The 238,393-nt window shown below is 42.2% G+C and overlaps 5 protein-coding genes across 6 annotated transcripts; 2 read left to right on the forward strand and 3 right to left on the reverse strand.

Moving 5' to 3' along the window:
- Positions 1 to 18,193: 18,193 nt before the first annotated feature.
- Positions 18,194 to 164,918, reverse strand: wdr7 (WD repeat domain 7). Of its 2 annotated transcripts, XM_083983742.1 has the most exons (31): positions 164,782 to 164,918; positions 162,605 to 162,776; positions 162,371 to 162,477; positions 161,082 to 161,160; positions 159,893 to 160,067; positions 158,113 to 158,189; positions 156,420 to 156,539; positions 156,167 to 156,312; positions 155,756 to 155,858; positions 153,692 to 153,811; positions 143,301 to 143,448; positions 143,032 to 143,147; positions 142,140 to 142,272; positions 140,448 to 140,668; positions 139,130 to 139,325; positions 131,575 to 131,789; positions 121,916 to 122,149; positions 121,251 to 121,544; positions 120,948 to 121,144; positions 110,025 to 110,122; positions 98,199 to 98,317; positions 96,240 to 96,363; positions 83,743 to 83,856; positions 59,592 to 59,819; positions 50,241 to 50,427; positions 35,714 to 35,831; positions 33,860 to 34,009; positions 33,102 to 33,184; positions 31,137 to 31,236; positions 23,125 to 23,229; positions 18,194 to 18,892 (listed from the first exon to the last, which is right to left on the reverse strand). In XM_083983742.1, exons 2-31 carry the CDS (start codon positions 162,761 to 162,763, stop codon positions 18,689 to 18,691), a joined length of 4,470 nt encoding a protein of 1,489 aa, XP_083839868.1. In that variant the 5' UTR covers positions 162,764 to 162,776; positions 164,782 to 164,918; the 3' UTR covers positions 18,194 to 18,688. The 2 variants fall into 2 exon arrangements, with proteins under 2 accessions (XP_083839868.1, XP_083839869.1); XM_083983743.1 differs by lacking the exon at positions 153,692 to 153,811.
- An 840-nt stretch (positions 164,919 to 165,758) lies between these two features.
- Positions 165,759 to 180,978, forward strand: taf1c (TATA-box binding protein associated factor, RNA polymerase I subunit C). The gene is made up of 15 exons (XM_083983168.1): positions 165,759 to 166,216; positions 166,784 to 166,895; positions 167,147 to 167,196; positions 167,471 to 167,566; positions 167,887 to 167,954; positions 168,048 to 168,286; positions 169,007 to 169,135; positions 169,238 to 169,355; positions 169,462 to 169,533; positions 170,191 to 170,326; positions 171,967 to 172,095; positions 173,005 to 173,203; positions 173,300 to 173,437; positions 176,567 to 177,909; positions 179,742 to 180,978. The coding sequence occupies exons 1-15, from the start codon at positions 166,097 to 166,099 to the stop codon at positions 179,949 to 179,951; spliced, it is 3,159 nt and encodes a 1,052-aa protein (XP_083839294.1). The 5' UTR covers positions 165,759 to 166,096; the 3' UTR covers positions 179,952 to 180,978.
- Positions 180,979 to 182,355: 1,377 nt separating this feature from the next.
- Positions 182,356 to 189,755, reverse strand: ccng2 (cyclin G2). The gene is made up of 8 exons (XM_083983256.1): positions 189,639 to 189,755; positions 188,239 to 188,396; positions 187,966 to 188,103; positions 187,441 to 187,691; positions 186,786 to 186,864; positions 186,557 to 186,655; positions 185,291 to 185,490; positions 182,356 to 183,616 (listed from the first exon to the last, which is right to left on the reverse strand). The coding sequence occupies exons 2-8, from the start codon at positions 188,341 to 188,343 to the stop codon at positions 183,481 to 183,483; spliced, it is 1,008 nt and encodes a 335-aa protein (XP_083839382.1). The 5' UTR covers positions 188,344 to 188,396; positions 189,639 to 189,755; the 3' UTR covers positions 182,356 to 183,480.
- A 724-nt stretch (positions 189,756 to 190,479) lies between these two features.
- Positions 190,480 to 210,037, forward strand: ccni (cyclin I). Its single transcript, XM_083983506.1, has 10 exons — positions 190,480 to 190,716; positions 191,721 to 191,880; positions 199,544 to 199,678; positions 202,243 to 202,317; positions 202,549 to 202,689; positions 203,482 to 203,610; positions 203,799 to 203,900; positions 205,436 to 205,598; positions 205,889 to 206,103; positions 208,232 to 210,037. The coding sequence occupies exons 2-10, from the start codon at positions 191,767 to 191,769 to the stop codon at positions 208,460 to 208,462; spliced, it is 1,305 nt and encodes a 434-aa protein (XP_083839632.1). The 5' UTR covers positions 190,480 to 190,716; positions 191,721 to 191,766; the 3' UTR covers positions 208,463 to 210,037.
- A 5,095-nt stretch (positions 210,038 to 215,132) lies between these two features.
- On the reverse strand, positions 215,133 to 228,368 carry sowahb (sosondowah ankyrin repeat domain family member B; the record flags this gene model as incomplete). The annotated part of the gene is made up of 4 exons (XM_083983821.1): positions 215,133 to 215,870; positions 217,640 to 217,827; positions 220,296 to 220,711; positions 226,907 to 228,368. The coding sequence occupies 4 exons, from the start codon at positions 228,366 to 228,368 to the stop codon at positions 215,399 to 215,401; spliced, it is 2,538 nt and encodes an 845-aa protein (XP_083839947.1). The 3' UTR covers positions 215,133 to 215,398.
- Between the last annotated feature and the right edge of the window lie 10,025 nt (positions 228,369 to 238,393).

Genomic DNA, 238,393 nt, shown 5'->3' on the forward strand with positions numbered 1-238,393 from the left:
CTGTCAATCATCTGAGCAGTGATTATGAGCAGCAGCTCCAACATACAGAGCGGATGCTGCACCACAAAACCAATTCATCTCCCATCAGCTGCTCATAAACAGTCCATCAATATCCTCACTCAGATCATCTGTGTCCAGAATGAGTCCACAACAGCTTACGCATTATTAGGAGTCATTTATCCACACACACACACACACACACACAAACATATAAAATATTTATTTTCAAGCAGCTCTTGGTTTGGAAACTTGATCAATCATGATGCCCTCCGGTGTACAAATCATCACGGTTAAGAGCGGAATCGTACCGACGCCTGTTCAAGACATCAAACACAAGAACGTATTGATCTCATCTTTAAAAAGGAACATGGAACTCATGTAAACACATGGATGGGAGTTTCTCCTGCTGCCTGGAAATAATGTAAGAATTTAAGATATATTACACTTGTTTCCAGTGGGAAAGGTTTTTGTCTCTCTCCACCCACACACATCATGTTCACACTGACAGGAGCTCCATTCTGCCCTGAAATATAAACTCACACACCTTCACTCAGTTAGAGCTGTGTTATTTATTGTTTCCTGCACACACAGGTGCATCTCTATAAATGAGAATATGATGGAGGTATGATAGTGTAAAGTAGCTACTGAACCTTTGCAGGTGTTTGGAGTGTACTACAGTAGTGAACTTTTTCACTATTCTAATTTGAGATACTGAATTAAATGTAAGCCATAATCATTACAATTAAAAGAAATTGCAGTGTGATATTAAATATTTCTGTCTGTGTGTAATGAATCGTTATAATATATGAGTCAAAATCAATAATAACACAAGTTCTGACATATCATAGTACCCAGAAATATGGAAACGTCCTTTTCAGCATCTGAACTGAAAGCAGCCTGAGAAGCAGGGTCATGTGACCTGTGGAGGCCTCTGGTCAGTTTGTGTTGTTTTTGTGTAATTGTTCTATAATTTAAGACAAATTGTGATTTCAACAATTAGATTTAAGAATATATTTATGATATGGTTTTGCACCAAGCGTCAACACATCTGTCTGTTGTCTCTGCTGTTTGCTGTACTTTATGTTCTGAAGCATATCTGTGGTTTGAGGGCAGATCTGACTTTGCGTGGAGGCGACAGTGGATGTGTTGCTTTGAGGATTGGACCTCAGAGCTGAACGGACACTGTTCCTGGATCTGCTCCTCACAGCAGCACAGTGATGCTGTTAAAGTCAGCTCTCCAGCTGAGGAGCATCACAGCTTTTAACTAATCGAAAACCTAATCCCCCCCTCCCACCCCACCCCACCTCCATCATGACCAACTTTAACACAGAACTCCAGGCTTGTCGGAGCTAAACACACATATTGTCCTGTTTTTGATCTCCTCTTCACTCGCCACTTAACATCGACTTTCCTTCGCATTTTCTTTAAACGTCGACACAGAAGGACTTTGTGCAGATACTTTCTCAGGATTAAAGGGAACTTAGCAGGTTGAAGGCTCTGATGTTGAAATGCGCGGCTGCTGTCAGTAGGCTCCGAGAGAAGATGCGAGTGGATAAGTGAACTACTTAAAACTGTTTGTAGGGATAAAGCTCCGTGAGGCTGCAGTGAGACGTTTTAATCTGAAACCTGACTTCAAACCACACGAGAAAAGCACCAATTTAAAAGGAACATTAAAGGACCATAGCAGTCTTTTTTATCAGGGTTTTGTATATTACCTACAAATTAAAACAATTTACAGATTTATTCCATGTGGATAATTTTCCAAATGCTCCATCAGCTCTCAGATGAGTTTCCATATGCTGTCACTGAGGGTCCTCACAAAGTACAAATGGGTTTGTCCTAAAAGGAACAGATGGGCTGTTTCCAGGAACTCCTCCCCTTCCTCCCTCCTTACTCACACACACACACACACACACACACACACACACACACACAGATGGATATGATGATACTGAGATGAGCAGAGCAGGGGTCAGAGGTCATAACTCCAGAGGGCCAGAGGACACGTGTGGAGGCGGGATAGTTTAAAGAGGCAGCAGTGTGTGTGTGTGTGTGTGTGTGTGTGTGTGTGTGTGTGTGTGTGTGTGTGTGTGTGTGTGTGTGTGTGTGTGTGTGTGTGTGTGTGTGTGTGTGTGTGTGTGTGTGTGTGTGTGTGTGTGTGAGGCAGAACACAAAGTCACACAAACACGTATGTATGGTGTGTTTATGGATTTCAGATAAGTATCCTCCTAAAGCTCTGTCAGCCTTTCTGTGTCAACTTTGACATTTTATTTGACAGTTGTGTTTTCTGTTAGAATTATTTTTATTCTTTTTATTATTGCATATTTACATATTTGTTGCATTGTAGTGCAGTGCCGGAAAAAGGCATACAGTTCCCCCTGAGTGGAAATTGTTACTCACAGTACAGTACTAAGAATAAATATACTTTTCAATAGAGATCACTGTTTTATGTGTTTATCCATCAGCACAGGTGGATTTTGATATATTAAAATATATTTAATAACAGGGAAAACTCTCGAGGGTGTGTGTGTGTGTGTGTGTGTGTGTGTGTGTGTGTGTGTGTGTGTGTGTGTGTGTGTGTGTGTGTGTGTGTGTGTGTGTGTGTGTGTGTGTGTGTGTGTGTGTGTGTGTGTGTGTGTGTGTGAACTGATTTGTTCCTATTTATTGCCAATCAGGTCAAAGGAGCAGATCTGCATGTTTTCCCTTCGTAACATGAGAGGCACATCTGCCATTTTGACCATCCTTCATTTACTAAACATGTTTTCCAAAGGTAGAATTCCAAGGATGGCTGTAATGTTATTTGGTGGACAGTCCAGATAATCCATGTTCAAATCTAAGGGGTGGCATTCCCTTTGAAACCCTTCAATCAATGTGTGAAAACCCAGTGAGAACTTTTAGATACATAAAAATATCTCAAACACATCATTATCAGTGCGGAGATAAAGGTATATTCAGATAAGCATGAGAGAAGCAGAAGGTTGTTTTTTCTCCTGAACACGAGTGAAGAAAGTGAAGTTGAGCGGTGGATGAACTTTTCCTTTGGTTTTTCATAATAACTAATGAGGTCATTCCACAGTAAGCAGGGAGATAAAACGTCCTCATCAGGAGGTTGGTGCTGCGCTCGATGGAGGAAAGCCTTCACGCCGTCTGATGAAAGGAATTAAGAGAAGCAGAGGGAAGGAATGTGCTCTAAATTTGCTGCATAAGTAATTTTTGATCAATATGTAACATTAGAAAGTTTGTTCTCTGACGGCCCCGCTATGCTCATCAAAAGAAGAGAAGAGGTTATAATGTGTAGGTTCAGAACGCTGCAAAAAGTGACACCGTGCAGAGGGATGTGCTTTTAAGGAAACACGCTGCTTATTATTGATGATGAAAATGCATTCACTTCCATTCACTTCTATTCACTTCTAGTATTATGACTTTTAACTCAACCATCTGATGTCTGATTTGTTTTGTTATGTTCTTGTAACTGCAAAATCTACATTGATAGGCAGTTAAAAGAGAAACTGTGCAATCTTAAAAAGGTAGATTACAGTGCATATATATATATATTACATAAAAAGAAAAAAACATGAATGTGTGTAGGAGACACTGGTAAAACATCTGTGACAGATGTTGAAAGACCCCAGTCTTCTTAAGAAGAACACAGCTCTGTCTCTTTCTGTGCAGAACATGTTTGTGTTTGGTGACCAGGTAGTTGTTGGTATGGACCACCTCCATATTGTGTAAATAAAAAATCACAACCTCTAAATATTTCAGTTTCCTGTGTGTGCATGTGGTGGTGGATGAAAACCTGGTTTATTGTCCAACATATTGAGTTCAGAGTCTTACCAGTCTGCTGTTTGTGTCAGGAGTGAGATTTTAAAGTAAAAAAAATGTAGATGATGAGCCAGTGAATGTTGATCAGTGAAATCCAAAATCCATGAATGTCAGATCCACAACTCAGGAAGTAAGAAGGATAACATCCAAAAGAACAAGCAGAACCAGGAGACACAGTAAACTCAGCCAAAGCAAACAGGAAGAGAACAGAACAGGGAACGTACGATCAAGAGGGGAAGACTGTGTCTTCCAAATAGTTCAAAGTTCAGTTCTTTCTTTTTTTGTATTATTTGAACCGCTCATGGTTCCGAGGCAGCTGCAGAGTCCATAGGCTGCTCTTGTTTTTCAACAGAGCCTCCTTCTACCTCCTTCACCAGCTCCACATCACTGCCACTCCAAACTAAATCAACTCTTGTACCGCTGAAGAATCACAGACATTTAACACTCAAAAAAATGTGGAGAATTTCACTTGAACAGTGTCGTATTCTTCTGACAGGGAAAAACACTGGTGGAGTTAAAGTGTACTGTATGAAAAAACACTGAGAACATAATTTACATAAAACCTATTGTTTTATTGTCTCCTTCACTTGTTTGTTGTAGTATAATAGATGTGTTATTTCTGTCTTTACCGCAGCAACAAACTATGGATACTGGGCCTGTTGAGAATTTATTTTGAAGGAACATACAGTATTATTTGTAAGGGTTATTACTGAGTTAATATAAGTTAATGTGTTAAAGGGGAATTGACGTTTTTTTTTAAATCTGGACCTTACTTCTAGCATAAAATACGATCATTTACTCACCCAGATAACTTTGTGTCATTACTGATCATAATCATTCCACTTCGGCATTCAGGTCCATTTTTATCTCAACTAGCCGGAGCTTTAGTGAGTCCAGGTTGTGGAGAGGAAGCCTGTGGAAGCTGAACTTCATCCAGCTGCTTATTTTGTTCTGACAAGTCAGAAACACGCAGAAACGAACCGTAGCATTAGCGGTAGCAACAAGCTGCGCCGCGCGGCGGTCGGAGATGACATCATCCAGATCAGAGGTCAGTAGGTCAACCTACAGACCCCGGATGTTGATAACATGCCACCACGGGCTCGGAGGGGAATAGCACTAGTGTATCATAACAACATATTGGTGAAATGAACGAGTTTCTCTGCAGATAATGTGTTATTTAGAGGCTGCATTCTGCTGCCCTGTAGACTCACATTATACGGATATACGCGGCTCTCAGCTGGATCTAATTTTGTCAGAACGACTTGTAATGACACCAAAGTTATCTGGGTGAGTAAATGATGGTATTTTATGCTAGAAATAAGGTCCAGATTGTAAAAAATGGCAATTCTCCTTTAAATATTTAGTTAAATAGAAGACTGTACATTTCATTTGAATATTTGATTTAATGTAATACGAATAGAAGTTCATTTCCAAGCAAAATGCCTTACATTGTATTTAAAAGGGATTTCAATACCCATGATGCTCTTGAAGCAAAGGTGAATGTATGAGGTGACGATGTCAGTTAATTTTGTTTTGTTGACAGCCATTCTGTGTACTCCTTGTTTTTGCACAAGCTACATACCCTTTCTTTTTTTATTCACTAACGACGAGTCATTTTTAAAGTTGTCAGAGGAAACTGCAACAGGGCCGTTTCTATGGAGATGACTGGTGAGAGTGAAGAAGAGGGATGAGTTGGTGAGAGTTTGGTGCTCACAAAAAACATGAATGTATTCATGGACAGCACTGACTGTCCATAGATCCTCTAGCATTAAGGAAGTACCTCATTTTAAACCAAACAAGCATGTCTGAAAATTATCCAAGTTTTTTGTATAGCTACTAGTTAATACTTTAAACACTTTTTCAAAACTGTTAACGCACATCACGCCTAAAACACACAATTCCCAAACAGTTAATTTCATCTTCAAAATCACAGTGTAACTAAATACAGACACACATTTACGAAATACAATAATACACATACACAATTCACCAAAACACTGACACATGTTGTCTTCATATGTTGTCATAAAAAACTCTAACAATAACACAAACTGAATCACTTTACATGTGTCAGCTCTACTGTTTTACAATCAACATAATGTTGTATTGATCATAAATTGACTTCTGTGCTGTAGTTTCCTTTGAACCTCTCTACATTTTACTTTTGTTGGGTTTAGTAAATGCAGGTAATTGTGTTTATTTTTTGCAAATACAACAAAAAATGAACAACCTATCTCAGAGCAGCTTTGTAGAAAGAACACAGAGGAGAAAAATCAACAAACTTTCTACAGTAAAACAACTGAAAATAACTGCAGAAACTGTGCCTCGTCTTTCTATCTTTTCTTTTTTTTTGTACAAGATCATCCCAAATAGGTCATGTGACTGAAAGAACCTCAACACCTGAGTGTGATTCCTGGATGGAATCAGCTACTGTATGATTGATGTAAACTATTTGCATGAGCTCAACTGTTTTTCAAAAGCAATGAAACAAAATACAGGTCATGAATTTGTTTGGCCTTTAGGTTCAGCTGTGAACATGAGGTTTTCTGTTCTGACAAACGGTGGAAGCAACTGAAAATGTATCAGTTAACATCTGTTTTGGTCTTGGTTGAGCTTGTGTGTAAAAGAAGTTAAAACACATTTTAAATGTGTTTATTTTGTGTCAAATGAACAAAAAAATTGTTAATTGTACAGCTAACTGTGACAAGTTTTAAAAAAGTGTTAAAGTATTGAACAACGGGTCATAGCGGTAGTAAAAAACTGTAATGTGACCTTTGACCCAGGTCAGTTTATGATGGACCTTGGTTTTGGAGGATAGGAAGTCCAAGTCAAGTGTAAAACATATTCCCGCACCACTTCTTGGAGTGGATTGTGAGGATCTCAGCGTTGTGCGGCTCCTTATCTCTGATCTCCTCACCTCGTTAAAACACCAAACACACTCTCTCCTTCTCCAATCCCACAAACCCCTGCGTCTTAACAGCCGTTAGTAACCTTAAGCCTGCCCTAAGCTGCCGCGCCGCTCAACACTGAATTGATAATTGAAAAGTAAAGCGGCGGCGATTAATTTTTGACAGCGTTGTGGTTTTAAGACAACGCTGCCCCCCCACCCACCAGCCCCCCCCTCCTCCAGCAGCCAGCCCCGGCCTCCTGCTGTTGATGTGAGAAACCCCGGTGAATCAAAGCTTAGGTCGGGCTCTCGGGGGTTTCCACCCCTCCGTCTCCTTCCATCCTTCCATCCCTCCATCGCTTGGCTGGATTTTAATGCCTACCTGAGGGACCGGAGGGGGGGGGGCGAGGGGAAGCCGAGGTTCTCTGACTCCATGTCAATACTTTCTCTCTCCAGCTGAGCAGAATCACAGCCTCTCTGCTCTTAACTAATCGAAACCTAAGCCCCCCTCATCTCCCCCTCCCTCCCTCTCTCTCCCCCTCCCTCTCTCTCTCCCTCTCCATCATGACCAACTTTAACACAGAACTCCAGGCTTGTCGGAGCTAAACACACATATTGTCCTGTTTTTGATCTCCTCTTCACTCGCCACTTAACATCGACTTTCCTTCGCATTTTCTTTAAACGTCGACACAGAAGGACTTTGTGCAGATACTTTCTCAGGATTAAAGGGAACTTAGCAGGTTGAAGGCTCTGATGTTGAAATGTGCGGCTGCTGTCAGGAGGCTCAGAGAGAAGATGCAGGTGGATAAGTGGATGATTTAAAACTGTTTCTAGAATAAAGATTTGCAAGGCTGCAGTGAGACGTTTTAATCTGAAATCTGACTTCAAAACAGGCTGATATGAAAACAAACCCAGGTTAACCCGGTCTGGACGGCCTGCGGTCAGATCCTGCAGCATCATCTGATAAAATCTCCAAACAGACAAAGACTGAGCTGTTATTTCTGCTGTGGTAACTATAAAACCATCACTCAGGGCAGACTATGGTTCTTTTATTAAGTTGAAGTTGTTTCCCAGGACTTTGCCTTTATTTTAGCCAGAGTGAGAGAGATGAAAACTAAAGGAGAGACAGGATGAGGTTCAGCAGCAGAGGGCCTGAAGCTGGACTCAAACCCAGGACACACACCTCCAGAACATAACAGACTCTTGATGTCCAACTCCCTCTGTTTGTTTAGTTTAGTTTAATAGGTTTATTTGTATCAGGGACAATGTACAAAATAACATTAGTCTTAAATGAGAAGAGATGCCTTGTACCGGATTTAGCTAGCTACTTTCCATCCGTAGTCCCTGGACAGGTGAATAAGAACAATAGAAAGGTAAGAATTATCAATTTACATAGCATTCTAAACATCCATACACATGTGCATAATACACCCTCTCACACATCACAAACACTCGAGTTTGATATGTAGAGCATATGAAGCCTCTTTCCTTTCTCCCACTATTGTGGTCTTGTCAGAAACACTTTAAATTACAGTTTAGTAAGAATAAAATAGTTATAATAATAAACTGCACCTGTAAGATATCAGGTTTTTACTACATCGTCATCATTATTTTCCTCCTCGATTATGTAAACTGACTTTTTTTCCGAGCATGTATACCAAATGTAAAGTTGTTACCACAAGTGGTGGAAAGGAAGCGACAATGTAGGAAGAAGAGATGTAGCTGCTTACAGCACATGATGTGTGTGAGACTTTAAGTAGAGTACACTGGATCATATTTGTTCTCACAGTAAATACTGGAAGTTGATTTTCCAAAGTTAAACAGGGAATTGTACTAATTTAGTTCAAGGATAAGATGAAGTGAAAGTTAATAAACGAGATGGGAGGGGCTTAGAAATAAGCTGGAGATCAGGGTATTGACAAATGGAGCTCAAGTCTTTTTACTCGATAAATGAAAACAAAGCCCTTTGTTAAATTCCAGTTCAAACATTGGGTGTAATATTATAGGTTGTGTATACATGTCAGTCTTCAGCCTAATGAGGGAAAGACTGGGACAGTGCTGAAGCAGAGACAGTTCATCTTTCATTCAGAGACATATATTCTAGAAAAATAGGACAACACAGGTTTTATTTATTATTTAGTATTGTTTAGTATTTATTACATTTCATCAACAACATTTTACAGCATTATGTTTGCTGTAGTTATTTTGGGGGGCAAAGAAATCTTCTTTATCATTATTTTCTCTGCTATGTTGATCCTTGTGGTACTGTAGCTGTATCTGGGTCGTCTCACACTGTTCCGTCCCCACAAAACATTCACTGATGAAATATTTTCTGTTTTTCCCCTAAAACCTTCTCCCATCCAGCTGTGAGATCACATCGATTATAAACAACCACGGATCTTTTGATAATCTTTTTATCTTGAGGAGGAAAAAAACACACTCACAGCTGAAATGCAGGAACTTTGGGGAACATCAATAATGGATAGATACACAAACTTGAACAACATGACTTTCTGATCTTGACAAAACTTTCACCACCAGAGCAACTTAAACACACCACCTTTGATTCCAACGCGGTTTCACTGCTGCTTGACAAAAAAAACACCTCCGCAATAAAAAGTTACTTAAATAACAGTTTGAACCTGAAAACATACAGTAGGTTTGATTTAAAAAGGAAAGTGGGTTCATTTGTATGAGATGGAAGGAGGCAAGAGGGAGAGGTGTGGAAGAATGAATTAATACATGGAGAGAGAGAGAGAGAGAGAGAGAGAGAGAGAGAGAGAGAGAGAGAGAGAGAGCATGTAAACACTGTTCTTCAGGAGAAACAGCCTCTCCTGCCCTCTGTACCAAAGTGGGAGATAGGTGTTCATACTAAAGAGAACTGCAGCAGATCCATCATATCAGAGGAAAACAGGTGATGATCTGTTAAAAGTATTTCTGGGAGAAGATCCACAATTTACTAAATTAGCTGCATAATATGTAACATTCTGCCACAATACTAGAAAAGTACAGGAATGCTGATCAGAACCACTATTGATGTCATTTAATATTGTTGTTGTTTTTTATTATCATTTGTTACTGTCATCAATTAAGAACAATATTGTATGTTTTATAACAACTTGCAACAGTCTAATGATGCCCAATCTTACCACACACACACACGCACGCGCACACACACACACACACACACACACACACACACACACACACACACACACACACACACACACACACACACACACACACACACACACACACACACACACACACACTATTTTTTAAGTTTCATGTCATTTAGACTGTGTATAAGAGAGATTACTTGAACAGAGAGAACTTGATCAGCACACACCTGCATGCTCACACACACGCATAGAGTAAATCATTTTATGTATACTTTTTATTTATTTGTATATTGGTTTCATGATATTGTGTCATTGATTCCTAATGCTTTGGCAACATCGTTCTTTTAATTGTCATGCCAATAAAGCAAATTTGAATTTGAATTTGAGAGAGAGAGAGAGAGAGAGAGAGAGAGAGAGAGAGAGAGAGAGAGTTGGGTTTACTGCCTCGCTCTATGGACCAATAAGTAAGTGAACCTCCTGCTGCTTTGCAGAGTAGACTTCTCTTTATTCCATCAACAAGCAGGACAACAACAACAACACTAGGGACAGTTGAGACCAAACACTGAACAATAAAGAAGAGAAATCTTAGTAGAAACACACACACCAGTCAGGTCAGTATCAGATGGAGAGTGTTTGTGTGAACTAATAGAAATGACGTGTAAAGCCATAACCTAAAATAAAAGTAAACTTACATTCAACATTTAGTTTCAGTGTATCAGAGTTTGTGGTCTCTAGGGCCGTTTCCACTGAAGGAACCGTCCCTGAAGGGCCATCTCCCCGGACCTTTTACAGGGACTAAACAAGTCCCTGCCTCGGGGTAGGTACTGATGTATGATAAGTGGACAGACAACAATTTTCATTCAAAAGAGCATTTTTATATACTGCCCAAAAAACCACAAGAGCAGTGAAAAACAAATGCGCAGTGATTGAAACTGTTGCTCACACTGATCACACTGCCTCAAGATCCCGCTGGGTCCTTCCTGCTCTGTAGTGGAGACACGAGACACGAGACACGAGACACGGCGGCCGAGTGAGAGGACGCTTCCTGTAAAAGTCCTACCCCCCTCTCCTGCACCTGACACCACTTTGGCTCATTTTGTACCAATATTTGACAGGTCAGATTAAAAAAGACCACCTGGTCGTATACAGTATGTTTGCCCATGCCTGCACAAGAGGATGATACTTGTCACCCTGATGTTCAGAACTGAAGCGTTGCTGAACAGTTAAAGGGATAGTTCACCCAAAAATGAGTGTTGTATTGTCTTGTATTGAAGCCCCGAAATGCGAAATTGTCCCGAAAAAAATTAAATAAGACTATATTTAACTGGGAAGAGGAGCTTCCGCTACAAACAAGCTTGAAAAATAGACTTATTTAATTTTTTTCGGAACAATTTCTCATGTTGGGGCTTCAATACAAGAGGGACATTACAGACGAGCAGCATGGAGGTATTTGGATGTTTTTTGGTGTGTCTTTTTGTTACGAAGACAGTTGGTATCCATTTGCAACCATTATATGGACATGCACTGCTATGCCGAGACCCCCTGTAACTCAGAGAAGCCACGGAGGACTCTGAAACTTCTCCCAGCCCTTAGTCCACATGAGGGGGAGGAGATAATGAGTGCAATTTCAATTTTGGGTGAACTATTCCTTTAAGACACATGAAATCTACATATACATTTATCATCAATCATTCCCCCCTCAGATTAGATGAGATCAGGTGTTCCACCTTGCCCATGTCTGTATGACGTTTGCCTCAGATCAACAGTTTAAGGAAGCAACCCCATGTCAGCCTGTGGGGATGAAACCAGGCCTTTTGCTGTACGTCTCTCCTCTCTCTATTACCATGGCTGAAATAACAGAGAAATAACGAAGAATATTACAACAGTTTATCTCCTGTAACGTTCTCCCAGTGTTTATAATTCAACACAGCATGTATCTGTATATAAAATCAGGTTTTTACCCAGACAGGTGTCCACACTGTTAATGTGTGAAATGAATGAATCACTTTCAATGTCCAAAACGTGTCTAAATGTCTACACCATGCCCAGTGCTGTTGTATTCCCAGCTGGCTCTTATACAGTAAGTCTGGTCCAAATTAAGAATCCAGCAGTGATCCTCCATCACTGGATGAGGTGAAAGTACAAATTCTTCCTGGAGTTAGTTTTAAAACTTTTCAAAGGGTTCAGGTGGTTTCCTGCTTCTGTGTGAGGGAAGCTGGAGGTGGAGGTGTGAAGATGAGAGAAAACGTTGACCTGTGACTGCAGATTATTGCTCCTGATCAATACTGTTAAAAGCTGATGGAGTTCCTACTGACGAGCGGTGGACAGGGAGGAGGAGCAGGCAGCAGTTGGAGGAAGAGGAGAGAGGAAGAGATGTGAAGGAGAAACGGTCAGTGTTTCTGACTGGAGGTATTGAGAGGTCAAGGGTCACTGTTACTCAGAGATTACAAGATTCTGTGAACTCCATGTGATTATTTATTGTGACACAAAACAGCAGCACTGATCATTTATGTCATTGTACAAAGTCTGTCAGTAGCTCAGTCTCCACAGTTTGTACTCAATCGATTTTTTTTTTTTTTTTTTAAGAAAAACTGAACAAAAACCGTTGGTTCCTGCTGTGTGTTTCCACTGAGTGATGCTATGGGAACACATCAGGGTTTCTCCTGCTGTGATGGATGTAAAGACAGATTCATCAGGAGTCTCTCTCTCTCTCATTTTTCATTTTCATTTATTGTTTATTTGTCGAGGACAGTGCACATTAATGAACAATTTAACGCTGTGGCGTCATGTAAGTGTGCCGGATTTAGTTCAAAGCTAGTTTCCATCCGTAGTCCTCACATTAAAAAACAGACAGACATTCCACAGATCATAGATAATAGTAATAATAATAACAATGGAAAAAAAGATAACAATGCCATGCAGCTGAACACTGCATGGCATTGCTACCTGCACAAACATACGCAATAGGATACAGAATGTTAGCAGCCTATGGAACACTTTACCCACTCACCTGAGACTGGAGACTGATACAAACTCTTAACAGAGGACTAACAGCATGGTTAAAAACAGACAGACTTTCTCATTGTTACTAATGTTACTGCTGCGATCCTGATTTCTGTATGCTTCATCTCCTCTCACTGATCTTGTGCTCTGTATTTTTAGATTAGCATATTACTGTTGTGATGTTGTGTCATGCACTTTGTTTTATCTCATACTGTTGATAATATGCTCTGTGTTTTTAGAATAGCTGCTTATAGACTGGTGTGGAAATTTAGCACGTGCTAAAAACACCCAAGCAAAGCATCTGGTCTGTCCACTGGAACAGTCTCAATGTATTTGTGATGTCCATATCAAATAAAATAAACATAACATAACATCCTTCCTCTCGTGTTAGCTTTCTGTTACCATCTCTTTTAGGGTCGGATTTGCCCCGAGTCTTAAATCAGCTGTAAAATACACTAAAAACAATGATGCTTTGTTAAAAAATAGTGAACATGAGCTGTAAGATGACTTGTTACCAGCAGAGTAACCTGTCTTCATCCTGTCAGACCAGTCTCACCCTCTGCACCAGGAGGTCCAGTTCCTCTCCTCAGTTAAGACCAGCAGATACAAACACTCTTCTCTCCCACAGCCATCGGCCTCCTTCATTCAGGGAAAAGGAGGTAAACACACACACTTGAACACATGTATTACTTCTTTATTAATTCTCCTAGTTGTTGTATTTCACTGTGTGGTCCAACAGTGAACAATACGTCAGTGTATTTCAGATTTGATTCATTTGCCATTTTTTGTATCTGGCAGAAGTGTTGTCTTTGCCATGTGACGAGCACAAGCGTGTGTGTGTTTTGTGTGGATTTTGTTGTGTCATCATGTAGTCCTGTTGAGCTCCTTGTTCTGGTGTCTGTTGTGTCTTTTCATGTCAACTACAGCTACAGTATAAATGACTACTGTAACTATATACAAATAAGTATAACAACAACTAACTACTTTAAACTCAAAGTAATGTTTTAAAATGTTTAAGAGTCAAAGAAGAGGAAGTCTGAGAATCTCTCTGTTCTGTTGCTGCCTCACACTTAATATTTCATACAGCAGTTAAAAGTGAATTATTGAACACACAGTTAACTTAACATGTACAACTACCACTTTAATCACAGCTCACCTTTGAATTATGAACTGACTTCATGTTATATGTTTCTAAATTGGATTTTATGAAAATATGAAGCGCAGTTCAAATATGAGATGGGTGAGCTGTGAGATTAAAGGAAATTGATCAGTTTCTCTGTGATCAGAGAAACACTGAAGCAGGTCCTCAGAGACAGACAGGAACACAGTGAGAGTGCAGTATGTGCATCCTATATTTGATATACTCTCCTTTCAGTTTAAAGCTGAGCCCTCGTTCTAGACTAATTATGATCTCCATGTTTCCTTTAATATCACTTCAGTCGGTTCACGTTCAATAATCCTCCCTCGTTATGAGCTGGTTTGTATTTTGACCGTGGCCTCGCTGGACTCAGATTGGTTTCATGTGGATGATGGCTGCACAGGAAGCTGCATGTGTATAATAATGTTACATTGTGTTTATACAGCATTACTGTTTGTAATTTCATCTCATTGGTCTCAGCCTCACTGTTTAGTGCTGTATCAGAGCTCCATTAACTTACTGCTAATGCTAATTTCCTACTGCCGCTTGACCTCGAAAGCATTACACCGCCTGACCACAGGGATGCTTTTATTGTGAAGCAGCCACAGGAAATGCAGTGAATTGTCATCCAGACTGGTGCTGACTGTCAGTGGGGCTGAGTTTTGAAAAGTGCAGACTACACAGCACACCACCGACGTGTCAGACAAGTAGAAACTCTCCTGCTGCCGGTTTGTGTATTTTCATTTGGGGAAATGTGTGAAATCAAAGAGTAGACAGATATCTGACAGTCTCATTTTCACCTTTATTGGACACGAAAACAACAACTACACGCAACACATTTAAACACGTTTTATAATGCACAGTAAATTCAACTTGTGGGAGGCTTGTATACATGCACTACGTCACACACACACACACACACACACACACACACACACTCTTAAATATTCAGACCGAATTTACTGTCTCTATAAACAATTCATTTATAATCACATCAGAATCAATAAGAAAAAAAAAAGGTTCATTACATTTAGTGTGAAATGAAGTAAATGAATGTGTGTAAGCAGAGACTTTGTAAAGCACAGAGTCAGCAGTGTGATGGTTTACAGTTGGAGGCAGAATGCTGCACATCCAGGAGGTGAACCGAGGAGAAAACACAAGAAACTAAGAGTTTGTGGTCTCAGAGCTTGTTGATCTGAACGGTGCAGGTTTCAGAGACATCCTCAGCAGCGGCATCATGTTTTTCACGTTGTAGTCGATGAGCAAAAGAAAAAGAAAAACACACCACATAAGGTTCTCTAAGACCTTTCGGTTCACTACCTTCACCGAGGAACCTTCTTTTTCTGGGTGGATGCCCTGATATTCCTGGCTTGTTACTTACTCTCCAGCTCTTCCCCTCTGCCTTCTTTATTTTTCTCACCTTTCGTCCCCTGAGAGCCTGCCAAAAACTGATTTTCCCAAACTGTTAAGAGCGGTGGAGAAAATGTAAAATCAAGATCTCAAAGCTGTCTCGACCTGGCGTACCAATGCTGGATGGGACTTGGTGTGTGTGTGTGTGTGTGTGTGTGTGTGTGTGTGTGTGTTCAAAAACCCATCTGACGAGCTGCTGGATTTTTTTTTTTTTTTGAAGCGAGGAAGAACTTGTGAAAAGCTTTGACACGCTGGGGTTTACAGGTGTGTAACGGTGTTAGAAGCTTTTCTGACTGCACTAATGAAACTGACAGATGGAGGATGGACAGAGGAGAGGAGGGGAGGGGAGGAGAGGAGGAGGGGAGGAGGGGGTGCTCGTATCTAAACTCTTCAGACACAAGTGAGCTGCTGCAGGAGACACAAACACCGACATAAAAACATCTAAACAACTAGGAACTGGGCTCCACCAAGGCCACAGTCAAAACACACCAAGGAGTTCAAACTCAGAGTTTGTGAGCCAGTCAAAGGGCTCTGGTGTGGCCGATGACTGACCACTGAACGTATCCCTCCACCAAGTTTGGTGCAAATCAGTTCAGTACTTTTTTGTGTTATCCTTCTAACACACACACACACACACACACACACACACTCAAACATAAAGCTCCTTGGTGGAGATACTGGCAGAAAACTGTCACTTCATAAATATCATATCTGTATACATACATGTACATATTCTCTCTCTGCATAAAACTCTGAGCAATAAAACTTCTTATAGCAGTTAAGGTTTAATGTGCAAAAACAACAGGTCATAGTGTGTGTGTGTGTACTGACACACCGACGCCTTCATGAGAAGATGAACTAGCAGAGGTCCACAGAAAAACACCACTGTTACAGCTGTGTTGTAGCATTCCCCATAAGAGGCAATGGGTACGGTTAGCGCCCGGCTAACGGGTCAGAAGGAATGTTAAAAACATTTAAGAAAAGAGTTACAGATTTATTTTAGAAGTCAGCAAGAAAAATAAATATTTAACTGTACAATAGATTCCTGTGAGCAGCTGCTGCTGTTTTCACCTCATGTCTGAGTTGTGTGAAACGAAGCTCGCGCCTTGTGTTAGGTTGAAAATGCTAAATGGAATACTGTGATATTTGTTCAGGTGGTAAGTTAAGGTTGGAAGAAGACTACGCCAGTGGATGAGAAACCATCTCATGCAAAGAACTATAGTGCCAGGCAGACAGTCACATTAGCCACAATAAATACACTAAACTGCATAACACCAGGTCACAGCACACAGCACTTCTGACTGTATATGCACATTTATATCCAGAGAAACCTTCCAAAAAAGTAGATGGGTGCAAGAATGTCATGAGAAGAGAAGCCTTTACATCTACCAGTCTAATATGTAGCATCATTGTCTGTAAAGAAGCACAGAACCCCCTCTGAGGAAAGTTTGACATCCTGAGTGAGATGGGGACAAGTGGGTCCAGAGGGACGTGGGACGTTGGACATGTGGTGAACTACTGAAGCTGTTACTGAAAGACTGAAGACAGAAACAAAACAAAACAACTGTGAACAAAGCTGACTACATGATAGAATTCAAGTACAAAGAAGCCACTAAACAAAGAATGTTTAAAGGGATATTTCAACATTTTGGCAAATTCTCGTATTGCCATAATCCCTATAGTCATAGAGAAGGTTCATTCCCTTTAATTGTTGGTGCAAGCTGTTTTTAGATCGGCGGGGCAGAGACGTGAGCTCTGGCGTACAGTATTTCCGCCTTTCCCTCATCAAACCATGGATGTATTATATTAACGCATCAAACTCATCAAATACACAACCCAACTCCAAAACGCTCTGGTGGACAAGTTGTGACCTGCACATTCACCATGTTATGAAATAATAATGGAACGTTACCAGACCGAGTTTTAGAGGCAAATGCGTAGCCAGAACTACATTCTAGACATATTTCATAGCGTGGTGAATGTGCAGGTCACAACTTGTCCACCAGAGTTACTTGGAGTTGTTGGATTGTGTATTTAATTTGATGAGAAAAACATGGAAATACAGTGTAGCTCACGTCTCTGCCCCGCCGATCTAAAAATAGCTTGCACCGACAATTAAAGGTAATGAACCTACTGCTATGACTATAGGGATTATGCCAAAATGTTGAACTATCCCTTTAAGTCCCGTATTTATTTCTGATGAAGCTGATTCTATTGGCAGTCAGTACTCTACCATTCCTTGTAGTCTATATTGTCTATATATCCCACAACCCCCCAGTGTTGCTGCCATCCACCTTAAATGTGAGCAGAGTGACCATATGCTTTAGACTCACTGAGTCTCTACATATCTGTGGTGACTCACTGCTGCACCTCCAGCATCTCAAGGTTTACTGCACCGCAGCTTTTAGGACGAATGGTCTGAAGTGAGAATGTGTGTTTAACAGATAAAATACACTTGGGTGTAAACACATACACAGACGCACGAATCTGTGTGAAGCTTGCGGAGGATGGAAAAGCCTCCGAGGTGTCACAAAAGTAAAAAGCGGAGCACCAAAGTGCAAACACACACCAACGCACAAATGTGAAAAGTGTGTACTCGTCTGACAGAGTTCAGAGCGGACCGAAGCTTTCAAGAGAAGAACAGTCGACTAGAAATGATTCATTCCAGCTGTGAAAACTAAACAGGATCCACTCCCAAACAAACTTTAATATAAAAAGCAGAAAATGAATAAAATGCCAAAGATGAATTGGTTTTTCAGTCGTATGTACCAGTCCAGTGTTTCTGCAAAGTAAATCCACAAATGGCTCCAGTAACTTCCAAACATTTAATAGTTAATTATTAATTAATACGATTCTCATAATCAGTAAACTAAAAACTCTGTGGGATCCAACACAGTGAAGATCTGTGACATGCAACAAATAAATAGGAATGAGACGAAGGTGTGAATGAATAAAATACATCAATGCAGTCTAAAATGTAAACAAGGCTTCTACCACGGCCCTTAAACACATCACTCAATTATCGCCAAAGAATAATCCAGTCCAAACCGGGACCAGAAGTCTTTATACTTCACCTTTGAATTAAAACCACATGAGACTTGACTATCAGCCTCCCTCATTTCACACTCTCTCAACTGACTGACTCAGCAGCTCAGGAAAAATTCTGGGAGCTAAAATGAAAGTGACCAGTTTAGTAAACTCACGCTACAGCTTTTCAGATTCTGCCTCAGAGGAGAAAAAAAAAGTAAAAGGCGCAGAACTGTCCGATAAAAGAACAGAGATACGACTGAGAGGTGAGGGTCTGGTTTAGACCATGAAGCGGTGCTCTTTGCCGTCATGGGCCATCAGGATGACGTTGCGGTTGGAGGTCCAGATGAGGCGGGCCAGCTTCAGGTGGTTCTGGGAGCCCGGGGACGCCGGCTGCACCGGAGGAACCTGGTAGGTCTTAATGCAGCGGAGCTGAGGGGCCGAGTTCAGCATCCCGATGCTGCCCAGCAGACTGGTGTTCATCTGAGGAGGACAAACATACTGCATGTAAATCATCCATCTAACTAATATTTAGAAGTTCCAATCTGGAGAACCATCTTAAAGGTCACAAACACTGGTCAGGTCCAACTGTAACTAAGTCCCCCTGAACTATTGAGATTGTTTATTTGCACTACCGACTAGGGCTGCAAAGGGGTGGAAAATTTCCAGTAAATTTCCGGTAAAATTCCAGAAACTTTCCATGGGAAGTTAAAGCAGAAGTGAGTGATATATTTGTGTTAATATAAGTCTTAAATAGTTATATCTTCCGACAGCAATCACTTACATAGAGTGTTTGGACTGAAACACGGGTCTCTCAGTCCCTCTGCTCTGCTCTGAGCCGAAGAGAAAACATTTATCGTATCCTACAGTTTTTATCCAATGAGGAGAGAGAACGGCATGCAGGGCTGTGTGTGCAGCCAAGGAACGCCGTGAATGTGGTGACGTAGGGACGAGGACTGTTATGGTGCGTTCAAGGAAACTCGTATTTTTCCGACCGTGAAGTGGTACCAGTTCGATCTGGTACGAGTTCACCGGTCGGAAGTTACGAGTGGCCGTTATAGTGACTTTCACCGGTAAAACAGGTCGGAAAAACACGAGTGGGTTGCCTGAAACGCTACAAAGTCGTAAGTTGTGACTTGAAGCTGTAATTTACGATTTCAAAAGCCTGCCTGGAACGCAGCATTAGCGAAAACGACCGGACCACTCACTTCTGCTTTAAACTGGGGAATTTTGGCAGCCATTTAAGCAGACATCCATGCAAAATAATACAATTAAAAAAAAAAAAATTATCAAGTTTTAATTCTTGTATGAACAATCAATTATTTTACTGAACAACAAAAACATGAATGGTGAGTAAAATATGACTTACTATATTGGATTAAATCTGGTTGTTTTAGCCAAGGTTATGCTACAATATATTTTCCCCAACTATATTTAAGTTCTCTGTTAAGGGCCAACCTTCAATTTTGTAAATTTTGTATTTTTTCCCGTTTATTTCCATAGATTCCCGTTAATTCCCATGGAAAGTTTTCAACTATGAAAATTCCCGGAATTTTGCAACCCTACTACCGACTGACCACCTTAATCCACCTGCCACTTTACTTATCTATGTTTGTACTTGTACGTGTTCTCTGTTGTATTGTGTCATTGCTCAGTTGCTGTCTTTCTTATGTGTGTACAAGTGAGCGCATAAACCGGAGTCAAATTCCTTGTATGTCTGTACATACTTGGCAAATAAATCTGAATATGATTCTGATAATCGATCTCTGTACATCCTCGCCTTTTTTTCTCTCTCTTTCTTCTCCTCTTCCTTCCCCACTAAATTCATGTATTTATTGTATATGTACCACATCATTTCTTTGTATTTGTATGCGCAAGTTTTTTTTATTTACCTTTTTTTTTTTTCTTATCTCCTCTCATTTTTTCTCTATAAGAATCAAAAATTGTATTGGTAACTATGATTAACTTGATCTTGTCTTATCAGTCCTGTATCTTTGACTCTCTGGCTGCCAATAAAAGTTTAAATGACAAAAAATAAAAAAAATAAAAAGCTGAACAAAATGGATAACCACATATCTGCCTATATTAACCAGCAGGAAGCAGTTTTTTTTGTTTTTCAGTTCATACTATCATCACATGATGCATATTGAAAGATTTGCAATGATTCAACAAAAAAACAAGGAAAGTGAAAGCTGAAGCCTAATCCGACATTAATGAATAAACATGTTTCCAGCATCAAACTATTTCCATTCTGAAGTACATCAGGACCTAAGATAAGACTTCTCTTTTTTAGTTTACTTGCATTATTTGTAAGATCAAAATGGTTATGAATAATAAGAGAGATCAGAGGAATCACAGGTGAGTAGAAGTCTTTATCCAACTGGTACCTGGTATTGTGGAGCACCATAATAACAGGTACTAGTCAATACCGTCAATGTTTGCAGTTAATGAACATTTTGGTGGGAAAACCTTCATCACTACTTCCTGTTAGTGATGGAATGAATCAATCCTCTGAGGAAATGCTGAGTTTAACTAGTGAGGCCAACAGTGAAGAAGGCCGAGCTAGAGAGAGAGAGAGAGAGAGTGTGTGTGTGTGTAGGAAAAACACAGCAAAGAGAAACTCTATCATTTCCTGAGACAACACTGCCCCTCCCTCTCTCTCTCTCTCTCTGGAACACACACACACACACACACGCTGACCGACAGAGCGTCTGCCAGCTCATTACCACAGCAGCCGTCTTGCCGGCGCGCTAGCAGTGGTTTATGCTTACAGTAATGCCATTAGTGTGTGTGTGTGTGTGTGTGTGTGTGTGTGTGTGTGTGTGTGTGTGTGTGTGTGTGTGTGTGTGTGTGTGTGTGTGTGTGTGTGTGTGTGTGTGTGTGTGTGTCTGCAGACAGTCGTGTCAGAGGTCGTAAAGACCTTTCATTCAAAATAACAGTTCTGGGAAGAAGATAAGAAATTCATGGTTGTGTATGTGTGTGTGTGTCATGTTACTTTGCATTAATGTTAGCCTAAGTTAGATGTTTCTAGAATGCATATTCTGTTTGAATGTATCAAATTATTACAAACAAGGATCAAAATGTGTAATAATGAATAGGTAAATAATAAATGAATAAATAGATGTTATTTTTCATGTACAGCTGGATGCTCATGTGTACATAAAACCTTTAGTTTGTAAAAGAAATGTGATAAATACTTAAAATTAAAAACAAAAATGTGATTAAATAGTAAGAATGATCTAGGCCTATTCATTAGTAGTTTGTTAGTAATAATAGTAGACTTTGCTATTGCTATATGACTTAAATTAGCATGAACAGCTCAATGTAGAAGAAACGCTGCTGGTTCAGCATAAAAGCTCTGCATGCTAACAGGTAGCATGCTAACAGGTACGTTGCCTGGGTTCTATGTTCCCTTCTTACCCCTGCAAAAAAGGTGATGTTCTCTGCTTACACGAAAAAGGGTTCTATGTTCCCCGCTTACTATAAAAAGGTTTTATGTTCCCAGCCCTAAGCCTAACCCACCTAACCCGACCAGTTATCTTCTTTTGTCTCGCTTTTTTTTCTCACCTCTTTTCGTTTATTTATTTATTTACACTAAATAAATTATCATTAATACTACTACTTTTATTTTTACTATCAACATCTTCCCCTTTTTTTCTTTTTTTTCCTATCTTTTTTTAAAAAATTGTTATTTCTATACCTTGCACAAGGTATGTGATTATTATTTCTTTACTGTACTTCAATTATTTGTTAGATCAAGGTGAGATCATGTTATAAGCCTTTCGGGTTTCAGACCTCACCTGCACATTTCTTTTATCGTAACCTTTTACTAGTAAGAGATATAAGTAAATGTTTTGTTTTATTTTATATGCACAAATAAATAAAGTCTAAAAAAATAAAGTCTAAAACTATAATAGTCGATCACAAAACCAAAGAAACTAATAAATAATCATGGTGGATTTACTAAACAAAGTTTCTGAAAAATCGCTGCACTGGCTGGATTGAAAACCTTCTGGAAAGGATATTATGGTCCAGATTGCCCACCACAGATCATCCAAAGGGTAAGTTTCTGCATTATGTTCCATTGTGTGTGTTTAGAGATGTTAAAACTACAAATTAAAGCAGAAGTGAGAGGAATGTTTGTGTTAATATAAGTCTTAAATAGTTCTATCTTCCGACAGCAATCGCTTACTGTATATAGAGTGTTTGGTCTGTAAACCGAGGAGAAAACTGTCCTTGTATCCTACAACCTTTATCCAATGAGGAGAGAGAACGGCATAAAGGGGCGGTCCTCTCTGTGTGTGCAGCCAAGGGATGTGCGTGAATGTGGTGACGTAGGGACGAGGGCGGGGACTGCTAACTCCATCGGCTGACAGGAAGTTAGCCAAAACCACCGGATCGTTTACTTCTGCTTTAATGCTACTGCTATGTTTCCTGCCTTATTTTAATAAGCGGGGAACATAGAGATGAGCCAGAGTGGCTGTAGCCTCCAGAAGCATTAGCCTCTTAGCCTTGTAAACACAATAATGGCTGAAGCTGTCAACAACAGGGATAAGTAAACAGCTAATGCTAATTTTAGCTGTAGCTAAACTTACACAGCTGAAAATGTTACTGTGACATCTGTCTTGGGCGTGAACAGTTGACTGGTTGGTTGGTTGTCAAACGATGTCTTTCTTTAAATACAGTAAGTGTGTGTCTGTATTCATGTCATTTACCTGCCAGAAGGAGATGTGGCTGTCAGCGTTGGAGTACGTTGCCAGGTAACGGCCGTCCGGTGCAAAAGACACAGCTGTGATTGGACCCTTGTGACCGTGGATGTTCTGCAGAGAGAAAAAGAGGGAAGGTCGTTTTTAAAAGCAGCTGAAGAAAGTTTGGCTGTTGGACAGTTTCATCAGTGAACCCTTTGATTAGCAGTCTCTTTTTTCTTTGAGACTGTAACAAGAATCAGGTTCTGTGGGCAATGTGGTAAAATAAAATAAAATCACAAAGAAGGAAAAAAAAATGTAATTTCTCTGTTTGCAGAGAGCGGTGTTATTTCACCATCCATCATCCATCCATCGGCTACACTGCTTATCCATGCAGGGCGGCCAATCCCAGCTGACGTAGGGTGAAGGTGTTCACCTGGACAGGTCACCAGAGCCACATATAGAGACAAACAACACACACACACACTCACATTCACACCTACAGGCAGCGACAGACACAAACAGAGCAGCTTTCATAAAAGACGCTGTATCTCCTTTTCTAGAAAAAAAGCAGGGCTTTTGGTGAAACCCAGCCATGTTTAACTTGGGTTTTCTCAGGAACAGAGGCACGTAGAAACAAACGGTTTGTGGCCATTTGAAGCATAGAGTTTCACCTTTCAAATGAGCTACAGTATGTGTTGGCAATAATATAGAATACACTGTGGCTCTACAAAAATCGTCAAAAATGGTCTAAATTGCCGGTACACTTGACTAAAACTTTGGAAAGGAGCGTGGCACTCAATGAGTTAACTTGTAGTTTATTGAAATGACCAACATTAGTTTCAACTCAAAAGTAGTCTGCTGTGCATACTTAAAGTTAGAACCATATAAAACAAAAACAGCACCTTGTAAAAAATATTAATAAAACAAATGCATCTGATAAATCACCCATCTGCTTCTTGTTTTTTTCTGGTTCCACTTGTTTTCGCATCGGGGTGATGTTGGCATAAATGTGTTGTCATGTTTGTTGTATTTCCACCGATTGTGTGACACTTGCGACATACCGTTGTATTTTTGTCCACGAGGGTCATACTTAATACGAAAAACTACGTAGTTCCAAACGCCAGATCTGAAGTAGGATCCTCCATTTCAGGTAAGGCATTAGCCATGTTGCAACGAGCTAGCTTCTCATGTAGCTTCTGGGTGGCGCAGCTCAGTGGATCTGCGCTCGACAATGCAGCCTAAGGCGGGGTAGTCGAGCGCAGATCCACTGAGCTTGCAGCACAGAGCGCATCGTCAGGAGTCGATAAAATAAATATAAAATTGCGTATTGTTCAATTCATAGTGCATACCGAACCGAGACCACTGTATCAAACGGTTCAATACAGATACATGTATTGTTACACCCTAACGGTCGGGTCTGGGCCCGACCCTGCAGCACCTCACTCAGACTGAATTTCCTTTATTTCGCTGCTAAGTGTGTATCCGCCATTTCTCCGGCTTGACGGTGACCAGTCGCTATGTTTCACGTGAGCCCACGGCGCCGCACGGCCAACTTCACCTGCTCTCTGTCATTGGCTGGGGAGAACACATGAACTCCCCACCCAGAAACATACCGACTACACAAAAACAACAAAATACAGGCAGACACAGTCACCACCACACATGAGTAGAAGCCCATAGGTCAGGGGTCATCAACTATATTTGTTGAAGGGCCAGAATCTTTCTCAGCAGACACCTTGGGGGCCAGACATTCAAATAGGCCTAGATTGAAATTAAATTCACCTTTTTGCCTAATAATGTATTTGTTTATATTCTATTTTACCTGTAAGCTCATCATTTTCATTTATACACATCTTTGGTGTTTGGTATGATATAAAATGAAAAATCTTGACAGCTGGACTTTCAGATCCTCCCACATGCTGGAGCTTTACACTGCTGACTTGCCCTGTGATTTCCAGCTTAAATATGAAAGGAGGCTGACAATCGGTTCTGATGATACAAGTCAGTAGTCCTGAGTAGTCAGTAGTGTTTCTCTTCTATAATACACATTCTACATCTCGGAGGAGACGTTTTTCCACACACAGGCAGAGCTCAGTGGGAAACTGTAGGAGAGACACAGGCCGAGGGGGAACCGGGACACAACACCGGAGGGAGAAGCAGGTCCAGCTGTTTTTGGGTTGTGAGCGTGCATGACACGCATCTACACTGAATGGGTTTGAGTGCGCAAAAGACGCTACATCTGAACGGCCCGCCCGTGCACACCCGGTTTAACCAAGGCGGCAGACAAAATCGAGCAGGCAGCTCACCTCTGCAGACAGGCAGAGAGAACCCTGCAGTCCAGCAGCTCCCTAAACGTTCATGCACGGTGCTTTGGGTACCGCGGCGCTTCCTTATCCCAGCGCATTGACTTACAGGTGCACACAAACAGAGACCGAGAAATATAATAGCTACTTGTTAACTATCAGAACTCAGTCGCGGGCCGGATTGGAAGGTTCGGCGGGCCGGGTTCGGCCCGCGGGCCGCCAGTTTATGATCACTGCCATAGGTGATGATGAAGCAGGGTTTCCTTTGTATAAGTCTATTTTTAAAAAATAAATTTAAGACAATCCTACATCCTACTCTACCTTTAATAGGACAGCAGAAATAGGACAGCAGAAACTGCAAGAGGAGTCAGCAACCAGAGTCTGGTTGACAATAAGTCAAACCAGGGACTCTCTGTGTGGACCCACCACTTGTCTAACAGGCCGTCCTGTTCACAGGGATGTGGATGTGGATGGGCAGCAGTTGCTAGGTAGCCCTAGTCACTTTTATTGGTTGAGTGGTTTATTGTTTGTTACTAATGGGCACAACGGGATAAAAAGTGTGTGTGTGTGTCTGTGTGTGTAAAGCAGCGTCACTGACATTTTATAGATGAAAATCTGAAAAACACACAGAGTATCTCCAGCTCACGGATGATTCCTCATCACACACAGCAGCTGAAATGAGAACAAACAAATTCTTCTGAGTGATGGATTCGAGCAGCTCCAGGTCCGGACCCAGACTGCAATAAATTCTCTACTGTAATTAAGACGAGATGAAGAACATATTTTGGTCTTTGTTGAAATTTTATGGCGACGTCTCAGGAAAACTTGTTTTGCGGCGATGCTGCCCAGATTTTCCTTGACAGTAAGTGTTTGGTTGGGAGGAGATAATTCCATCAGATGAGGGGCAGCTTCTGGTCCAACAGATGCTGCCGTTCGCCTCCAGAACTCAGGGGACAAAATAAAGCGACGCTGCGCCACGTGTAACGCAATAAACTGTCCCACCAGATGCAGGATGTGTAACGCAATAAATGCCCTCCCAGAAATCCCCGCCCCGCCTCCGCCTGCGACTGGGATTACAGACTCTCACCTCCAGATCAGATTAAGACGCGTCGCCTCGGGCGCCCAGACCCTGAAATAATAACCCGTCTGTGGCGATTAAAGCAGAGAAAATAATGCAATGAAATAAAAAAAATCTCATCTTTTTAATTCGTTCTCTCCCTCCTCCTTTTTTGGGGGGGAATCCTATTAGATTCCAGCAGTGTTGGCCACCTCAAATATTTTTTTCCTGCCCTCCTTCCCGTCTCTCCCTCTTTTCATCATCCCTCCCTTTCACCTCCTGACGAATCCCTTCATTTCTGTCTTTTAGCTTCTCTCCATCAGGCTTTCTCATCTGTTATTTTCTCTTTGGCGAGATCCCAAATCTCATTTACCATTAGCACTGCTGAAGCTACAATGATCACAGGCTGACAGAGAGGACACAGTCTGTCTGCAAACATTCATCAGCTCCAACCAAAGAGCAGTCGCTTTTAAAAACCTCCGTCCCTCAGGTATTAACACAACTTATGACCCAAAGAGACTTTTTGGACACTAAGACAAGGGACTGAGCAACTCACTCATCCACCTGAGTGACAGCGAGATTCATCTACTGATCCTGCAGCTCCTCAACTTCTGACTTTGCTTTTGAAAACATTTTGAAATCATTTTCTCAGTGATATTTCAGAGTCCAGTGAATAGAGAATTCAAGTAATGATCCCTCAGGTTCCTATAGAAACTTGAGCATCAGTCTCAGTCACACACAAAAACACGTCTTGCTAACACAACTGGCCAATCAGGGCTCCTGGTTTAATATTTAATGTGCTATATGTTTTAATAAAGGTGATGACAATATGTAAATGTTAGGTACAGTAAGCAGTAAGCAGTAAGCACACAGATGAACTGAGATAAAAATGTATAATATTTTAAAACAAAATGATACTAAAATTAAACATATTCTATAAGAGCAATTTTACACTTAAAGGTATAGTATGTAGGAATTCCCCCCATCTAGCGGTGCGGTTGCATATCTGAACGTATTCTTGATGTTGCATTCAGGTGAAATGGGGCAGACGTCAGACAGACAACAGACGCTGCATGTAACAGGATAAACAAGCGTCTATGTAAACAAGTGGTCCACCAGCACGAGGCAAAACAATACAGGCCTGACGATATGTTGTCATGGTGATGTGGTATTGTTTTACCGTCTTTCTCTGGTGGAGTAAAATGACATCCGGTTGGTTTGCTGACGGCCGTCTGCCTGACTGCACCTGAATGCAACATCAGTGCCTCCGTCCTTCCTCACACTACACAGTGGTGACAGTTTTAACAGGCCGAGCCCACAGCTCCACTGAGTTTCCGTGGTTACCTACAGTCACGCTGCCACTCAACGTAAAAAATGGCGATGCAACATGGCCGCCTCGGTTCGGTGCGTCGCCCACTAATGTATTTGTAACGACTTGTAACAACTCATTCTAAGGTACGAGAAAGCTTTCATTTGTATGTGGGTGGGATTCCACTTCAGTGAAATACGTATTTATGAAAGACAGATTTTTGCTAATAAAAAGCCAAATAAGTTACATACTGGGGCTTTAACACCGGAACGATCCAATTAGAGCAGCTCAGTAGAAGTGAGTCACCACATTCATGTTCAGTTCAGAAACAGAAGAGAAGCACCCAAAGACAGGATGCAGAGATCAACTGCTTAATGTGCATCAAACATTGATGCTTTCATATATATTATAATCAGTCTCGCGTGTGTGTGCGTCTGTGTGTGTATGTGTCACGGTGGACTGCCAACCAAATCAATCAGCCTATCAGAGAGCAGTGAAGCACACTGAAACCATTTATAACACTCTGTACTTCAATACACCTGACGCCTGGGGAGACCACTGTGTGTGGGTGAGATCTATCTATCTATCTATCTATCTATCTATCTATCTATCTATCTATCTATCTATCTATCTATCTATCTATCTATCTATCTATCTATCTATCTATCTATCTATCTATCTATCGTTCTATCTATCTATCGTTCTATCTATCTATCTATCGTTCTATCTATCGTTCTATCTATCTATCTATCTATCTATCTATCTATCGTTCTATCTATCGTTCTATCTATCGTTCTATCTATCTATCTATCTATCTATCGTTCTATCTATCTATCTATCTATCTATCTATCTATCTATCTATCTATCTATCTATCTATCTATCTATCTATCTATCTATCTATCTACAGTATCTATCTATCTATCTATCTATCTATCTATCTATCTATCTATCTATCTATCTATCTATCTATCTATCTATCTATCTATCTATCTATCTATCTATCTATCTATCTATCTATTTCTCTCTGTACACACACATACACATATCCTAATGTGCTATCTATATGTGGATAGTTGGCACATTAGTAGACTTAGTAGAGTCTGTTAAAGAGGCAGAGCAAGCAGGTGGACACACACACACACACACTCACGCATAGAGTAATGCAGCTAACAAAGGAGTGTTCACACAGGCTGATCAAAGCTGTGGGCAGATGGTCATGCAGGGACTAGCTAGTTACGGCTGGCCGGACACACACACACACACACACACACACACACACACACACACACACACACACACACACACACACACACACACACACACACACACACACACACACACACACACACACACACACACACACACACACACACACACACACACACACACACACACACACCTCATCTCCTTGCTCTCCTGATACTTTTCTTTCTGCACCTTCCTCCCTGTTTCATTTCTCACCTCTTTATGCTAATTCTGTGGTGATAGAAATCTGCCTACTGACTAATAAACCTTCATCATTATTTATCACTGACTCATTTCAGAGTTGATGTTTTAAAGCTGATCTGATTTTCAGTCCAACTGTGTGCAGCTATGTATCCACATCTCTCTGAGGTGGAGTTAAAACCTTACACACAGTGAAAAGTGCTCTCTTTAACAGTCACAGACACACACTGACAGTGGGTCAATGTGATAACTTGGTGAAAAAGTAGCATGTTGCTATGCCTGATGATCAGAATGTAACGTTGCCGTGTTGTTGGCAGGATTCCTAGTCAGCAGGAAATTCTGCTAAATATGCTGCATACAGCTTCATGTGGTTTGTGTTGTCGTTGAGCTGTTTGGCCTCCAGTAACAGACAGAAGGAAGTTAGGAGGAAGCAGCAGGATCAATATAAAGAACAATAACTAATCAAACCTAAAGACACCATGGTTATTTATAAAGACCATCTTACATTTGAAATAAAACACTTGAAAAGGTTCCAGCACACACACTCGCACGCACACACTTCCTGCAAAGTAATCATCTATTAAATGTTAATGATTCCAAATAACACACAAAGGAAAGTGTCTTTATGCCATCCACACAAACACACGCACGCACACACACACACACAATCAAACTAGATGTTGGGTGAACAGGGGCCAGTGCCGTTATCAGATATAAATGACCCCCTCCACCAGACTAGACTGCTCAGGTTACTGCAAATCAATACACAACAAATTACCAACACACACACTCACACAGAAATACACACAAACACATAAAGGCAGGCAAGCACATACAAACACACACACACACACTCTACACAATCACACACACAATCAAAGGTAAATGTGTGCAAAGACAAAAACATGATTAAGAGAGTCATCGCTTCATCATTAATCAATTGCTGAGGGAAAAAAAATAAGTCTGGGCGACAAAATTCCTCCCCTCCCTCCCTCCCTCCATCCCTCCCTCCCTCCCTCCGTCTGTCTGTTCTCCTCCTCTCTCATTTCCCCTCATTTATACCCCTCGTTACTTCTCTCCTCTCCTTCCCTCTCATAGGAGGTAGTCAGTCATTTTCATGGATGGATAGAAAAACTGGACGATGTGTGAGAAACAAATGGTCAGAATAAAGAAGAGTTAGACGGATGAATCCAATGATTGATTATCAATCAAAGATCAAAAAAGACCCAAGAATGAACCAAAATATGGAGAAATGGAGAGACTGATAGAAGAGGCTTTAGAGGGACTGGGAACAAAGATGTAGCACTTATTGGATGGATGGATGGATGGATGGATGGATGGATGGATGGATGGATGGATGGATGGATGGATGGATGGGACTTTTTGTCGACAAATCGACAAAAAATCGACACATGTTCCCCTCGACAAATAAAATAGTGTCGACATGTCGAGGGGGCGGGGCTTGTGGGATTTCCATGTGTAAATTGCATTTTGTCTTTCAATATTTCCTATTCAAATAAACAGCAGAAAGTGCCACTTTTCCCCTAATGAAATAAAAGATTTTAAATAAAACAAATCCACTTTTTCTAAATGGGATAGCTACTTGACCCTCATTCTGCTTCACATGTGACGGGAGCGTGCGCGCATGCTGACAGGCGCATATCTGCTGCTGCTGTTAAAAAAAAAAAAGGGCCGACAATTCAACAAAAAGTCGACACATGGGCCTCGACAATCGATTTTCCAAATCCCGTGTCGTTCCCATCCCTAATGGATGGATGGATGGATGGATGGATGGATGGATGGATGGATGGATGGATGGATGGATGGATGGATGGATGGATGGATGGATGGATGGATGGATGGATGGATGGATGGATGGATGGATGGGTGGATGGATGAACAGTGGGAGCTTTTCAACGAACCTGGCATTTTCCAGTGCGAACGTCGTAGAGAGCCACCGAGCCCTGACGGGCTCCCACGGCGATGCGGTGACTGCGGTCGCAGTATCCGACCATGTAGAACCTGAGGGGATGGACCACAGACACATGTTAACATTTAACTGGCTGTTATCCACATATACAGGTGCATCTCCATAAATTAGAATATGATGGAGGTCATGATAGTGGAGCTACTGAACCAGACTAAAGCTGCATTCCAGACAAGTCGGAACTCGGATCTTTCTGACCTCATACTTGAAAAAGTGCAATCGAACACCACATCAACTCAGAGCTCCCACCAATAATGAAAGTTTACTCTTTTTCTAATTGGTTGATTTTCTGAATTTTGTGTTTCATTAAATGTAAGCCATAATCATTACAATTCAAATAAATAAAAACATGAAAGATTTCAGTCTGTGTGGAATGAATCTATATACTGTACGAGTTTCACTATTTGAACACAAAAGCCAAATCACCGTTTCCCCCAAAGAGGAACTATGTAAGTCTGGTCACTTTTCCTCTGTGTTGCTAACCCTCGGCCATGTGCATTTGTTTACAACGAAGCCGGTGAGAAATCAATAGAGCGGTAGACAACATTATCTATCATATACGATGTTACGGCGTGTATATTTGTGTAGTTCAATTTGTCATAAACAAGAGATTACTGCCCTGCCCAAAGAAGAACCAGCAGCAACTGTCTGGAGATCAGAGAGATGTGGGCATGGATACCTGGACCCTCCAAACAAATCAAACAACCTGGAGTCTAACATGGTGTCTGACTAGTGTCCAGTGCAGAGGCGCAGGTACAGGTCAGATACTCAGTACGTTTACATGCAGAGCTTAATCCAGCTATGCTCAAATTTCGATTTTGGCGTCTAATCAGACTTCTGTCCTTGTCTCAATTTACATGCAACTGAGAAAATGGAATAACTGACGGGGTCCATCGCCCCCTCATGCAGCGTCACCCATCGTTTCAGCAGGTTAATACGCCTCCTGTCCTGTTGACTTTTCTGTCACCTCCTAAAAAACTGAATATAAACAACTGAGTAGCTTAATAATAAATTCTCAAGTGCAGTTCCCGACCAGACGCACCAGTCTGGGCCGGATTCACACTGAGAATAGGATACGGGCTTCCTTTTTTCATCTCTCTCTCTCTCTCTTTTTTTTTTTTTTTTAAATAAAACACTCTTGCTGGTTGCGCTGTGTGAAATGCATTGAATCGGCGCTGACGTTGGTTTTTTTTCTTTTTTTCTACTTTGCGGGGTTCGGGCGGCTTCTCTGTGCCGTCTCTACTGTTGTGGAGCATGCGCACATGCATTGTCCAGTTATACTCCGACTAAGGTGTATACATGACCGCGAAAATCGAATTCCAATCGCATTATCTGGGTGTCTTAATCGGAGTTCTCCAACAATGGCAATAATTAGTTTTTTTCAAGTGTCATGTAAACGTACTGACTGTCTCACAGTATCTGAGACAAGACATTCTGTAACATCCAGATCAACACTGCACAACAAGTTGGGAGGAAATGAAGGTGTTTGTGACAGACTTTAAAGTCTCTGACAGTTAATTCATTTAGCAAAGAAAGGACAACATTTCAGGAGACTTAGAATGAAGAATGATGCAAAGCCCCAACAAACAGCAGTCTGTGTGTGTGTGTGTGTGTGTGTGTGTGTGTGTGTGTGTGTGTGTGTGTGTGTGTGTGTGTGTGTGTTAGTAGAAAATACGATTGGAGACAGATACATCAACACATTCAGAAAATATATTAATATATTCACACATTCACAGATGAAGCTGCCACATGGCCTGATCTGTCACCCGTGAATGTACCCCTGACCTCTGACATCAGTGGTCACTCCGGGGTCAAACTGCCTTAACTCCTCCCTCACTGACCTTATAAGGAAATGTAGGGGGTGGGGGGGGCTTGTTAACACACTTGTATACAAACGTACTTGCAGATGGCAGGGAAACACTCCTGTAGTCCCTTCTTCTTCACCAGAGAACCTTCAATACAGTACATGATGATATCCATCACCTGAGGGGGGGGTGAGGGGGGCAGAGAGCATGAGTCATTTAACCAAAAGTTTATACTACAGTCACTCTAATCTTTTTTTTTTTTTTTTTTTTTTTTTTACATGTTTTTATTTGAAGAAATGAATATTGATCACAGATATTCAACATACAACATTTTTCTTATTTTCTTTCCCCCCACCCATCCCCATCGTGCTGCCAATATGAACAAAGAACAGTCACTCAAATCTACGGAAGCTGAGAAGTATTGTTTATCCCATCATCTTGAGAAAACAGAACTTTGTCTCAAAATAATAAGATAATCATTCTCTTCATAATTATTTTGTCATTTCAATACAACAGTCTAATTATCCATCTATCTCAATTAAATTAAGTTGATATGTTGACATAATGCAATCCATTTATCCTGACATATGGAAATAATTATGTCATTATCTCAAAATAACAGATGATTAAGCTTAGCTCATTATCTGGAGACAACAAGATACTGAAGCCTGACTATAGATGATCATTTGGAGTTATTGGAACCTTTTTCCCGTCCTCTCATAGTTATGTTTGAAGTAAAAAAAAAAAAAAAAATTAAATGTGGGGAAAAAGTGCTTGTGGGTCTCCTGTATTGCCTGGAAAACACTGTCTGCTTCATTATTAGTAATGTAAAATATGAACTGTGGTTGTTTACCTCCACCAGTAGATCCACTACGTCTCCAGGCATCTTCTCTATCAGGATGTCGATCACTCTCAGGATCTCAGTCTTGGCTCTGGCCAGAGTGGTGGTGTGGACGTTCTGCTGCGACTGAGAGTTGGCCTGCGCTGCGTTGAATCGATGAACCTGGGAAACAACAACATCTAGATTTTTATATGTGCATTTCTCTTTCTACTGTGGAGAGATGTACTGTATGTCTATAAAAACATGACAAAGGGAGACAGATTCAATTGAAAGAGCTGCAGGCTGACTCCCAGTAACGCTTTCAGAGAGGTTCTTCAAACCTGGCAACACATTTTGATTCAGACTCAAAGATGAACTGATTCGATTCTGGTGGTCAAAGGTCAAAGGTGAAGTCATTATTCAAGATTATATAAAGCCACAATTTCACATAAAAAGTGCATATTTTACACAAGTCTAGAAACACAGAAAGTAAAAGCAGAAAACCACGAGGAGGTCGTTCTAGCTCTTGATGATGTTGTTGATAAAACTATTTTTGACTTGACATATATAGACTTTTTTTTTTTACATTTCCTAAAGCATTTCAAGTCATATTAAATAGTTTAGTTTATTTTTTTTAGGGCCGGGACTTTAACAGATTTTTTTTTTTTTTTCTCACATGTGTCTACTGCGGTGCGCCCGCACGCGAGAGAGGCGGCAGTTTGAGAGGCTGACTGGCAGAGATGAGAGCTGGTGAAACGCTAGCATGGTTATTTAAAACACCATCTCTGATCTCTGCCTGCACATAGATACACAGACACGGCGCACGCTAAATGCGCTATATAGCGCTAATTGCTCCGCTGCAGCACTATATTTATGACCTGTCACTGTCACAGGTGCAGCTCATCTCATTATGATAGGACTTCACCCTCAGAGCTGTCTGTCTTCAGACTGTCCTGACCTGTCCCTGAACATCACACAGGGACAACATGGAGCTGTGTGATTGGTTACTGAGTTGTATTAATGTTTACATCAGGCTGAGTTCAACAAATCAGTTGATGCTACTGTGATTTAAGTAGCCTAGTTAAATACTACAGTAATCATCATAGTGTATGAAGGAAAGACCATTTAATCTGTATGTATCAAATATCCATTAATGAATTAATCGATAATTTGCATCCCTAGTCTGTTGGTCTTGGTTAAGTACCACCTTGAATGCTTAAGCTTATGTATTCAGTCATTCAATGGTATACTAAAATCCATGTGAAAAAAAATGCTTCTCACTGTTCTCAGGTCAAATATTTATATGCGATTAAAATGCGATTAATTGTGATTAATTCATTACAAAGCCTCTAATTAATTCGATTAATTTTTTAATCGAGTCCCAGCCCTATTTTTTTTCATTCATCGAAAAAACAATACATAACAATTCAAAAAAACAAACAATAATGCAACTCCTGAATGAAAGGGGCCAGAAAGAAGCAGACATAGTTGTCTACACCTTTTTTCAAGAAATCCTTTCACAAATAAGATAATATATGTATCTTGACAAAGAAGAAAAGGAAGAAGGAGAACAACAACAACAACAACAACAATGACAAAAGTAGCACAAAATAAGTTTAAGTGATGGCTGCAGACCTGCCGTCTACACAATGTTGCATGGTGACAGTCTGAAACAAGTCGCCATGCAACATTTAATTTAGTTTTAGTTTTTTTATATCAACTGTGAACTTTTCTTTCAAGTATTCAATGTGTGAACACAAGTGACCAGAGAAGATCTTCGCCTTCATAAAACACTGTGAAAATATATGAAAATATATTCATAATGGACAGGATTCTCAGAGTGGCTGTTGGTTTGTTTGAGCAGACATTTGAAAAGTTTCATTTCACCTCTCTTGCAATAGTGGTGATGAAGGCGGGCGGCCGGGCAGTGGCGATCAGAGACAGGGCATGGCGGGAAGAGCGAGCTGAGTCGGCCGGCGGGTTGAGAGGTAAACCCATGGTGATGCTGTGGAGACAAGGAGACACATACATGTACTGTCAGTCACTGGAGCAGTTATAACCCAGAACACAGCAAGAGACAGGAGACAGGTCATCAAAGACAGAGAGAAAGAAAGTGAGTCGACGAGAAGACACAAGAAACAGCATCACAGATGTAGAAATACTATATTAATCAATAATTATCTATATACATTTTTTATAATTAATTTTATATTACAGTTTTTCTCGATTGCTAAAACACTAAACCCTGTTGTCTGAACCGAATGCTCAGTTGCCTGAACCCACTGATTGAATCAGTCTTTTTTGGCAAAACCATCAGCACGTTTCACCTGTTTAGACACAACTTACCAACACATTTTCATTGTGATGCACCTGTGTTGCATAATGCTGAGCACAGGTGGCAAAAGCCAAACACAACTAAAGCACAAGTTTCACCGGTTGAACACAACAACTCAAAATGGATCACACTTGTGTCCAATGATGTGAGGGAACATACTATATAAGCCATATAAACCTCATTTACATTTTTGTACTTTATTTTTACGTAGGTCTACTGTATACAAGTTCTAAATGCACAAGATTTCTGTTTGTTTTTGTACTGTACTGTACAAGTGCTACGTGTAAAATGCACAGGATTTCTGTTCTGCAAGAGGAGAAGATGAGAGCCGACAGGGTGAAGGAAGAGAGGATGAGGCAGGGAGGGATGAACTGGGAAGAAAAAAGAAGGAAGGAAAAGGGGATGAAATGGACGTGGGGAGGGAAGGAGGAGGGTGAAAGAAAGAGAAGGAGAGAAGTGCTAAATGCACATGTTTTTTGTTTTGCAACATGCATTTAGCTACAGTGAACAACAAACATTTATTTCTACAGCTTCATGTGCTGAGCGTTGTGTTTTGTATTTTTCTATGTAGTGTTTAGTGACTGCTCAGTAGTGTTTTTAATTTGATTGACTCGGGGCACGATTTGACAACATAGTTCAGTTTTGGGCACAGATTGAACTGTTTTGAGGTGAAAGTTTGGTTTTGCAAGAAGAGTCTGAGGTTTTGTGAATGGAGCTTGAAAATTGGGGTTTGTGTTCACAGTTTAGAGAAAAGGAGAGCAGCTTTACAGAAATGTGTCTTAGCAATTGAGAAAAACTGTATTATGATTAAGAGATATTCAAACTGTGTAAAAAGCAGAGGTATGACCTTCACACACACTCATGCCACCTCAGGTTAGTCCACATTAGATGCTGGTTTCTCTGTGACTGAGCCAAAACAAACGACAGTGTGTGTTGATGGTAATGAAGGAGTAGTCACAGTAACAGTAGGCCTGATGGAGGTTTCATACTGGTACAGAGGAATGACATACATCACGCTTGGATACACACATGATTAGTTATTAGGACACAGGCTGCGCGATTTTATGGGATTTGTTGAAAATATGAAACAAATAGAATAAAGCATATTCATTCTTTAAAACCGATGCTTAAAAAAACAACAGATGGAGGAAAAAAGAGGGATAAATGGATGAGGTTAGAGAGAGAGGATAAATTAGATAGAAGTGAGAAAAGTGTCAGAGCCACAGAGAGATGGAGCCTTACTAATATATGGAGTGAAGAGATTAGCAGGCAGCTTATAATGTCAAGGCCGAGTCAATGGGAGCCATTCACCAGACGACAGCATAATGGACTCCCACAATGCAACAGGAATTAGACACACACACCCTAACAGCTGGCCACACACCCCTCTGAGCAAGCGTGAGTGAGTGTGTGTGTGTATGTGTGTGAGTGAGAGAGTGAGTGAGAGAGAGAGAGAGAGAGAGAGAGAGAGAGAGAGAGAGAGAGAGAGAGAGAGAGAGAGAGAGAGAGAGAGAGAGAGAGAGAGAGAGAGAGAGAGAGAGAAAGAGAGCGAGCAAGGCCACCTTGTTAACAAATGACTCTGGGGATGGAGAGAGGGAGGGGGAGGAGGGGGGTGATGGGTGAACGGATGGCTGCGCTGCACCATTCATCTCCTCTGATTACAGATCACAGCTACAGATCCTGTAATTAATACTGGTAATATATTGGCAATATATCAGCAATATTGAGATGTTTAATTTCATTCAGAGAGGTGGCTGTAATTGGAAACAGTCACGATGTTGATATAAGGCTCCGGGAGCGCAGGGAGCTAATTGTAGTGAGAAGCTCCCAGGTTAATGGCCAACATTTACTACATGGAAGGAAATAATCTGGATTATTATTGCAGTCACCGGAGAACACACATTTGACCATATATATTTTTCACTTAAGAAATGTGGAATGTGTGTGTGTTTGTGTATTTATATACTACACACACACACACACACACACACACACACACACACACACACACACACACACACACACACACACACACACACACACACACACACACACGCATCTCAGCATCTCTATAAATTAAAATATCATGGAAAGACTCATTTATTTCAGTAATTCAAATAAATATAGTGATGATAGTAGATTCATTCCACACTGACTGAAATATTCCATGTCTTTTAATTGTAATGATGATGCGTTTAATGACATTTAATGAAAACCCAAATTACAGTGAATCAAAAACATTTGAATATTGTGAAAAAGTTTTTGTGATATTTCAGTTTTTCTTTTTTCATTAATTAGCAAAAATTTCTATAATTCTGTGCTTGTGCTTTCATTATGGGGTGCAGTGAGTAGATTGATGAGGGGAAAAGAGATTTTAACATAAAGCTGCAACAGTGTATACATTCTGTATACAGTGTGTATGTGTGTGTACTTTATACATACATACATGTATATACAGAGAGAGTGCACAATCATTTGAAGGAGAAAAACTGCAATTACAATGAATTACTGATCACTATTCAAAGTTCATTTGAAGAAGCAGTTCTTTCCAGACCAGGAACTGTTGGGTGCTCAGTGCCCAGTAGGAAACCTGCATTACTCCTTTAACCATGTTATTATTTATCAAACACACTTCTTACTGTTCATTACAATTAACAATAAGCTTTGTCATTCTGCCCGTGGTTGTACCTCTACATTACTCACCACTCGATTACAAAACACAGTCACTTTTATAGAAATGTCAGTTTTCCTGGCTGCTCCAAGGCCATCTAGTGGTTGTGTTCTTCAGTATTGTGTCTATTTGTTGAGTAATTCATAATTGTGTTGTTTTGTTGTGTTTTCATGTTTATTTGTATTGCATGTTGGGACATTCCAAGGCCTTAATCCTTAAGGCTAGACTTGTTATATAAAGAGTATATACGTATCACTGAATTGTCTATGTACAGACAACAATACTCTTTTTTATTTGTGTTGCTTGACAGCAAATAAAACTGAGCACAACTAAACAAAACACAACAAGACAATGTAAAGAAAAGCAGGGACGGCCGTGATGGATTATGAGTTCAGATGGAAATGGTTCAACTCTGATGCAGAGCTGACAACACACAAACACACAAACACACACACACTCACACACATGCAGGGTTCAGTGTGTGTGAACCTGGCAACCTGACTGCACTCACAGCCAATATCACGCTGACATTATCCAGTCAATACTGAGTCACACACATAAACACACAGTGAGGATTGGAAGTATTGATTTGGATGTGTGAGGGAGGAGTGAACAACCTCAGTCACATGATGAGAGTCACTGCAGGAAGAAAAACCAACAGTGTGTGTACATGAGCGGCTGTTTAAGGAGCCGGCGTAGCGGCTGCTTCTGCTCAGCTGCAGACCCACTTAACTAATGGACACACGGCTTACAGGCTGATCCAGAGACAGCACAGTGTATAGGTACAGTAGAAGTTGGTCAGCAGACAGCGGTGGCTGCTTTCTACTGCACTACAAGTTTACAAACAACACAAAGGTCAGATTGATGCCTCACAGGTTAAGGGCCTTATGATTTACACAATCACGGAATCATGGGCGTGTCGTGGGGGAAAGGGGACCTGACTACCCAGGGCCCGAGGAGGGAGAGGGCCCATGAAAATCCAGATTTTTTTTTTTTTTTTGTGATGTTTTTATTTCGAATGAATTGGGCCCTCCAATTAACATGTATTTTATTTATTGTATTGTTTTTATTCTTTGTGGTATACTGTTGTATTTTATTTATTTATTTATTAGGGACGACGGATGCAAATTAACCGCCTGGCTATAATCCGGCATATTTACAGCAGTATTTATTTTTAATTATACTAATGTTCATTATTATGCACTGTCCCTACTCAAATTAAAATGTTATTATTATTATTATTATTATTATTATTATTAATTGGTGTCATAATTTATTTCAAATATATTGATAACATCAACTGGGACTGAACTCTGTGTCACAGTCCTCCCAACATATTGGACATTCTGGGCTGAGCAATTAGCGCGATATAGCACATTTAGCGTGCGCCCCTGTCCGTGTATCAGAGATGGTGTTTTAAATAACCATGCTAGCATTTCACCACAGTCAGCCTCTCAAACTGCCGCCTCTCCCGCGTGCGGGACCGCACGTAGACACACATGAGAAAAGAAAAAAAAAAAAATAATTTGAAAATTTTTTTTTTTTTTTTTTTCTCCTCCTCATATGGAGCTGAGCAGTTCCTACATGACTTGTACTGTATGTGTCAGCTGCACTGACATTCTGCCAACATTCTGTTGACTAAAGCATGAAAACACATGCAATGGCCACCTATTGTCCAGAAGCCATGTGAAAAGCTAACTAATATAATTTATTTTACTGGAAACAGTTTAAAGCTCACAAGCATTACAATTTTGTTGGTACATGAAGTAGGCCTACCTACACTGCAGTGTTATGTTGCATCGTGTAGTATTTGTTGTTCAAGAATGGAGGAAAAGTGTTTGTTACATCAATAATAGTCATTAACATTAAAAACACTCTTTTGGGTAGTAAAATAAGAGTAACAGGTAAAAAAAAAAAGAATTCCCAAAAATTAAAACGGAAAAAAATGGAATTAAAACGAATTTGGGAAAACATAAAAGGAATTTTATAGGGCCCTACAAGTTGACAGTTTTACTAACTGGTTTGGTAAAAGCAAGTGTGATGGACGCCCACTCCTCCACTCGCTGTCTCAGTAACCTCTCATCTGTAGTTTTCTGATCAGTCTTTAAATGTCCTGTTGTGTTCATGAGTTGATGTCCATGGAGACAACAACACATACTTAACTCTGCAGGAGACACACAACCAAAACATTCACTTACCTTTATCACACACTGCATTTATCCCTACAGTGTGTCTATAAACACATCACACTGATCAGAGCAGAGCAGGGAGCAAGAGGCGTTTAAAGCCCACAGCTGCTCATTTAGTGAGGTGAGACATTTAAAGATCCACAGCTTTCACAGTTCAGCAGCTCCACTTCTATATGTGTGTTTATGTCCAAGTGTATGAGAGGCCATTGGAGACATACAGCAGGGGAAATAAGTATTGACAGTGACGTTATAATATGAGGAGACAGACCACTCTGCCCGTTTTGAATGGGGAAAGCTGCGACGCCAAAGATGGCGCATGTCCCGCCCCTTTTCACCAGCAGCCAATCACCTGCATTGCCAGAGCTGAACTAGGCCAATCATGTTGTTGCACCAGCGCATGCGCACAAGTAGATTTACGACAGACAAACCTATCTGGTGGCAACAACAACGAAAACGAAATGAACGAAAGAGCTACCTCGGGGCTACGTATACAGAATTCACCACATTCACATCAATAAGCGTTTTACAATGAACCGATCAGTCCACATTTTCTTTAATTTAATTTTTGAATGTATAGTTTTGTTCGTTTCATTTTTTAACCTAAACATACTGGGCCCCCTCCCCTGGGGCGTTAGCCTCCTGTCCATGATAGCAGCAGCAGCAGTCCACTCCAAAAAAAAAAACACAGTCCGGGTGAAGCACTGGAGCCGTGGACCGATAGACACCGTCACCATAAAGAGAGCCTCTATTGTTTTATTGTACCGAGTACGAGAGGCTTGTTGTGAGCTGAGAAGCGGCTGTTAGCGGCGGATGCTAACCGAAGCTAGCAGCGAATGCTAACGCTACCGCTAGTCGAAGTTAGCATCGAGCTAGCTCAGCACAACGCCCCTCATACTTGTTACCGGTCGAGGCTTTAGTTCTTAGTGATGGTCGGTAATCAGTCCGTGGCTCCAGCGGTTCACTCGGACTGTATTTATTTATTTTTAACTGACTGCTGCTGCTGCTGAGACGACATGCTAGCACTAATACATCCATGCTAGCATTCGATAGCATCCGAGACAGCTAACGTTAGTGGGAGGGGGGAGCAGACACAGTCACCACACACAGAACTAGGAGCCCATAGGTGATGATTAAGACAGATTTCATGTAAGTCTAGCGTTTATTTTTGGGCAAAAATCTCCAGACTCAAGCCGATATGTCTCCAGGTAGAGCGGGGCAGACCGGTCACGGTGTAGGTATGCTCGGGCTGCTGCTAGATCACGGATTTAGCCGTTACAGCCGTACAGTAACGGCGGTGTCGTAAATCCGCGCGCATGCGCAGTTGAGTACTCCCTGTGGAAAAATAGCGATTTAAACGTCATTCTGCGGTAAAGTTTATGTTTTTTTGGTTTTTATTTGTATCTTATTTCACTGGCTAGCACGTCTGTATGTTTTTTCCGCTCTGCTATCACGTTAAAGGGTGGATTTGACCACCCCTCCATTCATTTAGATAGGGGTCTGGTCTTCTTGGGCTTTTCGAAGCGTCGCCAATATGGCCGCCGAGTGGCCTGACTTGCCTAGAAGGACTTTGGTATTGAGCATGTCAATAGACTTGCATGGTGAGCATGCATAGAGGCCATGGGGGTTGAGTGCATTACTCATTGTTTTTTTTTTTTTTACAACTGTACCTGCTAATTCCAGGTCTCTACAGATCAGTCAGTGTCCTCGGCTCTTGGACGACTCTTCTTAGTTTGATTTGGACTCTGTCAGAAATCTTGTGAGGAGCATCAGAGGGCTGTACTGTGAAGCCAGTTTAGTGTGATAGCGAGGTATGTTGAGTCTAAAGCCAGGCTCTCCGGTACTACAAAGATGGCTCTTTTAACGTGGCTAGATCACCATGGCAACTTATGCTTAGCTCAAAACATGGTCCCGAACAGGTTATGTTCAGAGTTTAATCATAAAATCGGCTGTAAAAGCGCCGCTGTTTCACTATTTAAAGGATAATTTCCGTTTTTTACAACCTGGACCTTATTTCTAGCATAAAATATGATCATTTACTCACCCAGATAACTTTGGTGTCATTTGGAGTCGTTTTGACGAACTTAGCCCCAGTGGAGCGGCGCGTATATCCGTATAATGCGAGAACACGGGGCAGCGCAATGCAGCCTCTAAATAACACATTATCCGCCGCAAACTCGTTCATTTCACCAATATTTAGTTATGATACACTAGTGCTATTCCCCTCCGAGCCCGTGGTGGCATGTTATCAACATCCTGCGCCTGTAGGTTGACCTACTGACCTCTGATCTGGATGATGTCATCTCCGGCCGCCGCGCGGCACGGCGATAATAAATTATTTCAGTGTTTGGCCTTTGTACAGAGACAATATGAGATTACACAGCAGCTGTAGCCTACATACTGACCGACTCCAGCTGCTTTCTTGGCTTTCCAAACCGTTTTGCACCTTCTCCTTTTCTTCATGTGTTCAATACTTATTCCCTGTGTCATTTCACTTTATTACACATGACTTAATCTATGGACATAAATGTTTGCATTTCCTTGTATGTGTGCATTAGTTGGGTTGTCGACATCTGTTAAAAATGTCATATCAATAGGTCTATTATAAATATATTTACTGAGAAAAATGTTGACGTGTTCAATACTTATTTACCTGCTGTAGGTCAAACTTGCTTTCACATGTAATATCATACTCTCTCACACACACTACTGTATTCCCAATCGTACACTACTATACACACACACAGTTCTATACTCTCTCACATACACAACAAGTAAAGTAGTGTGTGTGTGTGAGCAGTGTGAGTATGATGTTCCTTGTGGAAGCAAGACTGAATTATCTGCCAAACAGCCTCCTTTATACAGAGAGGGGATTACCCCACACACACACACACACACACACACACACACACACACACACACACACACACAGCTCTGCAGGGAGTGTATTGACGACTGGTTGGTGAATCAGGAACAAAAAAGCCTCATTGCAAGTCAGCTGCAGTGAAACACACCCTCTGTGCATGTGCACATGTGTGTGTCCACTTCATCTCAGCCAGTCATGCATTCAGCTCCTCACTCTGCCTCCTCTACAGCACAAACTGTCCACTGATGGATAACTAAAACCCAGTGGAAGCTGTGTGTGTGTGTGTGTGTGTGTGTGTGTGTGTGTGTGTGTGTGTGTGTGTGTGTGTGTGTGTGTGTGTGTGTGTGTGTGTGTGTGTGTGTGTGTGTGTGTGTGTGTGTGTGTGTGTGTGTGTGTGTGTTACATGTGTGTATTAATGTATTCTATCTCTCTCTGTTTTGTACTGCATTGATCTGATTATTGTGCGTCTCATTGATCAGCCCTCGTACTGTTTACTTCAAAAAACACCAGGAGGCAACAACACACAGCTGCAGACATCATGTTATCAATTATACATCATCATAAACTATGCATTTGTGTTTACATTTGTGTGAGTGTTGTCAAGGTTTTTACTGTTTATTCCAGCTTAGAAATAAAATAGCAAAGGCACAGCTAATGTCAGCGCTTAATGTCAGCGCTCCTCAGCTCAGTGTTCTGTTATTTCACTGAGATGAGAGGATCGACACAACTAGAATGTCTGTACATTCAGCAAAGCTGAGCTAAACTAAAACCAGATGAGCTAAGATAAGATAAGATAAAACCAGCTGAACTAAACTAAGCTAAAATAAGATAAACTAAACTAAAACCAGATTAGTTCAAATAAACTAAGCTCAAACTAGATGCACTAAACTAAGTGAAGATAAGCTAAGATAAACTAAATTAAACCAAACCCAGATGAATTCAGATAAGATAAGCTAAAACCAGATTAACTAAACTAAGCTAAGATAAACTAAACCAAACCCAGATGAATTCAGATAAGATAAACTAAAACCAGATTAACTAAACTAAGCTAAAATAAACTAAACCAAACCCAGATGAATTCAGATAAAATAAACTAAAACCAGATTAACTAAGCTAAGATAAACTAAACTAAACTAAACTAAACTAAACTAAACTAAACTAAACTAAACTAAATCCAGATGAGCTAAACTAAACTAAGATAAACTACCTGCTGGCTGTTGCCTTGTATGAATGGGTAATCACAAAGCTCTTCACCACAGGATGACTTGTTGCATTTCCTAAGATATAAAACTAAAAAACTATTCTTTTGAGAAAAGCTTGAACATAAAAGATTCATTCATTCATATTTTTCTGGACTTAATGTTTCGTATGTTTCATGTATTTTCTGACGTGGCAGTGCATTGATCTCTCAGGGCCACCGTACACGTGTGCTCAGAAACACTCGCAACATGAAGCCAATTTCCCCTCAGTGTCTGAAACCACTTCTTACAGAATTACAAAAGAGACATGTTGTGATTAATGATTGATTCATGTAGAATTATTTTTATATTTATGTGGTTTAAATAACCTTGAACACATTATATGTATATAAATTGTTTTTCACATGTTATACCATTAAAAAAAAGTAAAATTACAGTTTCTATGGATATTCATATACGTTATGGTTAACTCCTCATCTATCAAAAGGGATGTACAGTATATATATGACAACATATCCCCTTTAGGGTGATATATGGCAGCATAACACTAATATAGGAATATATGACATATTTTATTCTTGTAGAGGCTGTCTGAACACTTTTATCAACTGACAATAATTATCATTCTTAAGTAGTTTAGCTAAAAATAAATCAATAAAAACAGTATTGTGTGTGACGTTTGTTTATATTTCTATCATCAGTTAAATTGGTCTAGGATAATGATTTGCTTCTTGTACAAAATATTATTTTTTTCTCTTATAATATAACGAAAACTACCAAATACGAGTAGAAAGAATGTACTAGGTCAATAACCAGCAGTAGTAGTAGTAGTAGTAGTAGTAGTACGGTTAAATCTAAGATAATAATAATCTAAAATAAATATTAATAATGTCCATCCCTGGGTAGAAATTATTTTAGGGTGAAAATCTTTATTTTTTTGTCTTTTCAAGTTCTTGTCACTTTGAGTTTTACTAGAAATGTATCTACTAAAATTGAATTGTGTAGTTTTCTCTTCTACACACACACACGCAGCAGACATATCTATACTCATTTAACCAGACTAGCCCGGCTTGAGTTTCAACCTTAATAGGATCAACTTATGTTGGCCAGTTAGATTTCAGTAGGACGGAAGACACACACACACACACACACACACACACACACACACACACACACACACACACACACACACACACACACACACACACACACACACACACACACACACACACACACACACACACACCCTTCTGTACCATCAATGAAGCGATGCCACTGAACCTTCTCTACTCCACCTGTGACCCTGACTTTTATAAAACGCTGCTTCAAGTTTAACCTCCACTTCACTGTGCCTGTATGAAAGCAGCCATGACCTCTGACCTCACGGTTGCCGGTAGTGATCCTGATGGTCCAGGAAGTGAGGCTGACTGCTGCTGCTGTCAACATCTGTGGTCTAACATGGACTTGTGAGTGGAAGATCTCAGAAAGTCTGGTTGAAGCAGGAGTCACGGTGACTAACAGAAATCAAGTGGATGGTTCCCTTCACACAGACTATCTATCTGAAGGTCTGAACAGGAAAACAAATATGTAATACGTCTTCCAGTCTGTACAATATTTGTTCTTCCTTGTCAAAATCTGTCACCCATATTACCCACAATGCAACCCGAGCATCGACAGCTGGGTGTGTTTAGTTAGTGGCTGCTGTAGCCTGGAGCTCTGCTCACTCCACACCTCCACACCTCCACACCTCCACACTTTTCTCATTTTCAAACTTCAGACTCGATCCACTCTGACTCCAGTGACCTGAGGACATTCATCACACCCACAGGCTTCACAAGCAGCTAACACTACTACATCTGCACACCTGTAAACAAGCCGCTGTGGAAAGTGGCGTTCCACTTAAAGGGATAGTTCACCCAAAATTCAAATTTCACTCATTATCTCCTCCCCCTCATGTGGACTAAGGGCTGGGAGAAGTTTCAGAGTCCTCCGTGGCTTCTCTGAGTTACAGGGGGTCTCGGCGTAGCAGTGCATGTCCATATAACGGTTGCAAATGGATACCAACTGTCTTCGTAACAAAAAAACGGAAAAACATCCAAATACCTCCATGCTGCTCGTATGTAATGTCCGTCTTGTATTGAAGGCCCGAAATGCGAAATTGTCCCAAAAAAAATTTAATAAATCTATATTTCAAGCTTGTTTTGTAGCGGAAGCTCCTCGAAGCTCCTCTTCCCGGTTCGTCCAAATTTGACGAACCGGGAAGAGGCGCTTCCGCTACAGTTTTGGGTGAACTATCCCTTTAAAGCACCGCTGTAAGTGGGGCAAAGAACCAGAAAAAAACCCATCATGGTACCACATGCACACAGACTAACACACACGCACACAGACAGAGGACTCACATGTCAGAGCAACGCAGACATCGTTACATCACCATAATGTCCTGCAATCACATTACAGCCTGGCCTCCATAACTCAGTGTGTCGGCTCTGTAATGTCTAAGTGTTTCTCTGTCTCTCTCCCGCTCTCTCCCTCTGTGTGTGTGTGTGTGTCCATACACTGACAAACACAAACAACAAATGAGTCAGTGAGGACAAAGTGAGGGATCTGATATTGTGTGTCTTTGTGTTCTGTAATCTACTGTATGTGAGGTTTGTGTTTATGTGCATGTATTGAGAACTGTACAGTCCATGTCACACTATCACATACCATAATACCAGACCATTAAAAAAAAAAAAAAAAACATTTCTACTCTTTAAAAATGTTTGTTTTACTGCTGTTGTTTCAGACTTTAAAAATCTACTTTTAAAGACACCATTAAAAGGAAAAATGTATTTTCCAAGCTTTAATCCGGTGTCCACATGTTAACTGTGCATTTATCGCTCCATAAAAACCATATAAGAAAGATATTATAATAATATTATAATTATAAATATTATACCCTCTGCCTGTAATATGAATACTAACGTTTGATGACTCATCCTGCATTTGTGGGCGGTCCTAATTCCTTATCCAATTAAAAATCAAAAAAGTCCAATGTTTACATACGTCCTCCAACTACAAATTTTTCCCATGGCAACCTCAGTGCTGGACCTGCTGGCTAGTCTGAGAGAACGGGCTGGTGCTGGATTTTCTGTGTGAACTTCTACAAACTTTACGGCAGCAGCGCTCCATTCATTGTTCACTGTGGACAAACTCCACGTGAAGCATCAGCTCCATCAGCAGGATGAGCTGGCAGCGCTGCTCCCTCCAGCTACTGGCTCAAACATACACAGTCTGACTGCAGGAACATCTTCATCCATATCATCATCCTCATCTGTCTCATCCCCACCTGACTCATCGATGAGGTCGGCAGGTGGAGGAGAGCAGCCTGTTTTCATTGGTATTAAGATCTTGGTTACGCAGGTCATACATTCCACGCTATTGGTTACTATAGATGTCAATCAATATCCGCAACAAGGCTCTCCAGAGAGGCTTATTTGGTTTAGCGTGGCTCGATACAGATGAGCAAAGCAATAGTTAGTTAACCACCACTACTGTGTTTTGTTTATTCATCGACATGTTTATCTTAGTTTTTGCTCTTTTTTTCCTGATGTTTCCGATCATCCCCAACATGTAGTGTTGTTGCCTTCTATGTGTGTTTGTTTGTATATTTATTTCGTTTTTTTTTTCCTTAGTCATAATTTATCTTACTTTGGTATATGTTTATGTCGGCATATGTGTGTATGTATGTGTACGTGCACATGCATAGATGTGTATATGTGTGTGGGTATATGTACTGTATATGTACATTGTTATACTGTTTTCTTCTTTTTTGTTTTACTTTTTATCTTGGTTTTTCTTTTCTTTTCTCCCCTTTTATAACCCTGTAGAGTGTGGAGGGAATGTCTGTCATTGTTTGTTTATTGGAAAATTTAAAAAAATAAATAAATATCCGCAACAAGTCCCCTCCTACCAGTGTGTTTTAACTGGAAACATGTGATGATGTGGAACTACATGGTTCTGAGAGCGGTTACAAGGTCTTTAATACGTTTTGGAAGTATTAGCACAAGACTTGAAAGGAAACCAATGCAGTCACAGTACAGAATTCATTTAGGGGCCGTGTCCACCAGACGCGCTTTCAGCTCTGACAGCGCTCTCAGCGCTGCTTTCCCAGCGCTTAGCGCTCTCTCTCTCCCTCGTCAGAATGCCGCTGTTGCTAGGTTACAAAACGAGTCCTCTGACACTTCCGTGTTCCGGCCTTGTTTAATGTAAACACTACAACGAGTGTCAGAAATACACAATAGCATTAGCGGCAGCTTTTGACATGGACCCTGAGGTCGGCCTACCTTCAATACAAGTGTGGGTCAGGATATAAACCGAGCCACGTCTCCGGTTGTGTTGCGGTCGGTAACGTATGTCCCGCCCCTTCTTGATTCTGATTGGTCAGTGCGGGGAAAAGTGACATTGACGAGCGCGGCGCTGTTCTAAAAGTTGAACAGATTTCAACTCGAAGCGCTCTGAGCGCCGCGACAAAAAGAAGCAAGCGCCCAGGGCGTTTTACCGCCGAGGGCGCTGAGAGCTGTGAGCGCCCAACTCACTAGGGTTTGAATGTAAAATAGACGCCCAGAGCGCTGAAAACGCGTCTGGTGGACACAGCCCCTTAAAGGGGACATATCAGGTTTTGAAGGCTCTTTAACAGATTTGGGTGTTTGTCTTCCGGCCCCGAAAATGTGAGAATTGACGAAAAAAAATCAGTAATTTGTAGGCTCTTTTAGGAGCTGTTCCCTCAGTTGTCTGGCAATGATGTAACTAGTTTTTGAATTTGCATAACCCCACCCCTACCTAGTACCAGTAGAAGGGGGCGGGGCAAGCAGTGGCTCATTTGCATTTAAAGGGACAGTCACTGAAAGCAGCCGTTGTGAACAGGGCTGTTTAGAGAGGATGAAAAGAGCTGTGATGTTTGATCCTTGGGGGATTTTGACCAAAGCATGTCACAGACATGTCTTTAAGACACCTGGGGACTGTTTTAATTTGAGGAAAAGAGGCAGAATATGTCTCCTTTAAATAACCAATTAGCATATTTGTCAAAATATAAAATACTAAGTATTTGTAATTTTGAAATAAAAGCCACATATGACTTGGCTGTGTGTGTGTGTGTGTGTGTGCGTGCAGACTCACTTGGCCAGCTGCTTCTCTGCGTCGGCACAGAGCTCCAGCAGTCCCATGAGCACCGCTGACACATCCATATACGGCTCCCAGACAGTGAAGCCTCGTCCAATCAGATCGATGGCGGTGCGGCGGATGGTGCTGTGAGGGGGGAGCTTGGGGCTGGGGGGCTGCAGAAGCAGGAAGGTCAGCGCCTTACCTGTTAATACAACAAACAGTGGGCTAAGAACAGAGTGGATGGATGGGGGGGGGGGATTTATCTGAGAACAACAGGAGCTTGTTACCACACATTCCATGTGATTTAATCATTTTACTTTTGTCATCTCTCTGCAGAGGTGAATATGATGGGATGTGTTCAGATCAATTCAGTCTTAAAATACTGCAGTTGATTTACTAACTTAAATCTGCATCAGTATAGTTACTTGTTTACTTGTAGACAGAAATCATACACGCTTAAGGAAAATAATCATTCTTAATGTTTAAAATGGGGTTTGGGTAAAAGTGATTTAGGTTTTGTGCCACACACACACTCCTCCACACACACTGACACACTCCTTGGATAAAGACAGCGAGCAGGATGGGGGTCACTTCATCGCTGACCTGACATTTGAGCCAGGCTCTGTAGGGACAGACTGACCATTAAGACTGCGGAAAATATCCCCCATCCCTCAATAACATCTCCCCTCCTCCAAACACACACACACACACACGTATCCCTCCCCTTTCCCCCACCAGGTGTCTGTCTGTCTCTCTCTCTGCAGGTCTCACCCACAGTAGCCTGAGGTCCAGAGCTTTTAGCAGATTCTTCACAATGTGCTACACAAAGATAAAGGCGGTGAGGAATCTTGACCCAGAGGTGGGTTAGATATATGGAACATGGTCTTCTAAAAGTTAGGAACAGAAAACAATATGATAGTCTCTGTGGCTCATTTGTTTTCATGTTTAAATGATCAGGTGGTTGATTTGCTGCTGATATAGTGAGGAATATCTCTGTACCAGTTGTATCAGAGCTTTTTCTCTCAGGCTTTACATTAACATGAAGGCTCTTATCTTCTACTGTCTGAATCCACTCCGATCAATACACTTGATTGTATTTTCACTTTAAATGTAAATGCTAAACAGTCATAATATGAAGAAACATATAATACAATATAACACAGATCATTTACTTTAAGTATTTATAATCCTGTGGTGGCTCTAAAGGTCCTCCAGTCTCCAGACACACAGCTAATCTCATCATCTGGATCTTCTGGCATTTTATCATCAGTCCGCCTTAAATGGCAAACCCCCTTCCTTATTGGTTTATATCTACACACACACACACACAGCCTATGGATGGGAGAGGAACGATAAAAGAAAGATGAAAGATACAGCTAAAGGCTAAGTGTGTTAGCATTGCTGGTTATGACCGTTGTAATATATAGCAGCAGTGACAGATAGAGCGCTAACCGTGTTAGCATTGTTGTGCTACGTCGTTATGGGTGACGGAGTATGAGATGGGAAGTGCTAATCGGGTTGGCTGTTCTGGCTGCTGCTCCGGCAGAGGGACAAAGAGCCAGATCGGCTGCGTCCTTAGCATGTGTTAGCATGTGTTAGCATTGGGACAGAATCTGTGATCGGGGGACGAACTTTGACCTCCAGATCATCAACATGAGCCGAGCAAACAGCAGTAAGACTTGAATCAATCCTGTTTCTGTTACACACATCGATATACATGCAAACAGTGGACTATAAATATCAGCAGTGATGTGGACTTGAATGAACTCTGACCCCTGTTAATGATTAGAACAAATCAAGACCACACAGAAATCAAACACGAGAGTTACAGACCTCAGTTTTATAGGGGGAATTAAGAACAGTTTTTGAATTTCTGCCTTGTGAAAGATTTTTTTTTTTTGCCATAATTAAAGAAAAATAGCCCAACATATGAGACATGTTCCCTATCCATTTGAGGAGGAAAGAAGCTTATATTCCAAGAATGAGTGGCATACCCCTTTGTGTAATCTGACCCAAGACCTTTCTATTTTGTAACATTTGGGTGATTGGGACAGCACATCTTTGCATTGATTTAAGTTAGTGTAAGCATATAAATTGCACAATTTAATTCACTTAAGTAGGATTTCACATGCTCACATGCATTTCATTCTGCTGTTCATCATTATGAATTAAGACTCCATGTTCATTTCTGTTAAACTTTTATTATTGAAGGTTAAAAATCCATCCGCAATTCATACATTATAAAGCTGCCTTTCCTCACTGTCAACTGCCTCCACTATCTCTCTTCATCCTGTCCTCACTCCAATTGTATTGCCTTCCTGCTGTTTTGTTGCAATACTACATCATATTCATGTGTCCATCAAAGGTTTGTGAAATACATCAGCTGTGACAATGTTCTGACCAAGGGGGCAGTTGTCGGTCTGAGAAGTGAAGCTCACTTCCGCGTTCAACAAACTGCAATCCCCTCGGCTTCCTCTGGGGGCTGGTGTCAGAAAGCAACATGTCTCCATAGACCCCCATGTTAAAATCACCGACTTTACATCCTCAATAAACATGGCCTCAATCGATAGTTTCTACCCCTGCACACACTCTGAGTTTTTTTTTTTTAACTCTACTGTTTTACTATTATTAGGTAAAAATTCTCGCCAATTAGGGCACGGAAACGTTGAGTGACAGGTCTGGAGACGGCTGCTTCGAGGCCAGTGGGCGGGTTCTCAGCTGGTAAATCCAACATGGCGCTGTTCAGGCCGCCATATTTGAGTCACAAAAACGACTCCACAAAACCAATGGGTGACGTCACAGACGCTACGTCCATATTTTTTTTACAGTTTAAGGTTCTGACCTTAAGATGAAAACTTGCTAAAGCTTATGTCATTTTCCTCACCTGATACACTGCAGGGTCAACCTCCTGTTTGATGCTTGCCCTGCCCACATACGTGACGTCACACCAATGGGGGCATGGCATTTGGATTATGTGGTTTCACAGCTAGGGCTCAACATAAAAGTTTGCATTTTCACTCTTCAGGCAAGAAAATAAAACGTGTATCATTATACTGTCCCATTCAACCTTATGTCCCAATCACCCTGAATTCACCCTAATGTCAAATACGGTTCCAGGGTGCCATTCCGAAGGGCCGCCATTCTGAACGTTTACTTTAATGTTTCGGAATGCCGGCCCTTAAAGGGATAGTTCACCCAAAATTCAAATTTCACTCATTATCTACTCACCCTCATGTGGACTAAGGGCTGGGGAGAAGTCCTCCGTGGCTTCTCTGAGTTACAGCGGGGCTCCGTGCAGCACTGCATGTCCATATGACGGTTGCGAACGGGGCTCACTTTTCTTCATCCAAAAAGACACATTTGGACTGACACCCAGTTCACGGCTCCACCGGTGTCAGTGCAAATTGTGCGAGATTTACAAACAAGCTTAAAATATATATAGACTTATTTAATTTTTTTCAGAACAATTTCTCATGTTGGGGCTTCAATACAAGAGGGACATTACAGACGAGCAGGATGGAGGTATTTGGATGTTTTTTGGTGTGTCTTTTGGACGAAGAAAAGTGAGCTCTGTTCGCAACCGTCATCATCCACATGAGGGTGAGTAGATAATGAGTGAAATTTGAATTTCGGGTGAACTATCCCTTTACTTATTTTTGAAAAAGGGGCATCATTCCGAACCTGAAAAAAGGTGTGCCATTTCGAAAAGTTGGTTTAATGTGCTGTCGTAAAGCAGGTGAAGTGATTGCTGCGGTAGGATCCGCGGATCAAATCCTGGAGCGGCCGCACATTTGCATCTTTTTTGTCTTGTATATTTGCCCACTGTACATTATTAGACACACCGGCCCATGTTAACCCATTGTGTCGTTCACACACACCAGACGCGCCACCGGCTCGCGCCACTGCAGCGATCGTCTCATCTGGTCGGACTATTTTCCGCGAGCGAACGCACCAAGCTGAGCAGGAAGTCAAACAAAGAAACACGAGAGAATCCGACCCCGACCCTTCAAAATAAAACACCGCGACTGACACCTTCGGAATGGCGGCCCCTCGGAAATCCAGAATAACGGACCTTCGGAAATTTTCGGAATAGCGGACCGTCGGAATGGCAGTCCTTCAGAATGGGGGTCGCCCCCCGTCAAATGGTACATCTATCTGTGATCTATCTGATTGGACACCTGCTGTCATTTCAGTATTTGCTGTTTTAACAACCACTGCATATGTATGATGGTGGGGGGAGGGGCAGCAAAAGGTCATCAGTCAAATGCAAAACCCAAAGAAAAGGGTGTGTGTGTGTGTGTGTGTGTGTGTGTCTGTGTGTGAACTTAAAAGCCCCGTTATAATTTTCCTGGACAATTAAAGATAGCCATTGACAATCAGTGCTCTAATTGGCTGGATCGAGATTCAAATTTACGACCCCCCCTCCCTCCTGGTAAGCGAGCAGGAAGTGAAGGAGCTCTGGACTCTGGTCCATTTCTCACAGCGGACATCTTTGTTTAAAGGCTGAACGGGGCCAAATGAACCAATAGCTATTGACAAAGCATCAGTCTGCCATAATGAGCTGTTAGTTAGTGCAGTAAAGATGTCACATTAACACACAGAGGGTGATTAGAGCCAGAGCAGGGTGGGGAGCAGGAGGAGAGAGGGAAGGAAGGAAGAAGGGGAGGGAAGCCGAGAGTGGGAAACGGTGACAGATCGGTGACGTCTAAAGTTTACCAGGCCCAGTCAACCAATAACAGGCTTTCTACCTCCATTCCCCGCTCTTTCCTCCCCCCTCGTTCTTTCTCTCCGTTTCAGCTTAAATGAAAGGTGAAGGTAAATCAATGCTGGGGACTTGGTTAGTGGATGAGAGCCGGATCAGACTGGCTGCAGTGAGAGGAAGAGGGAGAAAAAGAACACTGCAAAATAAGGAGGAGGGAGAGAGAAACTTATGCCATGTGTTGTACATGGTACTAGATCCAACACCACAGCCCCTGACTGACTGGCAGCTAGCAGCTGAGCTCAGCAGGCTGCTGTTTCACTAGGATGTCTCTTCTCCACTGGTCAGACCTCACTAAGACTTCTGCTAGCAACTGGTTACATCAGCATTCACACTTTGTCAAATGACAAAGATAATGATAATGGATTGTTGTTGTGGTTTTTAGATTTTGTTCTCAAGTGTAACTCAAGGTGAAGGATCATCAAAACCAAGACAAACAGACTCAGAAACAGCTTCTACCCATGGGCTGTCAGGACATTCAATATCCACCCGTAATTACCTCCAGTCACTCATGGACAACTAGCTGGAGGCATGTGCAATACACTGTGGGAGTGTGCAATACTTGTAGTAATGTGTTTTATTATGTGTAGCATGTGTTTCTTTTATTATCTATCTATCTATCTATCTATCTATCTATCTATCTATCTATCTATCTATCTATCTATCTATCTATCTATCTATCTATCTATCTATCTATCTATCTATCTATCTATCTATCTATCTATCTATCTATCTAATTCCTACTGTTTTGTTTCGTATGGTGAGGCAATTTTCACCCCAGGTGAACAATAAAGATTTATTCTATTCTATTCTATTCTAAACATTAGACACATGTTCTGATCAGCAGTGATGTAAACGCAGCATCTACATGCCCAGCACCGTGCTGTTACAGCAGCAACACAGCAGCTACTGTATGTTTGGTCACCAATCACATGGAGAATCTCCTACTTCCATTGGAGCAACAACTCTGGGAAGAGATGTTAGCGCAGCAGTGAGCAGCCCGCTGGCTCCAGAGAGCTGCAAGTGTGTGTGTGCTCTGTAAGCAGCAGGTAAGTTTGGTGGGTAAAGAGTAGAACTAGCATCCTGGTGATTAGATAAACCTGCACCAAGACGTTTACTGCCTGTCGATGTTAACTCACATGTATACAATAATGAATATTGCGGATAATGGTAATAAGACCAAACATGTCCCCAAAAGTGTATCTGCTCATCAGTGGCCTCTAACTATCACTATGTTCAACCTTAGTAAGTGCTCTGCTCTTACTGAAATATGAATGGACTAAAATATGAATAATGCAGGAAGCTCAGCTCTCTTCTTCCTGGCCAAATGGATTGCTAAACAAATGCTGCAACATTAAACTACAAACAAATGAATCACAGAGAGGTACGAAGGTTAACAAACAATACAACTTCTCCATCACTGCTATTTATACTTCGGTAATTGGTTACTTTATAAATATACAGGTGGTGGTGGTCAGGCCTAATAGTCATTGTATTTTGCTCTTTTTTATTTTATAACGCTTTGTAAATCTATGACGTTATCACATTTTACTTTCATTACCTGAGACAGAAACACTTCAGCCAATCATAAAGTCACAGTATAAAAACTTAGTGTGTGACACGTTTGGTGTTGTGTTGGATTCAAACGGCCACGACAGATTTTTGTCTATTCCTCAGCGAAAAATTATGTAGTTTCCATCAACATAATTAAGTTTGTCTTTTATTTCTCTTGTGCTGTCCTTCCACTTCCTCCCTTCCCTCCGTCATCCGTCTTTCCTTCATTCCTTCCATCCTTAGGCTCGGCCTCTCCCTCCATCTCCCCTACATTTCCCCCCTCGCAATATGAAAACATCAATCTATACTCTGCTGTACAGACCACTGTACCCTCCCTCTCTCTGGGCGGACAGCTCTCATTCATCACACACTGCGCTATATGCCAACAATACCGATCCATCCCTCAATTTCATAATAGAGAGAGGAGGGTTGGGGTGGGGGGGTGGACGGAGATTGGAGGGAGGGAGAAAAACTACAAACTGAATAAGAGCAGGAAAAAGAGCACAAGGAAGAGAGGGGAAGAGGGAGGGACAGGGAGAATGCTTTTTACACTCACCTGTAACTGTCTATTTGAGCTTGTGCAATAAAAGGTTTTAAAGGGTTCCCTCACTCTGGAGTCTAGGTGAGGACACACAAGTCACATTCTAACATAGAGCCTGGCTTTGAATTCAAGGTTCAGTATGTTTTAGAAAAAAGGACTGAAAAACATTTCACTTCTTTGGAGTCATTCACACAAACACTGTCATCCAGGGGCAAATGGATGTGATTTCAAAATTTCTAATTCTTTAAGTTGCAAGAAATGCACTTTTCTTCAAAAACAAAGACTTTTTGTCCACTAAGACTTTAAAGGATAATTGCAGTTTTTTTTACAAGCTGGACCTTATTTCTAGCATAAAATACGATCATTTACTCACCCAGACAACTTTGGTGTCATTACAAGTCATTCCAGCCGAGAGCCACGTATATCTGTATAATGGAGTCTACAGGGCAGCAGAATGCAGCCTCTAAATAACACATTATCTGCCATGAAACTCGTTCATTTCACCAATATTTAGTTATGATACATTAGTGCTATTCCCCTCTGAGTCCGGGGTTAGCTGTTATCAACATCCGTGGTCTGTAGGTTGACCTACTGACCTCTGACCTGGATGATGTCATCTCTGAACGCTGCCCGGCTCATTCTGATAATAATGATTCCACTTCAGCATTCGGGTTCGCAACTAGTCAGAGCTTTAGTGAGTCCAGGTTGAGGAGAGGAAGCCTGTGGAAGCTGAACTTCATCCAGCTGCTAATTTTGTTCTGACAAGTCGGAAACACACAGAAACGAACCGTAGCATTAGTGGTAGCAACAAGCTGCGCCGCAGTCGGAGATGACATCATCCAGATCAGAGGTCAGTAGGTCAACCTACAGACCCCGGATGTTGATAACAGCTAACCCCGGACTCAGAGGGGAATAGCACTAGCCTATCACAACTAAATATTGGTGAAATGAACGAGTTTCACCGCAGATAATGTGTTATTTAGAGGCTGCATTCTGCTGCCCTATAGACTTCATTATACGGATATACGCGGCTCTCGGCTGGAGGTCATTTCACCAGAACGACTTGTAATGACACCAAAGTTATCTGGGTGAGTAAATGATGGTATTTTATGCCAGAAATAAGGTCTAAGTTGTAAAAAAAAAACAAAAAAAACTGCACTTACCCTTTAAGTGCTTCAGAAGGTTATCAAATATGTTTCATCATAATCCATGTAATGGAAGTGCTGCATGTAGAAAATTATTGATATGTTGATGACATTGAGAAGTCTATTCTCTGAAAAACCTTTTTTTTTTTTTAAGTGTCCACTACCTGTGGTGTCACAGCGACTCACAGTCTGGGGAAGATTTTAAACAAAGATCAATTCAATCTGCTGCTGTGTTGAGGCTCATCTGGTTTCTCTGGGTTTTGTGGGACTCCACACAGGTGAGCCCACTGCTGTGTGCAGGTCCAACTGAGCAGCATCATGCTCCGCAGCCTGTGAGCAAGGGCACAGACTCTGTCGCTGGGCGGATGCCCCCCGAGGCGGCCAATCAGAGCCGCGGAGCAGCGGGATGGAAGAGCGGCTCTGCTTAGTGCAGGTTTGATGCTCACCAAGGTCCAACGCTGCAGGCACGATATGGCACAGGCCAGGCTCAGTGAGTGAGAGTGTGTGTGTGTGTGTGTGTGTGTGTGTGGAAGTCAGTGCCAAGCTCCTTAAGGTGTCAAGCTTGGTGGGTAAAAATCAATTCCATCTCTCCCCTCACCTCTAATCCAAGACTGAAGTTTCTACTTTGTCAGTTCTGTAGTTCAGAGTTTGGAAAAACCACGAAAACATGAACCACTGAACACATCACTGTACGAATGAGAGGCCAAACATACGTGACACTACATATGCACTGACATTTCACCTTTGAAAACCCTGAACCAATCAAATGAAAGAGTAGAATAAGAGTGACATGAATGTACTTATTTGATCTCCACAGGCTCAGCTTTTGATTTCTTTGTTCTCAGCCAGGTTCAGAGCTGAATCCTACATTTGGGCTGATGTTGAAAAATGTCAATCAGTGTTTCCCAAACCACAAGACGACGTCCTCAAATGTCTTGTTTTGTCCACAAACCAAAGAGAGACTCAGTTTATTGTCATAAAGAAACAAAGAAACCAGAAATATTCACATTGAAGAAGTTGGAATCAGAGAATTTGGTCTTGTTTTCTTAAAAAACTACTCAAACCGATTATTCGATTATCAAAATAGTTGTGGATTATTGTTCAATTAATCAATAAATTGTTGCAGCTCTAGAGTCATGACAGCAAGAACAGGATGAAGCAAACATAAGCCACAAGAGGAGGCACAGTGGAGCAGTGTTAAGCATCGTCGCCTCTCAGATTCTGGGTTGATTCCTGGTCCTTCCTGGTTTATAGAACATGTATCCTGTGTGATATGAACCCCATCCAGCTTTTGCGTGTAAACTTCTACATTTCTCACATTTCTGTGTTTAAATGGCTTCTTGAATGTGCGTGTCGTCTGTACTCACATGTGTGTCTGGCCAGAGAGTAGTTGGATGAGCCTCCGCTCGTCAGGCCGAAGCCTTCGGGCGCCTGTCCCCCGGTCCGAGCCCTCGCCGCGCCCTTCGGCGGCTCGATCTCGGCGCCGAACTCTGCCCCGATGACCCCGAGCAGGACGATGGCCGTGGCCTGTTTACGCCGCTCCTCGTACGAATTGGAAATCTTCTTGGCGTTCGGCGGGAGGTTGGAGAGACAACCTGGTAGAGAGACAAACACATGCACACAGTTAACACCACTTTCTGCTTGTGGTCCCTGTTGGCTTAGCAGCATCCATCTCAGCCTTCAGTCAGAAACCTCCACACTGTGTTAGTTTGGTCATTTGATTATGTATCACTTAGAGATATGTTCTAAATACAGATTGGTTGCCTACAAGCCAAGCTTTTACTCCGCAGTCCTGATCAACAGAACAAAGGACGTCCATCTGCCACTGTGCAGACACAAAAGAAAGCTCCCTGGTAGCCATCACTTTGTCTGGCCAGTGGAAATGGCACTTCACTGAAGCTCAGTCATTAACTTGATGGAGAGAGGGAAGTTCACACCCAGAGAGACAGGAACTGATTTCTGTCAGAGAGCTGCAGGACTGCAGGCTTCAGAACCCTCATTCCCACCAGATCAACAGGCAACAACACCTGCAGTAGCTGCTTGGAGCACCTCACATTTATGATCCAACTTAAAGGGATATTTCAACATTTGTGGAAAATTTGCCCATTGCCATAATCCCTAAAGTCATAGCAGTAGGTAGAGATACGAGCTGCTCAGCTAACGCTACAGAGGCATATGGTGTTTCTTGGTTTCCCTCATCAATCTCAACAAATACACAATCCAACAACTCCAAAACGCTCTGGTGGACAAGTTGTGACCTGCACATTCACCACGCTAAGAGATAATAATGGAACGTTATGAGAGTTGTTTTCCAGGCAAATGCGTAACCGGAACTACATGTCAGACACGACTGCTGGCGGAATGATTTCAAAAGTAAGTAGTTCTGAGTATTTGCTTCATGTGTCGTAATGTTACATAATTAAACAGCAGCCGTGTCTGAAATGTAGTTCCAGTTACGAATTTGCCTCGAAAAAAAAACCTCAGTCTCGTAACGTTGTGTTATTATCTCATAGTGTGGTGAATGTGCAGGTCACAACTTGTCCACCAGAGCGTTGTGGAGTTGGTGGATTGTGTATTCAGTTTGATGAGGGAAACGTGGAAATATGGTGCAGCTCACGTCTCTGCCCCACCGATCTGAAAACAGCTTGCACCGACAATTAAAGGTAATGAACCTACTCCTAACACTATAGGGACTATGGCAATAGGGTTAGAATTTGCCAAAATGTTGAAATATCCCTTTAAAAACTCCAATTATCATGAGGAAGGAAGCAGAAATGCAAAAGCACTGCTCACTTAGAATTTCTCCACAAAGGCCTGAAGACATTTTCATTTGCCTTATTCCTCAAATTTGCCTCCTGTAAATCAACCACAGCTGTTACATGACAATGAAATAATCAAATGAAACAGAAAAGCGGAGCCATAAATCCTGCTTTCACCACACTTTACTGGATTCAGTGACTTTCTAAATGTAGATGAATGAAGAACATGGCGGTTTATTTTTGATATGTAGATACTGCTCATGAGTTTATTTCCTTTCTTTGACACTCAGAGGTTCTGGAGCTGGAAAGTGAGCGTGCGGGGGATCTTTCTTATTCTTTGTCTTTTTCCTTTTCTTTCTTCCTTTTCATACTGAAAGATGGAGAAAAAAAAAGGAGGAAAAAAAACCAGCAGGCCTGTGAGTCTCCAGTGAGCTGATAACAACTGAACAGGCACACTTCTATTGTCCTGGTATTACCCATTACTTACACACACACACTCACAGGCACACGTCTTATTGTCCTGCTGAAAGCCTTTAGTCACAGTGCAAACACACACGCACACACACAGATGGACACACACACACACACTCAGGACCTCTGGAAGGATTTTGGATGTACGTGTGCGTGTGTGTGTGTGTACTTGTACAGCTATACATGTGAGGACCGTTTGGACAAGTGAAGACATTTTGGCCGGTCCTCACTCCAAGGGCTGTTTGAGGGTTAAGACTTTATAATAACTAGGTTATTATAATTAGGTTTAAGTTAGGTTTAGAGTAATGGTTAAGGTTAGACATTTGTTTTGGATGGTTAAGGTTAGGGTTAGGGGCTAGAGAATACATTATGTCAACGAGTGTCCTCACAAAGATAGAATTACAAGGGTGAGAGTGTGTGTGTGTGGGCGTGTCCTTCAATTGTGTTCACCAAGACGACCCCAAAATAACCCCTTTTGTGTGTGTGTAACAGGGTCTGCGCAGTGGGGAAGTGCAGCAGGGATATATGAGTATGAGTGTGTGTGTGTGTGTGTGTGTGTCTAAAGAATCACAGTAGGAGATGAGGTCTCCTTACTCACCTTGGATCAAAGGCCCACATAAAAACTGTATGTACTGTATGCAACGAGCAAGCACACACACACACACACACACACACACACACACACACCGTGTCCGCCCACTGATTTTATTTCTTATTTTCTCTCTCTTTGGATGAGTGAGCACAGCATTGTTATGGATTTGTATTGCAAGGGAACAAGCCCTAGCAACACACAGACACACACAGACACACACACACACACACACACACACACACACACACACACACACACACACACACACACACACACACACAGGGCTGGATTTGTTAACATCATATGATCCTTGTTGAGCGGGACGATCACTGAAAACTGAAGAATCACAGCTCAGAGGATGAAGAGTGATAAAGAGTGACAGTGCTGCAGGTTTGAGGAAGGAGGACTGGGATTGGCTGACGGCCTCAGCAGGATTCTCCTCCCCGGTCGCAGCTCTATCCTCACACATCACACAAAGCAGCTGTTGCATCAGCTGTGTGTCACCTCACATGTAGAGGAGTTGGAGCACATGACGTAAAGATGAGTGTGGACTGATGAAGACCTGAACTCTGGCTGTCTTTACACTGCACCGTTCAAGTGGCCTCATTCAGATCTTTTCCTCTCAAGTGTCTGTAACATGAACCTATAGAATCAGATATTGACAGATCAGATTCAGGCCCCCGTTATACAGTATAAGTTGGAGTATTCTGCTGATATCAGAACACATGACACATGTCCTCCCAGCCTTCCTAGACATATTTACAGAAGAGAAAAGGTCCACTTCTTGGCTCTTGCATTCAAATGGCCGCTTTGCGCACAGAGCCCATAGCTGTCTGACTGGGAGCTGTCACCACGGTAATGGCGGCTGCTCCACTAACGGTATTCCGCCGAATTAGTGTATATGGAAATAAATCAGATAAAAATCCGGATATCTGCCAATACGTCTGCAGTCTAAACAGACAGATGGGATCTCCCCTGGCAACCAGAGATGGACAGAGTACTCCACCCCTGTACATGAGTAAGAGTACAAATACTACTAGTCAAAATGTACTCCGTTACAAGTAAAAGTAGCTCAGTCCACATGTTACTCGGGTAAGAGTAAAAAAGTACTTGCTTTTAAAGGTACTTAAGTATCCAAAAGTACATGCATTTAAATGTACTTTAAGTAAGAGTAAGAGTACATTTCTTATTTTTCACATCAATGAATTACTATCATTTTTTCTAGATGAATGTAAGGAGCTTTTAACTCTTGTTTCTGAGAATGAACTCTTTAAAACCAGCTGCACTGATGTGCTGCTTTTACTGTAGAACCACAATGTTCTATAAAGCTGCAGAAACACCTAGAAAAACAAGTAAAATGAATGGGATCATAAGAGGACAGCAGTTGTCATTTTCACGACTCGCGGTATAGTTTTGAGTTGACAAACGCAGTGGAGAGCGTAGCTACTTTGGCGGTATCCTCATGGGGAGGGAGGACGTAGATCCCAGTGGAGAACTGCACTGTGATAGGTTTCCTTCTCTGACAAACACAGCTTGTGTCCAATAGGATTTTAGAAGAAAAAAAAGAGTAGACCTGAAAGTAACGAGTACTTTTCAGCCTTCCTAGAAATTAACTCCAGTAAAAGTAAAAATATTAGCCATGGAAATGTATTCAAGTAAGAGTAATAAGTACCAGAGAAATCTAATACTCAAGTAAAGTACAAATCCTCTGGATATGTACTTAAGTACAGTACTCAAGTAGATGTACTCCGTTACTGTCCTCCTGCTGGCAACGTGTGTCCTACGTCATCAATGATCATATTCATTTGTGCCCACACGTCTCGCTGAACCTCTGTAGCCTGTGATTGACACGTGATGACCTGGACTACGGTGGCCAGCTGTGGCCAGCTGTGGTCACTGTCACAGGAATAATTACACCCTTTCATTTTCATGGTATCCGTGCGTCTGTTTCTTTCCTCACTAGTTCTTGTTTTCATATAACATTCATTTCTTTATATATATATACAGTATATATATATATTGGCTTTTTTTGCCTTTATTTGATAGCACAGTGAGATAGACAGGAAAGTCACTGTCACTGTCAGCTGCTCATCTCACAACATGCAGCCACTTCAATCAAAAAACACAGATCCAGGCATACAATCTGAATGGTGCATCAGGGTGCAGTGTAAAGACGGCAGTGTAAAGACAGCAGTGTAAAGACGGCAGTGTAAAGACGGCCTCTGTGAGCAGCTTCATGCTCATCAGCACAGTGGGATTCCTGTTCTAGGTATACTGTACAGTAGTTCCCATCAGCAAAGCCAGAGCCTCTCTGAGCCACACCTCCACCCGGATGTCAGGATTCTTCTGCTGAGTCTACGCTGTCAATGTACAGACATTATTCCATACTGTTTAGTATTATTGGGTGATAACTGTATCACTATTAGACATCATTGGATAGTTTCACAGATGTGTCATGTGACTAATGTAATATTCCACTGGCGCTTTAAACTTGATGCTGGATTTCATTTGTAGGATTTAATTAGCAGGATGTTCTTCTGTTTAGTGGCTAATTATCATGAACACAGTCAAATATAAGAGGTGTGATAGTTCTTCTCCAAAAACAAACAAAAAACTGTGAAGATACACGTATACAAAGAAAAACGGAGCAACAAAGATGATAAATGAATAAGAAAACAACAACATGGATCCTCAGGAACACTACATTAGAAATGTATTAAGTCTCTCAGTGATAGATGACTTGTAAGAAAATAAAATGTTTGTTCCTCAGTCCATTTTTCAGACCTGAGGAGCCTCTACCCCCATATTTCCATACTATATCCCGGTGCTCTTTATAATGAGATTGCTAAAGGCCAGCTGTCATTTGGAAGAAGGCCCAGCGGCCAATTCTGATAAATGGATTACAGATGGCATCCATCCCCCGGGCCAGACTGGGCCAGTAGATAACAGAATTAGAGATAGACTCCCTAGCAGAATTACTAAAAAGTTGAGATTTACAGAGAAAAGGAGAAAGTAAAGAGAGGAAGAGACAGAGAGAGAGAGTACAATAAGTGTGTTCCCTTCTCGACTGAGAGACAATGGATTTCATTTCTCAGTGTAGAGGGCAAGGGTATAGTGACGCAAGGGTGAGTATGTGACCTCATTACTCATAATCATAATCAATGAACCTTCTGACACCTGAATAAAAATGGCTGCACATGATCTAATCATCTGGAAGATCAGAATACAGTAGAGGTGAGGTGGGAACCAGGCAGTGCAGCACAGAAAGAGATTTCTAACACCTCTGGATAGTTGATGTTGAACAGGCGGTGTCATCACACCAACAGTCACTAAGTGGTCCATACTTCTTTTTTTTGAGTAAATACATTTTTTTTTTTTTTTTTTAAACCAGAACCAATCTGAAGCAGATTCAGCCTGGTGAGCTGTAATAAGACTGTCACTTCCATTAGATAATCTCTATCACTTTTTATAATCCCGTTTTTTTTGGACAGTGGTCATGCTAATATTTAAAATGCATGAGAACTCAAAGCCCATTGTGTTACATGTACCTGCAGAATCCTCCCACAGCATGCATTCACAAAGTATTCAGACCCTGTCCCTTTTTTCTCCCTTTTATCTTGTTGCATTGATTCTATTTAAATGACTGCAGCACATTCAACCAAACAGAATATGAAAAACGTGAAGGTGTCTGAACACCTGTATATGAAATGAGTAATAAATGTCATCAGCTGCAGCATTGTGTATGTGTCTCTGTCTGTGATGAAGGTCAAATGCCCTGGCACCTCCTACTGCAGCAGGAACTAAGTGGTTTTGGACTATATGTCTAAAAGTCTGTGGACAGATTTTGTGAGTGCAGCAACATTACAACCATAACACAGTCACAAAACTGTTCAAGTGTACAAGTGTGGTTCAGATCATAATGCAGGGGGAGTGTGGAAACCCAGAGTACTGTGGCTGGTGTGATTCCACTCAACTAATACCGTAACTGCAGATAATTAAGCAGCAGCTAAATGACTTTAGTTTAGGGAGCTGATCTGAGTGCAGCTTCCTGAGCAGTGGTCTGCTCCAGCACATCTCTCTCTCTTAGCTGCTAGAAAACATTAGCTACATTTACAACAAGTCATGTTAATTAGCTGCTTCTCATCACTACCTGCGTATTAAAAGGGATAGTTCAACATTTTTGGTAAATTTGCCCTACCAACTGAGCTAAACACCGCTCAGTTGGTAGAGCTGCCGCCCCATGTGTTGAGGCTATAGTCCTCACTGCAGGCGGCCCCGGTTCGAATCCCGCATCGAGCGGCCCTATCCTGCGTATCTCCCCCCCCTCTCTGCCTCCCATTTCCTGTCTCTCTCTCAAGTCTCCTGTCCATTAAAGGTGAAAAAGCCCCCCAAAATATACTTAAAAATAAAATAAAATAAAAAATCACCCATTGCCATAATCCCTATATTCATAGGGGTAGTTTAATTACCTTTAATTACCGGTGCATGTTGTTTTGAGATCAGCGGGGCAGAAACACGAGCGGCTCAACTAACACAATGGAGGTGAACGGTACAGGTCCACTGTCCCTCATCAAATACACAATCCAACAACTCTAAAACACTCTGGTGGACAGACAAGTTGTGACCTGCACATTCACCACGCTATGAGATAATCATGTATAATTATGTAACATTCCAACATATGAAGCAAATACTAAGAACTACTTGCGCTTTTGAAATCACTCCGCCCAGCAGCCGTGTATGGAATGTATGCGTTGTGGAGTTGTTGGATTGTGTGTTTGATGAGGGACAGGGGACTACTGTTTCTACAGTTACCTGAGCAGCTCGCGTCTCTGCCCCGCAGATCTCAAAACAACATGCACTGACAATTAAAGGTTATGAACCTACTCCCATGACTATAGGGATTATGGCAATGGGTGAATTTGCCAAAATGTTGAACTATCCCTTTAAGATCCTCTGTTAATGACATCAGAGTTAGTAGCTCCACAGGCAGAGGGCTATTTGATTTCACTGCAGTGATATTACTGCATCAAGTAGACTAACCCCGTCCAGTGAATGAAGCCAGGTGCAAAATCAATTCACTTCACTTCACTTCACAGCGGGGGACGCTCTCCACCTGTCGCCATGACAGCACCATTGAGATCTTTTTGATCTCAATGAGAACATTTTGATATTTAATTATACTTAAATTTTTCAGTTAAAGCAGAAGTAAGCGATCTGGTGGTTTTGTCTAACTTCCTGTCAGCAGATGGAGTTAGCAGTCCCCGCCCTCGTCCCTACGTCACCACATTCAGGCGCATCCCTTGGCTGCACACACAGAGAAGACCGCCCCTTTATGCCGTTCTCTCTCCTCATTGGATAAAGGTTGTAGGATACAAGGAAAGTTTTCTCCTCGGCTTACAGCAGAGCAGAGTGACTGACAGACCCGTGTTTCAGACCAAACACTCTAAATAAGTGTTAAATGCTGCTGTCACGAAGGAATTTCCCCCTCGGGGATGAAATAACGTATAATCTAATAATCTAAGTGATTGCCGTCGGAAGATATAACTATTTAAGACTTATATTAATACAAACATTCCGCTTACTTCTGCTTTAAGTCTATTAAAATTGTTAGGAGGAAAAGGAACATGGGGGGGCTGTGGTTAGTCAAGTTAACTAAGGGTGCTATAGTCTCCTTATGAGAAGTTCCTTTTACATTGTAATAGCTGCCTTACACAAGGGAATAAAGACACTGGATATGTATTGCCCCTCTAAGTGCTGAGGTAGAGCAGCATCCTCATGGACCTCTAGATAGGTACCAAATACATCCAGAAATAAAATGATGGACATGCCTTATGGCTGTTTTCCTTTTCATAATAAAAGTCCTTTGAAAGAGCTGAAGATGCCCTGGACTCTCATCATCCTGGAGACGTGAGGTTTTCCGTGGACGGTCAGCAGGTAGCATCACTTCCTGCCTGTACCTGCTGCCTCTCCGCCTGTGTGGATGCACTGATTGATTTTTGAAGCCTATTGATCTGTTTCCTTCATGACCGGCAGATCTATTATAATAACATTGTATCTAAATCCTATTTGTTGGCCAACCTACTCCCAAACATAACCCAATAAACTAAAGAGGGGGATGGACGAGCTCCCCCTCGCAGCTCGCCTCTGCTCGGCTAAATCTTCATAAAAAACCAGGAATGAATCGGGATAAAAAGGCTTTCTGGCTGAAATGACATTATCCAGAAAGGAAGGGATCTATTAAAAAGGCCAGGATGGTGTAATGCAGCAACCTGTGGAGTCCATGCAATTACTGTAAAATATGAACTTCTCATCAAAAAGAGAGGAAACACAGAAGGACAAGGAGCGCTGTCACCTTTAAGAAAAACTTACATTATACAGATTTATACAGGGAGGGGTCACAAAGTCTGACAACTCTTTCCTAGACTTATATATAGCAGCAGGAAAACATAGAGAAGATGTTTGTAATGACCTACAGCACATTTATGAAGAAATGTGTCCTAAAATTAGATCTGCTCTGAAACATGAAACCAAATGTGAACTAATCACAAATACGGGCTGGAAAAAGAATATGCTAGTACAGGCTAATGGCTTTAACTAAAGCTAGCTGAGTCCAGTCAATGACATCAGACATCTCACAAGACTTGTGATGACGAGGTGTTGATGACGGAGATGACAGGGTCACAGAGTCATCTCTAAAGAGTTCAGCTCTTCATCAGTCCACACTCAGACAAACTGTTAACTGAGCTGATCCAGGACCAGTTCTGAGTAACAGTTAAAGGCTCAAAGGAAAACCTGGAGCTGGGTAACAGGAAGTGGAGCAGTCAGACCAGACCTGAGTCACATTTTATAACCAATTCATAAAACTAAAATGTTTATTGATAAAACTGTTCTTTCAATTCTAAATAAGTCAAAATAAGTTTTCTTATTTTTTTTTAACATGACCTGACTTCCAATGACAGAATAAGTGTGGACCATTGCTATGAGGGACAGATAGAAAAGATGGAATTAAAGCATGGGAGCAGGAGAGTAAAGAGATGGCTGGAAAACAAAGGCAATGTGCTAATAGAACATACGTACATAGAAGGAGAGAAACAATTAGAGCAAACTGTGCAAAGGGAAGAAGAGACAACAGGATGATGGAGAAAGATAGAGTAAGAAAAGGATGAAGAGGAGAGAAACAAAACAGAGGGGTGAAGACGGACCAAACCCAGGATGAAAGAGGAGCAGAGCTGATTTCTTTGTTTGAAAAGCAGGATCAATAGAAGAGCACACGGGCTCAGCTCCACCAATTAACTTCACATTCAAATCAAGCTGCTGTCATCCACACAGTCACAGCTGCTCATTGACCAATAGATATACACAGTCCACTGTCTACTGTCCACAGTGTCTTCATCATGGCTGGCTCTACCACACACACCTGTCTCCTAACTACACTGAGAACATTTTTTTAATAAATATAAATTCTATTCTAAAACAATCATCTTTATATCATAATTTAAGTTTCACTATTAAGTTTTTATATTATTTCCAATAATAGGAGCTATACAGTAAGTGACAAAATGTCTCTGGATTTTAAATCATTTGGTAAAAATTGAAGTCAGTTGTCACAGAGAAATAAAGAGAGGAGGATCTGTTCATATTAACTGTGTATATGTTTAAGTGTGTATGCAGGAAAACTGTGAATTATCTTCTTTATATGTAATTGTAGAGGATATCAAACCAATAACCCCCCCCCCCCCCAACTCTGCAACCCCACCAGTTCCCATCATGCACCTCAGCTCTGCCTCCATTGGTAATCAATGGAAGACTGGTAAAACCTGATCACCAGGGAATGAGGGAGGGGATCAATACCAGCAGGAAACTGATGTGAGAACGATGGAGGGAGCAGGAGAGAGGGAACGACAGAGTAAAGCTGTGAGAAAGAAGATTTAGGCAAAAAAAGTCAAAGAAGTGAACAAACAAAGCAAACAAATACAACAAGTCCTTCCAGCTCTGTGGATGGAGACCAGGTTCTTTAAAACAAAAGCGTGGGTGGGGGAGGAGAGGGTGAACGCTGTCCTTACAGCAAATGTCAAGAGACAGAAAATCTGGAGAAATAATTGAAAACACAATTAAGTTGATAGAGAAAAAAGATTTGAGTCGTGAAACGGCCGCTGCCCTCCAAGCAGCCCCCGTCCATCTGAAGGTTAAGTGTATTTGACCATCTGAAGACACAGACGGAGGAGCTATCTGCTCACTGCAAACACAACGCTTCAATTAAGACGGTGCAGCAGAGGGCTGGGGGGGGGGGGGGGGGGGGGCAGGAGATACCACAAACTAACTGCACACAAGTTTGTAGGACGGGACCAGACAGAAACACACCGCTGCTTTAACCGTCCTCCACTCAGGTCCTGTAGGTCTCTGTCCTTCACACAGTTTCCTCTACATCCACTACAGACCAGGTCCAAGACCAGCGCACAACATCCTACAGTAAGCTGTGAGGAATCAGACACTTTCTGTCATGGTGTGTGTGATGGTAGGTAGATGCTGTTTGTTTTTCACTTGTGTGTGAGTTCTTGGTTACATGTGTAACCAAGGCTCCTGTAGGAATAGTCCTGCTTGAGCCAGACCTCCTCCTGGCTCCTCAGGCCACTGTGCTGCCTGGTCCAGATCTGTGTCTTGCTACTGTCTCTGAGCTCTTGGGGCAGTTCCTTTGATCTCATGGATCTATGTTGCTCTGATATGAACTATGAGCTGTAAGGTCTTATTTACACAGGTGTCAGGTGTGTAGCTTTCAAATCATGTCAGAACTACTGGATTTAATTCAACACAGCTGGACCCCAATGAAGGACCATCTCCATCTCAAAGAACCATCTCAAAGATGAACAAAAGAAAGTGAAAGCGGCACCTGAATGAGCTACATAAGTGTCACAGTGAAGGGTTTTTTTTTTAATTAAAGGGACAACGAGGAGTTTTGGAAAAGCAAAGTGTTTTCACACTACATTTATGAGCTTCTGCGCGCACCTCGTCATGTTTTCATTCATCAATAATTAAAGTCAGAAGTTCAAAGACGATCAGATACCGTCGTAGTTCCGACCATAAATGGCGATTCGGCGGCGTTATTCTCATGACTCGCCGGGCAGCGTCCGCAAAACCGAAAGTAAAGAAACGCTGGTCGGCTCGCCCAGCATTTCCATCACCACTAATAATAACAAAATAACAATAGAGACAAAACGATATATTTATCGAAAATGGGCCCATTAACAAGTGGTAACGTAGATTCATCCACATTAATATGAGACTTTTTTATTGTCGCAGAATTTTTCGTTCTGCCAAATGGAGAAACTCCTTGTTGTCCCTTTAATTTGCAAAAATGTCTAAAATTCTGTGTTTGTGCTCATGATGGGGTGCTGAGTATAGATTGATGAGCAAAAAAATGATTGTGGGGGTGATTTTAACATAAAGCTGCAACGTAACAAATGGTGAGAAATGGAAGGGGGTCTGAATACTTTCTGTACCGACTGTATATCAGCAGTTCCTGTGACAGTTCCACCCAGAAGGAACTTGAACTTTGTAGTGGTGGAAGGTCAAGGTCACTGTGACCCGTTTGAAACACTTTACAGTCACAACTCAACCTGAACCTGCAACTAGTCTGAGTGGAGGAGACGGAAAACCATGAGGAGATGATTCCAGATTTTCATGGTATTTGTGCAGCAATTTTCCAGCAAACCACGAATCATAGTTGTGGTTTGTGTTCAGCACACAGCCAGCCTACTTTAACTTCAACAACTCAACAAAACATCCTTCAGCTGCAACAGCCTCTCCAGTCACACTGGAGGAACACTTTCCTCCCTGAGCCGCTGTGAGTTGTCAGGTGGGGGTGATGCCAACTTTTTTTTTCTGAGATCACTTACTTTTTGCACTATGTCACTTTGTACAAATGTATTCAAGAGTCACTTTCCTTTGTTGACTAATAAATAGGCTTCGATGCAGTAGGACTTTACTGTGACTTCTATTCTCAGAGACAGTGTGAAAGCACAGATTGGTGAGCTCTCCACAGCCCGAGGCCTTTATATGTTTTCACCCTGCATTATGAATTAAGTCTTTGTTTTGCAGTTTAATTTGCGAGGCGACAGGTTGTTAATCCAGCCGGTGTTCTGGTCACTCTGTGGCTGTCACGTTCAGGCCGTTATTGGAGCGGGCCGGGGCTGAGAAATGGCACTGGATGTTAATTTCCCTAATGCAGAGACGGTGGACAGCCTCCATCACAACGCCGCTTCATAAAGAAGGAATTATTTTTATTAAAGGCTCCACAGCTTGGTCGCACGCTCCTCGCTCATAGGAGAATCGAAGCCGTCTGACTAAATTAGATTTCGACTACACCAAATGAAAAGCACCACAACTTAGAGTGAGGAAAGAAAAGAAAATGATCCTCCCATCACGGGGAGGGAAAGGGGGGGGGCTGGTGGAGGGGACACACACTTGAGTCCTGACTCCATTATATTAGTGCATCAATACACAGCACAACTCATTACAACAACAGTTGATGCATATCTTGTCTGAATGTTGGTTCTCCTGACAGGTTCATATCTGAACTTTCAGGTTTTTATGAAGCTTAAGAGACGACTTAAACTCAGTTTGTTATTCCTGTTAGAAGTGAAGGTTTCCAGCTAAAACACTGATATCAACTGAGGCAGCTGATGTTTTTTAAATTAAATAAAGAAATACAAACTAAACTCAGAAGCTTTATACTGTATATATAAATATATCTAGGAGACAAAACACAGGTCAAAGAAATTCTAGCTTTTTTGCCCAAACTATAAATGTGGAACTGTATCTCCCAAAATATGTCATAAAAGTAGGACTGAAAGGTTCTGGAGGAAATGTAACAGAACTTCAGTTCAGAGTGGGTAGTTCACAGAGCAATGCTTCCATAAATTACCTTTCACAATAAAACATGTATTACACATTTATTTACATTTTATTTAGATTTTCTAAATGTGCTAAAAATCTAAAATCTGATCAGTAAAAAACATTTTCTATAAGAAAATGAGAGAGGATCTGAGTCAGTGAGAGCTGCCGTGCTGCTGTGCTGCTGAGGAATAAAGAAGAACAGCTTGATGACAGATTTATGGCTTGTTGCGCCGAGTCTTAAGTATCGGATCAATTCAAGATGTCTGACAGTTAATCTGACCTGATTAGATACAACAAGCTGATCTGTGTAGTGAACAGCCAAACAGCCGGAGAATATCTGAACTCAATATTTTGCTGACCTGAGTCGCTGCTGACAGTCAAGTAGAGGAGGCACAAAGGAAGAAAACGGAGACATGAGGGAATGTGAAACTAACTTCACACTGACTACAAACGCCCTGGTTTGTTTTTGTTGTCCTTGAAATGTACTTTAGCTCATGTTGAAACCACTCGGTGAAACACTATTTACATCTGACAAAAAATACAGAAGAGTAGTTAGGGAAGGGATGTTCACCTTGACCTTGGACAAGACCTTGACCTTGGAAAATGTTAATGAATTCATCCTTGAGTTCTAGTGAATGTTTGTACCAAATCTGAAGAAGTTTGTCAATGAGGTTCTGAGATGTTGTGTCCATGACGATGGGACAGATGCACATCCCAGGAAAAAACAATCAGCCTGCAGCTCTGACTGCCGCCGGCATGGAGGAATAAAAATCACACAAACAATGACATTATGCAGGTTTGGGCTGATCATCTCATTTGCATTAGTCAGGATTCCTTCTCTGTCCCTCTCTTCATCCCATTATCTCATTTCCATTTAAGCCGATTAGCGTGTGTGTTTTCTGTGTTGTGAGTGTCTGCTGAGAAGAGGATCTGAGTCTCTGAGGTGAAAACTGAGCTCCATCCTAATCAATGTGACCAGTATTAAGAGATGAATCTGTCCACAGGCATGAAAACTCCATATTAAGGCACTACATGGACTAACTGTCTGTGTCCTTCTGTAGGTCTGTCTATCTGATTGATCCGAATTTGAGACTTTAAAGAGAGTTCTGTCAACATCAGATATTAAATTGTGAGTTCATGTGTGCCAGAATCTCCCATCTCTGATATTGAACAGCTCACCTTGTGCATGCACCTGTTGGCTTTTAATGCAACTACAGTCTGTTCAGGATTATGAAGAGAGCTGAACTTGGGGGGGAAAAACAACTTGAATTTATGGAACTTAACTTTGCCTCTTCAAGCAAAATCAGACAGGTGCTGTATTGTTGTTTTCAATGAGATATACGTATTTTTTCCACCGGTTTTTATTATCTACTGTCTGATTATGGTGTGGGAGGAGTTTGATACATGCAGCCCTGCTGCTGGATGACTGATTTTAGCCTTGTGAGCCATATGAACCAGCTCTCCACTGGAGCAGAGCCAGAACCAATCACCAGCTCCACAAGATGGAGTTAAGACTCAGTCCATGGGATGAGAATCTCACGGTGGAGGTCGTGAGGATTTTTCAGCAGTATCAGCAGAACCTTCAAATTAAAACACCTGCATATAGCACTTCATAAATACATCACTGCTCTGTCCAAAGCACTCCATGTGAACATAACAAAAGCGGAGACTGGTTGTGACCATGCCAACCTGCTATGCTACTATACTAGAAGTAAGGGATAATGCCCGACAAGGTGTCCATTATCAGAAATTAATGGACGACGCGGAGGCGTGAACCGGTTGCTTCCGGAAACGGTTGCTTTTGCGTAGTCCATTCATTTCTGATAATCGGACACCTCAAATGGCATTATCCCGCTTAGACCATGGTCACTTACGAAATAAATAAATATTAAATGAATTACTAATACTTTAATGTTGTTTTACTGTTAAAATCATACGTCTTTCACAATAAGTGACTGAGCGGACTATTTAATAACTCTCGTCGGCGATAAAAGAAAGAAAAGAGGGACCGGCTGTGACCGCAGTGTTCAGCCAGTGACTCTACACAAAAATATGCATTAAAACCTCAACAAATAACTTCAAATGTCTAAATTCTAACCGTTTAAGACGAGGGCTGCCATGTTTTGATGCTGTCGTGACGTCAAGTCGGAAAGTCGGAGCTCTGATATGATACCCGAGTTTCCGACCTGTACTTTCCGAGTTCGACACCGTTCAATTCATTTTTTACAACTCGGAGCTCGTTTTTTTCCGACTTCCGAGTTGTCTTGAACGCAGCATTAGAACGTAATCAATTTGACCAGAACAGCCAATCAGAATCGAGTATTCACCTAGACCATGGTATAACTATGCAATATACAGCTATGCTATGCTATACTATACAGTACTATACTATGCTATGTTATACTATTCCATGCTATATTGGGCTATGCTTTACTATAGCCTACTCCTGTACTATGCTATGCTGTACTATGCTACGCTTTGCTATGTTATACCAGAGTATCTTTGGTTATAGACCTTTTCAGAGAGTATAAACAAATACAGGTGTTACCAAGGATACTAATTAAGGCTCCATTCCATTTAGTGTACCAGAGCGTTTTCTAATGAGCCACACCTGTCTTTGTTTATACTCTCTGAAAAGGTCTATACTATGCTATGCTACTTGTATGTTATGCTATGCTATGGTTTACTATACTATACTATACACTAGGCTACACCATACAGTATGCCATACAATGCCTGGTTATAGCTATCATACAAAACCATACTGTATACCATAACATAACACTGTATTGCACAATACTATAATATATCATAACTGCATGAAGTCCAAATTCATTCTCTGCTAAATTCAAAAAAGCCTTTCATATCACACCATCTTATAGTATATTATACCAATAGAATATTCTAGCCTACTCTATACTGTACTTCAGTGTACCAAAACCAAGCGCCTCAATGTCTGATATGACTGTTTCTGTTCCAAAGACACCAAAAATACATTCCTGTACATTTGTTCTATTTGGACAATAACTTGACTCCTGTCTCTAATAGAATCATTGTTCCATCCAACAGCTGGGTCCCTGCCAGTGTAAAGCAGCAGAGAATCATCAGAAACAATCAGAGCAGCTCGGAACATTTATCTCTCCATAAGTTCAATCTGTTCTGAGGAGAAATGTGATCTGACCCAAACGACCTCCAGGCTCTGATATTAGATTAACAGGGGAGGCTAGCATTTCAGCTAACCAAATCACAACGGGGCTAATGACACCGGGAGGTGAGGGTCAGCTTGACCTTTGACATCTGACTGTGCTGCTGTGGACAACGGGGGACAGAGGGATGAGGAAGAAGGCCGCGAGAGAGAGAGATGGAGAAAGAGAGGGGTGAAAAGGCAATGGAGAGGGAAAAGGAGATCCCATGTTCCTTTTTAAAAACTGTGTTTGTTTCCTTGCTTCCTTTCCTTTGTTCCTCCAACAAAGAGGATGAGACATTCCTGTGAAATTAAAAACATATAGGTAGGCCTACTGTATTGACTCTACTGAGCATAAATGATAAACATATCATTTAACTGAATATGTATTTTATGAATGATGTTAGGTAGATTGTTTTCTACAGGTATCCACCTACAGTTTAATTTCACATCTTATTAGCTGGAATCAACCAGCTGATCATGTCTGTTCTGCACCATCTTGAATCCTTAAGAAGATAAAATGCCTGCCAGCTGAGGGACAGTGTGTGTAGGAGGGGGTTGATGACCTTTGACCTCCCTGTGGTCAGCCTCTCCATCAGAGGAGGAGACATGATACTCTCTCAATTAGTGGAGGCAGTCTTCCCTCTAGTGTAGAGCCGCCTCACTGTCCCCGGCTCACACACTCAGCTTTTAATGACATTCTTAAGATCTTTTGTGTTCAACTAAGATCTAGTACACAAAGGCAAAAAAGCACAAGTGAGTAATGTAAACAAGCACACACATCAGCTGACTCAGCCGACAGTAACACATCCAATCCTCAGGTCTGAGGGAGTGGAACCGGAGAGTGTTTGACCACATGAGCAGTTCATCGATTGTTGACACAGCTCTAGTTCCTGTACGTGGTGTGATTAACAGACACCTCAAATTTCCAATGAATATTAATTAGTGAATAACTAATGACCAGTAGACTGTTAAAAAACTCATTATATAGGCTACAGTCCAAACACACACACAAAATACTTATAAATATTTTTTTTTAAAAGACAGAAAAAGAAAAAAGAAACTATTCTACGTGCCTGTTCACACTTGACTAAGGGTTGCCATTAGATTAAAGCAGAAGTAAGCAGAATGTTTGTGTTAATATAAGTCTTAAATAGTTGTATCTTCCGACAGCAATCACTTCTATAGAGTGTTTGGTCTGAAACACGGGTCTGTCAGTCACTCTGCTCTGCGCAGCATGTCAGGACTGCTGCGCTTCATGACCAAAGCCTCACAGGATTGAAAAGAAGCTGCAGACAGCGGGTATGAGCCAGGCTGCAGCTCACATGATACACACAGATCCAAACACAGCACTGGTCGCTGGTCAACCGGCATTTCTTCAACACATCAACACGTATAAACATTAGAATTGTGTTGTATGTTTTGTTATTCTTATGCCACCTTTAAAGGTCCACTGTGTAAAATTGGGGAAAATCGTGACATCAAGCGTTCAGATTCCAGTTCGCAGCGCTCGCTCGCTTGCACTCACCCCTCCCGTCGGCAAAGTGACGGTGTCCTCCGAGGACCAAATTCTTGTTTACCAGGACTGGGACGACTGGGAGTATTTCAGGAGCATGGAGCCATGAGGTGAAGATCTAAACCATGTTACCATATGTCTGCTGTTTCCTCCTTCTTCTTCTTCCTTGCTTTATTTATGAACACCAAACTCTAGATCTTCTGTTCAGGTTGCCATACAAACATGGGGGTGCAAGATGGCCACACTCACTAAATCAAGACCCCAGCTATATGTATATACTGTATATATAAAAGAAGAATTATAAGGATACGAAAACCAAATGAATTTTATTTTATAGCGATTATACACTTATACAGTAGTATATTCAGATTTTGCCAATAAACCTTGTTAATTATTACTAATTCATCTGTTATGTTAATCTGTTGGTCGCTTGTCAGTGACGTCATATCCTCTGTGTGTTTGTCTGACAGAGCCTCTAAACTGACTTTTATCTCTCCACACACACTCTTTACACCTGGTTTTTGGAGAAGGAGGAGGAGGAGGAGGAGGAGGAGGAGGAGGAGGAGGAGGAAGTCCCTGTCCTCTGTAAAGTGTTGGTGAAACACTAACTTTCAATGTAAACCAGTGTTTGTAGCCACTGACACTGAGGGAATCAAACCAGGAGCTCTTCTCATCCCACATCAACTCCAGTAGCCATACAACTGTCTCACGTCCTTCTCCTTATTCTAATAATAATAATAATAATAATAATAATAATAATAATAATAATAATAATAATAATAATAATAATAGTAGTAGCTCACTGTCTCCATACAGCATTTTTTTAATGTCAGTTTATAATAATTACTGTAGGCTACTTTGATGCTTTGGTAACAGTTAATTTGACCAACAAAATATATCAGCTGTGATTCAATAACTGTGTGTGTGTGTGTGTGTGTGTGTGTGTGTGTGTGTGTGTGTGTGTGTGTGTGTGTGTGTGTGTGTGTGTGTGTGTGTGTGTGTGTGTGTGTGTGTGTGTGTGTGTGTGTGTGTGTGTGTGTGTGTACATCCTAATGACGTCCCCTGACACTGCAAGGGACATAATTACAGCTTGCACACGTTTGCACGCACTCACACTCACATAAGAGTGAGTGAATGACAGAGACAGTACCCTGAGGTGATAAGTCTATCGCCGTGGTAACAGCCTGCAGCCAAGTGATTCTGTAGCTGTTGACATGTCCGTCTCTGTTCCTTTGTCCCCTCTTCTCATCTCTTTTCCCCGCCTTTTCTTTCCTTGTCCTCTCTTTTGCCCCCTCCATTACTTCTTCTCCTCATCTTCTCTGCTAACAGAGAGATGACTAATAACACCACAACTCTTACAATTTTGCCTTGCCTTGCTTGAAAAAAAAAAACATAACTTTATTCATGCTCACCACTCACATATGTGAGACATCAACTTCTGATAACCTCCTCTGTCAAACCATAAGTCCCAAATATATTAATATTAATTAATCTAATACATTTTATTTAAAATCTCAGAAGCTGAAAGTTTTAATAATTTTTCATGCGAGAAAGTAAGGGTTTAGATCCCCAATGTGCGGTTAGTTTATCCAAATGACGGCTGTTTAGAAGTTTGTTCTGCGTTGGGAGAAGTGCAGCTCCAGCGAGGCAGAGGAGCGGAGAGTGACTCGTCAGCAACCCGCCTGCAGCTGCTCGTTAACCGGTCAAACTACGTTGCCATGCCGCCGGAGGAAACGATCGGTAATTAACTTACCTGCAGGTTTGTAGAGGTTTACCGCCGACTGGTTAAATTCTTTTTAGGAGATAAATGTTGGTCTCATTGATGAAATCTAACATTGTGGCAGTCGTATTAGTTTGTTTGAATGAAAAGTGAAGCTTCACACAGAGCAGCAGCAGCTTTGCCCCGGGGCTCTGTAGCCTACGTACACAAATCACCACATTTGCATCAATAAATACATGTTTCACAATGAACCGATAAAATGTTGTTTTATTTTATTAAGTTATAGCCTATAACATGGTTCCGGCTCTGTCCTTCCTGCGTCCAATCAATGCGCGCCTCATTACATATTAATACAATGAACATCCGGACCAGTCAAAACCTCGCGCCTACTCTCACGAGAGAAAGTTGCCGTATGAAAAAGTGCCAGAACGAGCTCTATGTTTGATTAAAAAAAAAAAATGTTTCCAATAAGTTTTAAGAATTGATTCAAAGCAATTTAAGGGGGACTGGATACGTAAAAAACCAGGTGATGACTCCTTTAACTAATGAAGACTCAATAAAAGCTCAAAGTCAGGAGGGTCAGGTCTAATGGATACCTGAGATCATTTGTTCCATCAGCTGTTAAATATCTGAATCAGCTGGAGTTGATGATTTGCTGTGATAACAACTTCGCAGATTGTAAGGCGTAATTTTATTTGTATAGCCCGTTTTTACAAACAGTTTGTCTCAAAGGGCTTTACATGGCATCGTAACAACATCCTCTGTCCTTAGACCCTCACATCCACTGAGGAAAAACTCCATGGAAAACCCTTTTAACAGGGAAAAATGGGAGAAACCTCAGGGTGAGCAACAGAGGAGGGATCCCTCACCCAGGACGGACAGACGTGCAATAGATGTAACTTGCACTTTTTACGTAGTAATATTTATGATGTATTCCTATCTATTTACTATTGTGCCTGCCAATAGCTGCTGTGTATCAAATTGCCCCTTGGGGGACATTAATGATTAATCAATCAATCAAAGTCATTGATCAATTGTTTAATCTTTCCATTTTATATCATCATATGACAGGACATCAACTGGAACTTGGGACAATTTTATAACATTTTATATTTACATAAATAATGTTGCTGACAGACTCCTGAATGACTTATGAAACCTATAACGCTATAATATGTCATTGAAAAACAATGTATTTCTTTCTTATTGAATAGACAGAAACTGGAGTCACGGCTTCACGGTGGAGACCTCAGCGTCTCCCAAGAGGAGCTCCAGGGATATTGCATTCACAAGACCAAAACCTTGTTTTGTGAGGTCACTGTGACCTTGACCTTTGACCTTCATCACCAAAATCTAATCACTTCATCCTTGAATCAAAGTAAATGTTTGTGCAAAATTTGAAGAAACTCCCTCCAGACATTACCGAGACAAAGACCCTGAAAACAAATGTCTCCTCACTGCTGAGAGACAACCAGGACGTCACAGTCATACAGCAAGAATCAGGAAATTACTTTCTAATACACAAAAAGCACTTCCTCACAGTCACAACAAGCAAGAATCAAACAGTGAATCAATCATTAAAAAAAAGCTATGAATCAACCAATCAGAATACAGCTACAAAACCTACATTTTAGAACAAAGCTACAAAGCAGCCAATCAGAGCACAGTGACACTAACCAAATGGAATACAACTGCAAAGCAACTAAGAAATCAGAAAATATTTTAGCACAATGGAAATACAGCTAAAAATCTGTGAATCTGAACAGAGCTCCATGCTGACCAATCAGAGTACAGCTACAAACCAACCAGAGTACGGCTACAAATCAGAAAACAACTACCAACCAACCAACCAACCAAACCAAAATGAATAACGTTGCAAATTTACTAAACAATAAGAAAAGGACTAGAAATGAGCCAATCAGACAACAGCTGATCATCACAGCAGCGGAAGAGAGAAAGTTTCATCTCATATCGCACGACATGTTAAAGGAAAGACCTGAACCTGACTGCCACTACGCAGAAACACACACAACTGTTGCTACATTCCCCAACACAACACAAGACAACACAACACACTCTCATTTTCCTCCTGGTCTCAACCCAGAGAGACAAAGGACAGAAGGAGGGATGGTAGTGAAAGTTTTCAACTCTCCACAGCAGAGAGCACTCAGAGCCTGCTCTGTGTCTGAGGCGTCTGCTAACAGATTTAATACTGCAGAGACTGAATGAAAAACACTGCTGTCAATAGGAGAAAAATGAGCTGTGAGAAATGATAAATTGTCACACGCGTCTGCGATATTGACTGGTCTGTTAGAGGAGAGGAGAGGAGGAAGAGAGAGGATGTGCAAGAGACAGTCAGAGCATGTCTGTGTGTTTTCACAACTGGACTAGTGTACATTTCCCCTTTAGAAATATTACTGCATTGTAATATTATATATCTTTAAAGGGACATTGTGTAACTTCTCCTGTTATCTATTCATGAAAATCGATTATTTGGTTTAAAAGTCTGTTTTTCATTAACCAGTAATCCCCCCCATCAACAAAGTGAAGTGTTCCTTTCAGCTCTGAATGAGCCGTTCATATCATTCATGTCTCCATGGAGCGGGTAAGCTCGGTGCTGCTGCCATGTGGTGTCTCCATGTTTTTACGTTCAGTGGCAGCGTGACGGTAGGAAACCACGGAAACCACGGAAACCACGGAAACTCAGTCACCGCGGTAACGCAGTGAGGAGGAATGGAGCGTTACACTGATGCTGCATTCACCTGCAGTCGGGCAGACGGCCGTCGGTAACAAACCAGATGTCATTTTAGTCACAGAAGTCCAGAGAAAGCCGGTAAAACAATACCACATCGCCATGACAACATATTGTCACGTGTATTGTTTTGCCTGGTGCTGACGGACCACTTGTTTACATAGAGGCTTGTTTATGCCGTTACGTGCAGCGGCTGTCATCCGTCTGCCGTCTGCCCAATTTCAGGTGAATGCAGCATGAAAAATACCATTGAGTTGCTTGTGATCTACAACCACAACGCTAGATGGGAGGAATTCCTACACAATGTACCGTTAAGCATTCGTCATGTTTAATTAAATCATGAAATGATGATGGAGAGATAACGAGAACCTCATGTGTGAAGTACCAAGCTGTTACACTGTGGTCAAAAGCAACTAGAGATGTACACACTGATCCACCTGTGTGTCTGTCACTGTTAAACACTCAGGGAAATGTGACAAAAGATAAATGGAGTGGGAAAAAGTGTGTGTGTGTGTGTGTGTGTGTCTTCTACCTGTGCTGCAGGTGTCAAGGTTTCCTGGAGAGAATTATTTCTCACCTTACTGTGTGTGAGAGAGAGGAGAGCATGTGTGCAGACCAAACACCAAACTGCTTTTAACACCATGCTGGTCACACAACACTGGTAGTGCACATGGTTTATGGGGGCACTGATTAACACACGCACGCACACGCATGCACATGTACACACACACACACACACACAGCAAGATTAACCTACATTCAGAGTCACCGGAGCAAAACACCTGAATTCTGCAGCACATAAATGATAAATGAGTTTTCAGTGTTTCTCATATCAGACCAGATGAGGCTCCACGGCTCGGAGGAGGAGGGGGGGGGGGGGCTGCATTTGACACCACAAACACCTCACAGCAACTTTAGGGATGGAGTGTGGGAAGAAGTTGCTCTTAACTGTGTTCTTCCAACATGAAAAAGCATCTGGACACTAATGACAGTGGAGACGGCCACTGTGGGCAGGAGGCATCACAGAGTCTTGCTCTCATGAGGGACAGAGACATGACTCTGTTTCTGATGCAAGCTGCAGAGGCCTCCCATATCTGACTGTCTGGGACAGATTCATATCAGTTCTGTCGTGGCAACAGGGTCACCAGCCGGATCATACCCCGAGGTAACATCTTGTTTTGCAGGAATGAAGCTGCAACTGCAGTAGAGTTACTCCACAGTTTGGTCTGAGCTGTAGGCAGTGAGAGAACTCCAGTTCAGGTTAATGGAGGATGTTGATTTTGAATCAATGTAGATAAAAATGTTATGTTTCTGAAATCACTCTAGGGATTGCAATGGTCACATCACAGCACGTGAGATGTTTTTTATATTTTATTTTATGAAGCCAGGTCACTCAAAGAAGAAGACTTAGGAAGCTACTGTCGAGTCTTCACTATATTCATATAGTGTATGTAGTCAGACTGCTACTCAAGGCAGCAGCAGAAACAACCGTTCCATTGACAGAATACACACCGCTCTGAGAGGCTTCTCATAACTACACTAACTTCTTCATCAAGACTGAACCCAGCTGCACCAATAAGGACATGAATGTGGATTCCTGGATAAGAGCCTGATGACTTGGTCCCTACCTGCTGTGATGTCGTCATCGGTGACATCCATCTCCTCCTCGGGAACCTTGGTTTCCACCGGCTGAGCCTCGGGCGGCGGCGGGGCTGGTGGAGACGACTCTGTGGTGCTTCCAGCTGAGGAGACAGGCAGAAACATTTTCATTCATTAATATACAATATCAGGCTGAAGGATCACAGGAAACAGCCGGAGCAGCAGGGTCAAGACTCCTTACAATCAGGCTCACTGTCCCGCTTGAGTAGCTAATAAAGCTTTATTGGGCCTCCTTGTTATCTAGAGAATTAATAGACACACACACACGCACGCACACACACACACACACACACTCCCTGTATATTTAGTGTTTTCATTTAGCCCTTATCTCTCCATTGCCAATTAAGATTGGCTTTTCATTAGCAGCCAGCTCTAATGAATGAGGCGAGTAAAGGTAACAGAGCTGATGTTAGGCTAATCTCCCAGAAAACAGCCTAATTAATGAATTACACACACACACCTCCACCCCCTCCCCCAACACACACACACACACACACACCAAACATATACCCTCTACACTTTGTTTCCCAGAATAACAGAAAAGAAAACAAAAGAATAACAAAAAAATCAGCCAAAAAAAAGGTGAATTGTGTGTATTTGTGTGTGGTGGAGGGGGAGGAGGTGTATTGAAAGAAAAACTGTAATTACACTATGTATAATTACATTGATTTATCCTGGTTAACATTGTGCTCCATGTTCCAATTAACCTGCTCACACACACTGCTGACAGGATAATGACTTTGTACAGCTTTACATCACACACACACACACACACACACACACACACACACACACACACACACACACACACACACACACACACACACACACACACACACACACACACACACACACACACACACACACACACACACACACACACACACACACACTGACGGAAGCCTGGTTGCTGGTTATACATCTCAAATGTTAAAGTGATAAAAACTTAATTGGACTTAATTAAAATATAACTGATGCTCCGCTGTGATTGGGCGAAAGGTCGACTGATGTTTCTCCCTCTCAGTTCAGTGGCAGTTCACAGGAGCGTTATGAAACAGCTCCGTGTTCCACAGCCAAGACAAACATCCATGGGACTGAGGAACACCAAACCAGAAGCAGCCGGCTCTGCAAGGTGTTTGCCTCAGCACAACACTTCTACTGGTTCAGGTCTGGAGACTGAGGAGGTCACTGAGCTTCACTGTCATGGCGGTGAAACCAGTTTGAGAAGACTGTGACATTCAGACCATGTTTGATTGGTAATGAGAAGAAAACCTTCTCCCACTGGTACATGACACACATCCCATAGATTCAGACTCTGACCCAGACCCGTCACACCGGGGTGTCCACTGCAGCCTCAGCTTTCTCTTCCTACAGACAGGAAGTGAACATGACATAGTCCTCTCCTATTGTAGGCCATCCATCCCCAGGTCAGACATGTTGTTCATGTTGGTGTTTTCCTCCACCACACCATAGTATTAAAGTGTGACTGCAGGCTTTTTGTTTAAGCTGTCAAACACTACATGTTTTCCCGGTAGGGGAGTCAGCAGTTCCTTACTCAGAACTACTTGCATTTTTGAAATCACTCTGCCGAGTAGCCGTGTCTGGAATGTAGTTCCGGTTATGCATTCGTCTCGTAATGTTACATTATTATTTCATAGCGTGGTGAATGTGTAGTGAGTGTTATGTATTTGAGGGGTTAAATTAGGTAAGTATGCGCCTGCGTTAGCTGAGCAGTTCACGTCTCTGCCCCGCCGATGTAAACACATCTTGCACCGACAATTAAAGGTAGTGAACCTACTGCTATGACTATAGGGATTATGGCAATTTGCCAAAATGTTGAAATATCCCTTTAAGTAAAGCTCCTCACCTGTATCTACAGAATTGTGTGTGTGGCAGTCATAGACTGTAAATAAAGTTGGACATAGTCTCAATGGCATGGTACTGAAGCTGCTCCATCGTGTCTGACTCCGCCCCCTTACTCCTCGCTGAGTGTTCACTACATGCTGATTGGCTCACCCACCTATACTCAATAATACAGAACAGATGAGTTCTATAACCAGTCGTCATGTGAAGGAATAAATGATCCGTAGAGACCAAAACTGATGTGTCCCAGGCTGTAAACATGGCCGTTTCAACATGGCTGTCTGTGGGGACTGACTCACTGCTGGACACTCACTCTAGTGGCCAGCAGAGGATCTGCAGCTCTCATCTCTTCAGTGTCGGCTCCATTGTTCAGCCTTGGAGGTCGGTGCCTGGTTGAGCTGCTGGCCACTGATTGGCTGACTGAATTGGATAATTGCAGTAGGTGTACAGGTGTTTCTATTCACCCAGTGAATGTATCAAAAACCTGTGCAGTGCTCGGCTGCTTCTAGTGTTCCCCATAATCATCCTCCATTCATACACATGCTGGGGCCAGGTCTATTACTCAACTGTCCAGGCCGGTGGGGGGGGGGGGGGGGGGGGGTGAAATGGAGAGAGATAAAGGAGCTGAGGGAGAAAAAGAAGAGAGGGAGGTGGAGGAGGGGTGGATGACAGGGGGAGGGGGGGGAAACGTAGAGGGAGGAGACATTCTGCCCCACTCCAAGGTCAAGCTTGTCATGTCAGCCATGACACATAGCTCCCAGCATGCCTTGTTAACCTCCAGGACCTCCTCCTCCTCCTCCTGCTCCTCCTCCTCCTCCTCCTCTCTTCTGGCTGTTGCTCGCTGTCTTCACTTAAAAACACACACTTCCCTCATATTTAGCAGTCATTCCCCTTCTTCCGCCTTTTTTCTTCCTTTTCTGGATTTATATTCCTTTTCGCAAAATTGAATAAAATTAAAATGAACTACATTTTAATTTCACCTCAATGTCACATAAAAAATAGACTTTTTAGCAGTTAGTAGTTAGTAATAGTGTGCTATGTATTCTTGTATCATTGCATGTTTTAATATTCTGTCATCATTTTGACTGCTGATTTTTACACTTAAGGTATATGTATATGGGGCAGCAGGAAAACCTCCCACCTGATCTCTTGTTTTATCAAAATCAATATTAACAGCAAATCAACTTCACCTTTATCCATAGAGGAATAAAAACACAACTGGGAGGACAGAGGCAAGACAAAATGAAAAAGAGAGATTTAAAAAAGAGGAAAATTAAAAAAAAAAAAAAAAAACAATTAACAGATTGTAGTGATGAGGAGCAGAGCACAAATGAATAAGAAGCAAGGGAGGAAGAAGGGAGTAAAGACAAAGAGCAACAGTACTGGAGACGGAAAAGTATGAATAGTGTGAGGAGGAGGAGGAGGAGGAGGAGGAGGAGGAGGAGGAGGAGAAATGCCAGAAGGAACAGGAGGAATTGGGGGGGGGGGTGTAAGAGAAAAAAGTGAGATGACAAGAAAAAGCAGAAAAGAGGAGGAAGAAGGTTTTTAACAGCAGCAGCTTGATGAATGAGGATTGGGTGATGGAGGTAGACAGTTAGTAAAAAGAGAGGAGAGAGAGAGAGAGGGGAAGTGGTTACTGCTGTTGAGTGATCAAAGAAACAGCTGCTTCTCACACACAGTCTGACCCTCAAACTGTGTGTGTTCATGCGTGTGAGGGCGAACAATGCTGGGGACTTTGTTTAATCAAGTGTGTGTGAATATGAGAGCGTTAAGTGTGTGTATGGACCCCCCTCCCTCCCCTCCCCTCCCCGCTGCTCGGGACGTCTTCCACAAAGATTAAAGCTTCACACTCATGTTTTCTTATTGGTCAGCAGTGTGCAGCATGTCCAGCTAGCTGGCTGCCACATGGGGTTGAGCGCACACACACACACACACACACACACACACACACACACACGAAACAACTAGTGACCTGTCATATTCTCATCTAACTTAGTGTTCCCACTCTTTTCTTGAAATCATTTTCCAGGACGTTTCCAGCTGCTCCAGTCTGACAGACAAACACCAACACATCCCCCGTCCCATTCATGCTTCTTTTCCATAGATGAGAGCAGCAAGTGAGGCCACGCCCCCACTCCGGTGAAAACAAACTCCTGGCTTTGACTGGCGTCCGTCTTGATTTGGCCTGTCTAACATTAACCGGCCTGGAAACCTCCTGCAATAGCTAATGTTTGTCAGGCAGACAGCTATATCACCTCGTTTTACCGAAAAAAAATAAAGATTTAGGGAATGTGTGTCCATAAATGAGTGAAACATGTCAATCAACTGTCACCGTAGTGCAGTGGTTAGACCAGTTACCTCTGGTGCGGGCAGCCAGGGATCAAAGCCTGTGACATGTGTCATTTTTTTCCTTGTATATTAGCCCACACATTATGTACAATTTTAGAACGGACCTTCGGAAGAGTTCGGAATAGCGGACCTTCAGAATAGCGGACCCCCCCCGAAATGGTTTACCACCACACGAGCACATGTGGACTAGCCGGTCCCACAGCTTCAGGCCATTTTTGTCCATTCTTCATACGGCCTGAAGCCATAAATCTCTTCTTTTCCTGTCCCACTCTCTTAAGGGGAGTAGGGAAATCTGATGTTAGGTTATTTTAAGTTGTTCAACGAACAATATACCACACAACAACTCTTTGGCATTGTGTTTTTTTGTATTAGCGCCTATGGAACACACCGAGGACTTCTCCTTTGTTTTCACCGGTGAGGGGGCGTGGCCTTTTACATGACGTAGGGTTACTGTCTTCTATAGTTGTACCTAATTTCATACATTTAACCACTTTGTTTCTATGTTTATTCCTCTCTCATCCTCAGAAGTCTGATTGATGTGCATGTCTCTAATTTATCTATGAAATCATCTCTTACATGCTTAGATACTATCAAAAATGTATGATAGAACAACACAAACATGCTGCTCCTCTATCTGTCACTCAGTAGAGAGACACTCATCCACCTTTCTCACTAAACTCTTCTTTGTAAAAGAAATCCTTGGTGGGTGGGGTCTGAAAAAGTCAAACAGAGCTCTGGTAGCTGATGTTACCATGTGATAAATCATTTTCTAGGACAACTCAAGCTTTTCCAGGACATTTGATTTTTTTTCTCATTTTCTACACTGCCCGTCCAAAAAACAGGTCAGAGCCTCCTACTGGATAATTACAGCATGGATGATTATGTTTCAGCTGGCAACAACTTATCTAACCCTAACTGATGCCGTCTCATTTCTTAAACAACCATGTCAGAAGACACATCCTGTGGTTGTGGAGAAGATGTTCATCTGTTTCAGAAGGGTCAGACTATGAGCATGATGGCATCAAGCAAATAAAACATCCAATGAGATTGCTGAGACTTATAAAATTGTGTTAAGAACTGTCCAACACATTATTACAAACTAGAGGAGAGTGAAGGAAGAAAGGAAGAAACATGGTCCAATGTGACCACAGAGTCCAGACCGGAACCCCATGAGAATGTTGGAAAAATGCATGCAACTCTGGATGAAAAGAAATGTTGTGAGACTGCAGAAGCTGACTGAAACGATGCCACAGCGAATGTGTACCGTAATCAGAGCTACAGGCGCTCCAGTGACATATTAGAGTGTGTGACTTTCTTTTTGGACGGTGTGACAGTGTTCGTCTTGGACGCGTGGGAACTCTGTAACTGTCGCAAATAAAACTATTTCCAAACATGTGGAGGAGCCAGTCATTAAATGCAACGCAGCGGTGATGGTGATGATGATGATAATGATGATGTTGATGATGGTGATGAGTGGTTTATGTCTCTGTCTGTCTGAGTGCAGGTTAACAACTCGTGTTTCCTTTGTGTTAAAGCCTCTTAAACACTAACAGGAAAGCTGAAAGGTCAGCCAGGGCTGCTGCTGTGTGTGTGTGTGCCTATGTGTGCGTGCATGTGTGTGTGTGTTTATTGTCTGGGCAGCCCCACGCTGAGACAGTGGGACTCTGTCACTGACTCAGTGACATTTCCTAGGCACTAAAAGCTAATGGATAAATACAGGTGTCTTCCTTCAAACACCAACCACTCTGCTGCTGGAGGACTGTGTGTGTGTGTGTGTGTGTGTGTGTGTGTGTGTGTGTGTGTGTGTGTGTGTGTGTGTGTGTGTGTGTGTGTGTGTGTGTGTGTGTGTGTGTGTGTGTGTGTGTGTGTGTGTGTGTGTGTGTGTGGCTCCAGAGGACTACAGTGTCAACAGAGCTAAATAACTCTGCTTATGTTACACTGATCCTCCCATGTGAGTGACAGCGTGTGTGTGTGTGTGTGTGTGTGTGTGTGTGTGTGTGTGTGTGTGTGTGTGTGTGTGTGTGTGTGTGTGTGTGTGTGTGTGTGTGTGTGTGTGTGTGTGTGTGTGTGTGTGGGATGGGCTACAGTTTAGAGTGTATTGTGACAACATGTTGATTTTCCACCATCATTCCCTCTCAGTTGGTTCTTCCATCCCATCACCCACCGCTACACTGCTGCTTCCTTCCTTCAACTGCCAGTTTCATTCAGGCGCCCTGTGAAAAGCTGTGACGTTCCTTACTGACTCTGGGTCAGACGGAGTATCTGGTCTGGAAAGTGTTTGAATGAGACAGTGGATATCTGATAGGCTGTCAAATCAAGTGTCATAATAACTTCTTCACTCGTCACTTTTTTCTAGGACTCTGGATAAACAGGGATGGAACCTGAAACTAGTCAGAGTGGTGGAGTCATTCAACCAGCAGGAGGTGATGCTGCTTTTATTATTGATGTTTTGGAGTTTCTCCTATGGACTGTCGGTGTTGGACATGTTACTTTTAAAATGTTACTTTAAAAAATGTATTAGTTATTTACTTTTCCCCCAAAGTAACGGAGATAATAACTGTATTACTACATTTTAAAGGTATTCAGGAAAGAAAATGGATTTTGAGCCCACTGTGGGTCTTAACATTAGTGTAATAACTCATCTATCAGACAATGTAGCCCAAACTTAAATCCGGGATGAAAGTGGGGTAGTTTTTTCCCCGCATTGGATAATACAGGCGCACGAATTATACGTCACATTGCTCACGATTCATCAGCCAATGAAATCAAGATCTGTCATCCGTCAATCAAACGTCTGAGAAAAACAAGGAGACTGGTCCACCACCACCGACACAAACTCTCCTCCGTCCCTACTCCACTCTCCTCCTCCAGATCCCTGCGCCCATCACTTAGCCTCGCTAGCTAAGTTAGCAAGCTAGAACGTAGCGGTAGCAAGCCTACTAGCTAACAGTTAGCTACGTTAGCTAAACATAATCGCGCACATATACACACAGAGTTCGGTCTCACCATAGACTGTAAAAATAATGGACGTAGCGTCCGTGACGTCACCCATTGGTTTGGGGGAGTCTGTTTTGTGCCGCTACTACGGGGATTAGAACCGCGCCATGTTGGATTCTACTTGCCATATTTGGAGCGGTGCGGCCGTTGGCCGGCCGAGAGCCCGCCCACTGGCCTCGTAGCAGCGGTCGCCGGACCTGTCACTCAACGGGTCTGCGCCCTGATTGGCCAGAACTTTAACCCTAATAATAGTAAAACGGTAGAGTTTAAAAAAAATTCACCCCCCTCAGAGTGTGTGCGGGGGTAGAAACTATCGATTGAGACCAAAAAAATAAAATGTACCAGGCTGTAAATATGTTTTTTTAAGCTGTAAAATCGGCTATTTTAACATGGGGCTCGATTGGAGTTGCTCCCTTCTGGAGCCAGCCCCCAGCGACAGCCGGGGGGATTGCAGCTTTTTGAATGCGGAAGTGAGCTTCACTTCTAAGACCGACAACTGCCCCCTTGGGTCTCACCCCAAACATTGAATACCCGCTCGATAACACCCAATCAAATTTGTTTTCCTTACTCGGGTGAACTTGTGCGGCAACTCGTGGAAGGAGGCGTGACAAACAGGACAAATGGCCATTTCTGAAACCTTTAAAAGTAACTAATTACCAGGAAAAGTAACTGTTGCATTACTATTTTTAATTACTTGGACTTGCCAGACGCAAAGCGAATTTTAGCTTTGTTTTACTCGCGCGAGTTTGACCGCGGGAGTATTTGTGTTACTCACGTGCAAATACACAAGTAAAAACAACTAGCCTACAAACGTGGTCATGTCTGGGTGAATAACCTCATCGGAGGTCTCGGCCGGACACCAACTAGGCTACAGCTGCCCGTCCATCTGCCTGTGAGTGGCAGTTTTGGTGTAAAAATCAATACATTTCTTAAAGGGATAGTTCACCCAAAATTCAAATTTCACTCATTATCTACTCACCCTCATGTCAACTAAGAGCTGTGAGAATTTTCAGAGTCCTCCGTTCCTTCTCTGAGTTACGGGGGGGTCTGCGCAGCAGTATTTGTCCATATAATGGTTGTGAATGGACACCAGAGCTCTTCGTCCAAAAAGACACACCAAAAAACATCCAAATACCTCCATACTGCTCGTCTGTAATGTCCCTCTTGTATTGAAGCCCCGACATGAGAAATTGTTCCGCCGGTCAGTGCAAATCACGTGAGATTTGCACTTACACAGGCAGAGCAGTGAACTGAGACACTGGGAGCTTCCGCTACAAACAAGCTTAAAATATAGACTTATTTAATTTTTTTCGGAACAATTTCTCATGTCGGGGCTTCAATACAAGAGGGACATTACAGACGAGCAGTATGGAGGTATTTGGATGTTTTTTGGTGTGTCTTTTTGGACGAAGAGCTCTGGTGTCCATTCACAACCATTATATGGACAAATACTGCTGCGCAGACCCCCCCGTAACTCAGAGAAGGAACGGAGGACTCTGAAAATTCTCACAGCTCTTAGTTGACATGAGGGTGAGTAGATAATGAGTGAAATTTGAATTTTGGGTGAACTATCCCTTTAATGGAATAGTTCACTCTAAATTTTAATTTCACTCATTATCTACTCCCCTTCATGTGGACTAAGAGCTGGGAGAAGTTTCAGAGTCCTCCGTGGCTTCTCTGAGTTACAGGGGGTCTCGGCGTAGCAGTGCATGTCCATATAACGGTTGCAAATGGATACCAACTGTCTTCATAACAAAAAGACACACCAAAAAACATCCAGATACCTCCATGCTGCTCGTATGTAATGTCTGTCTTGTATTGAAGCCCCGAAATGCGAAATTGTTCCAAAAAAAATTATCCATTTGCAACCGTTATATTGACATGCACTGCTACGCCGAGACCCCCTGTAACTCAGAGAAGCCACGGAGGACTCTGAAACTTCTCCCAGCCCTTAGTCCACATGAGGGGGAGTAGATAATGAGTGAAATTTCAATTTTGGGTGAACTATTCTTTTAATGATTTATGATGATGATTAATGATTTATTTAAAACAATATTGACTGTATCTAGCAAGTCACTGACATCCTGGCGTCCTGCCTGAGGAGAATCTCAACGCTGATAGGTTGTCCCGACACCAGGTCACACCAATATTTCCCCAAAGTTGAATTTTTTAAATACTACAAACTCGTCGTTCGCACTGCCAGCATGAATTTGCATGTTTACATGTCTTTGCATTGACTTTGTTTGTAATCTCATCACGAAAATATTGGCTTGGCGTCCAGTGTGAACACACTGTAACCCTCTAACCATAACCCTGAGCTCCTGTTCATCTGGAACTAACCAACTCACTCAGTATTCCTCCACGCCCCGTCTTCGGACTAGTTGATGGACTGAAAATAAATGTGTAACGTACACTTTTACAGGTGAATTATTTTGTGTCAGTGATAGTGTTATAACGGCGGAAAGAGTAACTTTTTTGATTACTCGTTACTGAAAAAAGTAGCTCTGTAAGTAATGCTGGAATTTTATAACGGCGTTATTCCCATCACTGGTCATTGCTAATGAAAAAATGAAAATAAAGCCAGGTAACTGGTTGTTAAATATATCTGTACTTATAGTGGATATGGTCATGAAGTAAAAAAGGGATGTTGGGGGAGACTGAATAACAATACCAGTCTTGGTGTTGGTTGGGATTTAAGTCATGTGAACAGACTTCTGAGATAAAAAACAAAGGCTCACAGAGCAGAAACAGGTCGACACCCTGTTTCATAAGAAGGAAAAGGGCTCAAAATGTGAGAATGACATATATGGCATTTAACAGGGGACGGATCCAGAAAACAGAGGTTCAGACTCAAAGGACGTCTCCGGGGGGATTCAACACATTCCCTGACTCTCCCCGCGATGTTCCAGGATTTCCAGGACCAGCAGGAGTCATCTTACTGTCTGTTTCAGTCCTGCTGCGCAGCACCCAGATCAGATTCACTGACCCTTTAACCTCTCTCTCTCTCTCTCCCTCCCTTTCATCCTCCCCCTCATCCCCCTGAGGTCACCGCTCCATCACTTCGACCACCTCCCCTGCCTGCGGTACTGCTGTGGTAACACAACACTGACCGGTGCCCGTTTCCATGGCAACTGTTCCCCTGAGAAACGCCCAGCATCCACAGCAACCACAGGGCGACTCCTGAACACACACACGCACACACACACACACACACACACACACAAACACAGAGCATTTTAGAAGGCTGTTTCTAGTAAAAGAAGGTGGAGATTCACCTTTCTTCCCATCAGCAGGTCTAACTATAGACAGACACAGGGAGACACTGTGGGGAATAAACAGAGCTGGAGACAGAGGAGGAGACAGAGAGGAAAAAAAGAAAAAAAGAGGAGGATAGAGAGAGGACAGAGAGATAGATGTGGCCGTTTTGTACAAGTAGGTCCTCTGTTATCTTTGTGTTCACGGCCATTTCTCTACAGTTAAAGGAACAATTGACCAATCAGAGCTTTGTAGGTGGGACAAAACATGGAGACATCATTTTTCTACATACTGTAGCTTGTTAGGGACATACATGGAAAAACTGAGACTGTAAGAAAAAGCAACTGTAGATATGTATGTTGTAGAACTCCTCACCCTTCAGTAGGAGGTGAACATGAACAGTAGGAGAGCACGGCACAACCTAACACATTTTGCTTTGGGCTGAGTTGGATTAATCATGTTTTTATACAACCAGAACACACACTGAGGGTTTTTATACAGTTGGACCGAGAAGTGGAAAAGTGCAAACGTTACACCCGGGTTAGCTGGAACGCTTCTGTTTCATGCAAATCATTTCATAAAATTCCATCTATATAAATTCTATCAATACCCTATAGGTTAATACTGTTTTCAGAATGACAACGTTAAGCGGAAAAAAACGACAAAGTAATCTAATTATTGTTATCAAATTACATTTTAGAATATTGATCTGTGTTGATGTGGGCACATAGCCTACACAATATGTCTGATTTATTGAAGAAATTTGGATCAAAATGAACAAGAGTCAAAGAGTAAACAACAATGTAGCTGACAACAGTCTGAATAGGTCTGTAGGATGTTTCATTATTATTCCATGTAACAGGCTGTGACATTTTATTAAAGCCTAGCTAACGTGATTTAAATCCATGTTTTGTTTTAGACAACAAAACAATTACGTATTAAGATCTTACATAGTTGAATTTGGTGACTTACACAAGCAGCTCAGTAATCAAAAGACAACTATGACAAAGGAATTCACTTTTGTCGCCTGACAACACTCTTTATCGTTAAATTGTGTTGAATTGCGTCCAACATTGATGAACAGTGGCAGGTGACTGTTAGTTGTGTGAGTAACTGGAAGAGGCAGAAGCATTTAGACTGACTCCACGTTAGGACGTGTCCCGCTCTCCCCTAATATGTCCAAAACACAACAACATGCCACCTTTTGAAATGATGTTTGGCCCACTTGCACTAGTATTATATCATATTTAAATACTGTAATGTATTGTATTCAAATTATGTAGCACTGTATTTAACTTGTGTTTAGGTTGTTCCTTTTGCACTAGTAGGGTATATTTTATCATATATTACCTCTTTGTATTTTATTTATTTCTTATTGGAGCATCCTGGCAGAAAAATGTCCTTCGGGAAGAATAAAGTTCTACCTACCTACCTACCTACCTACCTACCCATCTATCTAGATGAGATAACCATTATGATTAGGATTATTCCAGTAGAATGAACCTCCTGGTTGTTTCAGTCTCTCCTTCCTGAGTTACAGTTCTGCATCCTGAGTTTTTAGAGAACATTGTGATGTTACAGTCAAACTCACCTTTGACTTTGTGGATAAAATATCATTAGGCTACTTCAATTATCCAGAAATGGTGGCATATTTAGTGTATACATTTCTGCATTATGGCCAGAAATGTGAATTGTGAGGTCACAGTGTGACAGATTAATTAAATTCCCCTGATATATTGTATTATGAGAACATGAGCTCACTGTAACTTTGGACGCTGAAATCTACTCAGTTCATCTTGGAGTCAGAGTCAGTATTTTGTGCCACATTCCCTCCAGGTGGTCTACAGGTCCCACATCCAACAAGCCACAACTGTCATCACCATGACCTTGAACTTTGACAGGCAAAATCACATCAGTTTGTGGGGATGGACAGCCAACCTGAGAACAATCCATCTGACAGAACCCAGCCCACAGGACAAAGTACAGGAAGTGAGGTACTTACGGGAGCTGACGGTGTCCACATACTGAGGGAGGTAGGGAGCCCACAAGTCGATGGTGTCCTTGCGTCCCGATTGGCCGATCCTTCTCAACTCGGCCAATAGAAGAGCTTGTGCTGCTTCTCGCACCTAAAACCATACAGAGGGTGAGGTTTTTTACTCTCCATCATATTTACTTCAAAAGAATGAACAGACATTAGCTGGCTTTACATGGAGCCAGTCTGAATGAACATAGATGTCCAATCTGAATCTAAATGCTCCATAAACACCTTCATCAGAATAAACAGGCCCAAACTGAATGGACTTTCATTCAGTTTCAGAGAGGTAGAATATTCCCTCTCCCAAACTTATCAGAAGTAAAATGATATCATGTAAACGCTGTGTGAAACTGAATACCATCTGGTTGTGTTCTTTCAACTCATGCTCCGTCTTCATGTAAATGTGTAGTGACGTTTCTTCACTTGCAAATATTTGAATAAAAGTATCAAAACAATGACAAGTAGAGCTCCATCTTTGATCAGCCCGTTATGTTTTGATTCATCTGTTTTTAGAGTTGAAAATGAAAACCCCACCTGCGGGTGTTGATGCCCAGACTCCACATGGCCCAACTCACCAGCAAGAAAAACGACCAGAGTCATTTGTATCGACACCAGATCGGAATAGATCACATCATGTTGACGTGAAATCTTCATTTAGCATTATGTGAATCACATTGAAAAAAAAGTCTGCATGTGCACGTGCTCAGCTCCTCTATGCACCTCTTGCTTCACTTGGTAGCGGATTTTACGGTTGCGTGTGTACGGAGTATTTTTATGACGCTACTCGTGTGGATGCGGAATTTTATTTAAAGGGACATGTATGTATATTATTTGGCTTTTTATTAGCAAAAATTAAGTATTGCTTTCATAAATACATATTTACAGTAGGACTGTTCGATTAATCGATTTAAAATTGTAATCGCGATTATTTGGAATTGTAAAAATCGATTTTTTTACTCTAACTAGGGTAGTTACGGTAAGCCCCTGTTCATGAATCTGGGCTGCGCTATGGTTATGGTAATGACTGCTGCCTCCTTCCTCCCATCACGCTCTCCCACTGCTCTCCCCACACACTGGAAACAAGCATGTCGGCATTTTGCTAAGACCAGTGAGGAGTTCGTTGCCAAAAAGACCAACGGCCCTTTTCCACTACACAGTTACAGCTCTCGCGGTCCATTAGGTCCATTTAAAAAGACACAAACAGCACACAAAATAGTGTGTAATCGGCTCCTCTGACAGCTGGACCGGCTTCTTCTTTTTATAGCAGCGCCGTTGTTACAGCTGATCATACCGTATCTATGTCCCAGTATGTTTGTCCTCTGGTCTTCCTTCATGGGACCACACTGCCTAACTGGCACATACTGTCAGTCCTCCTGTGTAACTTTTTGCTGTGAAATATGACTAAAGGCAAGAGTGGAAGTCTGCACGTGTGTTAAAAAAAAAAAAGGTTAAAACCCGAAAGTAATTGGTCCAAGAAGTTAGCGGTTAGTTTGCGAACGTGTTTGTCCTCGGTGGCCACCGCCACTTTGCCGATGGGAGGGGTGAGCGAGTGAGCGCTGCAATCTACAATCTGAGCGCTGGATGTCACGGTTTAGCCCCAATACTACATACTGTACTGAGGCTTTAACTAAACTTTGGTTTCAAAAATACCCAGGCTGGTGTGGACAAGGCCTGATTGTTTGCAAAGCAAATCATATAGAGTGTGAATGTTCATTCAGCAGATATCACTGATATGAAAAATCTGCCTCATCATGAAAACAGTAATGCACTCAGCAGAGCATTTCATCCTTCATATTAGCTGCAGCTCATTCAAATAAACTGATGTTGGGGCTGTCACGGAGGGGAGTGTGTGTGTGTGTGTGTGTGTGTGTGTGTGTGTGTGTGTGTGTGTGTGTGTGTGTGTGTGTGTGTGTGTGTGTGTGTTACCTCCAGGCAGCGGTCCTGCCACCTCCTGGCCAACATCTCCAGCAGAGGAGGTCTGAACTTGTCCAGGCCGAGGAGGTCAGGAAGCATCACACAGTGCATGGCTGCCAGCTGACTCCAACCTGCATCAACACACGCGTGCACACACACAACAAACACGCACGCGCACACACACACCACACACAACAACACACACACATACATAGTCAGAAACGATTACAGGGTGGGTTGGTGGATTAATCTAAATGTAAAAAGCTTCTCACGTGCTGATACACCAACCTCAGTGCTGTCACATAAAAACACCCTCTAATAAAGATAATGGAGCTTCAGCAACCTTTTTTTTTTTTCTGGCTACTTTTTGTCTACAGAAAGTCAAGAGCCACTTTCTGTTCCTGGAAATCTAGTCAGGAGTCAAATATCTTGTCATTGGTCCAAAGTAGGGATGTCACGATTATACATTTTCTTGGTACGATTACAACACTATGAATGTGTAAAATCAAATATAGTCAAAATATAATTACATTACTCACTGTTTACACAAAATATTTCAAGTATCTATTAAAATATGACCAAATCTTAATCCCCAGGGGAAGTGTCTGAAATATTCAGGTCATAAATTGTCATCTATACCAAATGTTTGCGTTTATTTTAATCGTTTTTTTTTTAATTAAAAATGACACACTAACATTTAAATTCCTACCAATTCAATGTTACGTTAGTTAAATGGACCAGTATCTGTGGATTTACCTTTATTCTTGTGCACATCTGCCAATATGGTTCCAACATCATCTTTTTGGGAAAGTAACGGTATTTAGGAAACTTTACGATTAATTAATTGTGACGTTTAATACCACGATTAATTGTGAAAACAAGTAATGGTGACATCCCTAGTCCAAAGTGATGAACCCAGTAACACAAGCTGACTTCACAGCAGCTTACACCTGGTGATGACACCGCATGGAAGATGATCAGGAACCATCACTGATCACTGTTGGTTACATTTTTTAAATCAGTTGCCCTGTGTTTCCATATGACAGCATCGAGCTTCTCACATCCTAAACACACTGACTTATTCTATCTATACAGTCCTTATAGAAGAATCACGCTAACAACACTTAGACACAGGATGGGAGTATCACCGACACTAGCACTTCCAGTCTTGGTTAGAGCAAAGTTGTTATTTCTGCCAACCAGAGCCTGAGTATGTCTGATGGTGTTCAACAGGTAAACAACAGAGATACAGCACTGTCAGGTGGACTGGCGTTAACGATACCTTGGCATGATGAATTCAAATGTTTGCTTACATACATAGAGTATTTTCAGCGACCCTGCACTGTGTGGAGGATTCTACAGATGAAAACCTGGTGGGCTTTCAGAACAAATAACACAGGTTCAACAAGTGAATCACTTGTTCTCAGTTCTATTACCCTGAGTAACAGATAAAAAACACTAACATTCAAAATGTCTTGGTATCGCTTTCAAAGGGCTCAGATCAGTCTGAGCCCAAAAGAATGGTATATATTTGTAATTTAGACCAAACACCAGGGAAATATACACCAGCTTTTACACTTCTGTGACAAAAAATGGACTGACATGTTCATTTGCTGATACTCAACATAAACCAAGCACCTTGTTTCACATATATTGGTTCAATATATGGCTTCCAGGAGAGATGCATGTATGTGGAATGTATTCGTGTGGTGATGGACACTGATTGGCTTTTAAGCAGGAAAGAAATTGCAAACAAATTTCTTTGCCAAAGGCCCCATGTGAACTTACCTCTGCCATTGGCATACACAGAGAGAACTCAAACTGTTAAGCGTATAACAAACATACCACATTCAGGAATACTGAATGAAGAGGTTGACAGATTCATTGTCATACCGTAGATCTCAAAATAAAGAAGCCGGTTACATGTTAGCAACTGTCTTATTAACATAATAACCAATCATGTCAGTGGACAAGAACAATCAATCAACCTCTATTTGCAAACTTTGCATCACTGTCTTGCAGAAACCTCTCAGAATTTGAATCATTCAATTGAATTAGTTCCTTTAATAAAAATGAATGAAAGGTTGTTGTTTTTCTTCTTCATTTCTATCTGGAACAGTGAAGCAACTTCTTGTTGAGGAAGAACTGAAGTCCAGTTGGCCCACCTGTGGACAGGAAGTCCTCTGCTGTCATTTCTCTTACTGTAAGCTACATTTGGTCAGATTCCGGCAGACTCTACTTCACTACTTTATTTCACTCTCCTCACCACACCATAGAGTCCTAGAGCTGGACTCCCTGGGTTACACAGTAGGATGAGATGCAACCTGAAGACCTAATGTTAGTTCCGATGGTACTTGTGGTTATTGTCAAGACTGTGTTCAACATTGACCGACCGTTGTGTATATGTTTGTGTCTATAACTACAGCAACTCTTGCTTCTACTACCACTTTTAGTGTGCACTGCTTCTATAGCTCAGCTACTACTGCTACTTCTATTGCTGCTGCTTAAAGGAATAGTTCAACATTTTGGCAACTCTGTCTCGTAACGTTCCATTGTTATCCCATAGTGTGGTGAATGTGCAGGTCACAACTTGTCCACCAGAGCGTTTTGGAGTTGTTGGATTGAGTTGATGAGGGAAACAAAGAAATCACATTAGCCTCCGTAGCGTAGCTCTGAGCAGCTCACGGCTCTGCTCCACTGTTCTAAAAATAGCTTGCACCGACAAATAAAGGTAAGGAACCTACTGCTATGACTATAGAGATTATGGCAATGGGCCAATTTGCTGAAATGTTGAACTATCCCTTTAAAAACAAAGCACAGTTGCTATTAACAGCTGTTATTGCCACTACTAATTATATATCTTGTTATTTATTCAACCTTTAAATTGAAACATGTGAGGCTTACTGGGGTTGGAAGCCTCTTGTACAAGATGTTGTACACTAGATGTTTGAATTGACTATATTTGGTTTCTGCAGGGCAGTGTTCTGCAGTGTTTTGGAAACAGGGCATATAAACTTTGCCATTTAACCCAAAGAAAATTAAAGCTAAAATATTCCTATAAATACTGGGAAAGAATGAGCTTGTGTGCATGCTTGCTGTTTTCTGCAATGAAACTAAATACAAATAATTTGTGTTCGCTCTATTATCAACTTTGAAAGGCACACATCTCCCTATATACAAACCCCAATCGTGGATTAGTTGAAATAATTTGAGAGCACATGGGTAAGTGGGGCTGAGGGCCTCCATGGTTCAAGTCAACATCCTGTTAAAAAACACATTCATAATTGCTGTTTAAAAAGAAAAAACAGCATTAGTCTCCGAGTGAGATGCCAGAAACAAGAAAATTTAAGGTGAAAACGGAGGTATCGCCAATTGTCAGGTTTAGTTTTTGGATTTGATCTGTTGGAATAATGTTCTTAGAGATACACTCCCCACTCCATCAGGTGGAAATAGCAAGCATGCAAACAGTGAGCATAGAGACACTGAAACATAAGGACAAATGGACTTTCAGACAGACAAGGTAGACAGAGAGACAGACAGAAAAAACAGGGCGGGACTGTACAATACAGGACTGAAAGAAGACAACAGACCAGCACATAATAACTGTGGTCAATGCACTCTCAACTGCATCAGTTCCAAACATTAGTCAGCTTGTTTGCAGATGACACCACTGTTTGTCTCTCCAAATTTAGCTGCAGTAGGAAACTCACTGCAAGTTTTATTATTTATGTTTCTGGGGTGATATAATAAATGGAAAATTAAACCTAAAACCAAATTATTTTTTTCCTTATTCTAGAGTTATGGTTTGCATTGTTTCCAATTTTCCTGAATTTTTATTCATTTAAAAAAAATGGATGAATGAATGCAATGTCTTGCAAATATTGTCAGACAGTTCCCCTATTGCTGTGCAGCATTTCAATTTGGATTCAGTTTGAAAGTGGACTGAACTCAGCTTGGACAGACAGACAGATAAACGGATAGACAGTGCTGTGGACCAAAACAAGGACAAAGACACTGCAGAAAACTGGAGCTAGACGCCTGAGATGAAAACCTAACATTGGCTGCAGAGAAAAACAAGACTGATGCAAGAGAGGAGAGATGAGGTGACGAGAGCCGAGGAGAGGAACATGAGAAAAAAAATGTGGGAAGATGAATAACTGATGGAATGAAGAGAGTGGAGGTGAAGAATAGTGATGAAATAAAGGGAGAAAGAAGTCTATAGAACAAAGAAAAACAGAAATAGGAATAGAATAGAAAATCAAAAAATAAAATATACAGGAAGGAAGGAAGAAACAAATGGAGAGGCAAGAGGGAGAGCGGTAGGAAAGACTATCTAGGAAGCAGAAGTTCTCCAAAGACTAAGATAAGTGACTGAAAGGAGAGTATGGCTACCAGACATTCCCTAAGTGGTACCCGTCAGTTCAGTCTGTACCTTCGTTGACTGAGTGGATGTTATGAGAAGCAGGGCCGGGGCTGGGGGAACCAGGGGGCCTGTGGGAAAGGCCCACAGGGACCCCCGGAGCCCCAGCAGTGGTAGCAGTGCTGGTGTTGGCTGTGGCAGCTACAGCAGCTTGTAAAGGAAGAGAAGGAGAGAAATAGTCAAGAAGGAAAGAAAAGGTTAGGAAGATTTGAATATAAACAGTTCCAAACATAGAAAAGAGACAAGCGGTCAGGCAGCAGGGATGAAGAACATGGAAGTAGGCCTACAACAAGGAACAAGGAACAAAAACATACAGAGGAGAAAACAAAGAAAAAGAAACCCTCCCTCAAAACAATATGTTGTTTTTACACGAAAACTAAGGCCTGTTCTGAAACATTTAAACTGTAGCTTTTTATCCTTTACCCAGAGACATACAGTTCTTGACTCAGACAAAGACAACAACTGATGATCCTGACCAACCCTGCATTACTCTTACTCTGACACTTAAGGAGTTCGTGTTTTTTAAATTCTTTCAATCCCTGCTCACCCTGAGGTTTCTCCTGGTTTTCCCTGTTAAAAGGGTTTTCCATGGAGTTTTTCCTCAGTGGATGTGAGGGTCTAAGGGCAGAGGATGTTGTTACGATGCCATGTAAAGCCCTTTGAGACAAACTGTTTATAAAAACGGGCTATACAAATAATATCGCCTTGCCTTGTCCTGGCTGTACATATTCAGCAAAGTTGAAGTCAGGGGAAATAACGAGAGTGGTCATGATGGAAAAATACACTAAGTAACGGCTGGTCAACAGGCTCTCTCCACTCTTGCCATATGAGAGTCAAACATGCTACACACACATCCAGCACTCTGACCTCCACACAGGTCCATGATGGGAATCATCTAGTATCAACATGATCCTGTCTCTGTCAGACACCTGGCAACAGGACCGGCTTTCTGTCTGCTTGTCTGATACTACTGTTAGTGCTATCATCTTGGCAGTTAGCTTACCTGATTAACTTTAATTAACCTTAAACCAAATGTAAGAGTAGAGTGTTGTTAACAGATACATGCAGTTTAAAACTTGATATATAAAATATGCCAAGACTTTCTGCTGTTGAGTCAGATTATTGAACCGGTACCATGGATTCAGACTCAGAGTCTCGGATGTGAACCCATCCCTTGATTTGGACAGCTCATAACCTGATACACATCCAAACTTTTAAATACATCATCTACAAACTGGTTCAGTCTTCAAGGTAAACATCATTAGGACATTCATCTAAATCAGATCAGACCCCTTAATGTAACAGCAAAGAAGAAAAGTAAAGAAAAACTAAGAAAACAGCAAAGAATAAAGAAAGAAAACAACCCCAATTTAAACACAGATTTCCTATGCACAGAAACGCCACAGATGAAGTTATAAGAGAGGGGTTCACAAAAGGCACATGAATGTCAGCAGGGAAACAGAGATGTCACTTAGTTCCCCAGCAGCTGCTTGGTAAAGAGATGAAGAAGTAGTTGTTAGTTTGGAGATGAGGACCAGACAAACCAAAGTCCACAAAAAGGTTTCAGCCTGCGAGGCCAGGATCTCATCAGCATGTGTTCGTTGGGATACATTTAAAGAACAGGAATTTACAATTTATCAATGAACCACAACTGCTGTTGTTCTTCTAAAGAGCTGCTTCAAATGAGCAGAAGCTTTTGGTGTTTCTTTATGTTGGGGTCAGAAGCCTGAAACCTTTTACTCTGGAGATCAAATGACATCACACTTCTCATATTCATACAATTTTCTAACAAATGTAACATTTCCTGTTGTAAGGAGATGTGTCTCTAAATACAATAGAGAGTACACAACCTTTGCTGCTCACACAGAACCAGTAGAGAAGCTGAATGCAACAGGTACCGTTTAAGAATGCTGTCAAACAACTGTTCAAGTAACACACAGAGAAAACATGTAGAACAGAGACAACAGAGAAAACAGTCACAGCAACATTAGATCAGTTGGTGGTACAGAAAGGCAGAAAGAAAAAGAGAAAGAAAGAGTAAAGAAAGAGGGAAAGTGTAGGAAATGTGTGCACATATACAGAGGAGAGTGAATGGAGCACTCAAGAGAGAGAGAGAGTGGTGTTTGTGTCAACAGGCAGCAGGCTGAAGCCATGCAGTGAATGACAGTGTGAAGATGGAGAGAGAGACGGGAGCAGGAAGAAGAGGAGAGAAACAGAGAAGAGGTGAGTTTTCTACCATAGATGAGAGTAGCAAGTGAGGCCACGCCCCCATTGTGGTGAAAACAAACTCCTGGCTTTGACTGGCGGCCGTAGTCCGTCTTGATTTGGCCTGGAAACCTCCTGCAATAGCTAACGTTTGTCAGGCAGACAGCTATATCACCTCGTTTTACCGAAAAAAAATAAAGATTTAGGGAATGTATGTTCATAAATCCTACCGGAGAATGAGCCCACCCAGCGGCGAGAGGTGAGGTATATAACACTGAGTGAAACATGTCGATGGACTGCTGCCATAGTGCAGTGGTTAGAACAGTTACCTCGGGTGCGGGTGGTCAGGGATTGAAACTCGTAACATTTGAATTTTTTTTTGAATTTTTTTTTTCCCTTGTATATTAGCCCACACATTATGTACAATTTTAGAACGGACCTTCAGAAAATTTCGGAATAACGTTAGCGGACCTTCGGAATGTCGGTCGCCCCCCCTGAAATGGTTTACCACACAAGCACATATGGACTAGCCGGTCCCACAGCTTGCCATTTTTGTCCATTCTTCATACGGCCTGAAGCCATAAATCTCTTCTTTTCCTGTCCCACTCTCTTAAGGGGAGTAGGGAAATCTGATGTTGGGTTCTTTTAAGTTGTTCAACGAACAATATACCACACAACAACTCTTTGGCATTGTGTTTTTTGTATTAGCGCCTATGGAACACACTGAGGACTTCTCCTTTGTTTTCACCGGTGAGGGGGCGTGGCCTTTTACGTGACGTAGGGTTACTGTCTTCTATTGGTGCAGAGAAACTAAAAGTTTGAAATGAATATCTGCTGTATGAGGAGGTTAGGTATATATTCATCATCATATTATACATCAGCTAGTGGGCTAGGAGCTTTACAGGAGGCTGTGGTTGTTGTTGGTAAGTGTCCACAAATGAATGTATGTAAAATGTGGTCATGTTAGTGTAGGTGCAGCAGTTCAACAAGTCATTACATCCTCTGCTTTTATTAGTTAAAGGGATAGTTCACCCAAAATTCAAATTTCACTCATTATCTACTCACCCTCATGTCAACTAAGAGCTGTGAGAATTTTCAGAGTCCTCCGTTCCTTCTCTGAGTTACGGGGGGGTCCGCGCAGCAGTATTTGTCCATATAATGGTTGTGAATGGACACCACGTTTCTTCGTCCAAAAAGACACACCAAAAAACATCCAAATACCTCCATACTGCTCGTCTGTAATGTCCCTCTTGTATTGAAGCCCCGACATGAGAAATTGTTCCGAAAAAAATTAAATAAGTCTATATTTTAAGCTTGTTTGTAGCGGAAGCTCCCAGTGTCTCAGTTCACTGCTCTGCCTGTGTAAGTGCAAATCTCACGTGATTTGCACTGACCGGCGGAACAATTTCTCATGTCGGGGCTTCAATACAAGAGGGACATTACAGACGAGCAGTATGGAGGTATTTGGATGTTTTTTGGTGTGTCTTTTTGGACGAAGAAACGTGGTGTCCATTCACAACCATTATATGGACAAATACTGCTGCGCGGACCCCCCCGTAACTCAGAGAAGGAACGGAAGACTCTCGGAAAATTCTCACAGCTCTTAGTTGACATGAGGGTGAGTAGATAATGAGTGAAATTTGAATTTTGGGTGAACTATCCCTTTAATATAAAAAGCTTAATCATAGTATAATCTAAGATTCAAATTTAGAAATCCCACCCAAAACCACAGAGATGTATTAAAGGTGCACACATCATTTCCTTTCTATTGTTTTTAGTCTTGTTAAACTAATATAGCTGCTGCCTTGGACCCAGGGAGGTGTAGTGCCAGGTCCAGGATCAAACTCAATGCTATTAACCTAGGGAAAAAATCAGCTAAAAAACTTTAACAAATATTCAAATGATGTGAAATCTGTCCAATCTTTTTTTTTTTTTAAGTGACATTTCCAAACTTGAATGGTGTCTTATTTAAAGGACCAGTGTGTAGGACCTATGAAGATCTACTGGCAGAGGTAGAATAAACGACGCTCATGCTCCGGCTTTAATTCTTGGGTGTAGGCAGCGCTGCCAAAATGGAACAATTGGCTTTTCAAATGGCCATCTCTGCCACTGTTACTAAACTACAACTTCAAACTTAGCACATAACCTCAACATCATCGTTCTGTGCTGAAGGGGTATGAATATTGAGTGTAAGCATGTATGCAGGCGGAGCCAGGCTAAAAGAGCAGAAATCAACAACCTCTACGTTGGATAAAACCTCTGACATTGGTCCTTTAAGTAAAATGTATATCTCCAGAATACACTATCTTCCTTAACATTCAAATCATGTTCACACTAATTCAGAATGAGTGAATGATGCTAACCAGCAACAACAGCAGTAGAGTCATAGTGTGGTCAGTAGCATTTGTCTTTTATCACTGCTGTTTTTGGAGTGTGTAATCACATCTGAAGTGTTTTAATTCATATTGACATGAATGTGATGACTTAAAGATAGAATCATAGTCAACATCATTATGTGAAGTTGGTGGAATAAAAAAGGTGTTTTTGACAAACACCCCCACTTCTTCCTTCCACGTCAACACAACTTGTCTGTCTTCAGACCTGTTCTGCAATTTTTTTTTTTACATTTCATTAGAGCCAATAACATGTTCCAGCTCATGATGACAGATTTTTATTTGTGTTTTTGTGAATATTCTTCTTTAAAACAGTGATTCTGTGTATTGAACCACTTCATGGCAAGGAAGGCAAAGTTGTTACTGTGTTTCAGTCACCTGCTCAACAGAATATCAAGACAATGAGAGGTGTCCATCAAACTTGTGTGGTATTGTAACATTGATTGGGTCCCAAAATTATACCGTAAATTAGAAGTTAGAATGAGTTATTTTTGGCTCTTAGTCATCTGACCTGTCCACTGATTGACATATAGTTTCACCTCATGTGGAAGGCAAAGGTTGGACATCTCTGTGAACATCAGATTTTATTTGATTTCATTCTCAGAATTGTAGTTTTATTTATTTATTTGTTTATTTGGGGCATGTTTTTAATATAATATAGTTATATATAAGTATATAGTTAATATACAATTTCATCGTTTCATTTAATCTCTTATAAATTAACTTGTGTAGTTTTGCAGAAACACATGCTGGTGAATAGCTGGTGTTGCCTGTTGAAAACAATCATGTCCTGAAATAATAACTCTTTTATTTCTAGGTGTTTTAAATGCTGCTGTCCCTCTGAACACTGCACTACATCAGAGGGGCCTCCTCCTGTATTTCCATGTGAAAGGAGGCGGTGGGGTGAGCGGGGTTAACAGCACTCTGCTGGACAGAGGTCACGGCCCAGGGTTCCTCCTCAGCGCTGCTCAATAGGCGTGTGGCATGAATAAGTCCACGCGCTTGTCACGCTTGGCCTCCATTAAGGCGTGACAATAGCACTGGGGCCCCGCCTCCACCTAACACCCGAGGGTGCCACCCATGGCACATGTATGTGTGTGTGTGTGTGTGTGTGTGTGTGTGTGTGTGTGTGTGTGTGTGTGTGTGTGTGTGTGTGTGTGTGTGTGTGTGTGTGTGTGTGTGTGTGTGTGTGTGTGTGTGTGTGTGTGTGTGTGTGTGTGCGTGTGTGTGCGCATCTATACGGACTTGATTTTTCTTGGTGTGTGTGTTTGCTGGTATTGAGCTTGTCTTACATGTGGTAGGTAGAGCGTGTGTGCGTGTGTGTGTGTGTGTGTGTGTGTGTGTGTGTGTGTGTGTGTGTGTGTGTGTGTGTGTGTGGTAGGCAGATGGTGACGGCTGGTTAAAGATGTTCCCTACAGTTTCTAACTGCAATAAACAAACTGCTTTTTTCACCTCCACTGAGTGAAATGACCTCTCTCTATTTCTTTTCCAATCTAAGTCTCTTTATTCTTATTTCGTATCTTTATTCAAGTCTTCACTGTTTTTTCTGCAATTCCCTACATTTCTTTAGTACATAGCTCCCTTGATGCTTCACTAGACAGAACTCTAATAAGTCCTCCTTTTCTATGTATTTATTTATTACACTGCAGTAATGTAGCCATAAAAGTTCATTGTGAGGCTCAGTGCACTGATTTTGTATTACATGTTTACTAATAATGACAGATCGCTCTTGATCAAAATATTCATTTGCTGTTGTAGTTCATGGTGCTGAAGATTACATTAAAGGAGACATATTCTGCCTCTTTTCCACATATTAAAACAGTCCCCAGGTGTCTTAAAGACATGTCTGTGACATGCTTCGGTCAAAATACCCCAAGGATCAAACATCACAGCTCTTCTCATCCTCTCTAAACAGCCCACACCACCCGCCCCCTTCTACTGGTACCAGGTAGGGGTGGGGTTATGCAAATTCAAAAACTAGTGACATCATTGCCAGACACCTGAGGGAACAGCTCATAAAACCACATGGAGTAAAACCTAGAGAGCCTGAAAATTACTGATTTTCTTGTCAATTCTCATATTTTGGGGGCCAGAAGACAAACACCCAAATATATGTTAAAGAGCCTTCAAAACGTGATATTTCTATAATATGTCCCCTTTGCTTCACAACTTTAAGTTGTGCACCACTGCTTTCTGATCCGATGTCCCACTGTCAGGATACCTTCTAAAAACCCTTACAAATACCCATTCAAAGAATGGTTTACCCTCTTCTGTCTTCACACAGCTCTATTTCTGCTCTTAACAACATTTATATTGTTATTTCCAATACAAATACAAAGCTACAGGCTCTAATCACCACAGACTGGGGTTAAACCACGTGTTCTCAGGTCTGAAAAAGGAAAATCAATGAGTTCCTAAATGAACAAATTCAGAGCTCGGTCAGTCTTTCAAGAGTTAGAATAATATTGAGAGCAGACATGAAGCAGCAGTCCTGGTGTCAATCTCTGCTAAAGTTCCCTCAGCAACACTCTGACTGGAAAAACTTGAGAACAGCCCTTTACAGACCTGCTGACCGAGGAAACAGCAGCAGCTTCCTCTTGTGACACATACACACATATATATATATATATATATATATATATATATATATATATATATATATATACAGTATATATTTTTTTCTCTCTCTCTCTCTTCTATAACTCTCTGTGGGTTTTATTGCCGATGGGCTGCATTATCCAAACCCCCGCCCCTCCCCCCCTCCCTCCCCACAGGGCCCTGGGGAGGTGTGAAGTGAGCGCCCCTCTCTTTTGTAGTTACCTTGTTTGATCTGGGCCTGTAGCGCGGGGCAGGAGGGCTGAGGGGGGGCGGCTGGCATCCTGCGTGGAGACTCTGGGGTTCCTCCTGGTCTGGGAGGCCTGGAGGAGGATCACAAAGAGGAGGCATCAAATATTAAAGGAAGGAGGATCCAGGAGGACCAACACACACACACACACACACACACACACACACACACACACACACACACACACACACACACACACACACAAAACAAAACACAAAGAAACTCAGTCACACAGTCATACATACAACCAGACAAAACAACATGTTTTTATTTCAGTTTCTGGAAACCAACTACTTGAATCTCAGTGTGTGTGTGTGTGTGTGTGTGTGTGTGTGTGTGTGTGTGTGTGTGTGTGTGTGTGTGTGCATGGCGAGTGTCTTTTCAGGCTCCAGCCTATTGGATTTCAGGTGGAGGACACAATCCTGTCTGAACAGACTGGAGGCGTCTAACTTTCAGAGACACACTAATACTTCCAATACAACAATCAATGGAGTGATCAATAACAGTTGCTAGGCAACAAGTCACTGCCAGGGAGCTCTACAGATAGCACTTCAACACTGTAAATGGTACAGTGGAGGTCATAATGACTGTCCCTATGAAGCAGCAACACAACACAACATCATGGATGTGTCAGGTTGACAACATGGATGTCACAACACCATGATGAATCCAAACAGAGCAAAGAAGAGTGTCCTCACATACAGGACAGAGAGTCCACTTTACAGACATCCGATCAGATCTTATTAAGAAGCAGCAAACTCAACACTTCCTCCATGTTTTCTCTCTGTACAGTGCTGCATAGTTTTTGTTTAACTATAGTATGTGTATGACATGACTCTGTTGTTGCACAGATGGATTTACAGGTTTAGAAATGAATATACAGGTGCATCTCTATGAGAATATCATAGAAGTTCATTTATTTCCGTGGTTAGTCTGGTTCAGTAGGAAGACCGACCTGCATCAGATTCTAGTTTATAGAGATGCAGCTGTACGTTGATAGACCTATAGGTCTGTAGTGTTTGACTGTATTCTAGGTAAGTAGGATATCATCAACTGTTCTGCCTTTGCTTTTCAATGTTTACATTTAAATGATATGTAAAAGCTCAACTAGGGATGAGAGCTAAAATGAGCAACAGCTGTGAACTCTTTGTACGTCACAACATGCGTTTTTTCTTTTTAAACTCTGTTAAATGACATCTTCATTGCCTGGCAAATAAATCAATAACATAATCAAAGATTTGTCCTCACTGGCCACAACTCCAGCTATTATTTCAGACTGAATCAGTTCAACCCCAATCACCCCCCCCCCCCCCCCACACACACACACACACACACACACTCCTTTTATCTAACACAGAGGCAGTGAGATCCATTCAGAAAATGGAGCACAAGAACATGTGCACCTGCATACACCCTCCTCCCCCCCCCCCACACACACACACCTGCTCTTACTGCTTTTCACTGTAACACACACACACAAAGAAACAGTGACAACCCTTACCACACACACTATTCTTTGTGGTAAACAAAATTTAGGAAACACAAACACATTTGAGTGACAAACACTACAACATTTAACAACAGCAGATCTGATCTGATCAGATCTGATCTGATCTGATCTGATCCATCGAGTTGTATTTCTGGGGGTTTTCTCAGTCCTGATTCTAATGCAGAATAAATTCCAAGGTTCAGTTGAAGCTAATGTGGACAAACGTTTCCAAAGTTTTGTTTCCATCAGTGTGTACTCCTTCCTGATTGATTTAAACAGAAGGAAGATTCCTCCATCAGAAAGTATGGAAGAACAGAGAGGCCGTTGTACTTACATGAATCCACATTAGACGTTTTATTCATTTTATTTTGTATCTTTATATGTCATAAAGAAATGTGAATCTGTTATTAATAAATCCAAATATTATCTGGTTTCAAGAATGTTAGAAAGGTCAAATCATATTATCATTTCTGTCATTTAGATTTTTGTCATTTACTCTTGATGGTTTGATGATGATGATGATGATGATGATGATGATGATGATTACTTCGTCTGTGCCTCATTTATCATCGTTGCTATTTACTGATGTTATGTCTTCATTTATTTTTTAACCGTTGGGACACGTTTCTTTTTCATGATTGTGAGGGACTTACAGACACACATGACATTCTCTGATGGCTTTGGTTCTGATTTTCTGATTTGTTGAATTTTGTGTTTTCATTAATTATAAGCTATAATCATGACAATTAAAAGAAATAAAGAAGACATGAAATATTTCAGTCTGTGTGGAATGAATCTCTATATTATATGAGTTTCATTATTTGAATTGAACCACTGAAATAAATGAACTTTTGAGAGGCACCTGTGGAATTCATTTCTACACCCGTACATCTGTGTAATGATGCTTTTGCCTGAGCCTCAGACTGGTCACAGTTGTCCACTTATGAAACTGAATGCTTTGCTCATGTTCCTGAGTTCTTCTCCATACTAGAGCAGAAGTATCTTTTCACATGAAGGGAGCTTATGAGCACCTTAAGGTGGCCCCATAAGGGCCCACAGGAGCAAGCACTCAACACTTGTGAGGGAAATCCACTTGGAAAAAGTTAAGTCTAAGTTGAAGTGTCTTCTTTCTTCTTTAAAAAATGTTTTGGGTTAATTTCCTTTCTTTGAGATCCTCATTTGGGAAATACCTCAGTTTGCCTTGTGTATATGTTTGTCGGTTTTCTTTCAGGGTTTATACAGAAATTCTTAAGTTGAATTTAATACCTTTTAATACCGTCACAATATTTTTTAATACCAACACGACTTCGAGCTGCAACTGTAGTGCAACTTTTCGAACTTCAGTGTTGGGGGTAACTAATTAAAAAGTAACAGATTACTGTCATTTTCTTACTTGACTTTCTGAGTGACTAAGTGTAGTAGGTAAATGCTCACAATTCAAATCAAGTACATGTTACCTGTTGGGGGGGGGGGGGGGGTGCTTAGGGCGGTGACACTCAGCATTCACAAATTATATACAGGTGCATCTCAATACATTATAATATCATGGCAAAGACAATTTCCAGAAGTAAAGCCAACATTTCTGTAGCCTATTAAAAATGCTTTTTTTTGTATTGGTCCTTTGTAATATTTAGATTTTTGGGGATACTGAATTATAAGTCTTCATTTAACGTTAGTCATAATTAGTACAATTAAAATAAATAGAATAAATAAAGACATGAAATGTTTCATTATTTGTGTTAGTTTCACTTTTTGAATTGAAATACTGACATATGCCTTGATAAACTTAACCATGATATTCTAATGTACCTGTGAATTGGAAATAATAGGAGTGATAGGTACAGTGAAATAATTAATTACTGCATACATCTTGACAGCTCACCTTTACTTCATTTTAACCCTTCTGTGATTACGTTTGTCTGTACAGCACTTTGGAAACCTTTGTGTTTATTTAAATTGGGCAGAGCTCTGTGGGATACACCTGCCTGACACAGCAACATACGGAACCGTGCACGTCTGCAGCGCACAGCTGATACTCGTGCACGAAAAAACAAGCGCGTCGCCGTCGCATCGAATGCGCGCAGCTACGGTGCTGCTTTCGGTTGTGAGCGTGCATGTCGCGCGTCTACATTGGATATTGTATAATCAGAGCGAACTATGAATGAGGTTGCTTCACTTTCACGTGATTATCAGCCTGTTCAACATTTTACTGACCTGACGTCTTTTCACATGGGCTTCCTTCACCTTTCAAACGGGGCAGAGCTCCGTGGGAAACAGTAGGAGAGACACCGAGGGAGAATCTTGGTCTGACCCAACACTTACACATTGTGATCGCGCATGTTGCGCATCTATATTAAAAGTAATGACAATACATCTGAACCGTCCCCCATGCACACACGTTTTAACCAAGGCAGCAGCCAAAATCACCCAGGCGGCACGGTTTTAGACTGAAGCGCAAATAGTTTTACCACGAACGCACACTGACCGACGTCCCATCATTGATATCGCTCTGGTCCTACTTGCACATATAATTTATAAAATATAGGCTAAATAAATTCACAGGATTTTTAGGCCTGCACTTAACACAAATGGGAACAAACTCATAGTTGGATAATGCTTCGAAAATTTAATACCTCGTCAGATTACATTTATTACTTTTTAATACTTTTTAATGGCCTTAATTTTTGCTAATTTCATTTACTACCTTTTAATACCTTTTACAACCCCGCGGAAACCCTGTTATGGTTTATTATTTACTTTGTGAATATATACTGTACCTATGGGGAAAAAATGCAAAGTACAATATCGCAAAGAGAATGAAATGACTGAAATGTTTTTGAAGGTAAGAAGCTTTGCAATAAAGTATCAAGTATAAAAAAAAGTTTCTTCTTCAGCTGGAGTTTTTCCTGCCATGCTCTTAGCTACATCGGTTTTCACTCAGAAAGGTCACACCAGGAGTTAATGGGAATTACATTTGATATCAGCCTTCATGGGGTTAAATAAATTCACAGCATGCCTCGTCGATGCAGCTCATGATGCTATCTGACCGCTGCTTTTTGTGTATGCATGCGTAATGTGTACTCTGGCTGGAACATGGGGCTTTGGAGTATTATCTAAATAAAATCTAAATCCATCAATTTTAGTAAAAAAAAAAAAAAAAAGTGATTTGATTCAAACCAAAAGAAAAAAATCTCACCCGGAACATCTGCACTTAAACGTGCCTCAGCTGTGATTGGACAGAGTTTTATTTTCTATTTACAAGACAAATTGAATCACACTGGAGCTGTGGAGTCGTGACAGGCGGTGTGTGTGTGTGTGTGTGTGTGTGTGTGTACTTATTGGAAAGTGACAATCAGTCCATATGGATGTGTGTAGATTATGGTTGTCCTCCTGTCCCGTCTCTAATCTAACACTCCTGACCTGCACTGCAGACACACACTGTGCATATGGAAGAATAATAAAACCAAACCTATTTTCATTGAAACAATGCATTTCACAGTCAGACTTGTTCCAAACTGAGGCAGATCGTGAAATGAAAACACCAAGAAAATGGTTCAATCTTCCTGAAAATACAAAAGAGAGACGTGTTTTACACAACGAGCGACGATGTTTAGAGAACAAGGTGAGGAAATCATATCAGAGGCCAGAAAATGTGCTGGTATTTGTTCTAGCCAAAAGCCTCCAGCTCTTCTCCTTGTGGAGAAAGTGTTGTTGCGGTTGCTGTGATGAAATACTAACACGCTCTAACTTCAGGAGGGCTTCTTTTCCAACTCCGGTGCACATGGAGGAAGCTTTTCCACCGTCATAAATGTAAGAGAGGGAACAACATGAAAAAGCCAAAAACCCAAACACCTTCAAATATATAAGAGTTGCTGGTTTGGGGCGCTGAGGTGGAGCCAGGTCCGTGTTTGAGTTGAATAAAGGAGTCTTCAGCATCTGTAGCTGTACATCTACACACACCACCATGCAGGAGTTCTTTGTTTGAAGAAAGTAATAAACAGCTGGAGAACTTCTCCTCTCTTCTTCTGCGCTGCTCTTTAGGTTCAGTAATTAAGTTGCAAGACTTTAATGGACATTTCTAACTGGTGTAAACCGGTGACCCAGCAACATGAGGTGAGAGACTCCACCAGCAGGTCTACTGTCAGTTTAAAGGTATTCAGAAAAGAAAATAGAATTTGATTCCACCTTGGGTCTTAACATTAGTGTAATAACTCATCTATCAGACGATGTAGTCCAAACTTTGTGCAAAATTCTATTTTTGAGTAAATCCGGGATGAAAGTGTGGTAGTTTTTTTGCTTCACATTGGATAATACAGGGACACAAATGATCAGCCTGCTCACGATTCATCAGCCACTGATATTGGATCCGTCATCCGTCAATCAAACATCTGAGACACACACACACACACACACACCGCTCGGTCTCGCCCCAAACAGTGTATATCCCGTCAAATTTCTTTTCCTTACTCGGGTAAACTCGTGCGGCAACTCGTGGAAGGAGGCGTGACAAACAGGACAAACGCCCATTTCTGAACACCTTTAATTGTTTGTTTTCATTATTCTGAATTATGCCATTCTGTTACCAAATCATTTCCAGGAGACTGTAGCTAGGTACAATAGCGCATACAAAATAATTAACCCAAATAACTTCAGATAAGACCAAACCCAGATAAGTATTAACATAAATATATTTCCATACAATAGTTTCCATTTTCCATACTTTTACAGACCTGGAAATGTATAAAATCCAATTCCATACGTTTCCATACTGAACCCTGCTCAGTTGACTTCCAGACATCCTGACATAGCTCTGTAATGTTTCAGTAAAAACAAGAAAGTGGAGGGACTTGTCATGTAGACAGTGGTGTTGAGTGGACATGGAGCCGTGTGGACGGGACTGACAGGAACTCCACCCCCCACAGCCAACCTGCTGTGGGTCGGGATGAAATGGAGAAAGACGATGAAGATGATGAAGATGATGAGACCGCACATGTTTGAGCATTCAGCCAAAGACAGCGGAGAGACGTAAGATCTTTTCAGCATCGAGGGTTGAGGGACAACGAGGAGTTTTAGAAGAGTTAAGTGTTTCCACACAACATTTATGAGCCTCCGCACCGTGAAATTCTTTGACCGGCGCAAGACAGACTCATGTTTTCATTCATCAAGAATTAAAGTCAGAGGTTGGAAGACGATCACATACCGTCGTAGTTCCCACCATAAACGGAGATTCGGCGGCGTTATTCTCATGACTCGCCACTAAACCGAAAGTAAAGAAACGCTGGTCGGCTCGCCCAGCATTTCCACCACCACTAATAATAACAAAATAACCATAGAGACAAAACCATAGATTTATCTAAAATGGGCCCATTAACAAGTGGTAACCTGGATTCATCCACATTAATATGAGACTTTTTTATTGTCGCGGAATTTTTCGTTCTGCCGATGGAGAAACTCCTCGTTGTCCCTTTAATTGGACCTACAATCAAGAACGCTCTCCAATGCTCCAATGTGATTGAATTTACAGTATATTAGTATTTTAGTATTTAAGACTGGGCTTTTATTTGAGATTAAAAGCCACACACAAAGACACATGACTTCACCTGGACTCGTCTCACCTGCCCTGGCATCTAGACCTGCTACTTGTCCTCAGAGACTTGAGTTGGACAGTCAAGGTGTTCACACTTGACTTGGACTTGTTTAAACTGACTTGAGACCTGCCTTCGACCTGCCTTCAAGGATTTGTTATAACCCATGAAAAGAAAACTAAATTACACACAGGTGAAGTAAAAACCTGAGGCTTTCTCTCCTATGTACTCCCCCACCCCCCAACTCCCACACACACACACACACACACACACACACACACACACACACACACACACACACACACACACACACACACACACACACACACACACACACACACACACACACACACACACACACACACACACACACACACACACACACACACACACACACACACACACACACACACACACACACCTCCCCCCTCCTCCCTCCCTGCAGGGTTGTTCTGTGCAGGGTTGACGAAATGATGAAATGTTGTGTTGGTGTTACAGCAGCAGGACCATGACCTCTGTGTTAAATCTTTCACAGCACAATGAGAGCTCAGACAGACTAAACAATCAGCTTCACACACACACACACACACAGGACTGGATAGTAGCTGGACTTATTGTGTATGTGTATGAACAGAGTCTATGTTTCTGTGCTTTGAATTCAGCCTCTGTCGCAGCTTGTTTGGTTTATTATTTTGTTTTTCAGCAGGAATCACTGATGACGGATCGGGGATGTGTTTTTCTGCTTGGACCCATGCTCTGAATGAAACCTCCAGTAACATCTGGATCACATTTGTCATGGACTGATGAAGTCCAGTCTAAAGATGAATGCAGAGTTTTCTCAGACGTCCTGATCCAGATATTCAACCGCCACGCTGCAGTTTAACTGTTCTGCAATTCAGAATTCAAACAATATTATAGCAGGAAATAACTATTGTTTTGTAAAGATACGGTGGAGTAGTGGCATCTTGAGCAGAAGACCCACCACCTCCTCTTGTGAGATGGAAACGTGACTGTCCCCAACTGAAGAAAGCATGTTTTTGTCTGAAACAGCCTGTGTCTGGTCCCAGTGGACGAGTGTGAGGCTGAGCTTCAGCGTCCTGCTGTCAGGCTGCTCCAGGTCTGCTGAGGGGAATACACCCAGAGCTGCTGACGCCTCCACTTTCACTCTCAAGGGTCGTTTTCTTCTTCCCCCCAAAATGTCAATAACTTTACAGTTCATAACGTTACATGTGTCATAACTGATGGCCACATCACGCATAGCAACATTAGTGTACTTGCTATTACCCATTTTTAATGTGTTTGGTAAATGGTCAGCACTGCAAGCCAACGTGCTGCTTTGGGATGAAAATATATAGAAAAGACTCAGGCCTTAGGCTTCCTTTTTTCGGTGCTGTTCATTTTGCTGATGATTACAGAAGAGGACTGTAAATGAAAAGGAATGGCTTCTACACAGTTCTCATGCCCCCCTTCCCCCTGCTGTTAGACCGGTCTGCCATCCACTACTCACATTAAGCTGCCCTGCTCTCCCTGCCTTTCCCCCCACCAGAAGCTGCCTCCATCAGCTCTTGTTAACATTTCTATGTTTCTCATATTTGGTACTGTAAACTGTTTTCTTGTCTGTAACAACATCTCTGTCACGTCTGTCCGTCCTGGGTGAGGGATCCCTCCTCTGTCTCTCACCCTGAGCTTTCTCCTGTTTTTTCTAGGGAGTTTTTCCTCAGTGGATGTGAGGGTTGTTATGATGCTGTGTAAAGCCTTTTGAGACAAACTGTTTGTAAAAAAAAAAAAAAAAGGGCTATACAAATAAAACTGCCTTGCCTTGCCTGAATGTCCCGTTCGATAATTAATTAATTAATTAATAATAAGTATTCCATTTCAGATTCCTTGTCACTATGGTTGGTAAAGTAGATTTTTTTTTCTTTTTTGTGTCCGGACTCAGGTTGGGTTGGGGCTAAGACTGAATGCTGGTGAGCCGCGCTGCCTCAGGACCAGGGTTCAAAACCCGTGGGTCAGCCCCAGTCTGGGGCCTCATTTATCAAAAAGGGTGTAAAACTGCTACTAAATTTTTGCGTACGGCGAAAAGACGAAAATGGCGTACACCTAAAATATTTACACCTTTTTCAGATCTATCAAACTGTGTGTATGCACAACTCTCCGCAATCCCCCCTTCATGCCGTTCTCTCTCCTCATTGGATAAAGGTTATAGGATACAAGGAAGTATACAAGATGTTTTCTCCTCGGCTTACAGCAGAGCAGAGTGACTGACAGACCCGTGTTTCAGACCAAACACTCTATAGAAGTGATTGCTGTCGGAAGATACAACTATTTAAGACTTATATTAACACAAACATTCCGCTTACTTCTGCTTTAAAACAATGTAAAGCAGGATTTCCAGGATAGTTACCATTACTTTGCACGCCTTCCCACTACACAGTTACAGCTCTACTGGACTCGGTTTAGGTCATTTTCCATTACAGCCGAGTCCTTCACAGTTCCTCCTCAGGGCTGCGTTGTCTCACTCTCGTCAGCTCCAAACACACGTGCACCTCGTTAACTCAGGTGACAGAATAATAACAGTCTCAGTAGCTACAGATTAGTGTGCGCTGCTGCCGATGTGTTTTTAAACTTGCCGGGTTTGATCCTTGTCAGACGTCACACTCGAGTGTGTAAAAGCAAAAAAGCAAAATCCACAATCCTCTCTGTTTATCAATTAACATAGAGCCTAGTGTTATTATAGAGCGGGTTGGATTGCCAGCATCAACGGTGCACCACTACCACAATTACTTCAAAAAGATCCTACTGTGCTCTTCTAAATGTACTCCGCTCCTCTCTCCCTCTCACACTGCAGTTCTCTGACTCAGCAACGGTGTCGCCAATTCCTCCTGTTCCTCAAAACAGGTGTAAATCACGGTACGCCAGGGTCAAAATGGGTGTAAATGTCCGCACTTTTCCCCGTCAGGTTTTGGCTTGATAGATCACAAATTTGGCGGAGAAAAGTGCGTACGCACAAAACGGGGGAAAAAGGGTGTAAAAAAAGGTGTATCCACAATGATAAATGAGGCCCCTGGTTGTAATTTTCAGGCCTGTTGAGATCAGATCTTTAACTGCTTTGGAGTATATCACTGTGATGCTAGTGCAGGATCATTGAATGGTTCTATGATTAGAAACATATTAATATATGGTTACTGATATGGATATTCATGCAGTATATACAGTATATATATATTGATATGGACAATTACAGTATGTAGTATATGTATATTGATATGGATATTTATGTAGTAGATAGATAGATATATAAACCATTATGAGTAGAAAGGGATGCATACTTCCTTACACTCCTTTTTCTAACTTGTGCATATCATGATTTGATGATTTGATGTTGTGCATATCATGATTTGGTGTTTTAGACACGTTCATTTGAAATAAATTCATTCATTCATTCTGAATTATTGCGCTTTGTGCACGAATACACTTGTTGTGTGATTGCTTCTCTGGGGTTGGGGGGTGGCTGAACGGTGTCTGGACTAAGTGTTTGCTTTGGTCTGGTATGCTGGTGGTCTAGTGGAGGTGATGGCTGTCCACACAACTTTCAACTATAGTTCATGTGATGAACCACTAGACGCTGCTCAAGGAAAACTGGGATTGTAGTGAAAACCCTTAAATCTGGATTAGCTGTTTGTTTCCATCCACACACACACACACACACACACACACACACACACACACACACACACACACACACACACACACACACACACAGAACAGCAAAGCAAAGCATACAGTTAGTTGTATGTGTGTGTGTGTATGTGTGTGTTGGTCACCTGGCTGGTGCTTTCTTCATGTGCTCCCCAACAAAGGTGGCGTTGGTCATGCCCATCAGAGTGTTGGCCAGGGAAATGACGGACAGGAGGTGCTGCGTGGTGACGGCCCGGGACACGCCGTACGTCCCCTTCCCTACGATGTCAGACAGAGTCAGCTTCCGACCCGTCGCCAGGGACAACTGGCACAGCAAGGACTCCTGGGAAAAAAAGAGGAAAAAGTTGAAGTGAAGGTTTTTTTCCAGGATATAGTGGTGTGTGGTGTAAACAGACGGCTTTACCCAGACTGTTTACAGAGACCGGTACCTTGAAGGTGGGGAGCATGAGGGACATGTGTCCTCCTCTGGAGATCAGACCGAAGGAGATGGGGCAGTGGGGCCGGAGCATGCCCAGTCGCTCCAGACAGATGCCGTCCAGCTGTTCGTTGAGGCCCCAGGCGTGCAGGCAGGACATGAAGAGTTTGGCTGTGTCCATGGTCAGGTTGTACTCCAGCAGACTCAGAGACTTGGACTTCTCCTCACGCCTCCTCATCTCTTCTTCCTCCTCCTCATCTTCATCCAGGAGGTGCTCCTTTATGGTCTCCTTCATCGTCTCCTTCACCTGGTTTGGACAGGAGGTAATATTGATAGAAATACTGTAATGAAATGCTGTTGAAGTGGGAGAGCAGTGTGTTTTGTGTCTGTTGTGTATCTTTGTAGTAGTATGTCTTTGTGTTATTTTTTGTATGTAGGGAACCCCTCGAAAACGAGATGCTGCATCTCAAGGGGCTATCCTAAATACATTTAATTTAATTTAATTGAAATATTCAAAGAAAAGCACAAGACTGAAATAAAAGGCAATGTGAAAGAAAACTATGAGCGAAATTAAAGCTGCTTCGCAGAACTTAGTTTTAGCCTAAAGCAGCCAGTAACGTGTGATGATGAACTGATGTGCTCCTGCTCCTCCTCCTTGTGGCTCTCTGCTGTGCCGACCTGTTTGAAGATCTTGTTGGCCAGGAAGGAGCCTCCTTTGTCGGCCCCGGCCTGGCTCTTCTGCAGCGTCTCCGGGGACACCAGCGTGGGGTTGGGTCTCTGGGCCTCCTCCGTCAGCAGCTGGATGATCACCGCTTCCACGTCGAAGAACAGCACGTGCATGTCAGGGTCGGCCAGGTTGGTCTTCATGGCCTGGACCACCAGGGCATTGTGGGAGTATTTTGGCAGGTTGCCCTGAAGAGAGAGGGAGAGAGAGGGAGTTAGAAATAAAGGGAAGATTGATGAATGTTAGAAACTATAGCTGTGTGGAACTTCCTTCAGAGACAGTTAAACACCCAGTGAGGATTGGTCCATTTGGTCTGTTGGGTGAGAAAAATCATAATTCTAGAGGATGAACTTGTCATCTTTCCTTCTACTGAGGTATTAGGTTAACTACTGCGTTTATCCCCTTTTTTATACTTTTTTTCTGTAGCACTTTATTTCCAGTATAAAGTGCATTATAAATAAAATGTATTATTATTATTACATGATTTTTACATATGATGTGAGAAAATAAAATCTAAAACTGTGGATTAAGGCTTATCTGAAGTTATTCTGGATCCAGTCGCACTGTTGGATCATCAGAACATCAGAGAGGCTCAGCTTCATGTTTGAGTTAGACCAGGACTCAGAGGAGTCTGTGGAGACCAGAACCAGAAACCAGCAGGCATGCTCAGAGCTGTTAGCATCTTTTATTTGTTGATGTTATTGTTTCTGTACTGACGAGGCATGAAAACAGGGTGAAAGAACCGCGGCCTTCCCAAGGAGACAGCATTGGCTCCTCAGGTTTGTGACGCATGAAGTTGTGGCTGACTGAATCTAGGTTTATGAGACGGTCACTGGTTCTCTGCAGCCCAGGGAGGAAACTGTCTTATTTAACGATGATGAAAACATGATATGGATGTTTAATCTGAGCGGTCGGCCATTTGGAAGCGGTGAAACTAACATATAATCATCCTGTGAAGTCGATACAGCCGACGTGTTAACGAAGAGCCGCCTACGTCCTCCTGCAGCGAACAGAGGCAGATTTCCTCGGAGAACAAAGCCCAGCATTGTTACTTCGGCAAATAATGATTTAAATCGGTCGTTCCTGTGAACACAAACTGTCTCACGGACAGAGATACACAACAAACACACACATCAGCTGTAATTGCAACCAATACTAACACGCTGCTCGATAGTAATTGCATTAGCAGAGGCACCTGTGTGGAGCTGTATGTAGAAGAGTGCTGTTTGTTTACATGTTAATGAGCCCACCACTGCAATCAGACAAGTGTGATCCAGTTAGAGTCCCACTCTGAGGAAGGACAGGAGGGAGAGTATGACGTGAGGGAATAAAGATATCAAAGGGCCAACACTGGATTTCATCAGTGTGTGTTGAATGAAGGATTGTTCTGTTATGCTGAATTTAGAGAGATAGTTCAACATTTTGGCTAATTCGTCTGTTGCCATAATCCCTATAGTCATAGCAGTAGGTTTGTTACCTTTAATTGTCGGTGCAAGCTATTTTTAGAACGGTGGAGCAGAGACGTGAGCTGCTCAGTGAACGCAACGGAGGCTCATGGTATTTTTGCATTTCCCTCATCAAACTAAATACACAATCCAACAACTCCAAAACGCTCTGGTGGACAAGTTGTGACCTGCAATTTTGAACCAGCTGACCAAAAAAAATGACGGGTTCGGAACCTGAAAAGTCAGTTCCCAAGGGAACCAAGAAACAGATGCTTCTTCCCTGCGAACCATGACATCATCAGTGGGCGTGTCGTATTCTAGGCTGCTAGAAAGCAGTACAAGACAGAGCAAGTTGTATGAATTTCCCTTTGGGGCTTAATAAAGTAAAGAAATTCTTATCTTTGAACTTGGAGAAGAGATAATCAAGGCTGGGTTCACTCCACCCCACACCAAATCATTAATAAACTTAAATTAAGAAATTAAAAGAAGGATTACAGAGATAGCAAATAAATGTTGCTGCGGTTGTGTTTACACTTTGGTTCTCCCTAAACTGGTGTGAACGTGGGCTGTTTCAACAGAAAGCACCAAGGTTCTGAGAGTCCAGAACGGAGTCAGAACCAGAACCAGAACTGCTTCTGTCTGAAAGCACCCACTGAGGTCCCGCTGCCGTCACAGTGCTGACCCCAGTTCAGTCACAACCAGGTGGAGGAAGAGACACATTACATAATACAGTGACATGCAAAAATTTGGGCACCCATGGTCCACATGTCTGTTAATGTGAACAGTTCAGTAAGTGGAAGATGAAATGATCTCTAAAAGACATAAAGTTAAACAAGAAACACTCTTTTAATCAATATCAGTGTATTATTTAAGTTTTCTACAGTTTTACAGTGAAACAGGGAAACAAAGCAGCAGCCTGCAAAAGAATGGGAAACCCAGGAAACTTGAGCTCTCACATAACTTTGACCAAGGTATCAGACAAGATATTTACTATTGACAAACTGAGTTTCCAAGGGGGGGGGGGGGGGGCAAACCTTTGCTGTTGCTTTTCTTTTTCTGTCATTTTGAACATGGAAAAGACGAAAATAAAAAATATTGTTTAAAATGCAGAGGGAATGTGTCATGTGTAACTTTATGTCTTTTGGAGATCATTTCATCTTCCACTTGCTGAACTGTTCACATCAACAGACATTTGAATGTGAAACACAAGATCAGAACCTCCTCTCTGGGTTTTAATGCGTGTGTGTCCCTGTGTGTGTGAATATGTGTGTGTGGCGTTCTGGTGGAGCAACACTGCCATCTAAAGGAAAACTGTGGTACTCAACATGTATACAGACGTGAATCAACGAGACAAACACAGCCACATGTTACTGAAGGTTGTGATGGAGTCACTAGGAAATGTTTCCTGAGGCTAAATGAACACATGCAGATACAGAAACAGAGGAAACTCAAGTTTCTGGAATCTGGTACAAAAAATAATAATAATCTGAAATTCTGTCGAGAAAAAAGTTCTTAGTGAGGCAGAGGTAGAGTAGTCTGGTCTAAATGCCCATGACTATTGCATTTTAAAAAAATGATGTGAATATCTTGTCTTGCGCGAGCGCACGCACACGCACGCACACACATACACACGCACACTGCTCTATAGCTCCTGGGCAGTAGGTTTAAAGGTCATTGTCCTGCAGGGCCCTTCTGGCAAACAACACTGGAATCCAGCACACACACACACACACACACACACACACACACACACATGCAGAGAGGGAGTGACAGCAAGAGAGAGAGAGAGAGCTATAGTTAACAAACACTGGACACAAACATATAGAAAAACAGAGTGGCCTTTTCAACGTCACTGAATGTGGTCTCTTGGACGCCTGGTAGGCAGCAGCTGCTGAAGGCAAGGCAAGGCACTTTTATTAGTATAGCCCCTTTTTACAAACAGTTTGTCTCAAAGGGCTTTACATCCCATCATAACAACATCCTCTGTCCTTAGACCCTCACATCCACTGAGGAAAAACTCCATGGAAAACCCTTTTAACAGGGAAAACCAGGAGAAAGCTCAGGGAGGGATCCCTCACCCAGGACGGACAGACGTGCAATAGATGTTGTTACAGACAAGTGTTACAGTGGAGGAAACCAGCTGAGCTTCTAAGTTTCAGTCTGATTAACTGAATTAGTAACGGAGTTACCATATATGACCATTTATAGCCCGGGTGTTTAAAGGGACAACAAGGAGTTTCTATTTGGTTATAAAAAAGTCTCACGTTAATGTGGATGAATCTACGTTACCACTTGTTAATGGCTCAATTTTCGATAAATATATCGTTTTGTCTCTATGGTTATTTTGTTATTATTAGTGGTGGAAATGCTGGGCGAGCCAACCAGCGTTTCTTTACTTTCGGTTTCGTGGCGAGTCATGAGAATAACGCCACCGAATCGCCGTTTATGGTGGGAACTACGACGGTATGTGATCGTCTTCCAACCTCTGACTTTAATTCTTGATGAATGAAAACATGAGTCTGTCTTGCGCCGGTCAAAGAATTTCACGGTGCGGAGGCTCATAAATGTAGTGTGAAAACACTTCGCTTTTCCAAAACTCCTCGTTGTCCCTTTGATATGCTCCATCCACTTGGAGCTGGAGTTTATAAGAACCAGGCTACAATTTATTTTTGCAATGAGCAGCACCAGACCATCATGCAAAGAACAAGGAGGTCACTGTAGGACCACTGGAACAAAATGACTTTTTTCCTCAACACATCTTTATTGACATCAGACAATAAATACAAAGACAGTTTGTCTGTGTTGACACAGAGAGCTGATCAGAGCAGCCAATCAGATCAGTGTTGATCACGGTAATGTCAACACAGTAAAACTGCATTTATATATTTGTCTTTGTCTATTAGCAGTCCAGCGTGACCTGTCCTGTTTGCGTGTCTCTCTGTGTGTGTCTCTCTGTGTGTGTCTCTCTGTGTGTGTCTCTCTGTGTGTGTCTCTCTGCGTGAGTCTCTCTGTGTGTGCGCCTGCATGCGAGAGAGAGAGTGGGAGGAGGGGCTGACTGACAGAGGTGAGAGCCGCTGAAACAAAAACGAAAAAACACTTTTTTTCTGTGCAAGACTATGGTAAACACTTCATTGAACAGGCGTTTAATAAGCTGAATGAGGTCGGAGCCGGCGGCTGTTAGAGCATAGGCGCGTATTTGCATGTGGGCGATATGGTATTACATTATAAAAGTAATTCATTAGCAGGAACAGTAACTATTGTGTTACTAAAATGCTTAAATATGTCAAATAACTTGGACTTGCCCTCCTCACCCCCTTCACCCCCTCACCCCCTCACCTCTTTTTTATCTGGAACTAACCAACTCACTCAGTATTCCTCCGCACAGGCAGGCTGATGGGGGAAACAGTAACTTTTTTGATTGTGCCGTTATTCCCCATCACTGATGATACTGATTACTAATATGACCATTGTTTGATTGATTTATAATGTCTACGAAAAGAAAAACACAACATCACAAGAAAATCTAAAATCACATTTTCAGCTCTCCACTTTTCCTTTAATTGATTAAAGGGGACACGTTATGAAATATCACTTCTGAAGGCTCTTTAACATATATCTGGATGTTTGTCTTGCCTTCCGGCCCCCAAATTATGAGAATTGACAAAATAATCTGTAATTTTCAGGCTCTCTAGGTTGAAATCCATGTGGTTTTATGAGCTCAGTTCTTTTCTAATGATGTAACTAGTTTTCAAATTTGCATAATCCCACCCCTACCTAGTACCAGTAGAAGGGGGCGGGGCAAGCAGTGGTTCATTTGCATTTAAAGGGACAGGCACTGAAAGCAGCCGTTGTGAACAGGGCTGTTTAGAGAGGATGAAAAGAGCTGTGATGTTTGATCCTTGGGGGATTTTGACCAAAGCATGTCACAGACATGTCTTTAAGACACCTGGGGACTGTTTTAATATGTGGAAAAGAGGCAGAATATGTCTCCTTTAAATAGCTGAAAAACATCAAATTGAAATGAAGATTAATTTTCTGTTGATCCAATTACCAGCTTCACCTCTGGTTCCGTGTCTTTCTTTCATGACACCGACAGATTTACAGATCAGCAGGTTCAGCAAAAAACCCAGCCAGAGGACAAGCTCAAAGTCACACGTGGACCTGCTCACACACCAAACCTGAGCAGAAAACAAACAGGAGCTGTGAACACACACACACACACACACACACACACCGACGAACACCTGCAGCTGGCTGGGTGTGATGTTTGGCTTGATAGTCTGACATTTCATGGTCATTATCTGTCATTACACCCTGCTGGGGCGGACACGCCGAGGGGAGCTGCTGCTTCTGACCCATAATTTGAGTGGATATGTGAGAGAAATGACTCAGAGGCCAGAGGCAGAGAGGAGAACAGTGAGGTGTTTTTGATGGAACGGGGGAGAAAAGATTGCTGCTGTTGTGTGTTGGCCTTTTCAGAGAAGAGTTGTGATTATGGGCAGTTATGGCAGGAAAAACCTGGGAGACACCCACAATAAATCCCACACACACACACACACACAGACGGAGAAGAATCAGCACTAAAGGTTATCTGGTGGAGGAGAAAGGACACAGCAGAGACAGGGGGATGCTGAGCTAAATGATTCCAAGTGAGACTGTAAAAGTCAAACTGTAGCAGCTGAACGAACTGTTCAAACACTCAATTATTCATGGTGTTTGTTTTCTACGCTGGCAGGCCCAGGTGGGCTGGGTTTACACATCATCCCAGCACACACAGATGAAGGAGGTTAACCATTAGGATTTGTACAGGAATCTGATGATTATTTAGTATGTTTTCAAAAATGAAATACATACATACATAGATCAGTTCATACAATCAGAGGCTTAACATCAGATACTGAGTGGTGAGATTATTTACCTAATATTGTATCTGTATTCAAAAATGAACTTTCACCAATTACCACACAAGTTCAGTTCTGATGTGTTCTGATCTGACCTCAGCACTATTATTATTAGTAGTAGTAGTTAGGGGTGGGAATCTTTTACTATCTCACGATTAGATTTGATTGTGATTTTTGGGGCTACGATTAGATTCCAAATCGATTTTCGATTCAAAACGATTTGATTCCTAATGATTTCTGCTTCAGTCTATCGGTGTGCAAAGGATCCTCATGATCTACTCCAGTCTGCTTTGAAGACAGAATGACTTAAGTCTTTTTCACATTTATTGAGTTTAAACATTTATCCATGCTTAGATGGAATTGTTGAAACTGTTGCATAAAAGCAATATACAAAATTAAAATAGTGCAGTTAAACATGCTGCCTTTTAAACTCTAAGGAAATGGAGGCCGACAGCCAGCAGATTTGTTTCCTTTTTTATTTCTTAAAATCGATTTTGGGACATTTTATATCGATTCTGAATTGTATTAAATGATAATTAGTTAGCAAACAGTCTCCTTCCTTCAGATGAGCTGGAGTGACCTCATGTCTGTGTCCCCCACATGAACCTGAGTCCAACGGTCAGGTCTCTACCAGCACCTGAGACTCAGATCCTTCATTTCCTTCACCAGCTAGTTGCCAACTGTCTATTTTCTGCCCAGACAGGTTCAGTACAGCAGAGGTTCTCAACTGGTCTCACCCTGGGACCCAAATATCCCCATGATCATTTAAGGGATATTTCAACATTTTAGCAAATGCACCTATTGCTATAATCCCTATAGCCTTAGGAGTAGGTTCAGTACCTTTAATTGTCGGTGCAAGCTGTTTTAAGATCGGCGAGGCAGAGACGCAAGCTGCATGGTACTTTCGCATTTCCCTCATCAAACTAAATACACAATCCAACAACTCCAAAATGCTCTGGTGACCTGCACATTTGCCACGCAAACCTCTTCAGGTTTGGCACAAAGATGAACTGCCACAGTTTGGGTGGTGAAGGGTCAGTAGTCAGTCACCACTACTCCCAAATTCATTCACTAATTATCACACAATTTAAGTTAAACTTTTATAAGAAAAAAAAAAAGGTTTAAACATTTTATATCCAAATGGTCAAAGGTCAACGTCACTGTGACATCATAATGATCTGCAAACCACTTGTGGCCACTGTTCAGTGCTGTGGCTCAGAAAGCAACTGGACTGGACGACAGAGGAAACAAAGCAGCAGTGATGATATAAATGATGATGACACTGGAGTTCCAGTATTTCTCAGTGTTAAAGCTTCCTGCTACCTGCCTCTTTGCAGCATTAGAGACTTCCTTCCTTCCGGTCTGGATTGCATTAAGTGAAGGTTAGCAAGCTGAGATAACCGCTTCCAGACAGGACTGGAGGAATGAAGCAGCACTGACTCATATCTCTGTAGATCTGAGCAGCTCTGGAAAGTCAAGTTCACACAAGCAAAGAAACACTGCACGCTGAAGACAGTCCAGGATTCCCAGGCAGACACACACACACACACACACACACGGTGGCTGAAGTGTTGACCTTTGGTTCGTCTCCAACAGCGTTTTAATTGGTCTGTGACTTAGGCCAGCTATCTGACCCACAGGACCAGTCTGTGTGTGTGTGTGTGTGTGTGTGTGTGTGTGTGTGTGTGTGTGTGTGTGTGTGTGTGTGTGTGTGTGTGTGTGTGTGTGTGTGTGTGTGTGTGTGTGTGGCAGTTTGTGATGAATGAGACAAAATGGCATCGAAAAAGAAATGTGAGGAGGTGAAGGAGGAGACATCTGAACTCAGAAAAATCGGATCTAAATCAATTCAACTCATCATTACAAGTCGACGTCTGACAAAAGCTGTCAGGAAGCTTTTCCCTCCAAAACCAGCAGCTCTCAAACACACATGTACTCACTAATGAAAGCAGACTGACCTCTTTTCCATTGCTACACAAGTTTGCCTTAATGATCAGTCTGAAGGCGCACACACACACCCGCACATGCACTTACACAGATGCATGGGAGAAAGAGTGAGCTGCTCACTGCAGTACAAACTGTACAGTGTTTGAGCCTTTGTCTGAGATGCTTCAACCAGTGATTCTTTGTTTTTAAAGGAATATTTCAACATTTTGAGACGTGAGCTCTGCACGGCACACGGTACTTTCGCCTTTCCCTCATCAAACTCATCAAATACACAATCCAACAACTCCAAAACGCTCTGCTGGACGAGTTGTGACCTTCACATAGGGGTGGAACCTATGTACAAGCCAACCGGCTTCGTTCCCTCCTTGCACCATTGAAATTTGTGTGCTAAGTAAATAAACTCTAAACACAAAACACATTGACCAGAGTTGTTAGACTCCAGACAAGGCTGCTCGGCAGAGTGACTTCAAAAGCGCAAGTAGTTATGAGTGTGTTGTAACATTGTTACATGTTACATAATCATACGTTATTATTTCATAGCGTGGTGAATGTGCAGGTCACAACTTGTCCACCAGAGTGTTTTGGAGTTGTTGGATTGTGTATTTAGTTCGATGAGGGAAACGTGGAAATACCGCGCAACTCACGTCTCTGCCCCGCCGATCTAAAAACAGCTTGCATCAACAATTAAAAGTAATGAACCCACTGCTAAGACTATAGGAATTATGGCAATAGGCATATTTGCCAAAATGTAAAAATATCCCTTTAAACTGCACCCACTCTTTCTGCCATCTTTTATTCCCTGTCTCATTGTATTTTTAACTTTCTTAAATATTGTGGTATTTTTTTATGGCCATTAATCCTGTGTGAAATATTTAACGCTATTATCTATTGTTTGTTTAGTTTTTTGTCTTATTTCATTCAGCTGCTCTTATCTGTTCCTTCCTGCTTTAACTTTACCATTATTTGTTTTATTTTCTAATCTCATTCAGTGTTTTCTGTGTGTGTTTCTGAGTTTCTTGGGCTCTTATGGCTTTTATGTCACTGTTGTTGGGTTCTTCTGCCATTATTATTATCAACATTATTGACATGTCTGTCTGCAGTGTTTCTGAAGGACATCACAGCAGGCAAAGGGACAAAAATGAGCAGCTATGAAGAACGACAACCAGTCTGGACAGCATGTCTTCCTGTGTGTAGAGCTCATACATAAACCATAAAGCTGGTTCTTTAGTGTGTGTGTGTGTGTGTGTGTGTGTGTGTGTGTGTGTGTGTGTGTGTGTGTGTGTGTGTGTGTGTGTGTGTGTGTGTGTGTGTGTGTGTGTGTACCTTGTCAGCGTTGTCTGCAGCCAGCAGGTTGGTGGCCAGCGTCTGCAGTTTGTGCGTGGCCATGTTCTTGAGCGCTGCCAGGCTGCGGCGGGTCATGGCCTGCTTCAGGTTGACGGCCGAGTGGCTCAGACCGTCCACGGTGGCCGGGGCCAGCTCATCACAGGCGTTGAGGATCTCCACTGCTGTTATGCCCATCACACAGCGGTCCAGAGCTCCTGCAGGTCAACACACTCTGCTGTGAGTCATCAGGTAATAATGCTGCACCAAGAGGAAGATATCTAAACAAGTCTACACAGATTAGCTGTTTATTGATTGTAGATAGAAATGATTCCCAGACACAGGTTAGATTTACTGATTCACTAGCTATGTTTACATGCGCAAAATTTCTTCATCAGATTAAAAATTTGAGGGATCGGAAAATCCGAATCCACTGTTTACATGGGCGCAAATTCAAATAATCCGATCATGACGTGCGTACACATGCACCAAGCTTTATTCAGAATAACAGCATTTTGACATGAGCAGAGCTGTCTTTTCCCCTAAAACAACAGCAGAAGAAGAGTTGTACTTCCTGTACTGTAAACAAACCAATAAACGTGGAAGTGGCTCAATTTATCCCATTCAGTTCTCAAAATGGACCTGAGCCAGATCTTAAGAGCTGTTGCTGTCTCCTATTGTAGGCTACATCGTTATTAAGCAGACTCAGCAACGTGTACTACTGTTCCTGCCATTGATAAATCACACAGACCCATGAAAAGTACGGATGTGAACACGCCATGTCCCGCCCTCTATACGCCCAAACACAACCATATGGTTACATCAGTGTAAGACGGTGAAGACAACGGACAGAGAGCGGGGAAAGAAGCGGGATTACTCTGAAAGCGAGATACACAGCAATATGGGGTCGGTAGCCTACTCGCTCTCTTTTTTCTCTCCTCTCGTCAGCTCCAAACTCACTCGTCCACCTGGTTAACTCAGGTGACAGAAGTCTTAGTAGATCAGCGGGTTTGGTTCCTGTCGGACGTCACACTAGAGTGTGTAAAAGCAAAAATGAATAGGCTAAATAAATAAGAACCGTGTACAGCCGCGTCGCGTTAGTGGGAAAGGACGTAATGATCGGAATAAGTGTTTACATGGACGTCGTTCGGAATAACGATCGGCATAAACCACCCCTCTCCATCCGAACAGAATTTCTTTCGGATTGAGCCGAATCCGATCAGAATCTTCCAATTGACGTGTTTACATGACACATTTTAATTTCGGATCAGCCCTTTATTCCGAACATTTGTGTCCATGTAAACGCACCTACTGACAGGGAGTTAACTCTTCTCTGTGTGTTGGTGAAACCATGGCGCTGTCTGTGGTGCTGAAGTAACAGACAACTATATAACTCCTCATCTGATATGAAACTGTCTGTAAACAACTGATACAATGTTCCATCTCAGTCTGCTAAGGGGATAATGTACACTTAAGCCCAAAAGTATTCATACCCCTGTCAGATACAAGGAATGTCTTCATGTTTCCATTACAGATTAGTATTTCAACTCAGATTTTGGTACTACTTGATGATACTTAGTCGATGCTGGCACCTTTGTGTATCCTTTCCCTCCTTTTTGGCATTTACAATGTGTGCTCTTAAAGCAGAAGTAAGCGATTTGGTCGTTTTGGCTAATGCTGCGTTCCAGGTAGGCTTTTGAAACCGTAAATTACAGCTTCAAGTCACAACTTACGACTTTGTAGCGTTCCAGGCAACCCCCTCGTGTTTTTCCGACCTGTTTTACCTGTGAAAGTCACTATAACGGCCACTCGTAACTTCTGACCCGTGAACTCGTACCAGATCGAACTGGTACGACTTCACAGGTCGGAAAAACACGAGTTACGGGCTGCCTTGAACGCACCATAACAGTCCTCGTCCCTACGTCACCACATTCACGGCGTCCCTTGGCTGCACACACAGCCCTGCATGCCGTTCTCTCTCCTCATTGGATAAAAACTGTAGGATACGATAAATGTTTTCTCCTCGGCTCAGAGCAGAGCAGAGTGACTGAGAGACCCGTGTTTCAGACCAAACACTCTATGTAAGTGATTGCTGTCGGAAGATATAACTATTTAAGACTTATATTAACACAAATATATCACTTACTTCTACTTTAAGTCCTCACTGAGTTCTCTGGTCATTTTGGACATGGTGATTTTTGTTCAATGTTTAAATGAACACCACAATGTAACTTTACTTAAATAAATTGGTCATGGCTCCAGACTTTACTGCATGTCCTATTTATGTCAAATGTGAGTTGAAATACTAAACTGTAATGGAAAAAATGAAGAAATACCTTGTATTTGACAGGGGGATGAATCCTTTTGGGCTGTTATTAGAGCTAAATGTAGTTCAGTGATCTTTGATTTTCACTACTAGGACAATGTGTATGTGGCATCAGGATCAGGATTACTATGTTTGGAGCTGGATCTTAACCCACTTCAGCGGAGGGTTCAACAGTTGCACTCTCCAGCACTTTGTATGATATGGATGCACATATCTATTGTATGTGGTCGTGTGTAAATCGTATGTTCTGTGTTACTTGCGGCTGCAGCATTGGCGAATGGCCCAGAACAAATTTCTCACATTGTGGGACAATAAAGTTAATCTTAATTTTAGTAGTAGTTTACAGCCCTTGGCTGTTTCAAAATGACAAAGTTTCGTTCTGATTTTGAGAGAAATACATTTGGATTCAATGTTGAGGACAAATGAACTGGAGTGATTCCCAACCAGGGGTATGTGGACCCCTCGAGGTACACAAGCACATTGCAGGGGTATGTGGCGATATTTATCAATTTATTTACAAGATGATAAGTTAATATTCTCAGTTATTTCATAAGCCCATTACTAAAATATGATGTGCTCTCCACATCTAGTTCCCACTAGGAGACAATAACCTGTGGCACAGCTCTGTGAAGACACATGCTGCCAAGGCCACAGCCAACACATCCAGTTACTGCTGCTGTGGACTCAAGAGAGCTGAACCTTCTATGTTTTGAGTGTTACAAGAGTTTAATAGAACAAAGCAGGTTGATTTTTATTTGGAAGGCAAACAGATTCTGATTTAGTTGTGTTTAATTTGAGTTCAAAAGAACAAAAATCAAGAAGAATTATTATTCACTAGTACACAGTAAGTGTCAAAATGTATTTGTCAAATTAAAGAGAGAAATTCAAATGATTTTCATTTTCATAATCAGTTGTGTCGGTTTTATATGAACACTTTTGGAGAGTCAACATGTGTGTGTGAGGGAGGACTCATGGTCTGACAAATAAGCTCAGGAGCTACAGCTACACAAGACAAAAGGTTGGGAACCACTGAACTACACAACACTTAAAAAAAATGATCTTTTTAGTTATTCCACATTTGAAACAGATTTTAAACCTTCCTTTTTTTGTTTTGTTTTTTAATCTTAACATCTTATATATTTTACATTTTCCTTGTATGTATATTTACTACAATTGTGTGATTTCCAGCTTCACCCATGTGCTTTTTCATTCCTGTCCCACAGTCTCTGTTTCTGTTTCTATCAATCTTTCTCATCTTGTCTGCTCTCTTCTATCTATATCAATGTTCCACTCTCTCTCTCCCCATCTCCCACTCAGTCTCATCATCCATTATCACTTGAATATGATTCAGGTCTCAGACAGAGTCTTCTCCCACTCTCACTGCAACAGATCTCTGCCTTCACAGACGGAGAGAACGCTTTACAGAGACATCATTAGTTGCAGACACAGCTGACAACCCTGGTATTGAGTGAAAGGAGAAGTGGCACCATTATACCTGTCTGTGTGTGTGTGTGTGTGTGTGTGTGTGTGTGTGTGTGTGTGTGTGTGTGTGTGTGTGTGTGTGTGTGTGTGTGTGTGTGTGTGTGTGTGTGTGTGTGTGTGTGTGTGTGTGTGTGTGTGTGTGTGTGTGTGTGCGCGCGTGTGTGTGTGTGGCGCCTGCAAGCCATGGCCCTATTACATGTCCAACGCCTGGCTTCACACACACGTTCCTTAATTTCACACTTAGCTAACTTGCAATCCCCCAGCACTGCAGCTCATTCAGGACACACACACACACACACACACACACACACACACACACACACACACACACACACACACAGTGGCTGGCCATGATTCAAGCTAATGTTGCCCCTGTGCTGCTGCTGTGCCATATACATGTTTACTGCAGATGATTCTGTCATGGTTGGAGCTGCAGTGTCAGAGGTGGAGAGTAAAGAGAGAGTCACGAGCTTTAAAGGGATAGTTCAACATTTCGGCAAAGTGGCCCATTGCCATAATCAACCAATAGTTTTAGGAGTAGGTCCATTACATTTAATTGTCGGTGCAATCTGTTTTTAGAATGGCGGAGCAGAGCCGCGAGCTGCTCAGAGCTACGCTACAGAGGCTCATTATGGGATTTCTTGGTTTCCCTCATCAAACTCATCAAATACACAATCCAACAACTCCAAAACACTCTGGTGGACAAGTTGTGACCTGCACATTCACCACACTATGAGATAATAACACAACGTTACCAGACAGAGTTGTTGTAGAGGGAAATTCATACAAAACAGCCAATGCACGTTTGCATCTGGGGCAGTTTTTCGTCAAGCAATTTGCCTCAAAAACAACTCCACCGTTCTAAAAACAGCTTGCACCGACAATTAAAGTTAACGAACCTACTCCTAAAACTATAGGGATTATGGCAATGGGCCAGTTTGCCAAAATGTTCAACTATCCCTTTAAAGAAATACTTGGACAGATCAATATGAATATGAATGTATCTCATATAGAGACCAGGATCAGACCAGGATCAGACCTGGGTCGGGTCGGGCCAGCGTTGAGGTCAGATGAGTTTTGGTATCCTGGAGCGTATTAAAGCAGATATCAGCTTCACGGCCGTTTCGGCTAATGCTGCGTTCAAGGCAGGCTTTTGAAACCGTAAGTTACAGCTTCAAGTCACAACTACGACTTGGTAGCGTTCCAGGTAACCCGTAGCTCGTGTTTTTACCATCCTGTTGTCTGTGAAAGTTCCCTATAACGGCCACTCGTAACTTCCGACCCGTGAACTCGTACCAGATCGAACTGGTATGACTTCACAGGAAGGAAAAACACAAAGTACGAGTTTCTTTGAACGCACCATGAGTTAGCAGCCCCCGCCCTTGTCAGGCATCAATTGGTCCTCGTGCTACGTCACCACATTCACGCGCATCCCTTGGCTGCACACACAGCCCTTCATGCCGTTCTCTCTCCTCATTGGATAACACTTGTATCCCACAAGGAAAATTTTCTCCTCGGGTTACAGCAGAGCAGAGTGACGGAGAGACTCGTGTTTAGGCTGAAATACTTCATGTAAGTGATTGCTGACGGAAAATAGGACTATTTAGGACTTATATTAACAAAAACATTCCACTGATATCTGCTTTAATGTGCTGAATTTGTTTCATTTTGAATGCAGTCATTTTTTTCTTTCATATTTTAGCCAAATGCAAATTTATGTGTAAAGCCTTAAATGTTTTAGCTTTTTTTATAGCAAGAACTTTTCCACTTCTTGATTAGCATGACATTAATTAGCACAATGAACAGGATGGCCACAAAAGCAACTTCAAAATTTGCTTAAAGCAGAAGTAAGCGATCCGGTCGTTTTGGCTAACTTCGTTAGTTAACAGCTCCCGCCCTCGTCATGGATCTATTGGTCCTCGTCCCTACGTCACCACATTCACGTGCATCCCTTGGCTGCACACACAGAGAGGACCGCCCCTTTATGCCGTTCTCTCTCCTCATTGGATAAAGGTTGTAGGATACAAGGAAGTATACAAGAAGTTTTCTCCTTGGCTTACAGCAGAGCAGAGTGACTGACAGACCCGTGTTTCAGACCAAACACTCTATAGAAGTGATTGCTGTCTGAAGATAGAACTATTTAAGACTTATATTAACACAAATATTCCGCTTACTTCTGCTTTAATTGTCAATCAAAACTTTCTGTTCTCTGTCTTAGCCTCCATTTATGGCGCATTTCCACTAGCACGGCTCAGCTCGATACGGCTCGGCTCGGCTCGGTTGTGTTTCCAGTACAACTGAGTATCACTTGGTGCCTCCTCAATGTGGGCGGGGTTGTCATAACACGGCTGCGCGAAACCGCCGAGCAACGTACAAATCCGGAAGACCAGAACAACAACAACAACAACAACATTAGAGGAGGACAGCATGGAGGACATGGAGGCGATCGTGTTGCTGCTCACCCTGTGGCTTTTTGTCGCACAGAAGGCAAGAGAAGAGAGCCAGAGAAGACTCCGGGCCGCCAGACAAAACACTATTGAAAAGTACCGGAGAGTTTGGGAATTTACATTCTAGTCGGTCGTCGCGCGGTTATGATGCTTCCAGTGACGACACTCATCGGCCAATCAGTGGAAGGCAGTAGGCTGACGTCACGTTTTAGTAACGCTTCGGCTCGCTTGGAACCAGGGCTGAGGTGATACCAAAAGTGTACCTGGAAATATATAGAGATTGTGAACAGCGAATAGCGCGCCGAGCCGAGCCGAGCCGAAGCGCGCTAGTGGAAACGCGCCATTAGTCTCACATTAGGCTCTGTGTAATAATCTCCATTCATTCGCAAATAAATCCTCAGTCCATCTCCAAACCTCCTCTCTCCATTGTTTCTTATGAGTATGTAAAATGTTTTGTTTGATTATATTAATCTCACTGCAGATTGTCCATGAAAACAAAATGTCTTCACGGACCAAGAGAGGATGTACAGGTGATCAGTCCTCTATCATGCCAACGGTAAAGCAGACATGAATAACGAATGATCCCAAAACATCCTCCAAGAGCAACTTCTTCTAACCATACAAGAACCTTGATGTAATTGTCAATAAAAGCCCTCGACATTTCTGAAATGCTTGTAATTATACTTCATATGTTTATTCTGACAGAACTAAAGCTTATTATTAATTCATCATAACACCACTTGCCACTGTGTAGCTATTTCTTACCAGGCAGATGAACTAATGACACAATTTGTGATTTAGGAAGCTAGGCTATGACAAAGCTAACAGTTAGCCTGCAGAGGCATTATAACATAGCACACCACTGTGTCATTGACACAATGTAAAGACCAAATTTGATCAGTTCTCAGATCAGCTAAATCCTACCAGCACATTTCTGTGGCGTCCGCCCCCAGATTTACCGCTAGCCACTAGCAAACTAGCAACCAGCTAACTTAAGACAACTATTCACTTGCTAACTTAACGATTAGACCATCAACTCCTTTGAACAGTGTTTTCCTCCTTTTATGTAGCAAAACAACTATTTCAAACTGTCTGTTGGCCATGTGGCTGTGTTCATTATGTTTCTCTGGGTTATAACCCCCCTAACCCCCCTATAAATGACACCCCTGCTCATTACTCTCAGGAGCATCCTTACAACCCCAAACTCCTGCAGTGTGACCAAACATTGAATCATAGAATTGTGATAAATGATTTCAGCCATGGCGGTGATGCAGCTTCATAGAGGAGCTCGCCTATTTCTCACCTGTATCCATCTGCCAGACGTAGACGGAGCCGTCGGAGCAGCCGACCACCAGGTAGTCGTCTGCTGGACGCCACTTGATGACCTGGATGGGGAAGAGGTGTCTGGATGCCAGCATGATGCACTTCCTCTCCCTGAGGCTCAGCAGGCCCACAGAGTGGTCGCTGGCCACCGAGCAGACGCAGTGCTGCACCCGGGTCTGCAGAGGAAACACAGGTTACAGTCATACCTCAAGACCGACACGTCACCCACAAGTTAAGAGGAACTCTGGCTAGTGATTGGGTTCAACATTTTATCAAATCTGAATTCACCTGTAAACTTTAAGGCCTGCGTGTATGGGACAGTGTGTGGCTCTGCTGCCCCCTAGTGGAGGTGTAAAAACTACTAGACTGCCATTTGGAATTAGAAATTAATATTCACTGTAAGACAGTGAAGAGAAAGGTGCTCAAGAAAAAAGGACAAGGTGGTAACCTAATAAATGTCTAGATTTTATGATATTGGAATACCATCACAGTCCATATTAAATAAATAAAAACTGAAATCAATACATCTGGTAATAAATATACAAATGTATGTGAATCAATAAATAAATAGCCATTCACTTCAATAAATGAATAGATTTTAAAAAATTACATTTTATTTTTTCCAGGGGGCTTTTATTTTATAAATCCTCATTTATTAATTGCTGGAGATTTGTTGTGTGACTGTTGCCTTGTTCTGAATCTGTGAGATAATCACACCCCTGCAGTGAATGTAAATAAAATGACATTTGAAGTCTCCAAAAATAAATAAATAAATGTGGAATTATAAAATAAAAGCCTCTAAAATGAATACAAATAGAACTGAAAGACTCAAAATGAACAACAGCAGATGGAGAGCATCCAGTGTCTCATTAGAGTATGTGATAGGTCAGTCATTATAGCTGTGGTCAACTCAACAGACGTTACCTGATTTCCGTGGCAACAACACAGATGTAGTTATTTCATCTAAATGTCACTTAACCAACACAGACAGTCTGTGAGCTCTTTGTGTGGTTTTCAGAGTTTGACCATGACACGATGTCATTAAAGTTACTTCAATAGAAACAACATCAACCCGGCAACATTAAAACTAATGTCAGAGACACAAAAAACATCTCTCCACAAACACAACAGACAAAACACTGAGAAAAACTATTAAGAAAATAAAAATAAAGCAAAGCTACGAGGCAAATACAGAGCTGTGTGTGTGTGTGTGTGTGTGTGTGTGTGTGTGTGTGTGTGTGTGTGTGTGTGTGTGTGTGTGTGTGTGTGTGTGTGTGTGTGTGTGTCAGAGGCCTTACGCTGCAGTTCTCCGGGGGGATGATGAGCTGGGTGATCTCTCCTCCGTGGACACAGAAGATGTGCTTCATCTCTCCGGTGAAAATGTCCCAGACGATGACGGAGAAGTCCACTCCTCCAGACACCAGCGAGCGCTGGTCGTAGCGGGGGGAGATCTGGTACGGGTAGAGGACGCACGTCACCTTGTTCCGGTGACCGCGCAGTGTCCGATGGGGCGGCCAGCCTGAAGGAAGGACAGACATGACGCTCAGAGTGGAAGATAGATGAAGTGGAGCCTTCAACAGTTTGGTTTTTATAGAGATGACGGGTCTCAGTCTGATCATGTTTTATATCCTAATTGACCTTCAACTGTTCACAGTTTTCTTCTGACTGGACAAAACCACTCTGCTGGGCCCAGTTGTTCAAAAGGTGTAATCGACTTAAAATTTAAAAATTCAAACTTTACAATTCAAATTTTATTTCATTATAGTAGTTGGGGAAAAGTTCTTAATTTGTTGAATGATCAAAAGTTAACTTCATTTACCTACCACTGTTATGGTTTAAAAGTCAGATGCAAAATATACCGTAAATCAATACATACATAAATATTGTTTGAATTTAATTTAAATCACATTTTGTTCCTAAAACCCACCTTGAATCCAGCTGACTGCTGGGAGCAGAATAATTCAGATTTTCGGGATCATAGGTATCCTGATCAAAGGTTTTGAACAACAAACTGAGGGTTTGATCCAGATTAAAACCAAGACTGGATTACGTGATCTAATCTGATCTCAGAATCCGTTTTTAGTTTTGAACAACCCATTTTCAAGATTTGATCCAATCCATCATTCAAAATCTGATTACCTCTGAACAACTGGGCCCTGATTACTTCATCACAAATGATTCTAATTTCTGAGGAGTGACTGGTATAGCAGCAGTACTTTCCAGCATGTCTTATATTTATCCCTCCCAAGGCTCCTCCTTCTTGTATGAAGAAAAGAGAAAACAGCAACCCGCTGCATTTCTGTGATTCAAATAACACTCTTTCTGATCTTCACACATCTTATGACTTTACATTTAAGGTTACGTTTTGCATAGTGACATTTTTAAAGCTGCAGGGAGATATATGGTTTTAATTGGAATTAAGTTACAAGGTTTAAAATGTACATGTTGAGGCTCATGTTTCTTTTCCTGCCGATTTAGGAATTCCTAAAACTACTAGGCATCAGTCCCCATGAACCGATGTGCAAAAACTGTGGTTTTTGCACATCTCTTCCATGAACACACTGTTGGCTCAGTAGTTTTCACTTCCCTAAGTAAAGTAGATCTCAGCAACTTTTTGGAGACTTGTGGGAGAAAACCTGTAGCTCTGTGAACAGAGGCCTGGTAAACTGGAACTGTCTTGTCTAGGTCAAATCTTCTATTAGCGAGCAGCACCATACGAAATAACTACCAACTCATTTTGTTCCCTTTTCTGTCACTGTTCACAATCTCTTGTCCCTGGATGTTCCTCCCCTCTCCTCCCCTCTCCTCCTCTCCCCTCTTCTCTCCTTCCCCTCCGCTCCCCTCTCCTCTCCTCTCCTCTCCTCTCCTCCCCTCTCCTCCTCTCCCCTCTTCTCTCCTTCCCCTCCGCTCTCCTCTCCTCTCCTCTCCTCCCCTCCCCTCCCCTCCCCTCCCCTCCCCTCTCCTCCTCTCTCCTCCCCTCCTCTCCTCACCTCTCCGGAGCATGTGCTCCCCCTGCAGCAGCTGGACGATGGCGGTCTGGGTGGCAGGAACCAGGATGATGCTGCCGTCTTCTCTCCCACACACCAGTCGACCCTGAGAGGGGATGTATACGCTGGCCGTCACCTGAGGGAGGAAACACAATAAGAACAACACCATGAGGGCACTGAACTAGATGTTGTTTCTTACTCTGAGGCTAGAATTTCACCTTTAAAGTTAAAGCAGAAGTAAGCAGAATTTTTGTGTTAAGTCTTAAATAGTTCTATCTTCCGACAGCAATCACTTCTATAGAGTGTTTGGTCTGAAACACGGGTCTGTCAGTCACTCTGCTCTGCTGTAAGCCCAGGAGAAAACTTTCCTTGTATCCTACAACCTTTATCCAATGAGGAGAGAGAACGGCATAAAGGGGCGGTCCTCTCTGTGTGTGCAGCCAAGGGATGCGCCTGAATGTGGTGACGTAGGGACGAGGACCAATAGATCCATGACGAGGGCGGGGGCTGCTAACTCCATCGGCTGACAAGACGTTATGGTGCGTTCAAGGCAACCCGTAACTCGTGTTTTTCCGACCTGTGAAGTCGTACCAGTTCGATCTGGTACGAGTTCACGGGTCAGAAGTTACGAGTGGCCGTTATAGTGACTTTCACAGGTAAAACAGGTCGGAAAAACACGAGTTACGGGTTGCCTGGAACGCTACAAAGTCGTAAGTTGTGACTTGAAGCCGTAACTTACGGTTTCAAAAGCCTGCCTGGAACGCAGCATTAGTCAAAACAACCGGATCGCTTACTTCTGCTTTAAACTGAACCTGAATCATTTAGTTTTACTTGATTGTGATAATGTCTCATGGTGAAAACATTAAAAACAAGTGTTGTGGAGGATGGTTCAGACCTTGATGGGTTCTTCTTTTCCAGGCAGGACACTGAGCTGGTCGATGATCCCAGCAGACACAGGGGTCAACTTATCAAACGCCTCCTGGAGACTGATGGTGGACGACACCTGCAGCTCTGCAGAGACGGAGAGAGACGGAATGACAGCAAGAAACTTTAACTGGAGGCAGAGAAAAAGCAAATCCCAGTCTAACAACAGCTGAGAGAGTGAAAAAGATATGATATCACTCTTCAACTGTGTGTTTTTACAGCTCTGTCATGTGTCCTCACCAGCAGCAGTGGACAGCGGCTGCAGAGGCGAGGTGTCTGGGATGCTCCACATGGACAGCCTGCCCGCCGAGTCTCCCTGGATCAGCAGCTTGTGGAAGGGCTCGCGGCGGCCGAAGAAGAACCGAGTCACAGGAGGACAGATGAGGAGCTGGAGGACAGCGGCAAAAAAAAAAAGTCATTAACTCATGAAAACCTGCAGCACAAAACCCATCAGACCACTCCCATTGTCTTTAGGGATCAGAGTGTTTATAAGAGATAAGAATTTAAAAACAACTGGACGTGTTGGACTTTATCAGTTTAGTTCTTTTGTGTCTCCTCTGGGTCATGTGAAGCTGAGATGTTTGGTTATGTGCTCTGGTTGTCAATCACCAACAACATACAGCGAACTGCAGCAAAACAGAAACCAGACATCTCTGATTCACCTGGACCTCCTGGATTTCAGCAAATACTGACCAATCCCAAGATACTGTTTTAGGTTCTACTGAGGCTTAGAAACGTCAGTACATTACGATCGAGTGTGAAGATGAAATTAAATCATGTGTAGCCACTGCAGAAGTCCACCTTAACTAGGCTCTGCCAATCAGAAGGAAGGACAGGTGGGGTTAGAAGGAGCACTGCCCACCAGCTGCTCATACAATATAATACATAAAATAATATAAATATTAATAGACTTAAATTTAATCCAGCTATCGAAAGCAACTGGACTTAGTTGTTTGTCTAGGAAGACGTTTCACCTCTCATCCAAGAGGCTTCATCAGTTCATGTACGCAGCTGACCAGGCTGGGACTGGTCCAACTATCTGGTGTGGAGACTCACTATTTAACCTCTTGTGTGGGCGTTTCACAAGGGTGATGATGTCACTGGTTCCCTTTTGTGCTCCAAGTGCCAACGACAGTCGTTGGAGTGACAGTCGTTGGTGGGAAGTTGGTTTCGACTTCGTTAGTGCCCTATTGTGTTCTAACGACAGTCATTGGAGTCACTTGCCACTTGTGAACAGTGGTTGTTCTTTGAGGCTAGATGGTTGAGTCTCCTGGGAAGGGATGAAAGGGCAGCATTGTAAATTGGAGACAGGTGGTGTCTCAGACCTCCTCCCCTGTTGAGGGACGGTTTTTCTACTTTTACAAAAATGGCTTCTTTAACTCCTCTTTCAAACCATCTGTCCTCTCTGTCTAGGATTTGGACATTGCTGTCCTCAAAGGAGTGGGCTTTCTCCTTGAGATGTAAATGAACAGCAGAGTCCAGTCCTGAGGAGTTTGCTCTCCTGTGTTGGGCCATGCGTTTATGCAGTGGTTGTTTTGTTTCTCCAATGTAGAGGTCTTTGCATTCCTCGTTGCATTGGACTGCATACACCAGATTGCTTTTGTGGGTGTGTGGTGTTCTGTCCTTGGGATGTACCAGTCTCTGTCTGAGTGTGTTGCTGGGTTTGAAATACACAGGGATACGGTGTTTGTTAAAGATCCTCCTGAGTTTTTCTGATACTCCAGACACATATGGAATGACTATGTTTTTTCTCTTGTTTTGTCTTTCTTTCTCAACCACTTTGCTGGTTTTCTTTCTGGAAGCAGCTGCAGTTTTCACAAAGGTCCAGTTAGGGTAACCACAAGTTGTGAGGGCGCCTCTCAGGTGCTTGTGTTCTGCCCCTTGGGCCTGTGAGCTGGTGGGCACGTTATCAGCTCTGTGTTGCAAAGTTCTGATAACACCAAGCTTATGTTCCAGAGGGTGGTGAGAGTCGAAAAGTTCAACAACCAGTATCCCCTATTGTGGCAAATCTGTACATGGAGGAGGTAGAGAACAAGGCTTTAAACTCCTTTGAAGGAACATCACCGAGCCACTGGTTCAGGTATGTGGACGACACATGGGTTAAAATCAAAACCAAAGAAGTGCAAGCTTTTACCGAACACATTAACTCAGTGGACAAAAACATCAAGTTCACCAGAGAGGATGTCAAGGACAATAGTCTGCCTTTCTTAGATTGTGACGTCCATATGAAAAAGGACAGGAGCCTCCACATTGGGGTATACAGAAAACCCACACATACAGACCAATATCTACTTTTCGACTCTCACCACCCTCTGGAACATAAGCTTGGTGTTATCAGAACTTTGCAACACAGAGCTGATAACGTGCCCACCAGCTCACAGGCCCAAGGGGCAGAACACAAGCACCTGAGAGGCGCCCTCACAACTTGTGGTTACCCTAACTGGACCTTTGTGAAAACTGCAGCTGCTTCCAGAAAGAAAACCAGCAAAGTGGTTGAGAAAGAAAGACAAAACAAGAGAAAAAACATAGTCATTCCATATGTGTCTGGAGTATCAGAAAAACTCAGGAGGATCTTTAACAAACACCGTATCCCTGTGTATTTCAAACCCAGCAACACACTCAGACAGAGACTGGTACATCCCAAGGACAGAACACCACACACCCACAAAAGCAATCTGGTGTATGCAGTCCAATGCAACGAGGAATGCAAAGACCTCTACATTGGAGAAACAAAACAACCACTGCATAAACGCATGGCCCAACACAGGAGAGCAAACTCCTCAGGACTGGACTCTGCTGTTCATTTACATCTCAAGGAGAAAGCCCACTCCTTTGAGGACAGCAATGTCCAAATCCTAGACAGAGAGGACAGATGGTTTGAAAGAGGAGTTAAAGAAGCCATTTTTGTAAAAGTAGAAAAACCGTCCCTCAACAGGGGAGGAGGTCTGAGACACCACCTGTCTCCAATTTACAATGCTGCCCTTTCATCCCTTCCCAGGAGACTCAACCATCTAGCCTCAAAGAACAACCACTGTTCACAAGTGGCAAGTGACTCCAATGACTGTCGTTAGAACACAATAGGGCACTAACGAAGTCGAAACCAACTTCCCACCAACGACTGTCACTCCAACGACTGTCGTTGGCACTTGGAGCACAAAAGGGAACCAGTGACATCATCACCCTTGTGAAACGCCCACACAAGAGGTTAAATAGTGAGTCTCCACACCAGATAGTTGGACCAGTCCCAGCCTGGTCAGCTGCGTACATGAACTGATGAAGCCTCTTGGATGAGAGGTGAAACGTCTTCCTAGACAAACAACTAAGTCCAGTTGCTTTCGATTTAACCTCCTTTGAAATACTATGACCTGGACAAATGAGAATATGCACCGGCTTAATCCAGCTAATTTTACTGCAATACCTCGGCCACATCTGTCAATCAACAGGGCCCAGTTGTTCAAAAGTAATCTGATCGGATTTTAGATAATAGATTGGATCAAATCTTGAAAATGGGTTGTTCAAAACTAAAAACAGATTCTGAGATCGGATTGGATCACATAATCCAATCTTGGTTTTAATCTGGATCAAACCCTCAATTTATGTTGTTCAAAACTTTTCAGTAGGATTGGGATAACGTTGGTCCAAAAAAACAGGAGTTTGGTGGATTCAGCGTGGAGTCCAGGAACAAAATGTGATTTAAATTCAATTCAAATTGGTCAAATAAGCAACATTTATAATGTAATTTACATTGATATTTTGTGACTGATTTTTACATTTAAGTGATATAGTAATTAAAGTTAACTTCTGATTATTTCACAAAAAAATGATTTTCCCCCAACTACTGGATTATTAAATGAAAACAGAAATTGGTATTTTGAATTTCGAAGTTCGAATTTGAAAAGCATGGTAGAATATGTATATGTATTTGACTAATGTACTAATGTACTGTATATTTGCTTTTTTTTATTCAATTGTTGTGGGTCAGATCAGGTCTGGCTGTTTAAAAGACATGGAAGAAACAAAATGGATCCCCTTGGGTCTGAAATAAAGATTTAATATAGATTATAGATATAGATTATATAGATTTAATAATAATAATAATAATAATAATAATAATAATAATAAAAAAAAACAGCACAGAAAACCATACATGCACCCCATTTTCAAATAAATACACTTAGAGTGAGCCCATGCTGCTGTTCCACCTTTTTTTTTTTTTTTACGTATCTATCAGCCTTCAGTATGATACACAGTCACATCTAGAGCACTCATTATCCTGGTTTGGTCATCTTGAAAAATTTGGATCTGGATCAGACTGATCCAATCCAATGTTGCTTTGAACAACTGGGATAAAATTAAGACGGATTAGGTGATCCTGGATAGAAAAAAGGGGGATTTCAAAATCTGGATCATTTTGATCCAGATTACACCTTTTGAACGACTGGGCCCCGATTACAGCACAACTGTTTTCCTTAACTGTCACATAGTGATAACCAGGTGTCTTCTACACTGGCTACCTCTGTCCATCATTAGGTGAGTTTCCCTCTCTGTCGGTTCGGCAGCGCTGTGAGGTGAGACGTCAGCCCATGAAGGAAATCATGGACAAAATCAAGAGCCATAGACATGGACAGTTGTGTCAAATCTATCACTCTGGATAACTTGAAAGCCTGACGATTTAAACATGATGTGGGAAACTCACCAGGGCTCGGTAGGACCAGGTGAAAGGTCGGCTCAGTTTATGACATATACGTTCATTCTATTTATAACAAGGCAACATGATCAGTTCAGAGGTCACTGAGGGGAAATGGAGGAGATGGTGTGGGGGGAGGGTGGGAGAGCAGCATATCATTTTTTGTTTTTTGCCACAAAGGGAAAATCCACCCCTGAGCAGAAGTAACTCATGCAGTACCTACACTGTTATTTGAATTCCTCATGGCTGTGCAGAGCAGGTACAACTAGACCAGGTCAAAACCAAGTTGAAGCTGTTTGCAGTCTATACCAACTACAGTACCAGCTGCTTTCAGCTCTTTATTTTGAGATGTCCACTGAAAGTTTACTTCTCACACAGTATCATACTCCTGTACACAAAGGTTCATCGATTTCTGTAGTGAATAAAAGTTTTGAAGGAAAAAAGAGTCTCTTTTTCAAATCACACTGTTCATCTACTGGGCATTAGAAAGTTCCCTTTCTCACAGCAGGAGCTTAAATAAAACACATGGTAACATGTTCTACATTCCTAAAACTGAACTGAAGCAGCAGAGGAGTTTTAATGATGACAAAGCAAAGTCATCGGAACTAAAGGAAAATTATAGTTGGGGTGCAAGTGGCAGGCCCCTCCAGGTTTCTACACTATAAAGGTCCATTTGACTAAATCTAGTCCCAAAGCTGAAACAGTTCCAATCCAATTCCAATCCATCGCCTTAACAGTTGGGCTACAGGTGGACTCCCTCTTGTTTCTTGATCATTTAGACTAAAACATTTTGGATTGAAGCTGGATTGGAGCCTGAACAGCTTGCTGTTGTACTTTGTAGTTTGGCCTTGGTGTCTGGCACTCTCTCTGTGTTTCCACAGATCCACCGGAGCTCCATCTCTCTGCATCCCCGCCCTTTCCCCTGCTGTTAGACCGGCCTGCCCTCCCTTCCCATGAACCAGTCTGCCATCCAGTCCCCCCCTCACCAGAAGCTGCCTTCTTCAACTCTTGTTAACTCCATGTTTCCCACATTCTGTGTCATAAACTATAAACTGTCTTCTTGTAACAACATCTATTGCACGTCTGCCCATCCTGGGTTTTTAGACACCAGAGTTTTTCCTCAGTGGATGTGAGGGTCTAAGGACAGAGGATGTTGTTGTGATGCCATGTAAAGCCCTTTGAGACAAACTGTTTGTAAAAACGGGCTATACAAACAAAACTGCCTTGCCTTGCCTTGTCTGTAGTTTAGAAATCCATGCTATGACAGACAGGGCCTCTTGATCTCTCAGCTTTTTGTAGGTTTCACACCTGCCCAGGTTATGACACATAGTCAAAATGTTGTAGACAAAAATCCTGGTTTAAACCCTCACTGTGTGTGTCACTGAGTATTAACGACCAACTATTTTTCCTAAAGGTGTAAGGGAGGTGTCTTCTCAGGAGCTGCCAGTAGGGGGAGTGTTTTTCAAATACAGTGATAATGATGGACAAGATGACAGTCTTGTCCAACATCCACAACGGATATAGACATGGAGAATGGCTGAGGTGTCCAGTGTGGCCACGGTCAGTTAGTGCAGCTCTGTTCAACACTGTGGATAATCTATGCAAAGTGCCACCAAATGTTGTTTTTAAACACACACACAAACCAACACACACACACACACACTACAAACCACATCTTGATATAAGATGTTAATAAACCAGTGATAGTTGGGTTTTAAACAGACAGCACAAGAGAGAAAAGGAGAGAAGATCAACAAGATGTGTTTGTCTGGTCTCTGGGCAGCAGGTGGGCGGGGCTTACACTACTCTATCTATAGAAAAGAATCATTCTAAGGCTATGAAAACCAAACTATTTTTTTAATAACGATTATACACTTATACAAATATAATCATGGGTAGTATATTCAGATTTTGCCTTGACAATTATTACACACTGGACCTTTAATGATGATGGGAAAGTGTGTGTCCCAGGTGAGAACCCCTGTGCTGCATCGTCCTCTCTTCACAATCACAAAACACTAGAATGCTTAATAACTTCTTTCGGACGCTTCAGGTAAAATATGACAAAAACCAAGAATGCAGAGCAATATGCAATATGTATAAAGTCTCAACTATGAGCTCATATTCAAACAACTGTGGTTCCTATAACAACCACTGTAGTATGAAGCCAAAATGTCCAAGTCAACATAAACATGTTTCCACCCTGGTGCAAAAACTCTTTTGATCTCTACAGCTAATTTCCTCATTCTTCGCAACTCATTTGTATAAGTGTTATTAAAGGGGACACGTTATGGAAATATCACTTTTTGAAGGCTCTTTAACATACTGTATATTTGGGTGTTTGTCTTCCAGCCTCCAAAATGTGAGAATTGACAGAAATATCTGTAATTTCCAGGCTCTCTAGGTTGAAATCCATGTGGTTTTATGAGCTGTTCCCTCAGTTGTCTTCCAGTGATGTAACTAGTTTTTTTGAATTTGCATAATCCCACCCCTACCTAGTACCAGTAGAAGGGGCGGGGCAAGCAGTGGTTCATTTGCATTTAAAGGGACAGACACTGAAAGCAGCCGTTGTGAACAGGGCTGTTTAGAGAGGATGAAAAGAGCTGTGATGTTTGATCCTTGGGGGATTTTGACCAAAGCATGTCACAGACATGTCTTTAAGACACCTGGGGACTGTTTTAATTTGTGGAAAAGGGGAAGAATATGTCTCCTTTAAGGGTTACAGTTATGTATAATTGCTAACAATTGTTGTTAATGTCAGTGAGATAAAATGAGTTATTAAGGTCCTTGTTTGTCAAATAAAGTTGAGGTGGATAACAACAGTAATGCCTGGGGATGTCACCACTCAGGGGGAGTGGGGGTGCTGTTTACCAGGAGAAGCCCACCCACCTGCTGTCCAAACAACAAACACACAACCCTTTGTGCAAACTACACTGTTGTATCAGGTCCAACAGACGCACACAAACACCATTTCCTCTTGTCCTATCTGTGCGAGATACTGTGCTTAGTCATGATCACAATATAGAAACATATATACTGAGAATAAGATATGTATGGATACAAATTATCTTTACTCTGGTGACATGTCTTCATGTGAATCTTGTCCCTGTGTCCTCAAAAATATCTACTGTACTGTGGAAACACAATTTGATACAGTTCTTAATCATAAGTGTCAGGTGTCTGGTGAAGATATGTAAAACGGTGTGAGTAACCCTGTCACTGCTGGCATCATCATGTCGGGGACTCGGCAGGTCATTGTTCTGGTTAAAAAGCAGCTTAGGGGACTTTGCATGCATCTTCATCAGTATGAAGACAGATGGGGAGGGTGATGGTGCTTTTGGAGGAGGGGAAATTTGTTTTAGTGGGAATAGAGCATGAAACCAAGTGAACCAGAATGAGTTCAGTCTGTCAGGTGAGCAGGAAGGAGAGCAAAGAGCGGAGCAAACAAAACAGGCACCGCGGCTCTAATGTCAGCGACTCGGCGGCTCACACTCAGCCTCCAGCAGGCTGAAGGCTGCACACAGGGAGCTGCTGCTGTTTACTACCAACACTGGTTACTACTCAAGAATTATGACACGAGCGAAAGGAACCGTAACATATCTATATCATTTGATACCAACCCCATTATATTTTCTAAAAAGCATAATTGGTTTCAATTTCCAGCTAATTTCTATTAGTTGTTGTTTTTTTCCTTTTAAAGTGCATTTTATAAAACACCACATGGGGTGTTTTCTGTTATAATAATACAATAAAATAAATAATTAATCAAGTACATCTTGATATAGAAAGAAAAAAAACTTAAAAGAAGGGTGTTTCATGGAAATAAACCTTTTCCACTGCTTCTAGATGTCTTCAAATTTAGATTGCTGAAGCCTCATTGAAAAAGTGATTCTTGCCATTACAAATACATTGTAAATGATATTATACCATTTATTTGTAGATGGGATGTCTGGCTTAATCCATTTCTTTGTAATTGCTTTTCTAGCAGCTAAACTTAGTATTCCAAATAAATATTTATGTTTCACACTTGTATTAGCTGAGCGTACAATCCCAAAAAGAAGTTTGTCCGAGTTCAATATAATGTCAGTTCCAAATAGTTACTAGTTGTGATAAACCATACGCCCTGGGAACGTCACATCCTCCAGCAGCTAGAAGAAGCTGAATGGTAGCCATGCTGAGCAGCTCTTCTATTAGTAGTAGTAGCAGTCCTGGATTCTCCTCAGTTCTTGGGTCTTGATAAACAATAAGTTCACACTATTATGATAATGATTTTCTCATGTCTAGGTAACAGTAAATGAGCATTGACCATGATGCCAGAGAGGCAGAGCCCTTTGAGTTTTAATATAGACAGAAAAAAAACATTCAAAATGTAGCTGTTTGGTTTGTTTTTGAGTTGGTTTGCTGCCACAGTGCAGAGTGAATGTGAGCCGCCGAGTGAACATCAGCCTTTTTGCTACTGTCCTCAGAGTTTGCTCCTCTCATCCAGTGGCCTCACTCTAGCTGAGCTGTAAAGTCACAATTAAGAGAAACCTCCTCCTGACATGTTGGCTCCAAACTCTTTAACATCTTCACTCCCTTCATCTCAGTGATAACTTTAACGTCCCATCCTGACCTTCATGTCTCTTCTCGTCTGACTGCAGCCTGTACATGTGACACCAACCTCACCATATGACTATCAGGACTATCAGTGTTGGGATTGATTTTTTCATCAGGCCAATCATTGCTTTCAGCTGTTTTCTATCAAAAAGCAGTTTTAAAGTCACTGCAGAGACATAATCCATCACAATGAAACAAGATTGAAATGTCTGAAAAGTCTGTTTCCTCTGTAACGGCTTGTTAACCACCTCTGGATATTTGCTTCCATGTTTCATTTCAGTGAATTCAATAGGTTTATTATTCTAAAGAGGGATCAAAGTTATTAGAATTACTCTGTAATATCCAAAACCACAGGTTAAACAAAGTTCCCTCTACGCTGGACACTCCAGGGAAGACAGTTTAGGACTTAAAGTTCAGGTGTCAAAGTTCATCAAAGGTGAACTCAACATAAAAAAACTTTGAGTTATAGCGGGGCTCCGTGCAGCACTGCATGTCCATATGACGGTTGAGAACGGAGCTCACTTTTCTTCGTCCAAAAAGACACACCAAAAAACATCCAAATACCTCCACACAGCTCGTCTGTAATGTCCCTCTTGTATTGAAGCCCCAACATGAGAAATTGTTCCGAAAAAAATTAAATAAGTCTGTGTTTTAAGCTTGTTTGTAGCGGAAGCTCCCAGTGTCTCAGTTCACTGCTTTGCCTGTGTCTGTGCAACTCTCGCACGATTTGCATTGACACCCAGTTCACGGCTCCGCAAATCGCGCGAGATTCCGACAGAGCAACACTGGGAGCTTCCGCTACAAACAAACTTAAAATATAGACTTATTTAATTTTTTTCGGAACAATTTCTCATGTTGGGGCTTCAATACAAGAGGGACATTACAGACGAGCAGTATGGAGGTATTTGGTGTGTCTTTTTGGACGAAGAAAAGTGAGCTCTGTTCTCAACCGTCATATGGACATGCAGTGCTGCACTGAGCCCCGCTGTAACTCAGAGAAGGCACGGAGGACTCTGAAACTTCTCCCAGCCCTTAGTCCACATGAGGGGGAGTAGATAATGAGTGAAATTTGAACTTTGGGTGAACTATCCCTTTAATCATGCTAAACCAGTGGTATGGTCCATGTTTTGCTTCCATCTGATGGTAACTAAACATTTTCCATTTCCCACCACAATTCAAAATGTGTCTCAGTTTTGTAATTTAAATACCTGAGCTAAGTGCAACTAAAATGGTGAACTAGTGTAATGAGTGGAATTAGCTCAATTTTAGTTTTTACAGCTCAGCCAGGAGCCTGGCCACCTTTGTTCTTCCTGTCTTTGCTCATCAGAATGCATTTCCTGGGGCTTACTGGTGCCTCTAGAGGCTGGTGGTGGTATAGCAGCTCTGGGGTGTAGAGCTCCAAGTCGCACCCGCTGGCAGGGAGGCACATCACCTCCACAGCCACCTCCTCCTCACCTCTTTCTCCTTCCTTAAGAGAGGAGCGAGGAGGACAGGGAGGGAGGGGGGAGGAGGGGAGGGGCGTGGTAGCATCAGAAGACAGAACAATAAAAACAACGACAAAAATAACACACAAAAAAAGGCACAGATGTCAAATAAATATCTACAAGACAATAAATTATGAATACACACATAACAATGTACTTAAGGTCCAAAATGAAATCATAAATCCAGACAGGGTCAGGACCACACACATGGGTTCACAAAGTTTGTAGGTTCTTTGTTTAGATTTAACTCAAATCTAATACTCACAGCCTGGTTTCTCATTCTGTTCCGTCCAATTACCTGGACAATGCTTTTCAATCCATTTTATTAAACCATTTGACTTTATGAGGAGCTTTAACGTGAACAATCTGGAAACAGGAAGTGCTGAGTTAAACTGGTGGTGCTGCTATCAGTTAGTGACTGAAATTGCACTCATATTACAAAGAGAAAGAGAAATTGAATGAAGCTCAGTGGTGTGATATAACTGGTGCTGCACTGATGGAAATGCATTCTAATCAAGGAGTGTGACCAAAACACACCAGATGATCAGTTACTATATATTAGACTATATGGTATATGTGCTATAAATGATTTGTTCACTCATTTTGATCAGTGTAACTGTGTCTGGTGCAGATGGACAACATGTGACATCACAGGTCTGATCCATGTACCTGAAGTATACGAACCAACTAATTATAGGTCTTTTTATAGGCATGTCAAATCAATTATTATTGTTATTGCTAGTATTCTGTTATTGCCTCTTTTTTATGGTTGTCTAGTATCAATGTCTTTACATCTAGTATCACTGTCTTTACATAACTTGTTGTATGTCACTGTACGTCAAATTAACTGTCACTTTGTGGTATGTCATTGCTATATGTTAGGCCTACTGTCTCTATTCTTCTTTTCTTTTGTGTCACTGTTGTCATATGTGCTTTTATTGTCTATATTTTAATGTTATACTATACTATAGAGCAGGGGTGCTCATTACGTCGATCGCGATCGACCGGTCGATCGCGAAAACATTTGGGTCGATCGCGTGATGAAGAACAAAAAAAAAAAAAAAAAAATTAAAAACACAGTTGTCTGGACAGCAGGCATTTTTCTCACAACCGACCCATAGACTGTAAAAGAACCGACCTCAAAAGCGAGGGCAGGTCCGCCGAAGCATCATTCCGGGTGAATCAAGCTCTCCGCCCGTTGTCTTTGTTGTTAATTTGTTGCCGCTCCAAAGAGCGCACATGGCTACTTAATTATGCACGTGCTGACCACATATGGTGCTGAGGCATTCTGGGGGTGGAATATGAGGTGTGTTCATGTCTGCATCATTCTTGGGTCCGGTGTGATTTATCAATGGAATATTGCGCAGAGTTGTGCGTACGCACAGCTTGATCAGTGTTTCCCACTAACAGAAAAAAAAAAAAAGTTTTTTTTTTCTCCTCACGTGTGTTTACGTGAGGTGCGCCCGCACGCGAGAGAGGCGGCAGGTTGAGAGGCTGACAGCTGACAGATGAGAGATGGTGAAACGCTAGCATGATTATTAAAAAAAACACCATCTCTCATCTCTGCCCGCACATAGACAGACACAGGTTCACATACAGACAGGGGCGCACGGTAAATGCAGCTGCCCCCCCCCCCCCCCCCCCCGCATAGTCCGACCAACTGGACGACCAAAAATTGGTAGATCATTTTGACTTGGTCACTTCAAAAGTAGCTCTCAGCCTGAAAAAGTGTGAGCACCCCTGCTATAGAGATAGGCGAATTTGCCAAAAATGTTGAACAAACATTTGTGCTGGAAAATACATCTGGATGTGAAACTATCTTCACATCTTAGCCTTTTTCTTTTATTTTGAACTAATACTGTAATAACATAAATTGGTTCAGGTGAGGCTGCGGTGACAACAGCGCAGAGTGAAGACGGACCACTGACCTGTTTGTCTGTGCGGTTAGCGATGCTGTAGACCAGAGGAGGGATTGAGCCTTCTTTGGTTTTCCCAACATCGCTGCGGAAATGTTCACTAGCAGGCAGACAACTGGAGAAAACACACACACACACACACACACCATACATAAAGAGAATTAGCATCTTTGCTACAATGTGCCATGTTTAAATTGTGTGTTTTATACTGATGCTCAATAACATGCATCCTATTTAATCGACTAGAGCAGAGGTCAGCAACCTGCGGCTCCAGAGCCACATGCAGCTCTTCCGTCCCTCTGCTGTGGCTCTTGTGGTTTACAGAGGGCCAGCTCATTTGGTTGTGGTTCTGAATGGGTTTTGATATGGTAGGAAAGGGCCCAAATGGCTCTTTTAATGCTAAAGGTTGTGAGGGAGGTGTACCTGGCAGGCAGCTTGTAAATGTAGCTGCAGCCGTCCTCCGTCCAGATGATGACTTTGTCTGCAGCGATGAACTCTCCTCCGGTCCAGGCCTGGTCACTGTCACTGGCCACCGAGCAGAGCAGCGAGTAGTCACCTGCATCAAACACCTGACACACACAAAAGGAGCGGGAAACACACAGATGAATCCATCGGTTCAGGATGGATGGATTTCCTGCACTACATTCATCTTCATCTTGGTGCTGCAGTCTCTTACCCTCCAGTACTTGGAGCAGACCACCAGCAGGCTGCTCTGAGTGAAGGTGCAGAAGGAAATACTCTGACAGCCCTGGCAGTAGATCGGTTTGGACTCTTCTTCAAACACTGGGTCCTGGTCCTAAACACACAGATACACACATTAGAGGAAGAAACCAACATATATAATGATACACAAGTGACTCTACTGTTGCACTAAATGCTGTATGGGCAGCTCCATGCAATGGAACCGGATTTCCCCAATTAACAGCTGGGTCGTTGTTTACAGCGTTGGTTCCGTCAGAGATGTCAGGGGGTCCACAGAACTTTGTCTGTTCTGAGGTTGTGATGTTATCAAAATTAGATTTGTACATATTGACATTTTAAAATCCCAATAACAAATCTAATTGGATAATCAAAATCATGTATAAACAAAGACAATAGGAACAAAAACCTACAACCTACCTGCTTATACGGACATGATAACAATTATGACACGACAAAGGAAAACGGACAGAAAGATAAAATAAAATAAAACAAAATAAGACAGAACAAAATAGAATAAAAAGAATCAGATGAATAATTCATTTTGTAAATAAAAGTTTGTATAACATTATTCTTTTGATGTGTCTGTGCTGGTAGGGTTGTGGGGGGGGGGGGGGGGGAACTACTGGTTTACAGGAACAAATAAAGGCTGGCCCCAAACACATAGCCAGGCTAGCGCCGCCTACTGGTTCCGGCAAATTTAATTTGCCTCAACCATGTAGTCAAGCGCTCAAGATTAACCTATGAGCTTAACCGGTGTATAGCACACGTGACCACCAAGCAGCAGCGATTAGTTGAAGCAAATGTAAGCAACCGCCTCCTGGAAGCAAACGAATCCCTATGGCTCGTGTTCAGACGCTATATGAAATGTAATGAAATAAGCGGCTGATGCATCAGGCTACCAAACACAGGCCGGGTCAAAAAAAATTCCACCGCTTGGGACAAACTTACAAGGACATGATCAGACAGGAAGTCTTTCAAAGTTGGTGGACTGTCTATGGGACTGACAGGACAGGAGTGAAGACGAGCTCATGGTCTGCTTCAGAGAGGGACGGCAGGTCTGGGACCGGGTGGAAGTACTCTGACTGACTTAATGAACGGTGCGCAACGGAGACAGAGACCCGGCTCTGACGGCGCAGCGAGGAGAAGAGGTGCCAAGCAGCACGTGAGGAAGATGAAGATGAGCTGCTGAACAATGAATAATGATGAAGCTTTATTAACTGTAACAGCATTCATCTGTCTCCTGCCCTGAAACACACCGGACTGCAATCCAGTCTGTCAGCTGCAGCACGGACATTCTTCCTCTTTGTTCATCTGCTGAACAATGAGTTTGGTGGCTAATGTGTAAAAATGAACAAAGGGAATCAGAAATAAAGGCCTTGCTCAAATAAAAGCCTGCCTCAAACGAGGGGCCGGTATCCTGGGCAGTTGTAGAAAGATGTAAAAAATAAAGGTGCTGGTTACTACTTGAGGAAATGCGGTAGTCAGGTTTCAGGTCTGTGACCCTTTACTGTCCGTCATCCTCTCATTCTCTTGCTCTATCTGATCATATGGAAGTAAACACACCTAACAACTTCATCTGACTGTTTTCACTTGTCTTCTTGTTGTAGTGTATGAACATCTGGCATGAGACTCATGATAGAGTTCTAAACCAACAAACGACGGAGTACCTGCATCCTGCTGACCTCAGCTGTGATGATCCAGACTTTCAGAATCCCAGTCACAGACACCGCCACCACTGTGTCCTCTGCAGAGAGACAGGAAATGACACTCAGCGTCCATCAACACTTAACATGAGAGGATAATACTTGGGCCGGGACTTGAACGCGTTAATTACGATTCATTAATTACACTAAAATTAACGCGTTTTAATCGCACTTATTTTGCACCGCGGAACGTTTCTCACTGGATGAGTTTCAGGCGTATTGATTAGACTGGAGCACAATCATCTAACAAGCCGCCGACACTGATCACTGCAAGGGAGAGAGGAGGTGAAAAGAGACAACAACACTGTTACCTGTTGTATTGGCCTCAGGCTGTAACACATAGAAACCAGTGAGTAACGAGTTAAAAAGCCGCTGACACTGATCTTCCTGAGGAGTTTTGTAGCCTGACCGCAGCTCAAACCGACCCGGTGCCTCAGCACGGTGACCAAGCTTTGATAAACAAACCGGATCCGCGCTGGTTTACAGTATCCTGCCGTATTTTAGCCGGTCGCTACCAGAGCTTCATTAAAAAAAAAACAAAGCACTCGTCGCGGGGAAGCTGAGAACAACGGAGTTTCCTCTGCTGCAGCTGAACAGCTGACATGTGGTCAAGACGAAGCTACAGACCTGTCACTGTCCTGACCTGTCCCTGAACATCACACAGAGACAACATGGAGCTGTGTGATTGGTTACTGAGTTTTATTAATGTTTACATCTGGCTGCTGAGTTCAACAAATCAGCTGATGCTACTGTGATTTAAGTAGCCTAGTTAAATACTACAGTAATCATCATAGTGTATTGGCAGGAAAGACCATTTATGTATCAAATGTCGATTAATGAATTAATTAATAATTTGCATCCCTAGTCTGTTGGTCTTGGTTAAGTACCACCTTGAAAAAAAACTATGTTTTGTTGCTTAAGCTTATGTATTCAGTCATTCAATGGTATACTAAAATCCATGTGAAAACAAATGCTTCTCACTGTTCTCAGGTCAAATATTTATATGCGATTAATTGCGATTAATTAAAGCAGAAGTGAGCGATATATTTGTGTTAATATAAGTCTTAAATAGTTATATCTTCCGACAGCAATCACTTACATAGAGTGTTTGGACGGAAACACGGGTCTGTCAGTCACTCTGCTCTGCTCTGAGCCGAGGAGAAAACTTTTCTCGTATCCTACAATTTTTATCCAATGAGGAGAGAGAACGGCATGCAGGGCTGTGTGTGCAGCAAAGGGATGCACGTGAATGTGGTGACGTAGGGACGAGGACTGTTATGGTGCGTTCAAGGCAACTCGTAACTCGTGTTTTTCCGACCTGTGTGAAGTCGTACCAGTTCGATCTGGTACGAGTTCACGGGTCAGAAGTTACGAGTGGCCGTTATAGTGACTTTCACCGGTAAAACAGGTCGGAAAAACACGAGTGGGTTGCCTGAAACGCGTAAAGTCGTAAATTGTGACTTGAAGCTGTAATTTACGGTTTCAAAAGCCTGCCTGGAACGCAGCATTAGCCAAAACGACCGGATCGCTTACTTCTGCTTTAATTACAAAGCCTCTAATTAATTAGATACATTTTTTTAATCGAGTCCCGGCCCTAGATAATACGCATAAGTACAATTGGCAACAAAACAACGATGAATGTCTTTATGGCTACGGCTCCAGTCCAACAAGACAAACTCTATTAGATATCAGCCTCATCTGAGTGTCAGGCTAGATCTCCTCCAGCTCCATCTGCCTCCCTCACCTTGTGTGCGGTGGGAGCGGATGATGCTCATGGAGCTGATCCAGTCAGGAGAGATCTTGGACACCAGCGAGTACAGGACCTCCAGGCTGGTGGCGTCCACCACAAGGATCTCTGGGTAGTGGCCGTTACAAAGCAGACGTCCCTCCCGTTGGGTGCCGATGGTAAACTGATAGAACTGGAGGAGCGCAGAAGACACACGGGGAAGACAGACCAAAAGCAAGTGAGGACAGATGACAGGAAGAGACTAACATAATAATCAGTTAACAGCAGCATCAAGGGCATAAGCTTTGAGCTTTTAGTGTGCGAAGTCGGCAGGATGCGTTATATTCCACTGATGGAAGCTGAACAGTGCTTGAAAAACAAAGTAGAAGTGGATATAAGTAGCGAAAAAAAGAGTGTTTAAAGGGATAGTTCAACATTTTGGCAAATTACCTATTGCCATAATCGTTATAGTTTTAGTAGTAGGTTCATTACCTTTAATTATTGGTGCAAGCTGTTTTTAGATCGGCAGGGCAGAGACATGAGCTGCACGGTACTTTTGCATTTCCCTCATCAAACTAAATACACAATCCACCAACTCCAAACGCTCTGATGGACAAGTTGTGACCTGCACATTCACCACGCTATGAAATAATAACGTATAATTATGTAACATTATGACACATGAAGCAAATACTCAGAACTTCTTGCGCTTTTGAAGTCACTTTGCTGAACAGCTGTGTCTGGAATGTAGATCCAGCTACGCATTTGCCTCGTAAACAACTCCGTCTCGTAATGTTACATTATTATCTCATAGCGTGGTGAATGTGCAGGTCACAACTTGTCCACCAGAGCATTTTTGAGTTGTTGGATTGAGTATTTGATGAATTTGATGAGGGAAGTGTGAAAGTGCCATGCAGCTCACATCTCTGCCCCACCAATCTAAAAACAGCTTGCACCGACGATTAGAGGTAATGAACCTACTCCTATGACTATAGAGATTATGGCAATAGGCAAATTTGCCAAAATGTTGAACTATCCCTTTAAGCTAAAAAAAGAGGAATTCATGTGTTCACAGTCAATTCACTGTCTCTCACTCATCCTCTTTAACAACAGACCTTTATTTGTTTGTGCTTATCTTGAAAGCTCGGCCTGTTTTTCAATCCCAGTTTTTATTTGATGATTGACAGGATGTGGGTGTGTGTCTTACTTGTATGCCAGTGTGAGCACAGGCCAGCTTGGTGAACTCAATACAGCGTCCATCGTTCACGTCCCACAAACACATCTCCCTGAAACACGAGCAGACTGAAGTCAGACATTGAAGTGTAAAAGACTGTGTGTAGGTCAACATCCCTGTTGGTCCACAGCCATGGAACATAAACCTTGAGGTATGGTTTTAAAGTGTTTTAGAAGGTCTGTGGTGTGAGATACTGTGTACTGTTGGCTATAATTGGGTGCATTTACATTTTATTCTTTTAAAATGTTCATTAATGTACACTGTCCCTCTTAACAAATAAAGGAAATTAAATTAAATTAAATTAAAAGGATGTTATGTCAAGTCACCATGACTTTGACCTTTGACCACCAAAATCAGTCCATCCTCGATCCCAGGTGAATGTTTGTAACAACCTCTCTTCAAGGTGTCACAGAGATGTCATGTACAAAATAATGCAACGTACCAAGGCTGCACTATATTGGAAACTAAAGCTAACATTGCAATATTTTATTTTCTGCAATATGTATTGCAATATTATATGCTCAAACAAAAAGATTGTGCAGCCCTAGAACGTACATATGGACAGGTGGCAAGCCTCTGACTCTGGCCGTCAAGTTTATTTAGAGACTAAAAATGTACAACTAAAAATGTTTTATAGATCAGTACATTAATACACTCCATCCCTCTCTGCCTTTAATCCAGTCCCTGTGTTCACATCAGTAGTGTACAGCCCCTGATGAGTCACGTCAAATGATTGATTCCAGCTTTGATAATCCACACTGAATATTCCTCTAAAACTTTTGTTTACCTCTTTGAAACTTTCATTTACCTCTTTGTCGTACCTCCAGTCATAAATCTTTTATCAAATTTCATGGCCCCCAACTCTGGAACTCTTTAGATAGGTCTCTTAAGCTTGTATCATCCTACAAAATGTTTAGGACTAGTTTGGTGAGGTATCTTCTATCCAGGCAAAAATAATACTCTATGTCTAGTATAATTGAAATTAGTTTGTAATTTTATGGATATTTTCTGTTTGTTTGTTTATTGTGTTTTTTCTTTGTTTCTTTCCCTTTTTTTGCTTTTCTTTTCTTTTCTTTTTCTATTGGTTGATTTGCTTTAGTGATTTTGTATTGAGGGGGAGGATTTTATATAAGCCCTTTTGGCTTCTTTTCCTCTCCTGCACAATTATTTGTCTTTGTATTATTAAATAAAATTCTTGTTTTATCATTGTGCATATGAATAAAAATAAAATTAAAATAAATAAAAGATATACAGCTACTGACCCGCTCTCAGACGCACTGACGATGTACTGCTTGTCACTGCACGCACTGGCTTTGGACAGACAAGTGATGGAGGCCGTGTGTCCAAACAGCATGGCTCTGGGACAAATCTGAGGAGACAAGAGGAAGAGACACAAGAAGGTTAAAATAAGACGATGGGAAGCACATTGAAACATCACGGGTGGATAACAAACAAACAGCACTTTCATCAAACAACAGCTTCTCCCTCAACGGTACCTCCAGCTCAGGTGTCATGTCCCAGAGGCAGATCTGTCCATCATGGCAGCCCGTGATGATGGTGCTGAAGTCGTCCATCACCAGCAGGCTGCTGATGCAGTGCGTGGGAGCCATACGGCCCCAGAGCACTATGGGTAGAACCAGGTTGTTCCCGGACATTTTGGTGATGTGTCTGAAAAGATAAAAAGAGAATTAGATCAACGGAGATCAAAATAGGAAACAGGCCTGAAGAGCAGCAGCTGCACAGAGAAAAAGACTAAAGAAGAATATGTTCCTCCTCCAATCACAACTCTTCATTTGTACATTTACATTTGTGTTGAGTGGGAGGAGAAAACCCACACAGGCACAGGGATGACAGGCAGGGCCAGGGCTCCAACCTGGGGCTGGGCAAAGTGGCCTCAAATCAATATATTGCACAGTTCACCTCGATAATGATAAATGGACGATAACTATGATAACGATAATAATGTGATGAAGGAATATGTGTATGAAGATGTTCTGTGATGGGTGCAGCCATTGTTGCTGATAGTTGTACACTGACTATTGTGAAAGGGACAAAAATAAGGAATGAAAACAAGGCTGACAGGAGGACTGAAGTTTACTTCCTGTAGTCATAAGTAACATACTGTATGTGAACAACAGAGAGAAGACAATCAGTAGACTCTTTGGGCTAATGGGTTTTTGACAAAACGTTGACCACATTCTCTTCTGTACACCTCTGTCTTTACATTTACATATCAAGTGGTGCGTCAAATCACAATGTGTCTCAAGATACCTTTCAAACAGAGCAGGTCTTGAATTCTCAAGAGCAGCACTCTGCAACAGTGACACAAAACACTTCCAGTGTTACAGATGTTTTCACACATCCCACATAACCCCACCTTCCACCTTCTGTTTTGATGCCTCACTTGAAGTTTTAAGTCCAGCCAAAATCAGAATGCAAAAATAACCATTCCAGCTGCAACTTTCAATTTCAGTGGTAATATCTGCCAAAATGATTTTGCATATCACGTGGCCCAAATTTCATTTCATTTTTGATTTATTCAAAATGTGAGTGAGGCAGGTGATACCATCTTTTCAGACCTGGTCCTTATATGTTTATGTCATGATGATGCTGCATAATTAAAAAAAAAAAAAAAAAAAGAATGAATGAATGAATGAACTTGTGGCATATAATGATGTCATGAGGCTGCTGCTTGGTGTTTCTAGGTGACACAGTGCCATCCAGCTGTTTGTGTACCAACATGTCAGCTAATGTAGCAGACCCACAATAGTCATACCTTTTAGTCTTGTATATTTTGTATTATCATTATTATTATTATTACAACTATTGTTATATTATTGTTGCTCTTTAATTGTCTATTTCTATACTTGGTTTTTATACATGGCATTTGTGATGTGGACACAAATTTAATTGCCAGGGAAACTTATTTTTCTACTGTGCAAATGACAATAATCACTTTAAATTGAATTTGAATTTGAACATGATTTATTTATAAACCATAAATAAGATGTAGGCCGACAACACATAAGACAATATGATGTGGTACAATCTAAGAACAAGTTACAGCCTCCAAATGAGTGAGTCAGCACCTCACTGGTACAGAACAGTCATGACACAGCCATAAGGCTCAGGGGATAGCTAAAGAAGTGAGAAATGTTAAAAAATATATATGCAAATATAAAATGCATTGTGAAACATTGTCATGTGTGCAGACATATGGGCAACATGCTTCATGTTAGGACATATTACACATTACATGTTAGGACAGGGGGCATCAGGACTTTAGGTCAGATATGAACGTAGCCCTGTCACTGCTGAAATGTGACTTATTGGTGAGTCACAAGTCCTAACAGCCATACACCACACACCGTAGCTACACATCCACAGTTCGTGACTTCATACTGCATATGAGTGATTAACCTTGGCGTATAATCCAGGTCCACAGCGCAGCAGCGTGTAGGAAACATTGGGACATTAAAACCAGTCAAAGAACCAAGACAGCTCAAAGACAGACGTCTGGACCAAGGCTTCATCACAACCGGACACGAAATGACAGCTTGTCTGCGCGCTGATGTGTGAACTAGCTAAACTACACCTGCAATGTCGGGACTTCCGAGGTTAGCATCACGGCTAACGGAACCAAAACACAAGGTCGAAAATTGTCCACACGTACCAGGAGAACGAGTCCTACTGGAACATGTCCCTCTGACGGAGGACCTGCTGATGACTGTGTCCTTCCGTGGGAGACACAAACGACAATTCTCCTTGTTTTTGGCTTGTTTTGAGCTGCTGTCCCACCGACACACCGATCAGTCCGGTCAGCTGATCAGTGGGTAACTGACTGGCGCATCCGGTTTTCAGTTTTTCAAAATAAAAACACACGGGTGTTCATTTCCCAAGGATGACATCCTCCTAATATCGTGTTTCCGCGTGTTTTCGTTATTAAAAAGGCACTGTTACATAAAAATGATAACATACGTGGGGGAAAAACGGAAAGGGGGTGGGGGGGTCGATGTGTCTGAATCTACTTATTTTTGATAAATTATTTAACAGTTTTTTTTTTGTCAATATATTTGTAGAATAGTCTGGGGCCGTTGACTGGCTGTTTTGGTAGGAAACGGATCCAGGGCGAGAGAGACAGGCCTTTCCGTCAAAATAAAAGCACCGAGCTAATAAAATGCGGTAAAACTCTTTAATTTAAGGAATATAATTTACAAGAAAGTCCCAGAGCCATCAAGTTAACATTTTGCTTTTATTGTATTACACGTTAATGTTTATTTTATACGTTTTATGTTGGTGAACACTTTTATTTTGGTGAATTTGGTGATTTCGGTATCCGCTACAGACAGGAACCAGAATGCAGAGGACTGAAGCCACGCCCATTTCGCAATGACAACCTGGACAAAACCTACATTGCCCACTTTTCAAAATAAAAGCCCAATAACAACAGCAGCGCTTTATGGGTTTGTTTTTCGTTGTATTGTTGCGTACTTGCTCATTATATTTGTATTGCAACTACGTTTTTTTTTTTTACAAGTCATCTCATAATATGATTGAAAAAATTATCAAGGGAGTTTCCACTCTTGAACAAAACCAGACCGGAAGTAAGTGTGTTGTTGTTGTTGCCGGGTACTCACGAGGGGAAGCTTGACTGCGGTCTTCTCGTGCTGCCTGCACGTGTTCGGTTGGCTGAGGATTTGGGACACTTTTACCACTAGTGTGTGTTGGACAGAACCGACAGGTTCCTCCAAGACGTACAGCTTCGAGTCGGTGCTGTGGAGCGCGTGTCACGGTGATTAGAGGAGGACACTACAGCTGTGTTTCTCCGTCCTGGTCCTGAGCGGGAGCAGCGGCTGCTGTGCTAACGTTAGCCGAGCCAAGGAACAGCATGTTCAGACTTGTCCCCTGACACCGAGGGTGGGAGAACAACAGTACACGCTCATTAAACCCAACAGCTACCGTACTTTAATTTGTTGATAGCAAACAAAATGGACTACGAGTTCCCACGGCAGGTTTTCCCTTGTTTCTACAACTGCGGACCACCGGACTCTACTGCGGGGCAGAGTTCCGGTGGTAACTGGGGCAGTTACGGCCGAGTCCGACCTCAGGTGGGTCCACCATCCAAACAGTACTCACTGGTTACTGTGATGTAAATTGTAATCCTGCCTATTACTACTAGAACATTTTAAAAAATATATATAAATTAACCACTATCATTTACCATTATAAATACATGCTTAACTAATAGGTAGTTGATATTTAAAATTAGGGTAAATGGTTGTTTGCTTGATGGTCAGTCATATAAGATACTACTGCTGGGTTATCATTGGGTTGTATTATTTTTATTATGTAATTTATAATGGGCTTCCAACGCAGCAAACATCTTTTCAAAATAAAGGTGTAACATTTTTTGATGCATTTAAGTGTAAAAGTCTGAAATCAAGTATTACTCTATGTAACTGGTTGTTTGGTTCTTAAACAGGAATTATTACTAGTTTTAATGTTATATCGAATTTAAATTGTGTTGAAATGTCAACATTAAAAAGATTTTAAAAATGTAAAATGAAAGCCTGTCTGCTGAAGGATATCTTGCTGTTCTTTGTTTTGGTAGTGACCTGTGTTAGTTAGAAGATGTGTGTATCTGTTTTGTGACTTTCTCTCTGTTGTGGTTCCAGAGCAGCTCTGGTCCTCTCTCCAGCTGGACGTTCACGCCCAGCCATCAGGTCAGAGGGGAGACGTGGCGTCACACTGAGCCTGTCCCACTTCCCCTCCTGTCACCTAAACACTGTGAGTCCAGACTGACAGCATGTATTACACAGGGAGGTGGTCCAGCACTCCTTGTAGACTCCATACACATGTTGTTCAAAGGCTACTGAACTGTCTTTGTTATCCAAAACATATTGGCTGCAATATATGCACCAAAGGACATTTGTGTTGGACACATTATCTTTCTGCCTTTTTTGTTTGTGTGAAAATGTTTTACAATGTCATTATTTTGTCATTAATGTAGTGTGTAAATTGCTTAAAAAACTTCCCAGCATGTCCCCGGTCTTCAGAGCTTCCAGATCCAACTGACTTCACAGAACATGTGAGTACAGCATTTGGACACTTGCATGTTTCTGAACCAGTTTTACAGTGAACCTGTTCTCTGCAGTCATTTATGTCTGATTGTTGTATTCATGTCACTGCATGCCAGTCTCCTCACCGAGACAGTAAAGTTTCTATACATAAAGTTTCTAGACATATGTCATTTCAGGATAATTCCTAGGAACACACTAGATTGATAATGAACAGAGTCTGTGAGCTCAGTCACACAGTGTGTTTTTGACTGTCATGTATTTTCTGTTTTGTTTTGTATTTAGATTCAGAACTTCTTCATGGATCATGGCCAGGACGCCTTTGGGTGCATGAGTGAAGTTCTAGGTGAACATTTCTGCTTTAAACAAGGATTGAAAAAGGTGAGTGTCAAAATAACAGGCTTATAAAAGAAGTCAATTGTTTCATTAATAGTGTAGTAATGTTTCTATTGCAAAGAGATGATCTTTAGATGTCAGTAGTTGAAAAACAAAAATTCCTTAATCAGCTAACCTGTTTCATCAGTAATGGTGCTCTGCTAATTAACAGGCAGTGATCGATAAATCACTGATAGATCATTTACATCTTCCAGTTAATTTGAGATAGCTAAAAGGTAAAAACACAAAAGAATCCACTCTGCGGTGTAAATCTGCGTTCATTGTTTTTCCTCTCATCATAATCTGTATGTGTCTTTGTTTTGTAGAGGAAGCGAGGGAGTGCAGTCAGCATGTCGAGGATGAAAAACTATCTTGAAATGCTGAAGCTAAAAACGTGAGTGAACCTGTATGTGTGTGTGCAAAAGAATTGAAATCAAATAAAAGTCTCCTCTTCTCTGATTGATGTTCCTGCTTCATTTGTTTTCAGATGTTATCAGACATATTCCTCCACAAAACTGGACAAGTACAATCTCCTTCTATCAGACGTGGTGCAGTCTGTGCCCCTTCAGCTGCTGAGCTCTCTGTTGTATGAGGAGCTGACTGAGCAGAGAGACCGTCGCCTCTTCTCTGAAGCAACCACAGGTGGCGCTCTGGACTTTGTCCCCTTCTCAGAGAGCAGCGGCGGCTGCCTCCTCTACCCCAGCAGCCAGGCACTGGACCGTCTCAGTATCCTGCATAATACTTAAAAAAAAATGTTAACAGAGACAAACAATATAAGACCTGTGTGGTGATGACAAGAATGAAAGACAAACAAAACAAACATACATGACAATACAGAGGGTTAGGGTTAGTGAGTTGGGTAGCTCCAGATAAACAAACTTTTTTCCGACCAGCTGATTCATTGCAAATTTTTACTTTAGATGGCACTGGTGTATTATTTTGAGATGGGACAGGACGCTGATTAATGGTCCCTCATTGACAACAGTGTACTGTCTGTGTCTAGGTGCAGCGTGATGCGTCGGTGTTTCTCAGTGAGTGGGGGGGGGCAGAGACCTTTCTACCGCATCTAGTGTACTTAATGGGCATTTGTAGCTCATACAACCATACTTCAAAAAAGCTGAACTATCCCTTTAAAGACAGTACCGAGCTGTGGTGAATCAGGGCCAGGCAGTGCTACAGTGCAACTACTACTACTACTACTAACAAAGACAATAATAGTAACAAAAGTAATATTGATGGACATAGCGAGTAATAGAAATAACACAGTGTGATGAGAGGTTTCATGTGTGAGAGAGGAGAAAACAAGCAAGAAAAGAGATAGGAATAATAATATTTAAACAAATGAGAAGAAAAAAGAGAGGGAGAAGAAAATGAAAGAAAAAGAATACAAAGAAAGTTGGAGGTTGGGATCAGACTTGCTGTCTGCTTCTTGACGCAGTACCCCAGACTTCCACAGGATGGAGCTGCAGCAGCACAGAGGGAGTCCCCCCGTCCTGACCGGCAGCAGCAGCCCTTGGAGCTTCCAGCTGAAAGGCCCCGTCAGACAGATCAGCTCGGCCTCCCTGCTCCACCACTGTAAGAATGTGGAACCAGGGCCAACATGACGAGCAGCCGGACCAGCTCCGCGCTCCGCCAGACTCTTCATCCTATATAGCTCTTCATAGCTCTTTGTTGCAGGTTGCGTTGCCGTGCGCTCGGACCACCTGTGCGGCGTTTGGAGGTTCAGTGAAACGGACGAACCCCGCGTGCTGCAGGTCATCAACACCAAGGAGGTGGCCACCTGCGTCAGTGTCAGGTCAGTGATCGTCAAGGAGCAGCCAGGACAGCTCTGAAAAAACCACCAGCCTGAAGAAGAGGTGTGAAAGTGACGTGTCCTGCTGCTTGTCCTCCTGTCCCGTCAGTCCTCATGTTCTAGGTGAAGTCCTGGTGGCGAGTGAGAGCGGAATAGTCAGCCTGTGGACTGTTGGCAAAGGGTGAGGACAACCAAGACAGGTTCTGTCTGTTGAAGTTCAGGTCTGTCCAGGTCATGATGTCAAGCCGACATTAAAGGGATAGTTCAGCTTTTTTGAAGTGGGGTTGTATGAGCTACAAATGCCCATTAAGTACACTAGATGCAAGGGGAGCAGAGACCTTTCTACTGCATCTAGTGAACTTAAAGGGACAACCAGGAGTTTTGGAAAAGCGAAGTGTTTTCACACTACATATATGAGCCTCCGCGCACCGTGAAATTCTTTGACCAGCGCAAGACAGACTCATGTTTTCATTCATCAAGAATTAAAGTCAGAGGTTGGAAGACGATCACATACCGTCGTAGTTCCCACCATAAATGGAGATTTGGCTGCGTTATTCTCATGACTCGCCACGAAACCGAAAGTAAAGAAACGCTGGTCGGCTCGACCAGCATTTCCACCACCACTAATAATAACAAAATAACGAGACAAAACGATATATTTATCGAAAATGGGCCCATTAACAAGTGTGGGTAACGTAGATTCATCCACATTAACGTGAGACTTTTTTATAACCAAATAGAAACTCCTCGTTGTCCCTTTAATGGGAATTTGTAGCTCATACAGCCCCACTTCAAAAAAGCTGAACTATCCCTTTAAAGTGATGCTCCACTCTGGCAGGATACAGAAGGTTCGGGAGGAGGACAGCAACCTGTACTTCAATGCCAAGTCGTCATGGCGATGGTGCGAGTTCTCGGCCCATACGAGGGTGATGCTCTACGCTGACAGGACTGGAGTGGAGCTCACAGACATCAGGGTGAGATGACGGCACATGGCCGGGCGCTGTGAGCTGAAACTCATATCACCGTATAAATCCAATTCCTTCGCGGTAACGGTATATATCGCGGTATAGAGGGATTATTTGTTTACCAACACGACGGATGTGAGCACAACGTGACTGCAGAAAGAACCGGTTGTCATGGTTACCTTGAAGTTTACTCCATGGATCTAATGTAGTCAAAGTGGTGTTAGCTAGTGATGTTGTCAGCGTACTACAACAGTTTATCACCTACTGATGTAGTGTGTGTTTTATACATAGACGGTAGGTTTTATAACGGCTATTTAACAGACAATCATGATCAGGAAAATACTCTTACACGATTACAAAACATAGTGGCTGTGAGGACTGAGGTGCTGCCTGGTGGTCAGAGACAAGGGAAGAGGACGGACATGTCTAAAGTCTGGGTCATTGTGAACAAGGAGAATAACTGCACCTGCATGGCTGAATATGGAATTTAAAATAATGTAACGTTAATTAATCTTAGCTTGCTTTCCATTACTTCTTCTTTAGTCACTGCCGTTGTTGTAGTAAACATTTCACAACTCATTGGCTGCAGTTGTACAGCTGTGCCTGTGGGCATATCCAGCTTTATCACCATTCAAACCAACGTGTCTAACACATTACATTGCTCTGTAGTATTTTCTCTTTTGTTTGCCTTGAAAGGGGTGCGAGTTGACGGTATTCTGTAAAACTTGTGAGTTTTGTTATTTTTATCAACACAATAGTGCAACTAACAGCACAATAAGACATGATTGCGGCTCTTTCTGCTCTCTTTCCGCAGGCGACATGCGCAGTAGAACGTCAGTGACGTAGACTGATAATCCCTCTATAAATTTAAGTGTAAAAATAATGTGTTTCTGAATGGGTTTTGTAGTCCCTTAGTAAAGCTAACTTGATTTTTTTTTAAAGAAAAAACAAGCAATAATGTCATTTTAAGAGTATTTATTGTGCAGAAATCAGATCTCAAAACTCAAAATTAAAACCAGCACTTTATGGTACAAATAACAATGCAAACGATCAGTCCTTGGTCTTTTGTCCATATGTTAATGGACTGTTGTGGATCTTTTAGAAATTCACCTGGCCCCTGAACATTGGAACATCTTCCAGTCACGTTTCCTCTCTGTTGCTAAAGATACATAACGTTATATATCGTATATGATGTTACCATGTATATATCTGTGTAGTCTTATCTTACGGGTTATGGAGTGTGTTTGTGAAGCTGTGTCGCAGAGACGAGAGCTGGGACACCGGGTCGGAGGGAATGATTTTGCAAAGTTGGTTTTCAGCCAAGAGACGCTAGGTGGGAGCCAGAGAGCCTCCATTCTCCCTGGAACTATGATGTAACCAGCACTAGGACTCTGGAGCTGTTTAATGAAGCTTAAAATCCTGCATAGTTCCTCTTTAAAACAATTAAACAATACCAATAGTATTTGAATGTAAATGTACTTCCTTTTTGTCGATTCTATATACTGTGATTTCATCTTAACATCAGCTGCCGCATATGTGGAAAAAATCCTGCAATAATCCGACCACACAGAAACCTTATTCTACAGCCCTTTCCTTGTTTTCTCTCCGTCTTCTGAACGCTGCACCCTGGCTGCCGTCCTCTGCTCTAGACAAGTCCTGTCAGTGGTCACACCCTGTTCCGGATCAGCAACACCTCAGAGTGTCGCAGTGGAGAGAGACTGATCCAGACCAGATACCTGGGAGACGCCCACCCCTTCCACCATCTCATCAACACCCAGGTACAGTAGGCTGATCTTCTAACTTACACACAGCAAGATTATTAGTTTTAAAATGTTCATTAGTTTTTATTTGTATTTAGTTTTTCACTTAGCTTTTTTATTTCAGTTTAGTTTTTAGTTAGTTCAACAAGTGATTTAGCAGTTTTATTTTTTTAAATATTTTTTTTTTTTGAGGAATTGACTAGTTTTTATTTAGGGCGTATTCACACCAGGCTTGTTTGGTCCGCTTGACACAGACTTTTCCTCTGGTGCAGACTTTTTGGGGAGGGATGGAACCGATGGGATCATTATTGTTGTTACTAGTGAGGTCAGAGTCAGAGTCGGACAGAGATGTCTACAGTTGTTGTTAGTTTTGTTGAGTGTGCATGGGTTTGCAGGTGGCTGTAGGGTTGGATTATTTTTAATTATACATCAATTTCTGGTTTATTTTTGGCAAAACATTATACATGATATTATAATGTCCTTGTCTGCACAAGTGCACATGCAGCTGCTCAAATGACAGAAAAAAATGTAGTGGTATTAGGGCTGACCCAAAAAAATCGAAGCTTCGTTCATTGCCATGGTAATCGATCATGAAGTCTGTGATCGATTGGTTTTTTTTTCTTCCTTTTATCCTTTTTGACACCGGTTCTCATCGGCAATTGTTACATTAAAATGATTGGGCTACTTGGCATCCTGGAAACCTGCCTGGTTTTGGAGATATGCAGTGTTTGTTTGCCATTACTTTCATTATTTCCACTACGACCCCCCCCCCCCCCCCCGTTAGATGTTACGATCGCGCACCCCCCGGCCGTCGAAGCTCAGATTTTGATTGATTTTATGTCCGCGAATATTCGATTATCAAAATCTGATAATTGGGACAGCCCTAATTGGTATTGATAATTCTCTCTCTCTCCCTCTCTCTCTCAGTACTCTGCCTACATCATGGACGAGCGTTTCCCATGTGTGCCAATGCTCAAGTGTGATCACATGATGGAGTCCCCACCTCTGTTTAGCTGTGTTCTTCCTGGCTCCACCTCGTCTGGCGCAGCGCCGGGTGGGGCTAGAACCACCAAGGTCCTGTTGGGCTCCCAGAGTTCTCAGGAAATCCACCTGCTGCAGTACTCAGGTCAGATAAGACGGGCTCAGTTTAGAACCGGTGGCCGTGTGGAGCATGCATGATCCTCACTAACCAACCCTGTCAATCTCCCACTGTGTTGATCAGGAGGCAGATCAGAGGCCTGCTGTAGTCGAGGGCCTGTTCAGGCTCTGCTCAGACCCAGAGACAGTCTGAAACACCTTCCTGTCCAGATCCCTCACCGCCTGGACACGGCCAGCAACAGACTGTCCTCATCTGCTGCAGGTATGGACAGACCAGGGACAGGTGCTGTGTCTAAAGCCCTATTCGCACAGGATTAGTATTACCTGGGGACCTCTGGTAATTAGTAATAATTGTGGAGGACGTCTGTGATCTTAATCCCGTGCGAATGCGCCATGTCATAATTTGTAAAGTAAAAATTCCCCCGCAAATGACCTACTATATTTCACCAAAGACCGACGTCCTGTGGTAAAACTAGTCCCGTGTGAATCTGCATCTCAGTAATTGAGGGGCATTTTTTGTTTTTGTTGTTTTTATCGCGCGCCTTTTCTACTTCTTCCCCGGTTGAAACCATACTGTACGGGTTGAAACATGGAGGCTGAGGTGGAAATTATGAGCGGCATTTTTGACACCATTTTAGATGCAAATACAGTCTTGTCTCGGTGCTGGAGACCCATTTGAAGAAACAGCTCAGATCCATAAAAAGAGCGAAATTTCTGAGGATATTGAGATGGATGACATGCAGCTTTCAACAGGCTGAATACAAATGCCGTGACGGCCTGTTATTGTGACAACAACTGCACTGTTGTGAAGTCACTTTGCTGCTTTGACATTTTATTTACATTTGCAGCGCACATGGATGTGACAGCAGCAGATGTTACGACGTGCACAGCTTTGACGTCATATCGGAGCCTAAATGTCAGTAAATTCGAGTAAAATACAGACTTCACTTATCCCGTGCGAATGCACCACATGAAACACAGACGTGGGGGGGTCATTTACAAATTACCAGACCTCCCCAGGTAAAACTAATCCCGTGTGAATAGGGTTTAAGGGTGTGTTCAGACCTGCCTCTTTTGGAGCAGTTGTTCTGAAACAGGGAGGGAACACCAAAGATCGGTTTGTCAATTTATTTATTTAAGAAATGCGACAGTAGTACATTATATTAATGGACATTTATAATGTAAATATGAATGAGATTATAGCCATATGGCAAATTTCCATCTCTTGTCCCATTGATATGTGTTAGGTAAAAACAAGACAAAGAATCAGAAGGCCAATAAGAGAAGAAGATAGAACAACAACAAAACAAAACAAAATAGAATAGCACAACAACACAGACTATGAGTTGGGTTGGTTTGGTCATATGTCACACAGCTGTCACACTCAGATGCAGGATAAAAACCAGCTAGCTGAGGTCACCAAGTAGGGGAGGGCCCAGCTCACTTCCATTCCAGCCCTGGAGCGGTTCCTCCACTCAGCAACCGACACAACTGGCCCAGAGAAACAAACTAGCCACACACACGCTGCTGATGTTCCATGGTTGTTGTTTTTCCTGGGGCAAACTCCTCCTCCTTCCGGGTAGGACTTCTGACCAATGAGAGAGCAGGCAGTTTGCATGGTATTTGTTTACAACTTACAGCTTGGGACTGTTACCATGTGAACACAAATGACCCAAAAGAAAAATGCAACAATTGTATTGGAACAAAGCAAATGAGCCAAATGTCTGAATACACCCTCAGTGCTTAAACTAATAATACTCATGTCTTTATTGAACACATGACTCATTCACTGTTCTGGTGGAATTACTATTTGATCCCTTTGACTCAATAACTGCTACATTTGGCAGCAACATTTCTGCAACAGCTTCTTGCAGAAATGATCTAAGGAAACATTGTAGATTAAGTAACAGTTAGCATGAGGGACATTGACTGACCATCAACCACTGCAGTAGAGACTGCACAGGCTCTGACTTCTGTCCTAATGCTGCTGTCAACAAAACCCAGTTGGATTAGTGACGAGCTTGTTAGCTAACAAGATCCAACATGTGAACCATCTAAGGATTTGTTGGAGGGTTTTGGACCAAGTATTACTTTTAAAGGTACCTGTATGATGTAGCAGCAGAGTCACTGCTGGCTGCATGATACTTAAAGGGATAGTTCAACAACCTATTGCCATATTCCCTATAGTCTTGGGAGTAGGCGTGGTGAATGTGCAGGTCACAACTTGTTCACCAGAGCGTTTTGGAGTTGTTGGATTGTGTATTTGATGAATACGATGCGTCTCTGTTGCGGTAGCTGAGCAGCTCACGTCTCTGCCCCACCAATCAGAAAGCAATCACCAAACAGCTTGCACCGACAATTAAAGGTAATGAACCTACTGCTATGACTATATGGATTATGGCAATGGTCAAATTTGCCAAAATGTTGAGCTATCCCTTTAACAGAGGAGTTTTCTCTTCACCTGTTGCTCTTTACATTTAAATGGCGCAAACAGGTTCTATGGAGGGTGTTTGGAGCTGCAGTGTTGCCAAATGAGTGCCACGTTTAGACACATATTGGATTCATACCTGGTGGTGACGGGACCATGTATAGATACCAACTATGAGCTCAGGGCCACAGTCATTACAGCTAGTAGCAGAATGATGAAGGAAGAAGAGGAATAATTTGACACAAGCAGAGCAAGAAGGAAGAGGGAAGTCATTACTAACTGGTAATGAAAATAACTGATGTGTGAACACCACAAACACCAACATCCAAAAATAAGGCAACACACTAAATGACAATAAAGCAGAAGTAAACACTCTGTTCAGATATGAAGGCTTATGGACTTTGTATTTGAAGAAGTTACAGGAAGTGTTGGTTTAAACATGCATGGCAAAAACAAACATGGTTTACAGGAGTAACTGTAAAGACCTGTTACCTTCTGCTGCATCCCAGGTGGAGGTCTTGTGCTTTGTGAGAGACCAAATATGAAAAACATTAAAGGCCCAGTACAGAGCTTTTAACTGGATACGCAAAAGTCTCTGGTCTCTGTGCGGTTTTGTGGGATTTTAACAGCCTAAACAGGGAAGATCGGTCTACTCTTCTCCCATTGTACACTGCCATGGTGATGCAAGGACAGGCAGAATTACTACAGAACAGGAGCAATTCAAAAGAAAATCTTCAGAATCCTTCGTTTAGACCTACAATATTAGGAAACTACTGCCCCAGGTTGAATGATCCCCGGAATTATCCTTTAACCTTCACTATAAGTTTTAATTTTATAAACACAGCACATTCTTGATCTTTTGACTTTGTTTTAGCTCCAGCTGTTTTAATATACATCCTCAGTTTTGTACATGGACCACAAACTGTGACTAGATGTTGACCTAGTCTTGTGGTTTGTTTTCAGGGCTGACTGGTTTTCAGATGAGAGGGGCAAACGAAGCAGGAGGAGAGGAGTGTGTGTGTGTCCTGCAGCTGACAGAGGCAGGAGATGTTTTCTACCAGATCCTGGAGCCGGGGCAGTCGGACGGCGACGCACCCCGACCTTCAGCCGCAGAGGAGCTGCCGCCGCCTCAACACGCAGCCAGAAGCCTGCTGACGCCGACAGAGGCCGCAGCAGCAGAGCAGCTGGTACCAGACTCTCAGCTGGATGCAGAGGACACGTGGAGCGACGACGGCATCGTAGGGCCGACTCAGCATGTGGCCGTACCCAGGTTTGTGGCCGAAACACCAGAAAGGGAACAACCGGCGGAGACGACGTACTCTGACGACTCAGATTCAGATTCAGAAGGGAAAGGTCGCAGGCTGCAGCAGTCGGGTCTGCAGGTCATCGTCAACGATGAACCAGAGCTGGATCACAGCAGTGAACTGGACGCAGGAGAGCAAGGCAGAGAGGCGGAGAGAGGTGAAGATGCTGCTGCTGAAGAGCCCAGCAGTGTGGAGGACGCTCCGGTGCAGCTCAGCGACGGCGCTCTCATCACCTGGAAGCATTGGCTCCAGAAACTGATGCAAAAAAGTAGCGGTAAGAAGCCCCGCCCACGCCGTTTGAAGCACTTAACCATCAGCACCAAAGGCTTTCTTCACCCGCCCGGCGCTGATGCCACAGATCCAACAGAAGAGGAGCGCGTGCAAAGCTTGAGGCGAGATCTGAGAGCATGCATGTCCCAACGCTCGCTGCTGGTGGACAGCACCACCTCCGCCTCTCTGAGGTCTCCGGACGTGGAGGCTTTGCCCAACCAGGTGGACACGGACGCCTGGGGAGACGGGCTCAGCCAGCGCCTGACCCAGTCGTGGCAGGGCGAGACGGCGTGGCGGGCGTGGTGGGACGAGGAGCTGGGGCTCAACCGGGACGAGAAGGTGCAGGCTTTGAAGAGGAAGAGGAGGAGGGAGAAGCAGGCCAAGAGAGCGTCGGGCCGCGGCGTGGAGCTGGCCGGCAGCTTCACCTCCTCCGTCAGCCATCTGTCCGACCTGGACAGCTTCTCGGACTCGGCCGGCTGGTCCTCGGCGGCCAGCCAGGGCTGGTCCGACGGCGAGGGATCGGGGCCGCTGTCCAGGCTGAGGAGCTTCTTGGAGGTGGAGACGCCAAGAGCCACAACACCCCCCGCTTTGGAGGAGGACACCCAAGCGTCCACAGTAACGGCCACGCCTCGGAGTGTGAGTAAGGGACAAGAGGACAGCAGCAGCTTCCTCTCTCTGCCCACGACACAGAGAAACCCCGAGGGCCCCCCCTGCTCTGTGTCTGCTTCTCAGGTAAGAGGAAGGTGATGCGTTCACTGACAGTCATACAAACAGTACTACACACAGGCCGTGGTAGTTGTTGGTATTAGCAGTTAACATCAGGGAGAATGTGTTGGCATTTCTGTAGTTGACTGACAGAGGAGGCATCTGATCAGTCAATCAAGATTTATTTGTATAGCCCTTTAAAGGGATAGTTTCATTACCTTTAATTGTCGGTGCAAGCTATTTTTAGAACGGCGGAGCAGAGCCGTGAGCTGCTCAGAGCTACGCTACGGAGTCTCATGGGATTTCTGGTTTCCCTCATCAAACTCATCAAATACACAATCCAACAACTCCACAACGCTCTGGTGGACAAGTTGTGAGCTGCACATTCACCACGCTATGAGATAATAACACAACGTTACCACACAGAGTTGTTTTAGAGGTAAATACATGCAAAACCGCTGATGTGCGTTGCCTTCAGGGGCAGGTTTTCGGCAAGCAGTCTCTGCATTTGCCTCGAAAACAACTCTCTCTCCTAACGTTGAAGCGTGGTGAATGAAGTTAAGGAGCTGTTAAAGGGATAGTTCACTCAAAATTGAAATTTCTCACTCACTCACTCATTATCTACTCACCCTCATGTTGACTAAGGGCTGGGAGAAGTTTCAGAGTCCTCCGTGCCTTCTCGGAGTTACAGCGGGGCTCCGTGCAGCACTGCATGTCCATATGACGGTTGCAAATGGATACCACTTTTCTTCGTAACAAAAAGACACCAAAAAACATCCAAATACCTCCATGCTGCTCGTATGTAAAGTCCGATTTGCGCCGGCATCAGTAACGAGATTTGGACGGACCAGGAAGAGAAGCTTCCGCTAAAAACAAGCTTGAAATATAGACTTATTAAATTTTTTTCGGAACAATTTCGCATTTCGGGGCTTCAATACAAGACAGACATTACATACGAGCAGCATGGAGGTATTTGGATGTTTTTTGGTGTGTCTTTTTGTTACGAAGACAGTTGGTATCCATTTGCAACCTGCTCCTGCACTGCTACGCCGAGACCCCCTGTAACTCAGAGAAGCCACGGAGGACTCTGAAACTTCTCCCAGCCCTTAGTTGACATGAGGGTGAGTAGATAATGAGTGGAATTTCAATTTTGGGTGAACTATTCTTTTAACAATTGAAAGAATGTGTGGACCTGTAACATGAAGGGTGTTTTTAGGAGGGTCCTGGAGGATTTGAGGTGATATCTGTAGAGTTGGGGTTAGAAGATATCTGAAGCCTAATCCCCTCAATGTTGTGTGTAAAGTGGAAGGAGGACCCTAAGACTTTAAGATGCAGTCATTAAAAACATTTTTTTTTAAAGCATTTCCTGATTCCTTGAATGTTGACTGTGATCTGACAGGCAGCCATGAGGTTTTTACAAACAGTTTCTCTCAAAGGGCAAAACAAGCTTAAGTTGCTGTGTCCATGACTGTCCAGTCTCCAGTAGGACACAGGGTCTGTCTGTGTGGGACTAGAGTTATCCTCAAGTAGATTAGAGCAATGACTTGAAGAGTGAACACCAACCAACACAAAGCTACCCACACGTTAAGCTGTGTTGCTCAGTCCACAGATGTACGATCCTTACAAGTTGTACCTGGTTGTAGGTGAGTAATCAGGCTGTCCAACGATGTAAAATACATATTAAAATATTAAAGGGGAGAAATGATTGACTGAAAGGGTTAGGGTTAGTAAGCAGTAAGCACCTTTTTTAGAAGCACTGTGTGAACCGTCACCTCCTTCATGTAAAGATGTTGTCACACAATCTGTCCTTAATGAATGTCACCGTTCTCCTTATGGATCTGTTTCTGCTCTGTTTCCAGGATGAGAACAACCCAGCTCCCCCCTCCTCCTCTCAGCACCACAGCTCTCAGTCCGCCCCCCTCAGGACTCTCCGGGTGGATTTATCCCAGGACTCCCTGGGCTGGTCTGGTTTCTCCCAGTCTCAGTCCGTCCCCCAGAGCTCACAGGGTCGACTGGGATCGTCGCAGGTGTCTCAGACAAAGAAGAGGAGATCTCGCATGGGATTTTAATTCATTGTTTGGTCTGTCCGTCACTCAGGGGGGGTACACCGATTGGATTGCCCGTTGCTGGACCATCATCATGGATTTAAATTGGTGTTATTTACCAGGATTGTAATTCTAACTGTTAACCTTTAAACTGGATCTAATGGAGGATTAAATGACTGAAGGCCACAAAAGACTTGTCACTGTCTCAGTGATCCCTGAGGAAGAACTGGGTCTGAAGACTGACCGGAGACCAGTTGGGTAGGTCAGTGGAACTTATTTGAAATCTTTGAGTGATGGTTGTTTACTAGTGTGTGCGCGTGTGTGTGCTGCCACAGGCTGATGAATGGATGATTTTCAGAGGTTGTTCACATGGCAGATTCTTTGACTTTCTGTTTTCCTGGTTCAATAAATCCATCAGTGTCTGGAGGTGAGTTTACATGATGAAGTAATTAAAGGTGTGGAGGAGAACAACAGACTGGATGTGTGCACAGGCTGAGTGGAGGAAGCAGCTGTTCTCCAGCTGCTGTTTATAACTACATTGTCTTGGATAAAAGCTTAAATGACATTAGCAATGATAAATGTGAAACAGTGTGTTGAGCAACCCCACAGAACAGCATGGAGCAGCAGGTGTCTGCTCAGTGACACACACTCAGTCTGGGTCATGTTGAACCTTTGTCTCTGGCAGTACAACTCGTCTCATTATATCACTGTTGTTGTCAACTTGAATGTAGATTACACCTCAGTCACTGTGATCAGTTGTTTTCATGAAAACATTTTCATACACTGTATTCAATTTTTTTAAATAAAACCCAGTGAGACTCAGCTCCTCACTGAAAGACACTAACACATCTGTATCTCATTTCCCCTCTCCTCCCAGTCTTTTGCTTTAAACAGGTCATTCCAGCCACTGGTCAATTCTTGGTTATTCAAAGATGAAGTGAAAGTATTGAGATATTTATCTCAATACATGGGGGTGTAATGGTTCACCTAACCCACGGTTCGGTTCAAACCTCAGTTTTCAAGAAACATTTTCAGGGCTCCAGACGGCCCCTTAAAGGACAATTCCAGGCAAATTCAACTCGGGGCTGTATTTTCCTAACATTTTAGGTCTAAAAGAAGGAATCTGAAGATTTTCAGTTAAATTGCTCCTGTTTTGCGGTAGTTATGTCTGTCCCCGCATCGCTACGGCAGCAATGAATGGGAGCGGATGCAAGTTCCGCTGCTTAGGCTGTTTACATCCCTCAAAGCCGCAATTTTCTCCACAGACAGCGTCAGATGGCGACTCAAACATGCACCCAGAAGTTTATTTACTTCAAGCAAGCCGACATGTTTGTAAAACTAGATCTAATTCAAAGTCTCCCGGAGTCTCGCGCGAGACCCAGTTGCCGTGCTCGGTGTGTTCAGGTGCAGTTGGAAAGCTACCGTTTGTGTCATAAACACAGGAATATCAACTCTTTACTTGCTTCAAGTAAAAAAAAACTTCTCGGTGCATGTTTGAGTCGCCACCTGACGCTGTCTGTGGAAAAAAATGTACACTTGAAGCAAGTCAAGAGTTGATATTCCTGTGTTTATGACACTGCAACTTGGGTCTCGCGTGAGACTTTGAATTAGATCTAGTTTTACAAACATGTCGGCTTGCTTGAAGTAAATAAACTTCTGGGTGCATGTTTGAGTCTCCATCTGACGCTGTCTGTGGAAAAACATTGCAGCTTTGAGGGCTGTAAACAGCCTAAGCAGCAGAACTTGCATCCACTCCCATTCATCGCTGCCGCAAAACAGGAGACATTCAACTGAAAATCTTCAGATTCCTTCTTTTAGACCTAAAATGTTAGGAAAATACAGCCCCGAGTTGAATTTGCCCGGAATTGTCCTTTAATGGTCGCAAATTTAACCCTAAATTTCAGACTGTGCGTAAATGTTTCATCTACTCAAGCATGTGCAACCAGTACATTTGCTGTGTGTTTGTTTTTTCTGTTTATATTTGTGACGGCGGTGAAACGTGGAAGGGGCGACTCAAAGAATCTGGAATGTCATGACAGGTGGCAGGCCAATATGTGTGAGGGGGGGGTAAGTGGGTCATGTGTGAAAGGAGGAGGGGAAGTGCATGGTCAAGTGTCTGTCTTGGTTCTCTTCCTTCCGTGTTGTTGGAAGGTTTGTGCTTCAGCGTCTCAGTCGGTCTGAGACAGGTGGTTCAGGAAGACAAACCTAAATCCTCTGAACCGAGGTTTTCCTGTTTGCTTCAAAACCGTTCCACCCTTATGAGTTAGAGACAGTCTGTCAGCTTTCACATACCAATGATAGAAATGGATGCTGTGAAGTTGTGTTTGATCAATAAACACTTATTTTATAGTGTTGATGCTGAAATTGTCTGTTGTGACTGTGACAAGACCACGTCAGTTAGTGGAAGAAAAAGGCCAAAAACCAAAGGTTAAAAATAACATTTTTATAAGATTTTTCTTTTTCAGTACATGTGACAAAAAGAATAAATAACTTAATATCTACAAAGAACTATTAACAGTTTTTTTTGTACATCATTTACAGTTTTACATATTTTTGTATTAACATTTTTTTACATTTTGAACATTTTTTAGACTTTTTTTGACACTTGGTCAGCATTATTTTTGTTCCATTCAACACACTCTCTTAACAGTTTCAAACACCAAAGACTTTTTTTTTTTTTTAGCTACATCCTAAAGTTGGCAACTTTAAATTTATACCAGGATCATACACACACACACACACACAAACACACACTTAGATGTTTTTCTCTGAATGCCCTGTGGTATCAGTGGGGCTTCATCTGAGGGTAAGTTTGCTGTAAACGCAGTGATGCTACAAATAATGCTATAAAAACATTGCTAACGCATCAGTTTCCCCTCCAGACACAAACTCCGACCTCCAGTTTCACCATTTAACACTCAAGATTAGAACTGAGATTAAAAGAAAATTGTGCAAATTCAACTTTGTAACGGAGCATTAGAGTGGCCAGAGGCGTAGAGCTTTCACTCACACGTGGAGGGAGGCGTTAGTTATCTCAACAAGGATTGTGGTAATGAGGCCTTCACTGTCACGGTCTATCTCAGGATAACTAAAAACACACTCCAGTCTTTTCTAGAGACAAGACAACACGACTGTGGCCACTCAGTGTCCGCACAAAGAGAGAACTCCTCATTACCTTTAAGAAAAACAGTCTTGGATTAATAACAGTCAAAAAACATTCCATTAAATAAACATCACGTTTTAGCAGATCATCTTCTAGTCTGCAATGAGAACTGTTACTGGTCTGGAGCTTCCAGACCAGCCACTGCATCCAGTGGACCAGAGTTTATCTTGCTAAACACCACTTGAATATCCTTAAAATCCTGCATCCTGGAATGTGACACTTCAACATGCACCGACACTTCTACAAACTAAAAAATCTAACCTAATCTACCAGAAGAGTCAGCTGCCACTTAATGTGATTCTCCACCAGCACCGAGGCTTATTAAGCAATAAATTAAAAAGAGGTCAGGTAGAGGGGCTGGGGGTGACGAGGCACAGGGCGGCGGCGGCTTCAGGCGTGGAGGAGGTGCTGGCCGTGGTTTTGGCAGCGGAAGTGCAGCGGGAAGAAGGGCCCTTCAGCGTCGCTGCCCAGAGAACTGCTGAGGGACTCTTCACCTGAACTCATCATGTCTTCACTTGAGTCCTCACTGCAGAGACACACACAGAGACACGGTCAGGAATACAGGCCACAATCTGACTTGTGTTTGACCTTTTATAATACAAAAAGTACAGACAACCACCTTTATTTGTTATATCTTAAATGATGTGATGTTACAATACTGAACCTTTTTCTCATGTCGTAAAGGGTTAGTTCAACATTTTGGCAAATTCACCTATTACCATAATCCCTATAGTCATAGGAGTAGGTTCATCACTTTAATTGTCGGTGCAAGCTGTTTTTAGATTGGCGGGGCAGAGACACGAGCTGCACGGTACTTTCACATTTCCCTCATCAAACTAAATATAGTTTGATGCGTGGTGAATGTGCAGGTCACAACTTGTCCACCAGAGCGTTTTGGAGTTGTTGGATTGTGTATTTGATGAGGGAAATGCAAAAATACCATATGCCTCCGTAGCGTTAACTGAGCAGCTCACGTCTCTGTCCTGCCGATCTAAAAATAGCTTGCACCGACACCTACTGCTAAGACTATAGGGATTATGGCATTAGGTGAATTTGCCAAAATGTTGAACTATCCCTTTAAATTGACTAACAGTGAAGTCATACTCAGACAGAAGAAGACACAGTTAGCAAGAAAAACCACAGTTACGTAGCAAGATATCAGTTCCTGAAACAGCCGGTCATCAGCTGATCTCATGTTGTGACTTGTGACAGTTGAGCAGTATTCTGTCTGCTCTGCTGTCAGTCTGTTGACGTCTGCTCTTTCTCTTTCTCTGGTTAAAGTTCAGGTGTCAAATGTAACATCAGTAAAATGTGATTTTCTGGAGCGAGCTGCTCTGTGGCTCCGTGACCAGCTGGGAGAAAAGCCTCCGTGTTTGGTTCCTCTTTATTTGTTTTTCACACGTTGCCTCACTAAAAACTTTTCCACAAGTTCCCTGTTACATAAAGGTGAGGCTCCCCGGCTGTGTGACGTAATGGAAACGTCTGTGTGTCAGTGGGACGTGCCCGGTGACTCGCACACATCCCATCATACAGCGCTGGGAGATAGGAGAGGCCCCAACAGGCTCAGACACTACCCCAGGCCTCAGGTCTGTGTGTGTTACAACACAACAGAAACATTTGAGTTGCCTCAGAAGACTGTGATGTGACACACACACTTCACTGTAAAAACAGGTATTAAAGATCATCTGAAGTATCTTGTTAAGACATAAACTGGTTATATGAGTTTATTTCTGTATCATATAGAAGAGTTGTGATGAGACATTGAACAGTTTGTCGCCAGAGAAACCAAAACACACCTATGCTGACACATGGGTGTGTTGGGTTCCTTGTCATTTTAAATACCTTTATTGTTGTCAGGAGTGTTTGGTATGTATTACCTGAGTGATCTATCACATGATCATCTGCATCAGCATGAAACTGAAACCAAACACCAGAGTCTGGATTTAGCTCTGTCAGCTCTGACAGAAAAATCTTGTACAAAATATATTTTCCAGATTAATACTTTCTTTTATGTTTTTTTTTTTTTTTCGATTAATCTTTATTTTTAATTTAAATTGAATGATTCAATTCTGGTACTAAGATCCTAGGATGGATTACATGCATCTAAATGCACTAAACCATAAGTGAAAGGTGTTATTCTTATTAATAACTTATAGGGTGTTGCTCAGGTGTTTGTGTGTGTGGTGGTGGGGGCTCTGACCTCTCGCTCTCGTCCCAGCCTCCCTCTGGGATGGTGGGCAGCTCGGGGACGCTGCGGTAGCTGTGCAGGTTCTGCGCCGTCCGCCGCGACACGATCCACTGCAGCTTCCTGTGGTTGGGTTTGCTGCATTCTGGGGAGGCGTAGTCCGACAGACACTGGGCCACACGGCCGCTCCACAGCAGCAGCTCGCCGTCTGCAATCTGAAACCAACAACACAGCGCTTCAGTTGAGCTTGTTTGGCCCCCTGCCCTAAACAGTAAGTTAACTGACATCTGAGCGTTTCAAATGATCCATTTACTGTATTTAACACAGAGTGTAAACGGAAACCTGGATTCCTTTTCTAGGTTAGGGGGTTAAGAGAAACCTGATCGGCTGCTCACGTAATACCTGAACTTTAAACCGAGGCCTTGGAAAGATAAACATCCAGGAAACCAGTATTATCACTGAGGCAGCAATACATACACATACTGTACTAATTTAAGTGGGGGCTTCTTAAATGACATCCAAGCTAGACGCCTCCTTACACACCTCCTAAATTTCCACATATAGATATGATGGATAAAATAGTCGGGAGCTGAGACGTCACAACACAAGACACCAAGTTACATAACCACACGGCCGTAGACAGAAAACAATCCTACGGGCCAGAGCTCAGCTAGGAATGACTAAACGCCCTCGCTGCTCTTCAAAATATGATTTCATATCAATCCAGCATTGTGTTTACTTCCCTCTCATTCAGACTGAAGCTGGAAACTCCCCTTAAAGTGGTGAGCCTGCAGGCTGTCAGTCTGATCAGGAAATAGTGAGCAGATACCAACACTACCAACAGTTAATATTCCTGTAATGAAGCCGCCATGTAAATATCTGGACTCTCATTTCCTCAGTTGCTCCCATAAGCAATGTCTCTTTTTGGGGGTTTTCCATTACATGAGGTCTCGGCAGGTGTCACTTTCCCTCACTGTGTTGTTTATAGGGCTGTCCCGATGATCATCTTTTGATAATCGAAGCTTCACGGACATAAAATCTATCAAAATCAAAGCTTCGACTAGCGGAAATAATGAAAGTAATGGCAAACAAACACTGCATATCTCCAAAACCAGGCAGGTTTCCAGGATGCCAAGTAGCCTATTCATTTTAATGTAACAATTGCCGATGAGAACCGGTGTCAAAAAGGAAAAAATCGATCACGGACTTCATGATCGATTACCATGGCAACGAACTAAGCTTCGAAGCTTCAATTTTTTTGGGTCAGCCCTAGTTGTTTACCTTCAGGTGTCTCTGGATGTGATAGGCTATCTCCAGCATGTCCTCCGACTGAACAGCTTCGATCTCCTGTCTCAGCAGAGACAGGGCCAGGACGGACGGCTGGATGGGCAAACAGACAGGAAGGAAGAGATACATTCATTATTTTATGTGGAACTAAACCTAAAGACAAACAGACAGATACAAAGAGACAGAAAAAAAAACATCTGTAACTTGCAACAACTCATTTTACCTTTGCTTTAGAGAAGGAGATCCGGCACAGACAGGCTTTGAGCTGAGCCTCCAGCTTCTCAAGGTTCAGCTTCTCCTTCCTGTTCACACACAAACACAAACACATGGTCAGGTTAAAGTGTGTTTCCAGGTCAGAGTTAGAGTTAATCTACACTTTTGAGAACAGTCCAAAATAGAAGTCCGTTTAAATTAACTATTGACTCATCACAGAAGCTCCTGAAACTGAACTCGGTGTGAAAAACAAGACAATGTCAAACTGAATGTGTTTTGTAGCAAAGTGCAACAAAACAGATTCCAACGATGTGCGAGAGTTATGCAAGTGTGAGGTGTTGTTGGCCGCAGTAGCTGACAACAAATGTTATCAGTGCCCTTCTGTCACTGACGGTGGAGTTGGCTGATAGGACGGCTGCACCACGTAAAGTGAAGCTCTGTTAACTAACAAGCAGTGGTGTGGAAAAAACACCACCACTCAGATCAGTGGAAAAATGCAACTGTTTTTGGGTGCGATGTAAAAGAGGAGGATGAGCTTAAAAAACAAGTCGATCTAAAGTACAACTTCATGTTAGATGCAAGAGAAGAAGCTAAATATGGATGTTGACAGAATGTTACTTGAGGTGAAATAAATCTGTGTCATTTCCTGTACGTGACGCTCTCACCTGTCTGTGGAGTGCGAGAGCGTGATCTGGTGGTACAGGTGCAGGAAGGTTAAGGCAGTGATGGCTTTGGATTTGAAGTTGAGCTTTTCCCCGATGATCTTCTCCATGCGGCTGAGGTCGGACACGGTGAACCTGCACTGTCCGATGCGGATGAGCTCGTCGGTGGGCGTCAGGTTGCACTCCTCCTCCGTCACCTTGGCCGCCATGTGGAGGCAGCTGAGGCTGACGCAGGACAGGTGCTTTGGCTGGATCTGAGGGATGACAGGTAAAGGTATTACATGTCACTAAAGCATTTAATCACTGCACTGGATTTATGTTTTATAAACAACCGATTAAGGAAGAAAGCAGCTGTATCCACAAACCACTACCATCTACCATTGTTTACTTCTAATTTCCTGTTGCAATGACACCATTACAACAGGCTTTTCCAAACCACACAAGTAGTCAAGAGTGTGTCACCACACCCTGAAAAGGGTAGACTAAAATGTCCTGTGTGCCGTCCTATCAGGTGTAAGCATGTCATACCCTCATCATGGCCAGGAATCTGTCCAGCAGGTTAACAGCCAGGACGAAGGTCTGGGTCGTGTAACCAAAGAAGCTGGTCAGACTCCACAGGTCCTCCACTTTGGCATCTCTGCACTTGGCTGAGATCCGCCTGTCGTCCTGGAAAAGAAGAGCGACAGACGCGCCGGTGATTAACCTAGTTTATCTGTCACAGCTCTGATACAGTAAAAGAAGAGTTCCCATTCACTGAATCTACTGTGGATCAGTATGATGGTTTGGTCAAATTTTGCTCACCTGTGTTGTGGATTCAATCAGAGCGAGTCCCGTCTCTTTGGGGAGGTAATAATCTTCCTGCTCATAATTCACTCGCAGCTCCTTCATCAGCTTGAAGGCATCCATATCTCAGATGGCACTGGAAGAAGGGATCTCCGATTTTCACGACAGTATTTACACTGCAAAACAGAACAACAAGGGTAAACTCCAAATCATAACTAAGTGTTCATGTCAGAAAATAAATCTATACTGTTATGCATATCAACTAGCAGTGTTTGCAGGGTGATTTAAGGAAAATAATTATAATTTAATTTATTGACAAGTAAGAAGAGATATATACGACAATGTTTCACAGCTATATGTAAAACAAAATCTTTCTCAGGCTAAAAATATACATTTCATTTTATCTGAGCAGCCCTGATAGAGTGTTTTCCTCTGGTTTCTATTGGATGATGACATTACTGTGTGTGACTGCTCTACATTGGCTGACAGGGTCGCAGCTCTAAGCCCAGCCCACTTCCCTCAGCTGGTCTTCGGTGTCAGATTTCCTTTTAGGTTGACGCCTTCTGTTCTCTGACCGAAAAACAACTACTTTTGCAAGGTTCTGTCTGTTAATTAACAACCTACAAAACACACAAACAGAACCCACACGACCAGAAATCCACTGTTTTATCGTTTTACTCGGTGCTAACAGAGGAAGCTAACGTCAACCGCAGCGAGCTAACGTTTTAAATCCTCTCTGGTCGGAGCGGGGGAGGGGCTGGGGGTTTTTCATTCCTCAAACGTTAAAGCTCTATAAAATTATAATGTAACGCAGGATTATTGACATAAAATAAATAACCAACCTTCTTAAACCACAATGCACTAATGTTATTAACCGAAAAAACGTTGTTTTTCGGTGGTTTCTCCTCGTTAATAGGGGTTTACTGTAGTAATGTTTACCGTAGTGGGGAAAAAAAGAGAAAAAAAAAGGTTGACTGGAGTCGGATCCAGGAGAGCCAAACAACACTAGATAAACACCGTCGGAAGAAAATTGAACAATCAAATACATATTTTAGCCCCAAAACCACGACAAGAACAGTTCGGTGTCTGAAAGCCACTATTTCCGTAGAGAAACAGAGACAGCTGAGCCTCATCTCTGTCGTTACAATACGAGTGTTGTCGAAATGCAAAGGCAAAATATGTGTTAAACAAAAACAGACACGTTATTATTCATTTTCGACCATTGCTAGCTGATGTTATAAGATTATAGTTTGGAGATTGTAACCAAATTAACGTCCCATTGTTCGGCTGTTTTTCTCTCTCTCTATCTCTCTTCCTTCTCTTTCTGTTACTAAAATAACGTAAATAAGGTTCAGATGAATACAGAACTACAGGCTTACTGAGTGTAGTTTTAATCAAATGTAAAATATTCACTTTACCTGTTTTGAGGGTTAAATCCACATATCTGTTCTGTCTGCTACAGCGTAGTCTTATTCCTTCCTTCTAGTCTTTCTCCTTTCTCTTTTCTGTCTTTTGTTGATGTTCATAACGCTCACGCCCACATGCTACGTCATGGGAGTAACCAATCAAATCAAGGAGTAAACTCAACAGGAACCTGTATAAATCAAATTCTGTAATGTTTTGATGTCGTTTTGGCTGAATTACTGACAGTTTTTATCAATACATTTGTACTTAGCATCAATAATCAATCTTCAATCTACATAAGCCATTAGAACTGAAATACAGTGTATCCTTATATGTGACGAATACACTGTGATTGACGCTGCCGTTATCCAATCAGCGAGCCGCACTTTAGAACGTTCAAATAGTCCGCCCAAAATGGGATGTCTTGATTGGCTGAACTGTTCTGACGCGATTATAGCATTACGTATTGCTTTTTGAGTGTGCCTCAGTTGTTTACATCAAACCTTGCAATAAATGTCAGCAAAAAAGATAATGTTGTGAAGGTTTCTTTTCTGTTCGTGGGCAGTGCAGTGCTGAAAACATGGGTATGTTAGTCATAGTTCATAATACAAATAATTTCTTCAAGCTATAACTGTCTACCGTGGTGGCCATAAATGACAGAAATGATGTTAACGACTTTTAGAGGTTCCATATCCCCATACACACGCATACAAATGTTGATATATTATATGGATTTATAACAGGCCAAATATTTACTATATCTTAATACGTTTATATGAAACATAAATTTGATGGGACAATTCCACAGAGGGTGATTGTTTTGTCCTCCAGTTCTTGCCTTTACGTGGGCGGAGCCTCTCCTCTCTCTTCCCCCCGGGTCCCCTCCTCGGAAGTAGACGTATCTGTCTATATTCCGTTCTTTTATTTTTATACATTTTTTACAGTAACCCCTTTTCCCTTGCACTTAGCACCATGGAAGCGAAGATGGACTACTAAACTAAAGGACGGGTACCCGATTCCACCCCCTAATTACCTTTGAATTGAGTGGACCGGATGAAATCCAACTGTGGTTTTCTCCGCTTCGCAGGGGAGGTAAGTCTTGGGGCTCCGTCTACTTACTGGCTATGAGTCAGCCATTTAAATGCCGCTACGGAGTAGTTGGCTCACTCGTCGCCTGTAAACACGCTATGTCTGACACTAAACAAGCGTTCTAATAAATATGTATTCACTATGCGTGTATATATTTTAAACACAGTAAATACGCGGCTAGCGATGGTACGGCAACGGCAGACTTTCAAATTAGCTCCAGTCCAGGGAATAGCCGTATTCGGGGTAATAATGAAAGGAAATGCCCAGTAATGCACTTGCTTTGGGAGGCCCGGTGTTTCCCAGAACAAGTGGGACCTCCCGGAGGAAATTAAGGTAGTTTTTAAAAATGAGAAGTTATCTTGACCACACAGTATTTGGTCAGACAATGGCTGACTTTATTACAGTTAGCTTGAGTCGTAGCTATCTGGTTAGTAAGCTGTTATGTAACGCTTTGCTTAATGGCGTTATAGCAAGTGCAAAGTTTGTTTTATGTTTTTGTTTTTGTTTTGTTTTTTTGGTGTATAACAGTAATGCAGTCTTCTTGGTGTCTGTCAGATTAGCTTGTAGTTATTAACAGACCAGGTAGAAAACATGTCTGTCCAACGCAATATGCTGTTTATTTTTCACGTTTTGCATCAAATATGGGAGATATTGGTTCATTTCCTATATCCTAGTAAATAAAAAATTAAGTAAATTTTGTGTTGAATTACCAATGCACAATATATTATGATGGAATGTACACTGTAATAATCCTGATGCAACATTGCTGTGAAGCTTTCTCACTGGTTTGCAACATTGCCCATAATAACCCAGGAAATTCAGAGATAGTAGATGTGTAATAACCACAGTCAAGCAGTTTCACAAAAACAGCGGTATGTTGCAGTGTGTGTGAAGACTGACTGTGTCGTCCTTTGTCCCTTTGGTCACCAAAGTGTAAATCAAGCTCACATCTTCTTTGTTGATGGGTCAGAGAATGTGATGTACTTATGTGCTGTGTCACTGTGCAGGTAGCTGTATCCAGTGGGGAGGTAGGCTCAACCAGGGGGAGGCAGAATGAAGTTCACTCAACCCTGGGGACGCCAGAGGCTGTCTTTTCTTCTGGAAAAGGCTGCCTCTAGGGAAGCCAAGATGTGGAAGGTCTACGTGCCAAAGAAGCCCTCCTCACAGGTAATTTATTATTTCTGGGTGCTTTCATTCGTCAATCAAGGGAAGTAAAGTCGCACACTCGTGGCCACGATGTCAAAAAGCAGGACTTTTTAACACAAAGTTACAAATTCATGTTGTCTGGGGAAATCCTTTCAGTGCAAGAGGGGAGTGGGAACAGGTACAAACCAGACTCCCCAAACCAATGCACAGAGTAAGGGTAAAAATGCAAAATTTAAATACATTGAATGTCATAAATATCATTCATAACTAAAACCAAGTAACACAAGGACCCATATGGGAAAATAAATATACAGTAAGTATGCAAGAAACATATAATAAGTGTAACAAGAATACAGCCAAATTTTTATTTTTATCATATAGAAGGGAATATATATTTCAATACAGTTTCAATTAATTAAGATGTAGAGGTAGGTATCTGCTGCTGACAGTCCTTAAAACCATGGAGACATATGAATGAAGGTCTCCATAGGGTAAATATAACATACGGTATAGCAGAACCGAAGAGGGGCACATAAATGCTTCTGAGTCTTGAACAGGCATCTGGAGAGCAGACAGAGAAACAACGACTGAATATTGCATATTACAGTCAGAGTTTTGAGGAAAACACGAGAGTTAAACATCTTAATTGAACAAAGTAGCAATACACTTAAAAAAAGCTCCTGCAAAATGGAGAGGTCAATGGTATTTCATTCATCACACAAGGGATGGCTTCACTCAAAAACACATGTCGGCCTTGACCAACTAGCAGTGTTTGTACAATAGCTGCGTCCATATTGTTTGATTGAGGCTTAAACAACTCTACAACTGCTTTTATTTAATAGTTTGGTTCATGTTTTATCTTGTCCACAATGTGATGTCAAAACCAAACCAACTTCAGCACAATCTCACAGTAAAGGTTTTAGTATCAGTACAACAGCAGCAGCAGACTGCCCTGCTCTCAGAGAAGCTCAGGGAGGACCTGGTGAAGATGAGTTTTCTTTTAGAATCAATAGTTATGTCACTAACCCCAGCAGGACTTATTACCCTAGCAAAGTATTTACTTTGAACTTACTATTTAGACTAGTGTGTCCACAGTGTGCACTGTGTAGAATTCAGGTTTGTCCTCTGAATGTTCAGTTACAGTAGCAGGGACGAGACAGTAGATAACATGTAATCATGCAGCAGCCGTCCGTCAGACACACTGAGTCACTGAGCAACACTCCAGTGTTACGTTTAGTTTCTTTGCCTCTACCTGACTCAGTAGGTGTCACCCAGTTTGCATGTCTTAAGACACGTCGTCTTCCCATGTCATGAAGGCCTTGTGTCATCACACCCTTACAGTAATTGGCCTCACCCAGTTCATAAGCATGTCTCACACTTAGTATTTACTAATCACGCCAAATTATTTGAATAAATATTGAATCCTTGATGGTCACATTTTGAACACAGGTTATATTTCTTTATATTCCAGATATTTATTCCTTTTAATAATGAGCTTATTTGCTTTGTTCTTGGGGTCAGTTGAACTTTTTTTCTCTACAGTTTAGTATTGTAAATTTCCCTTAGGCATTTACATGCATTAAAGTAGGTATACTATGTGGTTAAAAAAACAAGAAACACTTGTTAGGAGAGTCAGGCTTGAAATTAGAAGTTCAGCTACAATAATGTTTAACTGGTTCCAGTTAAGGTACTTTTGCTCATGTTGTGTAACTAATTGTGCCCCACACTTAAAATGTGGTCTGGTCTCTGCTCTCTAGACATTAATGAGTTCAAATTTTGTATTTTTTGGTCATAAAGGTCTAAAGCCCAAAGTGAACCTGTTCCTTTTTGCTTGCATGGAGTTTGTTACTTTGCTCTGCATGATGCACTGATCTGTCACAGCTGTAGTTTTGCCAGTAGCTGTTGCTAATAAGTCATGACTGATCATTTCTGCTTTCTGTGATGTCAAATCAGTTGTCACTACGTCAGTACTGATTCTTCTTATCATTTCCAGTGTATTTGTTGCAGTAACTCCCTTAACCTCTTCCTCACTGTTACAGTGTGGTTTTCTTGTATCTGTTCAGTCTTCTTTTCAGTTCATTGTGTTTTCACATGATGTACTGCTGATCTAGGGGTGTAGGATTTCAAGTCAAATGGAATTAGCAGAATGGTCTCTGACTGTTAATCCTGATCTGCTCTGCTGAGTCACTGGCACGGCTGCACGTTCATGACTCTGCCAGTGCAATCTGGCCAACACAACACTAACAACTTTGTGTTGAGCTAAGCACCAAAACCATGTCTATGAACCATAGACTGTAAAAAGACAGGACGTAGCATCCGTGACGTCACCCATTGGTTTTGGGGAGTCGTTTTTGTGACTCAAATATGGCGGCCTGAACAGCGCCATGTTGGATTTACCGGCCGAGAACCCGCCCACTGGCCTCGAAGCAGCTGTCCACGGAGCTGCTCGGACCTGTCACTCAACGTTTCCGCGCCCTAATTGGCCAGAATTTTAAACCTAATAATAGTAAAACAGTAGAGTTAAAAAAAATTCACCCCCCTCAGAGTGTGTGCGGGGGTAGAAACTATCGGTTGAGACCAAAAAACGTCATGACACCAGGCTTTTAACATGTTTATTGAGGATGTAAAGTGGGTGATTTTAACATGGGGGTCTATGGAGACATGCTGCTTTCTGACACCAGCCCCCAGAGGAAGCCGAGAGGATTGCAGTTTTTTGAACGCAGAAGTGAGCTTCACTTCTCAGACCGACAACTGCCCCCTTGCTATGAACGCACTACATTTAGTTATTTTCCAGTGCTCATTTATTAACTGGACAAGAGAACATGCAAAATTACAGGTCCCTGACCTGGAAGAGGGTCAAGTTCAGCCGAAGCTTCGTCCCCTCTGCTATAACAGAACTAAATATTGCGTCGCTAAATGTGTGTTCCTGTTTAATGTGTATGGGTGGGTAATGTAATGTATGTATTTATGTATCTTGAGGTTGTGTGTGGCGTACGGGGGTGAAAACAAGTTTCCTTGTAAAGGACAAATAAAGCTGAATCTGAATCTGAAAATATAAATAAAAGAAGATATTCTTCTTCTACTTCTTAATTTAATGAAATTAGCAGGAGGCCAGTCTCTGTGGGGGAAACATGTCATCTAATGTATGTCTCAGTGTTATTGAGATGATCCTAACACAACAGGTAAAGAATAACAAAGCCCTCTCTGTCTAGGCCTTGAACTCGCCTGTTTGTTGGTCTCGTATTGATAATGAAGAGCAATAAATTACGACACTTGAGAGAGTTATGATGCTTATCAGTGCCTTTGACTGGGTTAATAGGTATGTAAACTGGTGTAAGAGGTCAGGAAGGCAGTCGGTCTCCGCGGGGACATGTAAACAGCAGCAGTGTTGCTGGGTAAAAAACACCCCAGGCCTCCAGACTCACTTTATTTACAGTGGCCCCTAAGTTCAAACTTTCGGAGCACATATTATTCACTTTTTTTTTTCATTCATGATTCTCACACTTTGGCCTGCCACCTGTAATGGCAGATTCCAAATTCTTTGAGTCGCCCCTTCCATGTTTCACAAGTGTTAAAAAAAAACAGCCAATTTACTGGTTGCACATTTACCGTACTTGCACTGTCTCAAATTGTATAGGGCAGAATGCCCCCTTTTAGGGTCAGACTGGAACCCTTGCTGGTGTAATGTTAATCTTTGTTGATTTAAACGATCCGTGGTTATTTACCTAATAATCCTGCTTTTTCCATCTAAGAAATAACACATAAAGTGATCAGACTGTTAAATCTGTAAGCTCAGCTGATGTCCAAATATATTTTTTGTTAGTCTCTGTTTGTTTTAACTGAGAAAACAGGAAGGTTTGACTCAGCTGGAGAAGTGCTGAGCTCCAGAGTAGCTGTGATAGAGGTGACACTGAGGACTGTCTGAACCTGACCAGCACCCCCCTCCCTGTAAGAGACAGACAGTCTTGTCCATGTGGTCACTAAGGGAGTGCTCTGCTCTGAGATTCTTCTCAGTCTGTCTGTTTTCCATCAATGGGAAGTATCTGAAATTGGGTCAGTTGTTTTTAGTTTGGTCAGCTCCAGGCTGAGAGGCCGAACGGTGTCCAGTTGCAGTTTAGTTGCCTAACAGGTCAGTTGAGCTCTTACCTTTGACCTCTGCTTCTAGTCCAGTACAAATCAAATATTTAGCATTTCAGTGGCCACACCTACCAAGCTTGCTACCATCTTACAGTATTCTCTCACCAACACAGCGTTTTCAGTCAGCATGGTGTGTGGCTGTAGTGTCCAACCCAATACAAGTCACAGCCGTGTTTACTCAGTGTGGGGGGTCATAGCTGTGAGCAATAAAAGGTTTTGCTCAAACCAACATGAGAAGTCACCACCCAGCGTCATGTAGCCATTACCAGTAAGACAAAGACAAACGTGTTTTAAAATGCGTCTGAAATCATTTCTAATGTATCTTTAATCTGAAGGAAATGTCATTCTGCATGTTAAAGGTCCAGTGTGTAATAATTCTCAAGGTATTACATCTGTATTAGTGTATAATCGCTATAAAATAACATTAGTTTGGTTTTTCGTTTATAGTTCTTCTTTTTTATATACATATAACAAGGGTCTTGATTTAGGGAGTGTTGTTTGTATGGCAGCCCACATGGAGAATTCAGCCAGTCAGAGCATGTTTGTGAGTTTCACGTTCATAAATAAACCAACTAAGAAGGAGGACGACACAGCAGACATGGTAAAATGGTTTAGATCTTCACCTCATGGCTCCATGCTCCTGAAATACTCCCAGTCGTCCCAGTCCTGGTAAACAAGTTTTTTGTCCTCGGAGGACACCGTCACTTTGCTGACGGGAGGGGTGAGCGCTGCGAACTAGAATCTGAATGAAAGACGTCACGGTTTTCCCCCCATTTTACACACTGGACCTTTAAAGCTAAAATAACACACACACAGTATCTGTATGGTTTATTTGTATTAAAGCAGATATCAGTGGAATGTTTTTGTTAATATAAGTCCTAAATAGTCCTATTTTCCGTCAGCAATCACTTACATGAAGTATTTCAGCCTAAACACGAGTCTCTCCGTCACTCTGCTCTGCTGTAACCCGAGGAGAAAATTTTCCTTGTGGGATACAAGTGTTATCCAATGAGGAGAGAGAACGGCATGAAGGGCTGTGTGTGCAGCCAAGGGATGCGCGTGAATGTGGTGACGTAGCACGAGGACCAATTGATGCCTGACAAGGGCGGGGGCTGCTAACTCATGGTGCGTTCAAAGAAACTCGTACTTTGTGTTTTTCCTTCCTGTGAAGTCATACCAGTTCGATCTGGTACGAGTTCACGGGTCGGAAGTTACGAGTGGCCGTTATAGGGAACTTTCACAGACAACAGGATGGTAAAAACACGAGCTACGGGTTACCTGGAACGCTACCAAGTCGTAGTTGTGACTTGAAGCTGTAACTTACGGTTTCAAAAGCCTGCCTTGAACGCAGCATTAGCCGAAACGGCCGTGAAGCTGATATCTGCTTTAATGATACCTGATGCAACTGATTTAGTGCATCTACTGTGTGGTTATATTGATCATATAACAATACCTGAGTGAATGAATGTGTATTACGTCCTCTGTTCTGGAAAGCTGAAACTCAGGCCCATTCAGACATCAGACCATCATACAGGTTTGACTGTTGCTGTTCCCAGCCCAGCTCCTCATACAGAGTATGTGGCTGGCAGCTGGCAGATGACTTCAGCTGTGTGAAGAACAAACTGAATGCCTGGAATGTTTTTCTGAGCAGATTTGGTGACTGGTTTGCTGCGTCTGTCAGGCCGGTTTGTCCTTTTGTATGTCAGTCACAGAGGCCTCTGCTGTCTGGGTCCTGATACAGTTGGATCAGTAAGTCTGGGCTAACCCTGCTTGGCCCCATATGTAAACCAGGGCAAGTGCTGACCTGAAATAGTGCTGCTGTCTTTAGAGGAGAGGACTCACATCCTGTTTTGTTTTGTGTGTTTGGAGGATTCCTCCTACCTCCCTCTGGATACACTGTTCTTTGTGTTGTGCTGAGTTTGGTGTTGGATGGTTTTGTATGAGGGCTGTCACATGTAACAATCATGACATTTTAGTTGACGATCAATTGTCATACAGATATTGAAAGATTTCACTGTCTTTTTCTAAACATTTTATGCCACTATAATAGTAACATAGTTTAATAATACACCTACACCTTATAAAGAAGAAGAAGAAGAACAGCCATTTATTGGCATTAAACATTGGAACATATCAATAAAAAACACATTTCTGTTTGCAAATAAATCCATGATGCTAATGTCAGTCGATGCTCATTGAAATGTAGTCATTGTATATTAGAAATGAAGCTCTTTGAGATAAATAGTTTGTGGCTCTACTCAGGTGTCATTAAACCATAGAAGAAGGAGGCGCCACGTGATGATGTCATTAAAAGAGGACCAGTCAAACCTCAAGTGGTGGAAAATGATGAGGAAACAGTGATGAAATCTGACATTTCTGTTAGTTTCATGCAGCTGTTTTTATACAGAAGAATGGAAACCATTTGAACTGTTATGCATAAATGATTGTTGTCAGCTCTAATGAACGCAATCAGGCAATTATGTAATAATTGTGACAGGCCTCGTATAAGTAGAGAAAGCAATAGTAGTAGTTCTTAATTGACCTTCTTGACATTACTTTTTTATCAATCATGAGAAAACATTTTGTTTCTTTATTTTGTGTTCTTAAATAACAGATCATTATTTGGCCACTGGCGAACTAGCAGAATTCATTTTGATATTTGCAAGAAAGAAGTTTCATATGTTAAGATCATGTATCTTGTATTTATAGTTATCACCTTTTACACTGTTTGAAGACAAATAATAAAGTTGGCAGATTGGCAGAAGGGGAGTAGTGAGAGTGAAAACAGGATTACAAATTGAGTCTCATTTCTTATTAGACAGAACAGGATGGGTATGTTTTATTGTCCCTTTGGGGAAACAAATGTTCCAGTGACCAGTGCAAATATACTCACTGATCTGGTGCACTTTCAAACAGCACAAATCATGTACAGGGCAACAAATAACATACTACCAGTAAATATTCAAGCATGTTTCTCTCTGAGAGAAGGGGGATATAATCTGAGGGGGGAACTAAACCTAAAACATCTGTATGCACGCACAACTTTAAAAACCTTCTGCATTTCAATATGTGGAGTGAAACTGTGGAACAGACTAGCGGAGGAGCTCAGACAACGTCCAACCATGAGAAAATTCAAACAGCGGTACAAACAGATGGTATTTACAAGGTACAGGGAAGAAGAGGGGTATGACAAACATTAAGGTTTTCACACTTTTGCCATAATTGTCACTTATTGTATTTATTTTGACACAAGCAGTCATGGTGTTTTGTTGGTGATTGTTTGTTTTGTTGAGTGTATTTAAAAAAAAAACAGGATATACAGGAAGTAAGATAACCTAGGATTCTAGGTGGAGAAGGGGTAGGAATTAATAAGCTAATGCTTCTTCCTATTCCTTTTCAAACAAGGTTTTTATGGACTAGTGCTTCAAGTGTAATAAGTTATTCACATGTTTGAAATAAAGTATTCATTCATTCATTCATTCATTCATTCATCCCCAGGGCCTCAGAGAGCATGAGGCTGATACTGTTTCCTTGTTGTTTACTGTAGGATACAGACATCTCCCCGGCCCAGCGGGATGAAGCCGTGCGCTGGTTGACGGAGCTCCACAGCAGGCTGCAGCTGTACCCAGAGACCCTGGTGTTAGCTGTTAGCATCCTGGACCGCTTCCTCGCTCCCATCAAGGTAACTCAACACTAGTAGGATCAGTGACCAGTGGGAAAACATAGTACTTAGCACAAGTCAAATCTTTCCACTGTTTGGTTGTGCACCAAATGAATGATGTGAACTCTGAGCATTTTATCTACCGGTATATCTATACAAGAAAATGTTGCCTTTTAACTAATAAATCACAAAAATGATTAGTTTAAGTGAGCTCAGTTTTTTAAAGCCATCCTTGCGTGATGGATGTAAGAATTTAGAGAAACCGAGGAAAACAGCTGTTGGGTAAACAAATATGAGTTGGTCACAGGGCCGTTGTATAGGGGAGAAAGGTGATGATAATTCTAGGCACCCAGTAGTCTAATCTTTGTATGACTGATTTATTCTGCATAAGACCCTGACTGATACTCATAATGCTGCATTAGCATCAAAACAAAGTAGGCTAAATAAAAAATGATAATATGACAAATCATAATAGTCTCAGGAAAAAAAGTGGAAAAGTCAGGGACCCACTTTAGTATTCTTTCAGGGGGGGCAGAATTCCTAGCAACGGCCCTGGTTGGTCAGATGTTGTTTGTTGGACTTCCATTGCAGCTACCATGACTTCTCTCTCAGCTGCCTCTCAGCTGGATTGTCAGTGTTTACACAGGAACTAGTGTCAGTTCTGATCGTTCTCCCCTGTCAGGACTGTCCCACGCAGCAGACAGGATGTTTTTATCTGAGGGACAAAATGTTCCAAGATTATCACAAGCTCAGCAAACAAATGTGAAAGAACCAGTTACAATGACTGTCAGTTATCTGGAGTAATCTTCATATAGCTGTAGAAGTAACCGTCTCAATGGTACTTCATCACTCCTGTTGCTCAGTTTATTATGATGTAGATTTCAGTCATCAGTCGATCCTCACATGAACCATTCCAGTACAATTGGATAGCCGTCTCTAAGCCACTTCCATTGGTCTTCAACCACTCAGTCCATCAAACTTAATTTGTGAGGAACTTGTGCATTTAGCTAGTTCATAGTACTTCAAAGATCACTGGCAAAAAGGCATTGATTGTAAAAGACAGTAATATGTAATATAATTAATAATAACACCTAAATATAGAATAAAATGCAATTCTACTCGACAACATAGATACAATAAGAAGAAGAAGAAGAATGATAATAAGAGGTGTGTGTTGAGTCTGGGCTCACATCTTCAGGGAGACTCGGAGCACTAAAGCTAAAAGAGACCTGTGCTTCAGACCGACTAACAGACTGGAGGAGCTGAACTGGGTCATTTAATGTATGAGATGCTGGTGCATATAACTAGACATGCACCAACATGTCTCCGTCCCTCTGGTCTTCTGGCACTGGTCAGCACTGGCAGCTCTTTATCAGCTCTAGCTGACTCCAAAGATTTTTGGTGAGAGAGCAGACAGGGCTAGCCTCGTAAACCAGCCTCTCCCGGAAATGCATTTCATTTCATTTCTGAGGGAGAGTCTGGCCTCATCCCCATTCTAAGCGTTTGGACTGAAACCCTCAGAAGGCCGAGCCAATCAACGTCGCCGCTGTGATTGACACAGCACGTTGGCCAATCAGGGACCGACTGGTGCAACGCCCCGTCACTACACCAACTTGCTGATTGGCTGAATGGGGTTGTCTGTCAACGCTACTACCAAAGATATTAAACCGTCTTTGCTACTACTCAGCCCAGCTCCCACCCACCCCAACGCTTAGAGGGGGGATGAGGCCAGACTCTCCCGAGAAATGAAATGAAATGCATTTCCACGAGAGGCTGGTTTACGAGGCTAAGACAGGGCAGCGTGTCCTGTCCAGATGTCCTGCTTGATATAAAAACATGGACATGTGTCTCTAAGCCCCACACCAGCCTTGATGTTGTCTGGATGAAAGATCACACCAAGCTGTGTTGCTTGGTGAAGCGTCAACTCAGTCTTGGTCAGGTCTGTTCTCTGTGTTTGGTTGCATTGATTCTGCCCTCTGTCCCTGGTGCTGAATATGTCCCCCATAGCATGTGGCTGTCCACTCCCCACTCCCCACCATGCTTTAGTGTAGAGACAGCATTAGCCAGGTGATGGGTAGCATCGCCGCCTCTTACTTTCACTTCAGTATTATTATTAAAGCTATGAAAGCTGCTCTGTGGAAACAGAGCCTCTCTTTACACCAAGTGTTTTTCACTAAAACTCAGTTTATGTTTTATGGTGTCACTGATGCTTCCTCAGAAACCATGTTTTTAAATACCCACTGAAACAAGCAGCTACAGGTGAACTAAATATGTTGCACTAGATTTGTACACATATCCTACATGAAGTAAACATTTAAACTGATATTGTATTATAACACAACAACACACAGCTCTGCTTGCTCATGTCAAAAAAAAAACAAAAAAAAACACTATTTTGCTTAGCGTGTTGACAGCTAACAGCCATGATTACACCATTTCACTGGATGGAGTGAGAATCATAATAATATTAATTGTCCAACAGACTAACAACAGAAGGCTGCACACTCATTAAGACTGACTCAAGATGTTATTGATTTACTGATTGATTGGATTATTTTGTTGTTGTTGTTGTTGTTGTTTTCTAGGCTCGTCCAAAGTACCTGCGCTGCATCGCCATCGCCTGCTTCTTCCTGGCTGCCAAGACATGTGAGGAGGACGAGGTGAGGACAAACTACTCAAAATGAATACATAATGTCATGTCATGAGTGGTCCTAACAGGTGTGTGTGTGTGTGTGTGTGTGTGTGTGTGTGTGTGTGTGTGTGTGTGTGTGTGTGTGTGTGTGTGTGTGTGTGTGTGTGTGTGTGTGTGTGTGTGTGTGTGTGTGTGTGTGTGTGTGTGTGTGTGTGTGTGTGTGTGTGTGTGTGTGTGTGTGTGTGTGTGTGTGTGTCAGTGTGTGCCCTCTCTGAAGGAGCTGGTTGTCTCCAGCAGCTGTGGTTGTTCTCCATCAGAGATCCTGAGGATGGAGAGGATCATCCTGGACAAACTGAACTGGGACCTGCACACCGCCACAGCACTGGACTTTCTGCACATTGTATGTCTGCAACACACACACACACAAAAACGCATTTATGTGGTATTTTAGTAGAATGTTCACTCACTGAACATTTCAATCATTCAGATTTATTTAGCACTTTTCATACAAATAAAATGTAGCACAAAGTGTTTTATACCATAAAAGCAGACAAAACAAAGAACAAATAAAACCCAAAGTCACGCAACTACACACACACACTCATTTCTAGAGCTTGAAAGAAGGCAACTTAAGCGCTATCTTACTCTCAACAGTTTGAGGAAACACCAGAGACTGGATAAAACCAGATAAATAAAAGGAACTAAAAGTTAGCATAAGTGCAAGGACATGATAAAAATAACTAAAATTATACAATAAATAGACTTCGACTACAAAGACTAAAAAATAAACGATAAATAAAAGGATAGGAAAAATAGTAAAACAGTAAAACCTGTAAGTAAAATCTAATCAAAAGCCAGGCTAAAAAGCTGTGTCTTAACTTTGATTTTAACAATGTCCACATTCACAGCTGCTCTCAACACATCTGTCATCAGGTCATGAGGAACTGATTATCTGATGAGATGTGTTTGTGTCTGTAGTCTAATGGGTTCACATAGTGACACCTGGTGGTAGAAACAAGTTAAGTTTAAAGTTTTGAATTTTTATTTTCAGGAGAAAAAAAGATTTGCCCCCAGGTTTTGGGATCTTGACAACCAGTGAAGATGTATGGTGTTGAAACAGAGAAGTGTTGTTGGGTCTTGTTGGATCATTCACCAGCCTCTCCTCTCCTCTCCTCTCCTCTCTCTGCCTCAGTTCCATGTGATGGTGTTGTCGTGTCGTTCCGGGTTTTTGGACTCCATGTTGGGCCTGAACCGTTCTCAGCACCTCGCCCTGCTCACACAGCGACTCTACCACTGTCTGGCTGACCGCACACTCATACAGGTACACACACACAACCTTTCACTTGGCTCCTCCATGATGTAGCAGTGGTGTTGTAAGGTCAAAATGTTCTGAGGCTCAGTTTTCTATGTATTTGATTTCACATGTATTTCTTCTAACTGAATCCATACTTGTTTGCCTGAGCTGTCGACCCGCCAGTGAACAGCTTTGTCCTTCTTTTGTCCTTGTAGCTCAGAGGATCCATGCTGGCCTTGGCCCTCATCACCCTGGAGCTGGAGACCTGCTGCCCCGACTGGCTGGCTCTGACCATCGACCTGCTGAAGAGGGCACAGGTACCAGACCGCTTCTGTCTCATCATGAGCTACAATGTATGAGCAGTTGGAAAAGGCAATAAGGATCAAGATGCAGCAGAAAGCTGGCACTGAGCTTCTGTTCACAACGATCCAAGAGGATGAGTGCAGATGCTCTGCTTTGTCGGACAGAATCACTGAACACAACTGTTATTTCTGATGATCGCATCACACACATCTGAACTGTTGCTCATGTGAAATCATAATGTAAACACACATTTTTAATAATGCACCAGGTTGGAGGAACAAGTCACAGCATTAGTTCTCTGAGAAGCTCATTTATCTCCAAGCTAATAGATACTGTAAGTGAAATAATTATTGCCTTAATCCGACTATAACTGGACAACTGAAGTGCATGTAAACGTGTTAGACTAATACCGGCCTTTTCCATATCCGATTAAAACACCCAGATGATGCGATGGGAACCTGAGTTTCTCCTGCATGTGAACGTCTCAATCTGTCTGAAACTGGACGATACATGTGTGCATGATTCACAACAGTAGAGACGGCACAAAGTGTGGCATAGAAGCCGGCCCCAACCCAACCAAAAAAAAGCGCCAGGGTTTATGCGTCAGTGTGTATTTCACACAGTGCAACCAGTGAGAAGAAGAAAAAAGAAAAGAAAAGTCTGTGGTCCGATGCGACATGAGTCATTTGTATATATTTTCAGCCCAAATCCAACTCGGATCAGCCCGTCCAGTCGGGAACTGTAGCAAAGTTATTTATATCCAGTTATTTACTAGGTGACAAAAAAGTCAAACTGAAAAGAGTATGAAGCCGCTAAAATGACACTTCTGTCAGGACCACTATGTCAAAATAATATTTATTTACTTGCACAGTTTAATTTGGCGGTATGGTACTGTTCTGGGACCCCCTGCTCTTCCACGCGCTTGCGTGGAAAGCCTGAGGCAGGAAGAGCACCTTCCTGCCCTTCACGAGCCATCATGAACGGCATAAGCAGGGAGCGCAGCAGCAAAGAAAACCCAGACAGAGCAGAGCAACCAACAAGATACAATGACAGGAGGAGCTGGGGTGGAGGTGGGTTGCAAAAAAGCCGGCAGAGGAAGCAGCAGCAGCAAGGGAGGTGATGTCGGGCTAGAGCAGTTTAAATAGCGCGCTCTGAATGCAGTTCCCCAATAGGAAGCAGCCACGGAGAGTCAGCTGAGCCATCAGCTGATCTGCACAGGTGAAGACAGTTAGGCTGTGCTGATTAAGAGCTTGACGTCATGGCCTGCCAGAACTAACGCTACGCTTAATATAACGTCGCCACCTACTGTATGTAGAGGAGGAGTGCATATAAACTGGAACAAGGACAGAACTACTAACTTAAAGTACTGTCTGATTGAATCTAATCTAACTGGGACCCTTTGATTTGATTTGAATTGAAATGGATTCAGGAAATACCCAGGCCTGTCAAAGAGCATCTTCAGGCTGCCGGGCAGATGTGTAGGTGTTGGTATTTTACTGTTTAATGACTCAAATATGTAAATGTTGTCTTGTTGTTGTCTCCCTGTCAGATCGACAGCTCTGAGTTGATCCGGGGTCGAGAGCTGGTGGCTCGTAGTCTGTCCACACTGAGAGCTTCCCTGCCTCCCAACACTGTCTACATCTACCAACCCCTGCAGAGCCCCCCCACTCTGCACCCGGCCCAGGACCCCCCGCCCCCCTGCTCCACACTGGGTACGTCTATCGTCTGTGTCCAGGTGTCAGGGTTGTGATAAACTCTGTCCACTGAGTCAGTGTTGATGGAGGCTGAAGACAAGTTTGACCACTGTAGCCCACTTCCAATGGTTCTGCCATATCACACCCAGAACTATTGCCACTTGTGTTGCATTATGGGTAACAGAAGCTCCAAGTTTTCCTGAGGAAGAAGAATGCCTGGATAGGATAAAAAATAACTTTCTCGTTAGAATATTCACAAGTTAATGAATCTAATAATGAATGTGTTTGTGTGAATTGTGGGCCCCCAGGGACCCTCACCTCCACCACAGAGTCTTCCAGGAGCCACGGCCTCACCGACGCCTCGGCCCCCCGGCCACAGACACCTGCTGGGGGAGGGGAGGGGAGCACGCAGCCCTGGAGCGACAGCAGCATCCCAACTCTGCTCTCCCCACCCACACACCTCTACCACTGTAACCGCCTGCAGAAGGTCACGCTGCGCTGCAAGGCCTCCGCCAAGCGCAAGGTAACACCATCACTACGGTAACATCAAAGCACCTAGTAACAGCATTTATAATACATTAAATGATCGTTTGACTGGTTACAGATTCTCACATGACTGTTCTCAGCTTTTCTTATGCTGTGTCTCAATTGGAATCCTTCCATACTTACTTACTTACTCCAACTTATTTTGAGTATGTTAGAGTGTTCACACTGACCAGTATGGCAAAATGCAGAGTTCTGTAAGAACCTGGATGATGCACTCTTAACGGTCATAAAGTTGATTGTGGATCAATGGACACTTCTCCCCCTCAATGGTCGCTGCCTTGGCTACGTAGCAGAATATAATAGAGTAAGAGTATAGAGAGGCAGAGTAATCTCCTCCTCATATTAAACAGGTGGCCCACACAAACAAAAAAAACAAAAAAAGGTACGAGTAAGGCGTTCATTATCACTAATTGAAATTACAAACGGAACAAGCCAATAGACATGTTGACAGGCGACAGTAGCGTCCAAAAAGACGTTGGCAGCTGTTGCGATGGTTAGTTTGGGTAAGTGCACAACGACAGTATTCCATCTGAGACAACACTAATGGCGCTTTTCCACTAGCGCGGCACGGCGCAGCACGGCTCGCTTTTTTTGCTTTTCCACTAGCCCTAGTACCTGGTACCAGGTACTACTTTAGTACCTCCTCAGACCTGGTTCCAAGCGAGCCGAAGCGATACTAAAACGTGACGTCAGCCGACTGCCTTCCACTGATTGGACAGAGCGTCGTCACTGGAAGAGTGCGAGCGCTACGTCCGACATGAGAATCAAACCCGGAAATTTCAAAAACAGAGCGGCAACAGCGCCCACTGATCTATCAAGACTGTTGTTATTCTTTCACCCGAGTCAGATGTTGCAGTCTCCTCTCCTAAAACCTGAAAAACTAAAACTAAGACTAAATAAAAACTAGTCAATTCCTCTAAAATAAAAACTAAACTAAAACTGATTCATCACTAAAACTAAACTGAAATAAAAACCCTAACCCTAACTGAAAGACTAAATAAAAAGTATAGCTGCTGCGCAGCGATGGGTCGGGTCCGGGCTATCTTTTGTCAAATTTAGGGTCAATTAACTCACTGAGCTAATTGTCTGGTAGTGAAACCTGGTGTGTGACTTCTCAAATAGACTCAGGGAGTCAGAGACCAGGCAGTTGTTGTCATGGCAGATTTCAAAAATGGTCAAAATGTCAGAAATTCTGTTAACTTAACAAAAATCTGATAATACATAAAATTCTATCTTGACAGGAATGTTGGTTATTTGTTTTTAATGATAAGTGTTTTGCTTCACAAGAGAAAATCTGATGTTTAAAAATACCACTCTCACATTGACTCCAGTTGTTCCCATGAGAGCAGAATTCAAAATGTTCTAGAAAATTCAGTTTTAGAGATACAATTCTGATATTTGCCAAACTTCATCAACCATGACTCCAAAATATTCTCAATTTTTTTCAGGAAGATTTAAAATGTATTTAGCAGGAATTTGATGGTATACTGTATGTTTACAGTACTGTTTACAGTCAATCGTTTTCATGCACTGTAGGCTCAATTTTTGCTTAATCAAAAATCCGAGAAACAAGTTTTGTGGAGGACGGTCTGGAGATGCTCTGTAGCAAGTTTGGTGTCAATTGAGCAAAAATTGTGGGAGGAGATACATTTTAAAAGTTTTACAGTTATTGAAAAAAACAGAGTGACGGACTTCATAATTTGTAATAAGTTTAAGTGGACAAAAGTTTCAGCAGTATTGAGGCTACATTGTGGTGAAGTTTATAAACTGTAGCATCTACCGTTGGTTTGGTAGGAATTTTTAAAGTTTTTAGATTTAAACGTTTATTGTCCTTGGAATTGAGTGAATCTGGCATGGGACTGGACCTTTGTGCAATGTTTGGTGATTTTTCAGCCATGGGAAGTAGGATTTCCTCAGAAGAAGAAGAAGAATTCCTAGGAATACAATAGGGTCCGGGCTGCTAATAAAACTATAATGATCTTGGTACTCATCAAGTATTTGTATTGAGACACAGCTCTAGTCTCTTTATTCCTCGGTCTGTGGCAGGCTCAGTAATAAACCACATAATAAGCACATTGACAGTCCTGGTCCCTCTGTGTGTCCAGGTGGAGGAGATGGAGGTGGACGACTTCTACGACGGCATCAAACGGCTGTACAACGAGGACGTCACCGCCGCCATGGCCGTCCAGGAGGGGGCAACACCTGCGCCGGGAGCCGTAACATCAGGAGGAGGAGGAGGAGGAGGAGGAGGTCTGAGCACCTGCAGTGTCCTGTTGTCCCGACAGGAAGGCAGTTCTTCCCCCTGCCCGCCTCTGCAGCCTGTCAGCTCCTCCTAGCCACGGAAGCCGTTGACCCAAACCACTTCAACTCTGACATCACCTGCCTGCCCCCCCACCTCACATTATTAAACTCCTCCAATCAGAGCGCTGGGACCGTGTCCTGTGTCACGGTAACGGCAGCGAGGGACGGCTCCCTCAGCAATAGTCGGTGTGTTCAGAGGAGAGACGTGTTCAGTGTTCACATTTGCATGAAAAGCAATACAGAGGCAGCTCCTGGAGGGACGCCGTCCTCCATGTCCCCGCTGGGGAGGACACATCATTCTAAACCCCCCCCCCAAAAAAAAATCAACAACACAGATGATGTCAGAGGTTAAAGTGGTTTTGGTGCAAATGACCGCAGGCTGTTCAGCTGTACCGAGGTCAGTTCCCATCATGCCCCCTGCTGCAGGAAAACAGAGCCCCAAAAAAAAATTAAACATTCAAAAACTAAAAAAGTGCTGCTACTATCTGATTAATGATATTTGTTGAAATGAATACAGTATATAGAAAGGTATAAAAAAAAACAATAAATAGAAAAAGTTACCTTCAAAAAAAACCTGAATTGACTTGTTCCCCCGTGTCTCGCCCTCTGTCCTGTCCTGGAAGACTTTTGGAATTGTTTGTCAACTTATATTTGTTGTTCACATTTTAAACTATTCTTTTATTTCACTTATTTGTGTTTTTATTCTGTCCCCCCCCCCCCCCCCCCCCCCGACTCACTCTGCATGGTTTCTTCTATCTATTTATAACTTCCTCTTTAACGAGTCTAAATCAAACGTATGAATGTTACTGTACCGACGATTATCTGTCGTACTCACCCAGATAGAAAACAAGTTGTTTTTGTTTTTTAGTTTGTCTTGTTTAGTTTTTAGTTTTTTTTTAGTGATGTGCAATTTGATTGTTACTAAGAATCCTACCTATGAATCCTTGTTGTCTCCCTTCCCTCTCAGCTCGGTGTGACTGCTCTGCTGAATGAAAGCTTCTCAGGTTGTTTTATTCACCCACTTCATTAGTCAGCTGAGACGTCTCAGCTGACTAATGATCATTAGTTACTACAGCAGGTTCATGTGGCTGTTGCTGTAAACCCCACCCATCTGAGACTAGAAGGAGTTTAAAACAAACCCTCTCAAAAACTCTGAAGAACCAACAATTGTTGTGTTACAGTCAAAGCCTCATTCTTTAAACCTGTTTTAACTAATTCAGGTTAGAATGATAAAGAAAATAGTCCACAGTCTCTATGTAACAGCAACCAGAGACTACTAAATGTTTAGTTCATATATTCATATGTAATAAAACAACCTTGAGTTATTGGAGGCGTTTTAATAGTAAGCTAAGAGACAAAATTAGGTTTTTGAGCTGAGCAGACTCAGAAAAAGAAGATGAGTGACAATCTTCACTTTGATGTAAAAAAAGAAAAAGAAAAAAAAAGAAGCTAAACCAACACGCTCTGTTTTTATCTCTTGAAGTTCTGTTTAATATATTTTTATTCCTGCAAAAAGCTCTGTTGCTCCTGCTGTGGTGGCTGCTGGTAGCTGCTCCCGGTCCCTGAACACACCGCGGCACCAAATAAAGAGATACCAGTATGAAAACTGACACCGAGTCCTTTGTCTTCATTCGTTCATGTTGTCAATCAGTTAAATCATATGATGTTACATCTTACATCCCTCATACTGATCACATCTTGTTGGAGGTTAGAATATGTTCTACCACATATTAACTGTTTTGTTATGTTACATACTGGCACGCAGTATGTAACATAACAAAACAGTTAACAGCAACAAAAAATGAGTTATTATTTTATAAACTTTTATCCTTTTAATTGACCCTACATATACTTTCAACTTTAAGTTACTTAATATGGGGTTTCAAACAAGCTTCTTGTGCGAGGACAGAGACTACATGATGACAGAAGACACTGTAAACTCTAATTTGTCACGTCATGTTTTATTTGAAGCAGGTTTGGCACAAAAGTACACTCTATAGAAAAGCAGTAACACAGGACAGCAGCAGGTGTAAGACTAGATGAGACAAACTGTTCAAAAGTAGGCTATAGAAATGAAATTGCCTTGCCTTGCCTAGATGAGGTTAGTTATGAGCCACCAGATGTTACACATGAAAAATCTTGGATTCTATGAGAAGATCTAGCTGTTTTAATCTGATGTACAATACGTTTCATTCAAAGTGAGTAGGAATTGATAGAATAGGTTATATTGTAGGAGAAACTCATGGAGGCTACAGGCCTCTGGAATCATGTTGTGACCCAACCAAACCACCAGGTGGCAGCAGCTGTTAAACCAACTGACAAATGGAAATTAACCAAATCTGACAGCAGGATATTTCATATGAACCATGTTAAACTCCATTAGATAATATGAATCTGAGTTTAACTGATACATGTAGCTCAAAAAATTACCTATATGATTAAAGTAGAACTGCACTGCATTAGACCAGGCTGAGGAGGGAAATAGATGGGCAAGGCAATTTTATTTGTATAGCCCATTTTCACAAACAATTTGTTTCAAAGGGTTTTACACAGCATCATAACAACATCCTCTGTCCTTAGACCCTCACATCCACAGGAAATACTCCCAAGAGAACCCTGAACAAGGAAAGGGATGGGCAGTGCCAGGTATCATGTGTCTTCCCCTTTGGACCTAGAAAGTGTCTCAGCCCTCCTGACACAATGCACATGTGGCCCAGTTGTAGAACTGGAAAGTAGGGAGGGCGAGCCAACCCGGCTGCAGTGGTTTCAGTCCAAGGTGTGGCTTCTTACACTGTCATATAAACTTGGACATGGATCTGTCAGTATCACAGATCACAGATCACAGACCGTCTCTTTGTTAGAGGGAGCATCTGCATCAGGTGGAGCGACCTTTGGAGCTTCACTGGACTCAAACATTAAACAATCACTGTTTAATTCTTTACATGTCACAATTTTCATATTCCACAACCCTAGAAATGACTCCAAAACATTTTAATTATACCACCAAGTAAAAAAAAAAAGGTTTACTACATGGCAGCACCATGTGATGAAACTTTTTTGTTCATGTTCATATTTTGCTCAGTATGGTTCACATTGTGAGCAGGGCTGTGGTCTAAAATTATTCTTTTTCATTTTAGTTGGACTTAGGATAGTGAGAATGATAGTGAGCATTTAATTAGAAAACATATATGTATATGATTTTTTTTTTTCAATTCGTCACACCACCTGGACTTGTACTCTCAGTAGTATTCATTTAGTGTGTGGGTTATTTTTTCAATCAGACTATTTTGGTCATAAAGTATTTACAATTGGCATTTCCAAGACACGCAGCATCAGCACTAAGTTGATGTTGTTGAGGTGTGACTCTAACTTAGACTGTAGATCATTATGTAACTGTGATCCACTACACTACAGGCTGAACCAGATATTTCAGAGCGTGCACAGCCGACTGAGCTCGTTCAAACCTTCTAACACACGTTTGTTCCTTCTGCATCAAGTAATCTCCATACACCTAAACCTAACATAAACCATACAACTAAGTGTTAACTCTAATGTGTGTTTGAAAATTGCAAGCACTGGCCAAGATGTTCTCCAAGCAACAAATACAAGAGCACACACACACACACACACACACAGACATGAGTGAACATGTCCACCATCCTGCACTGTTCCTCCACACAGATTGAACATGTTGTAAGACTCAATGAACATTCCTCCTAATGATCAGACAATAACACCTCAGTAAGTCACTGAGATGATATTTGAGGTATGTGTTTTCATATCTTTACGGTGTCACCTGGTCCAGAAACCATCTAGTCCTGTGTCTCACTGTAATCTGAATAAAAAACATTATATAGCCTATATTTATATATTGTTGCTTAGTGTGGTGTAATGTCTTACACTTAGACTCAAAACTAGATTTTGATACAAGGCCTATTTGCAGACAAACTCAGATAATAAATCAACTCCTGGTTTATGTGTTTGTAGACATGACAGTAGGTGAGGTGACCCTCCTGTGGCTCAGTGAGAAGCACAAGTGAAGATCTGACAACAAACGTCAGCCACAGTCAAGTGTTACTGTAACATGAACTACACTGAGTGGCAGACCAAGATGCTCTGCAGTGACAAGTCAGCTGAGTTAGAATTTTTTTAAAGCAGAAGTAAGTGATCCGGTGGTTTTGTCTAACTTCCTGTCAGCTGATGGAGTTAGCAGTCCCCGCCCTCGTCCCTACGTCACCACATTCACGCGCATCCCTTGGCTGCACACACAGAGAGGACTGCCCCTTTATGCCGTTCTCTCTCCTCATTGGATAAAGGTTGTAGGATACAAGGAAAGTTTTCTCCTGGGCTTACAGCAGAGCAGAGTGACTGACAGACCCGTGTTTCAGACCAAACACTCTATAGAAGTGATTGCTGTCGGAAGATAGAACTATTTAAGACTTATATTAACACAAACATTCTGCTTACTTCTGCTTTAAGTAAGTAGTATTAAAAAGGTCAGACCTTGAAGTTTTAAAGACACTTTTTATACATACACACTGGTATGATGAGTGAAGTCCAGACAGACAGATTCATTGTTATTGACACTTCCCTAATAACCACTGGTTTCAGTCTGAACATCAACATCACATGGTTTGGTTTGGTTTCTTTCTTTCACACAGATCAGTGTGACTGTGACAACAACAAACCAAGTGTATTGTAAAAGCCACAGGTGATTGTGACAGTAAGGTTAGGTTACAGTGTGCAGGGAGGGGGAGGGGGTGGACCAACATTAAGACATCGGAGGACAACACACAGTCCAGCACAGCAGCGTGACAGGCCCTGATCTAAGAAGTGAAATAATATAATAATCATTTCTGTGATTCTACTCACATAGTTAAAAAGGAAATGCACATATTCACTTCTAGCTGTGTCAGGTTTTTACCATGAAGCTACACCCGGCCTCATGGTTAGCTTAGCTTTTAGCCTACAGGTCACCTCACCACTATGAAAGACATATTTCATTGTGTAGGTTATGTGCAATAGGTTTATAGCCACTGCAAGTTGACTTAATCAAATATTAACTTAATGGAGGAAGGAATGTAATCAGTGGAATTTAAGGTAATTATGCAAACTGTCTAAAAATGAATGACAGCCCTCTGTCATGAACAACAGTTGAATACTGTGTTAAGTTGAAGTTAGAAGGACAAATGTCAGACCGTCTGACTGACACCACACTATCCACCAGTCACAGTCAGGTCCAGTGTCTCCAGCTCAGAGCAGACTCTATGTCCACGTTCATCCATCACTGTGTTTCTGGTTGTGTTGCTGAGGTAACCGTGTCCTCTGTCATGGCCTGAGCTCATCTACCAGGGTTTGGAAAAATGACTGATTAGTTATGGCTAATAATAATTAAACCCTGCTTTCTGCAAAGATCTTTGTTAGTTGATCTTTTTTTGTGTGTGTTGTGCCAGTTGACATGTAAAAGTTGACAACTTCACTACATACATGTACAGATGTTTTCATCTGTTTTTCATGGTACTGTTTTATTACCCTAATTTTTATTGTTAATCTATGTTGGTAATTTATGCTTTTTTCTCAATATTATCTATATTGCTGGCACTAGACTGTATTTAGCACTTTGGGCAACTGAGGTTGTTTTTAAATGTGCTATATAAATTAAATTAAATTTGGGTTGAGTTGAGTAGAGTATAAAAATACAAAATGTATGAACAATTCTTCCCCAAACCAAGTTTGATTCAGTTTCATTCATTAGGCTGTTTTTAAATAAAGCAAATTAGCTAAAAAACAAAACATACTGGTGGCCTCTATTATCACAAAGTGTTTTTGGGGAGAATCACAATTCCCCCAAATTTGTTTTGGGGGCACGAAATAACCAAAAGTGCCATACTGATTGATAGAAAAGTGGGCGGAGTCTCTTCATTGATATGTGCTACTGTATGTTGAGGCACAATTTGCGAGTGTGATATGACCTTCTGAAGTTTGTTTGACTGCAGAGCCGCCATGTGGAAGGTGGTCTCATACTTCTTGGGCAGCAGAGGACGACTCATCAGAAACCTCAACAAAAACAACTCAGCCTCACACCGTTATCTCTTTCACACACCATAAACGCCCTAGAAGCAAAGTGTCCACAGTCGACTGAAGTGGTCATTTATGGTTTCAGAGCTGCGTGCTGAACAGTGATCTGGCTTTCAGCAGCAGTTTAACACCTAATGATCAGGAAGAGACTGAAGAGGAGTTCATGGAAGGTCACTACAGTTTGAATATGCAGATCTTTGACGGCATCTATGATGTACGAGTCTGTTAGTAACCTGCCTTTGATCCATACTGCAAGTCTGGTTCCACTGGGAGCTGAACTGCTGCCTGTGCTGAGCTTGGTGACGCATCATCATTAGAACTAGTTCTGTCAAACTCTGAGCAACATGCTTGTTACCTCGACTCCAATCTGACTGCTGAGCTGTAGCCAGAACTGTCTTGCAGGACATTTCTCACATGCCATGCTACAATTAGATCCTGAGAAACAGTTGATGATGACTTTCTTCATGTACCTGAACTTTCTGGTTTTAGTTTGCAGCTCATTTGTCTCTGTGAGCTACTGTAATTGTGACGACGTTGCGCCAGAATTTTACAAATATACTGGAAATGCTGGTCTGACTGGACCTTTATTCTGGAGGACTCCATGAAGAAGTTACAGAAATAGATAGGTTAAAGCTTTATGTGTATGGTTAACATATTACATCTGTTCAATCATGACAAAGTTATAATCACAAATACAATTTTAATCTGCACTTTATATGTTTGTTGGCACCCTACCGTAGAAAAAGTAAATACATATGTTGTTGGATTGCAGTAGTGTGTGTGGCACAGTCACAGTCACTTGTTGCCATGGTAAAGACGTCAGTGTCATGTTTAGATGTTGGTGATGTTGTAGACTCAGGTCCATTGATAAATCATGTGAGGTTGGTCTGGTCTCAGATGGAGGAGTCAGACTGATGGCCGTAGAACCTGCGCAGGGATTTGTGTTTGAGGAGCGCGGCGATGGACGATGACCTTTTAACCTTGACAGCGCCGGCGATGGTGAACGGCCTCTCTCCTGACGCCGTGGACAGGTGATGGCGGCGACGGCGGCGCTGCTGCTGCTGCTGTTGTTGTTGTTGTTGTTGCTGCTGCTCCCAGCTGGTGTCGGCTCTCCTGACCCCGCCCACCGCCGCCCGCGCCGGCGCCGCCAGCAGCTGGAAGATGTCCACCGGCGTGTTGCCGTTGAGGTACTGCCAGGGCCGCTTCCCCGCCGTGTCCCTCAGCTTCACGTCGGCCTCGAACTTGTTCACCAGCAGCCGCATGACGTTCCTGTGGCCGTGCATGGCGGCGATGTGCAGCGGCGTGTGGCCGCACGTCGACCTGGCGTTGATGTCGAACATCACACCAGCCTTTTGGACTCCGTACCTGAAACCACAGCCAGAGAACACATCAGTCACATCAGGCTTTTTTTTTTTTTTTTTTTTTACTTTTTATGGCGTGGTGCGCTGGATTATCATTTTATTGTAGCTACTGCTTTTTCTTACACGATTCTTGATAATAAGTGTTAAGATTATGTGCAGCTGTAAAAAGGGAAAAAATGTAAATGAAGGGAAATGTATATGTTACTATTGTGAAAAAACAGATAAAAATTAAGTTCGTAACATAATTCAAATGTGTATCTATATTTATATTTTATTTATTATTTTGTATTAATCATAACCCTAATCATTCTCTATTACAAATACTGCTTTCTTTTTACTGCTATTTATTATCTGTCCTCTTCATTTCTATGCTGTTGTCTGCTGCTGCAACCCTGTACATTTCCCTATGGGCTCTATGCACAACTCCACTACTTCCTGATTTTAAGGCAGCTCCTTTATTTCCTGTCTTACATTATTGGACAAACTGATGAATCCAGGTGTGTCTGAGTAGTCACAATGGTCAGACACACCTGGATTAATCAGTTTGTCCAATAAAGTAAGACAGGAAATAAAGGAGCTGCCTTAAATTCAGGAAGTAGTGGAGTTGTGCATAGAGCCCATTGTGGGACAAATAAAGGATTATTATCTTATCTTATCTTGTCTTGTCTTGTCTTGGCTTATCTTATTCATCAAGCTTCATCTTGGCTGTGCCAGAACTTTATTTGCCTCATTAGTTTGTTGGTCCTTTGGTGAAACTGAACTGAACCAGACTAGACACAGATGGCCATAGTGTACAGAGGATGAATTTGCTGGTCTTATTTGACGTCTTGTGCAAAGAGCAGGTCTGCATGTCAATAAGACCAACATATGAAACACATAAGTGTAGCTGTTTGTCTCAGCTTTAATTTGAGATGAATGCAAGATGCTGAGAGGGTTGTGCTAAAATGTCAACTCAAAGCCCGGGGCCATATCCGGCCTGTGATACAATTTTATGTGTGAGAAACTTTCATATTTCTATTATTAATGGCCTGCCGGTATAGCGCTCACACCACATATCCCATAATACACTGCAGCAGCTACCATAAATCCTGTACATGACCAAACCCTATCTGCATCTCACTGGTGCACACCTCCATTCTATTTTGAGCGATTCCACAGCTCAGGACCTCACCCTGAACATGAATGAACTTGCAACCAAGAAGAGATGCCAAGAATCTGGCATGGACAAACGCCAGACTAAATATATGTGTTTGTTCTATTGTTTGTTGGGGTTTTTTGCACCCTTTTCTGAAATCACAATACAGTTTATTTTTATTTTCAGTCAATATATTTTTATTTTATTTTATGTTATTTATTTATTTAGAGAAAATTGACAGTATGCTGTCTGTTCAAATTCATATTTCTGATTAAAACAATACCAGTTTTAACTATAAATGTCAATACCGTTCTGCTGATGTTAAACATCAGGTGGGGGTAGGTCAGATAGTGTGATCTGTGAAGGATAGGCTCATCAAACTAAATAAAGTGGTTCTGGGTAAAAAGTCCTAGACTTCACTGCACAGTGTTTGCTTATGAGCAAGAACCTCAGCAGCTTATGAGTGGAGAGCGATGAAGTGATCTACTCACTGTCATCACCCACTTCAGTATTAGACTGATAGAAATGCAGGGCTGAGCTGGAACAGCCACATTGTTGACTGAGTTTATCTGACAGCCGTAGCAGTAGCTGAGGTAGAAATGTAAATCTGTGTCAATTTAAAAAGCGTTGCAGCATACCATAAGGTGTTGAGGACTCTGTGGTCACCATGTTTAGCGATCCAGTGCAGCACGGTGAAGCCGGAGATGAAGTCTTGTTTATTGAGCAGTGAGGAGTCCTCTCTGAACAGTGAGTAGATGTCGGGCCAGGCCCCCGTGGCCCCCTTCACCAGCCAGGCGTGCTCCCTGGACTCCAGAGGAACCAGGGGCTGAGCACAGCAACACACAGCAACTTCATTAACTTCACAGTGTACAGTACAGTAGGTTTGAATGGGGCATTTAAAGAGAAAAAGTGTTGTGTTTTTAAAGTGATAGTTCAACATTTTGGCAAAATCCCTATAGTTTTAGGAGTAGGTTTATTACCTATAATAGTCAGTGCAAGCTGTTTTTACAGCGGCAGGGCAGAGACGTGAGCTCTGCACGGTGTGTGGTATTGTCACCTTTCCCTCATCAAACTCATCAAATACACAACACCTCCAAAATGCTCTGGTGGACAAGTTGTGACCTGCACATTCACCACGCTATGAGATAATCATGTAACATTACGAGACAGAGTTGTTTTAGAGGCAAATGCGTAACCGGAACTACATTCCAGACACGGCTGCTGGGCGGAGTGATTTCAAAAGCGCAAGTAGTTCAGAGTATTTGCTTCATGTGTCGTAATGTTACATAATCATTAGGGCCGGGACTCGATTAAAAAAATTAATCGAATTAATTAGAGTCTTTGTAATTAATCGCATATAAATATTTGACCTGAGAACAGTGAGAAGCTTTTTTTTTTCACATGGATTTTAGTATACCATTAAGCATTCAAGGTGGTACTTAACCAAGACCAACAGACTAGTGATGCAAATTATCGATTAATTCATTAATCGATATTTGATACATACAGATTAAATGGTCTTTCCTTCCAATACACTATGATGATTACTGTAGTATTTAACTAGGCTACTTAAATCACAGAAGCATAAACTGATTTGTTGAACTCAGCCTGATGTAAACATTAATAAAACTCAGTAACCAATCACACAGGCAGCTCCATGTTGTCCCTGTGTGATGTTCAGGGACAGGTCAGGACAGTCTGAAGACAGACAGCTCTGAGGGTGAAGTCCTATCATAATGAGATGAGATGCACCTGTGACAGTGACAGGTCATAGATATAGCCTGCAGCTGAGCAATTAGCGCTATATAGCGCATTTAGCGTGCGCCCGTGTCTGTGTATCTATGTGCAGGCAGAGATCAGAGATGGTGTTTTAAATAACCATGCTAGCGTTTCACCAGCTCTCATCTCTGCCAGTCAGCCTCTCAAACTGCCGCCTCTCTCGCGTGCAGGCGCACCGCAGTAGACACACGTGAGAAAAAAAAAATATATATATTTGAAAAAAAAAAAAAAAAAAAAAATTAATAAGTGCGATTAAAATGCGTAAATTTTTTTAACGTGTTAATTTTTGTGTAATTAATTAATCGTAATTAATGCGTTAAAGTCCCGGCCCTAATAATTATATGTTTTTATTTCATAGCTTGGTGAATGTGCAGGTCACAACTTGTTCACCAGAGAGTTTTGGATTGTCTATTTTAGTTTGATGAGGGAAATGTGGAAATACTGTGAGCCTCCATTGTGTTAGCTGAGCAGCTCGCGTCTCTGCCCCGCTGATCTCAAAACAGCTTGCACCGACAATTAAAGCTGTACAGAAAAGAAAATAGAACTTGATATCACTGTGGGTCCTAACATTAGTGTAATAACTCATCTATCAGACGATGGAGCCCAAACTTTGTGCAAAATTCTATTTTCGAGTAAATCCGTGATGAAAGTGTGGTAGTTTTTTTCCGCATTGGACAATACAGGCACACGAATGATCAGCCTGCTCACGATTCATCAGCCACTGATATTGGATCCGTCATCCGTCAATCAAACGTCTGAGACACACACCGAGCTCGGTCTCGCCCAAAACATTGAATATCCCGCCCACTTGATAACGACCAATCAAATTAGTTTTCCTTACGCCATTTCTGAACACCTTTAAAGTCCCCCTCCCGCGACCCTTTTTGGTTATTTTAAAACCAGCAGCTCATTAGCAATGCACCTCTGGAGGGTGGGCGGAGACTGCACTGCTCTGCACCCGCCCAGACACCCCCCCCCCCCCCGACAGCTGGACATTGTACAATTACAGATTCAGCACGTTTAGCGTAAAACTGCACACAGGGATTCGATCCCAGACTGGAACATAGGCCTTGCTCACGGTGCAAGCTGCTCTACCAGATGAGCTATACCTGACCTTGACAGCTACACCGAGCTGCCAAGGCTTTCACCTCTGAGCCAGATGCAGCGCGGGGCGGGAGCTTGTAGCACTGGTATAGTAGTAGTGTAGTAGTAGTAGTAGTAGTATAGTATAGTTCCCTCCCCTGGAGCTGTGACACGTCAGCTCCAGTCTCCCTGAAACTGCCAGTTTGCGTCTGCCATTGGTTCACAGCAATTTGAAGGCAGAAAAACTCAGAAATGCAATTTTGCACTTCCTTTTCTGCTGATATGTCCTCTAACACAAGAAAAATGCCACAGGAACATGTGAAAAGCAAGAAAAACACGATTTTCATGGGAGGGGGTCTTTAAAAGTAATGAACCTACTGCTAAGACTATAGGGATTATAGCAAAATGTTGAACTTTCCCTTTAAGTCTCACCTGCTTACTGGGGCTTTCATGATGAGCAGTGGTGGGGGTGTTGGGGGCAGGGAGGCTCCTCCTCCCCGGCTCCTCCCGCTCCACCAGCTCAGCCAGGCTGTGGCAGCGCGGCGGCGTGGCGCAGCGCGGCGGCGTGGAGCACGACGACAGCGACGACGACGACAGGTTGTAGCGGAGGCTAAGCGAGGAGGAGATGAGGTGGAGGCGGTTGAGCCGGGCCGCCTCGCTGCCTCTGGAATGCTTCACCTCCTCCTCCTCCTGCAGGACCTTGTCCAGGTCGGCGCCGAGGCTCAGGCACATCCTGTTCCTCACCTGGCTGCTGAGCCGCCGCGCCGCCATAGGACGCCGCCATGGCAGGGGCGAGGACGTGGAGCCGCCACTGGACACCGCCTCTTCCTGGTCGTCATAGGAATCACCTGTGGGCGGGGTGAGAACACAGTACGAGTCATCCAAAGACTTCAGATGACTTGAAGTATGTGTATCTTGCTGTAGAACCGGCCTTTCCTTTTCCATCTACACTTTATGAGCTGTTGAATACCATTCATACACACAGACACACTGTGTGCTGTGAAACGATACACTGGTAACAAATGGTAATAAGTCTTTGCAGCTCATAGTTTTTTTTTTTTCTTTGCACAAGAGGTTATTCTAAGAATTTTTTGTCTGACGTTGGAGATAATAATAATATTAATTATAATAATAATTTTACCATGTAGCACCTTTAAAGCAATACTTACCTTTCTGGAACTTTTGCACATTTCTTTGTCTAAGTTAAAATGCTATCTGATGATACATTAAAATGTAAGAGAAACCCAACAGGGTTAAAAACTCATCATTTTTTCATTCTCATATAATTCTGAGAAAAGTCTGACCTATAATATTATTCGGTCCGATTAATAAGATTTGACGAGCGACCGAACCTACTTAATATGTAATCACTTTGTGCACCCCTCTCCTCCTCTCCCCCCTCCCGACCAGGAAGAACGCTTATTGACAGAGCAGTAGCAGGACACAGAGAGCAGAGGAGAGAGTCACAACACACAAGAAAGAAGGTTTTTGGAAATAAATCGTTTTTTAAAAGACCAATAACTGCAGCCGCAGCTGGTCGCGGAGTTTCATGTCTGATATTGTAACTTTGATAGTGAGCAGCCCCGAGTGATACGTAAACACAGGAAGTCAAAAGCATCCTGTGCTAACGGCTAGGCTAGCTCCCTTAGCTCTGTGAGTTCTCAGCGGTCCGGACCCGGTTGAACTCCGGACCGGCGCGGCTCGACTCGGCTCGGTCTGGATTTATTTTCGGCCTGAACCAGCGCATCAGGTGGCGCTGGTCCGGCCGCCAGCCCGGCTCCTTGAGAACTGTAATCTGTAACAATCACTTCCCCTGCGTCTCCAGTAGCAGTAGGCTAACAACACTTTATTATAAAACTCATCAGTCATCACTGAGTCCGTTTATACGGTTTAAAACTCCGCTGTTGTGTTTGTTTGTGTTGTTCCCGTTTCACTCGCGTTCCTGTTCTGTTTACCGTTGCCATGCCAACGCATGCAGCAGGGAGGGAGGGGGCTCGTGGAGGTGCTGGAGGAGTGAGAGGTGGGTGGGACTTGTGAGGGAGGTGGAGCTGTTGATTTTCAAATGTTTGTGCTGTGCTCAAGGGGGCAGTTGTCGGTCTGAGAAGTGAAGCTCACTTCCGCGTTCAAAAAGCTGCAATCCCCTCGGCTGTCGCTGGGGGCTGGCTCCAGAAGGGAGCAACTCCAATCGAGCCCCATGTTAAAATAGCCGATTTTACAGCTTAAAAAAACATATTTACAGCCTGGTACATTTAATTTTTTTGGTCTCAATCGATAGTTTCTACCCCCGCACACACTCTGAGGGGGGTGAATTTTTTTTAAACTCTACCGTTTTACTATTATTAGGGTTAAAGTTCTGGCCAATCAGGGCGCAGAACCGTTGAGTGACAGGTCCGGCGACCGCTGCTACGAGGCCAGTGGGCGGGCTCTCGGCCGGCCAACGGCCGCACCGCTCCAAATATGGCAAGTAGAATCCAACATGGCGCGGTTCTAACCCCCGTAGTAGCGGCACAAAACAGACTCCCCAAAACCAATGGGTGACGTCACGGACGCTACGTCCATTCTTTTTACAGTCTATGGCTGTGCTGAGTGAAATGCCAGATCGGTAAGTATTGCTTTAAAGGGATAGTTCAACATTTTGGCAAATTGGCCCATTGCCATAATTGCTATAGTCATAGCAGTAGGTTCATTACCTTTAATTGTAGGTGTAAGCTATTTTCAGTACGGCGGAGCGCAGCAGCAGGCTGCTCAGAGCTACGCTATGGAGGCTAAGGGAATTTCTTGGTTTCCCTCATCAAACTCATCAAATACAAAATCCCAAAACTCCACAGCGCTTTTGTAGACAAGTTGTGAGCTGCACAACCACCACGCTATGAGATAATGACGGAACGATACGAAACGGAGCCGTTTTCGAGGTAAATTCATACAAAACCGCTGATGCGCGTTGCGTTCAGGGACAGTTTTTCAGCAAGCAGTCTCCGTATTTACCCTGTATTTACCTCGAAAACGGCTCCGTTTCGTATCGTTCCGTCATTATCTCATAGCGTGGTGGTTGTGCAGGTCACAACTTGTCTACAAAAGCGCTGTGGAGTTTTGGCATGTTGAATTTGATGAGTTTAATGAGGGAAACCAAGAAATTCCATTAGCCTCCATAGCGTAGCTCTGAGCAGCCAGCTGCTGCGCTCCGCCGTACTGAAAATAGCTTACACCTACAATTAAAGGTAATGAACCTACTGCTATGACTATAGCGATTATGGCAATGGGCCAATTTGCCAAAATGTTGAACTATCCCTTTAAAAACACAAGTTTATAAAGTATTTGACAAAAGAAACATGTAAAGACCACAGAAGACTAGTCACATACAAATGTCACAAGCCATAGGAGATGGACCGCCCAAGCATTACAGCAACACAGACAATACAAGTCCCAAACAACAAACTGAGACCAGGAGGAGTCCAAATAAAATGTAGGATGCAGTTGATTAGATCAAATAAATAAATAAAAAGGGGGTAGGGGGGTAGCCTATGAATGATAACAGGAGATAAGATGAGATACAATAAGATGAGAAAAGATGGGATAAAAGAGTTAAAATAGAAGAAGGCATAAAAGTAAACCTGAGAACGTCAATAGCTCTATAGGCAATAGACAGTGGAGGGGCAGTGACAGTGATTCTAAAAGCAGAATGGGGACTAAACCAACAAGGGTCGTCATAAAAATGGGGGAATAATAATAAAATAGGGAATAAAAATGAAAGGAAAAAGAGTATAACATCACATGCAAGCAAGTCTGTGAAAAGTGGGCAAAGGCCCAATCACCTTTAGATTTGAGGCAACCAAGAGAGCCTGTTTTAGGCCTATCAGATATGGAGTAGCCGAGCTGAAGAAGTCCTATCCTTCAGCTCAGCTAAAGGGCAGGAGATTTTTTTCAACAACAACAACAACAACAAAAAAGTCAGAATTCTGAGGGGAAAAAAACTCAGAACTCATTGCCTCACTGTGATTGTGAAGAAGAGATGATGAGACCATGTGCATATCACAGTGGAGATCTAATGTGGGGATAATGAACCTCCTGAACCTTCCTATGTACACATGCTTCTCACATCGTTGACATTGTTGTTGACATTCAAGCCGAGCCAACAGTCACACATGACATCACTCACAACTGTTTCAAGAGGATGTCAGGTTACAGGATCTGGCATCTCTGGAAAAACACGTCTTGTCCTGGTCCTCAGAGCAGGACAGCACAGATAACTGACCACAGACCAGTGTCGCTCACATCACACATCATGAAGGCTTTGTGTGCAGCAGCTTGTGAGGCCGAGGAACATACTGGTGGATGATGTCCTTCCAATGCTCTTCCAGGATCAGTCTCACTGCTGACAGGAGAATGATGGTCTTTGAACGGTACATAGAACATCAGGGTTGGAAAAAAGTGGTTCCAAAGGAAAGGGTTGTGTAAGAGCAGATATTGGTGAGGTGGTGAAGATCTTCAGAGTAAAACTAACACTTCCACCTATATTAACTTTTTTCTATGATGGCTAAAATGAAACATGTTGTTCACAGCAACATGTCGCTCAGCTTCTGTGCTGATCCAAATCTACTGCAGGAAATACACCGACACGTAACCTTATGCAATATAACTATCACTTCAAAGCACTGTCAGATGTTTACACCAAATCCAAACCAGGACAACAAACCTAACTGTAAATAACAGTGGAAACTTCTTGAAGACACTCAAAGAGAATGAAGGGGGAGTTCTAACTCTTTCTTGCTTCCCTATGTTACATCAGTCCACAGAGCAGCTGGACAACAGATCTAACAGCCTTATTGCAGCAGTAACACATGACACTGTTTTAACATATAAACAGGTCAATTGCATTTGGTCAAAATGTATATTTCTTCACTTTCTTCAAAATTTATATTTCTTCACTTTTCAAATCTGTAGTTGTCTGACGATAGATAGGATTTAGGATAGGATTTAGATAATAGATTGGATCAAATCTTGAAAATGGGTTGTTCAAAACTAAAAACAGATTCTGAGATCGCATTAGATCACGTAATCCAGTCTTGGTTTTAATCTGGATCAAACCCTCAGTTTGTGTTGTTCAGAACCTTTTAGTCGGATCAGGATAACTTCAATCCAAATAAATCAGGATTATTCTGATCCCAGCAGTTTGGTGGATTCAACAAAATGGGATTCAAATTCAATTCAAACTAGTCAATTAACAACATTTCTATTGTAGTATACATTGATTGATTCATATTTTGTACCTGATTTTTAAACCAGTGAAAAAAAAAGTTTACTTTTTTCATTTTCATTATTCCACAAATTAATAACTTTCCCCCAACTACTACATACACCATACTTTCAAATCAATACACTTTGACACCAGTGAGCCATACCTACTAGGTCTGTAAACAGCATGGGGTCACTCAATCAAGTATTTTACAGTTTTTCTCATTGTTTACACACAAATTCTGGTACTTGAGTCACAGTGACTTCAACATCTAACTCATGCACCGACTCACTGAACCAGTTCTTCTAAACTACAAGCACAATTCCTGCTTTACACTCAAATTGCAGTTCTTTTTTCCAAAACACTACACACAGTTCTCTGCATTTGGAACTATTTCATGAAGAAAATCTCTTGTTTCCACAGGGAACACACTCATTGAAAATGTTAAAAGTTAACTGCCCTACTATGCACACTGACTCATCACATGGCAAACACCTGTCACATAGTTTTACAATTAGCAATTGGAGCTTTAGCATATAAGGGCAACGGGTCAGGGAAAACAATGCTTGTGATGTGGCCAGGCCGAAACAGAAAAGAGGATGCAGCATAGCTTTTGTTTTGTTTTTTTTACTGTAACTGTATAGTAAACACTTCTGTTGTTTTGTATGTAGGCCACTGTATGTGCAACTTTGTTCGTTGGGATGTACACTGTGTACAAAAACAACACACTTGTATATGTACTGTCTGTAGTAAGTGGAACACTGAACAAAAAAAGCTAGCCTAAGTCATTATGATGAATGGAGAAGAAGTGTTTTCCATTCATCATAGTGTTTTACACTGAACTCAATGTTCAACTGGTTCTATTCATATGATGGTTTGTGTGTGTCATTTAAAAACAAAATGTGGAAACAATCTACACAGCAAACACAGAGTCTTTTTCTATTACTGTACATGTCGCACAATACAAACAGTTGAAAAAGCTGTATGATCGGTGTTGATTGTTTTGGTGGGGTTACTTTTTGTCATTGAATTTAATGATTATGAAGAATAGATACATACCAAAATATTTAAAGCTGTGTTAAAGGGATAGTTCACCCAAAATTCAAATTTCACTCATTATCTACTCACCCTCATGTCGACTAAGAGCTGTGAGAAGTTTCAGAGTCCTCCGTTCCTTCTCTGAGTTACGGGGGGGTCCGCGCAGCAGTATTTGTCCATATAATGGTTGTCAATGGATACCAACTTTCTTTGTCCAAAAAGACACACCAAAAAACAACCAAATACCTCCATAGTGCTCGTCTGTAATGTCCCTCTTGTATTGAAGCCCCGACATGAGAAATTGTTCCGCCAGTCATTGCACTGACACAGGAAGAGCAGTGAACTGAGACACTGGGAGCTTCCGCTACAAACAAGCTTAAAATATAGACTTATTTAATTTTTTTTGGAACAATTTCTCATGTCGGAGCTTCAGTACAAGAGGGACATTACAGACGAGCAGTATGGAGGTATTTGGTTGTTTTTTGGTGTGTCTTTTTGGACAAAGAAAGTTGGTATCCATTGACAACCATTATATGGACAAATACTGCTGCACGGACCCCCCCGTAACTCAGAGAAGGGACGGAGGACTCTGAAACTTCTCACAGCTCTAAGTCGACATGAGGGTGAGTAGATAATGAGTGAAATTAGAATTTTGGGTGAACTATCCCTTTAACATTCAAAAGGTCTGGCTTCAACACACCCTTACACACATTTATGGAGTTGACATTTGGAAAAACATGATGAGGCGTATGTCTCCTTTATGTTGCCCTACCTGCTCTGGCCTGGAGATCCTCGTAGCTACTGTTCCACCCTGATCCTCTGGAGCCCACGTCGGGGGAGGGGGAGGGGGCCGGGGACGGGGTGAGGACGCTGCTGTGGCTGGAGGACAGACCTGCTGTCGGGCTGTGGTCCAGCTCCGGATGGACACCTGCAGCCTGGGACATGTGGCTGTCCTGAAGTGAAGCCCCTCTAGACGGTGTAGATGCTGTGTGCTGGACCTCTGATGGTCTGCTGGATGTCCACTCCTCCATGTGTTCTGGCCCCGTCCCCGTCCACTGTTCTTTTAACCCTGCTCCTGGGCTGCTGGTCAGACCGGGGCCAGAGGGGGGGCGGACTGCCCCCTCAGCATCCTGGATGTAAATCTTTGGGACCAGTCTCTCTGATGAGGAGGATGAAGAGGAGGAGAGGACAGAGGGCCACGCTCCTCCTGCTGACCCTCGGCTCTCACTGGCCTCATCCTCCTCATCCTCCTCCCCCTCATCTTCATCATAAGACACAGCTGACTTGTAGCTGGGCCTGTATTTGAAGCGGCGTAGAGGACCTCCCTCAGTCTGCAGACCGGCTTCCCTCCCCCTGAGGGTCTGGGGGACTGGAACCACCTGCTGGTCCTCCCCATGATGTCTGACTGCAGGGACTGCTGCTGGTGGACCAGAGCCCAACCTGAACCTCCGCTCTGACACCGGACCAGGCTCACACACACTCACCGCCTGAGCCGAGGACACACCAGAGAGTCCAGATGTAGTGGACACACCAGAGAGTCCAGATGTAGTGGACTCACCAGAGAGTCCAGATGTAGTGGACACACCAGAGAGTCCAGATGTAGTGGACACACCAGAGAGTCCAGATGTAGTGGACACACCAGAGAGTCCAGATGTAGTGGACTCACCAGAGAGTCCAGATGTAGTGGACACACCAGAGAGTCCAGATGTAGTGGACACACCAGATGTAGTGGACACAGCAGAGAGTCCAGATGTGTTGACCTGCTGGTGTTTCTTCACCTGGACGTGAGTCTCAGTCTTGAGGAGGATTCCAGCTGCAGACAGCCGCTGCTGGCTTCTTGTCCTCGGGGACTCTTCCAGCGGCCCCTCCCTCAGTGCTGCAGGTTTCGGTCCGGGTCCCGGCCTGTCTCCCGGGCTGCAGGTCTCCGGGGCTCCGGAGCTCTTCCAGTCTGGGTGTCGTCTCGGTCCGGAAGAACCCGCTGCACCGTCGCCCGGGACGTGTCCGTGTCCGTGTCCTTTGAATTTCTTCCTGAGCACGACGTGAGAGACGCCGTCCTGCTGCCGGACGGTGGCCACGGAGTTGACGAACTTCTTGAAGAGATCCCGGTTTCGGTCCTGGTCCGCATGGTTTCGGAGGAAGTTTCTGAAGTGCAGCAGTAAATCAGAGTTCTTCACCGACCCCCCGCTGCTCTGGAGGAAGTGTAACACCGCGTCCTGGGTGAAGTCCGTGGCCATTCTGCTCTCTCTTTATCTGCTCTCTGCCTCTCTCCCTGTTTGTTCCAAAGGTCGGAATTTTCTCTCTGTTTGACAGAAACGAGGCCCCGCCCACTTCAGGTGTTCAGCCCCACCCCCACCTGCTGCATTCCAGCAGGTAACCCGGATGTTGTCTTCTTACATTCTACACTCAGAAACTGTTATGTAAACAGCTGCGAAGCAATGAATACATACATACATAAATAAATAAATAATTATAACAAAAATAGTAACCACAAAAACTTCAATTTGTATATAAAAAAAACAAAAAAAAAAACAGGTCGCTTTACAGTGAAAAATAAATCTATAAAAAGATATTTATCTGATAAGGAGCATCTAACAGCATAAGAAGCATAACAGATTGTGTTAAGAATTTAAAAAAATAAAATGGAGTTAAATGAAGATGGTTCACATCATCAAGATCACATCACTCCTACTGAATGAAGAATCAACATAGAGGCTGCAGATTCCCTTATCATATTGCATCAGTGCCAGCAAGGGGAGACTGGGCTTGGTTGGCACATCCCTGTTTTCTGGCCTCCTGCTTTTTTTTAGTACCAAAAGTAGATAAATTCCCTCCATAGTTTAACAGAGATATTGGAAATGTGTTCCAGTTTATAGAAATAGGAGTCAACTACAATTTGATAGGCTATTAAATTTGAAAGTCCATGAGGAGTGATGTTAACTGGGCAATATCATATATTCACAAAGGTGGGTTCTACTCCATGGTTCTACTGGGAGCAGGGTTGGCACACTCAACCCTAAAATGAAATCATTTGATAAGACATGCACTACATACATTAAATGCGATTAAACACAATTCTATACAATTTAATTGTCTGTGTGTGTGTGTTATTTTTTCTTACCTGGCCCATACTGAAATGTCTATTCTGTGCCCTACTTAACCTACTGTCCTTTTATGAACCTTGTGGTTACTGATATGGGTGCTGTCCCTTTATAGATGACAGGCGGGAATTTGACCTCTAACTAGAGCACAGTGCTCTACCTAAACGTCTAGTGACTAGTCTAAAGACATCAAAGATTGTGAAGTGAGTGATCTCTTTTGACTTTTTATGACCATATTTTACTACTTTGTTCACATTCCCTAAAAAAACTAAATTAATTCAACTGTCCAAATCTTACAGTAAATTAGATTTGTTGACAGCAAATATGAAATGTGATCTAGGCAATCGTGTTCACTAGCTAGTTGGCACATTTTAGCCTACTTGCTAAGTGTGAGTGTGTTACAAAAGGTATGGCTACAACATTTATTGTTATTAATTATTTTTATTACCAAAAAAATGGATGGCAATAAATTAACATGTCAGAAATCTTACAGGTGTCAAAATGGTCAGGACATTTTATTTGCGAGGACACAGAGAGGGAGGACAGCAGCAGACATAACAGTGAGGCAGGTCAAGCCGGAAAATAAAAATATCCACGGTACAGCCGGGGGTTTATCATCACCTCCTGACTAAATACTGTCAAAAAATGGGTGCTGAAGAGATTGAGGGAAATAAGGAGCTATGTGTGGGATACAAGAAGAATGGGCAAATCTTTTCAGATGAAGTGGAAAGGGAGTTGGTAAAGTACCTCTTAAAATCAGCAGACATCTATTATGGCCTGTCCCCAGCATGGGTTTATTATATTACAGCTTGCAGTGGCCTGGTGCTACAAAATTGGTCAGAGTTTCAACGGGCCAGTTGTGATTGGTTCTCCTCCTTTCTGAAGAGCCCCCCCCTCCCCCCCAGCTCCAGCTACAAGCTTTAATAGAGAACATGTGGGGGCATTTCATGACAACCTGGAGACAGTGATGCATTGCCACAGCTTTGCTCCTAGTGACATTTGGAATATGGACGAGATAGGAGTCACAACTTCAATGTACAAATGGCCCTGCTGGATGCAGAGGGGGGGTGGGGGGGGTGGGGGGGGGGTAAACCCCTCTGGATGGATGAAGGAGGAACATTTTCTGGACTTCTTCTTCTCATTGAAGAAGCTATGCCTCCCTCTGCTGGACAACCATGAGTCCCGTCTGTTCATCAGCCTGGACTATGCACAAAAACAAAATGCTGTCTTCCCCCCACACTGCTCACATCGACTGCAGCCGCTGGACTCAACAGTGTACAGGGGGGCTCTCAAGAAGTACATCAATACTGCATGTGATACACCATCTATGACGTTCCTGGGATTGTTAAACCAGCTTATCCCTTGGCAGCAACACCATCCAATACCCAGGCAGGGTTCCAAACCACAGATGTGTGTCCCTTTTTAAAAAACATGTTTTATATTTCAGCTGTAAGTGATTCAGTTCACATTTTTCACTAATAATTAACCTCTTCAACCTCAAACTAATTCTACAGCAGCTAAACAAGTGAATTTCTTATAGGCTATGCAAATGTGAGTTCAGAATGTAAGCATGTGTGAGGGTTGAAACCACCTGGTATCAGATTGTTTCAATGAGCAACAGCATGACATAAAGGTCAGTGACAGCTTTGTCCGTGGAGGCGGTCACATTGGGAGGACAGCGGCTCAGGGATGAGAATGTCATGCACCTCCTCAGCGTACGGTGCAGGATCTAACAAGACTCTCTTGAAAAGTAGCTCCATGAGCTCCTGGATGTAGCCTGAAAAATGGTTTACAGGTATGACTACTGTGTTCATGTGTTTTTGTAAATATTTGTCTTACTTTTATATAATAAATACATATTGTTGAACCTACTGTATGTAAGCACTGTTTCGACTGGCTTCATCAAATATTCACCCTTCTTCAACTTTGGGCATTCTGAGGTGGTCTGTGGGCAGTCAGCGTTTTCGTTGAAGTGCATGGCAGCCAGGTATAACCTGATGAGACAGACATCTGTTTAAATATTGAACAATATACACTACTGGTCAAAAGTTTAAGAACACCCCATTTTTTCCCAGTTTTTAATTGGAATTCAAGCAGTTCAAGTCCACTGAATAGCTTGACATGCTACAAAGGTAAATGGTGAACTGCCAGAGGCTTAATACAAAAGGAAAAGTTCCCCCAAACTGGAAAATAAAAATAAAAATAAAAATGATGGAGAGGTGTGCCTTGGTCACCACCAATGGTCTACAAAAGACTGGAAGGTGTTATGGACTGATGAATCAAAATTTGAAATCTTGGTTGATCACGCAGGATCTTTGTAGCTGTTAAACAAGGAGGATGGTCTGGGGCTGTGTTGCTGGATAACTGGAGCAATTAAAAAGAAAATCTTCAGATTCATTCTTTTAGACCTAAAATATTAGGAAACAATTGCCCCAGGTTAAATTTGCCTGGAATTGTCCTTTAAAGCCCATCGAGCTGGTTTGGAATGAACTGGAAAGAGGAGTGAAAGCAAAGTGCCACACATTTATGGGAGCTTCTGAAACAGTTGGGAAGAACTTTTGAGTTCCATTGTAGAAAGATTCCACAAGTGTGTTCAGCTCTTCTATCTGCTAAAGGTGGCTACTTTGATGAGTCAACAGTTTAGAGTACATTTTGGTGTATAAATGTATTCCATGGTTTATTTTTAACCTCAATTGTTCATTTGTTTTATGGTTTCATTTCATTCAGAGACATTAATTAATCTCATTAATGAGACATTAAACTGCATCATTTCCACTAAATGACTGGGAAAACCAGGGTGTTGTACGTACACGCACACAGTAAATGATTCTAAATACTTTACCTGCACAGCATTCCAAGGAATGGAAAGACGACAGTCTTTGGGGCAAACCTTAGGATCAGACTGTGGAATGCCTCCAAAGATGAAGTCTGGTGGTGGGGGCTTAACCTTTCCACATCCTCCAACTCTCTCTTGTTGAGCAATGTCTTCTCAACTTTGTACAGTGATTTTGAACCTGATTTTGTCAACACAGTAGAAATGTCGGTTATAAATCAATGACAAACATTTCAGTGCTAAGATAGAACTTTCACCCTGCAATGAAATGTAATCAGAATGGAGTTTTTGAGCCCTAAAACTTTTCTATATGACTTTATCATTGTTGTGGTACTGTGAAGAAATGACATCACACACCTGGCTGCAACCACCTGCTCTGGTCTGTGGTGGTTCTGTCAGGATGTTCACATTTTGGGAGGTTGGGGTCATCATGAGTGTGAACACTCTGAAGTTGGTTAACAAGAGAATTCCACTTTGACACTTTAAAAATATCACACAACTCTTTCATGTTGTTGTCCTTCAGGAATGTCTGGACTTGTGGGTGACAGTCAGTGACTATGTAGTCCAGCGTGATGCTGCTCACTTGAAGTTGGTCCAGGCTCCTTTTCTGGCCCTCCAGCTCCATGTGGTGGCCCTCCCCCACTTCATTGCTCTGGTGGAGGAGAGAAAAGACTTTTTGAAATATATTTCACATTGACTGTATTTTATATTCACTATCTGACAAAGCTTAGTAAGTGTTTCCTTATTGTCGAGCATAATGGGACACTAAAGCTCTTCTTACTTGTGTTGTGATCTTTGTAAGCCATTTAGCCACCAAACCACCCACTGCATCAGTAACTGGGAAAACTTCCCTCTTTGTACATATATCACACTGACCTGTACCAACTGGACGTCAACTATCTTGTTGCTTTCTAGGTGCATCGTGCTGTAGCTTCCATGTGAGTGGCCTGAGGATGACAAAAAGCCAAAAATCTTATGGGTAACATGTTGATATAAACAAGTTCACATTCAACTGATGCTACAAATAAAGTGAGGCTGAGAGAATAGGCTGTATTACCTGGTGAGTACACCCTCACGTCACCTCCAATTACTACAGTGTCCTTCGGTCTGAGCTGCTGCAGAAGAGTTTCCTGCTCCGTCTTCCATTTGTGAATGATAGTTGGTTCCAGGTACATCTGGGCATGCATTCTGAAATCTTGATACTGGAACACTGGGATGTGCATTGCCTTGAATATCTAATATAAGAATTATACAATTATTAGTTCAGATCTGCCTTTGTTTTTTTTAAATAAACAATTTCATTTCCAAATACCTTTTCCAGCTGAAAAAAAGATGCACCAGTAAAATAAGTGGCAGCAGACAGCTGAAGGTTCCCGGCGGGGGTGCTACCAAAAACTGGCTGGCTCTTCCATTTTCTTGAAAAATGACAGTGGCTGCAGGTTTGATCAACAGCCAAGAAAGTTCCTTGAGTTCTGTGGCTGATGTCACACACACTCCGGCACACAGGGCAGTGTGTAAAAAGCTCAAGGAGGCAGCTCCCGTATACTATGAATTTTGGCTCCACATAGGAAGGGCTTGGCGTGGGTCTGTTTATAGGAAATAAATGGATAATAAATAAAAAATCATATTTCCCATTCACATTCCACATTTTATTTATAACTTACTACCAATAATGCAAGGGCTAGTATATTCAAAATTTAAAAAAAAAAGATGGACTGTAAACACTTACGAAAGCTCTGATGACAGAACTGTCAGAGAGTCTTCTGGGTTGGACGTGGAGTCTTGAGACTCAGGAATCTGAAAAGATATGACTTCCTCCTCTTCCTCCTCCTTCAGGTGTTGAAACCTTGGTCTCTTAGCTGGTCTTGAACCCTTGGCTGGTGATGACGACATTGGTGTTTCTGCAGTAGTGGATATGACACCAGAGCCGACTCCTGCACTTTGAGAAGACATGCTCGTCTGTGTGCCTGATAACACAAATACAAGCAGTGTTTACTGAAAATCAGACAGTATCATGATACAAATAGCACTAACACATACGTTGCATTATTGAATTGGTGAGTTAGAGATGTATTCATGTATCCACCATTCACTGTTACAAGCCATCTGACTCACCTCTGCTCCTCACGTGTGCTTTCATTGTTCCTACTGACAGCTGTGTGCCAGCTGTGGATCTCCGTGGAGACTCAGTTTGAGTGGCCACATGTTTGTACTTGACCGAGTGCTGTGACGTTCCCTGGATGGACCAGACAGATGAAGCTGTGTTATGTAATACTCATTTAAAAATGTCACAGTAATCATGTGCGTATGAAATGATAACAGCTCTACACATACTTCTCAACACCATTCATAACCAGTGTTGGGCTCGTTACTTTTAAAAAGTAAATTGTTATAGTTACTAGTTGCATTCCCCCAAAAGGTAACTGAGTTAGTAACTGAATTACTACATTATAAAAGTAACTAATAACCAGGAAAAGTAACTATTGCTTTTTCTTTTCTTTTTTTAATAAAATGCTCAAACATGTTAAATATGTTATTGGACAAATATTACGTTAACCTCCCGTTTATCTGGAACTAACTAACCAACTCACTCAGTATTTGTCCGCACAGGCAGGTTCCGCGACGAGTGAGTTGGTAATTCCAGATAAATGGTAACAGCTTTTTTCAGACTAACGTTAGGCTAGTTGATGAACTGAAAAAAAAAGTGTATAACGTCATACAGTTTAGTATTATTTTGTGGCGAGACTTCTTGAGTCAAGTAACTGCGAGTAATGTAGTGCCAACGGCACTACTTTTTTCAGTAACGAGTACGGTAATCCAAAACAGTTACTGTTTCCCCTGTTCCCTGGTGGTCTATATGCTGGAGAAAAAAAACAGTGAATGTGCCTTTATTGCATTTTCACAAATAGAATAAAGGTTTCACAGATCAGAAACTGTGTTATAATGAATGTTTAGCCTCTGTAGGATAATCTAATCCAGATTTGAGAAGTTTAGGCATAGTGGTTTTTGATCTGGACCTGGTCTAATGTGGTCTATATGCTGGGAAAACAGTGACATCTGCCTTTATAGCATTTTCACAAATAGAATAAAGGTTTCACAGATCAGAAACGGTGTTATAATGAATGTTTAGCCTCTTTAGGATAATCTAGGCCATATTTAAGAAGTCTAGGTACAGTGGTTTTTTACCTGGACCAGGTCTAATTTGGTCTATATGATGAGAAAACGGTGAAATCTGCCTTTATAGCGTTTTCACAAATAGAATAAAGGTTTCACAGATCAGAGACTGTGTTATAATCATAGACTGTAAAAAGAAGGTTATAATGAATGTTTAGCCTCTTTAGGATAATCTAGGCCAGATTTGAGAAGTCTGGGTACAGTGGTTTTTGATCTGGACCTGGTCTAATGATGTCTGTAGTATCAAACAAAAACGGTGAAATCTCTCCTTTAGCATTTTCACAAATAAAATAAACGTTTCACAAATACAATAGCGGGTGTCAGGAAAAGTTAATGTCTTACCTAAAATGTCTAAAATGTTTTTACATCAAGAAGTGTCACAAAAAACAGACAAGGTATACAAACAGTTGCACTGCACGTTACGTTAATTTCCTTAACTTTCCCCTTAAGTGCCGAATCGGAGGCTAACTTCAGCGTCGTAATAATAACCGTTTACATTAGTCTCTTCTTTACGGTGAAGATGAATTGCTTTTTCAAAGGTACAAATACAAACGTTAGCCTACATGTGGTCGTCTGGTTGAGACATAGTTGACTTACTGGTTGTGGAGTTGTGGTGGGAACAGACAGTGTGGGGACAGCAGTGTCCTTCGTTAATAGTTTCTTGGCGAAGCCCGCGTTGTACTGAGCCAGGTTGGTAAAACAGTCTGCGGTGAAATGAGCCGAACAGACCAACAGATTGGGACTGAAGTCCTCTGGTATCTGGTAAAAAATGAACACGAGCCACCGGTCTCTAACACTTGTGTCTTTCGGGAGACTGTGCAGTGAAACATTAGTCTCTTTACAGCCGCCTACTGCACAACTACGTTTCTTCGACATGTTAGAAACGTGTTAGCTCACCTACTGAATGAGAGCTGAGCTAGTTTAGGTCAAATACAGTATCTTTGTTTAGGTCTAGAGGGGCAGTATCGGGGGGGCGGAGCAACCATACATGTGACGTCACACAAAGGAGGAAGTGCTGTCCGCTCTTCTTAAAGGGGCAGTTTCTAAAATCGGACTGCGTGCATTTGTCCGTTTACAGAGAGGGGTTCATGACCAGTTTGATACTTGGGACAGTGTTAAAGTGACCCCTTGTGGTTCATTGAAGTTCCGGCTTAAAACCTTCTTGACAGAGCTTTTAGTTAGGGCTCGTTCAGGTACCTAGCTCTGAACCATTTTATAGCTACGCTATAGGCTTAGACTGCTGGGGCCTGGGGGACACATCTGGTTACATGAAGCCCTCTCCTCTGGCACATTTTGAACTGCCTTTATCTGTTGCAATTTGTAGTTTGGCCTTGGTGCCTCACACTCTCCCTTTGTTTCCACAGATCTCTCCAGAGCTCCATCCCTCTGCACCAACCGCTGCCTGCCTCACCTCCTTTCCCCTGCCATCCAGTATTAAGCTGGCCAGCTCTCCCTGCCTTTCCTGCCCACCAGCCTTCATCAGCTCTGTTAACCATTTCCATGTTTTCCCATATTCTCTGTTGTAAACTGTCTTCTTGTCTGTAACAACATCTATTGCATGTCTGCCCGTCCAGGGTGAGGGATCTGTTGCTCACCCTGAGGTTTCTCCAATTTTTTCCCTGTTCAGGGTTTTCTCTGGAGTTTTTCCTCAGTGGATGTGAAGGGCAGAGGATGTTGTTATGAAGCTCTTTGAGACAAACTGTCAAAGGACAAAAATGGGCTATGCAAATAAAATTGCCTTGCCTTGCCAAGACCTCTATAAGCAAAAAATAATGAACATCGCATTTTTAACACCAGAACATTACACAGTATCTTGATTAATACTTGATTTTGTCCCAATCCAGCAGGTTCAAGGAAATAATTAGAATTATTCTGCAAGAATTTACACAACACATTTATTTTGCCAAAATTGTAACTGTTGTACAATCCTCCTTCTTTCAAAGAAAACATTGAATTTTATTCAATGACAAACCATGACATTTCTGAGATATTCGGTTGTGCCTCTGAAAAAACAACAAAAACAAACAATATTCAGTGATAAAAATCTGGTGGTGTAATGTTTGGAGAACATTTCAAAGGTGCTCTCAAAGAGTGGAAACGGGTAAAAAAAGAAAAACCAACAACAATATTTTAGCTGTTTGAAAGGTTTTGTATTTCTGACACACCACTACAGCTGACATAATAAATATTGACCCAGTAGAACAGATCTTTATTTATGGCACCTGCTACATGGCAAAATGTTTCATATAATGTGTAAGCTTGATGTTTGATTGGCAGTTGAAAGAGGTGAGGGAACATGTATAAACAAATAAAGGTAATGACAAGACTTTCAAAATGAAACTTGACATCACAAAATGATTGTGCTGTGTGAATAAGCAAGTATATTTTATGATTGTGAACAGAGTTAGAGAAAAGGAAGGAGTGTAACATTTTATATTCATTCATTAAGTCAATTACTATTACAACTTTTTAGTGTTTTTGACAGTTGAATGTTGCACATTTTGTAGTGTTGCCATTTACTTCAATTCACCTGACCACAAATTTGCAATATTTATGATAAAGACAAGATAAAGAAATAAATACTTAATCCTTAAGGCAACATCTTTTGCTAGTGTTAACTTTGCATGACCACAGAAGAATACAGCAATTAATAATCCATGAGTGTGACAGTTTAAATAACAATAAAGTGGCACCAAATCTTGTCATAGCACAAAGTGCTAATACTGAATCAAAGCTTCAGGTAGAGATTAAATGAGAAATTTCAAGTTATTATTTTTTGGAAACATGATAAGCAGAATGAATAAAATTTGTGTTGAACTCCTCTCAGTGTTAAAATGTGCAGTGGACAGCTGGGACATTTAATAACACATGACACAGCTATTCAACATGAAGTGATCAGCAGCATATTTATCAGTAATTTTAATGATTGATTAGATGTTTACACGGTTTACCTATCAGAAATATGCATGTGCATGTAAAATAATATTTTTTGTTTCACAAAACAAGGCTTCAAAAGCAAATAAAACTGAAAATCTTTCTATTCTAGGAATTTGAAATATTCCTTTTTGGGACCTCCAGTGTGTAATCACAATGAATAAACAGAACTGTTTATGTATCAATGTGAACAGTCAAATGTCTAAAAGTGTAAGAAGCT

This window comes from Trachurus trachurus, assembly GCF_905171665.1.
Source record: "Trachurus trachurus genome assembly, chromosome: 12".
Taxonomy (NCBI): Eukaryota; Metazoa; Chordata; class Actinopteri; order Carangiformes; family Carangidae; genus Trachurus; species Trachurus trachurus.

Coding starts and splice junctions, on each gene's coding strand:
- wdr7 (XM_083983742.1), bottom strand. CDS start 162,763: ATGTCCGGGAACAACCTGGTTCTACCCATAGTGCTCTGGGGCCGTATG. Junction 143,449..153,691: donor ACCAGCCTCTAGAGGCACCA/GTAAGCCCCAGG, acceptor GCTGTCCTCCAG/CTCCTCATCTGTCCTCCTGT. Junction 59,820..83,742: donor CGATGACGACATCACAGCAG/GTAGGGACCAAG, acceptor TCTCTCTACCAG/GTTGTCTCTCCAACCTCCCG.
- taf1c (XM_083983168.1), top strand. CDS start 166,097: ATGGACTACGAGTTCCCACGGCAGGTTTTCCCTTGTTTCTACAACTGC. Junction 167,955..168,047: donor GAAATGCTGAAGCTAAAAAC/GTGAGTGAACCT, acceptor ATTTGTTTTCAG/ATGTTATCAGACATATTCCT. Junction 169,136..169,237: donor GGCCTCCCTGCTCCACCACT/GTAAGAATGTGG, acceptor TCTTTGTTGCAG/GTTGCGTTGCCGTGCGCTCG.
- ccng2 (XM_083983256.1), bottom strand. CDS start 188,343: ATGGATGCCTTCAAGCTGATGAAGGAGCTGCGAGTGAATTATGAGCAG. Junction 187,692..187,965: donor GATTCCTGGCCATGATGAGG/GTATGACATGCT, acceptor GTCATCCCTCAG/ATCCAGCCAAAGCACCTGTC. Junction 186,865..187,440: donor CTCTCGCACTCCACAGACAG/GTGAGAGCGTCA, acceptor GTGTGTGAACAG/GAAGGAGAAGCTGAACCTTG.
- ccni (XM_083983506.1), top strand. CDS start 191,767: ATGAAGTTCACTCAACCCTGGGGACGCCAGAGGCTGTCTTTTCTTCTG. Junction 199,679..202,242: donor GCTTCCTCGCTCCCATCAAG/GTAACTCAACAC, acceptor GTTGTTTTCTAG/GCTCGTCCAAAGTACCTGCG. Junction 203,901..205,435: donor ACCTGCTGAAGAGGGCACAG/GTACCAGACCGC, acceptor TCTCCCTGTCAG/ATCGACAGCTCTGAGTTGAT.